This window comes from Rhinopithecus roxellana, chromosome 13 (assembly GCF_007565055.1).
Source record: "Rhinopithecus roxellana isolate Shanxi Qingling chromosome 13, ASM756505v1, whole genome shotgun sequence".
Classification (NCBI taxonomy): Eukaryota; Metazoa; Chordata; class Mammalia; order Primates; family Cercopithecidae; genus Rhinopithecus; species Rhinopithecus roxellana.
In genome coordinates this window covers 120598794-120856314 of record NC_044561.1, presented here as the reverse complement: position 1 = coordinate 120856314, position 257521 = coordinate 120598794, and the positions used below count along the sequence as shown (strand labels likewise).

Below are 257521 nucleotides of genomic sequence, written 5' to 3'. Positions count from 1 at the left end.
CATCTGCTGACCTTGTGATCCGCCTGCCTCAGCCTCCCAAAGTGCTGGGATTACAGGCGTGAGCCACTGTACCTGGCCCATTTTATTTTTATTTTTGTAGAGAAGGGGTCTCCCTATCTTATCCAGGCTGGTCTCAAATTCCTGGCCTTAAGTGATCCTCCTGTCTCAGCCTCCTGAAGTAGTAGGATTATAGGTGTCAGCTATGGAGCCCGGCCAGAAGCTCAATTTTTAAAAGCTGAATCCCATATCCTGCAGATCTTGGACAACCCAACCTCCAGAATCTTGAGCTAAATAAACCTCTCTCCTTTATAAATTACCTAGTCTCTAGTATTCTGTTATAGTAACAGAAAACGGACTAAGACAAGGTTTCTCCACATCTCTTTATGTTTTAGCAACTTATTTCATTTTAGCACTGGATAATTTTTTTTTTTTTTTTTTTTTTTTTTTTTTTTTTTTTTTGAGACGGAGTCTTGCTCTGTCATCCAGGCTGGAGTTTAGTGGTGCAGTCTTGGTTCACGGCAACCTCCACCTCCCAGGTTCAAACAATTATCCCACCTCAGCCTCCTGATTAGCTGGGATTACAGGTGCATGCTACTATGCCCAGCTAATTGTTTTTTTTGTTTTTTGTTTTTTGTTTTGTATTTTTAGTAGAGAAGGCGTTTCGCCATGTTGGCCAGGCTGGTCATGAACTCCTGGCTTCAAGTGATTGGCTGGCCTCGGCCTCCCAAAGTATTGGGATTACAGGCATGAATCACTGTGCCCGGCCAGCACTGAATAATATTCTATTGTCTGGATGTATCATAGTTTATCCATTCACTTACTTACTGAAGGACAACTTGGTTGCTTCCAAGTTTGGCAATGACGAATACATTTGTTATAAATGTTTGTGTGCAAGTGTCTGTGTGGATGTAAGTTTCCAGTTCACTTGGGTTAAATGCCAAAGAGTGCAATTGTTGGATCATGTAGGAAGAGCATTTTAGTTTTAGAAGAAACCGCCAGACTGTCTTCCAAGGTAGCTGTGCCATTTTGCATTTCTGCAGCAATGAATGAGAGCTCCTGTTGCTCAACATCTTCACCAGCATTTGGTGTTGTCATTTTTAAAAATTGTAGCCATTAGTCATTCGGCCAGGCATGGTGGCTCACGCCTGTAACCTCAGCACTTTGGGAGGCTGAGGTGGGAGGATCACGAGTTCAGGAGATCGAGACTATCCTGGCCAACATGGTGAAAACCCATTTCTACTAAAAATACAAAAATTAGCCAGGCGTGGTGGCGGGCACCTGTAGTCCCAACTACTCAGGAGGCTGAGGCAGGAGAATTGCTTGAATCCAGGAGGCAGAGGTTGCAGTGAGTCAAGATCTTGCCATTGCACTCGAGCCTGGGTGACAGAGAAAGAAAGAGAGAGAGGGAGGGAAGGAGGGAGGGAATGGAAATGGAAATGGAAATGGAAAAGGAAAAGAAAAAAAATTTTAGCCATTCTAGGCCAGGCAAGGTGGCTCATGCCTGTAATCTCAGCACTTCGGGAGGCTGAGGCAGTGGATTACTTGAGCCCAGGAGTTTGAGACCAGCCTGGGCAACATAGAGAGACCCCCATCTCTACAAAAAATGTAAAAATTAGCCAGGCATGGTGGCATGCACCTGTAGTTCCAGCTATTCAGAAGGCTGCGGTGGGAAGCTCCATGTTGGTCAGGCTGGTCTCAAACTCCTGACCTCAGGTGATCCATCTGCCTTGGCCTGAAAAAAAAAAGAAAGAAACAAATGGGGCCTGTAATCCCAGCATTTGGGGAGGCCATGGCTGGAGGATTGCTTAAGCCCAGTCGTTTGAGACCAGCCTGGGCAACACGGCAAGAAATCATCCATAAAAAAGTTAGCTGGGCATGGTGGCGCACACCTTTAGTCTCAGCTACTTGGGAGGATGAAATGGGAAGATTGCTTAAGCCTAGAGAAGTGGAGGCTGCATTGAGTTATAATTGCAGCACTGCACTCCAGCCTGGGTGAAACAGCCAGACCCTGTCTGAAAAAAAAAAAAAAAAAAAAAGGAAGAAAAAGTGCTGGGATTACAGGCATGAACCACCGTGCCTGGTCTTTAATTTTTTTTTTTTTAATTTATTTTTGAGACAGGGTCTCGCTGTTATCACTCAGGGTGGAGTGTAGTATGATTTCAGTTCACTACAACCTCTACCTTCCTGGCTCAAGCGATCCTCCTACCTCAGCCCTGCCAAGTAGCTGGGACTACAGGGGCGTGCCTTCATACTCAGCTAATTTTTTGTATTTTTTGCAGATATAGGGTTTTGCCATGTTGCATAGGCTGGTCTTGAACTCTTGGGCTCAAGTAATCCACCCATCTCTGCCTCCCAAAGTGCTGAATTTACAGGCATGAGTCACCGCCTCTGACTTTTTTGTTCTCTCTTTTTTTCGAGACGAGGTCTCATTCTGTCGCCCAGGCTGGTGTGCAGTGGCACGATCTCGGCTCACTGCAACCTCTGTCGTCCAGGTTCAAGCGATTCTCCAGCCTCAGCCTCCTGAGTAGCTGAGATTACAGGCACCTGCCACCACACCTGGCTAATTATTGTAGTTTTAGTAGAGATGGGGTTTCACAATCTTGGCCAGGCTGGTCTTGAACTCCTGACCTCATGATCCACCTGCCTCGGCCTCCCAAAGTGCTGGGATTACAGGCGTGAGCCACCACGCCCGGCCTTGCTCATTTTTTAATCAGGTTGTTCATTTTTGTGTGTTTTTAAACGAGTCACCATCGCACTATGTTGCCCAAACTGGAGTGCAGTGGCTATTCACAGTCAGGATCATAGCACATTACAATCTTGAACTCCTGGGCTCAAGTGATTCTTTTAGCTTAGCCTCCCGACTAGACTACAGGCATATGCCACCATGCCCAGCTCTATTTTCGGATTGTTGAGTTATTTGCTTTTTATTTTTATTTTTATTTAATTAATTAATTAATTTTTTTTTTTGAGACAAGAGTCTCTCTCTGTTGCCCAGGCTGGAGTGCAATGGCACGATCTTGGCTCACTGCAACCTCTGCCTCCTGGGTTCAAGCGATTCTCCTACCTCAGCCTCCCGAGTAGCTGGGATTATGGCAGGCACTACCACACCCGGCTAATTTTTATATTGTTGGTAGAGACAGGGTTTCGCCGTGTTGGCCAGGCTGGTCTCGAACTCCTGACCTCAGGCCATCCACCTGCCTCCGTCTCCCGAAGTTCTGGGATTACAGGCAAGAGCCACCATGCCCAGCCGGATTGTTGTGTTATTTGGATAAAAGTCCTTTATCAGATATGTTTTTGCAGATGTTTCTCTCAGTCTGTGGCTTGTCCTCTTTCTCGTGACAATCCCTAAACTTTTGTTGCACCATCCAGGAAAGCGGCATTCTCCCTGCTGAGGGTGCTAAGAGGTGGGATGAAAGTCCAGAGCTGTTGGCAGCCATCTTGGAATCACAGGAATGGGACTGACTGAGAATGGAGTCAAGAAAAAAATGGGGCCTGTAATTCCAGCACTTTGGGAGGCCGAGGCGGGCGGATCACGAGGTCAGGAGATCGAGACCATCCTGGCTAACATGGTGAAACTCCGTCTCCACTAAAAATACAAAAAATTAGCCAGGTATTGTGGTGGGCACCTGTAGTCCCAGCTACTCAGGAGGCTGAGGCAGGAGAATGGTGTGAACCCGGGAGGCGGAGCTTGCAGTGAGCTGAGATCGCGCCACTGCACTCCAGCTTGGATGACAGAACGAGACTTCGTCTCAAAAAAAAAAAAAAAAAGAAAGAAAGAAACAAATGGGGTCTGTAATCCCAGCACTCGGGGAGGCCATGGCTGGAGGATTGCTTAAGCCCAGTCGTTTGAGACCAGCCTGGGCATGACGGCAAGAAACCATCCCTAAAAAAGTTAGCTGGGCATGGTGGCGCACACCTTTAGTCTCAGCTACTTGGGAGGATGAAATGGGAAGATTGCTTAAGGCTAGAGAAGTGGAGGCTGCAGTGAGTTATAATTGCAGCACTGCACTCCAGCCTGGATGAGAGCCAGACCCTGTCTGAAAAAAAAAAAAAAAAAGGAAGAAAGAAAGGGAGAGAGAGAGAGAGGGAGAGAAAAGAAAGATGGAGAGGAGAGGAGAGGGGAGAGGAGAGGAGAGGAGGGAAGGGGAGGGAAGATGGTTCACAGACCCAAAACCCCACAAATGGCTCAAAATCTACAAAAATAAGATGGGCTCTTAACAGAAATGAATTTAGAACTATGAAATGACACTACTTTTTCACCTGTCAGATAGGCTAAATGAAAAAATAACCGATAATACAGCATGTGGCCAGGGCTTGAGGAACATGGCACTGTCCATCAGACTCAACTTTGGATATAGTAACAGAGACAGGACAAATTGGGAGCTTCAATGAGATAAAAGTTTATTTCTCTTCTCATGTAAAAGAAGTCTATAGATTAGTTCTCCAAGGCTGGTATGGTGGGTCCTCTTTCACCAGAAACCTTGTTTCTGTCTGTCTGCTTCATCTAGCACTCCATTCTTAAATCCACATGACTCAGGATAGTGGCTGGAATGCCATCCATCAAATCTGCATTCCTGGAAGCAGGAAGCGGGAAGGGAGAAAAGTCTTCTGGAAGCCTCCATTCATGTCAACTCACATCTCACTGGCCAGAACTTAGACATATGACTAAGCTATAAAGTGACACTACTTTTTCACCTATACCTAACTGCAAGGGAAACTGGGAAATTTAACCTTTATTCTAGGTGGCAATGTGCTAGAATAAAAATTGGAATCTGGTCAAGCACAGTGGCTCATGCCTGTCATTCCAGCCCTTTGGGAGGCTGAGACAAGAGGACCACTTGAGCCCAGGAGTTCAAGAACAGCCTGGGCAGCATAGTGAGACCCAGTTTCTACAAAAAAAAAAAAAAAAAAAAAAAAATTAGCCAAGTGTGGTGGCACGTGCGTCTGATCCCAGCTACTTGAGAGGCTGAGGTGGGAGGATGGCTTGAATCCAGGAGACTGCAGTGAACTGTGATTGTACCACTTCACTCCAGCCTAGGTAACACACTGAGACCCTGTCCCCCCACCAAAAAAAAGATAAAAAATTGGAGTCTCTTAACATGGAGAAGGGTGAAAAATGGATGTTGGGAAAGAACTGGCCATTCTGGATGAGTTTTTTTACTTTTTTTTTTTTTTTTTTTTTTTGAGACGGACTCTCGCTCTATCGCCCAGACTGGAGTGCAGTGGCACGATGTCGGCTCACTGCAAACTCCGCCTCCCAGGTTCACGCCATTCTCCTGGCTCAATTTTTTGTATTTTTAGTAGAGACGGGGTTTCACTGTGTTAGCCAGGATGGTCTCGATCTCCTGACCTTGTGATCCGCCCTCCTTGGCCTCCCAAAGTGCTGGGATTACAGGCGTGAGCCACTGTGCGCGGCCCCCACTTTTTCTTTTTTTTTTTTTTTTTGAGATGGAGCCTCACTCTGTTGCCCAGGCTGGAGTGCAGTGGCACCATCTCGGCTCACTGCAACCTCCACCTCCGGGGTTCAAGCGATTCTCCTACCTCAGCCTCCTGAGTAGCTGGGATTGCAGGCACATGCCAGCACACCCAGCTAATATTTGTATTTTTTCAGTAGAGATAGGGTTTCACCATGTTGGCCAGGCTGGTCACGAACTCCTGACCTCTGGTGATCCTCCCACCTCGGCCTCCCAAAGTGCTGGGATTACAGGCATGAGCCACCGTGCCCGGCCTGTGTTAGCTTCATCTTTTATTTTTATTTTTATTTTTTTCAGGGACTATAGGAAAGCTAAACGCTTCATTCTTAGGCATTTCCCATATGGTAGCCCACCGAGGCTCACAGCAGTCAACCTTACATCCCACCACAAAGCAATCATGGTAGAAAAAGAACATCTCTTTTCCAGTATTTCTAGAAAACATCTCAGAACTGACTCTCACTGGACTCTCTTAGGTCACATGTCCATCTTTCAGCCAATCACCACAGCCAGAGCTGAGCTATGTTGGTGTCTGGGTTGACCTGAGTCACCTGCTCATTCCTGGAGCCCATGGGTGGCGGTCTGCCTCTCCAGGACCACAAACACCAAGTGGGTGAAGGAAACCCCACCCAGGAAACCTAGAGCTGTTTCCAGAAGGAGGAGGAGGGGTTGCTAGGTAGACCGAGCTACAAACATCTACAACAGTCATGCAGGGAACTTAGGGGAAGGCCACCCCAGAAGCCCACAGTTTCCTAAGGCGCAGCTCACTGCGCACGCAACTACCCTAGCTCTTTCTGTTGCCTAGGAACTCACGTCTAAGAAATCACAAAATGTAAACACGGACTAAAGGAGAAGTCATCAGAGGAGAAGAGTATGCGAAGGAAGAGGTTCAGAAGGGTGGGAAAACATCCACCTCTTGGACTTTGTTACCATATTCACCTTGTCAAAAAGTTTCTAAACCTGATGAATGACATTCCAGAGGACTGAAATAATTGGCACATGTGACAGAGGAAATGCTGGCAGTAATCTTTGAGAAAGTGTGGAGAGTGGGAACAACTGGAAGATTGGTTGGGCAAATGTACGTAATTTTTAAAAAGCTGAATCCCAAACGCTGCAGACTGATTGGTTTGGGTAGTTATTCTTCCGTGTCCGCTTCCTCTTCCTCTATTTTTTTTTCTCTCTCTCTCCTTTTTCCTTTTTTTTTTTTTTTTTTTTTTTTTTTTGAGATGGAGTCTTGCTCTGTTGCCCAGGCTGGAGTGCAGTGGTGTGATCTTGGCTCACTGCAACCTCTGCCTCCTGTGTTCAAACAGTTCTCCTGCCTCAACCTTCCAAGTAGCTGGGACTACAGTCGCGCGCCACTGCACCCAGCTAACTTTTGTATTTTTAGTACAGGATTTTAGAGACAGGGTTTTGTCATGTTGGCCAGGCTGGTCTCGAACTCATGACATCAGGTGATCCACCCGCCCTGGCCTCCCAAAGTGTTGGGATCACAGGCATGAACCACCATGCCCAGCCTTTTTTCTTTTGCTTCCTCTTTTCTTCCTGTCTCTCTTTTTTAAAAGACAGTTTTATTGCTATGTAATTTACATGCTATGAAATCCACTGCTTTTGTGTGTGTAATTCGATTATTTTTAGTACATTTTTAATATAATGCAGCTTTTTCATCACCTCAATAGGAACTACTTATCCTTATCTCTGATCCCACTCCCAGCTCCAGGCAACCGCACTAATCTACTTTCTGCCTTAATAATAGGTTTGTCTTTTCTGTCTGGGCGCGGTGGCTCAGGCCTGTAATCCCAGCACTTTGTGAGGCTGAGGCGGGCGGATCACGAAGTCAGGAGTTCAAGACCAGCCTGGCCAATATGGTGAAACCCCGTCTCTACTACAAATACAAAAATTAGCTGGGCGAGGTGGCGGGCGCCTGTAGTCCCAGCTACTCAGGAGGCTGAGGCAGGAGAATGGCGTGAACCCGGGAGGCGGAGTTGCAGTGAGCCGAGATCGCGCCACCGCACTCCACCCTGAGCAACAGAGTGAGACTCCGTCTTAAGAAAAAAAAAATTTTTTTGCCTTTTCTTTTTTATTTTTTTGAAACAGGTTCTTGCTGTTGCCCAGGCTGGAATGCAGTGACATGATCATGGCTCATTGCAGCCTCGATTTCCTGAGTTCAAGTGATCCTCCCTTCTCAGTCTCCCCAGCTGTTGGAACCACAGGCATGCTACTGCACCTGGCTAATTTTTTAATTTTTTTGTAAAGATGGGGTCTTGCTGTGTTGTCCAGACTGGTCACAAACTCTTGGGCTCAAGCGATCCACCCACCTTGGTCTCCCTAAGTGCTGGGATTACAGATATGAGCCACCTCACCCAGCCCCATTATTTTTATTTTAGTGTATGTGTATATATGTATCTACTGAGTCATAATATAAAGCATAGATTTTACTGTGGGTCATTGTTCAAAAGGTTGAACACATAGTTATTGACTGTCCTCTTATTACATAACTTTTTATATGGGTTTATTGTCTCTTGTAAACCAAGAACAAAATTTTCAGGAAGCAGAGTTTCCTTGTATCCTTGTTTTATCGGTGATTTAAAAAAAAAAAAAAGGTACAAGTGTGTTCTTCCCACGATCAAAACAAAAACAGAAAGCTTAGATCCAGTCTTAGTAAAAATTAAAAGCAATTCTAGGTCATCTCAGCTTTTTGTTAACATCAAGTACTTTTAATTTTCTGTCAAATAAGGGAAAGGGAGGGGAGGATGCAGTGGCTCACACCTGTAATCCCAGCACTTTGGGAGGCTGAGGCAGGAGGATCACTTGAGCCCAGGAGTTCAAGACCAGCCTGGGCAACATAGCAAGACCTCATCTAAAAATGTAAAAAAAATCAGCCGGGTGCAGTGGCTCACACCTGTAATCCCATCACTTTGGGAGGCCAAGGCAGGTGGATCATTTGAGGTCAGAAGTTCAAGACCAGCCTGGCCAACATGGTGAAACCCTGTCTCTACTAAGAATACAAAAATTAGCCGGCAGCAGTGGCGTGCACCTGTAATCCCAGCTACTCGGGAGGCTGAGGCAGGAGAATCACTTGAACCGGGGAGGTGGAGGTTGTGGTGAACTGAGATCACACCACTGCACTCCAGTCTGGGCAACAGAGTGAGACCCTGTCCCCACCCCACCCACCCACCCCACCCCCCAAAAAAATATATATATAAATGAAAAATAAAAATAAAAGGGAAGGTGGGTTGTGATACATTTTCATTCCGATGGCCTCACCAACACAGTGCGCAGTGAGACCCAGACAGATGGGATAAGTGCTTTATTTTTGTTTAGAGACCACAGCTTTTAAAAATATTCTCTAAGAAGAAGCAAGAACATTCGCAATTTAATTTTGAGTTCTTTTAAGCCATTTCATTTTTTAAAGTCCTCATGGAATGGTCATTCAATATTAAATATGAACTTTCTATTTCTAGAAGCATGTAAAAGATTGTTTTTGTTCTTTAATTAGAACAACAATCTGTAAACTGTTTATGTAAAGGACCAGATAAATATTTTAGGCTTTATGGGCTCTCCGTCACAATGACTCAAGTCTGCCAGTGTAAGGCAAAGCAACCACAGACAGAATGCAAATGAATAGGCAGGGCTGTGTTCCATTACACTTTATTTGTGGACACTGAAATTTGAATTTCACATAATTTTCTTTTATCACAAAATATTCTTTTTTTCCCCCACCCCCTTCTCAAAATATTAGTCTTTTTTGGGTTGTTTTCAACCATCCAAAAATGGGGAAACTCAGCCAGGTGTGGTGGCTGATGCCTATAATCCCAGCATTTGGGGAGCTGAGCTGGAGAATCACCTGAGGCCGTGAGTTCAAGACAAGCCTGGCCAACATAGTGAAACTCTGTCTCTACTAAAAATACAAAACTTAGCTGGGCGTGGTGGTGCATGCCTGTAGTCCCAGCTACTCAAGAGGCTGAGGCAGGAGAATCACTTGAACCTAGGAGGCAGAGGTTGCAGTAAGCCGAGATGGTGCCACTGCACTCCAGCCTGGGCAACAGAGCCAGACTCCATCTCAAAAAAAAAAAAAGGAAAAAAGAGAAAGAAGAAAGAAAGAAAGAAAGAGACAAAGAGAGAAAGAGAGAGAGAGAGGGAGAGAGGGAGAGAGGGAAAGAGGGAGAGAGGGAGAGAGGGAGAGAGGGAGAGCGGGAGGGAGAGAGGGAGAGCGGGAGGGAGGGAGGGAGGGAGGGAGGGAGGGAGGAAGGAAAGAAAGAAAATTTGCCTTTTTGAGACCAGCCAGAGCAACAAAGTGAGATGCCATCTCTATTAAAAACAAACAAACAGACAAACAAAAAACTGAACTAAAAACCATTTGTGCTCATTGGCCCTGCAAAGAAAAAGTATGTGGTAGGGAAATAAATTTGCTTACCTTTTCACATTTTTATTTTGTTTTCTGAATGGGTAATAATTTCAGCTTGGTTCAGAATTCAAAAAGCACAAAGGAAAATATCTTTCCAACTGAGACACTGAGGCACACGGTTTCCTATCCCAGAAATAAGTAATGGGTCCACTTTCTTATGGATACTTCCAGACATCGGCTATAAATATACAAGTAATTATTTATATAAATTTATATATATTTTTCTGACATATCCATACTGTTCTGAATCTTGCTTTCTCCACTTAATCTTAGAAGTCACTGTGGCACAGAACATAGCCACCTCACTAATTTTTCAGCTCATAATATTCCATTGAATAGATCAGGGATCAGCAAACAGGCTCATGGGTCAAATCTGGCCATTGCTTGTTTTTTGTAAATAAAGTTTTATTGGAACACAACTATGCCCATTCACTTATATATGATGTATGATGTATGACTATATATATATATATATAGTTTTTTTTAAGATGGAGTCTCGCTCTGTAGCCCAGACTGGAGTGCAATGGTGCGATCTCAGCTCACTGCAACCTCTGCCTCCCAGGCTGAAGCAACTCTCCTGCCTCAGCCTCCCGAGTAGCTGGGATTACAGGTGCCCAGTACCACGCTGGCTAATTTTTGAGGCATATTTTTTTTTTTTTTTTTTTTTTGAGACGGAGTCTTGCTCTGTCACCCAGGCTGGAGTGCTGTGGCTGGATCTCAGCTCACTGCAAGCTCCACCTCCCGGGTTCACACCATTCTCCTGCCTCAGCCTCCGGAGTAGCTGGGACAACAGGCGCCCGCCACCTCACCTGGCTAGTTTTTTGTATTTTTTAGTAGAGACGGGGTTTCACCGTGTTAGCCAGGATGGTCTCGATCTCCTGACCTCGTGATCCGCCCGTCTCGACCTCCCAAAGTGCTGGGATTACAGGCTTGAGCCACCGCGCCCGGCCAGGAGGCTAATTTTGAGGTTTCACTATGTTGACCAGGCTAGTCTCAAACTACTGACCTCAGGTGATCCACCCACCTCAGTCTCCCAAAATGCTGGGATTACAGACATAATCCACAGCACCCAGTCTGTGTGACTACATTTGAGTTGCAACTGCACGGTTGAGTCGTCGTACCAGAGCCCTCTGGGTCTGCAAACCTAGAGTACTTACTATCTGGCCCATTGTGTAAAAAGTTTGCTGACTCCAAGTATAGATGTTCTTCAGTGTACTCAGACATCACTTGATAATGAACAGTTAGTGTTCATTCCAGATGTTTGTGGTTACAGATAGAGCTGTGATTCTTACCGTGTCCGTGTGTAATTGTCCACGTATGCAACTTTCTCGAATGTAGGATAAATCCTAGAAGCAGAATTACGGGGTCAAAAGGTATGTGCATTTGTAATTTTGATAGAAATTGTCAAGTAATTTCTAGAGATTATATCAGTTTACATTTACTCCCACCAGCAGCAAATAAAAGCAATCAATTTCCCAACACATTTTCTGACTTAGTCTGTTATCAGGCTTTTTGATCTTTGTCAAAGTGGCGGGTTAAAAATGACATGTCGGTATAATTTTAATTTTCATTTCTTTTATTGTGAATATATTTGTGTCCTAGGGCTGCAATGACAAATTACCAAAAACGTAGTAGCTTTAAACAACCAAAACGTGTTCTTTCACAGTTCCAGAGACTAGAAGCTCAAAATCAAGATGTCAGCAGGGCTGGACTCCCTTCTAAACCTCTAGGGAAGATTCCTTCCTTGCCACCTGTACCTTCTAGAGGTTGCCAGCAATTTTTGTTTTTCCTTGGCTTGTAGATGCATTACTCCACGCTCTGCCGCCATCTTCACCTGCCTTCTCCCCTTGCATGTCCATGTCTCTGTGTCCCAATTTTTCTACTTTTTCCTTTTTTTTTTTTTTTTTTTTTCTTTTTTGAGACGGAGTCTCACTCTTGTCTCCCAGGCTGGAGAGCAATGGCACAATGTCGGTTCACTACAACCTCCGCCTCCCGGTTCAAGCGATTCTTCTACCTCAACCTCCGGAGTAGCTGGGATTACAGGTACATGACACCACACCTGTCTAATGTTTGTATTTTTAGCAGAGACAGGGTTTCACCGTGTTGCCCAGGCTGATTTTGAACTCCTGACCTCAGGTGATCCGTCCGCCGGGGCCTCTGGGAGTGCTGGGATTACAGGTGTGAGCCACCGCACCCAGCCTAAATTTTAAAATATTAGACATCAAGTATGACATACTACTCAGCCTTTGATTTCAGTTGCTTATTAAGTACATTTACACTATTTATGACACCAACCTTTTCTTTCTCTTTTTCTCCCTTTCTTCCTTTTTTCTTCCTTCTTTCTTTCCTTTTCTCTTTCCTCCCTCCCTCCCTTCTTTCTTCCCTTCCTTCTTCACTCTCTCTCCCCTTCCTTCTTCACTCTCTCTCCCCTTCACTCCCTCTTCTCTTTCTCTTCTTCCTCTTTTTTTTTTTTTTTTTAATGCTCCACTTCCTCAACATTATTCCTTTATCCCAAGTTGCTGTTTCAGATCAGGAAGATTAAGAGGCCATAGATAACCTTTCTTAACTTTTCTGTGAATTTTTTTTTTTTTTAACTTTTTGAGACAGAGTCACTCTGTCGCACCGCCTGGAGTGCAGTGGCGCAATCTCGGCTCACTGCAGCCTCCGCCTCCTGGGTTCAAACAATTCTCCTGCCTCAGACTCCCCAGTAGCTGGAAAAACAGGCGCACGTCACCATGCCTGGCTAACCTTTGTACTATTTATTAGTAGAGATGTGGTTTCACCACATTGGCCAGGCTGGTCTCGAACTCCTAACCTCACGTGATCCAGCCACCTTGGCTTCCTAAAGTTCTGGGAGTACAGGCGTGATTCACCGTACCCTGCAGTTTTCTGTGAATTATTATTCTACAGGAAGTTCAACTTGATCAGATCCCGTTTGTCAGTGCAGAAGCCAAAACGAACCAATACACAACACGCACCAAGGTTTCTTAACGCAAAGATGAGTGACAGAGCTCTCTCAACAATCCTTCAATAAAGAGATACTATACAGAAAGTGTTTAAGCCACAGCTTTAAATAAACAGTGAGTAATTGATCATCTCCCCTACTGTTTTTATACAATACATGGTGGTTAAAAAAATTAGAGTGTTTCTTGAATAACTGGAAGTTGAATAATGTACTTATGTGTTACAAGAGTTTCCAGTTTCAATGCAAGAAAACATACCATAAATCGGCCGGGCGCGGTGGCTCATGCCTGTAATCCCAGCAGTTTGGGAGGCTGAGGCGGGCGGATCACGAGGTCAGGAGATCGAGACCATCCTGGCTAACACGGTGAAACCCCGTCTCTATTAAAAATACAAAAAAATTGGCCGGGCGCGGTGGCTCAAGCCTGTAATCCCAGCACTCTGGGAGGCCGAGACGGGCGGATCACGAGGTCAGGAGATCGAGACCATCCTGGCTAACATGGTGAAACCCCGTCTCTACTAAAAAATACAAAAAACTAGCCAGGCGAGGTGGCGGGCGCCTGTAGTCCCAGCTACTCGGGAGGCTGAGGCAGGAGAATGGCATAAACCCGGGAGGCAGAGCTTGCAGTGAGCTGAGATCCGGCCACTGCACTCCAGCCTGGGCGACAGAGCAAGACTCCGTCTCAAAAAAAAAAAAAAAAAAAAAAAAAAAATTAGCCGGGCGTGGTGGTGGGCGCCTGTAGTCCCAGCTACTCGGGAGTCTGAGGCAGGAGAATGGCGTGAACCCAGGAGGCGGAGCTTGCAGTGAGCTGAGATCAGGCCACTGCATTCCAGCCTGGGCGACAGAGTGAGACTCCGTCTTGAAAAAAAAAAAAAAAAAGAAAATATACCATAAATCCATAATTATATTTTCCTTTTAAGATACGATACACAGGGCTAGGTGTGGTGGCTCACCCCTGTAATCTCAGTCCTTTGGGAGGCTGAGGTGGGAGGATCACCTGAGGGCAGGAGTTTGAAACCAGCCTGGGCAACATAGTGAGACTCCAATATGTACAAAAAATTAAAAAATTAGCCAAGCGTGATGGTGCCTGTCTATAGCCCCAGCTACTCAGCAGGCTGAGGTGAAAGACGGAGTATCACGTGAGCCCAGGAGTTCAAGGTTACAGTGAGTTATGACTATGCTACTAGTCATAGTAGCATATGGAGACCCTGTCTCTAAAAAAAAAAAAAAAAGATACAATGATACATTTTCAACATTTACATACAGTTCCATAACTTGAACCTGGTTGATACTGACCAGCTTAAGCTGACCAGTTTAAGATGAAGAGCATCCAATTGTTTTACATTCCATTATTTTTTGATGTGTTGGGAGGGAGAGGGGAAGACAGGCTTTCAAGATCTTCCTAATAAATGCATTCAGTTGAATAAATGTGCTCTGAGTTAGAACCACACCTTCTGAAAATTAAGAGCAGTCATGCAGGCTGGAGTGGCTCTGCCTGTGTGACTTTGAGTAAGTTACTTAGCTTCTCTGTGCCTCAGATTTCTTACCAGTAAGTGGGTGAAATAACAGTATCTGCCTATTGATACATGATATATAATGTTATTTTATATTTATAAATATGTATGTATCTATACAATATATAACAGTAAACACAGTAATGTAATATACCGTATACATGCATCTATACAGTATATATACTATATACAGTAATATAATGTTAATATTGTTACTATTATTACATATATTATAAAATACATTATATGTATAATATGTATTAATATAGTATATATTTATTAATACATATATAAGTATGTAGTGTTTAATTTATAGCAATGGCTCAATTAATGTTTATTATCATTTTTTATTTTTATTTATTTTTTATTTTATTTTATTTTTTTGAGATGGAGTCTCGCTCTGTCACCAGACTGGAGTGCAGTGGCACGATCTTGGCTCACTGCAACCTCCGCCTCCCAGGTTCAAGCTATTCTCCTGCCTCAGTCTCCCAAGCAGCTGGGACTACAGGCACACACCACCACACCCAGCTACTTTTTGTATTTTTAGTAGAGACAGGGTTTCACCATGTTGGCCAGGATGGTCTTGATCTCTTAACCTTGTGATTCGCCCAACTCGGCCTCCCAAAGTGCTGGGATTACAGGCATGAGCCACCGCGCCCGGCCTTTATTTTCATTTTTTAACAGGACAGCGTCTTGCTATGTTACCCGGGCTGGTCCTGAACTCCTGGGCTCGAGCAATCCTCTGGTCTCAGCCTTCTAAAGTCCTGGGATTGCAGGCGTAAGCCACCTCATCCAGCCTAATGTTTATTATTATTATTGGCATAGCAAGAATTCTCACACCAGATCACAGCATTCTAACCTCCGTAACTGTCCCATGATGTTAGAAATGGACCATCATGCTGAGAAATGACCTTGTCCCAACCACATACTTGTATGGGCCCATTATCTCACATCCATACTTTTATCAAAAAACAAAAACAAGGCCGGGCGCGGTGGCTCAAGCCTGTAATCCCAGCACTTTGGGAGGCCGAGACGGGTGGATCACGAGGTCAGGAGATCAAGACCATCCTGGCTAACACGGTGAAACCCCGTCTCTACTAAAAAAATACAAAAAACTAGCCGGGCGAGGTGGCGGGCGCCTGTAGTCCCAGCTACTTGGGAGGCTGAGGCAGGAGAATGGTGTAAACCTGGGAGGCAGATCTTGCAGTGAGCTGAGATCCGGCCACTGCACTCCAGCCTGGGCGACAGAGCGAGACTCCATCTCAAAAAAAAAAAAAAAAAATGTGGAGGTGGGAGGATTGCTTGAGCCCAGGAGTTCAAGACCAGCCTGGGCTATAGTGAGACCCCCATCTCTATGAAAAACAAACAAACAAAAAAGTTTTCTGGCCAGGCACAGTGGCTCACACCTGTAATTCCGGCATTTTGGGAGGCCAAGATGGGAGGACCACTTGAGCCCAAGAGTTTGAGACCAGCGTGGACAACATAGTGAGACCTTGTCTCTATAAAAAACAAAATTTTTTTTTAAGTTTTTTGAGCACAAAGACCTTTATGTGATCATGTTAGATACTGATAGTTGAAATGTCTACGTGTTTGAACTTGCTGGCTGTCAACCAGTTGAGAGAATGCAGACAAGGACATCTACAAGGTATATTGCTTAAGAACAACAAAGGAAGAGGGCTGAAGTTCATGCCACTGGGTTGCACATTCTATGAATTTTTCTTCTGTTTCTTCTGTTATAGAGATGCACATGGGGTAGGCAAGGGGGTTGAAAAGTCAGAGATCAAGGATAGTTGTATGCCGGGTGCAGTGGCTCACTCCTGCAATCCCAGCACTTTGGGAGGCCAAGGCGGGCGATCACTTGAGGTCAGGAATTTGAGACCAGACTGGCCAACATGGAAAAACAACGTCTCTACTAAAAATACAAAACTTAGCAGGACAGGCTGGGCGCGGTGGCTCACTCCTGTAATCCCAGCACTTTGGGAGGCTGAGGTGGGCGGATCACAAGGTTGGGAGATCAAGACCATCCTAGCTAACACGGTGAAACCCCGTCTCTACTAAAAATACAAAAAAAAAAAATTAGCCGGGCGTGGTGGCGGGCGCCTGTAGTCCCAGCTACTTGGGAGGCTGAGGCAGAAGAATGGTGTGAACCCCTGAGGCAGAGCTTGCAGTGAGCCGAGATCGCGCCACTGCACTCCAGCCTGGGTGACAGAGCGAGACTCCATCTCACACACACACACACACACACACACACACACAAAATTAGCTGGACATGATGGTGAGCACCTGTAGTCCCAGTTACTTGGGAGGTTGAGTCAGGAGAATCGCCTGAACCCGGGAGGCAGAGGTTGCAGTGAGCCGAGATCATGCCACTGCACTCCAGCCTGGGTAACAGAGCAAGACTCTGTCTCAAAGAAGGGAAGGGGAGGGAAGGGGAAGGGAAGGGAGGGGAGGGGAGGGGAGGGGAGGGAGGAAAAGATAGTTGTGCTCAGCAGAGCCCAGTAATAAGGCCTTGAAGCTCGATGCTTATGAGCATCATTCATGGAGTGAGGAGAAAGGTCACAGTCTTAACTCCACATCCAACCTGCTATGGCACCTTTGAAAAGCCACTTAACCCTTCTGAGCCTTCATCTTGGTCTGGGGTCAGTGGTCCCACGAAACAGTCTCTGGGAGGGAGATTTGCACCAGAATATTTATTGGAGAGTGCTCTGGAAAACAACACCTATGATGGGACGACGGAAGGATTGGGCAGAGAGGAATTTATGATGCAATCTCAACGAAGGCTGAGATGGCCCTCAGAGATATTCCAAACTGAGGTCAGGGGGCTGGGCTTTGTGCTCCTGTGTTAACCAGGCACTGGATACATCAGTGGTTCCTAATGCAGGGAGAGGGAGAATTTTGCCTCCCAGGGGATATTTGGTGATGTTCAGAGGTTCAGAGATATTTTTGGTTGTTGTAATAGGAGAAGGGGTCCATCCTGGCCAACATGGTGAAACCCCGACTTTACTAAAAATACAAAAATTAGCTGGGCGTGGTGGCACACGCTTGTAATTCCAGCTACTTCAGAGGCTGAGGCAGGAGAATTGAATTGCTTGAACTCGGGAGGCGGAGGTTGCAGTGAGCCAAGATCACACCACTGCACTCTGGCCTGGGGGACAGAGCAAGACTGTCTCAAAAAAAAAAAAAAAAAAGGAAGGGACTGCTAGCATCCAGTGGGTAGAGGCCGGGGATGCTGCCACGCATGCTACAGGGCATAGGACAGTTCCCCCAACCCCTGCTACAAAGCAGTGATGTCAACAGTGCAGGGGCTTCTCAAGCAGAAAGGCTGTTGAACAAGGCAGCTTCCTTCAGCTAAGAGCAATTTCTGAAAAGGGACTCATCAGAGTGTGAGGCAGCAGCAGCCAACACTCCTGTCAGCTGGGGGAAGGCATGCTGTGTCCTGCAGAGGGAAGGTGGACGGCAGATCACAGCATCCCTTTTTCTTTTTTTTTTTTTTTAATCAGGCAGCCTCCCAGACCAGAATAGTTTCAGAAAGACTCCTCCCCGCCACATCATTTTTTTTTCAGTCCTTGTTTAATTACACAAATAATACTTGAATCCTATCTCCTTATAAAAATTCAAATAGGGAGGCTGAGGCGGGCGGATTACAAGGTCAGGAGATCAAGACCATCCTGGCTAACACAGTGAAACCCCATCTCTGCTAAAAAATACAAAAAATTAGCCGGGCGTGGTGGCAGGCACCTGTAGTCCCAGCTAATTGGGAGGCTGAGGCAGGAGAATGGCATGAACCTGAGAGGCAGAGCTTGCAGTGAGCCAAGATCTCGCCACTACACTTCAGCCTGGGTGACAGAGCGAGATTCCATCTCGAAAAAAAAAAAAAAAAAAAAAAAATTGAAATAATTCAGTTTCTCAACTTCAGTACCATTGCCATTTTAGGCTGGATAATTCTTTGTTGTGGGGGCTGTGCTAAGCATTGTGGACTATTTTGCAGTATCCCTGGCCTTGATCCACTGGATGCTAGTAGTACCCTCCCCCATCTCAACCATTTGTGATAACCCAAAATATCTTCAGACATTGCCCAATACTCCTAGAGAGCAGAATCGACGACTTTGGGCACACTGCCTATGGGTAGCCCTGCTCTACAAAAAGCAAGAGGAAAAAAAAAAAAGTAGAATCACCCCCAACTGAGAATCATTCTAGGTAAATCTGAAGTAGCCTTGAACTACAATTCCCAATCTCAGGCCCTTCCCCTGAAGGAACCACTGTCGTAGGTTTTAGACAGATCCTTCCAAAAAAACAATTTTGCTTGGTCAGCTGGAGAGCAGTAACGTGATCTCTGCTCACTGCAACCTCTGCCTCCCAAGTAGCTGAGACTACAGGTGCTTGCTACCACACCCAGGTAATTAAAAAAAATTTTTTTTGGAGAGATGAGATCGCATTATGTTGCCCAGGCTGGTGTTGAACTCATGGGCTCAAGCCATCCTTCTGCCCCGGCCTCCCAAAGCACTGGGATTACAGGTGTGAACCATTGTGCCCAGCCTCCAACATTCTCAGTACACATTTACGTAGGTACATAATTGCCCAGTAGGTTCTCCTTGCCCACTGCCCAGATAGAGCCAATTTATTAAGACAGGAGAGTTGTAACAGAGAAAGAGTTTAATATGCCTAGAGTTGGCTAAGCAGGAGACTGGAGTTTTATTACTACTCAAATCAACCACCCCCAAAATTTGAAGGCTAGGGTTATTCAAGGATAGGAGGCAGGAGGCTAGGGAATGGGTGCTGCTGATTGGTTGGGGATGCAATCACAGGGCTGTGGAACAGTCCTTGTATACTGAGTTTGCTTCTGGGTAGGGGCCACAGAGGAGTTGCTCATCCAGGTGGAGTTACCTGCTAGTCAGAAATGCAAAAATCTGAAAAGACATCTTGGAAAATCAATCTTAGGTTTTCGTTTCTGTTTGTTTCTTTGGTTTTGTTTTTGGTTTTTGTTTTGTTTTGTTTTTTTGAGACAGGGTCTCACTCTGTCACCCAGGCTGGAGTGCAGTTGTTGATCATGGCTCACTGCAGCCTCTACCACCCAGGCACAAGCAGACCTCCTGCCTCAGCCTCCCAAGTAGCTGGGACCACGGGTATGCACCACCACAACAGCTATTTTTGTTTTGTTTTCTGTAGAAACAGGGACTCCCTATGTTGCCCAGGCTGTCTTGAACTCCTGGACTCAAGCAATTCTGCCTTGGCACACAAAATGCTGGGAGTACTGGTGTGAGCCACCATGCCTGGCCCCAATCTTAGGTTTTATAATAGTGATGTTATTTACACGACTAACCAGGAAGTTACAAATCTTGTGACCTGCAGAACAATGACTGGTAATTATTTAACTATGCCTACGTTTTAGCAGAATTCAGACCCCTTTTATAGTCTTAAACTTGTGGCCTTTTATTAGTTTTATAAAGGCAGTTTAGTTTAGGGAAGAGCTATTATCATTTAAACTATGAACTAAATTTCTCCCAAAGTTAGCTCAGTCCACACTCAAGAGTGACCAAGGGCAGTTTGGAGTTTAAAAACAAGATGGGGTGGCTCATGCTTATAATGAGGTGTGGTGGCTCATGCTTGTAATCCCAACACTTTGGGAGGCTGAGGTGGGTGGATCACAAGGTCAGGAGTTTGATACCAGCCTGACCAACATGATGAAACCCTGTCTCTACTAAAAATACAAAAATTAGCCGGATGTGGTGGTGAGAACCTGTAATCCCAGCTACTCAGGAGGCTGAAGCAGGAGAGTTGCCTGAACCTGGGAGGCGGAGGTTGCAGTGAGCGGAGATTGTGTCACTGCACTCCAGCCTAGGCGGCACAGCGAGACTCCTTCTCAAAAAAAAAAAAAAAAAAAAAATGGGGATGGGGCGTGGTGACTCAAACCTGTAATCCCAGCACTTTGGGAGGCTGAGGCAGGCAGATCACCTGAGGAACTGAGGTCAGGCATTCAAGACCAGCCTGGCCAACATGGTAAAACCCTGTGCCTACTAAAAATACAAAAATTTGCCAGTTATGGTGGCCCATGTCTATAATCCCAGCAACTTGGGAGGCTGAGGCAGGAGAATCATCTGAGCCTGGGAGGCAGAAGTTGCACTGAGCCAAGATCACACCACTGCACTCACTCAAGCATGGGGGACAGAGCAAGACTCTGTCTAAAAAGAAAAAAAAAAAAGCAAGATGGGGTTGGATAGGTCAGATCTCTTTTACTGTCATAATTTTCACATTGTTATTATTTTTACAAAGGTGGTTTCAGATAGATATGTAGTCCATAGTAAGTATAGAATGTCTTTTTTTATATATAAGTGTAAAAATATAAATACCATACATATCTTTTTCTTTCTTTCTTTCTTTTTGAGACGGAGTCTTACTCTGTCACCCAAGCTGGAGTGCAACGGTGCGATCTCTGCCCACTGCAACCTCCACCTCCCCGGTTCAAGTGATTCTCCTGCCTCAGACTCCAGAGTAGCTGGGATTACAGGCATGTGCCACCACACCCAGCTAATTTTTGTATTTTTTGTAGAGACAGTGTTCACCATGTTGGCCAGGCTGGTCTTGAACTCCTGACCTGAGGTGATCCACTGCCTTGACTGCCCAAATTGCTGGAATTACAGGCATAAGCCACCACGCCCAGCCACACATATTTTTCTATAGATAGTTTTGCATTTAAAAACTTGTGATTATCTTTTTTTTTTTTTTTTTTTTTTGAGACAGAGTCTCGTTCTGTTGCCCAGGCTGGAGTGCAGTGGCTGGATCTCAGCTCACCGCAATCTCCGCCTCGCGGTTTCACGCCATTCTCCTGGCTCAGCCTCCCGAGCAGCTGGAACTACAGGTGCCCGCCACCTCGCCCGGCTAGTTTTTTGTATTTTTTAGTAGAGACGGGGTTTCACCATGTTAGCCAGGATGATCTCGATCTCCTGACCTTGTGATCCACCCGTCTCGGCCTCCCAAAGTGCTGGGATTACAGGCTTGAGCCACCGCGCCCGGCCGATTATCTTTTTTTTTTTTTTTTTTTTCTGAGATGGAGTCTTGCTCTGTCACCCAGGCTAGAGTGCCGTGGCACTATCTTGGCTCACCTCAACCTCTGCCTCCTAGTTTCAAGCGATTCTCCTGCCTCAGCCTCCCTAGTAGCTAGGACTACAGGCATATGCCACCATGCCCAGCTAACTTTTGTATTTTTAGTAGAGACCGGGTTTTGTCATGTTGGCCAGGCTGGTCTCAAACTCCTAACTTCAGGTGACCCACCCGCCTCTGCCTCCCAAAGTGCTGGGATTACAGGTGTGAGTCACCACACCCAGCTTTTTTTTTTTTTTTTTTTTTTTTTTGAGACTGGGTCTCCCTGTGTCATCCAGGCTGGAGTGCAGTGGCACTGGCACGATCATAGCTCACTGCAGCCTCAAACTCCTGGACTCAAGCAATCCTTCCAAGCTGTTGGGACTACAGATGCATGTCACCACACCCAGCTTGCTCACTCTTACAGACACTGAGGATGCAGAAGTGAACAGTACCAGACTTCTACACAAGGAGGGTTTTTTTTTTTTTTTAAGCAGAGTCACTCTGTAGCCCAGGCTGGGAGTGCAGTGGTAGGATCTTGGCTCACTGCAACCTCTGCCTTCCAGGTTAAAGTGATTCTCCTGCCTCAGCCTCTGAAGTAGCTGGGATTACAGGCATGCACTACCATGCCCAGCTAATTTTTGTAGTTTTAGTAGAGACAGGGTTTCACCATGTTGACCTGGCTGGTGTTGAACTCCTGATCTGAGGTGATCCGCCCGCCTTGGCCTCCCAAAGTGCTGGGATTACAGGAGTGAGCCACTGGGCCCGGCCGTACACAGAGAGTTTTAATTCTTGTGCAGTAGATAACATAAATAAAATATAAAAGACAATTATAAAGTATCATTTTGGCCAGGCACGGTGGCTCCCACCTGTAATCCCAGCACTTTGGGAGGCCGAGGCAGGCAGATCATGAGGTCGGAAGTTCGAGACCCACCTGGCCAATATGGCAAAACCCCGTCTCTATTAAAAATACAAAAATTAGCCAGGCGTGGTGGCACGTGCCTGTAGTCCCAGCTACTTGGAAGGCTGAGGCAGAAGAATCGCTTGAACCCAGGAGGCGGAGGTTGCAGTGAGCTGAGATTGTACCACTGCACTCTAGCCTGGGTGACAGAGTGAGACTCCGTCTCAAAAAAAAACAAAAAACAAAAAACATAATTTTATAAAATAACAGAATGTCATATAACATACTAACATAACAATATATACTACATGATAATGCAACTACTAAGTCTGTGGGCAAAATTATTGACTTTTGCCAGTCATGGTTTTCTGGACCCAAACCTCTTGCTGCTTGAAGGCCCTTTTTTTTTTTTTGAGACAGAGTCTCACTCTGTCACCCAGGCTGGAATGCAGTGGTGCAATCTCAGCTCACTGAAACCTCCACCTCCCAGGTTTAAGTGATTCTTCTGCCTCAGCCTCCTGAGTAGCTGGGACTACAGGCGTGTGCCACCACGCCTCGCTAATTTTTGTATTTTTGGTAAAGACAGGGTTTTACCACGTTGACCAGGCTGGTCTTGAACTCCTGAAACTCCTGACCTTAGGTGATCCCCCAGCCTTGGCCTCCCAAAGTGCTGGGATCACATGCGTGAGCCACCGCTCCAGGCCTGAAGGCCCTATTTTCTAGGACGAATTCATTTGAGAAATCTGAGTATAGATAGCCCTGCTTACAAGAAGATCAAACATCCAGTTGCTTAGAGCAGCCTTCGGGTTATGTTTCAGGATGTGACTGCAGGTTAAAAGCCCCGGGGAAGGTGAGATTTCCATGTCAGGTTATTAGCACTTGTTAGCAGTCTCCCTTTTTACAAAAGTGGCCAGGGAATGGCTTACTAACTCCCTCTTGCATTAAGTCTGATCATCACCATTAATTAACATAGCCACTATGGAAATATAATCGGAGCATTTCAGAATCAAAGACAGATTGAAACAATTTTTTAGGAAAGGCTTTCAGACTGGAAGCCTTAATGGCTGAGAATGCACAGCCTTTACTCTAAGACGACAGGAAAATGTTAATTCCAGGAGGGAACCGGTTTGGAAGTGGAGAAGGTTAAGCCAGGGCTCACCATTCTGTTATGTTGAAAGATATCAACATATGTCTAGGTCTGTTGCTTATTGTTTGTAATATATTACATTTTTCTCCAGGCTATTTAGCTCTTGACATTTAAAAATAGTTTAGTTTGCTCTTTTGCCTGGAAAACAGTTGTGCCATCCGATCAATTTTTTTTATATGTTTCAGAATGTGTTCCTCTGTTCTCCCCATCAATACCATCAATATTACCCATGGTATTATTCAGGCCTTAATTGTTGTTGGAATTTTAAGTGTCCTAATAAGCAACATCCTCTTCCATCACCTGAATTCAGAATAGACTGAAAGACAAATGCTTATCTCAGAGAGAGAACAAATGATCACCATTATCCCCAACAATGCTGGCTGGAGAATGTGGCTTTTGGTGTGTGGACAAGCGAGCTTGCAAGCATTCCACCCCAAATGTGACTTACCTCGTTCATCATTCAGGGTTCAGGGTACTGCCAGGGTCATGGACAGAGAAGCTCCAAATCTTGAGGGTTTGATGCAATCACTTAGTTCTTGCTCCTATAAATTTCACAATAGGAGTTCCTGATCAATGGAGCTCCTCCTCCACCAGGTACAGATTCAGGGATCCATGTTCCTGAACACCTATCTTGTGGCTCTACTGTTCTTTTTTTTTTTTTTTGAGACGGAGTCTCGCTCTGTTGCCCAGGCTGGAGTGCAGTGGCGCGATCTCGGCTCACTGCAAGCTCCGCCTCCCGGGTTCCCGCCATTCTCCTGCCTCAGCCTCCCGAGTAGCTGGGACTACAGGCGCCCGCCACCTCGCCCGGCTAGTTTTTGTATTTTTAGTAGAGACGGGGTTTCACCGTGTTAGCCAGGATGGTCTTGATCTCCTGACCTCGTGATCCGCCCGTCTCGGCCTCCCAAAGTGCTGGGATTACAGGCTTGAGCCACCGCGCCCGGCCGGCTCTACTGTTCTTAACACTTGGCTTCCAAGGATGCTTATCTGTACCAAGCCAGAAAGTGTGTGAGCCAGCAGGAACTCTGGAGAGACAGTGTTCTGGGCAGACAGAGGGAAGTACCGGTGCAAAGGGAATGTGTGCAAGCCACAAGGAGACAGCGTGGGTGGAGTAGTAAGTGACTGGGAGGGTGGGAGGAGGCTTTTAGAAGGATAAGACAGAAATGGTCCCTGACTTCTCTAGAGGCAAGACATTGACACTGAACTAACACAGGGAGTGAAATGCACCAAATGGGGACCCAGAGGAGAACACGGCTCTATTTAAAAGAGGCAGTCATGGCCGGGTACGATGGCTCACGCCTGTAATCCCAGCACTTTGGGAGATGAGGCGGGTGGATCATGAGGCCAGGAGTTCAAGATCAGCCTGGCAGATATGGTGAAACCCCATCTCTACTAAAAATACAAAAATTAGCTGTGTGTGGTGGCATGCACCTGTAGTCCCAGCTGCTCGGGAGGCTGAGGCAGGAGAATTGCTTGAACCCGGGAAGCGGAGGTTGCAGTGAGCCGAGATTGTGCCACTGCAGTCCAGTCTGGGAGACAGAGTGAGACTGTCTCAAAACAAATAAATAAACAAATAAATAAAATAAAAAACAAAAAAGGCAGTCACTTCTCAGTTCAACCAAGAGTTGCAAGGCAGGGACGTGGGCCCAATTTCTAATAAGATTAGAAATTCGGAGGAGACAGGTCTCAGAAAGTCATTTGTGACCAGGCACAGTGGCTCACACCTGTGATCCCAACACTTTGGGAAGCTGAGGCAGGCACATCACTTGAACCCAGGAGTTCAAGGCCAGCCTGGGCAACAAAGTGAGACTTCATCTCTACAAAAAAATAAAATAATTAGCTAGGTATGGTGGCATATACCTGTTATCTTAGCTACTTGGGAGGCTGAGACTGGAGGATCACCTGAGCCCAGGAGTTCAAGGCTGCAGTGAGCTGTGTTCACACCACTGCACTCCAGCCTGGGCAAATTAATTAATAATTATTAATTAATTTTTTTTTTTTTTTTTTGAGATGGAGTCTCGCTCTGTCGCCCAGGCTAGAGTGCAGTGGCATGATTTCGGCTCACTGCAAGCTCCGCCTACAGGGTTCATGCCATTCTCCTGCCTCAGCCTCCCGAGTAGTTGGGACTACAGGCGTCCACCACAACACCTGGCTAATTTTTTGTATTTTTAGTAGAGACAGGGTTTCACTGTGTTAGCCAGGATGGTCTCGATCTCCTGACCTCGTGATCCGCCTGCCTCGGCCTCCCAAAGTGCTGGGATTACAGGCGTGAGCCACTGCACCCGGCCAATTAATTTTTTTTGAGACAGAGTCTCACTCTGTTGCCTAGGCTGGCATACAGTGGCACAATCTCAGCTCACAGCAGCCTCTGCCTCCCAGATTCAAGCAATTCTCTGCCTTGGCCTCCTGAGTAGCTGGGATTACAGGCACCCACCACCACGCCTGCCTAATTTTTGTATTTTTAGTAGAGACAGGGTTTCACCATGTTGCCCAGGCTGGTCTCAAACTCCTGACCTCAAGTGATCCGCCCGCCTCAGCTTCCCAAAGTGTTAGGATTACAGGCGTGAGCCACTGCACCCAGCCCTAATTATTAATTAATTTAACAAATAAAAGAAAGTCATTTGTGGCCGGGTACGGTGGCTCACGCCTGTAATCCCAGCACTTTGGGAGGCCAAGGCAGGCAGACCCCTTGAGGCCAGGAGTTCAAGACCAGCCTAGCTAACATGGTGAAACCCCATCTCTACTAAAAATACAAAAATTAGCTGGATATGGTGGCACATACCTGTAATCCCAGCTACTTGGGAGGTTGAGGCAGAGAATTCATTGAACCTGGCTGGCAGAGGCTACAGTGAGCCAAGATCACGCCACTGCACTGCAGCCTGGGCAAAGGAGTGAGACTCTGTCTCAAAACAAACAAACCCGTAGTGTCTTCTACCTTTCCCTGCCTCACTTCCTCCTTCCTCCACTGGGGTCTGCTGGAACCACTTCCCACATGAACTATTGCATGGAGTCTTTTTCCCTGATCAGCTTCTGCAGGAACTCAACCTAAGACACCACCTTACTGAAGCTCCCACCTGCCACCCCAGCTGGGGGCTGACAGTAGGAGCCAGAGAGAGGCTGTGGAGTGGGAGAAGGCTGGACTTTCCCAGCTGAAAAGCAGATGCCTATAGCACCCAGGGACTCTCAGAGGATGAGAGAAGCCCAAGGCACTTCTGGTTTTTAAAGTTCTCACTTAATGAAAAAGAAAAAAGCAGAAAAACCAAATAGGGTTCACCAACACTGTGGTTGATTTTTTTTTTTTTTTTTTTTTTTTTTTGAGACAGAGTTTTGCTCTTTTTGCCCAGGCTGGAGTGCAATGGCGCAATCTCGGCTCACCGCAACCTCTGCCTCCCAGGTTCAAGCGATTCTCCTGCCTCAGCCTCCTGAGTAGCTGGGATTACAGGCATGCGCCACCACCCCGGCTAATTTTGTATTTTTTGTAGAGACGGGGTTTCTCCATGTTGGTCAGGCTGGTCTTGAACTCCCGACCTCAGGTGATCCACCTGCCTCGGCCTCCCAAAGTGCTGGGATTACAGGCGTGAGCCACCGCGCCCGGCTGTGGTTGATTTTTAAAGCTCAGGCCTGTCACAGGCGATGTGCACATCTCAGTGGGAGGCTCTCTGGATGGGAGGCCTGGGCCCTGGGCCCTGTGATAAGTCCCAAGATCTGTTTTTTTTTTTTTTTTTTTTTTTTTTGAGACAGGGTCTTGCTTTGTTACTTAGGCTGGAGGACAGTGGTGGGACCACAGCTCACTGCAGCCTCGATTTCTCAGGCTCAAGCAAACCTCCTGCCTCAGCCTCCTGAGTAGCTGAGACTACAGGTGAGCACCATGACACCTGGCTAATTTTTCTGTTTGTTTTTTGTAGAAATGGGGGTTTGGGGACGGGCACGGTGGCTCACGCCTGTAATCCCAGCACTTTGGGAGGCCGAGGTGGGCAGATCACCTGAGGTCAGAAGTTCAAGACCAGCCTGGCCAACATGGTGAAAACCCCATCTCTACTAAAAATAGAAAAGTCAGCTGGATGTGGTGGCGGGTGCCTGTAATCTCAGTTACTCAGGAGGCTGAAGCAGGAGAATAGCTTGAACCCAGGAGGCGGAGGTTGCAGTGAGCTGAGCTCACTCCACTGCATTCTAGCCTGGGCAATAGAGTGAGACTGTCTTTAAAAAAAAAAAAAATGAGGCGGGGCGCGGTGGCTCAAGCCTGTAATCCCAGCACTTTGGGAGGCCGAGACGGGCGGATCACGAGGTCAGGAGATCGAGACCATCCTGGCTAACACGGTGAAACCCCATCTCTACTAAAAAAATACAAAAAACTAGCCGGGTGAGGTGGCGGGCGCCTGTAGTCCCAGCTACTCGGGATGCTGAGGCAGGAGAATGGCCTAAACCCGGGAGGCGGAGCTTGCAGTGAGCTGAGATCCGGCCACTGCACTCCAGCCTGGGCGACAAAGCCAGACTCCGTGTCAAAAAAAAAAAAAAAAATGAAATGGGGGTTTTGCCATGTTGCCCAGGCTGGTCTCAAAATCCTGGGCTCAAGTGAGTTTCCCACCTCAGCCTCCCAAAGTACTGGGATTACAGGCATGAACCATTGCTCTCCCAGCCCTGAGATCTTATTTCTAGTCCCTCTGTGCAGAGAGGGAGTGCTCAGAGCAGTGGAGCAGGAGGGACAGGGAAGATGAGGGTGCTGGAAATCATTCCTCCTCCTCTCTGCTTGCCCTTCCGTGAACTCCGTCCTTCTCCTAGGCCCCTCTAGTTGAGCATCTTAATCTGATTCTACAGAGTAATGTAGTTAGGGGCATCCCTCTCTTCCTGCCCCAGGTTTCCAGCACACATCTTTCCTGAAATTGACAGAAGGAAGCAAGAGCCCATCTATGACACAGGACAGACACACACACTGCTGTCTCCATGCAGACAAGCAAAGCCATCTGGTTTGAGCGGCCTTCGTGGTCAGGAACCACCCCTTCCCTACATCTCATAATGTAAGCGGCCATTTTAACCCACCTGTAAGATACTGGTTAACTCACATTTGGGAAACCCAGTTTGCTGCTGTGTTCTCAGCTGTGCCTGGAACAGCCGCTCTCTTCAGGTGATGACAGACGGTGGTAGTTTGGTTTTATGGCTCTGGTCTAAGAACTGCTTACATTGATGCCTGCTTTCACCCCAGCACCGCCTTTCTTCTGAGCCCCTACTACGTGGGGACAATTTGCATATTAAGAAAGAGGTAGTCGGGCCGGGCGCGGTGGCTCAAGCCTGTAATCCCAGCACTTTGGGAGGCCGAGACGGGCGGATCACAAGGTCAGGAGATCGAGACCATCCTGGCTAACACAGTGAAACCCCGTCTCTACTAAAAATACAAAAAAACTAGCCGGGCGAGGTGGCGGGCTCCTGTAGTCCCACCTACTCGGGAGGCTGAGGCAGGAGAATGGCGTAAACCCGGGAGGCGGAGCTTGCAGTGAGCTGAGATCCGGCCACTGCACTCCAGTCCGGGGGACAGAGCGAGACTCCGCCTCAAAAAAAAAAAAAAAAGAAAGAGGTAGTCTGGGCACAGCAGCTTACGCCTGTAATCCTACCAATTTGGGACCCAGAGGCAGGAGGATTGCTTGAGGCCAGGAGTTCAAGACCAGCCTGGGCAACATAGTGAGACCCCCTGTCAATAAAAAATTTAAAAATTAGCCAGTTGGCTGGGTGCGGTGGCTCAAGCCTGTAATCCCAGCACTTTGGGAGGTCGAGGCGGGCGGATCATGAGGTCAGGAGATCAAGACCATCCTGGCTAACACGGTGAAACCCCGTCCCTACTAAAAATACAAAAAACTAGCCTGGTGAGGTGGCGGTCGCCTGTAGTCCCAGCTACTCCAGAGGCTGAGGCAGGAGAACGGCATAAACCCGGGAGGCGGAGCTTTCAGTGAGCTGAGATCCAGCCACTGCACTCCAGCCTGGGCGACAGAGCCAGACTCCACCTCAAAAAAAAAAAATTAGCCAGTTGTGGTCAGGCGCAGTGGCTCATGACTGCAATCCCAGCACTTTGGGAGGCCTAGGAGGGCAGATCTCCTGAGGTCAGGAGTTCGACACCAGCCTGGTCAACATGGTGCAACCCAGTCTCTACTTAAAATACAAAAAAAGGCCGGGCGCGGTGGCTCAAGCCTGTAATCCCAGCACTTTGGGAGGCCGAGACGGGCGGATCATGAGGTCAGGAGATCGAGACCATCCTGGCTAACACGGTGAAACCCTGTCTCTACTAAAAAATACAAAAACTAGCCGGGCGTGGTGGCGGGCGCCTGTAGTCCCAGCTACTCAGGAGGCTGAGGCAGGAGAATGGTGTGAACCCGGGAGGCGGAGCTTGCAGTGAGCTGAGATCCGGCCACTGCACTCCAGCCTGGGTGACAGAGCAAGACTCCGTCTCAAAAAAAAAATAATAATAAAATAAAATAAAATAAAATACAAAAAAAAAAAAAAAAAAGCTAGGCACTGTGGCTCACACCTGTAATCTGAACACTTTGGGAGGCTGAGGTGGACAGATCACAAGGTCAGGAGTTTGAGACCAGCCTGGCCAACATATTAAAACCCCACCTCGGCCGGGCACGGTGGCTCAAGCCTGTAATCCCAGCACTTTGGGAGGCCGAGGCGGGCGGATCACGAGGTCAGGAGATCGAGACCATCCTGGCTAACACGGTGAAACCCCGTCTCTACTAAAAAATACAAAAAACTAGCCAGGCGAGGTGGCGGGCGCCTGTAGTCCCAGCTACTCGGGAGGCTGAGGCAGGAGAATGGCGTAAACCCGGGAGGCGGAGTTTGCAGTGAGCTGAGATCTGGCCACTGCACTCCAGCCTGGGTGACAGAGCGAGACTCCTTCTCAAAAAAAAAAAAAAAAAAACCACCTCTACTAAAAATACAAAAATTAGCTGGGCATGCTGGTTCGCGCCTGTAGTCCCAGCTACTTGGGAGGCTGAGGCAGAAGAATCACTTGAACCCAGGAGGGGGAGGTTGCAGTGAGCCAAGATTGCACCACTGCATTCCCGCCTGGGTGACAGAGAGAGGCTCCATCTCAAAAAAAAAAAAAAAAAAATTAGCTGAGCATGGTGCCAGGCATCTGTAATCCCAGCTACTCGGGAGGCTGAGGCAGGAGAATTGCTTGAACCCACGAGGCAGAGGTTGCAGTGACCGAGATCGCGCCATTGCACTCCAGCCTGGGTGACAGAGTGAGACCCGATCTCGAAAGATAAATAAATAAAAATTAGCCAGTTGTAGTGGCACATGCCTGTGGTCCCAGCTACTCAGGAGGCTGAGGTGGGAGGATTGCTTGAGCCCAGAAGGTCAAGGCTGCAATGAGCTGTGATCACACAACTGCACTCCAGCCTGGGTGACAGAGCGAGCGAGATCCTGCCTAAAAAGAAAAAAAAAAAGAAAGAAAGAAGAAAGGGAGGGACGGAGGGAGGGAGGGAGCATTTAACAGTGCAGGGGCTGAGGGCAGGCTGGCCACTGAGAAAGTTACCTGTGAAGAAAAAAGGGAGGGAGAGATTCTTGGTCCTGTCTGATGGTCTCAGGGCTAAGGGAGGGAGGATGCTGCGAATTAAACGGAAAGAACATGTTGAACTAGAAACATTTTATTTCCTGGATTTTCACATCAAGTGTGCATGATAAACAAAATGTGGATGATGATTCTTGCTGTTATAGGAACCGGAGTTCACAATAAAATGAGGCCAAACTGCCTCTTTAACCTCCATGAACACTGTCATCAATAACTGGGGGGATGTTTTTTGCTTTTCCTAATCACTGTGTCTTTCCTTCCCTGGGGGCATAAAATGATGACTGTTGAAGCAGTGCAGTGAGTGGTAATGTACATGGCAGTGTTACTGTGCCAGAATCATAAAGGATTTGATTTTTCCTTGGAAAGGTAGTAATTATTGTGGCATGAATCATCTTTTTCTCTAACTTTTGCCTAATATTTTGGGAGGCTATTTCATACTTTTCCAAATGTTTGCATTCATTTTCCTATTTGATCCCTACTGCAAATAGGGAGAAATCTTTGTCTTAGTATAATATCCTTTGACCTCAGCTCTAGACAAAAGCACTATCCTACCAACCAGTGCATTTAACAAAGATCAGTGAGCGTTAAACAAAGGCCAGCCACACCTTATGTGATTCAGGGTCACTACCCTCATAGTGCCTTGGCTTTACTTCAAAGGGATCTGTACTTTGAGAGAAAAGTCAACTACCTAGACCTCTGTTCCTCCCTTGACCCAACAAGTTTCTCCTTCTGCCCAAAGCCAAGCCTTGCCTGTCTTTCTCTTTCTCTTTCTTTTTCTTTCTTTCTCTTTCTTTCTTTCTTTCAATCTCTGTCTCTCCTTCCTTCCTTCCCTCCTCCCCCTTCCTCCCTTCATTCTTTCCTTCCTTCCTTCCTTCCTTCCTTCCTTCTTTCCTTCCTTCCTTCCTTCCTTCCTTCCTTCCTTCCTTCTTTCCTTCCCTTTCTTTTCTTTTTAACAGGGTCTTGCTCTGTCGCCCAGGCTTAGAATGCAGTGGCACAATCTAAACTCACTGAAGTCTCAACCTCCCGGGTTCAGCCACCCGAGTAGCTGGAACCACAGGCACAAACCACCACACAGATAATTGTATTTTTTGTAGAGATGGAGCTTCACCATGTTACCCAGGCTGGTCTCAAAATCCTGAGCTCAAGAGATCCTCCTGCCTCAGCCTCCCAAAGTGCTGGGATTCAGGCATGAGCCACCAGACCTGGCTGTTCTGATTTCTTGGGGCTCATTGTCAGTGCTCTTCAACCTCTGACCAGAGGAACTTTTCAAACCCCTCTTTGGCAGTTGTGTGCTGATAAACAGGCTCTCCAAGGGAAAAACAAAACAGCCCTGGGTTGCAGCATTTGCCAATTCCTGTGGTGTAAATACTTCCACCATGGCTAAGTTCAAGCTACCTACAGTGTACAACTGACTTAAGACTCCTGACTTTTTAGGAAGTGGCTCTCCGGAGCAAGGACAAGCCTATTTTGGCATTCTACTGCCTAGGTCTGAAGCACAAGCAAGGTTTTTCTCTACATTCTTTTTTTTTTTTTTTTTTTTTTTTTTGCAACAGGGTTTCACTGCAGCCTCAAACTCTTGGACTCAAGCAATCCTCCCGCCTCAGGCTTCCAAGTAGCTGGGACTACAGGCCCACTACACCTGGTTAGTTTATTTATTTTTGGTAGAGATGGGGTCTCACTGTGTTGCTCAAGCTGGTCTCAAACTCCTGGGCTCAAAGGATCTTCCCGCCTCGGCCTCCCAAAGTGCAATTTCTTATTAATAGGCAGCTGTGCCACTTCTAATCTTTTGCCTGCTCTACTAAAGCTGTGAAGAATAACCTTGCTGTCACAGTGAAAAGGGGGTGAAGGGTGCTCCAGGCAGAGGGGAGGATATGTACAGAGGCCTACCGTGGACACCTGTTGTTCTTGCCTGCCTGCAGCTATTTCCCTTCCTGATTGCCAGTGTTTGTTTCAGATGGGGCAGATTCCCCAAACAGTGCTGATGGGAGGGTGACTGACCCAAGGCTGACTGGTCAGTGAAGGCTACTGTACTGATCACAGTGATTGGTTCAGGGATGGTTGTGTCACCCCAGCTGATTCAATGAGCCTCATCCACAGGACCTTCTTCTTTTCTTTTCTTTTTTTTTTTTTTTTTTTGAGAAGGAGTAGTCTTGCCCTGCGGCCCAGGCTGGAATGCAGTGGCACCATCTCAGCTCACTGCAACCTCTGCCTCCCAGGTTCAAGTGATTCTCTTGCCTCAGCCTCCCAAGTAGCTGGAACTACAGGCGTGCACCACCATGCCCAGCTAATTTTTGTGTTTTTAGTAGAGACGGGGTTTCACCAAGTTAGCCAGATGGTCTCAATCTCCTAACCTCGTGATCCACCCGCCTCAGCCTCCCAAAGTGCTGGAATTACAGGTGTGAGCCACCGCGCCCGGCCCACAAGACCTTTTCCTAGAGCAATAAAGAGGAAATGAGAGTCTTCTTTCCACCTGGGTGGCTAATTAGGATGCAAGCTTAGAACCATCCTTCCATCCCTTTGGGAGAGACTGAGAATGAAGGTTCTCGGTGGAGACTAGGGGCAGCCAAGGGAAACTAGAGCCATCTACGTTTGAATCCACCTTTTTGGGACCTACCTTTCTCTCTTTCTCTCTCTCTCTCTCTCTCTCTCTCTCTCTCTCTCTCTCTCTCTCTCTCTCTCTCTCTCTCTCTCTCTCTGTCTCTCTCTCTCTCTCTCTCTCTCTCTCTCTCTTTCTTTCTTTCTTTCTTCTCTCTCTCTCTCTTTTTCTCCCCTTCTCTCTCTCTCTCTTTCTTTCTTAGAGTTTTGCTCTTGTTGCCCAGGCTGGAGTGCAGTGGCGTGATCTTGGCTCACTGCAACCTCTGCCTCCTGGGTTGAAGCGAAGCGATTCTCCTGCCTCACCCTCCTGAGTAGCTGGGATTGCAGACGCGCCCCACCATGCCTGGCTACTTTTTGTATTTTTAATAGAGACGGGGGTTTCACCATGTTAGCAAGGTTGGTCTCAAATCCCCAACCTCAGGTGATCCACACGCCTCGGCCTCCCAAAATGCTGGGATTACAGGCGTGAGCCACCGCACCTGGTCTTCTTGGGACTTTTCAGTTGTATGAGCCCAATACACTCTAAAGGCTTAGGACAGTCACTTGAAACTGAAAGAGTTCTGACTAAGCCCGTACAAGGCCGGAAAGGGCTTGGTGCAACTTGGAGGAAGTGAAAGAAGGCGCAGAGACCAAGGGGAAGAGCGGTACCAGAAAACTGGCTACAGGCCAGGTCACAGAGGAACTTGTAGGCCACGATGAGCATTTTGGTTTTTAACTCAGTGAACTGGGAAGCCATGGCCTGGACTGAAGCAGGAAAGTCACATGAAAATGGCTTCTTCAGGGACACGGGGCATTGAAACATGTAGTTATTAGCTTATCAGAGCCAACAAACATTCTAGCTTTCAGTGTGTCAGGTTGAAATTCTGCTGCGAAGAGCACCAGCTGCTGGGATTTTTGTGTCCAAACACCTGCAGTGATCTTTCTTTGGATATGAGCCATCAGAAAAAGGGCAGAATAATACAAAAGTATTTCAGGGATAATAGCTACAGGAAATTGCTGATCCCATTCCTGTTCTTTTGTTTTTGTTTTTAAAGAAAGGACAGAACTGTGTGTGTGTATTTATTATTGTGTTGATTGGACTATTACACCAAACTGATAACAGTAATTGCAGTAGAAGAGTGGGCTTTCTTCTCTGCACATTTCTTTTTTTCTTTTTTTTTTTTTTTGAGACAGAGTCTTGCTCTGTCACCCAGGCTGGAGTGCAGTGGTGCAATCTTGGCTCACTGCAACCTCCACCTCCCAGGTTCAAGCTATTCTCCTGCCTCAGCCACCTGAGAAGCTGGGATTATAAGTGCGCGCCACCATGCGTTGCTAATTTTTGTATTTTTATTAGAGACGGGGTTTCGCCATCTTAGTCAGGCTGGTCTTGAACTCCTGACCTCAGGTGATCCACCCGCCATGGCCTCCCAAAGTGCTGGGGATTACAGGCGTGAGCCACTGCACCTGGCTGTCTGTTAGAATTTTTAAAACATATACCTTTTTCCCTTTCCATAAGGTAGGTCCTATATGATAGAGCAGAGGTTAGCAAACGTTCTCTGTAAAGGGTGCCAGAGAGTAAATATTTTAGGCTTTGTGGGCCATGCAGTCTCTGAATGACTCCATTTGGCTGGGGTACTGCAAAAGCAGCTACAGACATTATGTTAATGAATGAGTTTGCTGCGTTCCAGCGAAACTTTGTTTACAAAACAGGTGCCAGGCCAGGCAAGATGGTTCACACCTGTAATCCCAGCACTTTGGGAGGCCGAGGCAGGTGGATCATCTGAGGTCAGGAGTTCAAGACCAGCCTAGGCAACATGGTGAAACCCCATCTCTGGGGTGACAGAACCAGACTCTGTCTCAAAAAAAAAAAAAAAAAAAAAAGGCCAGGCAAGGTGGCTCACGCCCATAATCCCAGCACTTTGGGAGGCTGAGGCAGGTGGATCACCAGGTCAGGAGTTTGAGACCAGCCTGGCCAACATAGTGAAACACCGTCTCTACTAAAAATACAAAAATTAGCCGGGCATAGTGGCACGTGCCTGTAGTACCAGCTACTCGAGAGGCTGAGGCAGGAGAATCACTTGAACCTGGGAGGCAGACGTTGCGGTGAGCCAAGATCACACCACTACACTCAAGCCTGGGCAACAGAGTGAGACTCCATCTCAAAAAAAAAAAGGCCAGGCGCGGTGGCTCAAGCCTGTAATCCCAGCACTTTGGGAGGCCGAGGCGGGTGGATCATGAGGTCAGGAGATCAAGACCATCCTGGCTAACATGGTGAAACCCCGTCTCTATTAAAAATACAAAAAACTAGCCGGGCATGGTGGCGGGCGCCTGTAGTCCCAGCTACTCGGAGGCTGAGGCGGGAGAATGGCGTGAACCCGGGAGGCGGAGCTTGCAGTGAGCCGAGATCGCGCCACTGCACTCCAGCCTGGGCGACACAGCAAGACTCCGTCTCAAAAAAAAGGTGCCAGACTGGGTTTGGTCTTCTGTGGGCCTTGGTTTGCTGACCAGTGTTATAGAAAAGACAACATATAAGGCTATATAAGGTGACTGGGCATGGTGGCTCACACTTATAATCCCAGCACTTTGGGAGGCCAAGGTGGTGGATAACTTGAACTCAGGAGTTCGAGACCAGCTTGGGCAACATGGTGAAACTCCCTCTCTACCAAAAATACAAAAAATTAGCCGGGCATGGTGGTGCATGCCTGTTACCAGCTACTCGGGAGGCTGAGGTGTGAGGTTGAGGTTACAGTGAGGGAGATAGAGGCCGAGAAGGTGGAGGTTGCAGTGAGCTGAGTTTACGCCGCTGCACTCCAGCCTGGGTGACAGAGTGAGAACCCTGTCTCAAAACAAACAAACAAAGGATATATAATTTTATATTATAAGGATATATTTACCAAGATGTTTGTTGCCGTTTTTTGTTTTTTTTGGGTTTTTTTTTTTTTTTTTTTGAGACAGGATCTCTGTCTGTATGATTGATGGAGGTCTGTTGTTTTTCCCATTCAGCAGCTATTCACCACCCAAATCCTGACAACAGCACCCTGATTTCCCTTCCCCACCTTCAGTCCCTGTGGAATGCATGGGGTGCCTCAACTGCCTCTGCTCAACAGGAGACACATGAGCCAGCCGCGTGTTTGAGCCGGCTCGAACTGGCTCACTAGAGCTGATGGGACATGATGAGCTTTCTATAAACCGGTTGACACTACACTGGTAATTGAAACCAGCTATGGTTTCAAGCTGATGGAGGTACTTACATCATAGAAATCAGGAAACACTACAAATCAAAGCTTTTGTTCTCAAAAAGACTATTGTTAGACATTTATCAACACACCACTGCGTGTAGCTCAGATCTGGTCCATCAGAGGGCCACAGCTTCCTGGCCATAGAGCAGGACTCGGCACAGAACTCAAGCCAGGCCATGAAAGTCAGCTCAGATGTTAGAAAGGGTGCTCTGTTCTACTAGGGCTCCAGGACTGGTAGGATTAAGCCCACAGTTGTGACAAGCCACTGACAGAGGATATAAGGTGTAAGGAACTAAAAGATGGTGAAAGTTCAAATCCTGTTGACATTATTTGAGGCGCTTGATTCAGCATTGCCTAAAACTAGAACGTCCCCTGTGCTACAAGCCAGTACATTATCTTTCTAGCATATGCTGTTGGTGCCCTATAGCAAATCCCCTTGGCTTGCTTCTGAGATCAGCTACAACTATAATGCACAGGCTGGAAGCTCCCACCTTACACACCTGTTTCTCTTCTTCTTCTTCTTCTTCTTTTTTGAGAGAGTCTCACTCTGTCACCCAAGCTAAACTGTAGTGGCATGATCTCAGCTCACTGCAACCTCTGCCTCCTGGGCTCAGGTGATCCTCCCACACCAGCCTTTTTTTTTTGGTTTTATTTTGAGATGGAGTCTCGCTCTGTTGCACAGGCTGAAGTGCAGTGGGGCGATCTCAGCTCCCTGCCACCTCCACCTCCCAAGTTCAAGTGATTCTCCTAACTCAGCCTCCCAAGTAGCTGGGATTACAGGTGCAAGCCACCATGCCCAGCTAATTTTTGTATTTTTGTAGAGACGGGGATTCACCATGTTGACCAGTCTGGTCTTGAACTCCTGACCTCAAGTAATCCACCTGCCTCAGCCTCCCAAAGTGCTGGGTTTACAGGCATGAGCCACCACATGTGACTTCTTTTTCTTTTCTCTTGCGACGAAGTCTCACTGTGTTGCCCAGGCTGCGTACAGTGGCACAATCATAGCTCACTGCAGCCTCGACCTCCTAGACTCAAGCAATTTTCTCACTTCAGCTTCCTGAGTTGCTGGGACCACAGGTGCATGCACCACCCCTGGCTTTTATTTTATTTTATTTTTTGGTAGAGCCAGGGTCTCCTTATGCTGCCCAGGCTGAACACCTGTGTCTCTTAACCTAAGAGCTGTCTCCAGCACAGGATGTAAGACAGCCCCAAAAAAGTGTTAGGGACTTAAAGTCACCAGACGCTATTCTTAACTAATGGAATATAGGAGTCAATGGGTAAGTATCCCAGCTTCTCAGTCCCCTGGAGGGACAATTCTGAGTTGGGTTTTTTGGTTTTGTTTTTCCTACCTGCATCAAAAGAGAAATGCAGAAAATATGTCCACTATATATTCTATAGTTCGCGGAATTTTTTAAGACTGGATGAGGGCCAGGTGCGGTGGCTCACGCCTGTAATCCCAGCACTTTGGGAGGCCAAGGTGGGTGGATCACGAGGTCAGGAGATTGAGACCACCCTGGCTAACACGGTGAAACCCCGTTTCTACTTAAAAAAATACAAAAAATTAGCTGGGCGTGGTGGCTGGCACCTGTAGTTCCAGCTACTCAGGAGGCTGAGGCAGGAGAATGGCATGAACCCAGGAGGCAAAGCTTGCAGTGAGCTGAGATCATGCCACTGCACCCCAGCCTGGGTGACAGAGCGAGACTCCATCTCAAAAAAATAAAAAAAAAAAAAGACTGGATGAGGCTCTCTAACCCAGATGCATACTAGGTTTTGAGGCCCAGAGCTTAGTGAAACTAAGCCTTGTGTCCCACAAAATTCTGATGCTCATGCAAGAAATGTCCAACTGGAGAGGATACTCTGTCCATGGATGATTTGCCCAGGCACAAATTCAGGCTGAAAATAGCAAACTAAAGTTAGCTGAGATGTTCTGCCTTGTGGCCTCCTTCAGGAACATCCTGTCCAGAGGAAAGGATATTTAAGGAGAAAGGAAGCAGCACAAGTTCGACTCAGCCAAGAAACAGAGGAAGGACATCCCAAGCACGAAGTGGGGCTCCTGTGTGTGTTCCAGCGAGAGGTGTGGGATAAACAACCACAAAGCATCTACTGAGTGTGTGTATATTCACGTATTTTACAGATCATTCTCTTCTCTCACTTTGTCCTTTATGTTTTTAATTTTCTTTAAACTTCTTTTTCTCTCTGTTCACTTACACATTGGTTTTTTGTTTGTTTTTGTTTTTGTTTTGGGACGGAGTCTTGGTTTGTCACCCAGGCTGGAGTGCGGTGGCATGATCTCGGCTCACTGCAACCTCTGCCTCCCGGGTTCAAGTGATTCTCCTGCCTCAGCCTCTCAAGTAACTGGGATTACAGGTCCCTGCCACCACACCTGGCCAATTTTTGTATTTTTAGTAGAGATGGGGTTTCACCATGTTGGCCAGGCTGTTCTCCAACTCCTGACCTCAAGTGATCTGCCCACCTTGGCCTCCCAAAGTGCTGGGATTACAGGCGTGAGCCACTGCGCCCAGCTTACTGATCCGATCTTGGAAGCACAGTTGGTCAGTGCATTTTGCTACAATGATTTGGGGTTTGTATTAGGAAACTCATTTGCAAGAAATATAGGCACATCCTAAACTAGCCTGAACAAAAAGTTTGGAGGTCAACCTGAACCCAGAGGCTCAACATGACTGGTTTCCATTTCTCTATCATCTCTCAGTGCTTCTCCAAGTCGGCTTTCCTCTCCTGTAGCTTTGCCTACATGCTGGTTCTGGGGTTACTTCTCACCAGCACAGCAATACCAATGGAAAGGGAAAATACCCCTGACAATAGTTCCAAGAACAATCTGAGGAGGGCTTCATTGGCTCAGTCTGAGTTACCATAAGCCAATCACTTAGCCAGGAAGATATAATGTTTTGTTTTTTGGTTTTTTTTTTTTTAGTGGGGAGACAGAGTTTCACTCTTGTTACCTAGGCTGGGTTCAAGTGATTCTCCCATCTCAGCCACCAAGTAGCTGGGACTGTGCCACCACACTCGGCTAATCTTTCTTTCTTTCTTTCTTTCTTTCTTTCTTTCTGTCTGCGTGGAGTGGATGTGAGGGTCGTTCGTTAGGGTCTTGATGAGGCGTTAGGGAGGGAGGATATCGAGAGATAGATTCGAATTATCTTGTCTCTCTCTATATCTCTCTATCTCTCTCCCCTCTCTCCCTCTCTCTCTCTCTCTCTCTCTCTCTCTCTCCTTCCTCCCTCCCTCCCTCCCTCCCTCCCTCCCTCCCTTCCTTCCTTCCTTTTTTTTGAGACAGAGTCTTGCTCTGTTGCCCAGGCTGCAGTGCAATGGCACCATCTCGGCTCACTGCAAGCTCCGCCTCCGGGGTTTACGCCATTCTCCTGCCTCAGCCTCCCCAGTAGCTGGGACTACAGGCGCCCGCCACCTCGCCCGGCTAGTTTTTTTGTGTTTTTTTTTAGTAGAGACGGGGTTTCACCATGTTAGCCAGGATGGTCTCGATCTCCTGACCTCGTGATCCGCCCATCTCGGCCTCCCAAAGTGCTGGGATTACAGACTTGAGCCACTGTGCCCGGCCTGCATCCACCTTTTGAAGGGAATGTTGAGGTCAGCCTTCTCTGAACACGTGGGGTGAGAGTGGTTGGAAGGTGGCTTCCCAGTGGAGAGGGGGAAGTTGTTGCTTGAAGCAGGGGGATTTTGAGCAGGCAAAACCAGCAGATGTTTACTACCACAAGCTCCATGAGGCTAGGGAAGGTGCTGGATCCTGAGCACCATTGTATGCCCAATGACTGGCACAGATTAGACTCAGAAAATACTTGTATGAACAAGGGCTATTGTGTTGTATGATTGGGTATCCATGGACAATTTACATATTTCAAAAGGTAACAGAAAGATATATAGGGCATGATGGCTCCTACCTGTAATCCCAGGACTTTGGGAGGCTGAGGTGGGAGGATTGCTTGAGCCCAGGAGTTCAAGACCAGCCTGGGCAACATAGCAAGATGCCATCTCTACACAAAATTAGCTGAGTGTGGTGGCACGTACCTGTGGTCCCGGCTACTTGAGAGGCTGAGGCAGGAGGATTGCTTGAGCACAAGAGGTCAAGCCTGCAGTGAGCTATAATTCTACCACTGCACTCCAGCCTGGGCGACAGAGAAAGACTGCATCTCAAAATAAAAAAATAAAATAAAGAAGGATAGACAAATAGGTTAGTAGAAGAGAATAGAAAGTCCAGCTTATACTGACACATATATGGCCAAATTATGATACATATATGGCCTGAATTGTATACTTTAAAATAGTTTGGCTGGGTGCTGTGGCTCACACCTGTAATCCCAGCACTTTGGGAGGCCAGGGTGAGTGGATCATTTGAGGTCAGGAGTTTGAGACCAGCCTGAACAACATGGTGAAACCCCATGTCTACTAAAAATACAAAGAAAGAAAGAAACAAAGAAGGAAGGAAGGAAGGAAGGAAGGAAGGAAGGAAGGAAGGAAGGAAGGAAGGAAGGGAGGGAGGGAGGGAGGGAGGGAGGGGCCGGGCGTGATGGCTCACACCTGTAATCCCAGCACTTTGGGAGGCTGAGACAGGCGGATCACGAGGTCAGGAGATCGAGACCATCCTGGCTAACATGGTGAAACCCCATCTCTACTAAAAATACAAAAAAAAAAAATTAGCTGGGCGTGGTGGCAGGCACCTGTAGTCCCAGCTACTGGGGAGGCTGAGGCAGGAGAATGGCCTGCAGTGAGCTGAGATCCGGCCACTGCACTCCAGCCTGGGCGACAGAGCGAGACTCCGTCTCAAAAAAAAAAAAAAAGGTGGATGCATAGGCCAGGCGCGGTGACTCATGCCTGTGATCCCAGCACTTTGGGAGGCTGAGGCAAGCGGATCACCAGATCAGGGGTTCAATACCAGCCTGGCCAACATGGTGAAAACCCATCTCTACTAAAAATACAAAAATTAGCCAGGAGTGGTGGTGCATGCCTGTAATCCCAGCTGCTCAGGAGGCTGAGGCAGGAGAATCGCTTGAACCCGGGAGGCAGAGGTTGCAGTGAGCTGAGATCGCACCATTGCACTCCAGCCTGGGCAACAGAGCGAGACTATCTCAAAAACAAACAAACAAAAAAAGGTGGATGCATGATCCAGGTTTGGCCAGTGAGCAACAGCACTGTTGCTTATTGAACAACTTTTGTCTAGACCTACCAGGAAGATGTAGTTTTCTATACTCTGGTTTTTGAAGTTGGGCGCTACAGGGGGCACTATTGTCTGAGATTCTCCTCCTGAGAAGCCAACATGGAGGACATCAGGGTCCCCAGGTGGAAATCAACAGGTACTTACCCTGTGGCCATCATTCCGGCTGTGCCTGAAGCTCACGAGGCTCCTGGGATTTCCAATTCTATGAGTCAATAAATTTTGTTATAATTATAATTCGGTTTATCTTTTTACTTTTTTTTTTTTGAGACGGAGTCTCACTGTTGCCCAGGCTGGAGTGCAGTGGCCAGATCTCAGCTCACTGCAAGCTCCGCCTCCCGGGTTTACACCATTCTCCTGCCTCAGCCTCCTGAGTAGCTGGGACTACAGGCACCAGCCACCTCGCCCGGCTAGTTTTTTTTGTGTGTGTGTTTTAATAGAGATGGGGTTTCACCGTGTTAGCCAGGATGGTCTCGATCTCCTGACCTCGTGATCCTCCCGTCTCGGCCTCCCAAAGTGCTGGGATTACAGGCTTGAGCCACCGTGCCCGGCCTTTTTTTTTTTTTTTTTTTTTTTTTTTTTGAGACAGAGTCTCACTCTGTCACCCAGGCTGGAGTGAGTGGCGTGATCTCCACTCACTGCAACCTCCGCCTCCCGGGTTCAAGGGTTTCTCCCTGCCTCAGCCTCCCGAGTAGCTGGAACTACAGGCACATACCACCATGCCTGGCTAATTTTTGTATTTTTAGTAGAGATGGGGTTTTGTCATGTTGGCCAGGCTGGTCTCGAACTCCAAAGCTCAGGTGATCTGCTTGCCTCGGCCTCCCAAACTGCTGCGCTGTGAGCCACTGCATCCAGCCTTATCTTTTTACTTAACACCATTTGAGTTGAGCCTACTTGCCCTCTGCTCCATAGAAAAGAGTTAATGCAGGCAAAAAGGACAAAGGCTGGGTCAACATAGACATCTCGGGGCAATTCCTTGGCCAACTGTTGAGGCAATGGTTATGAATTCCCTCCTTTGGAGGCCTCTGTCCAGCCCCTCTCTCCAATCAAATAACAAGTCCCTAGAGAACAGCATTTTTCACACTGAAGATTATGACCCACTAGTGAATCATGAAATGAATTTATTGGGTTATGGCCAGCACTTTTTAAACAATGAAATAGAAAAGAATACAAAAAAATAGAAAATATCAGAGGGCATTCCATGTTGCAAGCCTAAGTATTACTAATAAAAATTTTTCTGTTGTGTGCATGTGTGTACTAAGTCACCATGTAAAATGTATTTGTTACTGTGGGATACAGTTGAATAAGCTGGAAAACCTCCACCGCAGAGCAATCCGTGGCAGACCCTGTGGGCTGCCCACCCAATACCCCTCCCTGCCTTTCTCCTTGCCGAGAGAATTACTATTTTGTTCAGGAATGGAAGCAGCCATGTGTTTAGAGGGAGGTTGAGCTGTGTGGAATTATGGGTGGGGGCTAAGCCTCTTTATAGCCCAAGGAGTGTTGTTGTTGTTGTTGTTGTTGTTGTTGTTGTTGTTGTTGTTGTTTTGAGACAGGGTCTTGCTCTGTCTCCCAGGCTGGAGTGCAGCGGCGTGATCATAGATCATTGCAGCCTCCACCTCCTGGGCTCAAATGATCCTCTCACCTCAGCCTCCCAAGTAGCTGGAATTACAGTGTGCGCCACCATGCCCAGCTAATTTTGGTATTTTTAGTAGAGACAGGGTTTCACCATGTTGGCCAGTCTGGTCTCAAACTCCTGACCTCAAGTGATTCACCCGTCTCGGCCTCCCAAAGTGCTGGGATTATAGGCATGAGCCACCACACTTGGCCTATTTTCATTTTTTAGAGACGGAGTCTCAATATGTTGCTCAGACTGGTCTCAAACTTCTGGCCTCAAGGGATCCTCAGAGACTGAGTTTTAATCAATCTAAGTCAGTAGTTCTCCAATTGTGAATGCTGAATCCTCTTTCCAAGAGGTCCACAAAGCCTTTCTTTTTGCAACAACATATCTGTATGAGACCAGAATTTCTCTATGTATTTAAAGCAAAACAGAATAACAGAATATCACAATGGGTTGAATGCAGAAGCAGACATGAAAATCCAGCTTCTTCTGTTAAGCAGACATCAAAGAGATAATAGCAAAATGCAAAACAATGCTACTATGCCACTTGGAGGCCAAAGCCAGAGGGTTGCTTGAGCCCAGGAGTTCAAGACCAGCCTGGGGAACACAGAAGGACCTTGTCTCTATAAAAATCATGAAATAATTAGCTGGATGTGGTGCTGCACGCCTGTGCTTCCTGGTACTCAGGATGCTGAGGCAGGAGGATCACTTCAGCCCAGGAGGTCGAGGCTGCAGTGAGCTATGATTGCACCACTGCACTCTAGCCTGGGAAACAGAGCAAGAGCCTGTCTAAAACAAAGAAACAAACAAAAATACCACGCTTTCCACTATTTTTTGTCTTGCAAAGTATAGCTATTTTTCATAAAAAAAGTATTTGTGTTAATATGTAAAGGGTAATTTTAAATGAACTAATAAATACATGCTTAATTTTTTTACTTTTAACTTATAATATAGCAAATATTAATAGACATAACCACATAAACCAGAGCTCTTTGGCGTCATTAATAACCTGACAACTTTTTTGTCTTGCTTTGTTTTGTTTTGAGACAGAGTCTCACTCTGTTACTCAGGCTGGAGTGCACTGGCACAATCTCGGCTCACTACAACCTCCACCCCACATGTTCAAGCGATTTTCCCGCCTCAGCTTCCCAACTAGCTGGGATTACAGGTGCGTGCCAACACGCCCAGCTAATATTTGTATTTTTAGTAGAGATAGGGTTTCACCATGTTGGCCCGGCTGGTCTCAAACTCCCGACCTCAGGTGATCCACCCGCCTCGGCCTCCCAAAGTGCTGGGATTACAGGCATGAGCCACCGTGCCTGGTCCTGAGACAACCGTTTGAGAACACTGACCTAAGCCACTCGTGCTTGTTTCCTTCGACCTGCCAGTGATTTTATTAGGAATGTGATGCAATTCTAGTAAATAAGATTTAAAGTTAGCTGAAGACTTCCGAGGAAGTTTTCCTGCTAGAAAAGTTTTAAAGGGCTGGGCACGGTGGCTCAAGCCTGTAATCCCAGCACTTTGGGAGGCTGAGACAGACGGATCACGAGGTCAGGAGATCGAGACCATCCTGGCTAACACGGTGTAAACCCGTCTCTACTAAAAAAATACAAAAAACTAGCCGGGCGAGGTGGCGGGCGCCTGTAGTCCCAGCTACTCCGGAGGCTGAGGCAGGAGAATGGCGTAAACCCGGGAGGCGGAGCTTGCAGTGAGCTGAGATCCGGCCACTGCACTCCAGCCTGGGAGACAGAGCGAGACTCCGTCTCAAAAAAAAAAAAAAGAAAAAGAAAATTTTTAAAAAGGGCAGCATGGGAGGAAACAAGTTCTCTTCTACTCCACTGGGTTAATGTGTGTGTGATGTGCCTCCTGGAGCAGTGGCAGCCATGTTACAACTATGAGGTTACAAGGTTGAGAAAAAAGCCGACACACTGAGGATGGCAGAGTGAAGAGATGGAAAGAATAAGCTTCCTTGAAGACAGTGTTGAGCCTCTGTATCCACCAGCTCAGGACCACCTATCTCTGAATTTCCTGTTCTGTAAGATAATGAATCTCTCCCCGCAGATCATAAAATCTATAAAGCCAGAGTTTTGCTTGGATTTTTGGGGGCGGTGGGGGCGCTGGTCTGTTTTATTCATTGCCATATCCCCAGCACCTAGAACTGTGCCTGGAACATAGTAAGTGATAGGAAAATGTCTGTAGAATAAATGAATGACTCCTTGAAGATATTCCTTGTTGTATTTTGTTATCCTTGTCACTTATAGCCAAAACACCGTGTGTGTGTGTGTGTGTGTGTGTGTGTGTGTGCGCGCACTGCAGCCTTGACCTGCTGGACTCAAGCAATCCTCCTGACTCAGCCTCCCAAAGTGCTGGGATTACAGATGTGAGCCACTACTCACAGCTCAAAAACATCTTTAATTGATTCAAATGTCCAACCCTACTCCAATTTCTGCTTATGGGAATTCTTTTCACCATCCTCCTCAGTAAGCCTTTCATCAAACAGTGTCTCAGCCCAAGTTCAGCATGGCCTTTTTTTTTTTTTTTTTTTTTTGAGACAGAGTTTCGTTTCTGTTGCCTAGGCTGCAGTGCAATGGCGTGATCTCAGTTCACCACAACCCCTGCCTCCTAGGTTCAAGCGATTCTCCTGCTTCAGTCGAGTAGCTGGGATTACAGGCATGCGTCAACACACCCAGCTAATTTTGTATTTTTAATAGAGACTGGGTTTCTCCATGTTGGTCAGGCTGGTCTCGAACTCCTGACCTCAGGTGATCTGCCCGCCTCAGCCTCCCAAAGTGCGTGAGCCACCACGCCCAACCAAGCATGCCCTAATTTATAGCCTTACAACACCATGGGGTTATCTCTATTTCAGAACTTGTCACTGTTTTGGGAGAGCAGGGGGCGGAGAGTAGCTGTCTCTGGTCTATTTCACTAGAAGTGGAGGTCAGAGGCTTATTAGTTTGAGTAAAATCTAGGCTGTTATAACAAAGAGACCTTAAGTTTAGTGGCTTAAACAAAATCAAGTATATATCTCTCTCACTAACAACCCAAGTTAGAGGTCCTAGGGTAGCAGTGAGGCAATGAACAGCCTCAACACACACCTTCAATCTCTGGGTCCGAGGTACCTGCTCTAGGTCCTGCCATCACACCTGCATCCTGGCCAGTAGAAAATGGCAGAAAAAAAGGCAAAAGGAGAACATATCCATTCCTTTTAATAGCGTGACCCATTAAGTGATGATAAAGTGTGTCTGAGGAAAAAAAAAATAGCATGACCTGGAAGGAGCATTGATCATTGTTGCTTACATCTCACTGACCAGAACTCGGTCACATGAACACTTAGATCCAAAGCAGGCTCAGAAATGTAGTCGTCGGGCTGGGCACAGTGGCTCACGCCTGTAACCCCAGCACTTTGGGAGGCCGAGGCAGGCAGATCACCTGAGGTCAGGAGTTCGAGACCAACCTGGCCAACATGGTGAAAGCCTGTCTCTAGTAAAAATACAAAAATTAGCTGGGCATGGTGGTGGACGCCTGTAATCCCAGCTACTCAGGAGGCTGAGGCAAGAGAATTGCTTGAACCCAGGAGTTGCAGTGAGCCGAGATCACACTGCTGCACTCCAGCCTGGGTGGCAGACCTAGACTCTGTCTCTAAAAAAAAAAAAGAAAAAGAAAAAAGAAACGTAGTCATCAGGGGCCGGGCATGGTGGCTGACCCGTGTAATCCCAGCACTTTGGGAGGCCAAGGTGGGCAGATCACCTGAGGTCAGGAGCTGGAGACCAACCTGGCCCACATGGTGAAACCCCATCTCTACTAAAAATACAAAACTTAGCTGGGTGCAGTGGCCGGCACCTGTAGTCCCAGCTACTGGGGAGGCTAAGGCAGGAGAATCACTGACCCAAGAGGTGGAGGTTGCAGTGAGCCGAGATTGTGCCACTGTACTCCAGCCTGGACAACAGAGTGAGACTCCATCTCAAAACAAAACAAAAAGAAATGTAGTCATCAACTGGATAAACATGCACTCAGCTAAAACTGGTAAGTTCTGTTATTAAAGAAAGAAGGGGAAGAAAAGAGACAGTAGTGCTGAAACAGCTATATCTGCATAATACTCAGTTTGATTCATCCTTGTATCCTCAGAGCTTGGCACATAGCATTGAGGAAATGTTTAAATAAAAGAAGAACAAATGAGAAAGAACGGAACCCAAGAATCTTGCTGTTTTTTTTTGGGGGGGGGGGGACATGGTCTTATTCTGTCACCCAGCCTGGAGTGCAGTGGTGCAATCACAGCTTACTGCAGCCTCGACCTCCTGGGCCCAAGCTATCCTCCCACTTCAGTCTTCTGAGTAGCTGGAACCACAGGCATGCACCACCATGCCTGACGAATTTTTTTTTTTTTTTTTTTTTTTTTTTTTTTTTTTTTTTGAGACGGAGTCTGGCTCTGTCGCCCAAGCTGGAGTGTAAAGCGGTGATCTCGGCTCACTGCAACCTCCGCCTCTCGGGTTCAAGTGATTCTCCTGCCTCAGCCTCCCGAGTAGCTGGGATTATAGGCACCCGCCACCACACCCGGCAAATTTTTGTATTTTCAGTAGAGATGGGGTTTCACCATATTGGCCAGGCTGTTCTCGAAATCCTGACCTCAAGTGATCCACCCGCCTCAGCCTCCCAAAGTGCTCTGATTACAGGTGTGAGCCACTGCGCCCGGCATTTTGTTTTCTCTTTTCTTTTTTTGGTGGAGATGGGATCTCTCTACGTTGCCCAGGACCGTCTCAAATTCCTGGGCTCAAGTGATTCTCCCAATTAGGCCTCCCAAAGTGTTGGGATTACAGGTGTGAGCCACAGCCCCAGGCCAAGAATACTGCTCTTGATGGATATACCATTAATCTGGAGATCAAACAGAAACCAGATGAGACAGTATTATCTCATGAACACAGCCAGTCATGTTGGCTCACACCTGCAGTCCTAGCACTTTGGGAGGCAGAGAGAGGAAGACCACTTGACCCCAGTAGTTCAAGACCAGCCTGGGCAACATGGGAAAAACTCGTCTCTACAAAAAAAATACTAAAATTAGCCAGATGTGGTGGCGCTCACCTTTAATCTCAGACACTCAGGAGGCTGAAGCAGGAGAAGCTCTTGAACCCAGGTGGCGGAGGTTTCGGTGAGCCAAGATCGCACCATTGCACTCCAGCCTGGGCAACAGAAAGAGACTCTGTCTCAAAAAAAAAAAAAAAAGACATTGTGCACTTTAAATATATCCAGATCCTAAGATCCTAGCACAGTTGGAGCCAGGTGCTCAAAGATGCCTTCAGAATCTTCTAGTCCTTCATGCTCTCAGCTTCTTCTGTGAGGCTTCACTCTCAATGTGGTGGGAGGGGCCAGCAGTCTCAAGAAAGGTGTGTCTCTGACAGTTTCAGCAGGAAGTGGTAGAAATTAATCCTCTGATTGGTCCAGTTTGGGTCATGTGCCCAGACTTGACCAATCACATTGGCCAGATGAATGAAGTCCTCCGATTGGCTAGGTCTGGGTCACATGTTCACACCAAGAGTTGAGAAACCCAGATCTGGAGTAGAAGAACGAAAGTGATTGGCAAGGGCCTGCTCAACAGGAAAAGCTCTACTGATCTACTCCACAGTTCCCTCTCTGCTGTTTCATTCTCCCCATTACAAAAATCCAGGGAAACTATTGGGCAAAGGCAGAGTCTCTTCCAAGGGCCTCAGTTGCTGGGCAAAGACCGAATGCTCTTTAAGGGGGTGGGGTGCTATAAGCACTTATATTAATTATTCAACCACATAAATTAACTTCCAGGACTCCGGATATATTTCGGGGGGAGATTCTAAATAATTCATATTTGACTCATAATACATACATATTCTAATACCAGATAATTGGAAAATTATACACCAGAAATACTGTTCATGCAAATATGCGTTCATACCCTCTGCATAAAGGAGGCATCACAGGCGTAATTAATAATGATGATGCCACAGTAAGTTTAATTCTATGTTAAATTCTGTTTGATTATAATGCATTAAAAGTAAGTCTAGGCCGGGCGCGGTGGCTCAAGCCTGTAATCCCAGCACTTTGGGAGGCCGAGACGGGTGGATCACGAGGGCAGGAGATCGAGACCATCCTGGCTAACACCGTGAAACCCCGTCTCTACTAAAAAATACAAAAAACTAGCCGGGCGAGGTGGCGGGCGCCTATAGTCCCAGCTACTCGGGAGGCTGAGGCAGGAGAATGGCATAAACCTGGGAGGCAGAGCTTGCAGTGAGCTGAGATCCGGCCACTGCACTCCAGCCTGGGCGATAGAGCGAGACTCCGTCTCAAAAAAAAAAAAAAAAAAAAAAAGTAAGTCTATGGTTTAACGGTTTTTTTTTTTTTTTTTTTTTTTTTTTTTTTTTTTTGAGACGGAGTCTCGCTCTGTCGCCCGGGCTGGAGTGCAGTGGCCGGATCTCCGCTCACTGCAAACTCCGCCTCCCGGGTTCACGCCATTCTCCTGCCTCAGCCTCCCGAGTAGCTGGGACTACAGGCGCCCGCCACCTCGCCCGGCTAGTTTTTTGTATTTTTTTAGTAGAGACGGGGTTTCACCGTGTTAGCCAGGATGGTCTCGATCTCCTGGCCTCGTGATCCGCCCGTCTCGGCCTCCCAAAGTGCTGGGATTACAGGCTTGAGCCACCGCGCCCGGCCTGGTTTAACGGTTTTATACATGTTCATGCCCATGCATATAATTTTACATAAAATCATAAAGGTGATCATAGATATATTGGAGGAAAGAACGTTTCTTTTTTTGTGTGTGTGAGACGGAGTTTCGCTCATGTCTCCCAGGCTGGAGTGCAATGGCACAATCTCGGCTCACTGCAACCTCTGCCTCCCAGGTTCAAGTGATTCTTCTGCCTCAACCTCCCGAGTAGCTGGGATTACAGGTGCCCACCACCATGCCAGGCTAATTTTTACATTTTTAGTAGAGATGGGGTTTCACCATGTTAGGCAGGCTAGTCTTGAACTCCTGACCTCAGGTGATCCACCCCCACCTTGGCCTCCCAAAGTGCTGGGATTACAGGCATGAGCCAACATGCCCAGCCAGGAAGTTTCTTCTACAGAAATTTTGGTTTTCTCTTTCTTTTTCTCTTGGCTTCTCCTTCCGTATTTCTCCTTTTTCTCTCTCGTTCTCACCTCCGATTTGTATACTCCCTTCTTTTTCTCCGTGCCTAGCTAATTTTATACAAATACACATATACGGCCAGGCTCAGGGGCTCATACCTTTAATCCCAGCACCTTGGGAGGCCGAGGCAGGCAGATGACTTGAGGTCAGGAGTTTGAGACCAGTCTGGTCAACATGGTGAAACCCATGTCTACCAAAAATACAAAAATTAGCCAGGCGTGGTGGTGGGCTTCTGTAATCCCAGCTACTCAGGAGGCTGAGGCAGGAGAATTGCTTGAACCAGGAGATGGAGTTGCAGTGACCTGAGATTGAGCCACTGCACTCCAGCCTGGGTGACACAGCAAGACTATATCTGGGGGAAAAAAAAAAGGGGGGGCAGGTGTGGTGGCTCACGCCTGTAATCCCAGCACTTTGGGAGGCCGAGGCAGGCAGATCACAAGGTCAGGAGATCAAAACCATCCTGGCTAACACGGTGAAACCCCGTCTCTACTAAAAAAATACCAAAAAAAAAAAAAAAAAAAAAAAAACCACCTCTACTAAAAATACAAAAAATTAGCTGGGCATGGTGGTGGGCGCCTGTAGTCCCAGCTACTCAGGAGGCTGAGCTTGCAGTGAGCCAAGATCGCGCCACTACACTCCAGCCAGGGCAACAGAGCAAGACTTCGCCTCAAAAAAAAAAAAAAAGTACACATATACATACATATTTGGATACACATACCTATATATGTAAATATAGACATGCAAACATACATATATATGCATTGAATACACAAGGGTTTATATAAATAGCTTCACGTTATACTCATTTTTCTGTATCCTGCTTTTCTCATTTAACACATCACACTGACATCCCTCCAGGCCATCTGGCAAAGAGCATTTTAGTGGCTGTGCAATATTCTGTGACGTGGCTATACTGTGATCTCTTCAGAAACTCTGTACGGACGGATATTTACTTTGTTTGCCATTTTTGCCAAGATGAACAATATTGCACAAATCTTGCACACATATTCTTAAATATTAGTTCCCAAGAGTGGAACTTGTCCCATGGAACTGTTAAAAGGCCTTGCCCAAAGGCTGTAACAATAATGTATTAGGGTTGCCGGGGGCGGTGGCTCATGTCTGTAATCCCAGCACTTTGGGAGGCCAAGGTGGGTGGATCACATGAGGTCAGGAGTTTGAGACCAGCCTGGCCAACATGTTGAAGCCCACTCCCTACTAAAAATACAAAAAATTAGCTGCGTGCGGTGACACATGCCTGTAATCCCAGCTACTCGGGAGGCTGAGGCAGGAGAATCTCTTGAACCTGGAAGGCAGAGGTTACAGTGAGCCCAGATGGCGCCATTGCACTACAGCCTGGGCAACAAGAGCAAAACAATGTCTCAAAAAAAAAAAAAAACACAATAATGTGGAGGCAGGCACAGTGGCTGACACCTGTAATTCCACCACTTTGGGAGGCTGAAGTGAGTGGCTCGCCTGAGGTCAGGAGTTCGAGACCAGCCTGGCCAACATGGTGAAACCTCACCTCTAGTAAAAATACAAAACATTAGCTGGGCATGGTGGTGGGCGCCTGTAATCCCAGCTACTCGGGAGACTGAAGCAGGAGAATCGCTTGAACGCGGGAGATGGAGGTTGCAATGAACGGAGATGGCGCTATTGCACTCAGCTTGGGCAACGAGAGCAAAACTCCATCCAAAAAAAAAAAAAGTATTAGGGGTTTTTTTCCATATGGCCATCAGCAGTAACTGTTACGGTTCTTTGATTTTCTTTCTCTCCTTCCCTTCCTCTGCCTTCTGCGTCTCCTGTCCCTCTCCCTCTTCCTTTTCTTTCTCCTTCATTTAAATTAAGGTGAAGTTCACATAAGGAAAAATTAACCAAAGTGGTATTTACCACATTCACCATGCTGTGTAACCACCACCTGTATCTAGTTCTAAAACATTTTTAGCACCTCAAAAGGAAACCCCATACCCAATTCAGCTATTCGTGCAAAGGCAAGGTCGTTAAGCATTGAGTGGCAGCCAGAAGGACTCGGCAGAATACAGGCATGGATAAATTGGCTAATTTTAGTTCACGAATGCTGCATTTTAATAACCCTTAATAACTCACATAGTGAATTACTATTAAGTCGCCTGTGGATGCATATAGACCTGAAATGAGTTCTGGCAGTGTCTGTCATTCAGGGGCAAGAACTAAAGGAGGACAAGAGATTTCAATATTCTAGAACACTGTGGCTTCTGTGATCTTTCTTGTGACAGATACAGCCTCCTAGCTAAGCCAACTACCATCCCTAACCTGTGACTCTTTTCTTCTTCCTATTTATTTTATTTATTTTTTGAGACGAAGTTTCGTTTTTGTTGCCCAGGCTGGAGTGCAGTGGCACAATCTCGGCTCACTGCAACCTCCACCTCCCAGGTTCAAGTGATTCTCCTGCCTCAACTTCCCGAGTAACTGGGATTGCAGGCATGCACCACCACGCCTGGCTAATTTTGTATTTTTAGTAGAGACGGGGTTTCACCATGTTGGCCAGGCTGGTCTCAAACTCCTGACCTCAGGTGATCCGCCTGCCTCAGCCTCCCAAAGTGCTAGGATTACAGGCATGAGTCACCATGCCCGGCCATTCTTCTTCCTATTTTAGAAGGTGGAAAGCTTCACATTTGTTCTTCCAGGTTCCTTTGCAACTGCAGTTGCCAACTATGCTGTTGGATTTCCAAGAAATGTTTGCTTTCCTGAAAAAAGGGAGAGACACAACTGGCTCCAGCCCTTTTCCTGCCTCTTCCTGCTTTGAATACTCACATGATGCCTGGAGCTGCAGCAGCCATCTTGTTTACCAAGAGGGAAAGCCAAGATGATCACAGAATAGCCAGTACTGGTATTGTTCCGCCAGCAACAGCAGATACTTACCTCCAGATTTTGTGGGGGGGGGGGGGGGGGAGGGAATGTAAGCCACTCTTTTTCTCCTTTCTTCTGTTTTTTGTTTGTTTTTGTTTTTATGAGACAAAAGTGAATCACAGGTCAGAGATGCAAAGGATGCTAGCCTGTCATACATGCCCTGAGTTGGGCTTGAACTGTGTTACTCAGGCTGGAATGCAGTGGTGTGGACATGGCTCACTGTAGCCTCGACCTCCTGGGCTCAAGTGCTCCTTCCCACTCAGCCTCTTGATTAGTAAGGCTGCAGGCATGCACCACCACACTCAGCTAATTTATTTTTTGTAGAGTGTGGTCTTGCCATGTTGCCCAGGCTCATCTCAAATTCCTGGGCTCAAGCAGTTCTCCTACCTCAGCTTCCCAAAGTGCTGGGATTACAGGCATGAGCCACTGTGCCTGGCCACGTAAGCCATTCGAAATCATGGTTTCTGCTATTTAAAGCCCGAAGCCCAAAAAGTTCCTAACTGCTTGAACCTGGGAGGCAGAGGTTGCAGTGAGCCAAGATCGCACCATTGCACTCCAGCCTAAGTGACAAGAGCAAAACACCATCTCAAAAAAAAAGCAAATCACAGGTAAGAGATGCAAAGGACACAGGCCTGTCACTGTCCTGTGTTGTGCTTGAACTCTGGTAATTTTATTTACTTTATTTATTTATTTATTTATTTTGAGACAGCGTCTTACTGTGTTGCCTAGGCTGGAGTGCAGTGGTGGGATCTCCAGCCTGGCCAACATGATGAAACCTCGGTTCTACTAAAATACAAGAATAAGCCGGGTGTGGCCAGGCATGGTGACTCATGCCTGTAATCCCAGCACTTTGGGAGGCTGAGGCAGGCAGATCACCTGAGGTCGGGAGTTCAAGACCAGCCTGACCAACATGGAGAAACCCCATCTCTACTAAAAATACAAAATTAGCTGGGCATGGTGGCGCATGCCTGTAATCCCAGCTACTCAGGAGGCTGAGGCAGGAGAATCGCTTGAACCCAGGAGGCAGAGGTTACGGTGAGCTGAGATCACGTCATTGCACTCCAGCCTGGGCAACAAGAGTGAAACTCCATCTCAAAAAAACAAAAAAGGAATGAAGGAAGGAAGGAAGGAAGGGAGGGAGGGAGGGAGGAAGGGAGGGAAAGCCAGGCGTGGTGGCGGGCACCTGTCATGATCTGATTGTCTGAAAGCAAAAGGAAGAAAACTGAAGTGCAATGAATGAGCTCACATGTGTCTTGTTTAGCCTTAGAATTTATATTTAACAAAATAAATAAGCCTGTGTTCCTCACCTGAATTCCTGGATAACTCACTGTGGGTATTTACACATCACTGGGTAGCTGTCTCTCATGTCTCATTTATTCCCACACATGAACTCATTCATTCATTCAACAAACATTTGCAGACAGCCCCTTCTCTGCTGTGCTGCCCATTGCTTTCGTGCAGTGTATCTTCATACTTTCTCTAATAAATCTGCCTTTCTTTACCAAAGAAAAATGAAAAAACAAACGTTTGTCCTGTGACCTACGGTATGCCTAGCACCAGGATGGGTGGGGTTAGTCTGACTTCTTTTGCCTCTGAGTGACCTAAGCCCAACTCAAATCGGTTTATGTAAAAAATAATTTGGCTGGGCATGGGGGCTCACACCTGTGATCCAGCACTTTGGGAAGCTGAGGCAGGTGGATCACTTGAGGCCAGGAGTTTGAGACCAGCCTGGCCAACATGACAAAACCCCGTCTCTACTAAAAATACAAAAATTAGCTGGACGTGGTGGCACGCACCTGTAATCCCAGCTACTCGGAAGGCTAAGGTAGGAGTATCACTTGAATTTGGGAGGCAGAGGTTGCAGTGAGCTGAGATTGCACCACTGCACTCCAGTGTAAGTGAGCTGAGATTACACCACTGCACTCCGGTGTAAGTGACAGAACGAGACTCCATCTCAATAAATAAATAAGGAATTTATTGGCTTATGTAACTGAAAGCTCTAGTGCAAGTCGCCTTCAGGCATGGTTGCTTCCGGGGCACAAATCACAGTATGAGAATTAGCCTCTCTCTTCGTCTCTCAGCTATGCTTTCTTCTGCGGAGGCCTGCTTCATCATCAAGTAGCTTCTCCTCTGAAATCGTAGCAGTCCTGGCCTCCATTCGCTCCAGCTTAACCACCCACAGAGAAAGGGAAAGCCTTTTTCCCAACAGTTCCAATAAAAGTCCTGAATTGGGTCTAATTTGATTCAGTTTGAGTCACATGCTTTCACTGGATTGGGAGGTACTAGATGGTGGTTGGCCACTGTGTCGTCACATGGTCACACCAGGAAGTAAGAGATTCAGTCCCATCTGAATCACGTGGATTGAGAATGAGGGAACAGGTAGTTTCCCAAAAGAATGCTAGGGCACAGTGACCAAAAAAAGGAAGAATGGATGCTGGCCATGCAAAAAACAACAGATGTCCAACTACAGACATGACAAAAATGAATAAAATACCTTTCATGGGACTATAGAACCCCCTCGTGCACCTGGCAGGAGTGTGGGCTGGCAGCTGCTATGTGGGAGAGCAACCTGGCAGTTTTTTGCACCCACATAGCCTATGTCCCGGCATCTCCTTCCTGGGGAGAAGAGGCAGTGATGTGTGTGGAGGCGGCCATATGGGGGGCCATTGCTAGGAGAATACTTTGATAAAATATGGTGACTGCACAGAAGATGGGGAAGCCGAAGAAATGGACTAGATATTTACAGAGACCTGTGTTGAGATCTTCAAAACAGAGTGAAAAGACAAACCAAAGGAGTAACAGGAGGCTATTTGTGTAAATGTAAAATGCATGTCACAGTGAGTAATCAAAATAGCATTGCCCTTGGAGGATGTGACTAAAAGGAAGCACAGAGCTACCCAATTAAATATTACATTTCCCAGCTTTCTTTGTGACTAGGCGTGGCCACATGACAAGGTTCTGGCCAATGGGATGGGAACAGAAGTAATGTAGGCAACTTCCTGGACCAAGACCATGAGCAGAAAAGAGAATGCCCTCCCTCTGTCTTCCTTTCTTTCCTGCAGGAGCTGGAGTGACTCTCTTGGTCCCTAACGTGGAAGCCATGTGTTGAGGACACTGAGCAACAAGATAGGAGGAGCCTGGGGCCCAACCAAGGAACAGGAAGCCACCCAAATAGCTCTCAATCCCTTATAGATGGACTACTAAATGGGAAATAAAGTAGATTGTTCTCTCTTGATCTTTGTACAGAATCTATGTGCTAACTAATATAGTGCTCATTGGGAGGCCAAGACAGGAGGATAGCTTGAGCCCAGCTTGAGCCCAGGAGTTTGACACCAGCCTGGGCAACATAGCAAGACCTCGTCTCTACTTAAAAAAACAAAAAAAGGCCGGGCGAGGTGGCTCAAGCCTGTAATCCCAGCACTTTGGGAGGCCAAGACAGGTGGATCACGAGGTCAGGAGATCGAGACCATCCTGGCGAACACGGTGAAACCCCGTCTCTACTAAAAAATACAAAAAACTAGCCGGGCGAGATGGCGGGCGCCTGTAGTCCCAGCTACTCGGGAGGCTGAGGCAGGAGAATGGCGGGAACCTGGGAGGCAGAGCTTGCAGTGAGCCGAGATCCGGCCACTGCACTCCAGACCGGGCGACAGGGCGAGACTCCGTCTCAAAAAAATAAAAATAAATAAATAAAATAAAATAAATTAGCAGGGCTACTCGGGAGGCTGAGGCAAAAGGATGGCTTGAGCTCAGGAGCCAGAGGTTGCAGTGAGCTGATATCATGCCACTGTACTCCAGTCTGGGTGCAGGGACCCCGTCTCAACAAAACAAAACAAAAAAACCATAGTGCTCAATAGGTTGATATTATCATGACTTTCTCTTCAGTTGTCGTTATGATGATGATGATTTTATTGACCTAAAGCATTATGTACAGTTCAGCAAAGTCTTGTGGTGCCTTAACAAACAATGGAGGCAGTAACCCTTAGAGTTCTTGAGTTGCAGGCATAGGAAACCACTGCTGACTCAAAGAAAAATATTGGTAGAATATGGTGTAGTTTATTGACTCAAAAAAAAGCCTGGAAGCCAGGTGCAGTGGCTCACACCTGTAATCCCAGCACTTTGGGAGGCCAAGATGGGCGGATCACCTGAGGTCAGGAGTTCGAGACCAGCCTGGCCAATATGGCGAAACCCCGTCTCTACTAAAAATACAAAAATTAGCTGGGCATGGTGGCGCACGCTTGTAATCCCAGCTACTTGGGAGGCTGAGGCAGGAGGATCACTTAAACCTGGGAGGCAGAGGCTGCAGAGAGCCGTGATCACGTCCTTGCATTCCAGCCTGGGCGACAGAGTGAGACTCTGTCTCAAAAAAAAAAAAAAAAAAAAAAAGGCTGAAACTAGGCTTCTGGAAGGCTCAGATCTGGGGCAAGTTCTGGAATCCAGGTGACAGGAATTCATCAGCATTGGAGTAGTAGAGATCTTCAAAACAGAGGGAAAAGTAAATATAAATAACAGGAGACTATTTGTGTAAATGTAAAACGCATGTTGTGGTGAGTAATCAAGATAGTACTGCCCTTGGGAGATGTGACTAAAAGGAAGCACAGAGCTGCCCAATTAAATATTACATTTCCCAGCTTTCTTTGCAACTAGGCGTGGTCACATGACAAGGCCACATGTGGATGTGGGGCAGAGCGGGCAGGGAGGTTGTGTTTGCACAAAAGCATCCACCTGTGACGTTTAAGTTGCGATGGATGAAAAGAAACTGTCCATGTGCAGGTATCGGAAGAGAGAATCCCAAGCAATATGCCGTTGGAAGGGAATCTTAGTTTGAGAAACTCAAGGGTTGCCAGTGGTGGGGGTGGTGTGGGCGTGGCAGGGGATAGACTGTTGGAGAACAAAATGATGAAGAAGGCAGAGAATGTCTGAGATGAAATCAGAGGCCAGGAAAAGATCATGGAGTAACTTGGAGGCCAATGCAGAGTTTGTTGCCAGACACAGTGACTCACACCTGTAATCCCAACTCTTTGGGAGGCTGAGGCCAGAGGCTTGCTTGAGCTCAGGAGTTCAGGACCAGCCTGGGCAACATAGGGAGACCCCCATCTCTACAAACAAATTTAAAAATTAAAAAATTGTCCAGGCACAGTGGCTCACACCTGTAATCCCAGCACTTTGGGAGGCCAAGGAAGATAGATCACAAGGTCAGGAGTTCAAGACCAGCCTGGCCAACATGGTGAAACCCCATCTCTACTAAAAATACAAAAATTCACCAGGCATGGTGGCAGGTGCCTGTAATCCCAGCTCCTCGGGAGGCTGAGGCAGAGAATTGCTTGAACCCGGGAGGCAGAGGTTGCAGTGAGCCGAGATCATGCCACTGCACTCCAGCCTGGACGACAGAGTGAGACTCCATCTCAAAAGAAATAATAATGGGCCAGGCGCGGTGGCTCACGGAGCACCAGGATGGGTGGGGTTAGTCTGACTTCTTTTGCCTGTGAGTGACCTAAGCCCAACTCAAACTGGCTTATGTAAAAAAGAATTTGGCTGGGTATGGTGGCTCACACCTGTAATCCCAGCACTTAGGGAGGCTGAGACGGGCGGATCACCAGGTCAGGAGATTGATACCATCCGGGTTAACATGGTGAAACCCCATCTCTACTAAAAATACAAAAAAATTAGCCGGGCATGGTGGCAGGCACCTGTAGTCCCAGCTACTTGGGAGGCTGAGGTGGGAGAATGGCATGAACCTGGGAGGCAGAGCTTGCAGTGAGCCAAGATCACACCACTGCACTCCAGCCTGGGCAATGGAACAAGACTCTGTCTCAAAAAAAAAAAAAAAAAAAAAAAATTAGCCATCGTGGTGGCACGCACCTGTAATCCCAGCTACTCATGAGGCTGAGGCAGGAGAATTGCTTAAACCTGGAAGGCGGAGGTTGCAGTGAGCCGAGATCGCGGCATTGCACTCCAGCTCAGCCTGGGCACAAGCACAACACTCCCTCTCAAAAAAAAGAAAAACCTCAGGCGTGGTGGCAGACACCTGTGGTCCCAGCTACTTGGGAGGCTGATGCAGGAGGATCCAGGCTGCAGTGAACTGTTACCACACCACTGCACCTCAGCCTGAGTGACAGAGCAAGACCCTATCTCAAAAAAAAAAAAAAAAGAATTTGGTTTTTTATTCTGGTTGTCCTGGATAACAATGTTGAATTTTAAGTAGAAAACTGGCATGACTTGATTTACTTTTTCAGATCTGCCTGACTGCTGAGTGGAAAAGTGATTCGTGGGCCAAGGGTGGAGACAGAGAGACTAAAAGATGGGAGCAGTAGAGATGGGGGTGAGGGTGGGAGCCCACAATGCTTGCTAATGGCCTGGAAGCCAAGTGGGAGGAAAAGGAGAACAAGGGCCACTCCTTACTCTCATGCTTATGAAAGCCATATGGAAGGGGCAGAGGGTGGGCCAAGAGGCAGTCAAGAGTTCTGTTCTGAACAACTGATGGCTGAAAACACTAGCCAGTCTGTAGATTTGGATGTGTGTAGGAGACAGGAGACATGAATGGGGAAGTTATCAGCATGGAGATGCTATTTAAAATCTTGGCACTGAACCAGATTATCTAGAAACAAGGCAAGACCCAGGCCCCAAATCCTGGGACCATACAAGGTGTCAACATGCACTTAAATCTTTTTTTTTTTTTTTCCAAGACGGAGTCTTGCTCTGTCACTCAGGCTGGGGTGCAGTGGTATGATCTCGGCTCACTGTAATCTTCGCTTCCTAGGTTCAAGCGATTCTCATGCCTTAGCCTCCCGAGTAGCTGGGATTACAGGACACCATGCCCCGCTAATTTTTGTATTTTTAGTAGAGGGGGGTTTTCACCATGTTGGCCAGGCTGGTCTCCAACTCCTGACCTCTACCTCCCAAAGTGGTGGGATTACAGCATGAGCTACCACGCCCAGCACCATATATTTTTTTTTCTTTTTTTGAGACAGAGTTTCATTCTTGTCACCCAGGCTGGAGTGCAATGGCAGTCTCGGCTTGCTGGAACCTCCGCCTCCCAGGTTCAAGTGATTCTCCTGCCTCAGCCTCCCAAGGAGCTGGGACTACCGGCGCTCACCACCATGCCCAGCAAATTAGTAGAGATAGAGTTTCACCATGTTGGCCAGGCTGGTCTCAAACTCCTGACCTCAGGTAATACACCCCACTAGGCTTGCCAAAGTGCTGGGATTACAGACGTGAGCCACCACTCCTGGCCCTTATTTTTTTAATTAAAGAAAAAAAAAGGCTGGGCTCAGTGGCTCACGCCTGTAATCCCAGCACTTTGGGAGGCCAAGGCGGGCGGATCACAGCGTCAGGAAACCGAGACCATCCTGGCTAACACGGTGAAACCCCGTCGCTACTAAAATTACAAAAAACATTAGCCGGGTGTGATGGCGGGCGCCTGTAGTCCCAGCTACTCCGGAGGCTGAGACAGGAGAATGGCGTGAACCTGGCGGCGGAGCTTGCAGTGAGCCGAGATCGCACCACTGCACTCCAGCCGAGGCCACAGAGCGAAACTACCTCTCCAAAAAAAAAAAAAAAAAGAACTCAAACATGTTAGACAAACACACCCACGCCCCGGGGTCTTTCCTCTTACCATTCTCTTTGCCTGGAACACTTCTTCACCAGGTATCTGTCACCCAGGCTAGAGTGCAGTGGTGCGATCTCGGCTCACTACAACCTCCGCCTCCCGGGTTCAAGCAATTCTCCTGCTTGGGATTACAGGGGCCGCCTACCACACCCAGCTAATTTTTGTATTTTCAGTAGAGATATCTGTTCTTCCTCAGCAGAAGCCTTTGGGAAGGTCAAAGGTGAAAGTCCGGATTGTTCTCAGCTGTGCTTTAGCCATTCCAGCCCCCTGAGAGCCCCAGGGCCCGGTCCGCCGCCCTTCCTTTACATTCCTGAGCTCTGAAGTCCCCACCTCCTTTCAGCACCCTGAGTTCTTTCCTAGGATGGAATGGACTGAATAATATTTTCCATGTTAGTGATGGGGTCCAAGAATGCCCACGACGCATGTGACAAGAGCTCCCAGCCTGGGGAAATGGAACGCTGCTCTCTATGGAGCCACCAGGGGGAGCCATTTCTCCACGGAGTTTCGCAAAGGCCGCGCCGCAAGAACTGCTTTCCCAGCAGGAGGCGAGGCTCTTTGCCTGCTGCAGAGTTGGGTGGGTCGGAAGGATTTGGATGTGCTCAAGCAGGTGGTGGGAGAGCTTGCTCTGATGCTCCCAAAGAAATTGCCCAGGTTCTCTCCAGGTTCTCTCCTGCTTGTAATTAGACCAGTGTTCCAACCCAGACTTTGGCTGCAGCTGCGTGACCCTGGACATTTCACTGTGAATGTTGCAGCCTTGGTCATCTCATCCATAAGAACACTGGGACCCCATGGGATTGTGTGAGGACCCAATGAGATGAAACCTTGCAGGCACCAACCATTGCTCTGAAATGGGAGCCAGTGATGGGATCAGATTGTTAATTATACTAGTAATCAACTGAGCCCTGGTTCTCAAAGCCTATTCCCTGGATCAGCAGCAGCACCTGCTAAGTTCTGATGGAATTTGATAGAAATGCAAATTCTTAGCCCCACTTCCCCCAAGCTCCTTGATTTTCTTAATCTGCTGGGTGTGGTGGCTCACGCCTGTAATCCCAGCATGTTGGGAGGCCGAGGCGGGTGGATCACCTGAGATTAGGAGTTCAAGACTAACCTGGCCCACATAGTGAAACCCTGTCTCTACTAAAAATACAAAAATCAGCTAGGCATGGTGGCAGGCACCTGTAATCTCAGCTACTCGGGAGTCTGAGGCAGGAGAATTACTTGAGCCCAGGAGGCAGAGGCTACCGTGAGCCGAGATGGAGCCACTGCACTCCAGCCTGGGAGACAGAGTGAGACTACATCCCCCAAAAAAAAGTTTCAGCAAGGCATGGTGGTTCATGCCTGTAATCCTAGCACTTTGGGAGGCTGAGGTGGGCAGACCACCTGAGGTTGGGAATTTGAGACCAGCCTGACCAATATGGTGAGACCCCGTCTCTACTAAAAATACAAAAATTAGCTGGGCATGGTGGCAGGTCCCTGTTATCTCAGCTAGTCAGGAGGCTGAGGCAGGAGAATCGCTTGAACTAGGGAGGCGAAAGTTGCAGTGAGCCGAGATCACGGCATTGCACTCCAGTCTGGGCAACAAGAGTGAAACTCCATCTCAAAAAAAAAAAAAAAAAAAACTTGGGGTGGGGGTGAGTCCCTCAATCAGTGTTTAGCAAGCTCCCCCACGTGCTTCTGATGCCTGCTCAAGTCTGCTTAGAGAAGTAGGGACTTTTGTAGGCGTTCGGAACGCAATACCCCAAAATACGGCACTTTGGCAAACTGAGCATTTGAAGCTGAAGGAATTTGAGGAAGCCATAGAAGCAGGAAGGTCACTCTCTGACCTTCTCCTGCCTTCCTCTTCTGCAGTGGGCCACTCAAGTTTTATCTGACCTGTCTGTCCTGAAAGTCGGCCCCAAGTTCCTCATTCCAGAGGGATCCAGTCCTGTCCCCGGAGACCATGAAGACTACACACACAGGCCTTGCTAAGTTGCCACCGTGTACTACATCACAGGATCAAACCCTTTTGTCCTCCTGTGACACTGCTGCGTGACTGTCCATAAAAACACAGGTGCCCTGGGTCACGGTTCCTCGCTTTGGAAGACTCCTGAATCACTCAAAACTTTGGTTAAAGAAATTTGTTAGCCGGGCGCGGTGGCTCAAGCCTGTAATCCCAGCACTTTGGGAGGCCGAGACGGGCGGATCACGAGGTCAGGAGATCGAGACCATCCTGGCTAATACGGTGAAACCCCGTCTCTACTAAAAAATACAAAAAACTAGCCGGGCGACGAGGCGGGCGCCTGTAGTCCCAGCTACTCGGGAGGCTGAGACAGGAGAATGGCGTGAACCCGGGAGGCGGAGCTTGCAGTGAGCTGAGAGCCGGCCACTGCACTCCAGCCTGGGAGGCAGAGCAAGACTCCGTCTCAAAAAAAAAAAAAAAAAAAAAAAAAAAAATTTGTTATGCTTATCTCTTGTTAATCTGTCTTTCTTTAGGGGTGTCAGCCATGAAACTTGTGATGGGTGAGGAAAAGATACTTTTTCTTCCCTATAACCCTAAATCATAGTTAGGAGTGGAGCTGAAATTGAAAAAAACAAGGCCGGGCGTGGTGGCTCAAGCCTGTAATCCCAGCACTTTGGGAGGCGGAGACGGGTGGATCACAAGCTCAGGAGATCGAGACCATCCTGGCTAACATGGTGAAACCCCGTCTCTACTAAAGAATACAAAAGGCCGGGCGCGGTGGCTCAAGCCTGTAATCCCAGCACTTTGGGAGGCCGAGACGGGCGGATCACGAGGTCAGGAGATCAAGACCATCCTGGCTAACACGGTGAAACCCCGTCTCTACTAAAAAATGCAAAAAAAAACTAGCCGGGCGAGGTGGCGGGCGCCTGTAGTCCCAGCTACTCGGAGGCTGAGGCAGGAGAATGGCATAAACCCGGGAGGCAGAGCTTGCAGTGAGCTGAGATCCGGCCACTGCACTCCAGCCTGGGTGACAGAGCGAGACTCCGTCTCAAAAAAAAAAAAAAGAAAAAAACAAAAAAATTAGACTTACTGCCTGCAAAGCTGCAACCCAGGATATGGTGTGCGTATATATCCCATTGGTGATGGACATGCCAAAACGCCGCCCCTCTCCCGGCTCTTTTTTTTTTTTGAGATGGAGTCTCACTGTGTCTCCCAGCTGGAGTACAGTTGTGCGATCTCGGCTCACTGCAACCTCCTCCTCCGAGTTCAAGAGAGTCTGGGGCCGGGCGCGGTGGCTCAAGCCTGTAATCCCAGCACTTTGGGAGGCCGAGACGGGCGGATCACGAGGTCAGGAGATCGAGACCATCCTGGCTAATACGGTGAAACCCTGTCTCTACTTAAAAATACAAAAAACTAGCCGGGCGACGAGGCGGGCGCCTGTAGTCCCAGCTACTCGGGAGGCTGAGGCAGGAGAATGGCGTAAACCCGGGAGGCGGAGCTTGCAGTGAGCTGAGATCCGGCCACTGCACTCCAACCTGGGTGGCAGAGCAAGACTCCGTCTCAAAAAAAAAAAAAAAAAAAGAGTCTGCTGCCTCAGCCTCCCAAGTAGCTGGGATTACAGGCATTTGCCACTGCGCCCGGCCAAAATGCCTTTTTGTTTTAGTTTAAAGCTTGTAGTTTTCTAGAACAGTGGCTCTCAACCGTGGCGAAACATTACAATCAGCTGGGGCTCTTTAAAAACTATATCAAGCTGGGCGTGGTGGCTCACGCCTATAATCCTAGCATTTTGGGAGGCTGAGGCAGGCGCCTATAGTCCCAGCTACTTGGGAAGCTGAGGGAGGAGAATTGCTTGAACCTTCGAGGCGGACGTTGTACTGGGCGGAGATCGCACCATGGCACTCCAGCCCGGGCGACAGAGCGAGACGCCAACTCCAAGAAACAAAACAACAAAATCAAATGCTTGGTCCTCTCCCCAGACCAATTAATCCACAATTTCTGGAAGACCCTGTGCTTTTATAAATTCTTTTTTTTTTTTTTTTGAGATGGAGTCTTGCTTTGTCGCCCAGGCTGGAGTGCAGTGGTGTGATCTCAGGTCACTGCAACCTCGGCCTCTCAGGTTCAAGCGATTCTCGTGCCTCAGCCTCCTGAGTAGCTGGGATTACAGGCGCTTGAGAGCCAGTGCCTCCTTAAGTGCCTTCCAAGTTACTTGGGTAGTTCTCATTTGCTGAAGGAGGACCAGAAACACGCGGGCTTGTTAAAAAACCAAAATTGGCCGGGCGGGCGCAGTGGCTCACACCTGTAATCCCAGCACTTTGGGAGGCAGAGGCAGGTGGATCACCTGAGGTGAGGAGTTCAAGACCAACCTGGGCAATGTGGTGAAACTTCGTTTCTACTAAAAGTACAAAAATTAGCCAGGCATGATGGAAGGCACCTGTACTCCCAGCTATTTGGGAGGCTGAGGCAAGAGAATTGCTTGAACCCGGGAGGCGGAGGTTGCCATGAGCCAACATCACAGCAATGTATTCCAGCCTGGGCGACAAGAGGAAAACTGCGTCTCAAAAAAAAAAGGCAATATTGTGTTACAGCAACAGATTTTTCTTTTTTAAGCAGAGAACAAATTAATATATAAAAATAAAAATGCATACCAGGAAGTTAACGATTCATGAACAATTACCGAGGGCTGGTAGTGTGGCCACAGAAAGAAGTTTACATATTGGGGCTTCAAGGCAAACTGTTCAAAGTCTACACCTTGGCTGGCCCAAAGACAGTTATCTCAATTGATTGTTCACAGCCAGTTACAGATGGACCTTTTTTTTTGAGACAGAGTCTTGCTCTATTGCCCAGGTTGGAGTGCAGTGGCGCAATCTCGGCTCACTGCAACCTCCACCTCCTTGGTTCAAGCGATTCTCCTGCCCCAGCCTCCCGAGTAGCTGGGATTACAGGTGCCACCACGCCCGGCTAATTTTTGTATTTTTAGTAGAGACGGGGTTTTGCCATGTTGGCCAGGCTGGTCTCAAACTCCTGACCTCAAGTGATCTGCCTGCCTAGGCCTTCCAAAGTGCTGGGATTACAGGCATGAGCCACCACACGTGGCCTGGAGGAGTTATTTTAAACAGAGTAGGCAGGGAGGAAACACTTGAGTGGAGACTTAAATAAAATGTGGGGAAGGGTGCCAAGAAACACAGAAGGAAGTGCATTCCAGGGAGAGCAAATGGCAAGTGTAAAGGCCCTGGGGCCCTGAGGGCTTTGCTGAGAGAACAGAACAGAAGGAAGTGCCTCAACGTAGTAGTACTGGAGTGAGCTAGGGGAGAATGGAAAGCAAATGAGGTCAGGGAAAAGTGGCTTGGGGGACAGATGTTTGGACCTGGTGGATCACAGCAAAGGGGGGAGTGTGTCTATTTATTTATTTTGAAACAGCATCTCCCTCTGTTGCCTAGGCTAGAGTTCAGTAGTGCAATCACAGCTTACTGCAGCCTCAACCTCCTGGGCTCAAGTGATCCTCCTGCCTCAGCCTCCCTACTAGCTTGGGCTACAGGTGTGCGCCACTATGCCTAGCTAATGTTTTTTATTTTGTAGAGATAGGGTCTCCCTATGTTGCCCCGGGTGGTCTGGTACTCCTGGACTCAAGAGATTCTCCTGCCTCAGCCTCTCAAAGTGCTAGGATTACAGGTGGTAACCACTGCGCCTGGCCTAGGATTTGTTTGTTTGTTTGTTTGTTTTGAGACAGAGTTTCACTCTCATTGCCCAGACTAAAGTGCAATGGCACCATCTCAGCTCACTGCAACTCTGCCTCCTGGGTTCAAGCAATTCTCCTGTCTCAGCCTCCCAAGTAGCTGGGATTACAGGTGTGCACTACCATGCCCGGCTAATTTTGTAGTTTTAGTAGAGATGGGGTTTCAGCATGTTGGTCAGGCTGGTCTGGAACTCCTGACCTCAGGTGATCTGCCCGCCTCGGCCTCCCGAAGTGCTGGGATTATAGGCATGAGCCACTGCACCCAGCCGGATGTTTTTTAAAATTTTAGTAAAATAGGCCAGGTGCAGTGGCTCACACAGGAAGCTGAGGCACAGGAATTGCTTGAACCTGGGAAGCGGAGGTGGCAGTGAGCCGAGATCGTGCCACTCACTCCAGCCTGGACTACAGAGTGATACTCTATCTCAAAAATAAATTTTAAAAAAAAATTTGTTTTTGCCGGGCACGGTGGCTCAAGCCTGTAATCCCAGCACTTTGGGAGGCCGAGACGAGAGGATCACGAGGTCAGGAGATTGAGACCATCCTGGCTAATGCGGTGAAACCCCGTCTCTACTGAAAAATACAAAAAAAAAAAACTAGCCGGGCGAGGTGGCAGGCGCCTGTAGTCCCAGCTACTCCGGAGGCTGAGGGAGGAGAATGGAGTAAACCTGGGAGGCGGAGCTTGTAGTGAGCTGAGATCCGGCCACTGCACTCTAGCCTGGGTGACAAAGCAAGACTCCGTCTCAAAAAAAATAAAAAATAAAAAAATAAACTAAAATAAAATAAAATAAAATAAAAAAATAAACTGTGGTAAAATATGCTTGTTGTCCCAGCTACTTGGGAGGCTGACGCAGAAGGATGGCCTGAGCCCAGGAGGTTGAGGTTGCAATGAACTGTGATTATACCACTACTACTCTGCAGCCTGGCGTGGTGGGGCAGGGGCGGGTGAAGAGAGAGAGACAGACCGAGACCCTGTCTCTAAAAATTAAAATATACAGTTGTGGTAAAATATACATAAGATGGAATTTTCCATTGTAACCTAAAGTTTACCGTTCAGTGGCATTAAGTACATTTATGTTGTTGTGCCACCCTCACCACCATCCATCTCCAGAATTTTTCATCTTCCCAAACTAAAACTCTGTAGTTTCATCTTCCCAAACTAAAACTACTGTACCCATGAAACAGTAACTTCCCGTTATCCGTCACTCCCGCCTCCCGGCAGCCTCCATTTACTTTCTGTCTCTGTATTTGCCTATTCAAGGGACCTCATATAAGTAAAATCATACAGTATTTGTCCTTTTGTGTCTGGCTTATTTCACTTAGCATAATGTTTTCAATTTAATCTGTGTTGTCGCCCATAGACTCTCAGGCATTTGGCTGAAAAATATATCCAGCCCTGGAGTCTGAGCATTTGAGTGTTCCCTTCCTGGCAGTGACCTCCTTGTACCTTCTGATTTTCTAAGCCTGTTCTGTCCTTCCCAGCTGGAGTCTCACCAGTTCCAGGAACATTTCAGGTGGGCTTTGATATCAGAAGGAACACCACTCACATCCTGATTTGGCTGGGGTTTTTTTTGGGTTGTTGTTGTTGTTGTTGTTGTTGTTGTTGTTTTCTGAGATGGAATCTCGCTCTGTGGCCCAGGCTGGAGTGCAGTGGTACGATCTCGGCTCACTGCAACCTCTGCCTCCTGGGTTCACGCCATTCTCCTGCCTCAGCCTCCCAAGTAGCTGGGACTACAGGCGCCCACTACCACACCCAGCTAATTTTTTGTACTTTTTAGTAGAGACGGGGTTTCACCGTGTTAGCCAGAATGGTCTCGATCTCCTGATCTCATGATCCGCCCGTCTCGGCCTCCCAAAGTGCTGGGATTACAGGCGTGAGCCACTGCGCCTGGCCCTGATTTGGCTGTTTACTTGCAGGGGGACACTGGATGAGCCCCCGTGAGCTTCAGTTTCCTCACCTGTGGATGGAGACAACAATTACTCCAGTCTTGGGGGTTGTGCTGACATTTACATGAGATGACACTACTTTGCTCAGTGCCTGTTATTACCAGAGAGAACAAATGCTACCTATGACGGTTAGCTTGGACATCCAAGCTTATCCACTCTCTTGTAAAAAACAAACAAACAAAAAACCCAGGGCCAGGCACGGTGCCTCACGCCTGTAACCCCAGCACTTTGGAAGGCTGAGGCAGGCAGATCATTTGCAGTCAGGAATTTGAGACCAACCTGGACAACATGGCAAAACCCCATCCCTACTAAAAATACAAAAATACTCCAGGCAGCCAGGTGCGGTGCCTCATGTCTGTAATCCCAGCACTTTGAGAGGCTGAGGCGGGCAGATCACGAGGCCAGGAAATCAAGACCATCCTGGCTAACACGGTGAAACACTGTCTCTACTAAAAATACAAAAAAATTAGCCAGGCATGGTGGCGGCCACCTGTAGTCCCAGCTACTGGGGAGGCTGAGACAGGAGAGTGGCGTGAACCCGGGAGGCGGAGCTTGCAGTGAGCCGAGATAGCGCCACTGCACTCCAGCCTAGGCGACAGAGCAAGGCTCTGTCTCAAAAAAAAAAAAAAAAAAAAAAGAAAATACTCCGGGCATAGTGGCACGTGCCTGTAGTCCCAGCTACTCGGGAGGCTGAGGCAGGAGAATTGTTTGAACCCAGGAGGTGGAGCTTGCAGTGAGCCAAGATCATGCCACTGCACTCCAGCCTGAGCAACAGAATGAGACTTCACCTCAAAACAAACAAACAAATAGTGTTTGGCCAGGTATCATGGCTCACTCCTATAATCCCAGCACTTTGGGAGGCCAAGGTGGGAGGATCATGTGAGTCCACGAGTTTAGGACCAGCCTGGGGAACATAGTGAGACCCTCTCTCCTGCCTCAGCCTCCCAGTAGCTGGGACTACAGGTGCCGCCACCTCGCACGGCTAGTTTTTTTGTATTTTTTAGTAGAGACAGGGTTTCACCGTGTTAGCCAGGATGGTCTCGATCTCCTGACCTCGTGATCCGCCCGCCTCGGCCTCCCAAAGTGCTGGGATTACAGGCTTGAGCCACCGCGCCCGGCCGACCCTCTCTCTACAAAATAAAAATAAAAATATTGCCAGGCGTGGTGGCTCATGCCTGTAATCCCAACACTTTGGGAGGCCGAGGTGGGCGGATCATGAGGTCAGGAGTTCAATGCCAGCCTGGCTAACATGGTGAAACCCCATCTCTACTAAAAATACAAAAATTACCCGGGCGTGGTGGCGCACACCTGTAATCCCAGCTACTCAGGAGGCTGACTCAGGACAATCTCTTGAATCTGAGAGGCAGAGATTGCAGTGAGCCAAGATCACCTCACTGCACTGTACTCCAGCCTGGGCAACAGAGTGAGACTGTGTCTCAATAAAGAAATAAAGAAATAAAGAAATAAAAAATATGAGACTGGGCATGGTGGCTCACACCTGTAATCCCAGCACTTTGGGAGGCCGAGGCGGGTGGATCACGAGGTCAGGAGATTGACCTGGCTAACATGGGGAAACCCCATCTCTACTAAAAATACAAAAAAAATTAGCTGGGCATGGTGGTGCACGTCTGTAATCCCAGCTACTTGGGAGGCTGAGGCGGGAGAATTGCTGGAACCCAGGAGGCAGAGGTTGCAGTGAGCGAGACTGTGCCGTTGCACTCCAGCCTGGCCAACAGAGTGAAACTCTGTCTCAAAAATAAATAAATAAATAAATAAAAATATTAGCTAGGCATGGTAGTGTGTGCCTGTAGGCTCAGTAACTTCGGAGGCTGAGTTGGGAGGATGGCTTGATCCCTGGAGGTGGAGGCTAGGACAAGCTGTGTTTGCACCACTGCACTCCAGCCTGGGTGTGGGAGTGAGACCCTGTTTCAAAAAAACAAAAACAAACAGTATTCTATATCTGTTACCTGTTAGTAGTTAGCATAGGGACATTTTTACTGTTCTTTGGCTTGGAATTTTATCTCTCTCTCTGTTTTTTTTTGAGACGAAGTCTCGCTCTTGTCCCCCATGCTGCAGTTCAATGGCGTGATCTAGGCTCACTGCAACCTCCACCTCCTGGGTTCAAGCGATTCTCCTGCCTCAGCCTCCTGAGTAGCTGAGATTACAGGCGCCTGCCACCACGCCTGGCTAATTTTTGTATTTTTTTAGTAGAGACGGGGATTTCACCATGTTGACCAGGCTGGTCTGGAACTCCTGACCTCAGGTGATCCCCCCACCTCAGCCTCCCAAAGTGCTGGGATTACTGGTGTGAGCCACCGTGCCCTGCTTATTTTTTTTTTAATTGAGATGTGGCTTTGTCATGTTGCCTAGGCTGGTCTTGAACTCCTGGACTCAAGTGATCCTCTCGCATAAGCCTCCCAAAGTGCTGGGATTTCAGGTGTGAGCTACCATGCCCGGCCTGCAATTTTATTTATTTATTTATTTATTTTAGACGGAGTTTTCGCTCGTTGCCCACTCTGGAGTGCTGTGGCGAAACCTCTGCTCACTGCAACCTCCATCTCCCAGGTTCAAGTGATTCTCCTGCTTCATCCTCCAGAGTAGCTGGGATTACAGGTGTGCACCACCACACCTGGCTAAGTTTTTTGTATTTTTAGCAGAGATGGGGTTTCACCATGTTGGTTAGGCTGATCTTGAACTGCTTATCTCAGGTGATCCACCCTCATTGGCCTCCCAAAGTGCTGGGATTACCGGTGTGAGCCACCACGCCCGGCCAAATTTAATTCTTTATAGAGATTTAACTTCATCTCCAGCTTGAGTTTTCTTCTTCCACTGGGCTCTAGGTTTTGTTTTTTTTGTGTGTTTGCTTGTTTGTTTTTTTTCTCCATTCTCAGACCTCTCAGGAATGAATGGGCTCTAGGTTTTTGAGGACTATCCTTTTGCATGCTCTAAGGGCTGAGCCCTGAACCAGAACCGTATGAATGTGATAAATATCTTTTCTGCTAATGAATGATTAAATCCTGTCCTTCCTCCCATCTTCACAGCAGGCTGACCCCAATTCTATCACAGGGAGGGGCACCTATTCCTTGGAATGCCCAGTCCCCGGCTGGAGACTTCCTTCCCAAAGTCTCCCTGAGACCTCAGGTCTGAGGCATTGTTACCCAAAATGTCCCACCCAACACACACGAAATGGAGCTCCTAAAAAATTACATTCACGACCAGGCACAGTGGCTCACGCCTGTAATCCCAGCAGTTCGGGAGGCCGAGACAGGCAGATCACTTGAGGTCAGGAGTTCAAGACTAGCCTGGCCAACATGGTGAAACCCTGTCTCTACTAAAAATAGGAAAATTAGCTGGGCGTGATGGCACATGCCTGTAGTCCCAGCTACTCGGGAGGCAGAGGTGAGAGAATCGCTTGAACCGGGAAGATGGACGTTGCAGTGAGCCAAGATCAGGCCACTGTACTCCATCCTGGGCTACAGAGCGAGACTCCATCTCAGAAAAGAAAAAAAAAAAAAGTTGCCTTCACATACCTTCTCTCCTTCATACATAGTCAAGAAGCCTGCACATGTCATGTGGCCATTCTATAAAACTTTAAACACAGAGATACCCTTACATATACTTACACCAATGCTTTAATATACGGAGACCTATTGACCCAGCAATTCCACTTCTAGGAATTTTTCCTACAGATAATCCTTGCCCAAGACAGATGAATTAGGAGATGTATTGTTGCATTGCTCATAATAGCCAAAGACTGGAAGCAATCCAAATGTCCATCAATAGGAGATGGTTAAATAAATGATGATGCAGCTGTTTGGTGGATAGGACTCTACAGCCACTTAAAAACAATAAAACAGCTCGATGTGAATTGATACCAAGCAATTCTCCAAGATATACTGACGACTGCAAAAAAGCAAGGAGCAGAACAGCGAGTATGGCATGCCAGTATTTGTGTCAACAAAACCAGGAAAGGCAGGGTACTGTGCTTCTGCATGCACAGGCCATTTCTGCTACCTGGTAATAGTCATTGCTTCTGGGGAAGAGTATTAGAGGATCATGGTGGGAGGCAGACTTTGTTTTTCCATGGATAAATTTCTTTTCTTTTTTTCTTTTTTTTGAGACGGAGTCTCGCTCTGTTGCCCAGGCTCAATTGCAGTGGCGTGATCTCGGCTCAGTGCAAGCTCTGCCTCCCGGGTTCAAGCCATTCTCCTGCCTCAACCTTCCGAGTAGCTGGGACTACAGGCGTCCGCCACCACGCCCGGCTAATTTTTTTTTTGTATTTTTAGTAGAGACGGGGTTTCACTGTGTTAGCCAGGATGGTCTCTATCTTCTTTTTTTTTTTTTTTGAGACAGAGTCTCGCTCTGTCTCCCTGGCTGGAGGGCGGTGGCGCAACCTCGGCTCACTGCAAGCTCCGCCTCCCGGGTTCATGCCATTCTCCTGCCTCAGCCTCCTGAGTAGCTGGGACTACAGGCGCCCGCCACCGCACCCGGCTAATTTTTGGTATTTTTAGTAGAGACGGGGTTTCACCGTGGTCTCGATCTCCTGACCTTGTGATCCACCCTCCTCGGCCTCCCAAAGTGCTGGGATTACAGGCTTGAGCCACCGCACCCAGCCGGTCTCTATCTTCTTTCTCCTGACCTCGTGATCCGCCCGCCTCAGCCTCCCAAAGTGTTGGAATTACAGGCGTGAGCCACTGTGCCCAGCCCTTTTTTTTTTTTTTTTTTTTTCCTGAGACGGAGTCTCGTTCTTGTTACCCAGGCTGGAGTGCAATGGCGTGATCTCAGCTCACTGCAACCTCCGCCTCTCAGGTTCAAGTGATTCTCCCGCCTCAGTCTCCCAAGTAGCTGGGATTACCTGCGACCACCACCACGCCCAGCTAATTTTTTTTTTTTCCTCGAGACAGAGTCTTACTCTGTCGCCCAGGCTGGAGTGCAATGGCTTGATCTCAGCTCACTGCAACCTCCACCTCCCAGCTTCAAAAAATCCTCCTGCCTCAGCCTCCCAATTAGCTGGGATCACAGGTGCCTGCCATCATGCCCGGCTAATTTTTTGTATTTTTAGTAGAGACAGGATTTACCATGTCGGCCAGGCTGGTCTTGACCTCCTGACTTCGTGATCTGCCTGCCTCAGCCTCCCAAAGTTCTGGGATTACAGGTGTGAGCCACCACGCCCGGCCATTTTTTTGTATTTTTAGTAGAGACAGGATTTCACCGTGTTGGCCAGGCTGGTCTCGAACTCCTGACCTCAAGTGATCCACCTGCCTCAGCCTCCCAAAGCCCTGGGATTACAGGTGTGAGTCACCACGCCCAGACCCATGGATATGTTTCTATGCCATTTTAATTCTTTACTACATGCATGTTTTTTCTTTTTCCTATAATTTTTTTTTTTCAGATGAATATGCTATCTGCATTGTGTCTTGGTCAGGAAGTGGTAGGGTCTTGGCTCTCAATCTAACAGGGTACACAGCTCTTGAAAGGTTAGAAATTCTGCATCTACTCTCTGCTGAATGATGTCAGCAGAAGCTGTGCGACCTTGAGCTTTTATTTCAGTGGTGGTGTTCTTATAGAAATGCTCAGTCGGCAATCACCCTGATCCTTAGAAGTCACTTCACAGTTTACAAAGCTGAGAGGCTCTTCCCTTGTCGTGACCTCATCTATCCTTGACGACAGTGTCATGGGGTAACTGGGGAAGGCAGGAACTTGTCCAAGGTCACACAACTGGAAAATGCCCAAGCTGGGCTTCAACCCACATTTCCTTCTCTGCTCCTGTTATGTGGCTTGAAGGAGCACTTTTCTTTTTTTCTTTGTTTTGTTTTATTTTATTTTATTTTATTTTATTTTATTTTATTTTATTGTTTGAAACAAAGTCTGGCTCTTTTACCCAGGCTGCAGTGCAGTGGCGAGATCTCAGCTGACTGCAAACTCCACCTCCCGGATTCAAGCAATTTTCCCTGCCTCAGCATCCCAAGCAGCTGGGATTACAGGTGCCTGCGACCACGCCCAGCTAATTTTTGTATTTTTTAGCAGAGATGGGTTTTTGCCATGTTGGCCAGGCTGGTCTTGAACTCCTGACCTCAGGTGATCCTCCCACCTCGGCCTCCCAAAATGCTGGGATTACAGGCGTGAGCCACTGTGCCCAGCTGTCATCTTTGTTGGTTCATTCTCACAGCCAAATGTACAAGCTGTGGAAAGCATCAGGGACTGGCCCTTGGACCCGATTCTTTCCCATCACCCAGAGTTCTAGGTGATCTCAGCCCATATGCGTCATGGCTTTAAATTCCGTCTAGATGTTGCTGCCTCCCACATTTATACTTCCAGCCCAAACTTCCCCTGCATTCCATCATCCAACTGCCTCCGTGACATCTCCACTTGGATGACTAATAGCTCACCCCCGCATTCATCCTCCCAGAGCCTGTTCCTCCCACTGCTGTCCCCATCTCAGCCCACACCAACTCCAGCCCCCTAGATACTGAAGTCCCAGCACTTTGGAAGGCTAAGGTGGGGGGGATCACTTGAGCCCAGGAGCTTGAGACCAGCCTAGGAAACATAGCGATACCCTGTCTCCACAAAAAATTCAAAATATTAGCTGGGCATAGCGGTGTGTGCTTGTGGTCCTGGCCACTCAGGAGACTGAGATGGGAAGATCACCTGAGCTCAGCTGGAGGCTACAGTGAGCCATGATGGCACCACTGCAGCCTCCAGCCTGGAAACAAAACAATTGAGGCCAGTCGCGGTAGCTCACGTCTGTAATCCCAACACTTTGGGAGGCGGGTGGATCACTTGAGGTCAGGATTTTGAGACCAGCCTGGTCAATATGGTGAAATCCCATCTCCATTAAAAATACAAAAATTAGCGGCCGGGTGCGGTGGCTCAAGCCTGTAATCCCAGCACTTTGGGAGGCCGAGACGGGCGGATCACGAGGTCAGGAGATCGAGACCATCCTGGCTAACACGGTGAAACCCTGTCTCTACTAAAAAATACAAAAAACTAGCCGGGCGATTTGGCGGGTGCCTGTGGTCCCAGCTACTCGGGAGGCTGAGGCAGGAGAATGGCCTAAACCCAGGAGGCGGAGCTTGCAGTGAGCTGAGATCCGGCCACTGCACTCCAGCCTGGGCGCGAGACTCCGTCTCAAAAAAAAAAAAAAAAAAAAAAAAAATTAGCTAGGCATGGTGGCATGCACCTGTAATCTCAGCTACTCAGGAGGCTGAGGCAGGGGAATCGCTGGAAACCGGGAGGTGGAGGTTGCAGTGAGCTGTGATTGCGCCTCTGCACTCCAGCCTGGGCAACAGAGAGAGACCCTGTCTCCAAAACAAACAAACAAACAAAACAACAACAACAACAAAGAGCTTGAAGCCATCCACGCCTCCTCTTCCTCCCTCCCACACTCCACAAACCCTGCATACTGGATTTCCCAAGTTGATCCAGAATCCTGCCTTTCTGTCCTCCTTCGTCCTGCTCTAAGCCACCTGCATCTCAGGCGTGGAACATTCCAAGCATCCCCACTGGTCTCCCTACATCTGCCATGGCCCCCTTCAGTCGATTTGCAACCCCACGGCCAGAGTGATCTTTGTGAAACTTGTCAGCCTGTGTCTCTTCTCTGCAGAAAGTCTCCAGAGAATGAAACATCCCAGCAATGATCGCCTTGCTATTCCTCCAACTCTCTCCTCCTCCTACTCCTCCTCCTTCTTCTTCCTCTTCTTCTTCTTCTTCTTCCTTTTTTTTTTTTTTTTTTTGACAGAGTCTTGCTCTGACCAGGCTGGAGTCCAGTGGCACAATCTTGGCTCACTGCAACCACTGCCTCCCGGGTTCAAGCAATTCTCCTGCCTCAGCCTCTTGAGTAGCTGAGATTACAGGTACATGACAACATTCCTGGCGCTAATTTGGGTATTTTTAGTACAGATAGGGTTTCACCATGTTGGCCAGGCTGGTCTCGAACTCCTGACCTCGTGATCCACCCGTCTTGGCCTTCCAAAGTGCTGGGATTACAGGTGTGAGCCGCTGCCCCCAGCTGGCTGGGCTATTTGTTTTGGGGCTGTTCTGTGTGTTGCAGGATGGTTAGCAGCATCCCTGGCCTCTACCCACTGGATGCCAGGAGCAACTCCCTGATATTTCCAGACAAATGTCCCCTGGAGGGCAAAATCACTCGTGCTGGGAACTGCTGTTCAACCTGTACTGCTCTCCCCCAAAATCCCCACGCCTCCTCCTTGATCTTATTCAGGCTCAGCTGTCACCTCCTTGGTGAGGCCTCCATCTACACTGATGACCACTGTTACCCACCCCAACCCCCACCATCTCCCTTGCTGCTATATTTTTTCCATAGCACTCATCACCATTTAACACACTACCTATTTTATTGTTCTTTTTTATTGGCTTTTATTTACTTATTGTTCTTATTTATTATCTATTTATTGTTTATTACCTGTCTCTTCTTTTTTTTTTGAGATGGAGTCTTGCTCTGTCACCCAGGCTGGAGTGCAGTGGCTGGGTTTCAGCTCACTGCAAGCTCCGCCTCCTGGGTTATGCCATTCTCCTGCCTCAGCCTCCTGAGTAGCTGGGACTACAGGCACCCGCCACCTCGCCCAGCTAGTTTTTTTGTATTTTTTAGTAGAGACGGGGTTTCACCGTGTTAGCCAGGATGGTCTCGATCTCCTGACCTCGTGATCCGCCCGTCTCGGCCTCCCAAAGTGCTGGGATTACAGGCTTGAGCCACCGCGCCCGGCCTGTATTACCTGTCTCTTCTTACTAGAATGTAAGCTTCAAAAAGCCAAGGCTTGGCAGGGTGTGGTAGCTTACTGTGTCTGTAATCCCAGCACTTTGGGAGGCCAAGGCGGGTGGATTGCCTAAGGTCAGGAATTTGAGATCAACCTGGGCAACATGGTGAAACCCCGTCTCTACTAAAATACAAAAAATTAGCTGGGCGTGGTGGCGCATGCCTGTAGTCCCAGCTACTCAGGAGACTGAGGCATGAGAATTGCTTGAACTCGGGAGACGGAGGTTGCAGTAAACTGAGATCTCACCACTGCATTCCAGCCTGGGCGACAAAGTGAGACTTTGTCTCAAAAAAAAAAAAAAAAGGCAGGGCCTGGCATAGTAGGCACTCAACGAATAGTTCCTGAAGGAAGGAGTAAATGCCAGCCCTTGTAACAGATGCATGAACATATGAACATGAGACCTCGGCCTCAAGAGACCTGCATTCCATCCTGGGTGCAGGGAGTAAACAGGCAAATAAATGTGTGCAGTGGCAGGTGGCTATGAGAGCAATAACGAAAAAGAAAGCAGGTGTATCTGTTTCCTAGGGCTGCCGAAACAAAGCAGCACAACTGGGTGTCTTAAAACCATAGAAATATATTATTTCACAGTTCTGGAGACTGCAAGTCTCAAATCAAGGTGTGGGCAGGGACATGATTCCTCTGAAACTTGTAGGGGACAGTCCTCCTGACCTCTTCCTATTAGCTTCAGGTGGTTGCTGGCAATTTCCAGCGTGTCTTGGCTCGTAGATGCATTGCTCCAATCCTCTGTCTTCACATCGTCTTCCCTCTGTGTCTGTCTCTGTGTCCAGATCGCCTCGCCTCGCCCTCGCCTCGCCCTCGCCTCGCCCTCGCCTCGCCCTCCCCTTCCCCTCCCCTTCCCCTCCCCTTCCCCTCCCCTTCCCCTCCCCTTCCCCTCCCCTTCCCTTCTTTTTCTTTCATTTTTGAAACAGGGTCTTGCCCTTTTACCCAGGCTGGAGTGCAGTGGTGCAACCTCTGCCTCCAGGTTCAAGCGATTCTTCTACTTCAGCCTCCCGAGTAGCTGGGATTACAGGCACGCGCCACCACAGCCTGGCTGATTTTTGTATTTTTAGTAGAGATGGGGTTTTACCATATTGGTCAGGCTGGTCTCAAACTCTCGGCCTCAGGTGATCTGCCCGCCTTGGCCTCCCAAAGTGCTGGGATTACAGGCGTGAGCTACCAATGCCTGGCCATATGTCCAGATCTTTTTTGTTTTGAGACAAGGTCTCACTCTGTCACCAAGGCTGGATTGCAGCTTCAACCTGCTGGCTCAAGTGGTCCTCCTGCCTCAGCCTCCCAGGTACATGGAATTACAGGCACACACCACCAACCCCTGCTAATTAAAAAAATTTTTTTCTGGCCGGGCGCGGTGGCTCAAGCCTGTAATCCCAGCACTTTGGGAGGCCGAGACGGGCGGATCACGAGGTCAGGAGATCGAGACCATCCTGGCTAACACGGTGAAACCCCGTCTCTACTAAAAAATAAAAAAAAAAAAACTAGCCGGGCAAGGTGGCGGGCGCCTGTAGTCCCAGCTACTCGGAGGCTGAGGCAGGAGAATGGCATAAACCCGGGAGGTGGAGCTTGCAGTGAGCTGAGAACCGGCCACTACACTCCAGCCCCGGGCGACAGAGCGAGACTCCGTCTCAAAAAAAATAAATAAATAAAATAAAAAATACAAAAATTTTTTTCAAACAGGCAGGGTCCTGCTATGTTGCCCAGGCTAGTCTTGAACTTCTGGGCTCGAGAGATCCTCCTACCTCAGCCTCTCAAAGTGCTGGGATTACAGGCATGAGCTGCTGTGCCTAGCCCAGATTTCTTCTTCTTCTTTTTTGGCAGCAGGATCTTACTCTGTCACCTAGGCTGGAATGCAATGACACCATCACAGCTCACTGCGGCCTCGACCTCCTGTGCTTAAGTGATTCTCCCTCTTCAGCTCCTGAGGAGCTGTGTGCCACCACACCCGGCTAATTTTTGTATTTTTTGTAGAGACAGGATTTCACCATGTTGGCCAGGCTGATCTCAGACTCCAGGGCTCAAGTGATCCACCCACCTCAGTCTCCCAAGTGCTGGGATTCCAGGCGTGAGCCACCGCACCAGCCTCAGATTTCTACTTTTTATAGGAACTTCAGTCATACTGGATTAGGGTCCACCCTAATGGCCCCATTTTAACTCGATTACCTCTGTAAAGATCCTATTTTTTTTTTTTTTTTTTTTGAGGCAGAGTCTCACTGTGTGACCCAGGCTGGAGTGTGGTGGTGTGATCTCGGTTCACTATAACTTCTGCCTCCCAGTACAAGTGATTCTTGTGCTTCAGCCTCTCAAATAGCTGGGATTACAGGTGCCTACCACCACACTCGGCTTATTTTTGTATTTTTAGTAGAGATGGGGTTTCGCCATGTTGGCCAGGCTGGTCTCAAATTCATGACCTCGGGTGATCCACCTGCTTTGGCCTCCCAAAGTGCTGGGATTACAGGTGTGAACCACCGTACCTGGCCTCACATTTATTTGTTTTATAAGGACATCAGTCACATTGGATTAGGGCCCACCTTAAGGACCCCATTTTAACTTGATTACTTCTGTAAAGATCCTATTTCAGGCCAGACATGGTGGCTCACACCTGTAATCCCAGCACTTTGGGAGGCCGAGGTGGGTGGATCATGAGGTCAGGAGATTGAGACCATCCTGGCTAACACGGTGAAACCCAATCTTTACTAAAAATACAAAAAATTAGCTGGGCGTGGTGGCACATGCTTATAGTCCCAGCTACTTGGGAGGCTAGGCAGGAGAATCCCTCGAACCAGGGAGGCGGAGGTTGCAGTGAGCCAAGATCGCACCACTGCACTCCAGCTTAGGTGACAGAATGAGACTCCATCTCAAAAAAAAAAAAAATTCCCATTTCTACATAAAGTCACATCCTGGGGTACTGGGGGGTAAGACTTTAACATATCATTTTAGAAGGGACACAATGCAATCCTTAACCTCAGGATATGGGATTAGGGAGTGATGCTGGGCACTCCTTTAGGGAGGGGGTCAGGAAAGGCCTCTCTGAGTTGGTGATATTTGAGCAGAGACCTGCATGTAGAGAAAAGTCCTGCAAACACCTGGGAAGAGTGTTTCGGGCAAAGGGAACAGCAAGTGCAAAGTGGCAAAATCAATGTACCTATGTCACAGTGCTGTGAGGATTCAATTACCAAACAGTTAATATAAACCATTATTAGTATTGTTCTTTTCTTCATCCTTTTTGTTGAAGGCTCTGTCTGACTCAGTGGCTACACATGGGCCTGGTTGCCTTCTTGAGGCCGGGAATCCACAGTAAAAAAGCCAGACAAGGCCCTGTTGTCACGCTGCTGAGAGTCGGATGACATCTGTCATCTTGGTTGCAGAGATCAGGAGACCAACAAGTTAAGTATAAAGCAACAGACCAGGTGTGGTGGCTCACACCTGTGATCCCAGCTCTCTGAGAGGCTGAGGCAGGTGGATCACTTGAGGCCAGGAGTTCGAGACCAGCCTCGGCCATCATGGGGAACCCCTGTCTCTACTAAAAATAAAAAAATTAGCCGCGCGCAGTGCCACAGGTCTGTAATCCCAGCTATTCAGGAGGCTCAGGCAGGAGAACCGCTTGAATCCAGGAGGCGGAGGTTGCAGTGAGCTGACATCGTGCCACTGCACACCAGTGTGGGCGACAAAATGATATTCTGTCTCAAAAAAATAAGACTGGGCACAGTGGCTCATCCCTGTAGTCCCAGCACTTTGGGAGTCTGAGGCCGGTGGAACACCTGAGGTCAGGAGTTCAAGACCAGACTGGCCAACATGGCAAAACCCCATCTCCACTAAAAATACAAAAATTAGCCGGGCATGGTGGCACATGCCTATAGTCCCAGCTACTCAGAGGTTGAGGCAGGAGAATTAGTTGAACCTGGGAGATGGAGGTTGCAGGGAGTCGAGATTGCACCACTGCACTCCAGCCTGGGCGATGGAGTGAGACTCAGTTTCAAAATAAAATACATTTAAAATAATAATAATAATAATAAAGCAACAGGGTGTGATAGTTGATAGTCAGGAGTCCTCATAGGACAATACAACAGGTAACCTCATAGAAGGTGACTGCTGGGCAGGGCTAGGTGTGAGTGTCCTCTAGATAAGGCAATCAAGGAAGGCCTCTTTGAGGAGGTGACATTGCAGCTGAAGTATCTCTTCAGGTGTTAGGGGAAGTTTATGGAGAAAAGTCCACTGGATCAGGTCGAGATCCATGACTGGGCTGGCATTGACCGTGGGGGAGATGCACCAAAGGTGAGAACCTGATGAGCCTATTAATGCCCAAAAGTCACTTCCCATTTATAAAGAGTATAGGCCCTGATCAAAATGGTCTCGAAGTCCAAACTTCTTTCACCATCCCCATGACCACCCTGTCCCTATAACTGAATAAAGAAAACATAAGTGGCCGGGCACGGTGGCTCAAGCCTGTAATCCCAGCACTTTGGGAGGCTGAGACAGGCGGATCACGAGGTCAGGAGATCGAGACCATCCTGGCTAACACGGTGAAACCCCGTCTCTACTAAAAAATACAAAAAACTAGCCAGGCAAGGTGGCGGGCGCCTGTAGTCCCAGCTACTCGGGAGGCTGAGGCAGGAGAATGGCGTGAACCCGGGAGGCGGAGCTTGCAGTGAGCTGAGATCCGGCCACTGTACTCCAGCCTGGGCGACAGAGCGAGACTCCGTCTCAAAAAAAAAAAAAAAAAAAAGAAATGGAAAATAATTCCTCAGTCAGATCCCAATGTTCATTTCTGACCGTGGGTTCAGGCAGAAGCAATTAAAAACAGATACTGGTGGATGTCCCTGCTCTACCTGCTGGACAACCCTCAAAGAGAGTTAACCAAGTGGCTCCATGTCCTCCGAGGGCTGTTTGGGTTGGAGTCAGCACATCTCTTCAAAAGCCCCAGAAAATCCTTTTCTTCGGGGAATTCCTTTACCTTGTAGTTGTTTCAGGGCGATTTGCCAGTAAATGGGAGCTTATGCTAGGTGTTTAAGGAATGCCGAATGCAACTGTGTTGAGTCAGATTCTATGAAGTCTCCTCTGCCTGGCTAGAAAAGAACGTGGCTGTTTGGACATTTCCATGATCATGCTGCTTTCCTTTTGAAGCTACATTTGTTATTTTGCTTCATTTGGGGAGAAAAGCCAGAAATCTGCCTTAAGCGTCATCCTCTCCTTCTCCCCACCATGTAGCCATGTAGTTGGGGCTATGGAGACAGCACAGAAAGACAGATCTGGGTTCAAGACCCAGAACATGGGGCAGGGTAGATGGGGGCAGGGTAGATGGGGGCAGGGCAGAGAGAGAGAGAGTGACAGAGAGAGAGAGAGAGATTGATTGAGAGAATGGGCCTGACCACAAGTGTGTGCTCTATTATCAGGTCGTCGTGGAGACTCTGGTGGATTTGTATTCGCTCTGCAATTATTTCTTTCTTTCTTTTTTCTTTTTTTGAGACAGAGTTTCACTCTGTTTCCCAGGCTAGAGTGCAGTGGTGTGATCTCAGCTCACGGCAACCTCTGCCTCCCGGGTTCAAGCGATTCTCCTGCCTCAGCCTCCTGATTAGCTGGGATTATAGGCACCCACCATCACGCACGGCTAACTTTTTTTTTTTTTTTTTTTTTTTTTTTTTTTTTGAGATGGAGTCTTGCTCTGTCACCCAGGCTGGAGTGCAGTGGCATGATCTTGGCTCACTTCAAGCTCCGCCTCTCAGGTTCACACCATTCTCCTGCCTCAGCCTCCCGAGTAGCTGGGACCACAGCCACCTGCCACCATGCCCACTAATTTTTTTATTTTTTTATTTTTATTAGAGACGGGGTTTCACTGCGTTAGCCAGGATTGTCTCGATCTCCTGACCTTGTGATCCGCCTGCCTCGGCCTCCCAAAGTGATGGAATTATAAGCGTGAGTCACTGCGCCCGGCCAACTTTTGTGTTTTTAGTGGAGACAAGGTTTTGCCGTGTTGGCCGGGCCGATCTCGAACTCCTGACCTCAAGTGATCCGCTTGTCTCGGCCTCCCAAAGTGCTGGGATTACAGGTGTGAGCCACCACCCTCAGCTCCTCTGAAATTATTTCCGGAGCACCTAGTAAGCGCTAGAGCACTGTGCTGGGATCCAGGAGTCCATGGGTAAAGCCACAATTAACCTGCCCTCATGTGGCTTATAGTTTCCTGCACATTCACATCTGACAAACTCAAGAAGAGCTTTAGCAGCAGAATCCCAAAGACCAGGACTTTTCTTCTTGGCCCTTCCACCAATTAGCAGGCCCTCAGTTTTCCGCCTCTCTGAAAAGGGTTCAGACATCCATGCCATGTATCTCACAAGGACTTGCGAGAGGCCCCTAGGTGACCATAGAGTAGAGGATGGCTGTATGAAGTTGCTTTTTATGGAGAGTGTATTCTGTGCTAAGCACTGGGTAGGTTGCCAGGCGTAGTGGCTCTGTAATCGCAGCACTTTGGGAGGCTGAGGTGGGCGCATCACAAGGTCAGGAGTTCAAGACCAGCCTGGCCAACAAGGTGAAACCCCATCTCTACTAAAAATATAAAAATTAACTGGGCATGGTGGCACGTACCTGTAATCCCAGCTACTTGGGAGGCTGAGGCAGGAGAATCACTTGAACCCAGGAGTCGGAGGTTGCAGTGAGCCAAGTCTGCGCCACTATACTCCAGCCTGGAGACAGAGCAAGACTTCGTCAAAAAAAAAAAAAAAAGAAAGAAAGAAAGAAAGAAAAAGAAAAAAATAACTGGGTAGGTCATTTATTTTTCCTTTTTTTCTCAGATGGGGTTTTGCTCTGTCACCCAGGCCAGAGTGTAGTGCCATGACAATAGCTTACTGCAGCCTTGAACTCCTGGGCTCAAGCAATCCTCTTGCCTCTGCCTCCTGAGTAGCTGGGACTACAGGTGTGCACCAGCAAGCCCAGTTAATTTTTTTTTTTTTTTTTTTTTTTTTTTGAGACGGAGTCTCGCTCTGTCGCCCAGGCTGGAGTGCAGTGGCCGGATCTCAGCTCACTGCAAGCTCCGCCTCCCGGGTTCACGCCATTCTCCTGCCTCAGCCTCCGGAGTAGCTGGGACTACAGGCGCTCGCCACCTCGCCCGGCTAGATTTTTTTGTATTTTTTTAGTAGAGACGGGGTTTCACCGTGTTAGCCAGGATGGTCTCGATCTCCTGACCTTGTGATCCGCCCGTCTCGGCCTCCCAAAGTGCTGGGATTACAGGCTTGAGCCACCGCGCCCGGCCTTAGCCCAGTTAATTTTTAAAATTTTTTGTAGAGAAGACATCGTGCTGTGTTGCTCAGGCTGGTCCGAAACTCCTAGCTTCAAGGATCCTCCCAAGTCAGCCTCCCAAAGCATTGGGATTATGGGCTTCGGCCACTGTGCCTGCATTTTTGTGTGTGTGGGGGGTCCTTACCCCACCCTATTTGGCTGGTGTTGGTTTCTCCCTTACCCAGAGGTCAGAGGGAGCCAGTTTATCTTCCCAGGAGGCTCAAGACTCTGAGCAGCAGAAAGGTAACTGTGAAAGGACATTGCTGGGGAGAATATGAGGGGACCAGAGAGGCAGAGGTGCCAGATTGATACAGGATATACTTACACTAAAAATGATTCCTTGTTTATCTGAAATTCAAACAGAACTGGGCATCCCGTATTTGTATTTGTTAGACCTGGCCACCCTACAGAGTTTCTGACATCAGGCTGGTGGTGGCTTGGGCTGTAGCTGGGATGAGAGGCATTGGAGTGAGTCGCTCTGTTTCCGAGGCTGGTGAGCCAAAGGGTTGGGGGCAGGCAATTCGGGTAAGAGAGCAGTGAGCAGGGGCAAGGGTGGGAGGGATTCCTAGAATCTGGGCAATTTCTGCAGCTGGAAGCCTCCCGACCCCAGGGTAATCCACCACTTCTGCCTTCAGCTTCGGGCCTTTGGCCTTCAGCTCCCCATGGAATTCGTCCCTCTCCTCTCTTTGTTTGAGCCGCTTGCTCTGAATACCAAGTAGTCAGCTCTTAGGCTAACCCAGCCCCTGCACTGCAGCTCTCTGGGCCACGCTCCCAGTTTTGCTTTACATTGGAATCACTGCAGCTTCCTTTTGTAACCCAGTTACCCCCAGCGGGCTTCAGTTTTCCTGCACCCTCATTAAAAGCCGATTTTTCTAATTCTTTAACTTGAAAATTGGGGATTTGGGCTTCTCTGCAGCTGATTCATTCAGCTACTCTCTTATCCAATATTCACCAAATTATTTTTGACCACCTACTATGTGCCAGAGTGACACAGAATTGAACAAAACAGACAGTAAGAACTCGACCATAGGAATTTATATCCGCCCGGCGCGGTGGTTCACATCTGTAATCCCAGCACTTGAGATAGTTCAAGGCAAGCGGATTGCTTGAGTCCAGGACTTCGAGACCAGCCTGGGCAAGTGGCAAAACCCCATCTCTACAAAAAATACAAAAATTAGTTGGGTATGGTGGCGTGCGCCTGCAGTCCCGTCCCAGCTACTCAGGAGGCTGAGGTGGGAGAATTGCTTGAACCTGGGACGGAGGTTGCAGTGAGCAGAGATAGCGCCACTGCACTCCAGCTTGGGAGACAGAGCAAGACTCTGTCTCAAAAAAAAAAAAAAAAAAAAAAATTTGTACCCAGTGATTAAACATATATAAAGTATTAAATTATGATTGCCTTGGGCACTATGAGGACACCATATAGCTGGAGAATCTGATTTATTTTTTTTTTTTTTGAGACAGTTTTGCTCTTGTCCCCCAGGCTGGAGTGCAGTGGCGCGATCTCCCTCACTGCAACCTCCGCCTCCCTGGTGTAAGCAATTCTCCTGTCTTAGCCTCCAGAGTAGCTGGAATTACAGGCGCCCACCACCACACCCGACTAATTTTTGTATTTTTTAGTAGAGATAGGGTTTCACCATGATGGCCAGGCTGGTCCTGAACTCCTGACCTCAGGTGATCCACCCACCTCAGCCTCCCAAAGTGTTGGGATTACTGGCGTGAGCCACCGTGCCCAGTCTAGGATCTGATTTTTTTGGGAAATGAGTCTGAGAAGGCTGTCCTGAAGAAATGAATTTTGTGTTGGGTTTTGAAGGATGAGCAGGAGTTACCTGATAGCAATAACAATAGCAATAGCTAACTGGGTGCCAGATGCTGTGCTAAGTGAGCACTTTTTGCTACATGAATTAATTTAATCCTGACAACACTCTAGGAGGTGCTATTATCCCCACTTTAGAGGCCCAGAGAGGTTAAGTTATTTACGTGCCGTGGCACAGTGAGTGAAAGGCAGAGACAAGATTTGAACCCAGGCAAACTTGCTCAGTCTTCGAAGCTGGCTGGAGCTCAGACCCTGAGCAAAAGCTGGAGAAGGGAAGCCTACAGGCCCCCTAGGGCTCCGTGAAGAATTTGAGACTTTGGCCTGAGAACAATGGGAAACCTGTGAAGGGTTTTAGAGGTGGGGGTTGGGGGATGGGGATGTGATCTGGTCCAAATTGAAATTTCAAAAGATCCTACCAGCTGCTGAGGGTGGAGGATGGGAGCAGAGTCAGGGTGAGGAGGCTGTTCCCTTCCAGCCCACATAGCAGATAATGGTGGCTCTGGAGCCAAGCACCTCTGCAGAATGGAGCTACGCCGGCGCAGTCGGCAGTGGAAGGCGCTCAGAAGGTGAAGCCACAGGGCTTGGGATGGGAGATGGGGAAGCCGCGGTCAAGGGTGATGTCCAGATCTGGGGCTTGAGGAACCAGGTGGATGGGAAACACAAGGAAGTTTGGGGGGCCTCAGAACACGAGATGAGCTGTGAATCGCCCTCTCTGGAATTTCTGTTTGTGTTTGGTCTATTTTTTGCTGCTGTTTTTGGTAAATTGGTTCCCGATCGCCTGTAAGTGTTGGTTCCCTTTCTCCATAGTTTTAGCTTCTTGAAATTTTCGAGGCCAAGTGGGCTGAGGTTTCATTTTTCTTAGGAATGTTTTCCTTTTTTCAGATGTGTAAATTACTTGATCTCTCTGCACCTCAGGTTTCTCACCTGTAAAATGAGGGTTATCCTTGTACCTGCCTTATAGGGTTGTTGGAGGGATTAAATTAATTAATACGTAAACTGTGTTTGGAACAGTGCCTGGCACATGGCACCTCAGTAAGTGCAAGCCACTCTTCCAAGGTAAAGATGAGGCGGAGGAAATGTCGTCATGACAACGAGGAGGGCGATGGAGGTGGTGGCAGCAGGAGGAGCTAAAGCCCCTAGAAGTCACTCCAGGAACTTAGCCAGGCCACATTAAGCCTATTGTACCCAGTATTAAGCAAATTGTTTTAAAGCTTTTGTACTGAGTCCCCAGGAATTGACGTTCCTTCACTCAAATCAACATACTCCCCTGTGCGGGACCTACTCTAGGCTCTGGAGATGAACAGTCTTATCAAGTGCTTACAAGATTGCTGCCCTGAAAAGCAAATACAACGCATAATTTTTTATTTTTATTTTTATTTTTTGAGAGGGAGTCTTGCTCTGTCGCCCAGGCTGGAGTGCAGTGGCGCCATCTCGGCTCACTGCAACCTCCGCCTCCTGGGTTCAAGGGTTTCTCCCGCCTTCCTGCCTCAGCCTCCCGAGTAGCTGGGGTTACAGGCAACCGCCACCACGTCCGGCCAATTTTTTGTATTTTTAGTAGAGATGGGGTTTCGCCATGTTGGCCAGGCTGGTCTCGGACTTCTGACCTCAGGTGATCCACCCGCCTCAGCCTCCCCAAATGCTGTGATTACGGGTGTGAGTCACTGCGCACGGCCAAAATATATTATTTTATTTTATCTTATTGTATTTTATGTCTTCCTTTTTTTTTTTTTTTTGAGTCTCCCTCTGTCACCCAAGCTGGAGTGCAGCGGCGCGATCTCAGCTTACTGCAACCTCCGCCTCCCAGGTTCAAGTGATTTTCCTGCTTTCCTGCCTCAGCCTTCCGAGTAGCTGGAACTACAGGCGCGTGCCACCACGCTCGGCTAATTGTTTTTTTTTTTTTGAGACGGAGTCTCGCTCTGTCGCCCAGGCTGGAGTGTAGTGGCGCAATCTCGGTTCACTGCAAGCTCCACCTGGGTTCACGCCATTCTCCTGCCTCAGCCTCCAGAGTAGCTGGGAGTACAGGCGTCCGCCACCTCGCCCGGCTAATTTTTTGTAGTTTGTTTAGTAGAGACGGGGTTTCACCGTGTTAGCTAGGACGGCCTCGATCTCCTGACCTTGTGATCCACCCGCCTCGGCCTCCCAAAGTGGTGGGATTACAGACGTGAGCCGCCGCGCCCGGCCCCGGCTAACTTTTGTATTTTTTGTAATGATGGGGTTTTCACCATATTGGCCAGGCTGGTCTCAAACTCCTGATCTCAAGTGATCCGCCCGCCTTGCCCTCCCAAGGTGCTGGCATTACAGGCGTGAGCCAACGCGCCTGGCTTTTCTTTTCTCTTTTTTTGAGACGGTGTCTCCTCTGTCGCCCAGGCTGGAGTGCAGTGGCGCGATCTCTGCTCACTGCAAGCTCCGCCTCCCGGGTTCACGCCATTCTCCTGCCTCAGCCTCCCGAGTAGCTGGGACTACAGGAGCCCGCCACCACCCCCGGCTAATTTTTTGTATTTTTAGTAGAGACGGGGTTTCACCGTGTTAGCCAGGATGGTCTTGATCTCCTGACCTCGTGATCCGCCCACCTCAGCCTCCCAAAGTGCTGGGATTACAGGCGTGAGCCACCGCGCCCGGCCAAACATAACCACCCTTTTGTATTTTTAGTAGAGACAGCGTTTCACTGTATTAGCCAGGATGGTTTTGATCTCCTGACCTTGTGATTCGCCCGCCTCAGCCTCCCAAAGTGCTGGGATTACAGGCATGAGCCACCATGCCCGGCCACTTTATTTTATTTTTTGAGACAGAATCTCACTCTGTTGCCCAGGCTGGAGTGCAGTGATATGATCACCACTCACTGTAGCCTTGAGTTCCTTGACTCAAGTGATCTTCCTACCTCAACCTGTTGAGTAGCTAGGACTACAAGTGTGCACTATCATGCCTGGCTAATTTCTTCTATTTTTTGTAGAGACATGGTCTTGCTTTGTTGCCCAGGCTGGTCTCGAACTCCCGGGCTCAAGCAGTCTGCTCACCTCAGCCTCCCAAAGCACTGGGATTACAGGAGTGAGCCATGGGACCCAGCCTCTTTGCACCTTATTTGGCTTAGCCATACCTGGCCTTTTTTTGTTCCTCTGAAACATCAAGCTGCCAAACTTAGCCCAACTTAGAGCCTTCCTACTTCCTGTTCCCTCCACCAGGAAGGTTCTATGTTCTTCGGCTCCAATGTCACAGCCTCCTTGAAGGGTCTCCCCACCTCCTGCCCACACTATCTAAAGCAGATACCGGCAGGCACTGTGGCTCATACCTGTAATTCCAGCACTGTGGGAGGCTGAGATGGGAGGATCATTTGAGCCCAGGAGTTTGAGACCTGCCCAGACCACATAGCAAGACCTCTGTCTCTTTTAAATAAAAAATTAAGTCCGGGCGCGGTGGCTCATGCCTATAATCCCAGCACTTTGGGGGGCCGAGGCGGGTGGATCACAGGGTCAAGAGATTGAGACCATCCTGGCCAACATAGTGAAATCTTGTCTCCACTAAAAATACAAAAATTAACCGGGCATGGTGGCGTGTGCCTGTAATCCCTTAGCTTGGGAGGCTGAGGCTGAGGCAGGAAAATTGTTTGAACCCGGGAAGTAGAGGTTGTAGTGAGCTGAGATCTCGCCACCACACTCCAGCCTGGCGATAGAGTGAGACTCTGTCTCAAAAACAAACAAACAAAAAACTAGTAAAAAATTAAAAAAGAAAAATTAGCTGCGTGTGGTGGCACACACTTGTGACCCCAGATACTCAGGAGGCTGAGGTGAGAGGATTGCTTGAGTCAAGGTGGCTGAGGCTGCAGTGAGTTGTCATCTTGCCATCACACTGCAGTCTGGAAAACAGAGTGAGGACCCCCTTTCTTTTTTTTTTTGAGACAGAGTCTCGCTCTGTCGCCCAGGCTGGAGTGCAGTGGCGCGATCTCGGCTCACTGCAAGCTCCGCCTCCCGGGTTCCCGCCATTCTCCTGCCTTAGCCTCCCGAGTAGCTGGGACTACAGGCGCCTGCCATCTCGCCCGGCTAGTTGTTTTTTGTTTTTGTATTTTTTAGTAGAGACGAGGTTTCACCGTGTAGACCAGGATGGTCTCCATCTCCTGACCTCGTGATCCACCCGTCTCGGCCTCCCAAAGTGCTGGGATTACAGGCTTGAGCCACCGCGCCCGGCCTGCCCCTTTCTTAAAAAAAAAAAAAAAAAAAAAAAAAAAAAAAAGGCTGGGCGCTGGTGGCTCAAGCCTGTAATCCTAGCACTTTGGGAGGCCGAGACGGATGGATCACGAGGTCAGGAGATCGAGACCATCCTGGCGAACACAGTGAAACCCCGTCTCTACTAAAAAAATACAAAAAACTAGCCGGGCAAGGTGGCGGGCGCCTGTAGTCCCAGCTACTCGGGAGGCTGAGGCAGGAGAATGGCATAAACCCGGGAGGCGGAGTTTGCAGTGAGCCGAGATCGCGCCACTGCACTCCAGCCTGGGCGACAGAGGGAGACTGTGTCTCAAAAAAAAAAAAAAAAAAAAAAAAAAAAAAAAAAAAAAAGCCGGGCTTGATGCCTCATACCTGTAATCCCAGCACCCAGCACACTGGAAGGCCGAGGAGGGCAGATCACGAGGTCAGGAGTTTGGGTCCAGCCTGACCAGCATGGTGAAACTCTGTCTCTACTAAAAATACAAAAATTAGCCGGGTGTGGTGGCGCGTGCCTATAATCCTAGCTACTCAGGAGGCTGAGGCAGGAGAATCGCTTTGAACCCGGGAGGCAGAGGTTGCAGTGAGCCGAGATCATGCCACTGCACTCCAACCTAGGTGACAGGGTGAGACTCCATCTCAAAAAAAAAAAAAAAAAAAGAATGGGACTGTTAGTCCCGACTTCAGTTTACTCATCTAGGAGTGGGGTTGATAAGTATAATGGCTCCTGCTTTATAGTTTTGAGGATAAATGGGTTAGTTCATGTAAAGTGTTTAAAATCATATCTGATGGCCGGGCACAGTGGCTGAAGTCTGTAATCGCAGCACTTTGGGAGGCTGAGGCAGGCGGATCACTTGAGGTCAGGAGTTTGAGACCAGCCAGGCCAACATGGTGAAACCCCGCCTCTACTATAAATACAAAAATTAGCCCGGCATGGTGGCACGCAGCTGTAATCCCAGCTACTCTGACGGCTGAGGCAGGAGAATCTTTTGAACGCAGGAGGTGGAGGTTGCAGTGAACTGAAGTTGTGCTGCTACACTCCAGCCTAGGCAACACAGCGAGACTCCATCTCCAGAAAAAAATAAAATTAAAAAAAAAAAAAAAAAGACTGAGCCAAGAGTGAAATAGTAACAGCAACTAAATGAGTGCTGATTCTGTGCAATGTTGCTGCAAGCTCTTGGTAGAAATGATTTATTCGTTGGCCGGGCGCGGTGGCTCAAGCCTGTAATCCCAGCACTTTGGGAGGCCGAGACGGGCGGATCACGAGGTCAGGAGATCGAGACCATCCTGGCTAACATGGTGAAACCCCGTCTCTACTAAAAAATACAAAAAACTAGCCGGGCGAGGTGGCGGGCACCTGTAGTCCCAGCTACTCGGGAGGCTGAGGCAGGAGAATGGCGTAAAACCCGGGAGGCGGAGCTTGCAGTGAGCTGAGATCCGGCCACTGCACTCCAGCCTGGGCGACAGAGCGAGACTCCGTCTCAAAAAAAAAAAAAAAAGAAATGATTTATTCAATGATTCCAGGTACTTATTATTATTCTTCCCATTGTACTGATGAGAAAAACAAGGCACAGAGAATTTAGTACTTCAAGCAAGGCTGCACAGCTGGCAAGTGGTGTGGCTGGGATCCACACCCAGAGAGTGTGGCAGCAGCAGCCACACACTCAATCACTGCACAGTTGTGCTTCTTGATGTGGGGAAGAGAAAGGAAAAAAGTTACAGGTGCAAGAGAAATGGGGCTGGTTGTTAAGCCAGGGCTCAAATGGGAAGACATCTGATGGAGGGTGCAGCAGGGGAGACGCCTTGTTGGCTGTGGGGAATCCTTTCAGAAGCAGGAGGGAAGATGTAGACGTGTTGAGGCCCCGCAGAGGAAATGGCTTGCTGCTGGGTGGTTTGGGGAAGTGGACAGATCCGTTGATTGTAGGAAGGATCAGAGTAGAAGATCAAGTACCACGGCTCCAAGGAGAAGAGAACAAGTTAGAGAATGGAAAGAACAGGTGGATGATCTGAGTGGCTGGAGCAGAGCAAGCCGCAGGAGGGTGGAGGGAGATGGTCGGAGATCAGAAGGGCACAGCGCCATCCGGGAGGCTGGTGGGTCATTTTCCGGACTTGGGCTGTTACTGAGAAATAGCAGTCATTGATGGATTTTGAGCAGAGGAAGGACAGGAGCTGACTTGTGTTTTGAAAGGATCACTGGCAGACTGGGCATGGTGGCTTACGCTTGTAATCCCAGCACTTTGAGAGGCCAAGGTGGGCAGATCACTTGAGCTCAGGAGTTCCTGACTAGCCTGGCCAACATGGTGAAATTTGAAACCCCATCTCTACTAAAAATACAAAAAAAAATTAGCCGGGTGTGGTGGTTTGCACCTGTAATCCCAGCTACTCAGGAGGCTGAGGCAGCAGAATCGTGAGGCTGTGTCTCAGAAAATAAACAAACAAACAAATAAATAAATAAATAAGTAAGTGGCTGGGAACGATGGCTCATGCCTCTAATCCCAGCACTTTGGGAGGCCAAGGCAGGCAGATCATGAGGTCAGGAGATCGAGACCATCCTGGCCAACATGGTGAAACCCCCGTCTCTACTAAAGACACAAAAAAACTAGCTGGTGTGGTGGTATGTGCCTGTAATCCCAGCTACTTAGGAGGCTGAGGCAGGAGAATTGCATGATCATGGGATACGGAGGTTGCAGTGAGCTGAGATTGTGCCACTGCACTCTAGCCTGGGCGACAGAGTAAGACTTTGTCTCAAAAAAAAAAAAAAAAAAAGGAGAGAAAAAAAATAAAATAAAAGGATCATTGGCAGCCTGGGTGGTATGGTGTGCGTATGTGTATGTGAGTGCATGTGTACAAGTGTTTGCAAGGGCAGAAGCAGAGAGCTCAGGTAAGATTCTTGCAACCATCCGGATGGGAGATGGCGTTCTACTGAGCTCTAATATATGTCAAGTGCTGTGTTCGACTCTTGAGGGCATGATGGTGAAGAATTCAGACAAGGTCCTTCCTTGCCTTGTGAAGCGCTCAGCCTGGTGCACAGCTTCTCAGCCTCTGCACTATTGACGTTTGAGGCTGGCTAATTCTCTGCTGTGGGGTCTTGTCCTGTGCATTGTAGGATGTTTGGCAGTACTAGATGGCAGTAGCACTCCCCACTTGCCTGAAAGATCTTACAACCCAAAATGGAGACAACCCAAAATGTCCCTAGACATTGCTAAATGTCCCCTTGCGGGGGCAAAACCACTGTTCTAGTGGGAGGGAGAAACACAGCGAATAAATCCGTAGTCTTCTGCCCATAAAAGTAATTGCTAGGAAGAAAAAAGAGTAGGGCCTGAATTTTCCTGCTTTTATTTTCCTTGTGCTCCTGCATCCCTTGCTCGGCGCCCTACCCGCGCGCGCTATGGCCATCTGCCTGATGAGGCGCGATCATTCACCCCCTGCCCTTTCCACCAGCCCTTTTTGTTTTCCCTCCCGCCATTTGCCTAATCCTGCCAGTCCCTCCTAGAAAGAGGTAAAAAAACAAAACAAAACAAAACTCCACACCCCTCTCCTCGTAAGCATCTTCAGCAAGGGAGGGAGGCTCCTATCTGCCTCTTTGTGGCTGTAACATGTGTGGCTGTAACATGATGCAATCAGCTCCAGGCTCTGAAGGTGAGCCCTTCTGACACTGTGCCCGAAGTTGGCCTCGGTTCTAATTGGCCAAAAAGGAACAAAATAAAACAAGATATTTAAAACACGTCCCTGCCTCAATCCTGTCCATTTCGCGTAACGGTCAGAGAGGCCTGCTGTAGCTGGAGGCTGATAACTGCAAGTGTGCTTATTTTCGGAGACAGCCGAACAGGCTATCTCGGGATGCAGCTTGTGGGGCCGCTCCTGCCGCTGCTCGCCTGGCTGGAGGCCAGCGGAACGGGCGAGCCATTTCAGGGAGGCCAGGCCTCAGCTCATAAGGTGCTGGGGGAAGGGAGCTGGGGCCAGCCCTTCCTCTCCCTCGGGGCCAGCCCTTCCTCTCCCTCGAGACCAGCGTTGTTACTGTGACACTCTGCCTGGCTCCCTACAGCCTGATTCTGTACCCCGATCCTCTCTGTACCCTGGGAATATTAAGAGAGACATGTTTTAATCTATTTTTATTAGCTCATTGCTTATTAATATCACCAAGGAACCTGCTTGTTTAGGCCTGTGCTGGCTTTTCTAGCCAGAGGCAGAATGATTGGACTTTTGTCTTCACTTTCCTTAAAGGGCTGAAAGCCAGGGTTTCCCAACCTTGGACATTTTGGATCAGATACTTCCTTATTGTGGGGGGCTGGTCCTGTGTACCATAGGATGTTTTGCATCATCCCTGGCCTCTACCCACTAGATACCAGTAATACAACCTCCCTAGCTGTGACAACCCACATGTCTCCAGGCACTGCCAAATGTCCCCTGGAGGGCAAAACCCCCCATGGTTGAGAACCACTGGTTTCATGGAATATAAAAGCCTAATTTTAGAGACGGCAAAGTGTTCTCCCTTGACATCTTGCATCTTGCTGGAGGTTGGGAGGGAGAGGGTCGCTTCCTCTGGGCCTCAGTCTGTAATGAGGGGCCTTTGAATGAGTCTAATCTAAAAGTTCCCTTCAGCGCCATCATTCAGTACTGAAAACCCACCTCAATAGGGTTGGTCTTCTTCAGGTTGCAGCACTGTGTTGTGATCACACCACTGCACTCCAGCCTGGGCAACAGAGCGAGACACTGTATCGAAAAACAAACAAACAAAACTGGTCTACCTCCTAAAATAAAACACAGATTATGCAGTTGCTGTTGGTAGGTTTTAGCCTCATTGTTTCTGCTGTGCTTGGTTCGGCTTTGCTTTGGTTCTTTTCTTTAGAGGCAGGTGAAGGTACAGAGTTTAGGGATGTGAAGTGCTAACGGGGAGGGGCGTCTGATCTCTGGCACTTCCCAGCTGTGTGACCTTGGGCAGCTCACTTCACCTCTCTGGGCTTAGTTCCAGGTTTCTAACAATGTCACCTACTTCAGGAATCAGTCTATGTAAAGCACTAATTTAGAAGTAGCTGCTGGGATACTCACTGCAGTGGGGCTTTAAGAGGAGCTGCTGAATGGATTTCTAGATTGAGACCTGCAACATTTGGTTTTATTTCCTGCTTATCAGCCACATTCCATCAAGCCCAGGACCAGCCCTTCGTAGGCCTCTGCCCCAGGCTTTCTTTTCAATCTGTGTTCCTCCCAGGATTCCATCTGCCACCATACTTTTGTGTCTGTCCCCAGTCGAATTGCTGTTTTCCAGATAACCTCAGACCTACCCGAATGCCAACAGCATTCCTCAAACAGAGCAGAGCTGCCAGAATAAGCCAGCAGCTTCCTGCTCTTTGCCCCAGAAAACATTTCAAGTGATCAAGTGATCAGAGAGAGGGAGGGAGGCGGGGAGGATGCTGTAGCTGCTTATGCAACAAGCTTTAATCCCAGGTTAAAATCCACCACGCACACCAGCGGCATATTTTATTTCCTCATTGGTTCGTGGAATTAGCTGCATGCCAGATCTGCCACCAACCCCACAGTCCTGTTTGTTCCCCTCAAAGCAGCACCCGCAGAAACAAACAGCATTCCATATGGGATGGTGGTGGAGGGCCGCTGCCCACACAGCTAGGAGGGCGAGCACCGAGCACGCACTGCTTCACTGTGGCCTCCACCTCTCGCCTCCTCCCATTTGGTCTCCCCATGCAGCTTTCTACCTCCAGGAAGAGCAGGCCCCTCCCTTCTGGTGAGGCCCAGGCCTGCTGTCCTGAGCGCTGGAGCTTTGTCAGGTTGGGTGGCCATGGAACTGTCCCTCCCTGCAGCTTGGCCTCAGCAGTCTAAAACAGTAACAACAGCAACATCCTGTCCGTTTTCATAAAGCTTGGGTCCTGCCCTGCATTACAGCGAGTTTCAATTCCCAGCTCGTTCCTGAGCCTGTTTGATATGAGATTCCCGGCCAGGAAGAATTTATGTACCAGCAGTGGGCATCTGTTGTCCATGTGGGGGTTGGAGGGGCAGGGAAAGCAAGCCATCAGCTCTTCGTTTTCTTTGTGGGAACTGTGTGGGACAAGAAAGCCCACAAGTCCTAATTTTAGGCGGAGAGGGCAGACTTTATTGCTCCGGAGTTATGCCTCCTGGCATATGGCTGCGTTAACTCTGGAAGCTTTCTCCAGCCTCTAAAGAATGGTGTTTATTTAGCTTCTGTGGTTCCAGCTTGCTGTTTTAAAAAATCCTGTTAATTAAGCACCTTGTCATTTAAAATGCCGAAGAAGGAAAGAAAGCGAGAAAACTTGGACATTTTAAGGTCCTTTTCGATCTCTGGGTACAGACCAACTGTAAAGGCAGCTTTAGGGAGGATACCAGCAAAGACCTCCTAACGCAGTTGAAGTGGGTAGAATGATAAGCAGCTCTGAACAACCAGTTAATATTTTACTGGGGAGTGGTGCCAGAGATGGGGGGTGGGGGGGCTGCCAAATGGAGGGCTGTGTGTGAAATCGCTGCTCCATCTGCCTTGGGGGACGAAAAGAAGCCGTTCTCTGTGCAAATAAATGGAAGCAAGAATCCTTAGGAAGCCCAGGGGATTTGTCTGCCCACCGAGGAGGGCCCAACTCCCCCAGGCACACACATACAGGGATGATTGTGGCAGGAAGGGCTGACCTACGGGGGTAGGCCTGATGCATAATGGGGGCTCTTGTTTCCGGGCTGAGCGTGCCATCTTTCTGTCTCCCTCTGGATTGAAATGGCTTCTCAGCCCGAAAGGCACTGCCTGTGCCCTGGATTCACAAGGTACACGCCTCCCTGGGAAGCAAAGGCTGAGAGACAGCGGCTCTCTCTCTCTCTCTGCATCTGCCGGGAGAGCTGCAGCTGGTATTTTTCCACAGGCCTTTGCTGCGATCTCAAGGCCTAGTTTTTCCCAGCCAGGCCCGGAGTCCGAGAGAGGGTTAACAGGCAGGAAGCCGAAGGCATCGCAGGCTAATACGGAAGTCAGATTTGTGTTTAACTGACAGGTTTAGCAGGCCTCGGCCGTGGGGGAGGGGCCGGGAGGGAAGGGAAGTTTGTAGATCCAGGCATGTGGCCTGCGAGGAGGGCTTTGGGTTTTTCTTAGGGTAAGGACGGTGAGGGGTCCCCCTTGGCATCGTGGCAGGGAGGCAGGAACCCACGTTGATTTTGCACGCAGGACTGGCTAAGCAGGGCGAGAGGCCCACGGCTCTGTGGCCTGCCTTGCAAGGGGCATGGGGACAATGACTATGCAAACTTGACCACTCTGCTCCCCTCCTCCCCTCAGCAGCTACTGCTCGCTCCTCTGAGAAGTCAGGGCTGCTCTCTGCTGATTTTTCGTGGCTCCCCCGGTCTGCCTGCTTCCCCAGCTCCTCAGAGGCCTGCCTCAAGCCCCTTTTTCTGGCCCCCTTGGCTGTTTCCGTGGGACTCCCCACTCCCCAGCTTCCCCTTCCCCTTGGAGAGCCACCCTGCTGGACTGTTCTAGAAAACGCCTGGCGTTCCTCCCTGGACATGGGCCGTTTCTCTGGGGGCAGGTGAGGGTGAGCCGTTCCAGCCCACTCCAAGAAACTCCCTTCCCAGGGGCCTCCAGTCCTCAGGCTTCCCTGGAGCAGGTCAGGCTGGCTGCCCTGGCTGGCCCGTGCCGGGAAATCTAGCCAGGGTGCAGGAGAAGTGCGTGTGGGGGCCCCTTTCCCAAGTTTTTCTTGCTGCAAAAGGCCTAGCTTAGCCTGTCTTTTTCTATGCACAGGATGGCTCTTGCTCACCCGAGCCTCACAAAGATAATCGCTCAGGAAGTGTTTCAGCCAATCCGGGGCGGCTTTACACTCCGATTTGCCAGGGCAGCCAATCGGGGATGAGCTTTTATTAGGCGGCCAGATCATCAGCCGAAGTGCCAAACCCTTTTTCTGTGAGAACTAGGAGCCTGTCCTCCATGTTTTATAAGTATTGACATTACACAGTGTTAACAATGCATCCACAGAGGTAAGCTCGACTTTTTAACCATCTTTTTTCCCCCTCCCTCTGAGACATCCGAATTGTGGGCGAGCAGTGTGATTTCTCTGTGGCTGGCCGTGCCACACTCACCCCCAGAGCACTTATGTTAACTTGGAACTGTTTAGAGAGAATTTTTTTGCTTTCTTGGGTCACATGGCTCAGTAGCCATTAGCCATAGCTTGATTTTGCAAACTGGCAAGGGCCTGGCACACCTTTCCTTCCACCAGGGCATGGTGTTTCTGGAAGAGTTTGAAGCTAGATCCTGGTATGCCAAAAAAGAAGCTTTTTTTTTTTTTTCTTCTTTTTCTTTTTTCTTTCCCTCTTCCCTCTCTCTTCCCCCCTCTCTGTCTCTGAGCAGTTCCCCCCCCCCACCCCTGCACTATTGTCTTCTCTTTTGCCACATGCCCTGCTGGGGGAAGAAAATGGAAGGTAAGCAAACAGGCTCCTCTCCAAGGAGAGCTCATGGCAGACAGCAGAGCAGGCAAGTTTGCCTCTCCAAAGAGGTTCTGGGAAGGCTGGATAAGTTTTGACAAGAGAGGAGCGTGTTTGCAAAAGAATTGAGGCCTCAGTAGAGCAGTGCTAAGGAGAGTCTAGCTCCTGGGGCCTAGGTGGGTGGTGGTGTCTGTACACGGTCTTCTCTTATTCTACAGAGCTTCTGCACTTGAAACTACATTGTTCAGCCTGTTTTCCTGACTTAGGTTGCTACAGAGTGTTCTGCAAGCCAGCCTACAGCCAGCAAATGTTTCTGAAAGTGTTTTCTAGGTTTTGGAGGAAGTTTTTGGAGTAGGGATGGGGACTGGGGGGTGTGGGGAGAGAGATCTTGGACAACATCCTGCAAAAAAAAAAAAAAAAAAAAAGAAAAAGAAAAGAAAAAATCTGCAAGGATTCTGAATCCCTTAGTTTTCTACTCTTGCATGATTTTCAAGGAACTAATGTTACCTTTTATCCTTGTTTTCATTTTCCTGTCCCTTTTATACATTGTATCCTCCTCTCTTCTCCTGTGTGATGGAGTGTAGAGGAAATAAAATCATGTCTGTGGCTCATGACAGCATTCCATATTCAGTTGTTGGGTTGTGTTGTTGTTGTTGTTGTTGTGTGTTTTTAATAATACCATGTAACTGTTTAAAAAAATTTCCTTTTTGATCAAGTCCCAAATCTGCCAGCCTGTTCTCTCTTCCTAACTGTGGAAAAATGAGACGGTTGCTTGAACATTTGTTGGGTAAGTAAAGCAATCCATTTCCTCTGTGACCATGTTTGAAGAGTTTTGCGAACATTTGGGGTCTGTTTGTAATAGGGGGTCTTGGCTGCAGGAGTTGGGGGCTTCATTAGCAGGAACAAAATAAGGGCTTTTTAAAGAGTGTCTTAATTTTAGGTGACTGTTTGAATCCACTGTTTTTCCTGATAACCTGCAGCTAGGATTGAAGATTATACTTCCTGTTTACCCTGAGTCAGGGGAGAAGTGTTTTAGTTCATTGTGACTTGACTGTAGACCTTTAATGGGGTTTGTTTGGATATTCAAACTGTGAGTAGGTGATGTGCTTGTGAAATGTAATGAAACTGCTTGTTCTTAGAGTTGCAGAGCCCTAAAAACATTGGTGGGGCAGAAGCTGGTGGTGGTGGTGGTGGTGGTGGTATGTGTGTGTCGGGGGGTGGTGGTGTCCGTGTGCTCATGCTTTAGGACTTACATATGGTGCAAAATCTCATCTGCCACCAGACTGGGTTTGATTCAGGACTCACTGACCAACACATTTTGGCCTTTTTTCAGGTCTCATCCACCCATCCGTATGCATGCTGGCCCCACATAAGATTTGTCACTTTTTACATTTCCCTTGACCTCTTAAGGCTGCAGCTAGAAGTTAAGTGGGAAAAGTAGAGTCTTGTTTAGCATTACCTTTAGAATTTCCCTAGAAGTTCAGTACGTAAATTTTCAGCTTGGAGACCAATCTGACATGACTGTAAATGCAGGAAATATATTCAGTTGCTGTGTTATGTCAACTTTATGGAGTCAGTAATCTTTTTTCTTTCAAATGAGTGTCCAGTAGCCCACTTTCTGTCACCAAATTGGAAAAAGGCTCATTTAATCAGGAGTAATGTTTCGTACCATATTCTAAGTTGAAAAAAGTCTGTGCAAGACAGGCCAGCTTAGCTTCTTAGAGTACAACTGCAGGCAGTTAATGATGTTACATACTTAAAACTGAACAGTGCCACTGCCCCAAACAAGTAAGTTCAGACACTCAGCTATTTTCTTTGTTCTTATCTCCTTGCTGTAAATGGAAATTACATATTGAGGTTCTTGTGGCCTCCCTAGAAGCAGCGTCTAATCATAAGACTCCTGGTTTGGTGCCTTCAACGTTTGCATAATACTGTGTTTGTTGGGCTGGAAGGGAACTTAAGGGCAAGGCATTTGTCCTCTAAAAGCTTGCATTAAAATGGCTCCCACAGGTTTGGAGAGCCAAGATCTGTTTTCAGATGTACAGCCCCCAGCAAGTTGCCAACACTGGACCAAGCTAGCTACTTTTCCTCTGGTACTGTGACCCCTACCAAGCATGAGTCTGTAAAAAGTTAATTGCTTTCAAAGTAGCATTATTTTCCAGTTTCAGGAAAGGGAAAAAAATGTCTGCATTGCAGCAGGACTAGGTAGGGACGGCAGTACTGGCTCCCAGAGCAGCCCAATGGGGTTCTTCTACTCTAGCTTTTAAACCAATAGACTTGGAGGAAAGGTTAAAGATTGACAATTACAGTGGCCGAACTAAGAACGGGCCTTCTGGAAATTTCTACCGTCTTTGCTCCTTTTAGGAAAAGCGGATCTGCCAAACAGAAGAGTCTCCTACCTTCCATTCCTAGGTCATCTCCCTTCCCTTCTTCCCCCTCAACCCCCCTTCTTTTTCTCATCAAGGTAGAATGTTCTCTCTGCCACGTTTGTAAATTGCAGAGGGAGGAACAGAATGTTGGGCTGTTTTCCTTTTTCCTTCTGCCTCCTCAGTCCCCAAAGAGGATACACAGCTGCAAGGAGCAAACACAGACACACTGAAGCTTTTGATTCCTCTCCTTTTTTTTTCCTTCAAGACCCTCCAGGATGGATTCACTTTCTGCTTTGGGAAATTAAGTGGCATTCACGTGGGGGAGGGGGAGTAACTGCTTTTATTAGCTCCAGAAAATGGTCAGTGTTCAGTCTGTAACTAGGAATTAATTATATATAATCACTCAGTAAACTTTCTACAGAGTTTTTCTAATTGCTGAGCCTGATCATAGTTAGCCCGTTGGCGCCAAGTCCAGTTACTTTTATAATTAACAGCTCAAAGATTTGAGTCAGAAAGAAACAATTGGGGGCCTCTTGTATTATAAATTAGGGATGAAAACAATAGCTTTTTCTCCTTTCTTTCTTGGAACCCCTTTTATTTTAAACAAAACATTCCCCCTTTTCTTTCCCTGGGAGAACCAGTGGGGAGACTGCATCAGGTCTTAAATATGAGGAGGGGAGACACTTTTTAGGAAGTGGGGTGACAGTAACCTAGAAAACCCTGAGGCAAAGGTAGGTTTTTAAAAGTCCAGCCACTTCCAATGTGTGATGTCTTTGTTTCTTTTGCCCTCTTTCCCCTTCTCTCTCCTGTGGCAGAGGCAGCAGACATTTGTCAGCCTGGGAACCCTCAATCTGGCTTTGCCTCTGGTTGACTCTGGAAAGAAAGATACATTCAAAGGGGCCTTCGCTACTGCACAGCAGAGATTTAAAAAGGGAATATGTTTTGAAGCCCTTTGGTTACTCTTAAAATGCAAAATCTGAGCAAGGGTTCACCCTTGGCTCAGGTTGCTAAGATTATGGTTGCCCTCCCCCCTACTTCCCACTCTCCTTGCAGACAAACAAGCAGGCAGTGGCCATGCCAGCTCTGCAGCCAGTGTGCTGCCAGCCTGCCCCCCCATCCCGATTACCTACCTACCGGCTGGCGGGGGCCAATGGCCCGTCCTTGCCCTGGCATGGCCTTGGGCACTGTGCCCTCCTTTTTCCCCTGGAGCTAAAAAGCAGTCACCTTGAAACTCCTCACTCCCAGCACCAGAGGAGTTCTGAGGCCAATGCTCAGACCTGTAACAGTAAATGACGTTATCCACTCAGGCTGTTAGTTCGGCCTCTGAAAGCGGGTTTTGCAAAACCCATTGTTAATTCTCAGGCTCTGTTGGGGGTGGTCAGAAATCTAATTTGTGAGTATCCTGTGCATTGGATAAGGGAATGTTTTCCTTGTGTTTCTCCTCTGCAGACTCGGATTGTCTTTCCTTGATGTTAACTGTCTTAGGACTGGCTGCTTCAGAGGGCTGGGTATTTGGTGGCTGTTTGCAGGCTTATAAACAGCCTTTTTATTTTACCTTGGCTGTAGACTGAGGTGCAGCCCTTTAGCTTGGCTTTTCAGATGCCTGCTGTCCTTGAAGCACTTTCATTTTACCTAGCACCTTTTTGGTATGGATGCAAAACTGGTTTCTAATAGACTGAGAAGAGAAGGGGGACTGGGCTTCCTCCTCGCCTCCCCCCAGCCTGCTCCCTGGGAACATTTTTGTGTTTGCACAGACACCTGTCCGTCTGCAGTTTGTGCCACGGGGCTGCACAATTCCTAACCTTCTACCCACCTAATTCCAGGGCAAGGGGGCCTCATCACAGAGCCTCATGTTGAAAGCTCAGGATCTACAAGAGAAGGCTTTTCCTTAGGAACCTGTGACTTCACAAACTCTCCCTGTCATTGCAGAGTTTTTTTTAAGCTTCTAAACGTTGGGTTGTTGGTGTCCTTTGGTTCAGCTTTTCCTAGTTCTGGTATTTAGGAAGGTGGCTTTGAAACTAGCAGGGCTGCTTAAACAAGAGCTACAGCTATTGAACAAACTGCTACCATTTTAGCTTCAACACAGGAATGAGGCAGTGTTGCCAGACGCCATTTTAAGAATCCTGCATAAATAGCTTAGCTACCGATGACTCTGCCTGTTTTAGGTGAGTGCTTATATAAAGCTGCTCTGCTAACCATTCCCCCCCACCCCAATTTCTTAAAAAATTAATTGCAGATTTAGGGAAGCATGGTTTTTAATTTTGATGTTCACTATTTTGTAATCTAGAAGAGGAAGATGTTATGCCTTGGGGATTAAATATTCCTTACAGCCTGGACCATTTTGGTATTTTGAATGAAAGTAAAAACCAGGAAAAGTCCTTTCGAATGATGCATGATTCTTGAATTGCTGTGCGATGATCCTCATCTGTAGAACCAGAGTCTTGTGCATGTTGGTTATATATTCTAGATGGCTTAGATATTCTTCTTTAGAAGTCAAATAGTAGGGGCACTTGGGGAAAAGAAATATGTGGGCATTGTGTATCCAGGCATTTTTCTGTCAAAACTAGATGCTTGCTTTTTTCTCTCTCTTGGAAGTGTTGAGGAGATGAGATTCCTGGGAATTACGGACCATCCCTGAGTCCTCAGAATTAATAATCAGAAGGCTTAAAGCATCCTGGAGGTGCAGTAGTTCATCTGCAACTTTTAATTGCTCTTTTTTCAGTGCATGCAGGTTAAGAAGTAAGCATAGGTTTTCTTGCTCAGGCATTGGGAAAGAAATCTTTTATTCTTTTTGAGATGGGATGGGGTGGTCTTGGTTATCTTTGCAGGTACTGTTATTTCTTTGAATTGCCTGAAATGTATCAGTTTGTGAAATCTACAGGCAAATGACTTGGGTAAAGTGAGTGTAAGAGGTGGTGGTGTATACAATGTATCTAACTAGTTGATGGTGTATTTTCCTATTGGAATGAGAAATTGTTTGCTTTTCAGCTAATTTTATCCTTTTTCTTTGCGGGCCCCCAGTTTCCTCAACAGACCTTTAAAGGGAGAAAAGTAATGTCAGTTTGAAACAAGAGCTTGTTGTCTCATTGTTTTTGATTTAAATCATCGGGGTTGCTGGAAGCTAGCAGATATGGAAGGAAATAAGCTGTCTATGTTCTAAGACTTTAATGTATTAATGACAGAAGTTCAAAGTATTTTCTCCAAATGCAGCTGCTTTTTCTTTTTAACAATTATTTGACTGTTTTTCTTCCCCCAAATGACTGAACAGTTCTTAACCGAAATTGACCAACATCAGTGGGGCAATTCAGACAGGTACAGATCTTTTCTTGCCACTACTTTTGATGTAATATTCATGTTTTTTTTTCCTAATAACATACTAGTTCTTAACACTAAACCAAAAAAAAAAAAAAACACACAACAAAAAACACACACACACAAACCGAAATCAGTGGCATAGGAAAAAGGAAGTCCCGTTAGATGTGGCTATTCAAAATGACTAATTTTGCATTCTGGTCTTTGCTTTTGTAAATGAAGTTTTTTTTTTTTTTTTTTTTCTCCCTCCTTTTAATGCATAGACACTGCAGTTTCCTTTAGCCAAATACAAGTTATTGTGTGCGTGCATGTGTGTGCATGGGTTCCTTTTGAAAGGATGGTTTGCTGATCTGTGAAAAAGATGGTTTTCTTAAATTGTTGTGCTTGAAATCTTGTGCTAAAGCTGGTGGTGCTATTGCTAAAGTTGGGTGATTATGGTGCCTACTTGTAATACTTGGAAAGATAAAACAGCTTAACTTTTTTTTCCCTCTCTCTTCTGCTCCAGCATTGATTATCTTAAAACTCAGAAGCAAATACCCACCACATAACTAGTTTGCATTTTCCTCGTCTCTCAGCAGCATTCCTGCCTGAAGTATTCAGCTCCTCTAGGCTGTTACAAGCCAAATAATTGTTCCCTTGAATGCAGCCTTCCTCCATGATCAATACACCTTTGAATGTTTTCATCGCTGCAGAAATCCTTCGAGTGGGTTTTTTGGGCTCAGTTCTGCATAATTGTTTTCCTCACCACTGTAGATTTCAGTTTGATCACAGATTAGCGTTTTCTCTATTACTCAAAATATGGGATCGGTTTCAAGAAGTTTAGAATTTCACATACTTCATGCTAGAGAGGGAAACAGAATTCTAGTTGCTAGAAAAGATCAAGGTTGCTATTTGTTCCTTTGAAGTGAACTGTCTACCCATCTCCGAGGGCTGCATGGGGCTTTTTGTTAAGATGTATTTCCAGTCACCCAAAGCCAGAACCCATCAACAGCATCCAGTTGGACAACCTGTGTATGTTTCAGGCGGAGTGTGTTTCTGAGTTGAGAATGTTTTCTCCTTAAGTTGGAATAGAAAGCATTAGTGCTGAAATCACCTTCCATAAATCACCGTTGTATTATTGCATATAAGTGATGTGTTTAAATTTAGCAGGCTGCTTTCTCCTGATGAAAACCATTTGTGGCAACATGTCGGTTGTTTCTTTGGTGATTTGTGTCGCAGGCTTTCTTTACAGATGCTGTGTAAATGAATTTGTTAACGGGGCTCAGCATCAGAGTGCTAAATATGTGAATATTCTCATTTAAAACCAACTACCTTTCTTCATCTCCAAGCTCCTATAGTTTAACTCTGAACTATAATCGTTTCCTTTCTATCTAGCTCCCATCCCAAATCCTCTCCTCCTAACATGGAACTCTCCTAAAATCTTCCCCTTATACTAGGGTTCGAGACATGAGGCTGTCTTTTTGGGCCTTTTGCGTTGTCACAGTCCCAGACCACGGAACACAAACAGGACATTCTCTCTTCCCCAGCCTCCTTCCTGTCCTGGCTTTGAGTCTTCCAAATGGAAAATTCCAGCCATATCAATTGGTGATGCACCCATTTCTTCCTGTGGAACCACAGTCTGATGGAATTGCTTCTGGAGTAAATGCCCGGCTTCAGTGTCAGCCTGAATGTTTGGAAAGTTCTAGCACCTCAAACCATTTGCATCTATGAAAGCATAACTCTATTTTTTTTCCTTTGGTTTAGCTTGTGAGTTCTCTGTAGGAGGAAGATCTTATATGGCCAGCTCTCTTTCAACTCCAGTTCCAGCAGCGAGAGAGAGAATGTTCTGGGTGACAGACCCTCCCAGCAAAGGGGCTTGCTTTATTTGCTTCTCTCCCCAACCCTCCACTCTTAGCCTTTGTCTTTTGAATAATCCTTCCTCATTCCACTTTTGTGGTGGGGGATAATTAGTCACAACTCAGTAGTAAGCCGTGCCTGCTGTAGAGAGGAAGCATTCAGGGTGTTGGAAGTGTGGAGACCCCGGTCTGATTCCTGGAATCAGTGCTCCTTGGTTCAGTGTTTTGAGAGCAGGTCTTTAGCTTCTAGCTGGGCATATTCTTCTGCTTTGTAATTTAACCTATATCTTTTTTTTTTTTTTTTCATGTTCCTGCCTCATCAGGGAATTGTAAGATTTAGGGGGAGGTATGGGAAATGTTACTCTTTGCCCTAAAGTATTCGGAGATCAGAATTCTGGATACCCTGCAGAACACCTCCAACCTCCCTGCCTTTGAACCCTGTGTTAACAATGAGAAGCTTGTTTATTTGAAGGCTGGGTTCTCATTGGCCCACAGGGGTAGGTTGTAATTGTGTGTCTAAAAAATTGCCTTTTGCATTCCCCAATAGCATAACAACTGGAATAGTAATTTGACTTTAAAAAAAAAAAAAAACCTAGTGTCTTAAAAAACTCCTTTAGGACGCTTCACACTTTATCGAAATCAGGTGTGGGTTTCCTTCCCCCAGCCCTGGATAAGGATGAGGGAATGTCTTTAAGGTGGGTTTGTTGCTAGAACTTCCCAATAGCTGCCCCCATGGGGCCAGTTCTCAGCCTTCCTAAACATGAACATAATTTGCTCTGTTTCAGCTTGGCTGAAGAGGAAATAAAAACAGAACAGGAGGTGGTAGAGGGCATGGATATCTCTACTCGCTCCAAAGGTGAGTAAAAATCTTGGTTTATCTATTCTAGAGCTAAGGAGGAAATTGGAATTTCTTTTTGTTGTGGAGCAGTGAAGTGTGGCTCTCTGAGCTGACGTTGTAACTCTTCTTGGATTTTCAGATATAAGATTTTTTGATGAATGAACCTAATTTATGGAGAACTCTCCTCCTTTTGGTTTTCTTTCCCTGGTGTCTGTGTAGGTGTCCTGACAGTGAATTTTACCTGTGTGTCATGAGTGAGGGTGGCTGGCTACCTCTCCGCAGGCTGACTTTCAGAAGCCACAGTTTAAATAAAGCGTGTTCTGGAAGCCACCAGAGCCTCTAGCTGCCGCTTGTTTTCTGATTTTAACAACAGGCCTCTTTGGAATCCCAGAAGTGGGATGAAGTCAGCCCGCTTCATTGGAAAGTGGTGGTCTTGGGTTAGAGATAAAAAGCAAATGTAGAGCTTGCTGGGATGCTGGGGCCAGTGTTTGCATTATTTCAAAATTTAGCAAATTAGGGCAAAAACAATTTATGCGTTTATTCACAAGCCTAGAGTAGACTCCTGAATATCTTCTAATTGAGGGACTGGTACTTTTCATTTGGTCTGTGTGAAAGAGGTTTTATGAGGCTTCCCAAAAGGAAGCATTTACTCGCTTTTACCTTCAGGGTGCTTTTACAAATGAGCTACTGGAGTATTTTTCGTATCTTTGGTTGATGAAAAGGCTCATCTCCAAACTTAATGGTTGTACCAAGGTGTTTTCATTCCATCAACAAGTCACTGTGTGCTTGCTTGGAACACACAGCCTTGCACTGGGGATTATGGGGAAGGGAGGAAGAGGCTGGACAGGGTTACTGCAGACTACTGGAAGGAGGTTCTCATATGGCTGCAGAGTGTTGCACAAAGTGACTTCCTAAAGGCGTCTGAAACCAAAAGCATTTTGAGGATTGTTGTAAGACAGCGTGTCGCCAGGCACGGTGGCTCATGCCTGTAATCCCAGCACTTTGGGAGGCTAAGGCAGGCGATCACGAGGTCACGCGTTCGAGACCAGCCTGGCCAACATGGTGAAACCCCCCCCCCCGTCTCTACTAAAAATACAAAAATTAGCCGGGCATGGTGGCATGCACCTGTAATCCTAGCTACTTAGGAGGTTGAGGCAGGAGAATCACTTGAGCCCGGGAGACGGAGGTTGCAGTGAGCTGAGATCGTGCCACTGCACTCCAGCCTGGGCGACAGAGCAAGACTCCATCTCAAAAAAAAAAAAGCATGTCATTTTGGGGCAAAGTTGGGGGTCCAGTAGTCAAGGCTGGGACCCGGGAAGTGGGAGCTGGCTGCTGATCTCTGGCAGCGGTCACAGGAGGGGAGGCACCCCAGGTGGGAAGGCCTGGCTTTACTGGGTGGGTGCTTTGTGCTGGGGAGCAGCAGGAGGAGGCTGGGTGGAGGCAGAGGGCTGCTGCTCCCTCATCACAGCGCGACCCAGCCTGTGCCGGGTGGCAGGAGGTTTCAGATCCATTGATGGTGAAGAGAGCTGAGCCACCAGGGACTTCAGAGCAAGGAAGGTACCTTCTCTCAGAGGTGTTTTTGATGTTGCGGGAACACGTGCCTCTCAGCCGCTTCTCAGCCCCCTTGTTGTGGTCAGAATCAAATGTGGTCCAGCAGGAGACAGGGACTGAAGAGAGGAGGCCAGGAGGTGGAGGTCTTGTCCCTGTTCTGCTGCTTACCTTCCCCAGGGGGCTTGGACACTGGCTGTGTCCCTTCATTTTTGTATTTGTGATGTGGGGTGTTGCATTAGATTCTATCCAAGCATGACCAAGCTGAGGGACCATTGTCTCTTTCTCTCTTCTCTCCTACTCCTATCCTCTCCCCTCAGCAGCCAGAACACGCTTCAAAAACGTGGATTGGGGTCAGGCACAGTGGCACATGCCAATCATCCCAGCTACTTCAGAGACTGAGGTGGGAGGATCAGTTGAGGCCAGGAGTTCGAAACCAGCCTGGGCAACTTAATGAGACCCCCCCCACCCCATCTCTGTTAAAAAAAAAAAAAAGTGGGCTGAGTGTGGTGGCTCACACCTGTAATCCTAGCACTTTGGGAGGCCGAGGCAGGTGGATTGCCTGATCTCAGGAGTTCGAGACCAGCCTGGGCAACACGGTGAAACCCTGTGTCTACTAAAATACGAAAAAATTAGCTGGACGTGGTGGCATGTGCCTATAATCCTAGTTACTTGGGAGGCTGAAGCAGGAGAGTTGCTTGAACCTAGGAGGCGGAGGTTGCAGTGAGCTGAGATCATGCCTTTGCACTCCAGCCTGGGGGACAGAGTGAGACACCGGCTCAAAAAAAAAAGTGGATCAGGTTCTGTCTCGTTTTGCTAACTCCTTCTGATGACTTTCCAGTACCCTTCCACTCAGGTCTGAAGTCACCGTGACCTGCCTACCTGGGCCAGCCCTGTTTACCTTTGTTTCCTTTGTGACGTTCTGTTCTCTTTGTGCCATTTCTTTACTTGAGCTCCTTGGCCTCCTTCCTCTTGGTTCCTTCCTTGGGGCCCCTGTGTGTCTTTTGCCGGGAGCAGGCTGCCCATTTCTCATTGTGATCTCAGACTTATCTCAGATGGTGGCTCCTCAAGGAGGCTTTTGGTGGCCACCTAGTCTGAAGGAGTCATTTTGTCATTTTCTGTTGTGTGTGTGTGTGTGTGTGTGTATATATATATATATATATATATAATATTTTTTTTTTCTCTTTAAAGACAACGTCTTATTCCATTGTCCTGGCTAGAGTGCACTGGTATGATCATAGCTCACTGTATCCTTGATCTCCTGGTCTCAAAGCTCACTGTAGCCTCAATCTCCTGGGCTCAAGCTATCTTCCCACCTCAGCCTCCTGAGTAGGTGGGACTACAGGTGCACACCACCTCACCTGGGTAATTAAAAAAAATTTTTTTTGTAGGGATGAGGTCGTGGTGGGTTGCCCACGCTGGTCTGAAACTCTTGGCCTCAAGTGATCCTCTCTCTTTGACTTCCCAAAGTGCTGGGATTATAGGCATGTGCCACCATGTCTGGCCAATTTTCTATGTTTTTAAAATGAACTTTTAATATGAGAGTAGTATTAGATTTCCAGAGAAGTTTTGAGGATAGTGCTAAGAGTTCCCATGTTAGCCCCTGGCTCCACACACAAAATTTCTTCTATTATTAACATCATACACCAGTGTGGTGTAATTGTCACAAATAATGCATCAATTTTGATATGTTATTACAAACTAAAGACTATCCCTTATTCAGATTTCCTTCGGTTTTCCACGAAAGTCCCTTTTCTGTTCTAGAATCCCACTCAGGATTCCTCATTACATTTAGTTGTCTGCCTGGGCTCCTGTTGGCCGTGACAGTTTCTTAGACTTTTCTTGTTTTTGTTGAACTTAGCGGTTTTCAGGAATACTGGTCAGGCATTTTGTAGATGTCCGCTCAATTGGGATTTATATGACGTGCTTCTCGTGATTAGACTGGTAAACAGTGATTATGGGTTTTGGGGAGGAAGAAGACTACAGAGGGTAAAATGCCATTTTCATCATATCATATCAAGGGTATGTGTTATTAATAAGAGCTATTGCTGTTGGCCCAGCGCAGTGGCTCACACCTGTAATCCTAGGACTTTGGGAGGCCAAGGCGGGAGGATCATCTGAGGTCAAGAGTTTGAGACCAGCCTGGCCAACATGGTGAAACGCTGCCTCTACTAAAAATGTAAAAATTAGCTGGGTGTGGTGGCAGGCACCTCTCGTCCCAACTACTTGGGAGGCTGAGGCAGGATAATCACTTGAACCCAGGGTGGAGGATGTGGAGGCGGAGGTTGTAGTGAGCCAAGGCTATGCCACTGCACTCCAGTCTGGGAAATAGAATGAGACTGTCTCAAAAAGAAAGAAAGAAAAAAAAGATTTATCACTGTTGATGTTGACCATGACCATCTGGCTATGGTAGAGCTTTCTTCTCTTTCCATCCTTTGCTCTTTGGAAGGAAGTCACACGGTGTCACCCACACTTAAGGAGTGAAGAGCTATGCTCCACCTCCTCGAAAGCAGAGGCTTGACATAAATTATTTGGGGGCCGGGCGTGGTGGCTCATGCCTGTAATCCCAGCACTTTGGGAGGCCAAGGTGGGCAGATCACTTGAGGCCAGGAGTTTGAGACCAGCCTGGCCAACATGGCAAAATCCCATCTCTACTAAAAATACAAACATCGTATGCCTATAATCCCAGCTACTTGGGAGACTGAAGCAGAAAAATCACTTGAACCCAAGAGGCGGAGGTTGCAGTGAGCCGAGATTCCACCACTGAACTCCAGCTTGGGCGACAGTGAGACTCTGTCTCAAAAAAAAAAAAAAAAAAAAAAAAAAAATAAATAAATAAATAAAAATTTAGAATTCTTCTGTATAGGGTATTGGTCTCTTCTCCCTTATGTATTTATTCAGTCATTTATCTCTATCAGTGTGGACTCTGGGATGGCTACTTTATACTGTGGGTTGTAATCCAGTACTACTTATTTATTTTATTGCTCAAATAATTCCAGCTTTGGCAGTTGGGAGCTCTTTCTGTTGGCTCTTGTGTCCCCTTGACAGACTCCATCGTTGTGGGGTTTGTTTATTTGTTCGTTTGAGACAGCCTCATTCTGTTGCCCAGGCTGGAGTGCAGTGGTGCAATCACAGCTTATTGCAGCCTTGACCTGCTGGGCTCAAGCAGTCCTCTTGCCTCAGCCTCCCCAGTAGCTGGGACCACAGGCACGCATCACCACAGTTGGCTATTTTTTGTTCTTTTTGTTTGTAGAGACGGAGTCTCGCTGTGTTGCCCAGGCTGGTGTTGAATTTCCCAGGCTCAAGTGATCCTATCACTTTGGCCTCCCATAGGGTTACAGGTGTGAACCACCATGCCAGAGCAGCCTATTTATTTATTGAGCACTTGCTTTTTTCTTTTCTTTTCTTTTTTGAGACGGAGTCTTGCTCTGTCACCCAGGCTGGAGTGCAGTGGCACGATCTCAGCTCACTGCAACCTCCACCTCCTGGGCTCAAGTGATTCTCCTGCCTCAGCCTCCCGCGTAGCTGGGACTACAGGCGCCTGCCACCACGCCCGGCAAATTTTTTGTATTTTTAGTAGAGACGGGGTTTTACCGTGTTAGCCAGGATGGTCTTGATTTCCTGACCTCGTGATCCGCCCGCCTCGGACTCCCAAAGTGCTGGGATTACAGGCGTGAGCCACTGCGCCTGGACTTCTGTTTTTTTTTTGAGACGGAGTCTTGCTGTGTGGCCCAGGCTGGAGTGCACTGGTGTGATCTCGGCTCACTGCAAGCTCCACGTCCCAGGTTCACGCCATTCTCCTGCCTCGGCCTCCCGAGTAGCTGAAACTACAGGCGCCCGCCACCTCGCCCGGCTAATTTTTTGTATTTGTAGTAGAGATGGGGTTTCACGGTGTTAGCCAGGATGGTCTCAATCGCCTGACGTTGTGATCCGCCAGCCTTGGCCTCCCAAAGTGCTGGGATTACAGGCTTGAGCCACCGCGCCCAGCCATTGTTGAGCACTTTCTTGCCTTCTGGCACTATAAGATGCTCCAGGCTCGTTTTGTATGTCTTTGCCTCAGCCCTAAAATCATCCATTTCTCTATGGATCCTGCTTACTTGCTTTCCCCTCCCCTCCCCTCCCGAGACGTAGTCTTGCTCTGTCGCGGAGGCTGGAGTGCAGTGGTGCAATCTGAGCTCACGGCAACCTCCACATCCCAGGTTCAAGCAATTCCTCTGCCCCAGCCTCCTGAGTACCTGGGATTACAGGTGCGTGCCACCATACCCGGCTAATTTTTTTGTATTTTTAGCACAGACGGGGTTTCACCATGTTGGCCAGACTGGTCTCGAACTCCTGACCTCAGGCAATCCACCTGCCTCGGCCTCCCAGAGTGCTGGGATTACAGGTGTGAGCCACCGCACCCGGTGGATCCTGGTTTCTTTTATTGGAGAATAATATTAGAAGCCAAGATCTGGGCACTAAGTATGCTCATTTTTTTTGTTTGTTTGTTTGTTTGTTTTTGAGATGGAGTTTCCCTCTGTTGCCCAGGCTGGAGTGCAGTGGCACACGATCTCTGCTCATTGCAACCTCCGCCTCCTGGTTTCAAATGATTCTCCTGTCTCAGCCTCCTGAGTAGCTGGGACTACAGGTGTGCACCACCACACCTGGCTAATTTTTGTATTTTTAGTAGAGATGGGGTTTCACTATGTTGGCCAGGCTGGTCTCGAACTCTGACTTTGTGATTCTCCTGCCTCGGCCTCCCAAAGTGCTGGGATTACAGGCATGAACCACTGCACCCGGCCAAGTGTGCTCATTGCTACTAGAATGTCTTTGTTCTAGATTCTCTCTCTTTTTTTTTTTTTGAGACGGAGTCTCACTCTGTCGCCCAGGCTGGAGTGCAGTGGCCGGATCTCAGCTCACTGCAAGCTCCGCCTCCCGGGTTTACGCCATTCTTCTGCCTCAGCCTCCTGAGTAGCTGGGACTACAGGCGCCTGCTACCTCGCCCGGCTAGTTTTTTGTATTTTTTAGTAGAGACGGGGTTTCACTGTGTTAGCCAGGATGGTCTCGATCTCCTGACCTTGTGATCTGCCCATCTTGGCCTCCCAAAGTGCTGGGATTACAGGCTTGAGCCACCACGCCCGGCCTCTTTTTTTTTTTTTTTTTTGAGATGGAGTCTTACTCTGTCTTGTCACCCAGGCTGGAGTGCAGTGGCACACTCTCAGCTCACTGCAACCCCTTCCTCCCAGGTTCAAGCAATTCTCCTGCCCCATTCTTCCAAGTAGCTGGGACTATAGGTGTGCACCACCATGCCTGTTTAATTTTTTTTTTTTTTTTTTTTTTGAGACGGAGTCTCGCTCTGTCACCCAGGCTGGAGTGCAGTGGCCGGATCTCAGCTCACTGCAAGCTCCGCCTCCCGGGTTCACGCCATTCTCCTGCCTCAGCCTCCCGAGTAGCTGGGACTACAGGCGCCGCCACCTCGCCCGGCTAGTTTTTTGTATTTTTAGTAGAGACGGGGTTTCACCGTGTTAGCCAGGGTGGTCTCGATCTCCTGACCTCGTGATCCGCCCGTCTCGGCCTCCCAAAGTGCTGGGATTACAGGCTTGAGCCACCGCGCCCGGCGCCTGTTTAATTTTTTAATTTTTAGTAGAGATGGGGTTTTGCCATGTTAGCCAGGCTGGTCTCGAACTCCTGACCTCAAGTGATCTGCCTGCCTCGGCCTCCTCCCAAAGTGTTGGGATTATAGGTGTGAGCCACCTTGCTTCTAGATTCTCTCAGTGGACAACAAAGAAGGATATATACACATACTGTGTAAACATTTTTACATATGTCCATCTGTGTCTATATCAGCTAAACATGAGTTCATTCTCTAGTTCGACCTTTTCCCATTACTGCATGGATCATTCTAGCCTTCTTCCCGGTTTCTCTGTAACGTCCTAATCCAACAGTGAGAAGGCTGGCTTCTGCTGTCCACCGTTCGTTTACTGTTTTGTGGTACATTTTAATCTGATCTGCAGTGTACAGTCTGATGAACTTTAGCACACGTTCACGCTCGTGGGACCATGACCCAGATCAAGATAATTAAACATTCCCAGCATCCAGAGGGTTCCTCTGTCACTCTGATTTTGTTTATAGCCTTTGTCCTCACTTTGTATTTTCTTATTTGTTACGCTGCTAGAATGCTGGCTGCTGTATTTTTTTTTTACATTAAAAAAAATATTTTTTGAGACAGAGCCTTGCTCTGTTGCCCAGGCTGGGGTGTAGTGGCTCGACCTTGGCTCGCTGCAACTTTCATTTCCCGGGTTCAAGTGATTCTCCTGCCTCAGCCTCCTGAGTAATTGGGGCATGCGCCACCACACCCAGCTAATTTTTGTATTTTTAGTAGTGATGGGGTTTCACCATGTTGGCCAGATTGGTCTCAAACTCCTGATCTCAGGTGATCCACTCGCCTCAGCCTCCCAAAGTGCCGGGATTACAGGCGTGAGCAACCGCGCCCTGGCCTTTTTTTTTTTTTTTTTTCTTTTTTTAAATACGTGGAATCTCATTGAGTTGCCCAGGCTGCAGTGCAGTGCTCTTGCCATCATAGTACACTACAGCCTCTAACTCCTGGGCTTGAGCGATTCTGCTGCCTCAGCCTCCCGAGTAGCTGGGACTGTAAGTGCGCACCATGGTTTCAAGGTCCCTCTTTAAGCACACCTGGACCACCATGCTTACTTATCCCTTTGATTTGAGAGGCCGGTGCCATTGAGGTTTAAAACACCTGGCTTCTGACTGGGTGGCTTACGCCTGTAATCCCAGCACTTTGGGAGGCCAACGCGGGCAGATCATGAGGTAAGGAGTTTGAGACCAGCCTGGCCAATATGGTGAAACCCCATCTCCACTAAAAATAGAAACTTAGCCGGGCGTAGTGGCGGGCACCTGTAATCTCAGCTACTCAGGAGGCTGAGGCAGGGGAATCGCTGGAAACCAGGAGGCAGAAGTTGCAGTGAGCTGAGATCACGCCGCTGCACTCCAGCCTGGGTGACAGAGTGAGACTCCATCTCAAAAAAACAAAAAACAAAAAACAAAAAACACCTGGCTTCTAGAGCCAGATTTCCTGGTTCTGTCTTGCCCCCTTTCTGGCTGAGTTATTACTTGTGGCTAAGTTTCCTTTTGTAAATGGAAACCTTCTATCTTTTTACAAAGATAGAAGGTTATAGCTAAGATGAACTTTTCTTACACAGATAGAGTACTCAGAATGGTTCTGAGACACGGTGGCTGCTCAAAAATGTTAGCTGATTCGCAGCAACTTAGAGACAGTGAATTTTTGTTGCTAGGTCCGTCAGGTGGTGAGAATGACTGTGTTCTGCCATTTCCCCCACTTGCAGCCTCTAGGAAGAAGGTCTAGAGGCAGATGAGGAAACCATGCCCGGAAGACCCCCTGCTCAGAGGGGGCACAGTGAAGAATTGTGGGCCGGGCGCGGTGGCTCACGCCTGTAATCCCAGCACTTTGGGAGGCCGAGGCGGGCGGAGCACGAGGTCAGGAGATCGAGACTGTCTTGGCCAGCACGGTGAAACCCTGTCTTTACTAAAAATACAAAAAATTAGCCGGGCGTGGTGGTGGGCGCCTGTAGTCCCAGCCACTCTGGAGGCTGAGGCAGGAGAATAGCGTGAACCCGGGAGGCGGAACTTGCAGTGAGCCGAGATCGCGCTACTTTGCTCCAGCCTGGGTGACAGAGTGAGACTCTGTCTCAGGGAAAAAAAAAAAAAAAAAAAAACAAGAAAGAATTGTGTATAGTTGCCCAACAGGCAGGCTCGGGACCAGATAGGAATTTGCTTCTTTCCATCTAGTCCGGTGCTTTGCACTTCCCTGCAAGCTTCCTGTCCTGTTGGCCTCTGCAACGTTTGAAGAAGCTGTTCTGCAGGTGTTTGGAAGGATTTTCTCGGGTGCTTGGGAATTCTTCCTTTGGTAGGGAATCATTGAGGGGAAGGGGTCACCCTGTTTTGAGGGCGAACTTTCCCCAAGGATTCCCTGGGGTGATTGTCGTTATGTGAAACTGAGCTCTTGTGCCACTTGGTGGTGGTAGCTTCTGTTTCCGGAGCACCTTTGTGTGGAGCCACTTGGCTTAATATGCAAAGGCCTGGGGTTAAGATCGGGGTTGCTGAGGTTCCCAGAGCTGAAGTCTACATAGTGAAAATATGATTCTGTGAAGCTGACCGGGATGAAGCCTTATCTCTTGTTCAGTCCCAGTGATCTCAGCGTCCACAGTGGGATGATCTCCAGGCTCAGTGAACATGTTTTTTTTCCTCCAGCCTGCTTTTCTTGGGAAGTTTAGGGACTCTCTTCCCCTGTGACATGACCCAGGTCAGGGTCCTTCGGTTCTGAGCAGGAAAGGGATGGACTGTTGGTGTGAAGCTGCTCCCACGGCATTGGTGGGAAGGCTGGAGGTCCAGGCCGCTCTCAGGAGTAGAGCCGGCCCAGAGCCTCAGGAACAATAGCACAAAGTCCACGTGCATGTCTCTGCCCTCTGGCCAGGGAAGGGCTAATATCCCGGACACCTGGACTCACTAACGCTGTCCCCACTGGGAAAGAGTTGGGTCCTCAAAAGGAGATAAGGTGACCCCTCTACCATCTTATGAACCTGGCAACGTGTTTTTCTCTACTTGCAGTTAGAAAACAGGCGCTGAGCCATCCTCTCCTTGGGAAACTTAGAAACTGACAATTGGTGCGCAATTCCTCAGTCCTATTCCTACATCTAGTCCATGTGACCTTTCAGTTTCTCTAACTGAATTTCAATTTTTACGCCCCTCTCCCCTTGACATGTACTCACTTATTAACTGAGTAATTCCCAAGCCAGTCATTGCCATTATGCCAGCCTTGGCATTTAGTAGAGTGTTTTAGCTCTCAGGAGACGAAGTTTTGGAGCTTTCAGGATGTCAGGTTGACATTTGTGTCCAAGGGTAATGATCCTGCTGAAAGATGCTCCTACATGAATGGGAAGTGCCATCTCGATGCCAGATGTGTTTGCGTGGCTGATATTTTCTGAGTACTCCAGGGCATGATATGCAAATTACTTCATTTAATTCTCATACTAATTCCATGATGTGGGTGTGTCATTCCCATTTTGCAGTTAAGGAAACTGAGGCTCAGATGAATTAAGGAAGTGTCAAAGTAAGGATGGAACTAGGGTCAGGTTTTATCTTTATTTATTAATTTTATAGATGGGTTATTGCTGTGTTGCCCAGGCTGGTCTTGAACTCATGGGCTCAAGGGATCCACCTACCTCGGCCTTCCAAAATGCTAGGGTTACAAGCGTGAGCCACCACACCCTGCCCTTTGATTTTTAAACCTTTTTTTTTTTTTTTGATAAGAGTGTTTACGGTCCCTAGATTTTAAATCTTTTTTTGTTTTTTGGTAAGAGTGTTTAAGGTCCCTAGATTTCAAACCTTTGTACTTAACCATGACCTGTATTCCAAGGGTTGCAAGTCAAATGCCTGAAGGGCCCAGCAGGTAGATCAGTGACTGTGGCTGGGGATGCAGGGGGAAGGGGAGCTTTGGTGAATGGGAGAGTGTGCCAAAGTGGGGAGGGTGCCTCCATCTGATTGCTGACCAGCAGAAATATCACCCGCTGTGGCCAGCTGGGATTTTCTTTTCCCCTGTAAAACTGCCTGATTTAGAAATGTGTATGTAGACTGGCTTCTCTAAAGATCATGCGTGAACCCAACAAAACACATTTCCGGGTCAGAAGAAGCCGAGGGCTGTCATTTTGCATTCCCTGTGCAACATTGGCCATGGCACAATTCATTGCAGAATTTGGCCTCACCATGTGTGAGTCAGAACAAGTGCCTTGAAGACCAGGGATTTGCAGCCTGAGAAATGATGTACTCTGCGGGTTGAATTCACGTCTCCATACAAAGGCTCCCCTGTTTGGGCTGCTTGCGTCTTGATCTTGCCATGTGTGCGTTTTGTGGTAATGCTTGTGGTGTGTGGATGCCAGCCTGCCAAAGCTGAAACCGTTTTTAAAAATGTCTGTGTAATGTCACCGGCACAAGGGAATGAAAGACTTGGAAACACGCACAGATGCAGCGGAAGGAAGCCCAAGATATTAAAATCTTGAACAGTATCATTCTTGCTGAGATTTGCCGGGGTATGGATGTGTTTTCAGAGACAGGATGCTAGAGAATATACAATTATAGCAATTTGCTAACCAGCCCCAGACCTTAATTAGCACAGGATCCTTGTTCTCACTGTTGTATGTAAATTAAGACTTTCACAAAGGGATTGTTTATGAGGACGGCTGTGAGATAGAGACCTTCTGTCATTTTTCAAGGAAACTCTTTCAGAAAATATAACCACAAACACTTTTAAATCATAGCGCGATGCAGAAGTGCTGAGAATTTTTCTTTCAAAAAATGAGCATCAGTATTTTTAACCGTATTTTGGCTCCTCTCTATCTCCGACAGCCCAAGAAGTGCCATCCATGTACTGTGCAGTGGAAAGAATTTATTTGTGAGTTAGATGACTACCAGATTGTTCCTCTCCTAACAAGGTCTAAAATATCCCAGAACTCTGAAGATGTCTGATTATGGTTTTGCAAATGAGAAATCATCTACCTTCTCTTGGCCAGCATCGTCTCTACTGTGCATCTGTTCAAGGAATCCTGTCGGCAGTGTCTGTGCAATTTAGCTTTGTGGTTCACTCATGCAAACCTTGTGTTTGCCCCATTTTTGAAGCGTGACCCACGTTATATGTTTATGTGGCTATTATTATTCTAGAAGACTGTGATCTAAAATCGACTGTTTTAAGCTTAGTTTAAAAAGAACCATCTCTTCTTTTTCCTCTCTAAATGCCTGTAGAGTATCAGGGCTGAGGCCTTTTAGAGATCTGGGTACTTTTTATTGCCTGAGAGTTTAAAATAGTCATTCCATCATCGTTCTCCATTGGTAATGGATCCTTTACCAATGACTTGAGGTTATCAGTTTGGAAAGACCAGGTGTCATGGCGGTGAGGGGGTGAGTGGAATGATAATAAGCCCCCTTCAGCTTCCTGTGACTTCCCTCACCTATCCTGGGCTTTCCTGGGAACCTAAAGATCCAGCACTTTACAGACTTAAAAAAAAACCCAAAACCTTTATTGACATATAATTCACATACCATACAATTCTCCTTTATTTTTGTTAGTTTGTTTGTTTGAGACAGGGTCTCTCTCTGTCGCCCAAACTGGAATGCAGTGGGGTGATCTCGGCTCACTGCAGCTTTGATTTCCTGGGCTTAAGCGATCCTCCCACTGCAGCCTCCTGAGTAGCTGGGACTACAGGCGTGTACTACCACCCCTGGCTAATTTTTATGTTTTTTTGTAGAGATGACGTTTTCACCATGTTGTCCACGCTGGTCTTGAACTCCTGGGCTCAAGCGATCCTCCTGTCTTGGCCTCCCAAAGTGCTGGGATTACCGTTGTGAGCCACTACCCCTGGCCCAGTTATCTGTTTAAAGTGAATAGTTTTATGGTTTTTAATGTATTTTCACGGAGGCCGGGTGTGGTGGCTGACGCCTGTAATCCCAGCACTTTTGGAGGTCGAGGTGGGTGGATCACTTGAGGTCAGGACTTCGGATCAGCCTGGCCAACATGGTGAAACCCTGTCTCTACTAAAAATACAAAAAATTAGCTGGGTGTGGTGGCAGGCGCCTGTAATCCCAGCTACTCAGGAGGCTGAGGCGGGAGAATTGCTTGAACGCGGGAGGTGGAGGTTGCAGTGAGCCAAGATTGCGCCACGGCACTCCAGCCTGGATGACAGAGCAAGACTCTGTCTAAAATATATATATATGTATTTTTTTTGGGTTGTTTTTTTCACAGAGTTGTGCAGCCAGCATCACAATCAGTTGTAGATTTTCATCACCCCCAGTAAGAAACTTCATACTCATTAGCAGTCACTTCCCATTCCCCGCTTACCCCAGTGCCTGGCAAGTACCAGTCTACTTTCTGTGCCTGTGGATTTGCTTATGCTAGACATTTCATATAAATGGAATCATACAGTATGTGACCTTTTGGTCTGAGTTCTTTCACTTTGAATAATGTTGTCAAGGCTCATCCACATTCTTGTAGCGTAGATCATCAGTACAGACTGTCCCTGACTTACAATGGTGCGGAAGTGATACGTTCAGTACAAACAGTACTTGGCATTTGGGATTTTTGATCTTTTCTCTGGCTAGCATCAGTATGAGACTCTCTTGGGGTGCCAGGCACCTTCCAGTCAGCCACATGATCACAAGGATAAACAAACAATCTATACGACCATTCTGTTTTCACTTTCATTATGGTATTCCATAAATTACATGCGAGAGTCAACACTGTTATACAGTAGGCTTTGCATTAGATGATTTTGCCCAACTCTAAGTGTTCTGAGCACGTTTAAAGTAGGCTAGGCTAAGCTATGATGTTCCCTAGGTTAGGTATATTAGATGCCTATTTATTTATTTATTCATTTCTCCCTCCCTCCTTCCCATCCTTAATTTCCTTTTTTTTCTCTTATTTTTTGAGATGGGGTCTCACTTTTATACCCACACTGGAGTGCAGTGGTGCAATTGCAGCTCACTGCACCCCTCTGCCTCCTGGTTCAAGTGATTTTCCTGCCTCAGCCTCCCGAGTAGCTGGGACTACAGGTGAGCACCATCACGCCCAGCTAATTTTTGTATTCTTCTTTTTCTTGAAACGGAGTCTCACTCTGTCACCAGGCTGGAGTGCAGTGGTACTATCTCGGGTCACTGCGACCTTTGCCTCCCAGGTTCAAGCGATTCTCAATTTCCCGAGGAGCTGGGACTACAGGCACGTGCTACCATGCCCAGCTAATTTTTATATTTTTTTAGTAGAGACGAAGTTTCACCATGTTGGCCAGGATGGTCTCAATCTCTTGAGGTGATCCACCTGCCTCGGCCTCCCAAAGTGTTGGGGTTACTGGCATAAGCCACCGTGCCCTGCCATGTATTTTTAATAGAGACAGGGTTTCACCATGTTGGCCAGGCTGGTCTCAAACTCCTGACCTCAAGTGATCTGCCTCCCTCAGCCTCCCAGAGTGCTGCCTGCCTTACTTTCTGATGGGGTCTCACGATCTTGCCCAGGCTGGAGTGCAATGGTGGGCTCAAGGGATCCTCTGGTGTAGCTGGGACTACAGGAGTGTACCACACTATGTCTGCCTTAAATGCATTTGTCTTTTTTATCTCTCTTTCTGTCTTTTATATATATATATATATATAAATATATATCTAAAATACATGTTTTGTAGACACAGAGGTCTCACTGTGTTGCCCAGGCTGGTCTGGAACTCTTGGGCTCAAGTGATCCTCTGGCCTTAGCCTCCTGAAGTGTTCGGATTACAGGCATGAGCCACTGTGTGTGGCCTCGTTTTTTGACTTCCGGCACTTTGATTTTATGGGTTTATCATCTGTAACTCCATCATGAGTTGAGGAGTGTCTGTAGTTCATTTCCTTTTTTTTTTTTTTTTTTTTTTTGAGACGGAGTCTCGCTCTGTCGCCCAGGCTGGAGTGCAGTGGCCGGATCTCAGCTCACGGCAAGCTCCGCCTCCCGGGTTCACGCCATTCTCCTGCCTCAGTCTTCCGTGTAGCTGGGACTACAGACGCCGCCACCTCGCCCGGCTAGTTTTTTGTATTTTTTAGTAGAGACGAGGTTTCACCGTGTTAGCCAGGATGGTCTTGATCTCCTGACCTCGTGATCCGCCTGTCTCGGCCTCCCAAAGTGCTGGGATTACAGGCGTGAGCCACCGTGCCTGGCCAGTTCATTTCCTTTTATGACTGAATAATGCTGCATTGGATGAATATGCTATACTTTGTTTATCTGTGTGTGTGTTGATGGGCGTTTGAGTTGTGTCCACTTTCTGGCTAGTAGGGATAATGCTGCAGAGAGTGTTTGTGTCTGAGTTTGTGTGCAGACACCACACATTTTCATTTCTCTTGGGTATAGATTTAGGAGTGAAATTGTGGGGTCATAGGGTAACTCTTAACCTTTTGAAGAATATACACATTTAAATTTTTTGTGTTGTCTTTGTTTTTCTTTTTTTTTTTTTTTTTTTTTTTTTTTTTTTTTTTTTGAGACGGAGTCTTGCTCTGCCGCCCAGGCTGGAGTGCAGTGGCCGGCTCTCAGCTCACTGCAAGCTCCGCCTCCCGGGTTCACGCCATTCTCCTGTCTCAGCCTCCCGAGTAGCTGGGACTACAGGCGCCCGCCTCGTCGCCCGGCTAGTTTTTGTATTTTTTAGTAGAGACGGGGTTTCACCGTATTAGCCAGGATGGTCTCGATCTCCTGACCTCGTGATCCGCCCGTCTCGGCCTCCCAAAGTGCTGGGATTACAGGCTTGAGCCACCGCGCCCGGCCTCTTTTTTTTTTTTGAGATGGGAGCTTACTCTGTTGCCCAGACTGGAGTGACTGGAGTGCAGTGGCACGATCCCAGCTCACTGCAGCCATGAACTCCTGGGCTTAAGCGATCCTCCCATCTCAGCCTCTTGAGTAGCTGGGACCACCTGTACATGCCACCATGCCCGACTAATTCTTTAATTTTTTGTAGCAACAGAGTCCTGCTATGTCGCCCAGGCTGGTCTCCAATTCATGGGCTCAAGTGATCCTCCTGCCTTGGCCTGCCAATGTACTGGGATTATAGGTGTGAGCCGCCATGCTTGGACTCACAGACTTTTAAAGGCACTTGTCTCCCCTCTCTGCCGTCTTGACCCCCACATCTTTTCCTACTACGGCAACTGCTGTATTTCTGTACTCTTTCTTTAAAGCCAAACCTTTTGTTTTTTGAGATGGAGTCTCACTCTGTTGCCCAGACTGGAGTGCAGTGGCACAATCTCGGCTCACTGCAACCTCTGCCTCCCGGGTTCAAGCGATTCTCCTGCCTCAGCCTTCTGAGTAGCTGGGATTATAGGTGCGTGTCACCATGCCCGGCTAGCTTTTGTATTTTTAATAGAGACGGGGTTTCACTGTGTTGATCAAGCTGGTCTTGAACTCCTGACCTCGTGATCCACCCACCTCAGCCTCCCAAAGTGCTGGGATTATAGGCGTGAGCCACTGTGTCCAGCAAGCCAAACTTCTTAGAAGCGTCTGTATTCATGTCTTTGTTCTGCCAGCTCCAATGTGGCTTCCACCCTGACCTTCCACATTCACATCCCCACTCAGCTTCCTGGAGACTCTGTGTTGCCTTTTCCAGGGGAGGTTTTCCATCCTCATCTGCCGCACTGTCTCTGCAGTACTGGAGATGCTGATTATTCTTGTGGACACTCTCTCTTCCTTTGCCTTCTTTGCCTTCTTTGCCACCACAGTTCTGATTTTCCTTCTATTTCCCTGGCACCTTCTCCTCCTCTCTCCGGCCATTAAATGCTGGAGTCGCTGAAAGCTTGTCACTGTCCTTGTCTCCCCTAGCATATTCCTTCTGTGGGTGATCTTGCCCACATCTGGAGTTTTATGACTCAGACATTTATGTTTCCAACCTAGATTGCTTCTGAGTCATGGTGCAGAGGGCCAGCTGCCTACCTGACCGCCTTGCCTGTTCATGGGCGTCTCTAACTCAAGATGTCCATGAGAGATTTCACATCTTCATCCCCAGAGATAGGGACTCATTCCCCAGTTTTCTGTTCTTTGCCCTTTTGTGTCATTTTCTAAGAATATCGTATCCTTTTTTTTTTTTTTTTTTTTTGAGACGGAGTCTTGCTCTGCCACCCAGGCTGGAGTGCAGTGCAGTGGCCGGATCTCAGCTCACTGCAAGCTCCGCCTCCCGGGTTCACGCCATTCTCCTGCCTCAGCCTCCCGAGTAGCTGGGACTACAGGCGCCCGCCTCTTCGCCCGGCTAGTTTTTTGTATTTTTAAGTAGAGACAGGGTTTCACCGTATTAGCCAGGATGGTCTCGATCTCCTGACCTTGTGATCCGCCTGTCTCGGCCTCCCAAAGTGCTGGGATTACAGGGTTGAGCCACCGCGCCCGGCCAGAATATCGTATCCTAAATGTCACTCCACTTCAACCAACCTATCACCATTGAACTACAGTGGCCTTGTAGTTGTTCTCAGTATCTCCATCTGCCCTACCCTCCCAGTCTTTTGAAAAGAGCATCTTCCTGGCTATCCTTTCCTACTTTAAACTCTCAAGTGCTTTCTCCTTGGCTTTTAGATTCACAATCCCAAAACCCTCCTATGCTGGCCTCTGCCCATCTTGCTAGTCTGCATTCTCTCCGTATTCCATTCTCTCAGTGTTCCCCTTCTCTCTACTCTAACCACACTGTGCAGATCCATCAGAGAGCCATTTCTGGCCTCAGGGCCTTTGCGCATACTTTGAAGGTCCCCTCCTCGCCTTCCTCTCCTTACTCCCCATCAGTTTTAAGGCTCAAAATGAGGATGAGTTCTGCCTTTCGCTTTTGTTCATCCTGTTTTACTACCACCTTGCCTGCTGCTGGTGAGCATATAATAAATATTTTTTTGAATGAACGAATGACTTGGCTCTGTCTATCAGATGGGTAGAACTTCTATCCTAGAGACTGAAGTAAAAGCAGCCTTTCGGCTAGAGAGGATGGCTTTGTTTTCAGCATTAATCCAGTGCCTGGAAATAATTACCCAGCTCAAGTGTCTGTTCTCTGCAAAGCCACTGGTGGCCTTTCTATTCCCTCTAGGGATATAGTACTCTTTGAAATGGCCTCTTCCCCCGGTGTCTTTCCTTTCTGAAATATTAGTATAACTTCTAATGGGCGCCTTCTAAAACACAAGTCGGATTGTCCCACTCTCCTTTATATTTGCAGTGGCTCCTTAAGAACACAGCCTTGGCCGGGCGCGGTGGCTCAAGCCTGTAATCCCAGCACTTTGGGAGGCCGAGACGGGCGGATCACGAGGTCAGGAGATCGAGACCATCCTGGCTAACACGGTGAAACCCCGTCTCTACTAAAAATACAAAAACTAGCCGGGCGAAGTGGCGGGCGCCTGTAGTCCCAGCTACTCGGGAGGCTGAGGCAGGAGAATGGCGTAAACTCGGGAGGCGGAGCTTGCAGTGAGCTGAGATCTGGCCACTGCACTCCAGTCCGGGCGACAGAGCGAGACTCCGCCTCAAAAAAAAAAAAAAAAAAAAAAAAAAAAAAAAAAAAAAAAGAACACAGCCTTAGGGGCATGGTGTCTCACGCCTGTAATCCCAGCACTTTGGGAGACCGAGGCAGGAGGATAGCTTAAGCCCAGGAGTTCGAGACCAACCTGGGCAAAGTGGCAAGACCCTGTTCCTAAAAAAAAAAAAAAAAAAAAAAAAAAAAAAGAAGAGCCAGGCACGGTGGCCTGTCTCTGCAGACCCGGCTCCTTGGGAGGCTGAGATGGGAGGATAGCTTGAGCCCAGAAGGTGGATGCTGCAATGCGCTATAATCTTGCCACTGCACTGCAGGGGCCCTGCAGCATCTGTCTCTCCTGGAAAGCCTGCCCGGCCCTGTGAGAGTCCTGTGATGTGCACCTTGCTGAGACACACTTGGCACTGCCTTCCAGACTGACCTTCGTGAGGACCATCCTCACCGTGTCCATGGAGAGCCAGGCCCTCTCTTGGCCTGAACCCTTTATTTACAGTCTCCCACAGAGAAGTTCTTTTAGGTTACAAAGTCAAAAATCACTCTTCAAAGTACTTAATTGCCCATGAAAGTATTCAGCTTTGATCAGAAATTTGTATTCTTACTAAAGGGTTAAAAACTGCCAAGCTAGACTAAAGGAAGAATGAAAGGCAATTCCATAGTCACATTTCTGTGCATCAGGTGCCTTGAATTCAGCTACTCAGTCCCTAGAGGCAAATTGGGATGAGTGGATGATTCCATAGTGTCCTGCTCGCCTGCCAGTCGTGCTTCTTTGTCTTAATATTAAGCTTCTGCAGCTGTGCCAGCCAACGCAGTAGCCACTAGCTGTATGTGGCTCTTTAAATTTATGTTAACAAGCCAGGCGCGGTGGCTTATGCCTGTAAATCCCGGCACTTTGGGAGGGCAAGGCGGGTGGATCACCTGAGGTCGGAGTTTGAGACCAGCCTGACCAACATGGAGAAACCCCGTCTCTACTAAAAATACAAAATTAGCTAGGCGTGGTGGTGCATGCCTGTAATTCCAGCTACTCAGGAGGATGAGGCTGGAGAATCGCTTGAACTTGGGAGGAGGAGGTTGCGGTGAGCCAAGATCATGCCATTGCACTCCAGCCTGGGCAATAAGAGTGAAACTCCGTCTCCAAAAAAAAAAAAATTACGTTAACAAAATACAGTTCATTCCTCAGCTGCCCTGGCCACGTGTCAAGTGCCTGACAGCCACAGGTGGTTAGAGGCTGCTGTTATTAGACAGCACTGATAGAGAACAGATCGAGAACATTGCCATCATTTGAGCAAGCTTGATTGGATCACACTGTTCCATAGCCTTAGTAGATTAATGGATTTGTTGTGCATGCTGTGCTGAATGCTGCAGGTGAAGCTACGTCACCAGGGGACACAGCACTGAACATGTTCCATGCATGATTATTGAGTTTAAGTTTTGCTTGGTCATTGCCTCCTGAGCTTGCCTATTCTTTGAAAAGTTTTGCAGAGAACGCGGTCCTCTATCTTTGCAAGTTGGTGTTTTTTATCCAGGCCTTGCTGAACTACCTTATTGCCAGGCCCCCTTGGCACCTAGACCTGACTGGGGTACCAAGTTCCACAGGATATGCCGGGGAGCTGGGCAGTCCTCCCTCCACCCTTCAACATGCTTTATCGTAATTCTTCATTTACCTGTGTGTCTCTTCTAGACTGATAGACCAAATAACTCTCATCTCTTTAGACTAACGAGGGACTGGCATTTCATGGTAGTGCCCATTAAATGCTTTGTGAATAAGGGATCTCTTCCAATAACTGGAAACAAACTTGTCTAGGCGCGGTGGCTCACACCTGGAATCCCAGCACTTTGGGAGGCCAAGGTGGGTGCATTACCTGAGGTCAGGAGTTCAAGACCAGCCTGGCCAACATGGTGAAAATACAAAAATTAGCTGGGTGTAGTGGCACGCGCCTGTAATCTCAGCTACTTGGGAGGCTGAGGCAGGAGAATCGCTTGAACCTGGGAGACAGAGAGCCCAGAGAACCTGGGGGACATTGAGCTGAGATCATGCCACCGCACTCCAGCTTGGGCAACAGAGTGAGACTCTGTCTCAAAAAAAAGAAACGAATTAACTTTTTGCGGGGCGGCGGGGGGCGGGTGGGGGTTAAGATTTATTGGATTTTCCTTTCAAATGATAAAAATCAGTGTATCTCCTTGACAACAAGCCAAAGTGTACAAAGAAAAAGCTAAAACTCTCCTGCCCAGGTAACCAGTGATAACAGTTTGGTATGTTTTTGTCTATACTACCCTCTCCATGCTTATAAAAATGTCAAAAAACTTATGCAATACCTGTATAATGGGGTTGAACTTTCTAGAACCTGGCCATCCTAGCAAAACATCCCTTGTCTCTGACCCCTCTCTTTACCTTATTATTTTTCTCTGCTTCCCCTGTCCTGTTAGACTCTTTAAGGGCCTTTCAAGGTTAGATTTAATGATCTGGGGTAGGCATGGTAGCTCACGCCTGTAGTCGCAGCATTTTGGGAGGCCAAGGCGGGAGAATCACTTGAGCCCAGGAGTTCAAGACCAGCCTGGGCAACATAGTGAGACCCCGTCTCTAAAATTAAAAAAAAATTGCTGAGCTTGGTGGCACCCACTTGTAGCCTCAGCTACGTGGGAGGCTGAGACCGGAGCATCACTTGAGCCCAGGAGGTCAAGGCTGCAGTGAGCCGTGATTGTATCACTGCACTCCAGCCTGGGCGATGGAGCAAGACCTTGTTTCCGGAAAAACAAACAAACAAAAAATCAGTAAGTTATAGATTTAATTATCTGAAAGTTAAGAATAATGGAGACCTTGGCAAACAGAGATTCTGGAGTTCTACCCAAAGTGGGCAGGCAGGAGGATTGTTCCATGTGGAAACAGGGGGTCCTATGTGGAGGGATCTTGTGATTTTTCTTTTCTTTTTTGACTCTTACTCTGCTACCCAGGCTGGAGTGCAGTGGCACAATCTCTGCTCAATGCAACCTCTGCTTCCTGGGTTCAAGCAATTCTCCTGCCTCAGCCGCCCGAGTAGCTGGGACTACAGCTGTGTGCTACCACACCTGGCTAATATTTTTGTATTTTTAGTAGAGACAGGGTTTCCCCATGCTGACCAGGCCGGTCTCAAACCCCTGACTTCAAATGATCTACGTGCCTTGGCCTCCAAAAGTGCTGGGATTACAGGTATGAGCCACCATGCCTGGCCTATTTTTTCTTTAACCCCTTGTTTAATCTGTGAATGACCTTATTTTAAAAGAGAAGCTAGAGCTTCTCTTTAAAGGTGGTGCCTCACGTCTGTAATCCCAGCATTTTGGGAGGCTGAGGTGGGTGGTCAGGAGTTCGAGACCAGCCTGGCCAACATGGTGAAACCCCATCTCTACTAAAAATACAAAATTAGCCAGGCGTGGTGGTGCATGCCTGTAAATCCAGCTACTAGGGAGACTGACTGGTTTCTTGGCCACTGATTGCTGCTTTTCCAGATCACTGGTTCATTCCATCAGCTATAAGTAGTGCTGTCTTCTAATAAGGCTGACCTGGGTTTGTGCCCTACCTCCTTAATGACCCTCCCATAACTCCCCATCCTCAGACTTCAAGTTTGGGTATGGTCATTTCAAACCAGGTTGCTGTTTCTTGACTTGGGACCAGATACAGTAGCAGTTGGTAAGAGCCGAGGGACTGTATTGTAAGACAAATATGTCTCCTTGAAAATCTAGACCCATCTTATGCCTGGTGAGATGCTGATACTCCAAGAAGCCCGAGGGAACTAGATGGAGACAGGAAGGAGCAGATTGAATTTCTCTTGACTCATGTCCATGGGATGCAGGGAAGATGAACTTGAAAAATAATTTTTTGCTTTTCCCAGTCGAGGCTGAGCCTGTCTGCACATAGATTAGTACCTGTATCTGATCCTTGCTTCTCGTAGCAGGGGCAGGCTTGGAGAACCCAGAGGGAGACTGAGGATCTGTGGAGGTTTTGGAAAAAGAGATTCTCAGACTCAGACATATAAGAAAAAGGGCCCAGAACTAAGACTGAAGATTTGGTTAAATGGTCATCTCATTGGTGGGTCTCCTAGAAGGGAATATGTTTTCCCTGGAGAAAGTCATGCCTCTTTTATTTTTATTTTTTGAACTGCTAAATAATTCTGAAACAATAGCCCTCCTCAAGAGTAACTGGGAGGCTGGGCACGGTGGCTCATGCCTGTAATCCCAGCTGTTTGGGAGGCCAAGGCAGGCGGATCACCTGAGGTCTGGAGTTCGAGACCAGCCTGGGCAACGTGGCGAAACCTCATCTCTACTGAAAAATACAAAAATTAGCTGGGCATGGTAGCGGGCACCTGTAATCCCAGCTACTCAAGAGGCTGAGGCAGGAGAATCGCTTGAACTCGGGAGGCAGAGGTTTCAGTGAGCCGAGATTGCGCCATTACACTCTAGCCTGGACCACATGCAAGACTCCGTCTCACATAAATAAATAAATAAATAAATAAATAAATAAATAAATAAATAAATACAATTAGCTGGGTGTGGTGGCATGTGCCTGTAATCACAGTTACTCAGGAGGCTGAGGCAGGAGAATTGCTTGAACCAGGAGGTGGAGATTGTGCCATTGCACTCCAGCCTGAGCAACAAGAACGAAACTCCGTCTCAGAAAAAAAGCAAAACATAACGAAAAAAGAATAATTGGGAGAACGAGAAAATTGGTTGTCTTAGAAAACCTCCTGAGATATCCCCCTTTGATTTTTTTCAGTAATTGCATTTAGCTGAATGGCCCCATCCTATTCAAGTTATACATATTTACTTGCTCCCCTACTTTTTGGGGAAATGGGTTCTTTGGGCAAGAGAATGACTGAGTACCTGTTGAAAGGGGAATGTCCTGTTCTGGGGTCCCTTTCAGAGGCCGACATGACCAGGCTCCCATTTGTGTAATCTTCCCCGTTGACTTCGCCACCCTGCTGCCTTCCTGATTTGCTGGAAGAAATTCTGAGACTGGGGAAGAAAAACTGGAATTTGCTGTGAGTCAGGTTGACTGGCCCACCTTAGGGCTTTGTTAACCCCGTACAGTCACTCAGTTAGTCAGTCCAATATGTACTTTGGGGCACTTCTGAGCCAGGCCATGGGCCTGGCGCTGGGCTACAGCAAAGAAGGATGGACAAGCTGAGATTGAGTTTGTCAAGCTGAGACTGAGTTCACGCTCTGGAGGAGAGACACAATAGAGCAGTGAACCAGCAAAAGAGGAAAATAATTTTTGATAATTTTCAGCTATGGGCCAGATGTGATGGTGGCTCATGCTTTAATCCCAGTACTTTGGGAGGCCGAGGTGGGTGAATCACCTGAGGTCAGGAGTTTGAGACCAGCCTGGCAAACATGGTGAAACCCCATCTTTACCAAAAATACAAAAATTAGCTGGGTGTGGTGGCGCACGCCTGTAGTCCTAGCTACTTGAGAGGCTGAGGCAGGAGAATGGCTTGAACCCGGGAGGCAGAGGTTGCAGTGAGCTGCGAACGCACCATTGTACTCCAGCCTGGGCAACAGAGCGAGACTCCTTCTCAAAAAAAAAAAAAAAAAAAGGTAATTTTCAGCTATGTATGAGTGTAATAAAGGGAAAAAAACAACTTCAGGATTATATAATAAGGAGCCTGGAGGCTGGAGGCTGGGGTGCTCAGAGAAGGCCTCTCTAGGGCAGTGAGCCAAAAGATGAAGTGGCAACTATGGAGAGGACTGGGCACAGAACATTACAGATGAAGGGGCCAGCCACATGTGAAAGAGCTTGGCTTGTCTGAGGAGCGGAAAGGAGGCCATTGGGGTTGGAGCTGAGTGAATGAAGGAGAGAAGGTGGGCAAGACCAGGTCACCAGGGACACTATAGGTCTTCATAAGACATTAGGTGTCTACAGTAAGCTCCTTGGAGGGTTTTAAGCAGGGAGTGCACTGTCTTATTTAGGTTTTATTTATTTTTGTATTTTTTGAGACAGAGTTTCGCTCTTGTTGCACAGGCTGGAGTGCAGTGGCTCGATTTTGGCTCACTGCAGCCTCCGCCTTCCAGGTTCAAGTGATTCTCCTGCCTCAGCCTCCCAAGTAGCTGGGATTACAGGCACCCACCACCATGCCTGGCTAATTTTTTGTATTTTCTAGTAGAGATGGGGTTTCACCATGTTGGCCTGTCTGGTCTCAAACTCCTGACTTCAGGTGATCCACCTGTCTTGGCCTCCCAAAGTGCTGGGATTACAGACGTGAGACACTGTGCCCGGTCAAGGTTTGGCATTCTTTTTTTTTTTTTTTTTTTGAGATGGAATCTTGCTCTGGCACCCAGGTTGGAGTGCAGTGGCTCTATCTCGCTCACGGCAACCTCCGCCTCCTGGGTTCAAGTGATTCTCCTGCCTTAGCCTCCCGAGTAGTTGGGATTACAGGTGTCCACCACCACGCCCAGCTAATTTTTGTATTTTTAGTAGAGACGGGGTTTCACCATGTTGGCCAGGATGGTCTCGATCTCTTGACTTCGTGATCCACCAGCCTCGGCCCCCCAAAGTGTCGGGATTACAGGTGTGAGCCACCATGCCCCGCCAGGTTTGGCATTCTTTTTTTTTTTTTTTTTTTTTTTTTTTTTTTTTTTTTGAGACGGAGTCTTGCTCTGTCACCCGGGCTGGAGTGCAGTGGCCAGATCTCAGCTCACTGCAAGCTCCGCCTCCCAGGTTCACGCCATTCTCCTGCCTCAGCCTCCCGAGTAGCTGGGACTACAGGCGCCCGCCACCTCGCCCGGCTAGTTTTTTGTATTTTTAGTAGAGACGGGGTTTCACTGTGTTAGCCAGGATGGTCTCGATCTCCTGACCTTGTGATCCGCCCGTCTCGGCCTCCCAAAGTGCTGGGATTACAGGCTTGAGCCACCGCGCCCGGCCATGGTTTGGCATTCTTAATAACACTTGTGAGATGACCAGGAATCTGAGGCTCAGAGAGGTGAAGTAACCTGTTGAAAGACACACAGCCATGTGAGTCCGGACCAGCTCTCTCCCTGACTTGATGAGCCTCATTTGAGTGGAGAGGGGAGTGCAGTTGGAGGAGCCCTGGGAGAAGGTCAGTGGGGGTGGGGTGGGGCTGGGACTGTGGGCCGCCTGGAGAATTCTGCTTTGATTTTTAAGGAAGTTCTAAGCCCTGGAGGGATTTTGAGCCTGGCTTCCTTGAATGCCTGACAGCCTGAGGGGGTTTATTGTAAACGTTTGTGTTTCTTATCAGCGAACCCTTTTTAAAAACAGGCTTGGAAGAGGTAGTCTGAAGGTACAGAAAGATTTGGGGGCCGGGTGCAATAGCTCATGCTTGTAATCCTAGCACTTTGAGAGGCTGAGGTGGGAGGATCACTTGAGCCCAGAAGTTTGAGACTAGGAGATCCCATCTCTACAAAAAAAAAAAAAAAAAAAAAAAAAAAAAAAAAAGAATTAGCTGGGTGTGGTATTGCATACCTGTGGTCTTAGCTACTTGGGAGGCTGAGGTGGGAGGATCACTTGAATCTGGGAGGTCGAGGCTGCAGTGAGCCATGATTGTGCCACTGTACTTCAGCCTGGCTGACAGATTGAGACCCTGTCTCCCCCCCCGCAAAAAAGAAAAATTTGGGGAAATGAGTTTGAAATTTCTCGGTTATTGCCTTTTTCTGTGCCCTAGCCTCTCCTTTCCCCCAGGAGAATAATGGTAATAAAGTATGGTACTTTGATGTGCCAGATGCCTTTCACTTTGTATGCATTATCTCATTTAATCCTCACAATCCTTTTGGGAAGAGCCTAATAGTTCCAACTGAATGACTGAGTCACAGAGAGGCTAAGAAACTTGCCCAAGGTCACACAGCTGGCAGGTGCCAGACTTAGTAGTCTGACTCCAGAGCCCACACTGAACGACAATGCTGTGTTGACATTGGCCAATGCCAAGCATGCCCTTTGTGATGGAGAATTACCAGGTGGCACTCAGAAGCCTAGGAGAGACAGTTGACCTGTACAGTGAAGGGCTTTGGAGTGGTGGAGGTGGGGTGTGCTGCGTCGATCTACTTGCCTTGGAGCACATAAATGACTTTGCCTCTCTGAGCCTCACCCATAAAATGGGTACAGAAATGCCATCCTGGTTGGGTGTGGTGGCTCACGCCTGTAATCCCAGCACTTTGGAAGGCCGAGGCAGGTGAATCATGAGGTCAGGAGAGATAGAGACCATCCTGGCCGACATGGTGAAACAGGTATGGTGGCGTGCACCTGTAGTCCCAGCTACTTGGGACACTGAGGCCTGGAGGCAGAGGTCACAGTGAGCCAAGATTGCTCCACTGCACTCCAGCCTGGAGACAGAGCGAGACTCTGCCAAAAAAAAAGAAAAAAAGAAAAAAAAAAAAAAAGAAATGCCATCCCAGCCTCTTGGGATTCTTGGGACAGTTTGTAGCTTCTCAATAAACAATAGCTGTGAACCACATGAAACCCTTCTGCAAAGGAAATAGAGGAATATTTCCCCGTCTACCCTTACACCTGCTAGGTGTATTCACAAACTCCTGATATTTTTCCTGTTCAGTGGTTTGTCCATCTGTAATCAGTTTCTCAATCATTCTATACTTAATAGCCACTTTACCATGAGCCTGTTTTTCTCTGGGGTTTAGTTACCTTATCAACGAAATGGGGAGGCTGGGCTAGGTGGGTTGGTCACACCTGTAATCCCAGCACTTTGGGAGGCTGAGGCAGAAGGATTGCTCGAGCCCTGGAGTTTGAGACCAGTCTGGGCAACATGGCGAGACCCTGTCTCTACAAAAAATGCAAAAATCAGCCGGGCATGGGTGACCTGTGCCTGTAGTCCTAGCTACTTGGGAGGCTGAGACAGGAGGATCTCCTGAGCCTGGGAGACTGAGGTTGCAATGAGCCGAGATTGTGCCACTGCACTCCAGCCTGGGTGACAGAGTGAGACTCTGTTTCAAAAAAAAAAAAGTGTGGCGAGTTTTAAATAAAATGATATTTGTATTTATTTATTTATTTATTTATTTATTTATTTATTTATTTATTTATTTTATTTTATTTTTTTGAGACGGAGTCTTGCTCTGTCACCCGGGCTGGAGTGCAGTGGCTGGATCTCAGCTCACTGCAAGCTCCGCCTCCCGGGTTTACACCATTCTCCTGCCTCAGCCTCCCGAATAGCTGGGACTACAGGCGCCGGCCACCTCGCCCGGCTAGTTTTTTTGTATTTTTAGTAGAGACGGGGTTTCACCGTGTTAGCCAGGATGGTCTCGATCTCCTGACCTCGTGATCCGCCCGTCTCGGCCTCCCAAAGTGCTGGGATTACAGGCTTGAGCCACCGCGCCCGGCCGATATTTGTATTTATAACAGTGCCTCCCAGATAATAAGTGCTCAATAAAAGGTAGCTGTCACGACTGTATTTCTAGCTGTCCTTCCATCAGGGCAGAGGCCTTCCTGGAACAGTTTTCCTGGTAGCCCAGATGTCTAGTTGTTGCCTAGTGACTATTTGTTAACTGGCTGGTCCCATTGTTTTCTTCTCTTTGAAGTCTGAAGTCAAGGCCACCAGGTGAAACATTAGGAATCATTTTTCTTCTTAAAGAATACATGCGCCTCTGTGGGTGGTGTGTTTACACAAGGTGAGACCTGCCTGGTAGCTCACTGAAGTTTCTTTCTACTAGAATTTCTCAGCCTTGGCACTGTTGACTTTGGGCCTGATCATCCTTTGTCTTGGGGCTGTCCTGTGCGTTGTAGGATGTTCGGCGGTATCCCTCACCGCTACCCACTAGATGCCTGTCGCAACTCCTCTTCCTGCCCAGTTGTGGCAACCAAAAATGTCCCCAGACATTGCCAGATGTCCCCTGGGTGTGCTGATTACTGCTTTCCACTCTTCTAAACACCTGAGCCCTGTAAAAGTGTTTGTTTGATAATGGGAGTGTGTACTGAGCTCCTGCTGTATGCTGGGTACAAGGGATTCAGACGTGATCCCTAGCTGGGCAGTGCCTAGGATGCAGTGAGTGTTCCATAAATATTGTCATTATCACCCAGTTTCCCCAAAGCCATTAATAAATACCTTCGTTAAATATGTAAACATGATCAGAAATAATTCAGAGGAGTCCAGCGTTTACTGGGTTTCCTGGTTGTTCCTCCATGTCTCTGCAAACCCAGAAGCCTCAGAGACCAAACTTTTACCCTGGTCCTATTTCTGGTCTCCTTTCACTTGGATTTTGGACCATGCCCGTCTACGCAGACGGGATTCTGTCTTCATTCCATTTTATGGCTGCATCACGATGTTTCACATATGGGCATCAGTGTTGCTTCCTGTCTGGCTCTTCTACAAAACTCTGTTGCAGTGGCTACCCCTGTCTGTCCTTCTGTGCACCCATGAGCCCTGCAGACAATAGGACATGTTCTTAGAATCATCCCACTACTATCTGAGTGATGTTGCATCTTTTCTTTTCTTTTCTTTTCTCTCTCTCTCTGTCCTTTCTTTCTTTCTTTTTGAGATGGCGTCTCGCTCTGTCGCCTAGGCTGGAGTACAGTGGCACAATCTCGGCTCACTGCACTTCAGCCTCCTGGGGTCAAGCGATTTTCCTGTCTCAGCCTCCCCAGTAGGAGTAGCTGGTACCACAGGTGTGCACCGCCACACCCAGCTAATTTTTGTATTTTTAATAGAGACAGGATTTCGTCATGTTGGCCAGGCTAGTCTCGAACTCTTGACCTCAGGTGATCCGCCCGCCTTGGCCTCCCAACATGTTAGGATTACAGGTGTAAGCCACCATGCACAGCCGCAGCATCTTTACGTGATGGTTGGCCAGGGTAATTTGGGTGACATATTGGGTCTGAACTCGTTGCTTCCTCTTGCCTTCTTTTTTTTTTTTTTTTGAGATGGAGTCTCGCTGTCGCCCAGGCTGGAGTGCAGTGGCCGGATCTCAGCTCACTGCAAGCTCCGCCTCCCGGGTTCACGCCATTCTCCTGCCTCAGCCTCCCGAGTAGCTGGGACTACAGGCGCCCGCCAGGTCGCCCGGCTAGTTTTTTGTATTTTTAGTAGAGACGGGGTTTCACCATTTTAGCCAGGATGGTCTTGATCTCCTGACCTTGTGATCCGCCTGTCTCGGCCTCCCAAAGTGCTGGGATTACAGGCTTGAGCCACCGCGCCCGGCCGAGATGGAGTTTCGCTCTGTCGCCTAGGCTGGAGTGCAGTGTCGCGAACTCGGCCCACTGCAAGCTCCGCCTCCCGGGTTCGCGCCTTTTTCCTGCCTCAGCCTCCCAAGTAGCTGGGACTACAGGAACCTGCCACCACACCTGGCTAATTTTTGTATTTGTAGTAGAGATGGGGTTTCACCGTGTTGGCCAGGATGGTTTCGATCTCCTGACCTTGTGATCCGCCCACTTTGGCCTCTCAAAGTGCTGGGATTACAGGCATGAGCCACTGCGCCTGGCCGAATTTTCCCCCTTCTTTAGGTGACTTTTAGAGATAGCACCCAGGGCAGGTGGGGACCTTGGTTGGTTAGCAGTGGCGTCTCTTCTTTCATCTGCCCCCTTTCTGAAGCTAATTTCCCTTTGCTTCTCCCAACCCACTTCTGTGGTTCAACTGTCGCCAGCACAGAACTGTCTTTTTGTTTCTGAATTGCCTTCTGATGCCGCGATTCCCCGTTGCAGTTTGGAAGCCACCATCACCGGAGATTTCTAGAACCCAAGCCAGGCAGGGGCTGGATAAATAGTGCCAACGGGTGTCAGCCACCAGAACCAGCTCCTCAGCCAGCCACAATGTAAAGGCCAAAGGCAACTGGTTTCTCCACATTCTTTGTGGTGTTCTGGTCGAGTTTGAAGGGCCTCATGTACACATGTTGGAGGGAGCCTTTGGGGCCTGGGCCTGCTGAGGGGGTGGGTGGTGGGCAGTGCGTTCTCATAGGGAGTCGGGCCCTGCCTCAGTAAAATTGGAATGAACTTGGCATTCTTGATCCAGGAAATTCCTGTTGCGATGTTGTCGTTTTTCCAGAGGGCCTCATCCCAGCTGGGGAGGAGAAAGGGCCGCGGTTGCAATTGCCTCTAGTTGTTGAGGGCTAAACACTGAATTCATTTGTAAATCAGCCTCTTTTCTGTAGATTGAAGCAATTTCTGTCCTGCCAGGCGAGTTTGGAAGTTCGCCTTTTACATATGAATGTGCCCTTTAATCACCACTTCTGCGTTATTGAGAGAGGGTGGCGGAGGCTGTGTCTAGTGGGAAAGGATTATAGCTCTAGTATAAAAGATGGGTTTTCTCATTTCTGGGAGAGGGCATCAGAACTGAAGAGAATCTGAAACAATTACTAAAAATATTAAAAACACCTTCAAAACGCAAACCACAGCTGTTTCCCTCCCCCCAGGCTCCCTTCTGATATTGTCACCTCGGCCAGCAGAACAACTCCAGTTCCTCGTATTTATTCACAATCCCAGGAAATAAATGGCTCTTCGGTGCACTGCACCGAAGACTTTCAGCTCAGCTGAGCTGTCGAGGTTGATAAATTATAGGCGAAAGCCCGGGGACATGGAGGCAAGTCGCTGGGCTTCAGACTGCCTGATTGCAAAGAGGTGACAGTGTCCTTGCCCCGCCGGGCGACCTAATAATGTGTACAAGACCGGGGCTGGCCTGGTAAGTGGTGACTCTTAGCCTGTTCTCTTTGCTTCTTCCTCCTCCCCCTGGGAGAGGCCGCTGAGGATCCGGAAGCAGGAATGTCTGCTGTGGGTGAGCCTCTGTTCTCTTTTGAACAAGAGAGGCTAGGCCCTCTGAGCAGCCGCACTTTCTCAATGGCAGGTAAGTGCCTCCTCTCGGCGTTCCCTGCCCCTGGCATGTTCTGCCTCCGAGGTACGTGATGTTCCTGGTGAAATGCCATTTTCCCCAAGTTGAGAGTGACCTTCATTCCACGGCCTCATTTCCATTCCAGCCCTCCCTGTCCCGGCTCTGGATAAGAAGTTCTTGTTGATTTGCACAGATTCTTTAGAAGCACAGTTCAGGCCAGTGCAGTCCTTTGGAGGAGCAGGCTCAGCCCGGCAGCTGTGGCAGGGCCAAGTCAGCCGGGGTGCATACCGGTCCTCAGGTTTCTGTGGGTCTAAGAGATGGTCAGCGTTGGAGGAAATAATCATTTGCTTATGCGAGCAGTTTTCATTTACAAGTTCCTCCTGGCTTAGGCATTCTCTGCTGCGAGGACAATTTTGCCTCCGCCCCACCCCCAACCTTTGCTCCTGATTTTTTACTTCTGTTCTCCGCCAGGAGGAAATTCCAGACTTTTGTCTCTTTGTGATGTAATTGCTGGTTGGGGAGGGCCCCAAAGATTCCTGGGGAAGGGAGGCCTGTTTGGGTACCTGCTCTGTGTCTTTGGGAAACGCTTTGAAGTGATTAACCATGCTCTGCTTTGCTGCTTCTGGGAGAGCAGCAGTGTGTGGTCATGTTTGAAGTAGGCCAAGGGGAGAGGACTGGTGATTATGAAAAGTGTTGCAGAGCAGGCCTCTGCTTCTGACCCTGCCCTCACAGTTCCTGGAGGAAACCTGGCATTTTCAGTCTGATTGAAATGCAGAAATCATGTCCTGGGCTGATTCTGGTCTCCAGTCTACACAGGCTGGCATTTTCCATAGCTTTGAACTTGTGGAATTGATTTAACATGCTTCTTTCAGAAAGCAAGCTGTGTTTTCGGAGTGGGGGTGGTAATCAGGGAGGAGGTCGAAGAGAAGCAAGAAAAGGAGGAAGAGTGATTGGTTAAAAAATAGAGTTACCCATTAGTTACCATTGAATGGGTGCTTACTATTTGCCAGGTATTATACTAAGAGCTTTACATGAATTAACTCATTGACTTATTCGATAACTTTACAAGGTACCATTATCTCCATTTTAAAGAACAGAGGCACGGAAAGGTTAAGTCGCCTTTTTAAGGTCACACTGCAGGGGAGAGCACAGTCAGGTTCTGCATGCATTTCGACACCAGAGAGCTGATTCCCCACCACTGTGGCATCCTGCCTCTCTGTCGTTTTCAGTCTGGCCCATCAGAGCATATGCCCTTGACCTACGGGTCCTGGTTTGCCCGGGACACAGCTAAGCACATGGTTGGTTGCCCTACTCCTGTGGCCTGTCATGCCTGTCTGGGCCTGTGGACCAAGCTTCTTTTTCTGTTCAGGCCCCAGCAGGCTTGCTGTCGACATCATTAAGGAAATTAAACACCCACAAAAACACAAGAAGCTCCTGGCCTTTCAGCTGTGGCCCTTTCCCTTGAGGGAGGAGACAATTCCCTGTAATGGTGTGTCATTTCCTAGCCCCTGGAGAACAGCATGTGCTGTGACTCAGGCGCCGGATGTGGGGGCAGGATTAGGGTGGGGGGCGGGTACCTGACGTGGCCTGCTGGGGAGGCCTAGTCTTGATGGAGGCTGGAAAAGGGGAGGTAAGATGGCCCTGGAGCCCCCAGCCTATTTCAGGGACTGATGCCACCATTTGGAAATTGGGAGGTGAATGTGCTTTTCGGGGACGGCCTTTGAGAGAACGGTGTCATCAGTGAATGACATGAGTTTCCAGTTCCTGGAACTCTTTGTTGGACCTTCCCCACCCCCATACCTCCATCTGCAGTTCAGGGGAAAAAAGGCAAAATTAGAGTGTACTCTTAAATTATAGACCCTAAATTAGGGAGTCCTCTTGCTACAGAGCTGAGGATGAGGCCCTCCTGGTGCAAGGCCATGTGGTGCAGAGGTTAGAAGCTGGCCCTTGGAGTCCCACTGTCTGGGTTCAAATCCCAGCACTGCTCCTTGGTAGTTTTGTGATCTCAGTCTAGTGACTTAGTGGGAACTACAGGAAGTGCATTTTGAACAGTGCCTAGAATATCGCATATAATCAAAGAAACTCTTAGCTCTCTTTGTTTTTTTTTTTTTGAGACCGAGTCTTGCTCTGTCGCCCAGGCTGGAGTGCAGTGGTGCGATCTCGGCTCACTGCAACCTTTACCTCCCTGGTTCAAGCAATTTTCCTGCCTCAGCCTCCCAAGTAGCTGGGATTACAGGCGCGTGCCACCATGCCTGGCTAATTTTTTTTGTATTTTTAGTAGAGATGGGGTTTCACCATGTTGGCCAGACTGGTCTTGAACTCCTGACCTCAGGCAGTCTGCTGGCCTCCCAAAGTGCTGGGATTGCAGGTGTGAGCCACCACGCCCGGCTGAAACTCTTAGCTCATTATACTCTTGGCTCAGGAAAGCTATAAGCCTGAGTTATCTTGAAGTAAGATGCCCCTTAAATCAAAGACATCTAGGAAATGCTGAGCTCCAGGATGATTTCTGGTGGATCACAAGACATAGGCTTGGGAAGGATCTCCTCACATGCTTGGTTCCTATTTTTTTTTGAGACAAAGTCTCATTCTGTTGTCCAGGCTGGAGTGCAATGGCATGATCTTGACTCACTGCAACCTCCGCCTCCTGGGTTCAAGCAATTTTCCTGCCTCAGCGTCCTGAGTAGCTGGTATTATAGGCGCCTACCATCACACTCAGTTAATTTTTGTATTTTTAGTAGAGATGGGGTTTCACCATGTTGGTCAGGCTGGTTTCGAACTCCTGACCTCGTGATCTGCCCACCTTGGCCTCCCAAAGTGCTGGAATTAGAGGCATGAGCCACCGTGCCTGGCCTCGTGCCTGGTTCTTAATACCCAGTAGACCTTCCCATATTGTTACAATTTCAGCAAAATGTCACAAGGAGGGGAAATTCTGCTGCTTTCTGCTCCATGCCAAGCTGTTTTCCTGAGTCACTGCTCTGTCCTCTCCACAAGGCTGCACTCCTCCCTCACCCACATTAACTCATTCAGAACCACTCATTTTTGTTAGGGGATGGGTGGGAGGCAGAGGGTTGTGAGTGAGCCAGCCTAGTGGGGTCACAGGTCCTATTCCCTCAGAAGGCAGCAGAAAAGTCTTTCAGATCCAGGGTGAACCAGTGATTCAGTCGACAGTGGCTGTTTGTCATTGTTCCAAGTTTATAGATGAAATGCGCTGAGCAATACATCTTGTCAGAATTAAATCATTAAAGAAGAAAAAATTGACTCAGCTTTCTGGAAAGGGTCCTTATGGAGCCTGGTTAGCATGGCTACAGTCAGGCGTACACCCACCAGTCCATCATCACCAGAGGCCCAGCCCCCACTGGAGTGGGGGGGCAGTTAAGTCATAATGCCACCCTGCTGTCTCATCCCTCCAAAGGATACTGAATCCAGCAGTCATTTCCTAATTCTTCTCCCTATGAGCCTTCATTGAAAATCCCCTGTTGTTGACTGATGTGTCTGTTGTTTGGAACCTATCAAATTTCGACCCCTTCGATACAGCCACTGAACTCTCATCAACTCCAGGGGGAATTGGTGTGTTTGTAACAGCAAACAGAATTGGGGTTTTTATGTTTTGCTGAAGCTAGAAGGTTTGGAATATTCTCAGATGTGGGCATCCTTGGGCTAGGACCCACCTCCCCCTACCTCTTGCTGAGCAGAAACTCAGTTTCCCCCTTTGTTTCCTGGTGGGCTTGGGTGATATTCCCTTGCCAACTCTAAATCGCTTACAAGTATATTAATTTCTAGTGATTTTTTTCTTCTTTCTCATTAAATTAAATAATTTTAATGTTCAAGAGGGACTTTAACATCCTCTGGGTGCCCTGAAGTTTTTATTCATTGGAGCTGAGGACACCTTTGCAAAGGTACCTAGAAATTGCACTCCTGTAAACAATGATGACCTGTTCAAGGGTCCCTGGAGCACTGTCTGGTCTTTAAATGAGAACTTCCAGTCTAGTCCCTTTCTCCCCCTCTCTTCCCATTTTGCAGGTGAGGCCCTGAGGCCCTGAGAGGTGGAGACTTGCCTGGGGTTGTTTTCTGTTTAGCCTTATTCTCCAGCCTGGCCCCCTTGCTTGACCTCTATTCCCTGAGTCCTGAACCAACCCCTCACATAGTGTCTGGAAGGTAGAGGCCATTGGCTCTGGCTTGCCAGTGAGGAACAGGATTGTGTAGAGTTGAGAACTTAGACCCCATTTCCTAAACACATACACATACTCTAACATTTCTCAAACTAGTGTACCTCCCAGTCTTTGGGAGGACTTGTTAAAACACAGATTGCTGGGCCCTACCCCAGAGTTTCTGATTCTGTAGATCTGGAGTGGGGCCTGAGAATTTGCATTCTTTTTGTTTTGTTTTGTTTTTAAAGACAGAGTCTCTCTCTTTCACCCAGGCTGGAGTGCAGTGGTGTGCTCTCAGCTCACTGCAATCTCTGCCTCCTGGCTTCAAGTGATTCTCCCGCTTCAGCCTCCCCAGTAGTTGGGACTACAGTCGTGCACCACCACACCTGGCTGATTTTTATATTTTTAGTAGAGACAAGGTTTCACCGTCTTGGCCAGTCTGATCTCGAACTCCTGACCTCAAGTGATCTGCTTGCCTGAGCCTCCCAAGGTGCTGGGATTACAGGCGTGAGCCACAGCGCCTGACCAATTTTCTTTATTTTCCTAACGTCATCCAGGCACATGATAAATACAGTACACAAAGGTATAGAGTGAAAAATCATCCTTCCCTGGACTCCCTGCTGGCAGTCCTCCCGAGGCAACTAGTAGTCCCCAAGTTGAGCTTTGTTGTAGTTTTGTGTTCATCCAGGAATATTCTAGGTTTGTGCAAACATTGATGTGTATATTCAGTCTTTTTTGGGGAGGAATATTGGTCCATTAATGGTGCTAGATACACTTTATTTATTATTTATCTTTTTGAGACGGAGTCTCGCTCTGTCGCCCAGACTGGAGTGCATTCGTGCAATCTCGGCTCACTGAAACCTCTGCCTCCTGGGCTTAGTCAATTCTCCTGCCTCAGCCTCCCAAGTAACTGGGACTGCAGGCAAGTGCCACCACACTCAGCTAGTTTTTTGTATTTTTAATAGAGATGGGGTATCACCATGTTGGCCAGTCTGGTCTCGAACTCCTGACTTCAGGTGATTCGCTTGCCTCAACCTTCCAAAGTGCTGAGATTACAGGTGTGAGCCACCGCCCCCAGCCTAATTTTTGTATTTTTTTGTAGATACGGGGTTTCACCATGTTGACCAGGTGTTTTTTAATCTTTTTAAATAAGTTTTACATTTTTTTAATTAAAAAATTTTTTTTTGCAGAGACAGTGTCTCTCTTTTTCACCCAGGCTGGAGTGTTCCAACATGATCATAGTTCATAATACCCTCGAACTCCTGGGCTCAAGCAGTCCTTCCTCCTCGGCCTCCCAAAGTGCTGGGATTACAGGTGTGAGCACCGTGTCCGACCATGTAACTGTAATCTATTCTTAGAGCAGTCCTCTGTTTGCAGACGTTTGTTTCAAGTGCTTTGGGTATAGCCCACAGTGCTGCAGTGCAGTCATCTTGCCTTTGCTCCTTTTCTACTATTTTGTAGAATGTGTTTCTAGAGGAGATTGTTGGGTCAAAGGCTAAGTGGAGAAAAAGTTTTCAGGAACAGTGGTGGAAGTCAGGTGAGGACCCATGTGGGAGGGAGAGGAGGTGTCTCTGGGGGAATGTGCTCACCCCGGGCTGCACCTCTCTCTCTCTCTCTTTTTTTTTTTTTGAGATGGAGACTTACTCTGTTGCCCAGACTGGAGTGCAGCCACGTGATCTTGGCTCACAGCAACCTCTGACTCCAGAGTTCAAGTGATTATCCTGCCCTGGCCTCCCAAGTAGCTGGGATTATGGGCATGCGCTACTACGCCTTGCTAATTTTTGTATTTTCAGTACAAAAGTACGGGGTTTCACCATGTTGGCTAGGCTGACCTCTGTGTCTCTTTTTGTGAGTTTTCCCACTAACTAGCTGCTGTGTGCCTTGGTCCAGTGCTTTGGGCTCTCTGGGCCTCCCTTTTGATGTCTGTGGTTTGATCTCTGGACTCTCAGGTCTGTTGTTAGCATTTAATTTCTACTCATGACTGGGTCTCCACACACAGCACCCTGAATATTTGTTCAGGATTGTCCAGAAGCTTTCACGGTGAGGCTGGAGAGTTCCATCTCGTGGATTGGGTTTTGGGAAAGAGTTCGTTGTCTTCCTTTGTGAATCTGCTGGAAGATGCTTTGCCTTTTCACCAAAATCAACCACTAGGAGGCCTTGCGTGAACCACATTGGATGCTGTCAGTCTGCCCTCAGTGACTCTCCTGCAGGCAGGGAGACAGATGCATCATGCAGCCTACATGCTGAGTGGTAAAACTGGGGCAGGAGCATCTTTGGTAATTGACATCTTTCCGGATTTCACGTCCCATCCCACCCCATCCTCCTATGGTCTTGGCACAGCTCACCCCTCTTGTAGTATTCGTAGCTTTCATTCCTCAGGATGTCGGTTGCACCAGGTTGTGTCATTATGTCGTCCCTAAGTTACCAAGACCACCATGCGGCATGGAGTGGATTCAAGTCCTTGGAGGTGAAGATTGAGTGGATGGTAGTAGAAGTGTACATGTGTTTATGTATTTTTTTAATCATTTTTGAGACAGAGTCTCACTTTTGTTGCCCCTGCCCATGTTGCAATGGCATGATCTCAGCTCATTGCAATCTCTGCCTCCCGAGTTCAAGCAATTCTCCTGCCTCAGTCTCCCAAGTAGCTGGGATTACATGCGTTTGCCACCACACCCAGCTAATTTTTTTTGTATTTTTAGTAGAGACGGGGTTTTACCATGTTGGCCAGGCTGGTCTTGATCTTGTGACCTCCCGCCATTGTTCGTGAAAACTTTTTCTCCACTTGGCCTTTGATCCAACAGTCTCCTCTAGAAACACACTCTACAAATACAGTGGAAAAGGAGCAAAGGCAAGATGACTTCACTGTGGGGTGTACCCAAAGCACTTGAAACAAACATCTGCAAACAGAGGACTGGTTTTACCATGTTGGCGCAGCTGGTCTTGATCTCGTTACCATGGTTTTACCATGTTGGCCAGGCTGGTCTTGATCTTGTGACCTCAGATGATCCGCCTGCCTCGGCCTCCGAAGGTGCTGGGGTTTACAGGTGTGAGCCACTGTGCCTGACTGAAGTGTACATGTGTTTAAATGAAATGCTGAAAGAGGAAAACAAGGGGTGCATGAACAAGACTGGGGCTGGCATTTTCCAGGTGAGAATCCACAAGGATGTAATTTGTATTGATCTTTTTGGAGGAGGGTCTCAAACACAAGGCCCAGTGGTGGTGGGGCCACGGAAACTTCCCAGTGGGTGGGGTATGTTCTTTTCACACAGTTACAGTACATAGCCTACTAAACACGAATAAATGATGTTGTTTTCCACAAAGGAGAATGTGTGCCTTCATTTCCTTGAAGTATGTAGCCTTCCTGATCTATCTTCTTTGGTTTCCTGTTTTTGCAATCAGGCGTGGGCATGGAGAAGTCATGTTTATCTGGGGTAAGAACAACACTGGCGCCTGTGTGACTCTTGGCAGGTTGGCCTTGGTCTCATCAGCAGGGACATAGTGGGGAAGAGTGGCAATTGCGCATGTTTCCATCTAAAAGTGGGGTAGCTGTTACTCAGCTGTATCTGGTGCTTTGGGGGCCTGCAGGTCCTAATCTGTTTTTTTTTTTTTTTTCGAGTCGGAGGCTTGCCCTGTTGCCCAGGCTGGAGTGCAGTGGTGCAATCTCGGCTCACTGAAACCTCAGCCTCCCGGGTTCAAGCAGTTCTCCTGCCTCAGCCTCCAGAGTAGCTGGGATTAAAGGCATGTGCCAGCCACCACACCCGGCTAATTTTTGTACTCTTAGTAGAGATGGGGTTTCACCCTGTTGGCCAGGCTGGTCTTGAACTCTTGACCTTGTGATCTGCCCACTTTGGCCTCCCAAAGTGCTGTGATTACAGGTGTGAGCCACCGTGCCCGGCCCTCCTAATCTGTTTTTTTAAGAAAAGTGAAAAATCTAGGTGTTATTATATGAAGTTTCCTGATTTTTTTTTTTTTTTTTTTTTTTTTTTTGAGACGGAGTCTCGCTCTGTCACCCAGGCTGGAGTGCAGTGGCCGGATCTCAGCTCACTGCAAGCTCCGCCTCCCGGGTTTAAGCCATTCTCCTGCCTCAGCCTCCCGAGTAGCTGGGACTACAGGTGCCCGCCATCTCGCCCGGCTAGTTTTTTGTATTTTTTAGTAGAGACGGGGTTTCACCGTGTAGACCAGGATGGTCTCGATCTCCTGACCTCGTGATCCACCCGTCTCGGCCTCCCAAAGTGCTGGGATTACAGGCTTGAGCCACCGCGCCCGGCCAAGTTTCCTGATTTTTGCATCTTGGCCACAAACAAAGATTTTACAAAAATGTTATATAGGTCGAAGAAATACTTGTCTGACTGTTGAGGCAGACAGCCAAGAAGGGGGCACGTATATTCTGGGAGAATGAACACTGAAGTGGCTTCGGGAGTTGGGGGACAGAAGGCACTTTGTTCCCACACTCTGTTCCTCCACACCTCCTCCCTGTGGGGCCCAGGCCTCCCTGACTGCTTTAAAACGTGTGGTCCTGTATCTCTTTCAGATCCTGGCTCTGCAGAGAGAACAGCCCAGAAAAGAAAGTTCCCCAGCCCTCCACATTCTTCCAATGGCCACTCGCCGCAGGACACATCAACAAGCCCCATTAAAAAGAAAAAGAAACCTGGCTTACTGAACAGTAACAATAAGGAGCAGGTAAAGCAGCTGCCTGGAACCACGTCCTCACTGCCGGGACAGAGGCCAGCCAGTAGCGCTGAACCTCTCTGGGTCCTTGTAAACGCCAGCTTTCTTGGCATTGAGCTAACTGCCTTGCACTGGCTGGCATTTGCCTTGGATAAAAAAAGGTGGCTCAAAATGGGCCTGTGTAGAAATTTCCAGTGGGTTTTCAGATCTGTTTCGGGGACAGAGCAGGGACCCAGATGAGATGAGGGTATGTAATTCTTTAGGGTTTGGGGCATTTCCTTGTATTAGGTTTTTTTTTTTTTTTTTTTTTTTTTTTTTCATGCTTTTAGGACTGTTTTTCCCTTGTGGCCTGAGGAGTTTTCCCCTCCTGGGCCATGTCCATAGGACTAGTTCTCAGCTGTATCTGGAAGTGGTTGCTTGGCTGAGGCAAGTTCCCTTCTGGCCTCAGTTTTCTCATCTGTAAAATGAAGGGTTTAGAGACCGGGCGTGGTAACTCATGCCTGTAACCCCAGCACTTTGGGAGGCTGAGGTGGGTGGATCACGAGGTCAAGAGATGGAGACCATCCTAGCCAACATGGTGAAACCCCGTCTGTACTAAAAATACAAAAAAATTAGCTGGGTGTGGTTGCATACGCCTGTAGTCCCAGCTACTCAGGAGGCTGAGGCAGGAGAAGTGCCGTTCTGAACCTGGGAGACGGAGGTTGCAGTGAGCCGAGATTGCACCACTGCACTCCAGCCTGGTGACAGAGCGAGACTCCATCTCAGAAAAAAAAAAAAAAAAAAAAAAGGGTTTAGGTCTCTGTTAAGAGGCATTGCCAGGGGCAGACTTAGGTAATTGGTCACAGTTCATTTTCATGGAAGCACACGGGATTCTTTCCAGAACCCACCCTCCCTTGGCAGCTAGCACCAGTCAGCCAGATAGGAAAAATCCGTTCACTGTTTGGATGTTTTCTTTCTTTCTTTTTTTTTTTTCTTTTTCTTTTTTTTTTGTTTGAGACGGAGTTTCGCTCTGTCCCCCGGGCTGGAGTGCAGTGGCCAGGGCTGGAGTGCAGTGGCCGGTTCTCAGCTCACTGCAAGCTCCGCCTCCCGGGTTTATGCCATTCTCCGGCCTCAGCCTCCGAGTAGCTGGGACTACAGGCGCCCACCACCTCGCCCGGCTAATTTTTTGTATTTTGTAGTAGAGACGGGGTTTCACTGAGTTAGCCAGGATGGTCTCGATCTTCTGACCTCGTGATCCGCCCGTCTCGGCCTCCCAAAGTGCTGGGATTACAGGCTTGAGCCACCGCGCCCGGCCATGGATCTTTTCTAAGGGACCTTCTGGCTTTAGAATTCTGGGGCAGGCTAGATACTCTTCCGATTACAAAAATGGAGAGGCATTTTAGTGGACTTACTGGTGGATTGTATCTATCCTCCTGGACTATGAAGTCAGATCTCATAGCACTGAAGGAAACAGTGTCCCATTGGTTCTGATGTCACTTGTTCTTTAGCAGTGATTCCTAGGGATGCATTCATCCATTTTGTGCATTATTGAGTAGAGGAGTGGGCCCTGGGGATGGAAAGTTGAATTAAACAAGATTGTTGCTTCCATGGAAGGAGACGTAGCAACGGTTAAATACCCAGGCCTGTGAGAGGTGTGTCTTTCTGAGCATGAATCTATTTTCACTTTCAAAATTACATAGTGAAATGCCAGCCCTGCTTTTGCTGTGTGGCTGTGGGCAAGTTAACCTCTTTTGTGCCTAGTTTTCTCATCTACTGAAATGGGGATAATGATACTACTACCATGAATTTCATAGGGTTGTGAACATTGAGCTAAATGCCATAAATAGCAATATTAAAAATGAAACATAAAGTCAGTTTCTGTGCTAAGTAGAATAATCATACAATCTATATATGAAATAAACAATTCCTGTAAAAATGCTCATGTCCACCGGGCGCGGTGGCTCATGCCTGTAATCCCAGCACTTTGGGAGGCCGAGGCGAATGGATCGCCTGAGGTCAGGAGTTTGAGACCAGTCTGGCCAATGTGGCAAGAACCCTGTCCCTACTAAAAATACAAAAAATTAGCCAGGCGTGGTAGCGCACACCTGTAAATTGCTTGAACCCGGGAGGTGGAACTTGCAGTGAGCTGAGATGGCGCCACTGCACTCGAGCCTGGGCGACAGAGCGAGACTCTATCTCAAACAAACAAACAAAAAAAACCTCACGTCCAAGATGGTAGCCATAGGTCACACGTGGCTCTTCAGTACTTGAAAATGGCAAGTGACTGAGGAACTGAGTTTTTCAATTTTTTTTTTTTTTTTTGAGATGAAGTCTTGTTCTGTCACCCAGGCTGGAGTGCAGTGGTATGATCTCGGCTCACTGCAACCTCCACCTCCCAGGTTCAAGCAATTCTCCTCCCTCAACCTCCTGAATAGCTGGGATTATAGGCATCTGCCACTGCACCCAGTTAAATTTTTTATTTTTAGTAAAGATGGAGTTTCTCCATCTTGGCCAGGCTGCTCTCGAACTCCTGACCTTGTGATCCACCTGCCTTAGCCTCCCAAAGTGATGAAATTACAGGCGTGAGCCACCGCGCCTGGCCTTACTTTTTAATTTGAGACGGAGTTTCACTCTTGTTGCTGAGGTTGGAGTGCAATGGCGCGATCTTGGCTTTCTGCAACCTCTGCCTCCCAGGTTCAAGCGATTCTTGTGTCCCAGCCACTGCGTAGCTGGGATTACAGGCGCCTGCCACCATGCCCAGCTAATTTTTGTATTTTCAGTAGAGACAGGGTTTCACCATGCTGGCCAGGCTGGTATTGAATTCCTGACCTCAGGCGTGAGCCACTGTGCCCGGCCTACCCTCTTTTAAGAGATGGGGTCTTGCTATATTGCTCAAGTTGGACACTCAAGTTATCCTCCTGCCTCAGCCTCCTGAGTACCTGGGCTCTCCGGGGTTCCTTTATTTATTTATTTATTTATTTTTTGAGACAGAGTTTCTCTCTCGTTGCCCAGGCTGGAGTACAATGGCGCAATCTCAGCTCACTGCAACCTGCGCCTCCTGGGTTCAAGCGATTCTCCTGCCTCAGCCTCCTGAGTAGCTGGGATTACAGGCATGCGCCACCACACCTGGCTAATTTTTTTTTTTTTTTTGTATGTTTAATAGAGACGGGGTTTCGCCATGTTGGCCCTGCTGGTCTCAAACTCCTGACCCCAGGTAATCCACCCGCCTCGGCCTCCCAAAGTGCTGGGATTACAGGCGTGAGCTACCGCGCCTGACCAAGTTCCGGGGTCCCTTTTTATAAGAGCACTAATCCCATTCATGAGGGCAGGGCCCTGATCACCTCTCAAGGCCCCACTTCTCTAATGCCATCACCTTGGGGTTAGAATGTCAACATAGAAATTTGGGAGGCACACAAGCATTCAGACCATAGCACTCAGCAAAATCTAGCAACAGCTGGAGCTAAGTCAAGCCTGCCCTTTTAGACACAGGCCTGTGGTTGCTTGTTTGCCACACTCCCCACCCTTCCCTGTCGTCTCTGAATTTCTTTCCATGTCCATGTTCTTGTGACTTTGGCATGTGTGAAGATTCTCCACTGTCTTCCTCTCTTTCTTCACTTTAGTTTCTCTTCTTTGTTCCCTTGTTCTAGAAAGAAAGCCATTCGCACCTCATAAAGAGCAAATAGGCTGGGCGTGGTGGCTCAGGACTATAATCTCAGCTACTTGGGAGGCTGAGGCAGGAGAATCCCTTGAACCTGGAAGGCAGAGGTTGCAGTGAGCTGAGATTGTGTCACTGCACTGCAGCCTGGGCGACAGAGTGAGACTCTGTCTCAAAAAAAAAGAAAAAGACAATTCATATATCTCCATTTTGGTAGAGATGTTTTATTACCATGTGGAAATACGGGATGCGTTTTAAGTTTGGTCCCTATTCCACCCATTTATCATATATTAGGAATTCATTTTAGGGAAGCTTATTTTTATTTTTTGAGACAGGTTCTCACTCTGCTGCCCAGGCTGGAGTGCAGTGACATGATCACGGCTCGCTGCAACCTCAACCTCCTCGGCTCTGCAGCCTCGACCTCCCCGGCTCAAGCAGTTCTCTTCCTTCAGCCTCCCAAGTAGCTGGGACTTTGAGCACCTGTTGGCACAGCGGTTTGGTTTTTTGATTTTGTTACAGAGATGAGGTCTCACTTTCTTGTCCAGGTTGGTCTCGAACTCCTGGGCTGAAGTGATTCTCCTGCTTCAACTTCCCAAAGTGTTGAGATTACAGGCATGAACCACTGCACCGAGCCAGAAGTTTAAAGAAGAGCTTTAAAACACATTTTATTTTCAGGGTTTAAAAGCATCCTAAGGTTTACCATGCATTTTCTAAAGACCTTTGGTCCAGTGTTTTCACCCTTTGAAGGGTTTGAGAATGCATGGGAAGATGCTCCCGGCATTTTGTGGAGGAGGATCAGGTTGCTAAATGGATGTCCTGTAGTATATGGGGCAAGAAATACCTTGCCCAAAATGACGTCAGGGTCTTTACAGATAAATACCACTCTGCTCTTTAGTGCTGACACATTTGAGTTCAAACGTCCTTTTGGGAGGTGTTTTGGTTTTTTCCCTTGCATTAAAGGATTGAGAGATAACGTGCCAGCAGATTTGTACAGAATGGCCTTAGGTGTGTCTTTGATCAAAAATAGCAAAGAAATGATGGAGCCCCTCTTCACCTTCTCTGAGTACAGGGTGTCTACATATCATGAATGAGTGGCTAGTACTTATTTTCTTTTTTTTTTTTATGTTTTTAATTTATTTTTAATTTTTTTTGTTTTGTTTTGTTTTTACTAGTACTTATTTTCTTGGGCCCACACGTTGTCCTACACACTGGGACATTTCACAGAAGTCTTTCTTTTCTTTCTTTTTTTTCTTTTTTTTTTTTAAAAGAGACAAGGCTTTGCAGGGCCAGGCTTGGTGGCTCACGCCTGTAATCCCAGCACTTTGGGAGGCTAAGGTGGGTGGATCACCTGAGGCCAGGAGTTTGAGACCAGCCTGAATAACATGGTAAAACCTCGTCTCTACTAAAAATACAAAAATTAGCCAACCGTGGTTGTGCACACCTGTAATCCTGGCTGCTCGGGAGGCTGAGACAGGAGAATCGCTTGAACCTCGGAGGTTGTAGTGAACCAATATCACACCACTGCACTCCAGCCTGGCTGACAGAGCAAGACTCTGTATCAGGAAAAAAACAAAAAAACAAAAAAGAGATAGGACTTTGCTCTGTTGCCCAGGCTGCTGGACTACAGTGGTGTCATTGTGGCTCACTACAGCCTTGACCTCCTGGGCTCAAGCAGTCCTCCCACCTCCGCCTCCCAAGTAGCTGGGTCTATAGGTGTGCCCCACCATGCCTGGCTAATTTTTTTTTTTTTTTTTTTTTTAACTTTTTCTAGATACAGGGTCTTGTTGCCCAGGCTGGTCTCCAACTCCTGGGCTCAAGCTATTCTCCCACTTCATTCTCCCAGATTGGTGGGATTACATGCGTGAACCACTGCACCAGGCCCACAGAAGTCTTTTGTTTGGCTGAGACAGTGTATTAACAGTTGAGACAGTTCAGGGGAGTGCAGGGATTGCCAGTTTCTCCCCAAGGTCAGGCAACACTAGGAGTGTGTGTGTCTGCCCAACTCCCTGGATCACTGGAGCTGAGTGGGGGCTGCCTCTGTAAGATGGGTCTGAGCTCTGCCCAGCCCTGCTGTCTTCCCCACTTCGAGATTGAGTGCCAGTGCATCCTCACACTCCAGGGCTAGGTGGTTTTTTCTTACATACTTCACAGTATTCGTGCTTTTACCAGATGTAGGAGAATGAGAGCTGAAGCTGTGGTTTTTTTCACTCAGGTATGGTCCCTGTGTGGCCTCTGTAGGAACTGGAGTCTGTGGTCCTCATACTCCACACATGGACCTTGTGTTCACACACAGCCAGAGAACCCATACTCTGGTTTATGTAGACCAGGTGTCTGCAGCTACAGCCTGTGGGCCAGATGCTGCCTGAAGCCTGTGTTTGTAAAGTTTTATTGGCACACAGCTACAGTCATTCATTTATGTACTATCTGTGCGTGCTTTTGTGCTACAGTGGCTAAATTGAGTATTCGCAATAGAGACCTAATGGCCTGCAAAGCCTCAAGTATTTACTATCCTTTTTTTTTTTTTTTTGAGACGGAGTCTCGCTCTGTCACCCAGGCTGGAGTGCAGTGGCCGGATCTCAGCTCACTGCAAGCTCCGCCTCCCGGGTTCACGCCATTCTCCTGCTTCAGCCTCCGGGGTAGCTGGGACTACAAGCGCCCGCCACCTCGCCCAGCTAGTTTTTTGTAGTTTTTAGTAGAAACGGGGTTTCACCATTTTAGCCAGGATGGTCTCGATTTCCTGACCTCATGATCCGCCCGTCTCGGCCTCCCAAAGTGCTGGGATTACAGGCTTGAGCCACCGCGCCCGGCTTTACTATCCTTATAGAAGCCTTTATAGGAAAAGTTTGCCGTTTCCTGGTGTCATTGAAGGTATTCCAGAAGCAAATAGACAGGGCCTTTTCTATTTTCTTGTTAGCCAGCCTGTGGAAGGAGTAGGGAAATAAGAAGATTTTCTCTCCTGCAGTATCCCATAATAACCTGCAAATATTCCATGATAACACAGGTTGCAACCTGTTTCCCTAGTTATCAGACTGGTAACACATACTATACATGTAGGGGAAAAAAATCATAACTCAGAAATGATTTGCTTTCCCTTTTTAAAATGTTCCATATTTGTTATCAGATTATTTTTATGGAACAGAAAACACTTACAATAAGGAAAATATCTGATTGATAAGGAGATTAACCAGGCATCTGCTCTCAGCAACTGCTGCTGCTTCAGGAAAGGAGAAAATCTTCTTCTTTTTTCTTTTTTTTTTTTTTTTGAGACGGAGTCTTGCTCTGCCGTCCAGGCTGGAGTGCAGTGGCCGGCTCTCAGCTCACTGCAAGCTCCGCCTCCCGGGTTCACGCCATTCTCCGGTCTCAGCCTCCCGAGTAGCTGGGACTACAGGCGCCCGCCTCTTCGCCCGGCTAGTTTTTTGTATTTTTTAGTAGAGACGGGGTTTCACCGTATTAGCCAGGATGGTCTCGATCTCCTGACCTCATGATCCGCCCGTCTCGGCCTCCCAAAGTGCTGGGATTACAGGCTTGAGCCACCGCGCCCGGCCGGAGAAAATCTTCTGAAAAGAGTATGGAGCAGCCAGGCAGTCCTCAGTATTCTCCTAGGGGCACCCAGCCCCAGCCAGAGGGTAGTGGGGTTGAGAGGGGAGCACCAGGAGAAACTTAATTCTGAAGGATCAGTACCTCAGCTAATGTCAGACAGAGAGGACTTGAGTTGCTGGTTAGGGAGATGAGCAGTTATATTTGATTCTTCCAGCTTCTCTTTTTTTGTGACAGAGTCTCGCACTGTTGCCCAGGCTGGAGTGCAATGGTGCAATCTTGGCTCACCACAACCTCTGCCTCCCGGGTTCAAGCACTTCTTCCTGCCTCAGCCTCCTGAGTAGCTGGGACCACAGGCGCCCACCTGTAGTTTTAGTAGAGACGGGGTTTCACCATGTTGGCCAGGCTGGTCTGGAGCTCCGGACCTGAGGTGATCCACCCGCCTTGGCTTCCGAAAGTGCTGGGATTACAGGCATGAGCCACTGCGCCTGGCCAATTCTTCTAGCTTCTTAACAACTCTTCCTATCCTATTATTAACTTACTGAAAAGAAGTCAGATACTGAAAATACGGCTTAGTGTTATCTTACAAAAACCACAGTAGCATCCTTGAAGACCCCACTGAGGTTAGAAGTAGTTCTGAAAAAAAGAAAAGGAAAAAAAAAAGAAAGAAAAAAGGGAAATAGTTCTGCTTGCTTGGTATGTATAGTTAATCTTTCAACAGGAATTCCCCGCCCTCTCTTCCCCTTCCTGCTGCTCCTTCCCCATCTCCTCTTCAGCACCAGCATACCCCTACAATAAATTCAAAGCAACTATTTTCCTGGGCAGATAGCAGACCCTCTACATTAGTGGTTCTCAACTAGGGACAGTTTTGCCCTCCAAGGGACATTAGGCAAAGTCTGGAGACGTTTTTGGATGTCCTAATTTTAGGTGTGTGACAGTGTTAGAGTGTTACTGGAATCTAGCCAGGTATGCTTCTACCTTCCCTGCAATGCACAGGACGTCTCCCACAACAAAGACTTTTCTGGCCCCCAGTGTCACCAGTACCAAGGTTGAGAGCCCGTGCTCTGGATGCTGTTCATGTCCCCTTCTGTCAGGTTTTTAGTAGTCATCTTATATTTCAGATGTTTTTTCCCTCTAGGTTTGTGCATTAAGCTGAACTTAGTTTGCATTACAGATAATGTTCTCTGAGGGGGTCTCTAAGTCAACGCACCCTCTCCTGGATTCAGCATTGTCTTGTGAGGGCTACAGGGAAGAGAGGGTGTGCCGGGAGACCCAGGTTTGAGTCTTTGCTCTGGGCTCCAAGATCAGATAAATCTCTTTAACCAAGTAACCAAGTTTTTCTTTTTTTTTTTTTTTTTGAGACGGAGTCTCGCTCTGTCACCCAGGCTGGAGTGCTGTGGCCGGATCTCAGCTCACTGAAAGCTCTGCCTCCCAGGTTTACGCCATTCTCCTGCCTCAGCCTCCCGGGTAGCTGGGACTACAGGTGCCGCCACCTCGCCCGGCTAGTTTTTTCTTGTATTTTTTAGTAGAGACGGGGTTTCACCGTGTTAGCCAGGATGGTCTCGATCTCCTGACCTCGTGATCTGCCCGTCTCGGCCTCCCAAAGTGCTGGGATTACAGGCTTGAGCCACTGGCGGCCTGTAACCAAGTTTTTCTACATGTCAAGTAAGACTAGTACGGGTTGGGTATCCCTTATTCATGCTTGGGACCAGAGTGTTTTTTAGTTTTTTTTTTTTTTTATTTTTTAATTTGGAATATTTGCATATACGTAGTGAGGTATCTCGGGGATGGGACCCAAGCCTAAACACATAGATATTTTGAGATGATGATGTCTTGCCCTGGAGGCTGGAGTGCAGTGGCATCATCTTGACTCACTACAACCTCTGCCTCCTGGGTTGAAGCAGTTCTTCTGCCTCAGCCTCCTGAGGAGCTGGGATTACAGGCATGTGCCACCATGCCTTAATGCACAGGTTTGTCCATTAATTTTTATATTTTTTGTAGAGATAGAGTTTCACCATGTTGCCTAGGCTGTTCTGGAACTCCTGACCTCAGGTGATCCACCCGTCTCGGCCTCCCAAAGTGCTGTTACAGGCGTGAGCCACCATGCCTGGTCTAAACATAAAATTCATTTATGTTTCATACATACTATATTAGTTTGTTTGTTCTCATGCTGCTAATAAAGACATACCCGAGACTGGGTAATGTATAAAGGAAGGCAGTTTGACTCACAGTTCAGCATGGCTGGGGAGGCCTCAGGAAACGTAAAATCAAGGTGGGGAAGGGAAGCAAACATGTCCTTCACATGGCTGCTTCAAGGAGAAATGCGGAGAGAAGAGGGGGGAAACTCCTTATAAAACCATCAGATCTTGTGAGAACTTACTATCACCAGAACATCATGGAGGTAACCACTTCCATGATTCAATTACCTCCCACGGGGTCCCTCCCATGACATGTGGGGATTATGGGAATTACAAATCAAGATAAGATTTGGGTGGGGATGCAGCCAAACCATATCACATACCTTATACATATAGCCTGAAGGTAAATTTATACAATATTTTAAATAATATATGTGACTCATCACAAGAGGTCAGATGTGGAATTTTCCACTTGTGGCTTCATGTTAGTGCTCAAAAACTTAAGGATTTTGGAGCATTTTCGATTTCTGATTTTCTCATTAGGGATTGCTCTTAGTACCTTTTTGGGTGATTGTCAGGATAAAATGAAGATGGTGTGCAACAGCATGCTGACAATGTAACATGAAAAAAATATTGTAGCAGTGATATTGGTATTCCCTGGAAACCAAGTAGAGTGCTATCTTAAAAGTTGATAGGACACAGGGAAATAACTGGGCTAAAGAATTATGCAACCAGGAGCAGCAGCTAACGCCTATAATCCCAGCAGTCTGGGAGGTAGAGGTGGGCAGATCACCTGAGGCCAGGAGTTCGAGACCATCATGGCCAACATGGTGAAACCCCGTCTCTACTAAAAATACAAAAAATTACCTGGATGTGGTGGTGGGTGCCTGTTATCCCAGCTACTCAGGAGGCTGAGGCAGGAGAATCACTTGAACCTAGGAGGCAGAGGTTGCAGTGAGCCGAGATTGCACCATTGCACTCCAGCCTGGGCAATAAGAGCGAAACACCATCTCAAAAAAAAAAAAAAAAAAAAGGATTATACAATCACATTTATAAGTATTAGCTACTTACTTTGCAGAAATGAGAATAGAGAGGCTTAGAAACATTGGTTTACAAAGATCTGCTAAACAAGCATCTACAAGCTCTTCATCAACGATTGTGGAAATACCAGGCATTTGGGAACAGTAAAACCTTTTAATACCAGGCTGGGTAACATGGTGAAACCCAGTCTCCACAAAAAAAAAAAAAAAAAAAAAAAAAAAAAAAAAAAAGAAAAAAGCACACAGACACACACGCACAAAATTAGTTGTGCACGGTGGCGCTCACCTGTAGTCCCAGCTACTTGGGAGGCTGAGGCTGGAGGATTGCTGGAGCCTCAGAGGTGGAGGTTACAGTGAGCCGAGATCCTGCCACTGCACTCCAGCCTAGGCAACAGAGCAAGACCCTGTCTCAAATACTAAACAAAACCTCATAATAAAAGCTGGGAACAAGATATGGGTGCCTGCCATCTTGGCAACTCTTGCACATTATTTTGGAGGTCCTAGCCATTAAAAAGAAAAGTAACGGCTGGGCACGGTGGCTCAAGCCTGTAATCCCAGCACTTTGGGAGGCCGAGACGGGCGGATCACGAGGTCAGGAGGTCGAGACCATCCTGGCTAACATAGTGAAACCCTATCTCTACTAAAAAATACAAAAAACTAGCCGGGCGAGGTGGCGGGCGCCTGTAGTCCCAGCTACTCAGGAGGCTGAGGCAGGAAAATGGTGTAAACCTGGGAGGCGGAGCTTGCAGTGAGCTGAGATCCGGCCACTGCACTCCAGCCTGGGAGACAGAGCGAAACTCCTTCTCAAAAACAAAAAAACAAAAAGTAACGTTCAAGTATTAGACAGGAAAAGACAAAACCGATGTTACTTAGAGTTATGATTTTCAGTCAATAAACTATTGGAACTGTCTATATATGAGGTCGGTATTAGAAATCTGACAACATTTCTATGTATCATCGATAACCGTTTAGTAAATCCCCATTCGTGGTATCATCAAAAAGTATGCAGGATCTCAACAACATAGAAGATATTTATGGAGAACACCATCGTGTTTTACTGAAGGACAGAAAAGAAACGTGTTATACAGTGAGATTTATTCAAGGGTGGGGAATATGGTTGTGGATAAACTGTCCTCCATGGTTTTATTGCCAGGGAACTGAGGCTCAAAGTGGGTTGAGTTGCTTTCCTAAGACCACACAGCTAGTTACCATGTCTTCCCACTGGACTTACACATGTACTTCCTAAATAGGATTTCGTATTCGTTTCTGATAGACATTTTCATTATGAATCTCTCCTGAGTGACTTTTTATGTTCAAGTGTGGCTTTGCTGGATTCCATAATATAACATAATATTCCATAATATACCATAATACACCAGGAAGAGGTCGAGCTCCCATGAGTTGGCCACCCATCTCATCTTCCTGCCATTGCTGATGTCAAATAAGAGGGATGGCTCCCTGGCAAAAACAAGGAACTACCATGTTCAAGAATTATGGCTTTAGGAAGCCTTTTGTTGGCTCATAAACACTTTATGTATTGGGGTAAACTTAAAAATTAGATAACTGGCCGGGTGCAGTGACTCACGCCTGTAATCCCAGCACTTTGGGAGGCCGAGGTGGGCGGATCACGAGGTCAGGAGATGGAGACCAGCCTGGCTAACATGGTGAAACCCCATCTCTACTAAAATTATGAAAATTAGCCAGGCGTGATAGCACACACCTGTAGTCCCAGCTACTCGGGAGGCTGAGACAGGAGAATGGCTTGAATCCGGGAGGCGGAGGTTGCAGTGAGCTGAGATCACTCCACTGCACTCCAGCCTGGGTGCCAGAGCGAGACTCCGTCTCTGAAGGAAAAAAAAAAAGAAATAAAAAAGATAACCATTTTTTGGTGACTCAAACGCTATTGATCTGTTCTCTAAATGTCTGCCATTTAAAGAATCCCAGGGCAAACTACTGCGCTTTTATTGGCTTTGTAAACTGGGACTTCCGTAAGCTGGGCTTCCAACCACATTGGCACTGTTAGTATGGTGGCATTTTGATCAGTAGGTGTAGATTATATCACCCCATTTAATAGCAACACAGTACCATGAAGTGTTAGGTATTATCATCTCCATTTTACAGATGAGAAAATTGAAGCTGAGAGGTTAAGAGACTTGTCCAAGGTCATGCACCTGGTTAATGGTAGAGTTAAAATCTGAACCTAGGTAGATCTGGGTTGTAGGCAGTGTGCCGTTCTGCTAGGGCTGCCTTGTAACTCCTAGATACCAGCTTTTAATCGTGGCCTCTTCAAATAGAAAAAAGAAAAATCTTCATAATTTTAACAACTCGCTAATAAAGTATTTAGTAACCTAAGATAGTTTGGCTTTTTAATGAATTTGTGAAATGCTGTAATTTTCTTTTGTTGTTATTGATGTACTTGTTCAAATTGCTTTTGAGAATGCACATTTGTTTTGAAACCAAACCTGTCTTTCTTGCCTACATTTCAGTCAGAACTAAGACATGGTCCGTTTTACTATATGAAGCAGCCACTCACCACAGACCCTGTTGATGTTGTACCGCAGGATGGACGAAATGATTTCTACTGCTGGGTTTGTCACCGGGAAGGCCAAGTCCTTTGCTGTGAGCTCTGTCCCCGGGTTTATCACGCTAAGTGTCTGAGACTGACATCGGAACCAGAGGGGGACTGGTTTTGTCCTGAATGTGAGGTTAGTTCCTGATGAATGAATGCATTACCTGCCTCGTTTCCTCTCCTTTCTCTTTCTTCCTTTTATTTTTAAATTTACAAATAATCCGGATAGATGGAAAAGAGAAATTTCTTGCTTTCCACCTGTTCTATCCGGGTCACCCGCTTCTTGACCACCACCGGCAGTGGCTGCAGTACTGCAGCTCTTGGAAAGACAATTGCACGGAATATTATTTCTGGTTTCTCATGAGTCTTTGGATTCCTTGGAGATCTGTAGTCGTCGTTTCTGTATCTTCTATGATGAACTTTTTGAAAGTTAACTCCTAAATCATGAATGGCTCACACATTTTGAAAAGATCTCCTGCTGTTCTTCTCCACCTTGGATGTTGTTGCCTGCCTCATCATCGAATCGTCAGCAGTAACTAAGCTGAGAAGACCACGTTTGGTTGCATGTTCCCTGTGGTGGCCGTCTGATGCTTTCTTTTGTGCAACAAGTATTTCTTGAGTGCCTGTTAGGTGCTGGGGATTCGACAGTGCACAAAAACTGGCATGAATCTTTTTTTTTTTTCCCCCAGCAGAAAAGGACAAAAACCAAAATAAATAATGTTCCATATAATGAGTTAAAAGAAAAGTGCTGTGAAGAAAACAAATTGAGGATGGGAATAGGAAGTCCAAAGGGGTACAAAGTGTTTTCATTTTGAATGTGGTGGTCTGGGAAAATCTTACTAAAATTTGAGAAAGACTTGATGAAGGAGAGGAGTGAGCCATGCAGCCATTTGGGGGACACCTTCTAGGCAGACGGCCAGAGGCAGCAGTGCACGGGTGTAGTCACGCAGTGTGTATGCCTCCTATATAGCAAAGCCCAGGCACCCTTTATGAAGCCAACTATTAGAGTTTCCACCGTTCTGAGGTGGCTCCTGTTCTTGGAGACCCCCGACTCTGATGTTTGTTTTGAATTGCTGAAAATAAAAATGTTGTCTCCACAATTATTTGATGTGGAATGTCTCTTGGATTCAAAAATACATTGGAGGCTGAATGTGGTGGCTCATGACTGTAATCCCAGCACTTTGGGAGACCGAGGCAGGAGGATTGCTTGATCCCAGGAGTTCAAGACCTGTCTGGGCAACATAGGGAGACCCCCATCTCTACAGAAAGTTTTAAAAAATTAGCCAGGCATGGTGGTATGTGTCTGTAGTCCTGGCTGCTTGGGAGAGTGAGCTTGGAGGATCACTTGAGCCCAGATGATTGAGGCTGCAGTGAGCTGTAATCATGCCACTGCATTCTAGCCTGGACAATAAAGCAAGGCCATGTCTCAAAAAAAGAAAAAAAAAGGTATATTGGAGTTTGATCTCAAATGAGGAAGCTTTCTATGTGAAATGGAAAGATCATCCAGATGCCTTTAGTAGGAAAAAAAGCAAGCTATAGGACAGTATCTGTCATGCTTTTGTGTAGGGAGAGGAGAAAAATAAGAAATACACAAAAACAAAGTAGACATCAAATCAATATGATGATGATGATCCTGTAATGGTGTCCTCTCTAATATGGCAAAAGGTGGCTGCTATTCTCTTTGGGTTACTCTAGATGGAGAAATATGTAGGGTTTGCATCGTACAGCGGCGTCCTCCTGCACTCAGAGGCTGACCCCATTCTACTACATTGTCATGGGATCTGGAACCTTCACCGATTTTCTTTGGTCTTGGCCAGCTTTTTCCAGTTGTTTAATGATATTGCAAAGATGACAGCAGCTCTGATAGGATGCTTTTGCTGCAAATAATAGTTCTTTTATTTTTGTTTGAGACATGGTCTTGTTCTGTTGCCCAGGCTGGAGTGCAGTAATGAGATCATGCTCACTGCAGCCCTGACCACCTGGGCTCAAGTGATCCTCCCACCTGAGCCTCCTGAGTACCTGGGACCATAGGTACACACCACCACACCTAGCTACTTACTAAGTCTTTTGTAGAGACAGGATCTTGCTATGTTACCTAGGCTGGTCTTGACCTCCTAGGCTTAAGCGGTCCTCCCACCTCGACCTCCCAAATTGTTGGGATTACAGGTGTGAGCCACTGTGCCCAGCCAACAAAAAATAGTTGTTAATACAAGCACTAGTTCCTGATGGAACCGGGGCTGAAACAATATGGATTTATTATCATCAGAACCCAGAGGCAGGGCCAGGCCAGAGTTTATTCAGAGCCAGACGCTTTCCATCTCATTGTTGAGGTGACATGTTCTCCAAGCCGTAAGTTGACTGCTGGGGTTCAGGTATTATGTGTGGATAGACAGAAATTCTCCCAAAAGGAGGGTGTCTCTCCTTGCATCTCTTTTTATCTGGCAGAAAGATTTGTCCATCATCCCCCAGCTGATTTGCCCCTGGGCTCATTGGTCAGTATTGCATCACGAGTTCTTGTACAAAAAAGCCTTGAAAATTGCTTATGTGGTGCTTTTTGTGTTGTGGGAACCAGGCACTGCCAGCCAGGAAGAAGGAGTGCGGGGCGAGAGGGAATGAATGATAGTTCGGCAGGCAGCCCAAGTGTTTGCCATGGATAAGTTACCTGGAAACAAACCAGATTCAAACAAACAGGTGCTCTGTGTCTGAGATTTTGGGCCCTGAATTTCTTCCAGGGATGAGTTGTTATGGCAGTCAACTGGGAAGACTGAATGTTGCAGGCTCTGGTAGCTAAGCAAATAGATGCGTGCGTCATGCACTGTTTTCAGCTTCTGAGTGACTCTTGTGTTGGCCTTTTCCTCGACAACCAACGAGACACATCTGAGAGTTCCTTTTGGAGGCCCCAGAGATGTGAAAAATGGAAACTGAATCCAAATTAATTGGAGAAAACTTTTCTCAGCTCTCCCTACACAGATGGTTAAAGAGTGTTTCCTGACATGATCAGAATTTGCTATTTTTGTTGTTGCTGCTACATAAGGATTCTGAATCCTTAAGATATAGTACCAGATTTACATAGCAGAATCTGGTTTCAGACGTTCCTCTAGGTCTCTTCTTTGATGGGAGTTTCCCTTATGAGCTGATATCTATTGCCCATGGAGATAGACAGTTAGGTTAGGTTGTGCTTCTTGTGTAGTTTGACACAGCGCCTTAGGTGGGTTCAAAGTAAGGGAGATGGACAATGAAGTCATATGTATTATTAGTCCACTGCTTTCCTTTGTAATCTTTCTGCAGGGAAGTCTGTCCCTTTCTATCAGTGATGTCATTGAATTAATGCCTTGTCAGTTTCCTGAATGACAGCCCAGAACCTTAAGAGGATCAGGATAGATGGTTGATAAGTATTAATCCTGTGAAGTAATCACCCTGAAATCATCCATGGCCTTTACTTTCTTTTTTTATGCATATATATTTTTGAGACAGGATCTCACTCTGTCACCCAGGCTAGAGTGCAGTGGCGCAATCATGGCTCACTGCAGCCTCTGCCTCCCAGGCTCAAGCCATCCTCCCACCTCAGCATCCCAAGTAGTTGGGACTATGGACGCGTGCCACCATGCCTGGCTAATTTTTGTACTTTTTGTAGAGATGGAGTTTCACCATGTTGCCAGGCTGGTCTCCAACACCTGGGCTCAAGTAATCCACCCACCTCAGCCTCCCCAAGTGGTGGGATTACAGGCGTGAGCCACCATGCCCACCTGGCCTTTCCTTTCATATCCCATTTTTGAAACCTAAAGGTTATAATAATAATGATTTTTCAGGCCCCTGTCTACCCCACATCTTTTGTCATCTTCCTGAGCTAAAAATGCTTCCTGATAAGGAAATTGATAGGTTTTTTAATAGTTACCCACTGATATGGTACATTTTGTTCCAGTAGGTCTGTTACATTTTGTTCCAGGAGTCTTTGCTAAGTGAAACAACAAGTCTCATTTGGATGAGAATTGCTTTTTGTCTGTGAGTTGGCTGAAAAAATAGAAATCAGTACATGGATGGTAATTTCTTTTTTCTAACCGGACATTTGTGTATGACTTTGACTTGTAGAAAATAACAGTAGCAGAATGCATCGAGACCCAGAGTAAAGCCATGACAATGCTCACCATTGAACAGTTATCCTACCTGCTCAAGTTTGCCATTCAGAAAATGAAACAGCCAGGGGTAAGAAGAAAGTTCCTCTTGGTATAAACGTAAATGAACATAATGACATATGTTTTGTTCTGTTAATAGCTTAGCTTTTTAGGCACCTGACGTATTCTTTGGGTCTCCTTGTGTCCCCAAATTCAAGTATGTGTAAATCACACATGAGGTATGATGCCATTCAGTTAATTCTCTGTAGTAGTAAGCACTGTATGTCTCAAAGGAGTTTAATTGGTACATTAGTCTCTTTCCACACTATTTTAAAGATATTACCTGCGACTGAGTAATTTATGAAGAAAAAAGGTTTTTTGTTTTTTTGTGTTTTTGAGACAGAGACTTGCCCTGTCAACCAGGCTGGAGTGCAGTGGTGTGATTCATCTCGGCTCATTGTAACCTCCACCTCCCAGGTTCAAGTGATTCTCATGCCTCTGCCTCCCCAGTAGGTGGGATTACAGGCTCCCGCCACCACATGGGCTAATTTTTTTTTTGTATTTTTAGTAGAAACGGGGTTTTATCATGTTGGCCAGGCTGGTCTCAAACTCCTGACCTCAAGAGATCCTCCAGCCTCGGCCTCCCAAAGTGCTGGGATTACAGGCATGAGCCCCTGTGCCTGGCCAGAAAAGAGGTTTATTTGACTCACAGTTCTGCATGGCTAGGGAGGCCTCAGGAAACTTACAGTGATGGTGGAAGGCGAAGGGGTAGCAAGGCACATCTTACATGGCAGCAAGAGAAGTGGGGTGGGAAGTGCCAAACACTTTTAAACTACAAGATCTTGTGAGAACTCACTCACTATCATGAGAACAGGATGGGGGAAACCACCCCCATGATCCAGTCACCTCCCACCAGGTTCCTCCCTTGACATATAGGGATTAAAATTTGAGATGAGGTTGGGTGGGGACACAGAACCAAACCGTATAATTTGGGCAATGACATAGTAAAACGTTGAGGGGGATTGAAAATTCTGATTGGTTGCAAAGTGAAACCTCATACAACACCCAGCAAGGGGAGCTTTGTGCTCCTTCCCATGGGAGTTAGGAAAATCTATTTCAGTGAGGAAGCTGAGCACAACACAGTTTATTTATGTCCCAGATCTGGTGATGGAACTTTCAAGGAAAACTCAATCAGTGACTTTTCCATAGAGGGTGAGATTTTGGTTAGTTCCTTCAATTTTGAGATGGGATTTGATATACAGCCTTTGCCCCTTGAGGAAAATCTGCATGTGGGACAGGGCTGGCCAATTGTGTACCTCACATAGGTGCCCCACCTGTGAGTCCCAGGTCGTACCATAGCCACTGTGGTTTTGTATATTTATCATAATACTTTTCACGAAAATGGCAGAAAAATAACTTGTTCTTGAAAAAATATTATTTTGACAATATAATAAGCATATTATGACATTTTTTCTATAGATGAATATTTTCCCTCCCTCCCTTCCTCCATCCCTCCCTTCCTTCTTTTCTTTTTTTGGAGGCAGACTGTTGCTTTGTTGCCTAGGCTGGAGCGCAATCATAGCTTACTGCACCGTCAGCCTCCTGGGCTCAGGCGATGCTCCCACCTCAGACTCTCAAGTAGCTGGAACTATACCGCCACACCCAGCTAACTTTTTTATTATTGGTGTTTTGTAATGACAGGGTCTCGCTGTGTTACCAGGCTAGTCTTGAACTTCTGGCCTTAAATGATCCTCCTGCCTCAGCCTCCCAAAGTGCTGGGATCACAGGCATGAGTCACTGCACCTGGCACCTATAGACGAATCTAGAGAAACTTGCGGATGTGGCGCCCCGTACCCGATTTGCACAAAGGCACCATAGGGGCTAGTGGGGACCCTTTGTAGAACTCCTGAGAGTTTGCTGTCTAAGTCCATTACTGTACAGAAATGTAGATTCTTGGGGCTAATCACTGTGGTTTTCTTTAAAAAAAAAAGGAAGCTTTTGCTTTGAGATTATATTCTGAAATTTTGATGAGATGATAAAAATTTAGAGCATGCCAATTGGATACCCTTCAATTGAGAACCTTTAACAAATTAGGCTCTTTTAAATACAATCTCAATCAGTGGAAACACTAGTTTGCTTAGTTTGGTTTGCACAATTTTTTTTTTTTTTTTGCTATAGTATAATTTTTATGTTGAGTGTGGCAAGGAATTACTTTCGATTTTTCATAGGCTAAATTATATGTGCTAATGACTGTTTACAAAAAGAATGAGTCATGTAGACTTGTTAATCCATAGAATTAAAGACCAAGAAGAAAAATTGAAGAAGGCGTTAATTTCTCAAATAAATCATTGAACGTCAAATCAGTCAGGAGAAAGTTGCTGATTTTGTTAAAGCATCTTTTTAACTTACAGTGCATATTGTAATTGTCAATCTTAATGTAAGAAGACAGGATCTGTTTCTTGAGTGTGTATTGAAAACCAAGAATAAAATCGGATCACAGTTGGGCTCATAATTATCAATAACCAGGCAGAATTAGAAGGTAGACAATTTGGAGCTCCCCAAGGTCATCCTTTATGGAAACCTTCAGAACTTTATTATCTGAAAAGTTGTCTCCATTTTTCAAGCTGTTTGTTAGCATTAATGCTTGATTCTCCATAGTAATGATGGGTGTGCATATCTTCTCTTTTGTAGACAGACGCATTCCAGAAGCCTGTTCCATTGGAACAGCACCCTGACTATGCGGAATACATCTTCCATCCAATGGACCTTTGTACTTTGGAAAAGGTTGGCCTCCATCAAAGAACCTCACCATTGTAGCCCACAGCTGAGACGCCTAAGGCTCTTCTTCCCTCATTGCCCATACTCTATCTCAAGTTGGACATAACAATCTTAAATTGTTTCTCTGCATTTTCATTGCTCCTTTATTTGGATAGAAGAACTCTTGATTCTCTAACGTCTTTCTTTTGTAACATTCTTCCAAGATTGCAGTGGAATGTTGAAATTCTTTGGTAATACTTTCACGAGTGATTCTAGCTTTTTACCTGCAAAAGCTGTAGCTTCTAAGAGTTAGTGATTTGATTGAGTTGAACGTTAACCTCTTCTTTCTTTCGGAGGTGCTAATGAGAGCAGCAGGAAGGAAGAAGAGAAAATTAAGTGTCTGGGAAGCCTCCAGATTAACAATAAAGATGTGGCTTCTTAGAATTTGACTTATTCTACTGATTAGGATATTTCTTGAATGCCTGAAGGTTTTTTTTTTTTTTTTCTGAGACGGAGTCTCTGTGTCGCCCAGGCTGGAGTGCAGTGGCCAGATCTCAGCTCACTGCAAGCTACGCCTCCTGGGTTTACACCATTCTCCCGCCTCAGCCTCCCGAGTAGCTGGGACTATAGGTGCCCGCCACCTCGCCTGGCTAGTTTTTTGAATTTTTTTTAGTAGAGACGGAGTTTCACTGTGTTAGCCAGGATGGTCTTGATCTCCTGAACTCGTGATCCGCCCGTCTCGGCCTCCCAAAATGCTGGGATTACAGGCTTGAGCCACCGCACCCAGCCAAATGCCTGAAAGTTTTAAAAGTTCATGCTGAAATTCCATGCTGAAAATTATACTTGGAACACTTTAGATTGTCCACATCAAACTGATGGATGCTGATTTTCAAACTGTTTGCAGCAAAATATGGGCAGTGAAATGCATCCATGAGGAAGAAACATTACTTCATATTGTCTTCCCTGATAACTCCAAACCATAAATCCAGTCTGTTTTTAGGAAATTGCACATACCTTCATGGTATGGTGGAAAAAGGAGTCATTCAAAAGAGATGGAGTTGGAAACCTAACTTTATAAGTTAAGAGCTGTGGAATTTTAGATAACGTTCCTTAACATTACTGTACCTCAGTTTGCCTTTCTGTAAAATGGGTATGGTAATAAGTACTTCATTAAATTATTGTGAGGTTTGTGTGAGACCATAAGACTAATAATAAATAATGTATAAATATGTATTAATAATAAATAATGTCCTGTTTGTCCGGGCGCGGTGGCTCACGCCTGTAATCCCAGCAGTTTGGGAGGCCAAGGCAGGCAGATCACCTGAGGTCAGGAGTTCAAGACCAGCCTGACCGACGTGGAGAAACCCTGTCTCTACTTAAAATTAGCTGGGCATAGTGGTACATGCCTGTAATCCCAGCTACTCGGGAGGCTGAGGCAAGGGAATCGCCTGAACCCGGGAAGCGGAGGTTGCAGTGAGCCGAGATTGCGCCACTGCACTCCTGCCTGGGCAATAAGAGCGAAACTCCACCTTCAAAAAAAAAAAAAGTAAATAAGTAAACTACCCTGTTTATTGGAAGAAGTTACATGATAAATGATAGCTACTATAAAATGAGAAAATTCCAGTTATTGTGATAAATTCAAAGAGTGCATTTTTATAGGGTTATAGATCTAAAAATTAAAAATGTTCTTTAGTCAGTGTGCGGTAGGTTAAAAAGAAGCATCTTGGGAAATGAGTGGAAGAACACTAATTGATTTGGCAAATGACTGCTACAAAAATTATGTGGGGACACAAGAGTCACTGACTGTGGCTTGTCTAGACTCACTGTGATTATGCCTCATCGCTTTTCTTCCCAGAACGCGAAAAAGAAAATGTATGGCTGCACAGAAGCCTTCCTGGCTGATGCAAAGTGGATTTTGCACAACTGCATCATTTATAATGGGGGTGAGTGGCTTAGATGATTCCTAAGAAAGAGAGTGTGCTGTGTATGTGTTGCACAAATTCCTGCCCTTCATCAAAAATCAGGCTCGTAATTCATACTGAGAATACTTGTGTATCGATTGTGCTAATATGTGTGAATAGGAGGCAGTGACCAAGTTCATTTTAAGGTATGAACTGACATCTAAAGTGGCTTGCGGCTGCATGGTGCTGCTACCTTTTAGTGTTGTTTCTACAAACCTTGTTTTAATGGAAGTATAATTGCATAAAATAAAACGCAGATTTTATGTTTATATTCATTGAATTTTTCAAATGTGTAACCACAAGATCCAGAACATTCCTATCAGCCTGTTGGATTCTCGTACATGCCCTTTTCTAGGAAACCCACTCTCAACAGGAACCACTTTCTGCTTTGTGTTAGGATAGATTAGCTTTGCTTCTTGTAGAATTTCATATAAATGGAGTCCGAGGTAGTTCTCTTGTGTGTCTGGCTGCTGTCATACAGTGTAATATTTTGAGGAGTCATCTGTGTTATGTGTAATTAGTGGTTCCTTTTTTTGTTGCTGACTGATTTTTCTTTTCATTCGATCAATATGCCGCCATTCATCCATTTACCTAGTTGATGCTGATGGATATTTGGGTTGTTTTCAGCTTTGGGCTGTTAGGAATAAGCTGCTGTGAACCTGCTTGTGCAAGTCTTTGCATGGACATAGGTTTTTCTTTCTCTTGGGTAAATACCTAGGAGTGGTGTTGCCATCTCAGTGAGTAGGTTTTTATTTAACTTAGAACGTTTCACCAAACTGTTTCTGCAAAGTGGTTCTATCATTTTACATTCTACCAGCAGGGTATATTAGATTTTTCTTTAGCTCCATACAATATAAGGCGAACACTTGATATTGTCTGCCTTTTAAATTTTACCTGTTCTTGAAGGTGTAAAGTATTATGTCATGATGGTTTTAGTTTGCCTTTTCCTAATGATCAGTGGTACTGCGTATCTTTTCCTGTGCTTACTAGTAACTTGTATGTCTTTGTTTGTAAACATCTATTCAGATATTTTGTTCATTGCAAAAGTAGGATTATTTATTTATTTATTTTGAGGCAGAGTCTCACTTAGTCGCCCAGGCTGGAGTGCCGTGGTGTGATCTCGGCTCACTGAAACCTTCATCTCCTCGGTTGAAGCGATTCTCGTTCCTCAGCCTCCTGAGTAGCTGGGATTACAGGCCTGTGCCACCACACCCGGCTAATTTTTTGTATTTTTAGTAGAGATAGGGTTTCACCATGTTGGCCAGGCTGGTGTCGAACTCCTGACCTCAAGTGATTTGCCCGCCTTGGCCTCCCAAAGTGTTGGGATTACAGGCGTGAGAGACCACGCCAGCCTATTTGCTAGTGTTTAAGATATGTATATCTGCTTTACGCACACATACTGCATTATTAACTATAGCAGGGCTGAGAGTGAAAGGAGGGAAAAAAGGAGAGGCACTAGGCATTAAGAATGTGTGGGCCGGGGCAGTGGCTCATGCCTATAATCACAGCACTTTGGGATTCTGAGGCGAGCGGATCACTTGAGTCAGGGGTTCAAGACCAGCTTGGCCAACATGGTGAAACCCTGTCTCTACTAAAAATACTAAAATTAGTTGAGTGGGGTGGTGCATGCCTATAATCCCAGCTACTCTGGAGGCCGAGGCACAAGAATCACTTCAACCCAGGGGGCAGAGGTTGCAGTGAGCTGAGATCTGCGCCCCTGCACTCCAACCTGGGTGACAGAACGAGAATCCATCTCAAGAAGAAAAAAAAAAAAGAATTTATGTAAAGATTATATACTCGAATATATAGAAAGGCCCAGATTATATAAACAAGTGGATGAGGTCAGGTAGAAAAACAAAAACATTAGCACAAGCGAAGAAGGCTGCAGGTCAAGTGATGTGCTGTGGATCATGGAGAACAGAGAACTCCTACCTGGACTGGAAAGGTTGCTGTTGGCAGCTCCAGTGCTCCATTGATTATAGTTATCGGATCTTCTGAGTTTTCAAGGCAAACCAGAAATGTAGGTATATTGTGTGTTTGTGTGTGTGAAATCTTGATGTCAACAAATTTACAACTTCTAAAAATACCATAATGTTCAAAGAAAACATGACTTTTGGACCATCTTGTCCTCTGGTTTAGTGTAGAGTTAGACCTGGGGCTAGATGATTACTTTTTTAGCTAAGTAATGTAAATTATGACTCCTGAACCTTGGCTTACTCATTCATTAAATGGGCACATTTTATTCCTGCTTCCTAATACGGCTTCTTGAGGAGCTGAGAAGAAAATGTGTGTGTGTGTGTGTGTGTGTGTGTGTGTGTTGCTTTTTTCTAGAGATGCGGTCTCGCTAAAAAGTTGCCCAGGCTGGTCTTCAACTCCTGGGCTCAAGTGATCTCTCTGCCTCAGCCTCCCTGGGATTACAGGCATGAGCCACCACATCTGGCCCAAGAAGAAAATGTGTTTTGAAGCACTAGCCACACCAGAGCTATTCAAGAAAATGTCTTCTTCTTTCTCTTGGATTCTTCTTGGACTGGCATCTGGGATAATGGGTAGAATAAGGCCTTTTTTCATTAATTCGAGCCTTTAGAGTGTCAAAGCATTTAAAAAGTATTAATCTGTGATCTCTAGGGAAACCCACATAAATTGCTCAGTTGCAGAGAAGATGACATCGAGGCGCCAAAGAGTCATCGACATTGATGGGAAGAATCACATAATATGAATCACTATTAGAAGCCAGGAACCTCTGGTTTTAGCCTTTAAAAGCTTAATCCTGGGGGAAAAGCAAGTAAACACGTTGTTAGTGCAAGTAAAATCCCCAGGCCTAGTGTTGCAGTATTTCCATTAGAATTAATCCTGTTTTCTTATTCCCTTAGGAAATCACAAATTGACGCAAATAGCGAAAGTAGTCATCAAAATCTGTGAACATGAGGTATGTGTTTCCCACTGTCCTGTTTTAGATGCACCCAGAGGGAGGGGATGGGGCAGTGAGGTTCCATTTGCAGAATCTCCTAGTAGGTAGCCAAGGTGATTTTGGAATTTGTTGAGGCAGTACCCCTACTCTTCAAGGGAAGTAAAAAGAACAAAGAGGGGCCCCAGTGTATTATAAAACACCCTTACGGTAGCAGTGATCTAAGGGAGAAGGAAAGGACTTTTTGTTTTTTACCCTTGAGTCACCAGGAAGCACTGGGCCTCCTGTCTTTTCCTGATTGCCTAGATAGAACTCGTAATTTCTGACCTTGGCCTCACAGCCTGGTATTGTGTCAGGTCCCTTTTGGTCCTCTTGCAGAAGAGGATTTGATATCTGGGGGCATGGCCTTGACTGCTTCTGGGAGAGTGGCCCAGGTGTCCAGGAGAACTTGTTTTCTTACAAATGCCTATAATTGTGATAGTGTGGATGGAACAGACATCTTAGGCATGTGAGCTGTGAGGCTCTCTGGTGGTTGTGGGACAGGCTCACAGCCAAAATGGTACAAGGGAGGCTTTCTTTATCAGATCTCATTGTGAGAATAAAAAACTGAGATGGGATAACCTTCAACGTGTCAGTGTGCTCTCATTCATTCATAAAGAAAAACTGTTCAGATAGCATTGGGACCCATCCATGTCTTTTTATATAAGGATATATAGATCTAGATCTAGATATATCCAGATAGATAGATAGATACCTGGCCAGGTGCAGTGGCTCACACCTGTGATCCCAGCACTTTGGGAGGCTGAGGCAGGCAGATCACTTGAGTCCAGGAGTTCGAGACCAGCCTGGCCAACATGGCGAAACCCTGTCTCCACTAAAAATACAAAAATTGGCTGGGTGTGGTGGAACATGCCTGTAATCCTAGCTAAACCGGGAGGCTGAGGCAGAAGAATCACTTTAACTTGGGAGGCAGAGGTTGCAGTGAGCTAAGATAGCACCACTACACTCCAGACTGGGTGACAGAGTGAGACTCTGTCTTCGAGAAAAAAAGAAAACAAGTTATCTATCCATATAAATTTATATATAGATATAGTTCTATGTATTTTTTGAGGCAGAGTCTCAAATTGTACTGGGTACACCATCACACTCAGCTAATTAAAGCCTGGGTAATTTTTTAAAATTTTTAATAATTTTTTTTTTTTGTAGAAATGGGGTTTTGCCATGTTGCCCAGGCTGGTCTCAAACTCCTGGGCTCAAGCTATCCTTCTGCCTCAGCCGCCCAAGACTCTGGGAATATAGGCCTCAGCCACCAAGCCCAGCTTATGTCTATATTTATATGTAGAGAGTTTTATAAACTGCTTTTTCACTTAGTTTATTTTATGTATTTTCTCTGTTTCCTAGGTAATTAAACTCGTAGGAAGAACAGAATTTTTCATGGCTGTATAGTATTACGTACAACTCATGGACATTCATTTAATTACTCCTCTTGTCATTAAGTAGTACCCAGTTTTATCAGCATTTTAAGTAACAAGGTGATGAATATCATTGTGCGTTTGATGATTTCCTTAGTTGAATTTTTAGAAATAAAATTACTATGAGGCTGTGAACATGTCAGATGTTCCAGTTACAATGAGGGTATGTCCTTTCCAATATTGGGAGTTGTAATTACAAAACTGTATGTATATATGTGTCCCCTTGCCCCAACGATGTAATTTGTAAAAACAGTAGGCATCTGGCTGGGTGTGGTGGCTCACGCCTGTAATCTCAGCACTTTGGGAGGCTGAGGTGGGCGGGTCACGAGGTCAGGAGATCGAGACCATCCTGGCTAACACGGTGAAACCCCGTCTCTACTGAAAATAAAAAAATTAGCCAGGCGTGGTAGCGGGCGCCTGTAGTCCCAGCTACTCGGGAGGCTGAGGCAGGAGAATGGCATGAACCTGGGAGGTGGAGGTTGTAGTGAGCCGAGATCGCGCCACTGCACTCCAGCCTCGGCGACAGAGCGAGACTCCGTCTCAAAAACAAAACAAAACAAAACAAACAAACAAAAATAGTAGACATCTTACTGTGATTTCAGTTTTCATTTCCTTGACGACAAGTCATATGGGCTATTTTGGGTATGTTCCTTTGGAACAGCCCAGAAGTAGAGTGGGCTAGAAGCAGGAGGTGCACTTTGCCATCCATGCATTTGTTCGCACATTCATTCACTTACTTATTCACTGACCTGTGAAGTCTGTTAGTCTTACAATTATTGAGCACCTATTACATACGTGGCACCTTGCATGATGATAAGAGTTAAAGAGAAGAAAAAGGCTGATAATGGTAGAAAGGAATAACAAATATCAGTGCAGTGGTGACCTGCATGGGTTTTGGAGCCTGACTGCCTGGGTTCAAATCTTGACTGTGCCACTTTGTTGCTGTAAGACCTTGGGCAGGTTACTTAACTTTTTGGGGCCTCATTTTTTTTTTTTTTTTAATCTCATGGGGTGTATGGGATAAATGAGTTAATATTTACAGAATTCTTAGAATACTACTAGCACACTCTTAAGTCTTCAATAAATGTTAATGGGTGAAATTGATTACTCTGTCACTTGAAGCACTTTACATTTATCTCATTTAATTTCTTACAACAGCCCTTTGTGGTGGGTGCTGCTTTTTTTTTCTCTTCAATACATCAACAAGTTGGGGCTTCGAGAAGAGAAGCAGCTTACCCTAAAGTCACAGAGCTAAGTAAACGGTGGAGTCTGACTTGAGATCCAGGAAGGGAGCTTCTGGTGTCTTTGGCTCTAAGCCACAATGTTACTCTAGGGGAATGTACTTTCTTATGATAGAAAAGGACAATAAGTTAATTGAATTTTCAGATTGTTGTCAGTGAAGATGAAATAGGGCAACGTGGTATTAATTAGCTACTGTGGACATAGAAATGAGTTTGGCAAGCAGAGCAGGCCACAGTGGCTGGAAGGGGTTGGGGAACGGAGGTGCTGCAAGGTGAGCCCAGACAGGTGGGCTGAGGCCCGATCACATGTGGCTTTGAAGGAACCTGTCAGGTCATTAGACTTCACTGTTAGTTTCTCAGCTTGGTACTGCTGACACTTAGGGCTAGAGAATTCTTAGTTGCAGGGACTATCGTGTACCTCTTAGATTCCAGTAGTCCCCCCCTCCCTCCTTTGGCCCACTTGTGACAATCAAAAATGTCTCCAGACATTGCTATGTGATCCCTGGGGTGGGGGGAATGGTTCAAGTGCTCTGACAGAGAACTACTGGGTATAATGGGAAGTCACTGGGGACTTTTAAGCAGGGGAAGGACAAGATCAGATTTATTCTATAAAAGGTGGCTCTGGGTTGGGCGCGGTGGCTCACACCTGTAATCCCAGCACTTTGGGAGGCTGAGGCGGGTGGATCACTTGAGGCCAGGAGTTTGAGACCAGCCTGGCCAACATAGTGAAACTCTACTAAAATACAAAAGTTAGCTGGGCGTGGTGGTGTACACCTGTAATCTCTGCTACTTGGGAGGCTGAGGCACGAGAATCACTTGGACCCAGAAGGCAAAGTTGCAGTGTGCCCAGATTGGGCCACTGCACTCCAGCCTGGGCAACAGAGTGAAACTCAGGAGGAAAAAAAAAAAAAAGATGGCTGTGGCTGCTCTGCAGAGAATGTCTATAATGGGGGTAAAAGTGGAAGCAGGTGATGTGGGAGTTAGCTGTTGCAGTGATCCAGAGAGAAAGGACTATGGCTTGGAGTGGGTGGAAGCACTGGGAGTAATGCATAGAGGTTGGATTCATCTCCAAGGTGTTGGATTCATCTCCAAGGTGTTCCCTCTGTGGGACTTTAAAACATCTTAACCTTCAAAATCATCAAGCATTGATTGAGGTCCACAAGATATCCACCTCTGGGGTGACACATTCTAATGTATTTTTGCTTTACAGATGAATGAAATTGAAGTATGTCCAGAATGTTATCTAGCTGCTTGCCAAAAACGAGATAACTGGTTTTGTGAGCCTTGTGTAAGTTGGATTTACTTTGCTTATTTCATTTACGGAACCCTGTGCCTTGGATGACTACCCCGAGACAGCTTTTTCCAGGTGGCTTATTAGATGAAACTTTGGATGGAGTTTTAAGATAATTTTTTGCTGATAAAGTTATGACAGAGGGAAAGCAATCCAGGTAGGATAAACCTCTTGGGCTGAAAGTTCATGTGCCAGAGATAGCATCATGGTTTCCTGGGTTGATTAGCCTGGGCAGACTGCAAGATGTAGCATAAAAGGGAGCTCATCAGAGATGTGGGATGCAGCAAAGCTGTTCAGATAATAAGATGAGCTTAAATCAGTGTGTGATTTACAAATCATGTTGGTTCTATTTTAAGAGGTTTGAAAATGCTTCCCTGGATTAACTCCATAGTTCCTCCAAAACATGGTTCCTTGGGGAAATAAAGTCACCCTAGTTTCCCCATGTATCTCCCTTTCCCAGACTGGGCTACTGCAGAGAGAAGTACATTGTTGGGATGCACTGGTGTGTGTGTTGGTGGGGGTGGCAGGTTGGAGTGGGTTCGGAGGCAAGATTAGGCAAGGAAAGTTGAGAAAATACACTTTGCATCTCTTCGTGCCTTTGGAGATTAACATGGGAATAGCGAAGGCTCTGCATAGCCTTCAATAAAGAATAAAGGTAGCAAAATACTGCCCCTTATCAGACGCTAGGTATGATGCACATTTAATCCAAATGTAACAGAAGGTACTGGCGTCATTGTCTCTGTGTGTGTATGTTGCACAGAAAGGTGAAATGTCTTGCTCGTGCCTGCCCAGGTAGTAATGGTACAGCTAGGATCCAACAACCCTGGTTTAGTCATCGTGTTTTTTTTTTTTTTTTTTTGAAGTGGAGTCTTGATCTGTTGCCCTGGCTGGAGTGCAGTGGCGTGATCCTGGCTCACTGCAACCTCCGCCTCCTGGGTTCCAGTGATTCTCTTGCCTCAGCCTCTTGAGTAACTGGAACTAACAGTGCTACCATGTCCGGCTAATGTTTCTGTTTTTAGTAGAGATGGGATTTCACCATGTTGGCCAGGCTGGTCTCGAACTCCTGACCTCAGTGATCCACCACCTTGGCCTTCCAGAGTGCTGGGATTACAGGCGTGAGCCACCGTGCCTGGACTTCATTCAGCTTTTGATTTCACCATTTAACTCCGTTTGCAGTTTTGTCCAGGTGTCTTGGCCACACACCTTTTAGGGAATACCACACGGGCTGACCCTGCTCGAAACTCTTTTTCCACTCATGGCCTGTGTCCCACAATCCTGCTTCATCCTCACATACCAGACTTTGGTGGGTATCTTGCTGTCAGATATGTACAAACTCTGAATCTTGTTTTTCTTTTCCTAGAGCAATCCACATCCTTTGGTCTGGGCCAAACTGAAGGGGTTTCCATTCTGGCCTGCAAAAGCTCTGAGGGATAAAGATGGGCAGGTCGATGCCCGATTCTTTGGACAACATGACAGGTGGGAGTTAATCACAGGCTTGGAACATGTAGCTTTCACTGAACTTTGATACTGTTATTAGATAAGAAAAGAATTGGAGGCTGTAGCTATTGTTCTGATTATTGTCATGATACCAACCATTGATCTTGTTGTTGAAATAAATTTCCTGTGGTATGTTAAGCTTGGTAATGGCGTGGGCTAGTTTTCTCAGGTGTGTTAGAAAGTCATCTTACTTTACTGGGTCTGTTGATGAAACCAAAATTGGAATGGGTTCTGTGGCTGTTTGAAGTGCTGCTCTTCTTTTTTGTTTTGTTTTGGCTTTTGGGAGGGGTTTCTGAAGTAAATTAAACCTCCATGGAAACTGCTTTCCAAATCATTCTTTCAAAGATTAGAAGTCGTTTCCTAGATTGCCAGTAAATGAATCTCTTATCATCATGCTGAGTAGTTCTCTCCTGTTCCCTTTTCTCTGAAGCTACAATGGGAAATTATAAGGGGTTGCTGTTTTGACAGGTGTGAGCCCTCCCTCCCAGCCTTCCTGCCCTCCCCTTCCCCTCCGCACCCGGCAGAGTGAATTATTCCAGCTAATAGCAGTTCCCTGTAGAGCAGAGCCCACTGCGTGCTTGAGAACAACAGGTAGGCAGAGATGAGCAGCAGTTAATATCTTAGTTCTCTTTTATCAAGTTATGATTAACTAAGGCAAAGCCCCTTTTGAAGCCCTACCGATTGGTTTGAGAAAGCGTGTTAGTGTGTAGGGGAGACTGCTTAAGATACATATACTACAAATTATGTACACACACAGAGTGTCCAGAAGCTGAAATTTGTTTCCCCTGCTAAATTTTGCTAGTCGTCTTGCAGACCAAAAGAGTGAATTCCCAAATCATTTGCAAACTCATATACTAGGAATCCCAACAGTTCACTGTCAGAAGACAAAATGGAAATTATTGAGATGGTGCTGGATTTGGTAGGAAGTATTGCACCTTGACTTTAATTCCTTTATTCCTTCATTCAAAGAAATACATATTTGATGCCTGCTGCATGCCAGGCTGTGTAGTGGAGGCTGGTGATTCCATGTTCCTGCCCACGTGAAGGCTGATATCCTAGCGGGGAAGAAGGATGATACACAAGTGAACTAATAGGCAAGATAATCTCAGATCAGGAGGTAGTGGTGGGGGCCTGGTACGAAGATCTGGGATGAGGGACCAGGAAGAGCAGAGGCTTGGGAGGGGAAGGGCTGAGGCTGAGAGGGTTCAGGAAATGCTGGGAGGATAGTGGGATTTAAACAGGGTCAGGGGAGGAGAGGATGCTTGGAGCTGCAGTTAGAGGGCTAGGCAGGAGTTTCTTTTTTATTTGAAGAGCAGGAGGAATTGGTGACAGGCTGTACATCCCTCCTCTTCATCAGAGCTTAACAAATGTGAACCATCTTGATGATGTGGGAGTCTTACTCTATAGGTTGATACACTATGAGTAGATATACTTAGGACACAGGCAGGATGGGAGAAAACGATACCTACCCCCTTGTACCCAGTATTCCCAGATCCTTAGGGTTGATGGCTCTAGTCTCTCAGCTGTGACTGCTCTGCAGGGACCTCTGTCTCTCACCCGTCAGACAACCACTGAAGGTGGCTTACAGAGCATGAAGAACGGTGTGTGAGTTGGTCAGCTCTGTGTGCAGAAGCTGTTTCCCAAAAGCTTTTGTGTGTTTAGGTCTTGGTTCTGGATGAGAGCTGTCGTGGAAGCTGGCCCCCTTCTGTTTGTGAAAAAGAAAGCAGCATGAGTCTGATGGTCACCAATTTCCTAGGCCCTCTTAGCACCTGCTTTAAGGGAGCACACTGCATTGTTTGGCTTGTTTTGGGTGAGGAGATCCCCTGTAGGGAGTTGTTCAGGACCTTCCACAGTGGTAGAGAAACAACTTTGGAGGTCTTAGGATGTTTTAGTAGGCTTTGGGCAGGGAGTCTCTGACCACCATTCTTTTTTTCTTTGGAACAGAGTCTTGGTTTGTCACCTAGGCTGGCGTGTGCAGTGGCGAGATCTCGGCTCACTGCAGCCTCCCCCTCCTGGGTTCAAGCCATTCTCCTGCCTCAGCCTCCCAAGTAGCTGGGTCTACAGGCATGTGCCACTATGCCCGGCTAATTTTTTGTGTTTTCAGTAGAGACGGGGTCGCCATGTTGCCCAGGCTGGTCTTGAACTCCTGGATTCAACCGATCCATTCTGCCTTGGCCTCCCATAGTGCTGGGATTACAGGCGTAAGCCACTGTGCCTGGCCTAGTTTTGTATTATAGGTGCACAGTTATATAAAAATATAGGAAATACTTTATTAAATGCCTGCAGAGTAAAAAAAAAAAAAAAAAAAAAAAAAAAGCGGACACCAACCAGTTGCCTACTATGTACTGGGCAGTGTTTTAAGAGCTTTTTTTGTGGAAGCTGCTTTTATGTCTATTTTATCAATAAGAAAACTTAAGGTCAGAGAGTGCCTGGGGTCACATAGCTAGGGAGAAGCCATCATGGGGTTAGAACTGAGATAATGTGAAGCTGGATATTGCCCCTTGCAGAGACTCTTATTTTGTCAAGCAAGTCGAATTTCCCTTGAAATACTTCCTGGGCTTGCTTTTATCTATCTGTCTGTCTATCTATCTATCTATCTATCTATCTATCTATCTATCTATCTATCTATCTAAGGGGGGTCTTGCTCTGTCACCAGGCTTGTTTTATTTATTTATTTATTTATTTATTTATTTATTTATTTATTTATTTGAGGTGGGGGCTTGCTTTGTCGCCCAGCACAGAGTGCAGTGACTTGTTCAAGCAATTCTTCCAGCTCAGCCTCCTGAGTAGCTGGGATTACAGGGGCGTGCCAACACATCCGGCTAATTTTTCCATTTTTAGTAGAGACGGAGTTTCACCGTGTTGGCCAGGCTGGTCTCGAACTCCTGACTTCACGTGATCCCTTCTCCGCTTCCCAAAGTGCTGGGATTACAGGTGTGAGCCACCATGTCCAGCCCTGGGCTTGTTTTAAAGAAAAGAGACTTTTTTCTTCCCTGCCAAGCAAGTTCATGGAAAATACTTGCGGGGAGGGAACAATGAGGGCCTTGGATACTAGACAGAAGTGTGTGGGTGAGGTGGGTGTGGAGCAGGTGGGGGTTTCGAGGTTATGATACCAGGACCATCTGGTGATAAGCTCCTGGTGGCCCTGCCTCTTGATTCTCCAGTTAAGGACTCACTCTCCTTTTTCTCAGTAACAGAGCTGAGACTAGCTCAGGAAGGGCGCGTCATTTGCCCTGGGACAGCCCTGGATACCCCGATGTCTTCTCAGATCTGTCCTGTCTAGTAGTCCTGATCTGTGCCCACTCACTTTGAACGCAGAATCTCACCGTGAGGCAAACTCTTACCTTGAGGGCATCTGGCTTCTGTTCTGCTCTGCCCCTCTTGCTAGAGGTATGGTTTTTCAGGTGTCAGCAGAAAGACAGCAGTCAGAATGGATGAGAAGCTGGTGATTTCCAGCACTCTGATAGAGCAGATCGATATTTTTGGGGTGTTTAGTTTCAGTTTGTGTTGTGATCTGGTATCACCAAACCTTGCAAACAATCCGCCTGTATTCTGAATTCTGTCCCAGGGATATGCTTTATTTCTCCTGGGTTGTTTTCTCTTAGATGCCAACTGTTGAAATGGGGGTAAAATGTAACATAAGAAGTCTTTTTTTTTTTTTTTTTTTGAGGTGGAGTCTCGCTCTGTTGCCCAGGCTGGAGTGCAGTGGCCGGATCTCGGCTCACTGCAAACTCCGCCTCCCGGGTTCACGCCATTCTCCTGCCTCAGCCTCCCGAGTAGCTGGGACTACAGGCGCCCGCCACCTCGTCTGGCTAGTTTTTTGTATTTTTTAGTAGAGACGGGGTTTCACTGTGTTAGCCAGGATGGTTTCGATCTCCTGACCTCGTGATCCGCCCGTCTCGGCCTCCCAAAGTGCTGGGATTACAGGCTTGAGCCACCACGCCCGGCCAAGAAGTCTGTTTTTCCTTCTTCTCTTTAAAATGTTGGAAGACGTGACAGTGTTGGGTCCAGATTCCTACATAGTTGCTTTGGGACAGCAGCTGAGTAGATACCGCTTTCTCCCTTTCCACCAGACGTGAGTTTTCTACTTCTGCAAAGTCCCCTTTGTTCCCTACTGCTTTCTACCGGGCTTGAGTTTGTGGTCTGTGAAATCTAAAAGGCCACCTTGGAAGCTCTTGCGGGGGCCAAGGTGGGAGGATTGCTTGAGTTCAGGAGTTCAAGACCATCCTGGGTAATGTAGTGAGACCCCCATCTCTACAAAAGTATACAAAAATTAAAAATGATCTGGGTGTGTTGTGGTGCGTGCCTGTACCCCGAGCTACTTGGGAGGCTGATCTGGGAGGAGTCCTTGAGTCCAGGAGTTCGAGGCTGTAGTGAGCCTTGATCATGCTTCTGCTTTCCAGCTTGGGTGACAGAGGGAAACCTAGTCTCTTAAAAAAACAAGCCAAAGGGCCGGGCGCGGTGGCTCAAGCCTGTAATCCCAGCACTTTGGGAGGCCGAGACGGGCGGATCACGAGGTCAGGAGATCGAGACCATCCTGGCTAACACGGTGAAACCCCGTCTCTACTAAAAATACAAAAACTAGCCGGGCGAGGTGGCGGGCGCCTGTAGTCCCAGCTACTCGGGAGGCTGAGGCAGGAGAATGGCGTAAACCCGGGAGGCGGAGCTTGCAGTGAGCTGAGATCCGGCCACTGCACTCCAGTCCGGGCGACAGAGCGAGACTCCGCCTCAAAAAAAAAAAAAAAAAAAAAAAAAAAAAAACAAAAAAAAAAAACAAGCCAAAAAGGCCAGGCGCAGTGGCTCATACCTGTAATCCCAGCACTTTGGGAGGCTGAGGTGGGTGGATCACAAGGTCGGGAGTTCAAGACCAGCCTGGCTAACATATAGTGAAACACCATCTCTACTAAAAATACAAAAATTAGCTGGGCATGGTGGCACACACCTGTAGTTCCAGCTACTTGGGAAGCTGAGGCAGGAGAATTGCTTGAACCCCAGGAGGCAGAGGTTGCGGTGAGCTGAGATAGTGCCACTGCACTGCAGCCTGGGCGACAGAGCGAGTCTCCATTTCAAATAAATAAATAAATAAATAAATAAATAAATAAATAAATAAAATTAATTCATCATAAACAAAAAAATCCCCCACGAAAGCCCTCCTTGGAAAGCTTATTCTCACCAGTTTTCCCAACCAGAAACTGGGTTGAGGCCAGTGGATCATACATGGTAGCCAAGTAATGTCTGGGATGTCCCTATATCAGCTGCACGATCACCCACAGCAGCGGTTATGGTGTTCCCACCTCCCCCGGGGGCCACTGGCTCTGGTTCCAGAAAAGCTGCTGCTGGCGTTGTTTGCTCTGCAAAGACATGCTCTCATAGGTCTTTGCAGAGCAAAATTGGAATGTGGGGTATGGACGTTAGGAAGATGGAACTGGCCTGGGATGGGGGGTGGAAAGTATACGCCTGGTGGCTAATGGGGTCCTTTTTCAGTGATTTTCTATTTGAATTATCTCACATTCAAAAACATGTGCCTCCTTTTAGGAATGCAGTGTTCCAAAGTTTCCTTCTGGTCCTACTTAGAATGGCAGTGGGAAAAGGAAGCTCTTTATGTCTGAGTGCGACCTGAGGAATAAGTCTCTTTTCAGAAGTGTTGTCGGATGCAGTGGCTGATTTATTTTTCTCTACCAAGAGAAAACCAGAGAGGATTGTTTCTTTAATGGCTCACAATGACTAAGTCTATTGCACTTTTAAATGTTTTAGCTGAAGTTTTGTTGTTCATGTTCTGTTATGGTAGAACTTGCTTGTTAAATGGATCAGTAATTAATCCTTCAAACCAAGTTTTTTTTTTTTTTTTTTTTTTTTTTTTTTTTTTTTTTGAGACGGAGTCTTGCTCTGTCGCCCAGGCTGAAGTGCAGTGGCCGGATCTCAGCTCACTGCAAGCTCCGCCTCCCGGGTTTACGCCATTCTCCTGTCTCAGCCTCCCGAGTAGCTGGGACTACAGGCACCCGCCACCTCGCCCGGCTAGTTTTTTGTATTTTTTTAGTAGAGACGGGGTTTCACCGTGTTAGCCAGGATGGTCTCGATCTCCTGACCTCGTGATCCGCCCGTCTCGGCCTCCCAAAGTGCTGGGATTACAGGCTTGAGCCACCGCGCCCGGCCTTTTTTTTTTTTTAATAGAATAAGAATCTTGGCAAACATGCTTGGCTAATTTGGTTCACATCAAGAAAAAAGCAATCTTGGAAATTACTGAAGTTGACTTAAACTCTCTTTATCTTTTGCCCTCCTAGGGCCTGGGTTCCAATAAATAATTGCTACCTCATGTCTAAAGAAATTCCTTTTTCTGTGAAAAAGACTAAGAGCATCTTCAACAGTGCCATGCAAGAGATGGAGGTTTACGTGGAGAACATCCGCAGGAAGTTTGGGGTTTTTAATTACTCTCCATTCAGGACACCCTACACACCCAACAGCCAGTACCAAATGCTGCTCGATCCCACCAACCCCAGTGCCGGCACTGCCAAGATAGACAAGCAGGAGAAGGTCAAGCTCAACTTTGACATGACGGCGTCCCCCAAGATCCTGATGAGCAAGCCCGTGCTGAGTGGGGGCACAGGCCGCCGGATTTCCTTGTCGGATATGCCGCGCTCCCCCATGAGCACAAACTCTTCCGTGCACACAGGCTCTGACGTGGAGCAGGATGCCGAGAAGAAGGCCACGTCCAGCCACTTCAGCGCGAGTGAGGAGTCCATGGACTTCCTGGATAAGAGCACAGGTCAGCTCCGTGCGGGGAAGTGGGGAGGAGGCCCCTCGGACACGGGGGTTTCCCATGGGTACACACCTGGTGGGCCCAAGCAGGTGAGCATCGAGCAATCGCGGGGAACTGTAGGGGGCCACAGAGCAGATTTTCAAGAAGTCACCAGATGGAATTCTTCCTGCTAGGGACCCAGAAATGAGAAAAGTGTTTCCAAAAGGCCACCTGGAGGTTATACCTAGAAGTAGATGGAGATGGCCAGAAATCTTTTGGCGTTCTGTTCAAATGTCACTGCATTTTGGATTATTGACTTTCCATAACACAAATAATTTTTAGTTGAAATTGTATTTTTCTATCAAAACCCTACAGTCACACTACATGGCACAAATGTTAGAGAAACACATATGATAAAAAATAATACTTGACCAGGCGCCGTGACTCATGCCTTGTAGTCCCAGCACTTTGGGAGGGTGAGGCAGTCAGATTGCTTTAGCTCGGGAGTTCCAGACCATGGAACAACATGGGCAACATGGCAAAAACCTTGTCTCTACTAAAAATACAAAAATTAGCTGGTCGTGGTGGCATGTGTCTGTAGTCCTAGCTACTCTGGGACTATAGTTGAGGTGGGAGGATTGCCTGAGCCCAGGAGGTTGAGGCTGCAGTGAGCCATGATTGCGCTACTATATTCCAGCCTGGGTGAAGTGTGACCCCTTGTGAGACCCTGTCTCAAAAAACAAACAAACAAAAAAAGGTAAAAAATAACCATAGTGCTCTGTCTTCCTAGTGTGATCCCATTCCCTTAAAGGTCATATCCTTTAGTAGTTGTGTTATTGTTTTGTTGTTTTTTTTTTTTTTGAGACATAGTCTCGCTCTGTTACCCAGACTGGAGTGCAGTGGCACCATGTCAGGTCACTGCAATCTCCACCTCCTGGGTTCAAGTGATTGTTGTTCCTCAGCCTCCCGAGTAGCTGGGATTACAGGTGCGCACCATTGAGTCCAGCTAAGTTTTGTATTTTTAGTAGAAATGGGATTTCACCATGTTGGCCTGGCTGGTCTCGAACTCCTGACTTTGAGTAATCTACCCGCCTTGGGCTTCCAAAGTGCTGGGATTACAGGTGTGAGCCACTGTGCTTGGCCCAAAGTCTGAGTATTTAAGTAAAACCTCCAATTCTTAAATGTCAGGTTTTTAAGTAAAATTACAGGAATTCTTTAAGGAGCAAGCATCAGTTCTTCAAGATACCATGAATGTCCCCAAAAGTTAAAATAATAAGGACTTAGTTGTGAACTCAAATAATTCTGCTGACTTTGCTTGTGTTGTTTCTTGGGACATTGTTTTTTGTTTTTTCTTTTCCTTGGTTTATTATGAAGAACTGCTTCTAGCTGCTTCCCAGATGGTCGTAGGAGGGTTAGAGAGAGCCTGTGGCTTTTGGTTCTGTAAAATAAAGGCTGCAGTCTGTCTTTCTCTCGTTCTGATTCATAGCCGTGTGGTCCTAGATACTCATGGTTGAGTCGTAGAGTTTTGTTTTGGAGTTGACATAATTTGTGTTGACACAGTTTCAGAAAAGTCTTCCTTTTTACTCCCTTGTTTCTGACCAGAGTCCTTAAAAGCTTACTTTGTTCCATGATACGGTTCCATTTAAGCCAAGTTCACAAAACATGGTAGTTAATTACACAAACCCTTGAGCACATTAGTTCCCATAACGAACATGCTTTTCAGGAAATGTTTTAAATTTTAACCTTGGCAGCGACTTTGTGAATTAGTGTTGCCTGAACTTTCGTTGCCATGGTTTTCTGCTGTATTTTATTACATACTTAAATATTAAAATTGTAATGCAGCTTTGTCCTAAGCTAAACACAATGTATAGGCTCATGTGTTTAAATTGCTTGTTGTGGTTTTTCCTCATGTATGTGAAATTAATACATAACTAGTAAAATGAAATGTGGCATATATACGACCATTGGTTCTCCTGTACCACATTTCAAAAAATTCAGTTTTATAGGAATATAAGAACAGGATAATGTGTTTAATTTAGCTTCTCTCTTCGCTTGGGAGGTACAAAAGGAGAAAGATAATGACATCAGACTTCCTGGAAAAATACCTCATTCTTTGAGTGGCTTTTTAGGTGAGAAGTTAGTAGAATCCCCCATTTGAGTAGACTTTAAAATCCCTTTCCTAAAATATAACCTCCTTACTGGTATGTGCTTAGGTCATTTTAGTAATCATGAATTAGCCAATGTGTAGTGTAGGAAGAGACAGTGATACTGAAAATTATTTTACTCTTACAAATTGCCCCCTTTTCTGTCAGGGGCCGGATAGTATGTATTTTAGGCTTTTTGGGTCTTTTTTCCAACTGTGCAACTATTCAGTCATTGTTCCACTAAAGTAGTCACAAGCTGCTGTAGTCCCAGCTACTGAGGAGGCTGAGCTGGGAGGATCAGTTGAGCCTAGGAGTTTGAGGCCACAATGACCTATGATTGTGCCACTGCACTCCAGCCTGGACAATAGAGTGAGACCCCAGCTCAATAAACAGATAGCTAGCTAGATAGAAGAAAATAGAGCAGCCATAGACAGTGTGTGGCTGAGTTCCATTAAAACTTTTTTAATGAATACTGGAATTTATTTATTTATTTAAATTTTTATATTTTTTGAGATGAAGTCTTGCTCTGTTGCCTACGCTGGAGTGCAGTACCATGATCTCAGCTCACTGCAGCCTCCACATCCCGGGTTCAAGTAATCCTCCCACGTCAGCCTCCCGAGTAGCTGGAATTACAAGCGTGTGTTACCATGCACAGCTGTTCTTTGTATTTTTAGTAGAGACAGGGTTTCACCATGTTGGCCAGGCTGGTCTCAAACTCCTGACCTCAAGTAATCCACCCGTCTCGGTCTCCCAAGGTGTCCAGACACTGGAATTTAAATTTCATATAAGTTGCATGTTTCATGAGCTATTAATTCTTTTCCCCCCAACCATTAAAAAAATGTTAAAATACCTTTCTTCGCTTGCAGGCCAGGCAGGAACAGGTGGTATGCCCAGTTTTACCTTTGAGCTGTAGTTTGCCAACCACTATTACAGACTAAGAGGATTGGAAGAAACTGAGTCAGTCTCCCCATTTTACAGAAGGCAAATTGAGAGCCATGCAGAGTGTAAGGGAGGTGTGAAAGTCCCCACAGCCAGAATCTGTGTCCAGACCGGTTTCCTTTCTCTGCACCCTACTGCCCTCTGCTGTTAGCAGTGATAATAGTATTTAGTGGAGGGAGACGGGAAATTTGTATTTAAATGCTTCCACAGTCAGGATAATATAATTGAGATAAGGCAGTAGTTCATCCAAAATCGTGTACAAAAATTGCAGTGTCATAGAATAGAAAATAACAGAAGTAGCCTCACCAGTGAAAGTTTTGTAACCAGCAACACTACAAATTGAAATGTTATTGCATAGGCCGGGCGCGGTGGCTCAAGCCTGTAATCCCAGCACTTTGGGAGGCCGAGACGGGCGGATCACGAGGTCAGGAGATCGAGACCATCCTGGCTAACACGGTGAAACCCCGTCTCTACTAAAAAATACAAAAAACTAGCCGGGCGAGGTGGCGGCGCCTGTAGTCCCAGCTACTCGGGAGGCTGAGGCAGGAGAATGGCGTGAACCCGGGAGGCGGAGCTTGCAGTGAGCTGAGATCCGGCCACAGCACTCCAGCCTGGGTGACAGAGCGAGACTCCGTCTCAAAAAAAAAAAAAAAAAAAAGAAATGTTATTGCATAAAACTTTTACAACAGTGTAGAAATCTTGTTTTTGTTTAGAAGATTGGAGAACTCAGAGCTGTGTGCCTATAATCCTTAGAACTGGATATTTAGCTTTCTTTTTTTTTTTTTTTTTTTTTTTTTTTTTTTTTTTTTTTTTTTTTTTTTTTTTTTTTTTTGAGACGGAGTCTCGCTCTGTCGCCCAGGCTGGAGTGCAGTGGCCGGATCTCAGCTCACTGCAAGCTCCGCCTCCCGGGTTTACGCCATTCTCCTGCCTCAGCCTCCCGAGTAGCTGGACTACAGGCGCCCGCCACCTCGCCCGGCTAGTTTTCTGTATTTTTTAGTAGAGACGGGGTTTCACCGTGTTAGCCAGGATGGTCTCGATCTCCTGAGCTCGTGATCCGCCCGTCTCGGCCTCCCAAAGTGCTGGGATTACAGGCTTGAGCCACCGCGCCCGGCCGATATTTAGCTTTCTAAGGAGCACTTTGCTCAGCCAGAAGCCTTTAACTCACAGTGTCCTATAATCTTGCTAGCTGGATGGCCTAAGTGGTTAATATTTTCGGTGATTTTTGTAGTTCCCCCTTTATGTAGACCTCCTGGCCAGAATGGTTACCTTCACTGGTATTTGCTTGCACGATCTCAATGTAAGTTATTAATATCTATTACAGTCGGAGTTGGGGGGCCTGACATTCACCACCCTCTGGGCTAATGGTCCTTTGGTCTCGTAGCTACACTGTGGGTTACCATTTAAGAAAGGAAAGAGGGTGTGGGTGCGGTGGCTCACAGTTGTAATCCCAGCACTTTGGGAGGCCGAGGCGGGGCGGATCACTTGAGGTCAGGAGATTAAGACCATTCTGGCTAACACATCTCTGCTAAACCCCATCTCTACTAAAACTACAGAAAATTAGCTAGGCATGGTGGCATGCGCCTGTAATCCCAGCTACTCGGGAGGCTGAGGCAGGAGAATTGCTTGAATCCGGGAGGCAGAGCTTGCAGTGAGCTGAGATTGCACCACTGTACTCCAGCCTGGGCAACAGAGTGAGACTCTGTCTCAAAAAAAAAAAAAGAAAGGAAAGGTTTCATAAACTCCCTTTTTAAAATAATTATGAAACGAACATGTTTTTCTCATAAAATAATTCTTTTTTTTTTTTTTTTGAGACGGAGTCTTGCTCTGCCACCCAGGCTGGAGTGCAGTGGCCAGATCTCAGCTCACTGCAAGCTCCGCCTCCCGGGTTCACGCCATTCTCCTGCCTCAGCCTCCCGAGTACCTGGGACTACAGGCGCCCGCCTCGTCGCCCGGCTATTTTTTTGTATTTTTTTTAAGTAGAGACAGGGTTTCACTGTATTAGCCAGGATGGTCTCGATCTCCTGACCTCGTGATCCGCCCGTCTCGGCCTCCCAAAGTGCTGGGATTACCAGGCTTGAGCCACCGCGCCCGGCCTCAAAATAATTCTTAATTACAGAATTTAAAGTCACTGATGGCCGGGTGCAGTGGCTCATGCCTGTAATTCCAGCACTTTGGGAGGCCAAGGTGGGCAGATCACTTGAGGTCAGGAGTTTGAGACCAGCCTGGCCAGTATGGCGAAACCCTGTCTCTACTAAAATACAAAAAATTGGCCAGGTCAGGTGTGGTGACACACACCTTTAGTCCCAACTACATAGGACGCTGAGGCAGGAGAATCACTTGAACCCAGGAGGCAGAGGTTGCAGTGAGCTTGAGATGGCGCCACCGCACTCTAGCCTGGGCGACAGAGCAAGACTCCATCCATCTCAATCAATCAATAAAATAAAGTCACTGATAATCCCACCTCCCACAGCCAGCCCTTAGATTGTGTTTCCAGAGCTTTTTCTGTGTTGGTTTATAAGTCCTACTGTTAAACTGAAAGCTCAAATACAGGGATCAGGCAGATATGGCAGTGAGTGAGGTTGGGGACTGCTAGGTAGAGACTGGGACGAATGAAAGCAGACATACGTTTCTCACCATACCTGTTACACATCCTGTGCTTGTGTGTGCACATGGGTGTATAACACTTAACCCAAGGGGTAGGGACTCTTCTGATACACAGTGCATGCTAGAGGTACTGCAGTAGCCTGTGGCTACTTTAGTGGTACAATGAGCTCTTTCATAAGGAAATACAATAGTGCAAATGCTAGCACACACCATGCATCAGAAGAGGCAGTAGCTCTTGGGTAAGTTTTACACAGCCATGTTACCCGTAAGTGTTACACACGACTAATAGGTCACGAGCTCCCAAGACGTTGAGCTAGAGAGTTGTGCCTTTCTGAAAGGGACCAGGGACCTTTTCCTCCTGCTGGTTCTTGCCACATAGGGGTATGGGCTCCGTATTGAGAGATTTCTGGTTTTTCTTTTTTCTTTTTTTTCTTTTTTTTTTAGATGGAGTCTCACTCTGTCACCCAGACCATGACTCACTGCAAGCTCCACCTCCCGGGTTCATGCCATTCTCCTGCCTCAGCCACCTGAGTAGCTGAGACTAAAGGCGCCCACCACCATGCCCAGCTAATTTTTTATATTTTTAATAGAGACAGGGTTTCACCATGTTAGCCAGGATGGTTTCGATCTCCTGACCTCATGATCCGCCCGCCTCGGCCTCCCAAAGTGCTGGGATTATAGGCGTGAGCCACTGTGCCCGGCCGATTTCTGGTTTTTCAAGAGAAGCCTCAAATTAAAAAAAAAAAGGGAACTACTCCAGCTTTTTTTTTTTTTTTTTTTTTTTGAGACCAGGTCCTCACTATGTTGCCCAGGCTGGCCTCAGACTCCAGACTCTTGGGGTTTAAGTGATCCTCCTGCCTTAGCCTCCTGAGTAGCTGGGGCTACAGGCACATACCACCACACCCTGCTATCAACTTTTATGTACTGGCTCACATTTTTAAATAAATAAAAGCTACGTCACATTAAATGCACCTGTGAACTGCTTGGTTCATGGATCACCTGTTTGCAATGTCTGGTGTAGACTGTAGAATTTATTTTTTTAAAGCTTAACCTTGTATTCTTTTTTTATTTTTTTATTTTTATTTTTTATTTTTTATTTTTATTTTTTTTTTTTGAGACGGAGTCTCGCTCTGTCGCCCGGGCTGGAGTGCAGTGGCCGGATCTCAGCTCACTGCAAGCTCCGCCTCCCGGGTTTACGCCATTCTCCTGCCTCAGCCTCCCGAGTACCTGGGACTACAGGCGCCCGCCACCTCGCCCGGCTAGTTTTTTTGTATTTTTTTTAGTAGAGACGGGGTTTCACCGTGTTAGCCAGAATGGTCTCGATCTCCTGACCTCGTGATCCGCCCATCTCGGCCTCCCAAAGTGCTGGGATTACAGGCTTGAGCCACCGCGCTCGGCCCTTTTTTTATTTTTATACATTAAAAAAACTTTTTTTTTTTTTTTTTGGAGATCGAGTTTCACTCTTGTCTTCCAGGCTGGAGTAAAATGGCACGATCTCAACTCACTGTAACCTCCACCACCTGGGTTCAAGCGAGTCTCTTGCCTCAGCCTCCCGAGTAACTGCGATTTTTTTTTTTTTTTTTTTTTTTTTTTTTTTTTTTTTTTTTTGAGACGGAGTCTCGCTCTGTCGCCCGGGCTGGAGTGCAGTGGCTGGATCTCAGCTCACTGCAAGCTCCGCCTCCCAGGTTTACGCCATTCTCCTGCCTCAGCCTCCCAAGTAGCTGGGACTACAGGCGCCCGCCACCTCGCCCGGCTAGTTTTTTGTATTTTTTAGTAGAGACGGGGTTTCACCATGTTAGCCAGGATGGTCTCGATCTCCTGACCTCGTGATCCGCCCGTCTCGGCCTCCCAAAGTGCTGGGATTACAGGCTTGAGCCACCGCGCCCGGCCGCGATTTTTTTTTTTTAAGAGACAGGATCACAGTCTGTCACTCAGGCTGGAGTTCAGTGGTGTGATCATGGCTCACTGTAGCCTTCAACTCTTGGGCTCAAGCAGTTCCCGCTGCCTCAGCCTCCTGCTGGTATGTGCTTAGGTAATTTTAGGAAGTATGAATTAGCCAATGTGTAGTGTAGGAAGAGACAGTGATACTGAAAATTATTTTACTCTTACAAATTGCCCCCTTTTCTGTCAGGGGCCAGATAGTATGTATTTTAGGCTTTTTGGGTCTTTTTTCCAACTGTGCAACTATTTAGTCATTGTTGCACTAAAGTAGTCACAAGCTGCTGTAGTCCCAGCTACTGAGGAGGCTGAGCTGGGAGGATCAGTTGAGCCTAGGAGTTTGAGGCCACAATGACCTATGATTGTGCCACGGCACTCCAGCCTGACAATAGGAGTACAAGTGTGTACCACCACACCTTGAGGTCTCCATTTCTCTTCTCACTACTATGGTTATGATAAGCAATAAACAATGACGAGGCTGGTCGCGGTGAGTCACTACTGGTCCAGCACTTTGGGAGGCGGAGGCAGATGCATCACTTGGGGTCAGGAGTTTGAGAGCAGCCTGGCCAACATGGTGAAAGCCCATCTCTATTAAAAATACAAAAATTAGTCAGGCGTGGTGGTGCCCATTTATTGAAAAATCTGGCCAGCGCAGATCCTGCTTTTTCAGGGCAGGGGGTATAGATGATGTCTTGCTGTGTTACGCAGGCTTGTCTCAAACTGCTGGGCTCAAATGATGTGCCTGCCTCAGCCTCCCAAAATGTTGGGATAATAGGCATGAGGCACCATGCCTGGTCCATATCCTTATATTCTGAATTTGTTTCTGTGTTAGTGAACAACCCTTCAAAACAGCATTTTTACCAACACCTCCTGACCCATCCTAGAGCATCTGGCCATGCTCTGCTCATCTGTGCATGGCACCATAGGAGTTGTGCAAGGTGCGGCACTTTGAACATACAGGTTGTTTCTGAGGTTTTATAAGTGGAGGACGTTTAGCATGAATCATTCACTCCACCTCCACCCTGCCCAGAGTGCTGGGGTGCATGGGAGGGAATGGGCAATTTTTTCCTAATTTAATTTCAAGGCTCATGTTTCCTACTGTAGTCAGAAAAGTCCTTCACGCAGGCTAGGATTTTGTAAATGCAGATAATAAATGATGTGTTTTAGCCCACACTTGTGAATTGTACATCAAAGTATGAAATCTGGTTAAATTATTTGTGACTTCAAAGCCAATTAGTTCTTCCTTTGGGCAAGATGTATGGCTTTATAAAAGGATTGGCATCTGTTTCAAAGTTTAATTGAAAGAAGCATTTCCAAGTCTTTTTTGCTTTTGAAATGTCTGGAGTGATTCGAATCAGGTTTTTCTCAACCTCAGGACCATTGACATTTAGGGCCAGGTAATTCTCTATTGTGAGGCTGTTCTGTGCACCTAGGATGCTGAGCACCGTCTCTGACCTCCATGCCAGTACCACCCACACCGTCACATAGATTGACTTGGATTTTTTTGTGATCTGCTTAGTCATACCTGTTGTTCCCCCCAGCCCCCCGCCGAGATGGAATCTCGCTCTGCTGCCCAGGCTGGAGTACAGTGGTGTGATCTCGGCTCACTGCAACCTCCACTTCCCAGGTTTAAGCAGTCTCTTGCCTCTGCCACCCAAGTAGCTGGGATTACAGGCATGTGCCATCACACCTGGCTGACTTTTGTATATTTAGTAGAGATGGGGTTTTGCCATGTTGGCCAGGCTGGTCTCGAACTCCTGACCTCAGGTGATTCAGGTGATCTCTGCTCCTTGGCCTCCCAAAGTGCTGGGATTACAGGTGTGAGTACTGCACCAGCCCTTGTCATATCTTTTCTTTGGATTGTTAATCACTCTCTTAGCAAGCACCTTGTTTTTAGTTGATGTATAACATTGGGGAGCTTGTTTAATTTGATATTTTTGTATGACAAAGGTTTTATCTGGTTGTCATTGTTTCTTTTTTTTTTTTGAGGTGGAGTCTCTGTCACTCAGGTTGGAGTGCAGTGGTGCAGTCTCGGCTCACTGCCACCTCCGCATCCCAGGTTCAGGCGATTCTCCTGCCTCAGCCTCTTGAACAGCTGGGGTTATAGCTGTGCACCACCACACCCGACTAATTTTTGTATTTTTAATAGAGATGGGGTTTCACCATGTTGGCCAGACTGGTCTCAAACTCCTGACCCCAAGTGATGCATCTGCCTCCACCTCCCAAAGTGCTGGACCAGTAGTGACTCACCACGACCGGCCTCATCATTGTTTGTTTATTGCTTATCATGACCATAGTAGTGAAAAGAGAAATGGAGAACTCCTTCTTCAACTATTTTATGCACTGCTCATTCAGTAAATGTATCAGGCACCTGATAAGCATCCAGAGGTATCCTGGATGCCTGCTGGCCAGCACAGATCCTGCTCTTTCAGGGCCATTTTATTCTGGGGAATGAGGTGCCTCTGGATGGTTTTAGGTGATGGAGCAATATGCCATCATTTTAGGGGTTCTGCCTTGGCTGCTGTGTGGAGAGTGCCCTGGGAGAAGGGTGCTGTGCACGTGGTGGGGAGACCTGTGGGAAGTGCCTACGGGGTCTCCGTGGGAAATGATGGGCAGGGCAGTGTTGCCTAGTGTTTTAATTGCCGCGCCCCCCCCCGCCCCGAACCATTTTAGACATTTTCTTCCTAATTACTCCCCCTGAGATCTTTTAAAAAATTGAGGTCAAATTCACGTAACATAAAATTTACCATTTTGAACAGGTCGGTGGCATTTAGTGCATTCACAGTGCTGTGCAGCCACCACCTCTATCTAGTTCTAAAACGTTTCTGACACTCCAAAATAAAACCCTGTACCCACTAAACAGCCACTCCTCGTCCCCCACAAACTTCCACCCCTACCTCTCACCCCACAGCCTGCCCCTGACAACCACCAATTTTTGTTCTGTTTGAATTGACTTACCTATTCTGGGTATTTTGTTTCAGTGAAATGAAAGAATATGGGCCTTTTGTGTCTGGCTTCTTTGACTTAGCATCATGTTTTTAAGTCAGCCACACTGCAGCACGTATCAGAACTCTGTGACTCAGTAACATTCAATTGTGTGGCTACCTCAGTTTGTCCATTGATGGACAGTTGGTTGTTTCTGCCTCTTGCCTGTTGTGAATAGTGCTGCTGTGCACATTCGTGTCCAAGGATTTGTTTGGGTACCTATTTTCAATTTTGGGCAGATACTTACCTAAGAATGGACTCTCATGAAATTTGAAAATATTGTAGATCTGTTTATGTACTGTCTATACACACACACACACACACACACACACACACGTGCTTTGTACATAAAAGGAATAGTAAGATTTTTTACCCCCCAAGAATTATTTTTGCCCCATTGGGGGCCACACGGTCCCTGTTGAGACTGCATGGACTAGGGTGATAGCAGTGGAAGTGGAGATGAGTGCAGAGATGTAGGATATGTTTAGGAAGAGGAGTGCAGAGACCTTGCTGAAGAGCTGGGTAGTTCAGGCATGAGAACAAAGGAGGAATTAAGAATGGGCTGGATGTAATGGCTCACACCTGTAATCCCAACCACTTTGGGAGGCCGAAGTGGGTAGATCACCTGAGGTCACCAGTTCGAGATCAGCCTGGCTAACATGGTGAAACCCCCATCTCTACTAAAAATACAAAAATTAGCCGGGCATGGTGGCGGGCGCCTGTCATCCCAGCTACTTGTGAGGCTGAGGCAGGAGAATCACTTGAACCCGGGAGGTGGAGGTTGCTGTGAGCTGAGATCGCAGCATTGCACTGCAGCTTGGGCAACAAGAGTGAAACTCCATTTCTCCCCCTGCCACCCTTCCCGTCCCCCCAAAAAAGAATGATCCAGGTATGTTTGGCCTTGAGCCACTGGGTGGGTGGCCATGGCATTCATGATATTGGGAGGACAAGGCAGGTGCAGGGTGTTTCACAGACTAGGGAGGTAGGATTGGTGACATTAGGAGGTAGACATAGGAGACCCATTTCTCAGGGAGATACAGAGGAGGGTTTTGCGGTGTGAGGCTTGTGGGTTGCTAGTGATTGTCATGTATGTCCTTTCCTGACTCCATGAAGCTTTGCAGTCCCAGATGCCTTAGAAGGATGGGCCCTGCCCTTTACTGGCTAGGGAGCGTGAACCAGACCCATCTCCATGGGAAGCCAGTGTTTTCCCGCCACGCTTGTTCTTGCCATATCCAAGTGCTATGCTTAAAACCTTTTTTAATATTTAGAACATACCTCTTAAATCTCAACACTTGTTTATTTATTAACAAAGGAAATATATCTCAAACTAAAGGCTTGTTCTAGTTATTAATTGTTTAGCACACATGAATGTATATACAGAATTATAAAAATAGGCTGGGTATGGTGGCTCACACCTGTAATCCTAGCACTTTGGGAGGTCGAGGCAGGTGGATCACCTGAGGTCAGGAGTTCGAGATCAGCTTGGCCAACGTGGCAAAACCCCATCTCTACTAAAAATACAAAAAGATTAGCTGGGCATGGTGGCATACACTTGTAGCCTCAGCTACTCGGGAGGCTGAGGCAGGAGAATTGCTTGAACCTGGCGGGCGGAGGTTGCAGTGAGCTGAGATCGCCCCACTGCATTCCAGCTTTGGCAACAGAGCAAGACTTGTCTCAAAACAAACAAACAAACAAACAAACAAACTTGACCTGTCGAGCAGGAAAATGTGGATTCACTTGGCTGTGTTCTACGTGCAACAGCATCTTTGCGCATCTTTGTGTGTTTTTGTTTGTTTGTTTGTTCCTGCTACCCTTTAGGGTTTGGCGTCCTTGTCAAAGTTCTCTGCAGTCCCAAGCAGGGTACTTGATAGTATAGGAAGGCCCTTCCTGTTAGACCTTGCTAGTTTGCTTACGGGAATACAATTAGAGAAGCCACGATCTTTAATCCTCAAGGGGAATGTATTACACAGATATTTGAGCAGCTGCAAATTGCTTTTGGAATGAGGTAGAACATAAATGAATTGATAATGTTAAAAATTCGAATGCTAAATATTTTATTGGTAATACTTCTCTTAAAATGCCTTTGTTTTCATATATTCTCTTTTTTTTTCTTTTTTTTTGAGGCAGGATCTCCCTCTCTGTCCCAGGCTGGAGTGCAGTGGCATGATCATGGCTCACTGCGGTTTTGACCTCCCAGGCTCAATGGATCCTCCCATCTCAGTCTCCCAAGTAGCTGGGTCTCCCAAGTAGCTGGGACTACAGGCATGTGTCACCATGCCCGGCTAAATTTTTTGTATTTTTAGTAGAGATGAGGTTTCGTCATGTTACCCAGGCTGGTTTTGAACTTCCGAGCTCAAGTGATCCTCCCACCTCAGCCTCCCAAGGTGCTGGGATTACAGGGGTGAACCACCGCACCTGGCCTTTTCTTGTTCCTTTGTGTAACAAACACTTCAGTTCTACTTCTTACAGTACCAGTGATAGGACTAGTAATAATAATAGCAACCCCCCAGTAAAGGAATGTGGCATGCCACGTGCTAGGCCAATTCTATTAAGTCTTGCAGTAAAACAGATTTATTGTTTTAAAAACTTAATTCTAGGCTGGGCACAGTGGCTCATGCCTGTAATCCCTGTACTTTGGGAGGCTGAGGTGGGTGCATCGTTTGAGGCCAGGAATTCCAGACCAGCCTGGCCAACATGGTGAAACCCTGTCTCTACTAAAAATACAAAAAATAGCCGGGTGTGGTAGCAGGAGCCTGAAATTCTAGCTATTCAGGAGGCTGAGGCAGAAGAATCACTTGAATCCAGGAGGCAGAGGTTTCAGTGAGCCGAGATGGCACAACTGCACTCCAGTCTGGGTGACAGAGTGAGACTCCATCTCAAAAAAACAAAAACAAAGAAAACTTATTTCTTAAAACAATTTCTCATGTTTATTGAGCACTTGCTGGGCACCAATTGACATAGATCGAAGACATTGATCCTCACTCCCTTTTCATTTCCGGATGAGGAAAAGGATTCCCAGCTGCATGCCTACTTCATCCCTGTGTGGCGTGTCAGTTTCAGCACTGTTGATGTTCCGGACAGATTCTTGTGGGAGGCCGCTCTGTGCATTGTAGAAGATTTAGCACCTTTTTAGTCTCTAGCTCTTAGATGCCAGTAGCAACCCCCCAGTCTCTTAAAATGTCTGGATGCAATGCCCAGTGTGCCCTGGAGAGAAGAATTGCTCATAGCTGAGAATCAGTGGTTCAGAGGATAACCCCAAAGCCCTGGAGGTTAATGGGGAAATAGAAAATAAAACCACTCTAATAGCAAACAGTAACAGAGTACTTACTGGATGCCAGGCACTGTTCAGATGATTGATTTAATCCTCACAGCAGCCTTATGAGATGTAGCTACTGTTATTGTCCCTTTGTATCATATTATTAGTGTCTCTCTTTGCTGCTGCCAGGAAGAGAGAGGCAGAGGTGCCAGTAACTGGCCCAGGGTTACACAGCAGGGCAACAGCTGAGCCAGGGCTTGAATCCACAGTGTCTGGCTTCTGATCCGTGCTTGAATCCAGGCCTCTTTACGTCTGGAGTCTTTCCCACTATATTACATTAACAGTGATGCAGGCAGGTCCTGGCACCAGAGCTGCCTAGCTCACTTGGATTCACCAGCCGAGTGGTGTGTGAATTTTAACACACTGAAGCCTTGTTCTGAGTTTTCTAATTTGTTAGGTGAGGAAACTGAGGCAAGTGCCCACGCAAGTGTCCCAGCATTTTCGAAGCCCCTGGGGAGTCTCAGTTCCTAGCTCTAATTTGCCATCCAGAAATTTCTTTCAAGCACCAGATCACCTCAGAATGTTTCTTGCTCTTCTTGGAAGAGTTGGCTGTCATTGTTGTCAGTGATGCCTTTAGTCCCAGCTGTTTTTAAATGGGCCCAAGAGGCATTAACAGGCACAGTCCCGCTACCATGGAGGGGCAAGGGCAAAGGGGCAGGATTTGAAGGATCTTTGGGACGCTTGTTGGCCCCTATGAATGCTTGCTTTTTTAAACATAAGTGGTTTCTTGTCCTAGCCCTGTGACATGAGGCAGAGGAGAAGTAGATTGTAGGTCATTTTAAGGTATTTTTAAAATCTTTAGGCATAGGTACAGTTCTCTCTCCTCCCGTAAAAGTTTGAAATACGGTAAAGAAGGACATAATTTACCAACGTCTCCCTCACTCCATCTGGTACTGGGTTTGGCTTTACACAGCCTCAAGAACTTTTGAAATGGGAGCTGGAGATTTCCCAAGGGACCAAGTTGGTCCCTGGCAGGTGCAGTGGCTGCATGTGAGCTGGCCATGGTGTCTTTCCACAAACGGATGACACGCATTTGTAAGGCTGGCTCCCGTTTTTTGCATCTGGACCATGTGGGGGTTGGTTTAATCGCTATTTATGTTGAGATTTATACCCGTGAATGGGCCAAACCAATTTCAGTGGCAGCTTAGCCGATTTGTCTTAGAGCTTTGTGCTTAATAGAGTAACTGGGGAGACCGTCTTCATTTGTGGCTTTAACGGTTTCACGTCGGGTTAAAGCCCTTTGCTGAAAATGAATGGCCAACCTGCCACGCCCCACCCCACCCCATCCGTGATGCTGTAGCGGCCTTATTGAAATCAAACACAATTTCATAATCTCTCCATTCTCTCCCTACACCACACCTACGCGTTTTACTTGTTTATTTGTAAACCTGTCTTTTAACAATGCCATACTTTTTCAGCTTCACCAGCCTCCACCAAGACGGGACAAGCAGGGAGTTTATCCGGCAGCCCAAAGCCCTTCTCTCCTCAACTGTCAACTCCTATCACGACGAAAACGGACAAAACCTCCACCACTGGCAGCATCCTGAATCTTAACCTGGGTCAGTTGGAATTTTTGCCAGTATCTTTCTGTGGCAACTGTGGATATTTTTGCAAATGACGTATCCTCTTTTGTATGTGGTTCTTGAACCTTCAACTTTTTTCTGTATGCAAAAAATGCAAAAGTTTCAGTGGATGAAGGTAAGAAAAGATCTGTGAAAAGAACAAGTAAGGACTTTCCTGGGGCTTATTGACATACAAATTACTTTTGTTTTTTGAGACGGAGTTTCGCTCTTGTTGCCCAGGCTAGAGTGCAATGGTACCTGCGATCTCTGCTCCCTGCAACCTACGCCTCCTGGGTTGAAGCGATTCTCCTGCCTCAGCCTCCTGTGTAGCTCAGATTATAGGAATGTACCACCACACCTGGCTAAGTTTTGTATTTTTAGTAGAGACAGAGTTTCACCATGTTGGCCAAGCTGGTCTCAAACCCCTGACCTCAGGTGATCCACCCACCTCTGCCTCCAAAAGTAATGGGATGATGGGCATAAACTGCCATGCCCGGCCCAAAGTGCTTTTATCCAGGCCAGTGTTTCCACCTCATTTGCCCTTGACCACATTAACCCTATTCTATTTGTAAATTATACCCATGGCACAGAAGCAAGTAGGAGGAATCAGTACTTACCTTTCCTACGTGCAGCATACTCTGATATTCCTTAATTCTCTTCTTCTAATTCTTACACTCTGGTCTTTATTCCCTGGATGATGATGATGATGATGATGATGATAGTAATAACTCTTTTTTTTTAAGAGATGGAGTCTCACTCTGTCACGTAGGCTGGAGTGCAGTGGTGTAATCATAGTTCAGTGCAACCTTGAACTCCTGGGCTCAAGCTATTTCCTGCCTCACCCTGAGTAGCTAGGACTACGGGCCTAGTTGTTTTTAGCTACATACTCAGCTAATTTTTCGTAGTGGTTGGGTCTTGCTATATTGCCTAGGCTGGTCTTGAACTGTTGGCCTCAAGCAGTCCTCTCACCTTAGCCTCCCAAAGTGCTGAGATGACAGGCATGAGTCACTGCACCTGGCCCATTATTGATTCCTCCTCCTTCTTAATTTTTTTGAGATGGAGTTTCGCTCTTGTTGCCCAGGCTGGAGTGCAATGGTGTGACCTCAGCTCACCACAGCTTCCACCTCCCAGGTTCAAGCAATTCTCCGCCTGAGCCTTCCGAGTAGCTGGGATTACAGGCATGCGCCACCACGCCAGGCTAATTTTGTATTTTTAGTAGAGACGGGGTTTCTCCATGTTGGTCAGGCTGGCCTTGAACTCCTGACCTCAGGTGATCCAACTGCCTCAGCCTCCCAAAGTGCTAGGATTACAGGCATGAGCCCAGCTGCTGTTGATTCGTTATTGATTCATTGCATCCTCAGTGCTGATTTTTCTTGAACATGTATTATGTGCTGTGCACTATTCTAGGCATGGAGATAGAGTGGAAAGCAAGTCAGCTAAAGACCTGCTCTTGTAGAGGTTGGGTTTTTAGAAAGATAGAGAAAATAATAAAGACAAATAACAAGGCAGTTCACAGTATGAGAGACAGTTCACACCAAGATAGACAGTTCACACCATGATGGGTGTCTGGAAGGTAATGTGGTGAGATGAGAGATGGGCAAGTTGCGAGGCAGATGTCACAGTTCCTTAGGTGGAGGGGTTAAACAGGGCCTCTTTGAGAGGTGATATTTGAGCTGAAGTTTACATGACAAGAAAAATCAGCCATGCCAGTATCAGTAGGAAAAAGATTCTAGAAGGAATAAGAGATTTTAAAGGCTCTAGGGTAAGGATTAAGTTGGTGTGCTATAGGAGTTGGTGTGCTAAGGGTATGTTGTAGGATTAGCAAGGAGGCCAGGGTGGCTACATCCCAGTGAGTGAGGGTGAGGCCAGTCCATGGAGTCAGAGACAGTACAGGGGCCTTATAGACCCTGGTGTGGAGGGGTTCAGCGTAGGAGGGATGTGAATGGACTTCACATCTCAGAGGAAGCCGTCGGTGCTGTGTTTCAAATAGTCCACATCAGTCACCCATTCTCATCTAGGGATAATCCCCACCCCCGGCAATGTTTGGAGACATTTTTGGTTGTCACACCTGGGGTTGGGGTGCTCCTGGCACCTAATGGAGAGAGGCCAGGGATACCACCGAACATCCTACAACATGTAGAACAGGCCCCCCAACAGAGAATTTCTAGGTTGTGTCAGTAATTGTGCTGACAGATCTGGGTATGGCAGGATAAGTCACGGATCCGGTTTAGATTCTGTAAATCTGAGTTGCTGTTATACCCCTAGGTGGAGAGGTCAGTAGGGCAGCTGGAGGCAGGAATTAGGGTGCCCTGTGGCCAGGTTCAGGCAGGAGGTGTAATTCTGGGAATCTCGATGTGTACATGGGATTGGGTTAGAGTGGTAGTTCTCATGACTTTGAGGGGGTGATGGGGACGCTGCTGGCATCTAATGATTGGTGGCCAGAGTTTCTGCTAAATATCCCCCAGTGCATAGGACAGCCTCACTCAACAAAGACTCCAGCCCTATTGGCTTACTGAGGTTGCGAGTCAGGAGTAGAGCAATGAGCAGCAGTGAGGCCCTGAGTTCTGGTCGAGGAGGAGAAGCAAGGGGTAGAGGAGCCACACCAGGGGAGTGTGTTGCCCTGAAGCTCCAGTATGGGGGTTTCAGAAAGAAAGAGTGGCCACTTGTGCCCAGTAACGCTCGTGTGAATTCCACGCCTTTGGTGGTTGGTGCCCTCCAGGTCCATCTTGTCCTACAGTGCCATTTTCAGATGGAGAAACTGAGGGAGGTCTGGAGAGGAGGCATGGGGTGCCCAGGATCCCAGAGGCAGCAGGGCCGGAGCACAACCTGGCTCCAATCCTGGCTCATCTGTGAGTACAGCCCAGATGTAATAGAATGGTCAGGGCAGTTGCTTCCAGGGCTCCAATTCAGACCAACCGGTTGGTTCCTCACTTGAGTGAAAAGGGACCCATGTGCTTCCTTGGGAACATTCATTGTTCCCAAGTATGTGGTTTGCTTTCTCATACCCTCCTTCCACCTCCACACCCCGAAAAGAAATGCTGTTTGGAGGCGTTCTCACAGTGACATTTCCTCTCTGCCAGTCATGCTTGTCAAGAATAGCTCTTTCCTGAAACCGGGTGGTCATTGGGCTTCCTCGTGGCACTGTGGGTCTTTCAGTTTGGCTTGATCTGTTGTGAGAGTGAAAGTTTTCTTCCTGTCATGTGTCTTGGTGGGCAGGCATGGTGGTGTGTGGGCAACGGGAACCAAGGCCCTCTTGTGTCTCCCCTGGAAGCTCTTCCGGTCCCAGGACACACTTCTTATCTTCGTCAGCAGGAATAAGAGCATTGGGAATGTGGGCACTTTGTGGGCTGCGATTGCAATGACCTAACGGGAAGAGGATCAGCCAGGGACCGATGGAAGTGCCGTGGGTGGGGAGGAGATCAGAACAAACAGGGCAATGTTAAGGAATTCTCAGTGACTGCCCAGCTTTATGGGCAAATGCTATGGGCAAATGACTGAGCAAATGCTTTATGGGGCTTGATTCTGTCAGCCATGGAACTACTTTCCACAGACAGGGAGAATGAAAGGGAGCACCCTGGATAATGATGAAATTATTGTAGCTAACCAAACAGGATTTCCTTAAAAAATATATCAGAAAAGGCAGAATTACAGAGATGGGGAACAGATCAGTGATAGCTGGGGGTTGGAGTGGAGGAGGGTTTGCCTACACATTGGGAGGGGATTCTTTGGGAGATGGACTTGCTCTGTGTTTTGGTGTGGTGGTGGTTACAGGAATCTATGCAGGTGTTATGACTCATAGGACTTTATTCCTCCAAAAGTGAATTTTACTCTCTGTAAATTAAAACTATTTTTTTAAAAAATTACAACAACCTTTAAAGTAGGTAATATCTCTGTTTCACAGAAGTGTAAACTGGGGCACAGAGAAGCAAGTTACCTACCCAAGGATCAACGATGGTTTGTGGTAGAGTTCGACCTTCAGGCCCAGGCTGGTCTGCTGCAAAGCTTGAGCTCTTAGCTGAGATACCTGAATGTCTCCTGTGCCTATTGGATACGTCAGCTTTTTTTGGGGCCAGGGGATAAGGTGAAGTTTTGGAATTTGTAAAGGATATGGCTTTTGCCAGCTTAACCCGCATTGCTGGACTGAATTGTCAAGAAAAACAGGACTCTAGATTATTACAGGAACTCTCGTAGTTTTTAAAAGCTGGCAGTCAATTTCATTAGAAACAAAAACTGGCTAGGCTTGGTGGCTCATGTCTGTAATACCTGCACGTTGGGAGGCTGAGGCAGGAGGATTGCTTGAGCCCAGGAGTTCAGGGTTGCAGTGAGCTATGACTGCATCACTGCATTCCAGCTCGGGTGACAGAGTGAGAAACCCTGTGGTACAAAAACAAAAACAAAACCCCAAAACTCTATCTGGGCCAGACAAACACATACAACCAACAATACAAAAACAGTCCATAGGTTGTCAGTTTTTTATTTATACTATACTATAATTATATTATGCTGTTATACTGTAATTAAGAATATACGGTATATAGGTATATGTTATTTTAGTATATGTATGTGTGTATATGGTATATGTATGTATATTGGCTATATGGTATGAGTATATGTATGTGTGTATATGGTATGAGAGTATATGGTATAGGGGTATATTGGGTATATTTGTTTGAGTATATGTATGTATGTGTATGGTATATAATGAATATATGGTATATGGGTGTGTGTATATATTGGGTATATGTGTTTGAGTATTATATGTATGTGTGTATGGTATATGAGTATATGTATGTATATATTGTATTTGCATGTGTGTATATGGTGAGCATATGGTATATGGGTATATATGTGTGTATATGGCATATGAGTATATGGTAAATGTGTAGATGGTATGTGAATATATGGTATTTGTATGTATGTGTGTATATGGTGAGCATATGTATGTGTATTTGTGTATATGGCATATGAGTATATATATGTGTGGTATATAGTATATGGTATTTGTGTGTGTGTATGGTATATGACTATATAGTACGAGATGGAAAGGTTTGTACAGAGACCTGGTTCTTGCCCTGGTTGCTAATTCACTGTTTCTCCTCATTTGCTGTCTGGGGCCTCTCTTCACTAAAAAACAAGGAGCTGAGCCCAGTGTATTATTACGAGCCCCCTGTATGACTCAGCAGTGATTATAAATAAGTCATCAATAGAAATGAGTTTCTGAGACTAGAAGAGAAGAGGTGGGCCCGGTCCTTTTCTTCTTCCAGACTCCTGTTTGCTTTCTCTGCTGATCCCATCTCCTCTTATTTCACAGAGGGTGTTTACTTTGAACTGAACAAACTCAGCAGTCAGTAGTGCTGTTAGTGAGAGAAATGCACCTTGATGCTCTATTGAAGATGCAGGCAGGGCCAGGGAACATCGTCACACCCCAAGCCTTTCTGTTTATTTCTCCACTGTTACTGACAGGAGGCCTTCTTTCTTTTTGTGCATAAAGCGGCATCTTGGAAGTCAGGCCTTCTTTGAGAGCATACATGGAGTGCCTGAGCCCAGATTTTTCAGATGTTGTCTTGATTTTCTTTAGAGTGAATGAGGTGGGGAAGATCTCTGTTTGGCTTTGCCTGAAAGATAGTGTCTGCCAGGGTCTCTCTCTTTTTTTTAATATAGAGACAGGGTCTCGCTCTGTTTCCCAGGCCGGTCTCAAATTCCTGGCCTCAAGCAATCCTCCTGCCTCAGCCTCCCAAAGTGCTGGGATTACAGGCGTGAACCACCATGCATGGCCAGCTAGGGTCTCTTGTTTAAGTGATACTGCTCCCTTGAAGGAACTGCCATTTTGTAGTTCCTGGAGGTCCATCCATTGTAGTTTGCGTTCAGCTTTAGAACAAAGATCTGTCTTTTTTTTTTTTTTGAGACAGAGTTTTGCTCTTGTTCCCCAGGCCAGAGTGCAGTGGTACAATCTCAGCTCACTGCAACCTCCACCTCCTGGGTTCCGGTGATTCTCCTGCCTGAGCCTCCCAAGCAGCTGAGATTACAGGCTTGCGCCACCATGCCTGGCTAATTTTTTGTATTTAGTACACCATGTTGGCCAGGCTGGTCTTGAACTCCTGACCTCAGTATATGGTATATATATGCTGAGTATATGTATATGGTATATATATACTGAGTATATGGTGTTTATCTATACCCACCTCGGCTTCCCAAAGTGTTGGGATTACAGGTGTGAGCTACCACGCCTGCCCTGTCTCTCTTTTTTTAAATGGGAAAAGAAGTGCTTAAATTTTTCTTTTTATGGGAGTTTGTTTTTATAAGTTATGAGTACATGTGGTAACAAACATTTCAAAGCACAGAAGGACATTTCATGAAAGGCCAGTGTGTCTGTAACCTCTGACCACCTGTCTCTGTACCCCTCTTCCCGCATGTCACCACTGTTGCAAGTTTTTAGTTTCTAGAGCCCTTCTAGATATATAGCATGAGTTCTGAGTGATTTTTGTCTCTCAGGTGACGTTTGGCAGTGTCTGGAGATATTTTTATTTTTATTTTATTTATTTTTTTGAGATGGACCTTTTTGCCCAAGCTGCTGTGCAGTGGCACGATCTCGGCTCCCCGCAACCTTTGCTTGATTCTGCCTCCTGAGTAGCTGGGATTACAGGTGCATGCCATTACGCCCAGCTAATGTTTGTATTTTTAGTAGAGATGGGGTTTTAGTAGAGATGGGGTTTCACGATGTTGGCCAGGCTTGTCTCAAGCTCTTGACCTCAAGTGATCTGCCCACCTTAGCCTCCCAAAGTGCTGGGATTACAGGCATGAGCCACTGTACTCGGCCTGGAGATATTTTTATTGTCACAACTGGTACATAGGTGCTAATAGCATCTAGGGGGTAGAGGCCAGGATGCTGCTGAACATCCTACAACACACGGGACATCCTTTCAACCCCACCCCACCCCCACCACAAAGACTTATCCAGGACCCAAATATCAATAGTGCCACTGTTGAGAAACCCTGAGAATGTATAGTATTCCCAGCTATATTCTATTTCCTTCTTGGCTCCCCTACAGCAGTGCTAAGGTGCTCCACCAGTTGTTGCTTTTTCATGAAACAGGTTGGCTTTTCATATCAACACAGAGAAATCAGCCTTCGTTTCATTTTAGCAGCTATATTTAATTCCATTTAAAGGTAAACTGTAACATTTATTCAGGTGCCTTACTTACTGACGCTACGCTCCTTTCCATTTTTGCTATTGAAGACAACTGCAATGAAGAACCCTTTTGCCCACATGGGAGGGTAATCCATAGGATAAATTCCTAGAAGTGGAATTGAGCATCAGAGGCCACATACGGCGACATTTTGAGAGGTGTCGCCCAACTGCCCTCTAAAGAGGTGGTTCTGATTTATGCTCCCTCCAGAAATATAAGATCGTGCCTTTTTCTCTAGCGTGAGTATTTTTCATCCCTGGTTTCCATTTATAGTCTAAACTGTCTTCATATCAGCTGAAAAGTTCAAAATGTTGGCAGCAAGGGTGGATTCTGAAGATATTCCCGATATAGAAGGGCAGGGGTGGAAGAAATCCCGATAAGCTACATGAGCTAAATGAGAAAGTGAAGCTCTTCTTTTCTCTCTGCGGAGGAAAGGAGTGTCAAATGCAGCTGCAGGTTTGGAGAAAGATCATTACATTTGGCTAAACTCCTGAAGGTCAGCTTCCAGGGCCTGGGCCACCCAGCCATTTGGTGGTTTATTCTAACAAGAATAAATATAACAGCAGCTTATTGACCAGAGAAACCTTAGTTTGTAAAATGAGGTAATTTACCTTTTTTGCATTTTTCTTGATTATGAACATTCCAGTGCTCAATCTTTTTAGGCTAAAGTTAATGGGTCGCATTTACTGTAGGCATACGTGTAGACGTGCAGGTGCACACACACAGAGCTCAGTTATTCAGGTGAAGTCTTAGGTCTCTTTATGGACCCTAAGGTTTAGAAAGGTGGTCCTGTTAACACAGACACACAGGAGTTAAGGCAAATAGTGAGTTTTCTGTACTCACATAGAAGATTGGTCTGATACAGGGGTTCTCAGCCTTAGCTGCCAATTAGGATCACCTGGCAAGTTTATTGTTTTATTGTTTTTTTTTTTTTTTTTTTTGAGATAAGAGTCTCACTCTATTGCCCAGACTGGAGTATAATGGTATGATCTCGGCTCACTGCAGCCTCCTCCTCCTGGGTTCAAGTGATTCTCCTGCCTCAGCCTCCCAAGTAGCTGGGATTACAGGCATGTGCCATCACACCTGGCTAATTTTTGTGTATTTAGTAGAGACAGAGTTTCACCATGTTGGCCAGGTTGGTCTTGAACTCCTGACCTCAGGTGATCCACCTGCTTTGGCCTCCTAAAGTGCTGGAGTTACAGGCATGAGCCACTGCGCCCGACCTCCTGGCAAGGTTGTCAAAGGCTGATGCCCAGGCCTTCCCCCCAGCCTGTTGAGTCAGAGTCTCTGAGGATGGGGCTGAGGCCTCAGGAATTTCTGAAACTTTACAGGCAATTTTGGTGTGCAGCCAGGTTTGGCAGTCACTGGACTAGTATAGAAGATGGCAGATTTTACGGCTTTCAGGCCAAATCTGGCCCCCACCTGTGTTTGCAAATAAAGTTTTACTGGAATACATCTACACCCATCTGTTTATGTAGTGTTCATGGCTGCTTTTGCAACAGAGCCTGTGTGGCCTGCAAAGCCTGAAATATTTACTCTCTGGGCTTTTATTTTATTTTTTTGAGATAAGGTCTGGCTCTTTTGCCCAGTCTGGAGTGCAGTGGTGTGATCTCGGCTCACTGCAACCTCTGCCTCCTGGGCTCAAGCAATCCTCCCACCTTAGCATCCTGAGTAGCTGGAATTACAGGCATGTGCCACCATGCCTGGCTAATTTTCATATTTTTAGTAGAGACAGGGTTTCACCATGTTGCTCAGGCTGGTCTCAAATGTGAGCTCAAGGGAACTGCCCACCTCAGCCTCTCAATTGCAGGGATTACAAGTGTGAGCCACTGTTCCCGGCCCTCTCCAGGCTTTTACAGAGAAAGTTTGTTGGTCTCTTTTGTAAATTTTTTTGGTAACTGTGTAATCTAGTAGTATATAGGAATATTGAGGACACTGATGAACGTGTCACTTGGGTAGCCATGGAAAGTATTTATGTGAGATATGTTTCCATCTTTATTCTTGAAAAGGCTGGCTTTTCCCTTTGGAATCTAGCACGCTTCTTCATTTCTGAAAGTGGAAAGTCTGAGGGAGGCCTCAAATCCCTCCCGCTTTGCTGTCACATTTGCATGCAAGTCAGCTGTTAAGTCCTTGAATCCTGCCTACTGGAACTCTTTAATCTGGGCTTTCTCTTTTTTTTTTTTTTTTTGAGAGAGAGTCTTGCTCTGTCGCCCAGGCTGGAGTGCAGTGGTGCGGTCTCGGCTCACTGCATCCTTCACCTCCTGGGTTCAAGTGTTCTCCTGCCTCAGCCTCCTGAGTACCTGGGATTACAGGTACCCACCACCATGCCTGACTAGTTTTTAAATTTTTAGTAGAGACGGGATTTCATCATGTTAGCCAGGCTGATCTTGAACTCCTGACCTCAAGTGATCCTCCCACCTTCGCCTCCCACAGTGCTGGATTACAGGCGCGAGCCTCCACACCCGGCATTTTTCCTTTCTTTCTTTTTTTATTTTTTATTTTATAAACTTTTAATGTAAAAGTAAACTTTAATGTCGAAAATGCAGACTTGGGGAGGGCAGAAAGATCACACACAAGGCTGCCACTTCACACTTGGAGGGTTGCACAGTGGCCAGACAGAGGCACTCCTCACTTCCCAGACATTGCGGGGGCCGGGCAGAGGCGCTCCTCACTTCCCAGATGGTGCAGCGGCCGGGCAGAGGCGCACTTCTCGCTTCCTAGATGGTGGGGCGACTGGGCAGAGGTGCTCCTCCCTTTTCTTTTAATGTTCCTCATTCCTTGTTCTTTTTTTAAATTATTTTACTCCATAATTTCTCTTTGTTAAGCTACTTCAGATCTCTTGCCAGAGACAGAGACAGGTATAAAGAGTTTTCTAGTTCTTTCTCCAGTAAATTTTTTTTTTGGAGACAGGATCTTGCTGTCACCCAGTCTGGAGTGCAGTGACGCAGTCATGGCTCACTGCATACTCAAACTCCTGGGCTCAAGCAATCCTCCTACCTCGGCCTCCCAAGTAGCCAGGTTTACAGGCATACACCACCAAGCCCAGCTACTTTTTGTATTTTTTGTAGACATGGGGTCTTGCTATGTTGCCCAGCCTGGTCTCGAACTCCTGGCCTCAAGCAGTCCTCCTGCCTCTGCCTCCCAAAGTGCTGGGAGAGGTATGAATCACTGTGCCCAGCCCCACTGCAGTAAATTTGCACATTCTTCTCCCTCTCAGAGGTGGCTGTGTGAATGTCTGCAGTCCTGTCTCTAGTAGCCTCTCTTTATAGCCATGATCAGTGCACATGTACATACATATGCACTCGCGTGCACACACACATGCATGCACACACAGATACTGTTTTTGGTCTTTTTCTTGAATTACAGGGATAGTGTCTCTGCTTGCTTTGAGCACTCACCTTCTGGAACCTCCCTGGGTCTGGGAGGGGCAGTCTATAAGTGTGATTTGGGAAAAGACCAGTCTTTTCCCTCCTTTAAAAAAAAAAAAAGTCTTGCTCTGTCACCCAGTCTAGAGTGCAGTGGCGTGATCATAGCTCAGTATAGCCACTACCTTCTGACTCGAGCCATTCTCCCACTTCAGCCTCCTGAGTAGCTGGGACTACAGGTGCGTTCCACCACAACTGGCTGAGAAAAGACCCCTTTCTAATCTTATCCCGGGGGCTGATAAAATTAAGTTGGAGCAATTTATTGCTTCTGGTCACCTGTGAGTGGATTGGGTGGGGCTTTTGGGAGGCTGCTTCTGGTCACTTTGAAGGAGCTAATTTCTGGGTGTGCAGTGTTTGAGAACTCCGTTTACTGCGTGAGCAGGAAAGTGGTTGGGTCAGGCCAAAGGAAGAAGGTAGGAGAAAGTGATGGCTTTAAACAGTGCTTCCAGCCCAGCTCTCACACTAGATTCTGGGGCCTCTTTCATAGCCCAATGAACAGAGGTGGCCTGAGGTGTGGAGGGAGCAGGGAGATGAAGCGCGAAGTCCAGGGAGCAAGCTGATGGCTGTTGGGAACAGGCTCAGAGGTGGCTTCTCCTCTTTGTGGGTTGATTGGATGCCACCTGCTTTCTGACCTATTTTCTGGGATCGGCTGGGGTAGGACAGATGCCCCACACTTTGCTTTAGTTGGGTTGGAGGGGATGCCTGAGGGTGGCAGGCACAGTGGAGGACAGTAGGCCCCACCTGCAGAGTCGCTTGTTGTTTTCGGGACCTTTGCAGCCACTAAAACTCTTAATAGGGGGCGCTGGAGTAGGTGGGAAAGGTATCCAAGAAATGTAAGCTCTCTTGACTCTTTGGAATCTGTCCTGCTGGTCCTACAAAGAGCCCTCACAGAAGTGAGGGGACAGGACCTCCGGCCTGAGTCACCCCCCCAGAGACCTCTGCCTGTGACTAGGCTGAGGACCTTAGAGCGAGACCTGTTAGACAAAGGTTGAGTGTCCAGGGCTAATCTGTTCCCCTTGCCTCACGTAGATGCTGTGAGCCACAGCACACTGGCTGGAAGGTCTGCCTATCCTATATTCCCCGCTCTTTCTAGTTTCTACCCCAGACTAGGTCCACTGAGAATGAAAACTGAAGCCTCCTTGGCAAATAGGCATCTAGGGCCCCAATTGTCAGGGTGTTTTCGAGGGGGTCACCATCTTTCTTGGATACAAGTCCTCTTCAATCTGGACCTGAAGTTACAAGTACACCCTGACCAGGCTCGGTGTTGCTTTGTTCACTGAAATTGAGATTGAATATCTGCCCGTAACCTTTGTCTTTGGAGGGTCCCTAATGATGCTGACTTCCACACACTGAGCCATCTGGCTGGGATTGTCCATTTTAAATATTGAAAGTCACCCAGACGATTGTTCAGTGGACTGTTTAAACCTGCCAAACATGTTCACACGGGCCATTATCTTCATGTCACCCCATGTGGTTGAGCAGATGATATTGTTGGGACGAATGACAAAAAAGTATCCCCCTCCCCGTGTTCTAAAATGTGTGTTTTGCTCTGACTTTGCAAGGACAAAGCTCCGTGATGAGCATGGTGTGTGCCTGATCTTACGAGGGTGTGATGGTCTCTTTCAGATCGAAGCAAAGCCGAAATGGATTTGAAGGAGCTGAGCGAGTCGGTCCAGCAACAGTCCACCCCTGTTCCTCTCATCTCTCCCAAGCGCCAGATTCGTAGCAGGTTCCAGCTGAATCTTGACAAGACCATAGAGAGTTGCAAAGCACAATTAGGTATATCTTTGGTTTTGTTTTTTTTTTCCAGCAGTATCATTGTTACCATTACTGGTAGGGATACTACCCTGATGAAATCAAGGTTGAATCCTGGCTGCTTTTAGCAGCTGCTTTAACTTTGAACAATTTGCTCAGCTAAAATTTCCACTCAGCTATATTTCCACTTATGGCAAAAGACTTCAGACTTGATAGTTAATTCAGGGCTCTTTGAACTCATCAGTTTATTCTTTGGTGAAAGCAGCCTGGAAACTCGAGATACAGGTTTGAAGCATCAAGGTTTACAAGCAGAATGAGGATCTTCTGAGTTTGCCTCTGCTCTCCTTCTCGGTACACATCAGTGTCTCCACACAGTAGCGAGTGTGTTCTGCAGGTGTCCGACACGAAACCCTTTCCCTCCAGATTGGTCTCCTCCCTACCTGGCAAACCCTGCTTCTGTAGCTGTTGCCTTCCTTCCTCTTCCCTGTACTGCCTGCCTTCATACTGCCTACCTGAATCCTGCCTTCTGTGAGGCTGAGCTCAGATCTCACCTCCTCCAGGAAGTCTTCCCTGACTGCCCTCCACATCTGCCCTCCTCCTTTGGTACTTTATTGCTCAGAAGTAGCAATGTTCCCTTTGTGTGGAGGTGTCCCTCCCAATCTAGACTGGAAGCTCCTTGAGGGCAGGGAGGCTGTTTTATGAGGATTTGCCTTCTCTGTGGTACTTGGTCTGTGCACATGGTAGATGCTCTGGAATGTTTGTTGAATAAGTAAGTAAAGCTAGGAGGGCATTTGTAAAGAAGTTGGGGATGGCTGGGCCCCTGGAGAGCAAGTTTCTCTGAGCATCTTCAGGTGAGAAAGCAGCTAGAGTTAGGGACCATCTGGGGCTGTCCAGAGGACACCACTTCCCATTGGGTTGCTTGTTTGGTGAGGACATTGGGTGGCATGGGTGAAATTTGGCATGCCATTTAAATTATCCTCTTGGGTCCTTCCATGCAGCTGGTCCAGCTCTTGATTTATTTTTATTGCTAATAAGAATTGTATTATTTCGGCTGGGCGCGGTGGCTCAAGCCTGTAATCCCAGCACTTTGGGAGGCCGAGACGGGCGGATCACCAGGTCAGGAGATTGAGACCATCCTGGCTAACACAGTGAAACCCCGTCTCTACTAAAAATACAAAAAATTAGCCGGGCGAGGTGGCGGGCGCCTGTAGTCCCAGCTATTCGGGAGGCTGAGGCAGGAGAATGGCGCGAACCCGGGAGGCGGAGCTTGCAGTGAGCTGAGATCCGGCCACTGCACTCCAGCCTGGGCGACAGAGTGAGACTCCGTCTCAGAAAAAAAAAAAAAAAAAAAAAAGAATTGTATTATTTCTATTTACTGAGTGTTTCCTTTGACACTATGCTAAGCACTACATATAGATCATCTTGGGAGGTTGATACTTTATCAGTCCCATTTTGCAGATAGAGAAACTGAGGCTCAGAGAGATAAATAACTTGTTCAGGGTCAACCAGTAATAAAAACAGAAGAGCAGGATTTGAATTCATATCATTTGGACTCCAGTACCCAAGCTTTTCCTATCACATATGTGGTTACACTTTTCGTTTTTATTTCCAATCATTAGCTACCAGTAGCACAAGCCTAGGATCCCAGACTTATACCAGATCTGGGTGTTTGTATTTTGGCTTGTGTTCTTCCCGTGTTGCCCTGGCTAGCCTTGAACTCTTGGGTTCAAGCAGTTCTTCTGCCTCAGCCTCCTGAGTATCTGGGACCACAGGTGCGCACCATTGTGCCTGGCTGGACTTGTGTTTTTGATTGAACCCTGGTGGAGGCAGATATATTCCCCAATGATCCTGCTGATCCCCCATGCCCTGGGCTGTTCATGGCTCTGATACTTTTGCAGGTTTCTATTTGGTGTGTCCGGGTCGGACAGTGGCACCATTCACCGTGGCCATTGCTCTAGAATGAAGAGATTGCACAGACTTGGTTGGGTTTTCTTTCCTCTTTCCAAAAGTTTAGGATATAGTATTATTACCTACAGTATGATGGCATAACATATGGTTGGGAGCAGGAGCCGTAAATGGGTTAAATGGGGCCATTGTTAGAAATGTGCTTTTGCCCATTTTGTTTGTGAAATAAGAATTATGTGACTTTTCTCCTGACTCCTTTACCAGTGGAAGAGCAATGCACACCAAGTGGCAGTTGACTTTCTACATGAGTGCAGGGAACAAGAGGGAGGGCCGGGCACCCGGGTCACCTGGAGACAAGTGTGTCCCCCGCCTAGTGGAGCCATTGGCTTTCCTGTCCCAGCCAATGCCTGGCAGGCTAGTGACCCAGAGTGGCTAGATTTTCCGCTCTTTCATCAGAAGCCCCTGCTTTGATTTCTATGTGAAATTTCCTGATTTGTGAATTGGACAACGCATTTATAAATTAAAAGCAGACAAGATACCTTGTGGAGCAAACCAGTGCCTCTCCCATGAAACATGTCTGCAAGCTAGATGTGGCTTGTGGGCTGTTTGCAACCTCTGCTTTAAGGCTTTGGCTTATTTTCTTTGGCCTAGACACAAAGGATCAAGAACTTTAACGCTTTGGAAACCCAAGGGAAGAGTGTTGGTGGGGAGCCAGAAACGCAGGGTTCTGGCCTGGCCTCTGTCTTGTGTCCTAAGGCAGGTGATATCCCTGGGCCTCTGTTTTCTAATCTGTAAACTGGATCAGTTTGAACAGCTTATCCCTGCTGTTCCCATCCAGCCCTCTCATTCTCAGTAATCCCAATTAGTTATCAACGTTGCAAAAATCTGGCACCACATATTTAGGGCCATAGAAATTTAAAATTTCTGTTGGTAGGTCCTGTGTCTCCTTTGAATGTTAACAACCAAAACCCTCTCCAAAGGCAAGTGCAGCCATAGCCAGTTGCCACTTGGGTTTATTACTGGCCCCATTCAGGCCAATGTGATGTGATTTGAAATGTGCTTTTCTTATTCCAGCATTTGCTGTGGAAAGTGTTTGCATTTTTCGTCCTGCTCTTTATTTTGTGACTACGCCACATGCTGGGTTTTCTTTTTGAATTTAGGCATAAATGAAATCTCGGAAGATGTTTATACGGCTGTAGAGCACAGCGATTCGGAGGATTCTGAGAAGTCAGATAGTAGCGATAGTGAGTATGTCAGTGATGATGAGCAGAAGTCCAAGAACGAGCCAGAAGACGCAGAGGACAAAGAGCGTTGTCGGATGGACAAAGAGCCGTCTGCTGTTAAAAAAAAGCCCAAGCCCACAAACCCAGTGGAGATTAAAGAGGAGCTGAAAAGCACATCACCAGCCAGCGAGAAGACAGACCCTGGAGCAGTCAAGGACAAGGCCAGCCCTGAGCCTGAGAAGGACTTTTCTGAAAAGGCAAAGCCTTCACCTCACCCCACAAAGGATAAACTGAAGGGAAAAGATGAGACGGATTCCCCAACAGTCCATTTGGGCCTGGACTCCGATTCAGAGAGTGAACTTGTCATAGATTTAGGAGAAGACCATTCTGGGCGGGAGGGTCGAAAAAATAAGAAGGAACCCAAAGAACCGTCTCCCAAACAGGATGGTAAGTGATTGTATCCATTTCTAGTTTTCTTAATTTGGTTTAGAATCCTACCTCGTACACTTACTATCAAAAGTTATATGACCCTTTTTTTTTTTTTTTTTTTTTTTTTTTTTTTTTTTTTTTTGGAGACGGAGTCTCGCTCTGTCCCCCAGGCTGGAGTGCAGTGGCCCGATCTCAGCTCACTGCAAGCTCCGCCTCCCGGGTTCACGCCATTCTCCTGCCTCAGCCTCCCGGAGTAGCTGGGACTACAGGCGCCCACTACCTCGCCCGGCTAGTTTTTTTTGTATTTTTTAGTAGAGACGGGGTTTCACCGTGTTAGCCAGGATGGTCTCGATCTCCTGAGCTCGTGATCCGCCCGTCTCGGCCTCCCAAAGTGCTGGGATTACAGGCTTGAGCCACCGCGCCCGGCCTTGTTATATGACCCTTAAACAAACAAACCAAAAGTTATGTGACCCGCTAACACACTGAGAGACAGGCACAGTGAAGCTGTGTTTGGTTTAAGGTTACCTAGCTAGTCACAGAACAGGACCTGGACTCAAACACGGGCCTACCTACCTTTAACCTGCTCGGTATCCAATGTGATTGATTTTGAGTACAGAAAGAGAAGTCTCTTAGAAAATGGTGGTTACTTTTAGTGACCAAGTCATTTTTAGTCTGAGCAGCTTCTTCTCCAGTATGCTCATTTATTTCCCCAAAGTGTTTGGTAACATTTGGATCTTGTCAAATGGTCCTTCATTGCTCCATTCCACACACATCTCGTTCTCTTTTGACAAGTCTCAAATGGTTAGAAGTGTTCATTTCAAACTGGGCATGGTGGCTCACGCCCGTAAACCCAGTACTTTGGGAGGCCGAGGCGGGTGGATCATTTGAGGTCAGGAGTTCAAAACCAGCTTGACCTACATAGTGAAACCCCATCTCTACTAAAATACAAAAATTAGCCGGGCGTGGTGGCAGGTGCCTGTAATCCCAGCTACTAATGAGGGCGAGGCAGGAGAATCGCTTGAACCCAGGAGGCGGAGGTTGCAGTGAGCCGAGATTGCACCACTGCACTCCAGTCTGGGTGACAGAGCAAGACTCCCTCTCCAAAAAAAAAAAAAAAAAGAAGTGTTCATTTCAAAGGTTTGGATGATTGTAGCATCTCTTTCCTCCCCTCATGCCACCTAGGCATCTCCAAGTGTATTTTCTTACAATAGCAGGACACTGGGTGGGTGTGGTGCCAGAATACTGAGTGCTTCTTAGGGCACTAGAAAATGAAGTATGGTAGATACGTGATTGGCTTTTTTGGGGGGGGACAGACAGAGTTTGGCACTTGTCACCTAGGCTGGAGTGCCATGGCCCAATCTCGGCTCACTGCAACCTCTGTCTCCCGGGTTCAAGTGATTCTCCTGCCTCAGCCTCCCAAGTAGCTGGGAGTAGCCTCCCGCCACCACGCCTGGCTAATTTTTGTATGTTTAGTAGAAACAGGGTTTCACTATGTTGGCCAGGCTGTTCTCGAACAGCCACCCAGCTCGGCCTCCCAAAGTGGTGGGATTACAGGCATGAGCTACTGCGTCTGGCCGTATTGGCTGTTAATCTTTTAATCTTACTGCATTTAACTTAACCGAGTCCAGAGTTTCACAGCCTTGCACTCTGACAGTTTGCCCTGGAAAATTCTTAGTCCTGTGTATTGGAGGATGTTTTCCAGTATCCCTGGCCTCTACCAGCCAGATGGCAGCCTTACCTGCCCAGTTGTGGCAGTCACAAATGTGGCAACCAAATATTGTCAAATATCCCCTGAGTCTCAGAGGCTGCTGTTATATTCTGAACCAGCAGTGACACAGCGTAGTGCAGCCTGGGCATGTTAACAAGCCCTCCAAAGGGGTGTGTGAATGATCGGAAGGATGTCCTTCCCACTGACAAAGTATTCAGCACATTTTTCAGTTGGCTTGGCAAGTAGGTTAGAAGATTCAACATGCTCAGTAAAGACACTGAAGAATTAACTGAGGGCCTAGAAGAAACATTGCCCAAGGACAGATTACAGGTGGTTGTAGCCATAAAACCTTATGTGTGTGGCGAGTGACTTAAAGGATAGCCAGGTTTAAATCTTGACTGTGTCTAACTTCTATCAGGAGCTAACTTGTCAGTCAAACCCTTGAATAAGATGTGACTCCATGTCCTTTGGGATTTCTGTAGTCTGGTGGCTTAAAGCAAGTCAGGGATGGGCCTTGAGAATCTTTCTTCTGTGGTTATGGTCAACCTGGAACTGACCATCCATGGTCAATTCTGGAACCTCAACTGTCAGAATGAGAGAGGATTCCTGCATTTCAGCTAATGAGAATGTCTGTGAGAGATGCAGTGGAGGAAGAGAGAGATGCAGTTATATAAGGGAGGGAGGATAGGCCATCAAACCATCCTGACCCATCTGTTAGATTTATAGATGACCTCTGAAAAATATGAGTATGTTGTGGATCGGGGTTTGAGAGACTGTCTCTGTTGTTGCAGAGAACAATAGGAGTAGGAGTAGTATTTATTTCATGAGGATTGTAGGAATATTTGGGTGCAGATGGCAGTGCTCCTATGAATGACATATTTATACTGATCTTTCTTTCTGGAACTGATCTTTTGATTGATTGGTTTTATGCGTCCTACCTCTTCCAGAAAGAATTTGCAACAGATTGACAAGGATACATAACCATATGAAACAAGATGAAAATAAAGACATCCATGTAAAAGGAAAGTGAAAGTAGAATAGCAAGTGGTCTGGGGAAAGGTTTTATACAGAAATCTGTACTATTTCAACCTTCAGAGTTAGGGAAGTTGGCTCTGAAAGCAGAATGGGAAACACAGTACCTTAGAAGATCTCATACTTTCCGAAAAATAAAAAACCATTCTAGTTGATTAAAAGAAGTAGAGCTCTTCCTCACCCTGATGTGAGGAAGAGAATTCCTCCAGGAAGCTTTAGTAGATAGTGGACAATTAAGCTGAAGATGATTCTAAAACACAGTTCAGTTAGAGCAGCTTCCTAAGGCTTGGGGCAAAACCAACTGATCTTAAATTCAGAGCTGATGGTGGTTTGGGTCTTGAAAATTTTTCATGTCGGGCTCTGCTAGAGAGCATCTTTTCAATGATGTGTTTTCACTGAAGAGTTTAGTAAGTGAAGGGCATTTTGGATTGCGCTGTTGTGACCTCCAGCTCACCTTCCACTAGGGATGCAGCTTATGGGTAGAATATGAATCTTCAGATGGCAAAACAGCTTTTATAGCTAGTAACTTCAGAACAGAAGCAAAGAGAGTGCACTGAAAGACTCTTTGCTGTGCTTTCACTGGCACATTAGTAATTTCCATCCTTCTACAAAGGGGATGCTAATTTTTCTCTTAAAAAGTCCTTGCTCTATAAATGAAAAACAGTGACCAGTGACAGATTCAGGAATAAGTAGGTTAATTTGATAGGGCAGCTTCTCAGGTGCTGACCCTTAAAAAAATTCGCCCTTGTTTTTCGCTACAGGTGATTGATTATGTACTCCAAATTTCTGGGACAAATGAAATTTCTTATAGCCTCGTTTTGTCTCCATAAACCATCAGGATTCCTAGAAATTTAGATATTTTGGTATCTAAATAACTCCATACAATTTTAAGCCTGGAATCTTACCAGTTTATATACTCCAGTTCTTTATTTGGCAGAGAGCCAGCTGTGATCACTGCAGAGCAGTGATCTGCTCTGCCCTGCTGGCTGTTTCAGGAGAACAAATCAGGAGAGAGAAAACGACCATTTTGAGGTTGCCCTTCCGGTGGGGACACAGGCTAGCTAATCAGCAATAACAGTATATTTTTTGGTGATGTGGCAGGAAAGAAAGGCATTGAAGGCACTTATGCAGGTTAGAAGCTCTGCTAAGGCACTGCCCCATGCCCTCCTCTTAGAAGGGCCCAGTTCAACACCTCATCTGCACCTGGAAGAGGCGGGGACAGTGCCCCATATCTGGCAGGTGGCCCCGAAAGCACTGGAGTTCTTCACTGCAGGAAGCCTTCCTTCTGGACCCACCCTGGGCTCTTGCCGACCAGCTTGGCTGGATTCTCCTCTCTGGGGAAGTAGGAGGGCCAGCAACAAGTGATAACCATGGAGAACTCCCCCTGAAGTCAGAATAGTCAGCTTGTCTCTTCTCCTCCTTGGCTTCTTAAAACCCACAGCTTACTGAATGAAAATCCTTGGAGTAATCAAGCTCGTGTTTTTTTCTGGGTAATACTGATCTTAAAAAGACAGACATAGGCCAGGCACGGTGACTCACGCCTGTAATCCCAGCACTTTGGGAGGCTGAGGCAGGCGGATCACGATGTCAGGAGATCGAGACCATCCTGGCTAACACAGTGAAACCCCGCCTCTACTGAGAATACAAAAAATTAGCCGGGCATGGTGGTGGGCACCTGTAGTCCCAGCTACTCCGGAGGTTGAGGCAGGAGAATGGTGTGAACCCGGGAGGCAGAGCTTGCAGTGAGCCGAGATCACACCACTGCACTCCAGCCTGGGCAACAGAGCGAGACTCCGTCTTAAAAAAAAAAGTAAAATATATAAAAAAGACAGACATAATCCTTATTTAAAGGAGTTTGATGTCAGGGAGCATAGTCCAAGATCAGGGGTGCTGGCTTGTACCTGGGTGTGATGTGTGCTCCCCAGATATCCTCTCTGGGGCACAGGCTCACCTAACTGGGGGCTGAGGCCTGTGCATCCATAACTGAGCCACCTTTACAAATGAGCACCCATGTGGTCATCCCCTTTACCTGCTGCTCAAGTGCTTCTGGCTCTAACCTGACTTCCAGCCCCTCCTCCCTGCCTGTCCTCACTTACCCAAATGCTTTCTGTTCCTACACATATCTTGGCTGATGCTGTTCCCTCTAGATTCTCACTTTCCGCCTGTTGAAATCCTACCCTTTATTCCTTACCAGCCCAGCTCTTCCAAGATGACATACTCCATATGGCAATATTTTTCAAACGTGAGTCATTCACATTCATTGTCTTTCCCGTTCTCAAGTCCTGCTTGTATAAATTTTTGACTTAATATTTTTATTTAAAGAATCTGTTTTTTTTTTTTTTTTGAGATGGAGTCTCGCCCTGTCACCCAGGCTGGAGTGCAATGGGGCGGTTTCGGCTCACTGCAACCTCTGCCTCCCGGGTTCAAGCGATTCTCCTGCCTCAGCCTCCCGAGTAGCTGGGATTATAGGCACACACCAACACACCCAGCTAATTTTTTGTATCTTTAATAGAGATGGGGTTTCACCATGTTGGCCAGGCTGGTCTCAAACTCCTGACCTCGTGATCTGCCTGCTTCGGCCTCCCAAAGTGCTGGGATTACAGGTGTAAGCCACTGCAGCAGGCCAAGAATCTCATTGTTTAAACATATAATTAAGCACATTTAAAACGGGACACGGTAGCACATCCCATATAGTCCCAGCTACTCGGGAGGCTGAAGTGGCTCACTTGAGCCCAGCCTGGGCGATATAGCAAAACTGTCTCTCTTTAAAAAATCAAATAAAATAGGCGAGGCATGGTGGCTCACGCCTGTAATTCCAGCACTTTGGGAGGCCGAGGTGGGTGGTCATGAGGTCAGGAGTTAAAGACCAGCCTGGCCAAGATGGTGAAACTCCGTGTCTACTAAAAATAAAAAAAATTAGCTGGGTGTGGCAGCAGGCGCCTGTAATCCCGGGTACTCAGGAGGCTGAGGCAGGAGAATCCCTTAAACTCAGAGGGTGGAGTTTGCAGTGAGCCAAGATGGTGCCACTGCACTTCAGCCTGGGCAACAGAGTGAGATTCCATCTCAATAAATAAAATAAAATAAACTCTTTTTATTTATTTTTAATTTATTATTATTTTGAGACAGAGTCTCACCCTGTCACCCAGGCTGGAGTGCAATGGCATGGTCTCGGCTCCCTGCAACCTCTGCGTCCCGGGTTCAAGCAATTCTTCTGCCTCAGCCTCCCGAGTAGCTGGGATTACAGGCATGTGCCACCATACCCGGCTAATTTTTGTATTTTCAGTAGAGACGGGGGTTTCACTATGTTGGCCAGGCTGGTCTCGAACTCCTGACCTCGTGATCCACCCACCTCAGCCTCCCAAAGTGTTGGGATTACAGGCATGAGCCACTGTGCCCGGCCTATTAGTAATATTTTTTGAGAAGGAGTTTCATTCACTCTGCCTCACAGGCTGGAGTGCAGTGGCGCGATCTCGGCTCACTGCAACTTCTGCCTCCCGGGTTCAAGCAGTTCTCCTGCCTCAGTTTCCCAAGTGCACCACCACGTCCGGCTAAGTTTTTTGTATTTTTAGTAGAGACGGGATTTTGCCATGTTGGTCAGGCTGGTCTCAAACTCACCTCAAGTGATCCGCCCGCCTCAGCCTCCCAAAGTGCTGGGATTACAGGCGTGAGCCGCCATGCTTGGCCTCAATTTATTTTTTTATTAAAAAAATTCCCCCTGAAAAAACTATCTGTAAGTATAAACTCATTTTAGACTTGAACACCACCCAATAAGAACAGTAGCGCACAGTATACATAAAAGCTGGTGACAGGAATAAATCCAATCAAAACCAAAGCAATGCTATTCAATCCTAGATCAGTACCATTACGTTGGGGGAAGGTTCTGGCCTTGGGGCAGAATTTGTGTTCCTGGTATTGTCATGGCTATCAGTACCGCCTTCAGACTTTGCCCTGGAGGGAATCAGAAGAGATAAAAAGAATACTTTTCTTTCTGGGTGATTGAGTGTTACTTACTTCTTTGACCACTGGGAGGCCATCTGGTTCTTTGGAGTATTGCTTTCTACCTTCTCTAGCCAAAGAGTTTCTCTTCATCTCTGGATTCACTTCCGCTGGGCCTCTCTCAAGGTGCCAACTAGATTTTAACTTTGCGAAAAGGGCGTGAACATTGATTGAATCTGTTCGCCCACTGCGTTGTCCACTAGGTGTAGGGGAGCTTGAGCATAGGAGCCGGGTCTTGTTTGCCTCATTGTCCCCAGAGGTCTTGACTTGTATCTCAGATGTGAGCCGGCGCTCAGTAAAGGAGGCCGGTGCTCGTGGAGATGGAAGACGCTGCAGAAGTGGCCTCAGCGTTAGGTGAGAATGTACTCCTCCAGCGCGGTGTGCTTGGCACGTCGAATTTGTTCGGCTTTGCTGGCTTTCGTAGGTTTTACCCAGAACTTGCTGACGTCAAGACGCTGCAGGCGAACCTGAGTGAAATCCCGGTTTTTGTTTGTTTTTTCTTCATGCATTGGCTAGTTGTAGGTAAAGCTCCACCATCCACGACGGCGGGCAGCCAGTCTCCCCCGGAAACGCCGGTGCTCACCCGCTCTTCCGCCCAAACTCCCGCGGCTGGCGCCACAGCTACCACCAGCACGTCCTCCACGGTCACCGTCACGGCCCCGGCCCCCGCCGCCACAGGAAGCCCGGTGAAAAAGCAGAGGCCGCTTTTACCGAAGGAGACTGCCCCGGCCGTGCAGCGGGTCGTGTGGAACTCATCAAGTAAGTTTCAAACGTCCTCCCAAAAGTGGCACATGCAGAAGATGCAGCGTCAGCAGCAGCAGCAGCAGCAGCAAAACCAGCAGCAGCAGCCTCAGTCTTCCCAGGGGACGAGATATCAGACCAGACAGGCTGTGAAAGGTACCGAGCCTCCCCTTCTGTTCTCCGTGGCGCCCGCTCCCATTTTGCCACATCGACAGGAGAAAGTCATTGCTCTTTTATTTTTATTTTTTTCAGTTCTCGTTTGTTTCCCGGCCATTGTTTCTTGAAGGCCTTGCACATTTCATTTGGCATTATTTTTAAAAATTGTTTTGCTACTTTTTTACTTTCAAAAGGTTTTTTTGTTCATTTTATAAATTATACATGCATATATTCTCCTTAAAAGGGGGGCAGAAAGTTTCACATAAAAGTTTATTGTCCTGTTTACCTTCCATTTCATTCTCTCCCTTCCACAGTGACCAGTATCAACCGTTGTAAAAGCTTTTCTATGCATGTATGCATGTATATGTATATATACATATCTGTATGTATATATGTGCGTGTCATGTATATGATGCCATAAAATTAGTCCTTTTTCCCTTTTTTTTCTTTTTTAAAACATAAAAATGGTACCATACTTTTTTTTCCCACCCATTAGCATGTTTTGGAGGTCCATCCATGTCAGCACATACAGCCCCGCCTTGTTCTTTTGGACTGCTGCATAGTACTCCATAGTTTATTTAAAGCATTCCCCTCCTGATGGGCATTTAGGTTGCTTTCAGTATTTTTTCTACTGTGAGCAGTGCTGCAATGAATATCTTTGTATAAATTTCCTTGTGCACATGAGGGAACCTCTTGGAATTATTTTGGAAAAAGTACAGTGCGAGAAGTTGATAGCGAAGGTTACCTTAGTAACTGGAAATTCGTCACACACAAAAGATGAGCCAGCCTCGAGAACCACTTGCTGAAGTTGCAGAATCAGAACTCCCATCAGCCTTACAGGAGGCTCCATCTGGAGCTGAAATTAGGCCAAACACAGGGCTGATCTGACTGGTTGATACCAGTTTGCCTGGCTTTTGTGAGCATTGATGTAGATCTCTTTCTATCAGGAAACCTGCATCTAGATCCTCAAAGGCTGGGTTCTTCAACGGAAACTCATAGTGAGTGCACCCCTGTGAGTGGGGTTCGTGAGCAGCAGGACGTGAGGTTGAAAGGTGGCCAGGTCTTGAATTGGCCCTCAGTGAAACGCTTCAAAGGTGGCAAGGGAGTGGGTCCTGAAAAACTGGCCAGGCAAAATTGGGAGTACAGTTGGAGTAATCTTGGTGTTTAAAAAGTTGGTGGGGCAAAGCCAAGTCTAGGATATTTGAGATTGGAATTCCTGCTTCCTGTCTTCTGTCTTCGTATCTCGTAAGCAGGAGGCTTCCCCAGGGGAGTTTAATTGCTACCAAGAACAGGGTCGGGCGCAGTGGCTCATGCCTGTAATCCCAGCACTTTGGGAGGCCAAGACAGGCAGATCATTTGAGGCCAGGAGTTCAAGACCAGCCTGGCCAACATGGTGAAACTCCATCTCTACTAAAATGGAAAAAAACCCATAAAACTAGCCGGGCACATGCCTGTAACTCCAGCTACTCAGGAGGCTGAGGCGTGAGAATCCCTTGAACCTTGGAGGTGGAGGTCGCAGTAAGCTAAGATTGCGCCATTGCATTCCAGTCTGGGCAACAATGAGACTGTCTCAGAAAAAAAAAAACCAAAGAAACAAACAAACAAACAAAAAAAAACAAAAAAGAGTGCTGCCAAAAAGAGGCTCATTGCTTCAGATAGTCTTACGCCAAAGTAGAGCCTAGTTAAAGGGGTAAAGACAGATTTAAATCGGTAATACACTACTGTAATGGGGCAAGAGTCTAACATAAACTGAAATTAACTTTGATTTGTACAGAGGTGATTGGGCATTTTAAAGGGAGAATGAGGGAGTAGGGATGGGAGCAAGTCATTGAAGTTAAACATCACAGAAGCAAGATGAGGGGTTGGTCTTTGTGAAACCCATCTCGATTTGCTAACGGGTACTTAGTGAAGTTGGGCCCCTACTCTCCCATAGAGACTGGGATGCTGAAGTCCTGTCTTCAGGTGTTGGCTGGAAGAAAACTGTCAGTTATTTTGCCAGCATTGAGTTTTCCCAGGCAGGTGCTTTAAGTGGGGGTTGGGGTCATCCTAGCATGCACTCTTGAGCTCTTAGAAACTGTCAATGTTTACTCAAGTCTTTCCAGGCCAAGGTTAGGGCCTAGTCGAGAAACCTGGATAGAGTTTGGTCAAGGGGAGCATCTTTGTCATTTAAAAGTAGAAAAGTTCTCAGGACGTATATTAGGGGCTTTGCTTCTACACCACCGCTCTATGCTACGACGGGTCCTTCCCACGTGGGATAATCAGGATGCTTTGCCTTCCTAGCTGTCCAGCAGAAGGAGATCACACAGAGCCCGTCCACGTCCACCATCACCCTGGTGACCAGCACACAGTCATCGCCCCTGGTCACCAGCTCGGGGTCCACGAGCACCCTTGTGTCCTCAGTGAACGCTGACCTGCCCATCGCCACCGCCTCAGCCGATGTCGCCGCTGATATTGCCAAGTACACTAGCAAAGTGAGTGGATGGGAGAGCTGCCGCAGAGACGGCAGGCAACTGGCAGGTTGCCGGAACCTTGGCCTTGCGAGGGGAAGCATGAGCGTCTTAACCACGTAGGCTTTAGGGAGTGGTTAGGAAGGAAGACCCTTTTTTTTTAAAAACAGAATCTCCAAGACCACTTTCTTTCATTTGGGTCTAACAGAGAAACATTAGAATGGACTGAATCTTAATCCAAGTGGGCTTAGATTCTAAAGTCAGTTTATAAAGTGCAAATGACATATAATCAGAATTACCTTCGAGAATTCAAGTCACTCGTTAAGGCACTGGAACACATGACTGATCCTTCAGTGAACAACTGACTAGGGGTTTGATTTGCATTTAGAGCTTTGCATGTGGAGCAGACGTGACAGAGTCTTAAACATGAGACTGGCAAGGTGAAATGCCCGCACTTTAATTTTTCCAGGAATCAAGATGGATGAGGAGGGGGACCGAGGGGACCCTATTAAGTGGCCTGGTGGCCAGAATTGCCTGTTGTGGGCAAACTCATGGTCACTGTCTCAGCACAGGCCCCTTCTTTTTTTCTCTTAATTTGCCAAGTGCTTTTTTTGTTTGTTTGTTTGTTTGTTTTTTTTGAGATGGAGTCTCACTCTGTTGCCCAGGCTGGAATGCAGTGGCATGATCTCGTCTCACTGCACCCTCCGCCACCTGGGTTCAAGCAATTCTCCTGCCTCAGCCTCCCAAGTAGCTGGGACTACAGGCACGCGCCACCATGCCTGGCTAATCTTTGTATTTTTAAAGTAGAGATGGGGTTTCGCCATATTGGCCAGGCTGGTCTCAAACTCCTGACCTCGGGTGATCCACCCACCTCGGCCTCTCAAAGTGCTGGGATTACAAATGTGAGCCACCACGCCCGGCCTGCCAAGTGCTTTTATGGTCATTGTTGAATTCAGGTAGTTACCATCTGCGGTTCTCAGCGTCATGTGAGAGTGCCCTGTACTGATGTACTGTGTACGTTGTCATTAGACCACATTAGTAATAATAACCATCAGAATGTCAGCTCCGCAAAGGCAGGGATTTTGGTCTGTTCTGCTCACTGCCAAGGCCTAGAACAGTGCCTGGCATGCAGTAAGTGCTTGACACATAGTTGGGCTTTCTTTTTATTGGCCTCAGTTATTATCAATAACTTAACAATAGCTATTGATTTATAATCTGAGATTATTTAGTAAATTACTAAGTAGGTAATAATTTACTCTTTACTGATGAGTAGATTACTAATACTGATGAGTAAACAGTTCTGGTTTTCAGAGAGAATGGATGAAAATAATTGAGGATGGTTGTTTCTAGAATTCTTTCTCTTTTAAAAATGCAAACAGGGTCTCATTTTGTTGCCCAGGCTGGTCTCAAACTCCTGATCTTCCTACCTAGGCCTCCCAAAGCGTTGGGATTACAGGTGTGAGCCACCACACCCAGCCTGTTTCTAAAATTCTTATAGTCTTACTGATAAAGAATTAGCTTTATTATATTGAGTTAAGGGAAGAGGAATCTTTTTAAATTCTCAATGGTGAGAGAAATATATACGAATTTTTTTTTTTTTTACCCAAATGAGTTTTCATTGGTTATGTTTCTTTTTATTTCTTCTGTGTAGGTGTAATTGTTATCTATTGCTACAGAACAAATTGCCACAAAACTTAGCAACTTTAAACAGCACACACCTATATTATCCTACAGTGTTTGTGGGTCAGGAATCTGGGCCCGGCTTCACAGGGCTCTCCACTTCAGGATCTCTTGCAGTTGCAGTCATGGTGTCTGCAAGGGTTTGGGACTCACACAAAGGCTCAACTGGGATCCACTCTCCTGGTCATTTAGGTGGTGACCAGCAAGATTCACTTCCTTGAGGGCTGGTGGTCTGGGCCACCCTCAGTTCCCTGCCATGTGGGCCTCCCCAGCATGGCAACTTGGTTCATCAAAACCAGCAATGGAGACTGGGCACGGTGGCTCACACCTATAATCCCAGCATTTTGGGAGGCCAAGGTGGGTGGATTGCATGAGCTCAGGAGTACAAGACCAGCGTGGATAACGTGGTGAAACCTCGTCTCTACTAAAATACAAAAAATCAGCCTGGCATGATGATGTGCGCCTATAGTCCCAGCTACTCAGGAGGCTGGTACATAAGACTTGCTTGCACCTGGGAGGTGGAGGTTACAGTGAACCGAGATCGTGCCACTGCACTCCTGCCTGGGCGACAAAGCAAAACTCTGTCTCAAAAGCCAGCAATGGAGAGAGCCTGCTGGCAAGACAGAAGTCACAGGCTTACTTAGGCCAGTCACAGAAGTGATACCCCATTACCTTTGCTGTATTCCATTGGTTAGAAGCAAGTTGCTAGGTCAGAGGGAGGGGATTACAGATGGGCACAAAATAGTACTAGGTTGGGATCATCAGCAGCCTTCCCACCACGTAAGGTAGCAATATATCTGCATGGTATTTCTTCTGGGCTAGATGCGGTCCTAAGCACTTTTTTATGTTACTTACTCAGTCTTCTTTGACAAATTGATGAAGTGTAGGTACTGTTATCAGCCCAATTTTATAGATGAGAAAACTGAAGCCCAGTGATGTTACACAGTGTGTCTAGGGTCACAGGCTAGTGAACGGCCAAGCTGGACTTTGAATGATAGCAGCCACGCCCTAGAGAGCGTGCACTTAACCTGGCTTTGAGCTGCGTTGTGCGTTTCAAACAAGCCTGCTGATCACAAATGTTCGTGCCACAAACTGTTGCCACACGACTTCTATAAGCATCTGCTCTTAGGATTCAGTGTGGCTGTTTGAGCCAGTGGCTGTAACCACAGCACTTTGGAAGGCTCAAGTGGGAGGATCATTTGAGGCCAGGAGTTTAAGACCAACCTGAGCAAGACACGGAGATCATGTCATGTCTTTACAAATAAAAAAAAATTAGCTGGGCATGGTGGCACATGCCAGTAGTCTCAGCTATTCAGGAGGCTGAGATGGGAGGATTACTTGAGCCCAGAAGTTTGAAGCTGCAGTGAGCTCCGATTGCACCATTGCACTCCAGCCTGGGTGGACAGAGCGGGACTCTTGTCTCAAAAAAAAAAAAAAAAAAAAAAAAAAGGCCTGGTGCAGTGGCTCACGCCTGGAATCCTAGTATTTTGGAGCAGTGGCTCACGCCTGGAATCCTAGTATTTTGGAAGGCCCAGCTGGGTGGATCACCTAAGGTCAGGAGTTCAAGACTAGCCTGGCCAACATGACGAAACCCCGTCTCTACTAAAAATACAAAAATTGGCCTGGCGTGGTGGCAGGCACCTATAAACCCAGCTACTCAGGAGGCTGAAGCAGGAGAATTGCTTGAACCCAGGGAGTGGAGGTTGCAGTGAGCCGAGATTGTGCCACTTCACTCCAGCCTAAGGGACAGAGTGAAACTCCGTCTCAAAAAAAAAAAAAAAAAAAAACACACAGTACCAAACAGACTTATTGCTAAAGTGATCTGTAGGATTCTGTAGGATTATTAGAGAATTGAAAGGGGGTAATTTTTTCGTTAGTGATTTAAGTAGGTGTGTGGTTTTGCCTGAATGATCTCTTGTTCTACCTTCAGTTCTCCTTACATCACCTTCCCTTGATTTGGTCCCAGCTGTTGGCTCATGAATGGGAAAGCTGAGGCCTGCTGAGTGGATCTGATTAGTGGTTTGCAGGAAGGCTGTTTTCTTAGCTCCTGCAACCCTTTTAATTCTGTTACCTTCTGCATCCCGTTGGTTCTTTAAAAAGTTATTTAAAAAAATTTTTTTTTTTAGAGATGGGGTCTTACCCGGCTAATTTTGTATTTTTAGTAGATACGGAGTTTCACCATGTTGGCCAGGCTGGTCTTGAACTACTGACTTCAGGTGATTCGCCTGCCTTGGCCTCCCAAAAGTGCTGGGATTATAGGCGTGAGCCACTGTGCCTGTCCAGGAATGATTTTTTTGATAGGTGTTTTCTTTGAAGTTAAAAAAAATGAACACAGTGACATTTTTTGGGAGCTGATGAACTTTTCCTGTCTCTGAGGTGACCTGGAGTGGAAGATGCAGTTCTGTGTGTTTTGGCAGAGTGATATTCTTTACTGATGTTGAAGTCATTGCTATATTTGGAAGTTTAGAGTAAAAGGCAGTCCATGAATGCATGATATCTTTGAAATGGAATGTGACCATTGCATTAGCAATGTACTGAATTTCGCCCACTTTCTAAAGTTTTCTTGTAAAGCCATTTAGTTGTAATTTTTAAAACGGACACGGTGGGTGCAACAGAGCAAGGAGACAAGTGCAGGAGGCTGCAAAGCTGAGTGTTTTTACTGGCAGTGGCCTGGTGTGGACTCCACAGCAAGCTGAGAGTGGAAATCTTAACAGAGATTTTATTCATTTTACTCCATTTTGGGGCGAATTTGGGCCTACTATTTTGGGGCTTGGCAGCAATTATGCAATTGCATACTTGTATGAATTTCTTTTTCTTTAAAAATAAGACGAATGGGTATTTCTTTATGAACACCTACTCTGTGGCAGGTAACGAGACACAGTCCTTGCGTGTTTTTTTTCATTTAATCCTCCTGCACACCCTACCAGGGGGGCATGCAGTTCTTTTTTTTTTTGTGGGGAAACCGAGGCTTAGAGGTTATGGATAGTGAGGCATCAGATACAAGGCTGCTCTTTGTCCCGCCTTCTCCCTGAATTGGGGCATCTAGAAAGCGCTGGAGAGACTTTGTACCAGTCAAGCCGGGCCTGAGACAGAGCCTGATCTCCTGTCCCCCCCTCTTTCTGCTGTGATGGGGGAAGGGTCAGCTGGCAGGTGGGAGGTAGAAGAGAAATTCATCCTACGAACATAGTCAGAAAATCCCTGGGTGCCTGCTGCATGGACCTTAGCTGATGTCACCAACTGGCTGATGCCTTCAAGGGTCAGATAGTTAAAGAAAAAGAATATGGGAAATGAACTGCAAAGACAATGTCCTGACTGAAGGCATTAAAATTGACAAACCAGCCATATCTGTAAAATGGACTATAAAAAGGAATGAAGTTCCGCTCCTGCTGCAACACGGATGCGTGAATCACAGAGGACCTTGAGTTGTGTGATTCCATTTATATGAAATGTCCAGACTGAGCAAATGTGGAGAGACAGAAGATCAGTGGTTGTCAGTGGCTGGGGGAGGGGGGATGGGATACCGGGAAGTGAAGACTAAGGCCAGGCGGAGTGGGATTTTCTTTCTTTCTTTCTTTCTTTTTTTTTTTTTGAGACGGAGTCTCGCTCTGTTGCCCAGGCTGGAGTGCAGTGGCCTGATCTCAGCTCACTGCAAACTCCGCCTCCCGGGTTTACGCCATTCTCCTGCCTCAGCCTCCCGAGTAGCTGGGACTGCAGGCGCCCGCCACCTCGCCCGGCTAGTTTTTTGTATTTTTTAGTAGAGACGGGGTTTCACCGTGTTAGCCAGGATGGTCTCAATCTCCTGACCTGGTGATCCGCCCGTCTCGGCCTCCCAAAGTGCTGGGATTACAGGTTTGAGCCACTGCGCCTGGCCTGGAGTGGGATTTTCTTTACGGGATAATGAAAATGTTGTGAAATGATTGTGGTGATAGATACACAACGCTGGGGTACTAAAAGCCATTGAATTGTATACTTTAAATGAATGAATGGTGTAGTATATGCATATACCTCAACAAAACATTGCTGGTTTTTTAAGGGGAAATAATGAAAACCAAAACAGTAATTCCTCTCTCGAACATACCTTACTGGCCAAATAAAAGACATCTGGGGGTCGGGCACGGTGGCTTCAGCACTTTGGGAGGCCAAGGTGGGTGGATTACTTGAGGTCAGGAGTTCAAGACCAGCCTGACCAAATGGTGAAACCCCGTCTCTACTAATAAAGTAGAAAAAAAATTTGCTGGGTGTAGTGGTGTGCGCTTGTAATCCCAGCTACTTGGGAGGCTGAGGCAGGAGAATCGCTTGAACCTGGAGGCGGAGGTAGCAGTGAGCCAAGATCGCGCCACTGCACTCCAGCCTGGGTGACAGAGTGAGACTCCATCTTAAAAACAAAGAAACAAAAACAAACGAAAAAAAAAACACCACACATCTGGGGGCCAAATTTGGCTTCTCCAGTTTCAGCCAAACTGTGGTATAGAAACTAGCTTTATGTGGGTATGGAAACTAGCTTTATGGTTATGAAGTGGCACCACAATGCAATACATGAAATTTGTTGGAAATTTTTACCCCGTTAATGTTGGGGTTTCTTAACCTCAATGCTGGTGACATTTTGGGCTCAAATGTTGTTGTTTTTTGTGCGGGGTCCTTGTGTGCATTTAGCATGGTTTAGGTAGGAAGTTTAGCAGCGTCCCTGCCTCCACCCTCCAGATGCCAGTAGCAGCTCCTTCTCCTCGCTCCTGCACCTGTCATGACAACCAGAAATGCCCAGTGTCTCATGTGGGACAAAATTGCCCTGAGTTGAGAACCTCTGCTTTATACAGATAGATTTTAGGTATTTGTCACCAGGAAAAGCCTCCAAGAAGTGATCAGCTGAATTGTTTCTGTTTTTATCTTTCAGATGATGGACGCAATAAAAGGAACAATGACAGAAATATACAACGATCTTTCTAAAAACACTACTGGAAGCACAATAGCTGAGGTCAGAGGTGACACATGAATTCCTTATTTGCTAAGAGTGTTTTATGGGCTGCTTTAAAGGTGATACCATGAAGAAGCTTCTCTGGAAACCCCTCTTGGATCCTGACTTGGTCACTAAGCTGGCTCTACTTGATGAGGGTATTTTTTCCTTTAGCCAGTCAGCTGGGGCTGTGGAGACATGCCCTGCTTTGTGTGATCATTTCTAATAAAACAGCCAAAACCAGAGCTTCAGTTAACCTATTGGTGAAACTGGATACCAGTTCTTTTTGCTTCATGTAAAACTGGCTCCTGAATCTTCTCTATAAGTTTGGACTTTTTAATACAAGTGCTTCTTGTTGTTCAATACTTTGTATACTGGAGTCTCCATAATTATGTAATTGCATAGAGAAGAAAGTGGTTAAGACATTTCATTGGCTGGGTGTGGTGGCTGTAATCCCAGCGCTTTGGGAAGTTGTGGTAATCCCAGCACTTTGGGAATCCTGAGGATTGCTTGAGGCTAGGAGTTTGAGACCAGCCTGCACAACATAGTGAAACCCATTTCTACAAAAATTTTTAAAAAACAAGCAGGAGATGGTGGTGTGTTCTGTAGGAGGCTGAGGCAGGAGGATTGCCTGAGCCCAGGAGTTTGAGGCTACAGTAAGTTGTGATTGTGCCACTATACTCCAGCCTGGGAGACAGAATGAGACCCTGTCTCTTAAGGAGGAAAAAAAAAAGCTATCCACTTATAAAGCGTCCACTTATAAAAATATACCTCTGAACTTCCCCCTTAGGCTAATTCCCTATCAGGGCTTGGAGAGTGGGCCACTTCCCGGTTGTCTGTGGATGGTACAGTGTGGGCCAGATACAAACAGGTTATCTGGTGAAATGACAAGTGGCAGGACTTACAGAGGTCATCTAAGGTGATGTTGGAGAACTGTGGGAATCCTTTACAGAGCTATTGACCTTTTAGGACTTGGCAGCATTAGGCTGGTGCTCAGATGAAGAGGAAGGCAACCTTGTGGTTCCTTAAACAGAAAACATTGTGAATACAAAGATTTAAGAGAGGCCCCAAGAAAAATCAATGAATCCCCTTGAATAGTTTTGCAAATATGACCTTTATGATTATGCTTCGGACATCAAATAAGAAGTTGCTTTAGAAACAACTTCATTCTTGTTTGTATACATTGTAAGAATTGGTGTGTGGTTGAAAATACGGTTCATAATATCTCACCTGAAACCTTGGATCTGGATGTATGCCAGAAGTTTTTTGGATTTTAGAGAGGTAATATGCAACCCCCCACAATTAGAGACACCATTTCTGCAATGAAATGTGATTGTTCACGCTACATAAATAAATCAGGTTTTCTCGGCCTTAGTTATACTGACGTTTGCACCAGGTACTTTTCTGTTGTGGGGCTGCCCGGTGCATTGTAGGATGTTGAGCAGCATCCCTGGCCTCTACACTCACATGCGAGCAACACTGCTCAATTGTGATAACCACAAATGACTCCAGACATTCTCATGACAGGGAGAGTACTCGAAATTGCCCTGGTTGAGAACTACTGTGATAATTAAACACTGTTTATTATTATTTTTTAAATTAATTTTTTTTTTTTTTTTTTTTTTTGGAGACAGAGTCACCCAGGTTGCAGCATAGTGGCATGATCTTGGCTCACTGCAACCTCCACCTCCCAGGTTCAAATGATTCTCGTGCCTCAGCCTCCCAAGAGCTGGGATTACAGGTGTGCGCCACCATGCCCGGCTAATTTTTGTATTTTTAGTAGAGATGGGGTTTCACCATGTTGATCAGGCTGGTCTCTAACTCCTGACCTCAAGTGATCTGCCTACCTCGGCCTCCCAAAGTGCTAGCATTACAGGTGCAAGCCACCGCACCTGGCCAAAACACTGTTTAATTAGTTTCCTCTCAGATCAGGTTGAGTTTATTTTCCCTTCAAAATGAGTTTGGCCCCAAAGTCACACCTCCCCTGCCCAGAAATACCCTTTGGTTTTCAGAGATGTCAGGCTTTGGAATTTCAGGTGAATAAGTGTGGATCGCACCATCTAAATGTTGTTATGTAAGAGCGAAAATCCAGCTATCTTTGTATTTGTTTCATATTTATAGACCAAAATCCTAATCAAACCCTTAATATATTATTTATATGAAAGTCTGGTCCCTGTCACTTTAAGTGACTTTCCCTCGTGCCAGTATTTCTTGGAATTGATGGACTGTTTATACTTGGTTTTCTGAACCAGTGTTTCTGGTGAATTTGGGTTCATTCAGTAGTACTCACCTCTCTGAACTACAGTTGTGGGAAGGTTAGCATGATTCCGGTACCCCTCACAGCCAGCCATGGTTGAGCTTCTGAAACCTGCGGGTGAACTGCATGAGACAGCTTTTGAAGATGCTCGCTCTCCCTCTTCCAGATTCGCAGACTGAGGATCGAGATAGAGAAGCTCCAGTGGCTGCACCAGCAAGAGCTTTCCGAAATGAAACACAACTTGGGTAAGGCCTGACACTTTGGTTTGGACTGAGGAGGGTTTTGTGTGTGAACTTCTTTGCACCTCTGGAGTCAAGCCCAGATGTGAGTGCAGTTAAAATTAGGCTAGGATTGTATGACTTGTAGGGAGACCACAGAATCCTAAGAGTCTGGCCTGGAGAAACCAGGTATAAGAGCGGGTGTTGGTGGGAGCCCCCCTTTCCTCTGTTCAGAACACCAGCCTCAACAATAAAATAATGAGGATTGGTCAGGCACAGCAGCTCACACCGTAATTCCAGCCCTTTGGGAGGCCCAAATGGGAGGATCACCTGAGCCCAGAAGTTCAAGGCCAGCCTGGGTAATCTGGCGAAACCCCATCTCTACACAAAATTTTAAGCCATTAGCTGGGCCTGGTGGTATGCTCCAGTGGTCCCAGCTGCTTGGGAGGCTGAGGAAGGAGGATCACTTGAGCCTGAGAAAAGTCGAGGCTGCAGTGAACTTAACTAATTTCATCACACAAACTGTTGTGATAAGGGATCTGTTATATCCCTGGTTTTCCTTTTCTTTTTTTCACACTCTGCATGCTGTGGATATATCCCCAGTTTTCAAGGGAAGAAACCGGCATGTTGAGGAAGTTATTCAAGGTGACATGGCCACAGTTCAAGTCTGGGCACTCTTCACCCTATTCATCATTGAGTGCCGGGTCCTTTAACAATATCTGGATGCTTCCCGTGCACTGCTCACTGTGAAGAAAGATACTTTATTGGTCCCTGGATTAGATTGACAGATGTTTTGGCCCATCATTCTGTATAGATAAGCTTTTCCCCAAAGGTAGGAGTGATTGCTTCAGATCCTCACGTAGTATCAGATGGGCTGCTGGCAGCAGCAGAACTCTTAGGTTGAGGACCCATGCCCAGATGTGCCTACCTGCTCACCTGTGGTCTGCATCGAAGTCACAGACATGAATCCTTTCAGAGCCCCCTGGAGAGGAGCCCTTGGTTCATTCTTTCTGGACGCTTATTTGGTTGTTGTTGCTTCTTCTCGTTTGCCTTTTTTTTTTTTTTTTTTTTTAAAAAAAAAAGACAGAGTCTTACTCTTGTTTCCCATGCTGGAGTACAGTGATGTAATCTAGGCTCACTGCAGCCTCTGCCTCCCAGGTTCAAGTGATTCTCCTGCCTCAGCCTCCCAAGTACCTGGAATTACGAGTGTGCGCCACCATGCCTGGCTAAGTTTTGTACTTTTAGTAGAGACGGGGTTTCAGCATGTTGGCCAGGCTGGTCTCAAACTCCTGGCCTCAAGCGATCTACCCACCTCGGCCTTCCAAAGTGCTGGGATTACGGATGTGATCCACTGCCCCTGCCACCACTTCTTGTTTTTCTAATAAAATCAGGGAATCTTACTTTCATAAAGTCCTTTTCTTTTTATGTGTTGACTATACATTTGAAAAAATTACCTGTGGGCTGGCCAGAACTTAGCTATATTTTGCAGGCCCATAGTTAAAGGTAGTTTGATTGACTCGAAGGTTCTGTCTGGCCACAAGTAGTTAACTTCTTTATGAGGGATTAATTTTCTTTTATAAAGTTCAGGAAGAGTATTTGAAGGAATTGAGGGACCATTTCCCTCCTCTCCTCTCCCCTCCCCTCCCCTTCTGTCCCTTCCCCTCTCTTGTCAATGGAGTTTCACTCTTGTTGCCTAGGCTGGAGTGCAATGGCATGATCTCAGCTCACTGCAACCTCCACCTCCTGGGTTCAAGCAATTCTCCTGCCTCGGCCTCCCAAGTAGCTGGGATTATAGGCACTCACCGCTGCGCCCAACTAATTTTTGTATTTTTAGCAGAGACAGGGTTTCACCATGTTGGCCAGGCTGGTCTCGAACTCTTGACCTCAGATGATCCATCCACCTTGCCCTTCCAAAGTGCTGGGATTATAGGCATGAGCCACTGCACCCGGCCTAGTTTTCTTTTATTACAGCCTGCAGGTCACTCCTAAATGAATACCTGTGGGGTTACTGAAGTAAAATTAGAGAAATCTTGGTAGACTGAGTAGGTTCATAGTTGTCCTGTTAGTATAATCTTCAACCACTGTCCCATCTGGATCCAGTGCCACAAGAGATGCCTACAAGAAAGCATGCCTGAGTTCTAGGCCCAGCTAGCTGTGTGCCTCAGTTTCCTCATCTGTGAAAGAGGTAGAATAGTAGTACTTACCCCGTAGGATTATTAGGATGAGGGTTACTTGAGTTAATATTTATGAAGTTCTTAGAACAGTGCCTCCATGTAGTGGGTGCTATATAGGTATAGATTGATGGGGGGAAACGGTTTATGTTAATGAATATTAGGATGGAAAGTGAGTTTTGGTGGCAGTTGTTTCAAGGGTTACTTTGAGGAATTCCCAGAATGTCGTCTGGTGTTGAAAATCCTCTGGGGCTGCAGTTGTCTCCACGCTGGGCGCCTCATGTCCACTCTCAACAGGCAGCACCATCTGGTCTCTATGATGAATGCCCTATTTACAGATGAAGACTCGGGCTAGGTTATTGCCCATGGGCACACAGCCAGGGCTTCTCCCAGCCTGGTCTTGCACCCACGTCTGCCTGAATCTGGGGGCAGGATTCGCCCCACAGCCCAGGCTGGGGTCAGGTGATGAGCAGTGTTCCTTCCCCTCCTCCACCAGAGCTGACCATGGCGGAGATGCGTCAGAGCCTGGAGCAGGAGCGGGACCGGCTCATCGCCGAAGTGAAGAAGCAACTGGAGCTGGAGAAGCAGCAGGCGGTGGATGAGACCAAGAAGAAGCAGTGGTGTGCCAACTGCAAGAAGGAGGCCATCTTTTACTGCTGTTGGAACACCAGCTACTGTGACTACCCCTGCCAGCAAGCCCACTGGCCTGAGCACATGAAGTCCTGCACCCAGTCAGGTAATGCACTGTGGGACTGCCTCCCATCCTGGGCTGCAGTGGCTGGGCATTGGTCTTCCCTGTGGACCTCAGGGGTCTCAGGGCTAATTGACAAGGGAGGTTGCCTGGTTTCTGGTCACTTTCACTCAAAAACAATTTTGTCTCTTACACATAGGTGAGCAGCATGCAGGCACATAGCTAAGACTTGAGCCAGGGACATTTTGAACCTTTGATTTTTGCAGAACCCTTGATCTCTTCTCAGGCCTAAAATGTCAGTAGTACTGAAGTTGAGACACTGTGGGGTTTTTTTTTGGCAGTAATGGACTTGTGGCTTTAGATAATATAGATTCCCAATTTCTTCATTAAGTAAAAAGTGTTGGTTTGGAACTAACCTGTCTTTGACACTGCTGTAATATTTGTAGTTACCCTTTCCAACATAGAACAAGCAGTCCCCAGGCCTACAGCTTCCATCAGGAAGCACTATCTAGTTAGAATTTATCAATTCTTTTTTTTTTTTTTTTTTTTTTGGAGACAGAGTTTTACTCTTGTTGCCCAGGCTGGAGTGCAGTGGCGTGATCTTGGCTCACCGCAACCTCTGCCTCCTGGGTTCAAGTGATTTTCCTGCCTCAGCCTCCCGAGTAGCTGGGATTATAGGAATACGCCACCACGCCCGGCTAATTTTTTGTATTTTTAGTAGAGATGGGGTTTCTCCATGTTGGTCAGGCTGGTCTTGAACTCCTGACCTCAGGTGATCTGCCCACCTCGGCATCCCAAAGTGTTGGGATTACAGGCGTGAGCCACTGCGCCCGGCATCAATAATATTTTATAAATTATTATTACTATTATTTTGAGACAGAGTTTTGCTCTTGTCCCCCAAGCTGGAATGTAGTGGTGTGATCTCGGCTCCCTGCAACCCCGCCTCTTGGGTTCAAGTAATTCTCCTGCCTCCGCCTCCCGGGTGGCTGGTATTACAGGCACACATCACCATGCCCAGCTAATTTTTGTATTTTTAGTAGAGACAGGGTTTTGCCATGTTGGCCGGGCTGGTCTTAAACTCCTGACCTCAAGTGATCTGCCTGCCTTGGCCTCCCAAAGTACTGGGATTACAGGCGTGAGCCACCATTCCCAGCCTATAGGTGATTTTTTACAGTTACCTTTTATTTGTGGCAAATGATACTAGCTTTGTATGGTTGGAATTAAACGCTTCCGTTTTAAAGAATTTCAAGTGTCACATAAATAATACAATAAGGTAGTATGTCTACAGATGGGCAAAATTTGCAAAGATGGTACATAAATGACTCAAGTGTGAGCTTGACCAGGGGTTAGTAAACCTTTTCTGTGAAGGGCGAGAGTGAATATTTTAGGCTTTGTATACCATGTGGTTTCTGTTGCTACTACTTAACTCTGCTGTTGCAGTGCAGAAGCAATCTTAGATGATATGTAAATGGATGGACATAGATGATATGTAAATGGATGGATATGGCTGTCTGCCAATAAAACAGGCAGCGCTAGCTTGCCAGCTCTTGCTCTAGACAAATCTGTTTTTTTATTATTTTGTAAAAGGCAATATTGGAGCATACCTTGCCCTGTTCTTTAGTCTTTTGGGAGATGTCTTCTTTGTAGAGACTTTTGGTCTCTTACTGGAGTAAAGTCTCTGTGTTTTCCCTATGTTCTGGAATGTGTCTGATAAGGCTTTTGCTGTTTTGCCAAGATGGCCAAAATGTCCTTTGGCTTTCCTTTTTTTGTGATATAATTACATCTGTTCTTCCTAAATTCCTCCCCAACGCCCTGTTTTTCTATGTGTCCAAGTTTCTGCCATCTCCAGATGCTCTGGGCCTCTGACAGCATGTGGCCTTTCATGTGGTTTTCCTGTCCCACCTTAGAAGGAAGCAAGCCCCTGCGGCTAAAAATACAGGTCTCCACCTAGAAATTACTAAATAGAGTAACTCTAAATTGGCAGTTACAGGTGGGCTCTTGTTGATGGGCTTTGTTTGTTCCAAGAGTATACTTTCATCCCAGAATGATTTAATAAAACTTGAATTGCTAACCATTAAAAATCAACGTGTTGGCTAGGTGCGGTGGCTCAAACCTGTAATCCCAGCACTTTGGGAGGCCGAGGTAGGTGGATGACCTGAAGTCAGGAGTTCAAGACCAACTTGACCAACATGGTGTTACCCCATCTCTACTAAAAATACAAAAATTAGCCGGATGTGGTGGTGTGCACCTGAGTCCTAGCTACTTGGGAGGCTGAGACAGGAGAATCACTTGAACCCGGGAGACAGAGGTTGCTGTGAGCCGAGATCATGCCTCTGCACTCCAGCCTGGGTGACAGAGTGAGACTCCGTCTCAACATGTTTACGTTAAAGTTTGGAATTCCAGCTTCTGGAAAACTCTGGCAATCCGGCCCCCTTGAGCCTACACTTTTATGCCCTGGGTAGGGCTGAGCCTTGGGTGCCACTGGGTGCAGGGTGGGGCTCCATGCATGTTTCCAAATCATCATACTCTTTGCATATGTGGCATCTCTTTCTCCTTTGTCCCCAGCTACTGCTCCTCAGCAGGAAGCGGATGCTGAGGTGAACACAGAAACACTAAATAAGTCGTCCCAGGGGAGCTCCTCGAGCACACAGTCAGCACCTTCAGAAACGGCCAGCGCCTCCAAAGAGAAGGAGACGTCAGCTGAGAAAAGCAAGGACAGTGGCTCGGTGAGGATCCCCCTGTGCCTTTGGCTAGTGACATCTACCCTTTGTGCCAAGTGGACTTAGGACCCCCTGTCTGCCGCCCTGAAAGTTGCATGTTTTGGGAAGCTTGTTGTAACAGTGTGCCAGAGTTTCCAGTGGATGTGTGGGAACATGGAGCCTGAGCTGGTGTGTGTAGGACCTGGCAACTGCTCCCTAGTACTCTCCCCTGGGGCCCTCAGCGTGTAGAGTAGTGTCGCCCAGGAGAACTTCTGCGATGATGGAAATGTCCTATACCTCCCATCCAGAATGGTAGCTGCTAGCCACATGCAGCTTTTGAGCACTTGAAATGCAGCTAGTGTGACCCAGGACTGTATTTTACAATTTTATTTAACTAATTGAGATTTCAGTAGCCACATGTGGCTAGTGGCTGCCACATTGGGCCACGAAGGTTTCACCTCCTTGTTTGCCAGGGTGTGATGTTTGTGACATCGATGGTATGCGAAGACTATTTTCATGAGTATATAGTTTTTTACATTTTTAGTAATTGTTTGTCTATTTCAGTGCATGTTAGGAAAAAGATAAATCGTTAGACTGTCAGTTAAAACACATTGGTTTAACTGATAGTATTACTTAGTCAGAGGCTAGCATGAATTAAAAGCAGACTGATAGAATTTTGAAGTCTCTTCTTGGATATGGCAAAAATCTGGAGGGGGGTCTGTTAGTGAGTGGAGTTTAGGAAACAGTGAATGTTCTAGGGTAGAGTGAGGGGCCACCCTGGTGCTGTGGTCCAGCCTGTTCAGTGTGGGAAATGGCACCTGGGGTTTGGCCACCTGGCCGCCCTGTGCCCATCACTCCCACCTGACCGTACCAGGCAGAGGGCACTGAGATGCTTTGGGGGCAGCGATGAGCACCCCCATGACTCCCTGGATTTCCCTGTGGGGGCGACATTAGCCTCAGTGCCTTGAGTCCATCTTTTTCTTTTTGTATTTCTAGACCCTTGACCTTTCTGGCTCCAGAGAGACGCCCTCCTCCATTCTCTTAGGCTCCAACCAAGGCTCTGGTATGTTGCCCCCTGGTGGGCGAACGGTGCTTTCACATTTCAGATGGGCAGATGGGGAGCCATTTTGTCAGGGAGAATTTGAAGGGTTTATTCCAATGGTTTCCAAACGATCATGGATCCTTAGGGGTGCCTGGGGTGGGTCAGTGGGGGTGAGGGGTTAGCTGAGCATGTTATCTTTCAGGTACCTCTTCAAACTGATCGGTATTACCTGTTGTATTTACTGGGGATCCACGTAAAACTCCATTTGGACAGAGGCCTCTGTTGCTGACCGGGGGTAGGGTAGAAGAAGTGCATTCGAATTGGGGAGTTTTTTTTTCTCTCAGGGAAATGAGCACGGTAAATGACACTGTGTAAGATTTTATTCTGAGGTTCTAACACTTGCATACGGTGGATGAAGGTGCTCAAACCTTTGAGAATTGAAGGCAGTACTCAGGTGGATGATCTTTCTGTAAAATCCTTTCCTTTTGGAAAATAACCTGACAGGCAGATTTGGGGAAATTTTCTGAGACTTGACATCTAGGGTTTTTCTTCTGTGGAGTTTGAGCTGTCTTCCTTCCCTAGCCCAAAGAATCTTTTTCTTGCACTTTCTTAAAGCAGTTTTGGGTCGTTCCAGAAGGGTTCAGAGAAGGTGCCTTCCTGGTGGAAGACAGTTTTATTTCATTTAAGGTTTTTGCCTGGCACCACAGCTCCAGTACCTTTCTGCTTGCTGATTGATTGATTGATTGATTGATTGATTGATTGATGTTTTGAGACAGAGTCTCGCTCTGTCGCCCAGGCTGGAGCACAGTAGCGTGATCTCAGCTCAGTGCAACCTCCGCCTCCCATGCTCAAGTGATTCTCCTGCCTCAGCCTCCCATGTAGCTGGGACTATAGGCACACACCTCCACGTCTGGCTAATTTTTAAAAAAATTTTTTGTAGGCTGGGCGCAGTGGCTTACACCTGTAATCCCAGCACTTTGAGAGGCTGAGGTGGGCAGATCACAAGGTCAAGAGTTCGAGACCAGCCTGACCAATACGGTGAAACCCTGTCTCTATTAAAAATACAAAAATTAGCTGGGCGTGGTGACGTGCACCTGTAATCCCAGCTGCTTGGGAGGCTGAAGCAGGAGAACCCGGGAGGTGGAGGTTGCAGTGAGCCGAGATCATGCCACTGTACTCTAACCTGGGAGACAGAGTAAGACTCTGTCTCCAAAAAAAAAAAAAAAAAATTGTATAGATGGTGTTTTGCCACGTTGGCCAGGTTGGTCTTGATCTATTGACCTCAAGTGATCCTCCTGCCTCGGCCTCCGGAAGTGCTGGGATTACTGGCATGAGCCACTGATGATTCTCTTGAGCTGAAAAGCAAACATTTCATTTCACTTCTGCATATTGAGTGCATGGAGGAAGAAGTGATGTCCATTGTTAGGGGGTTGGTAACAGTTTCCTGAAGGGGCTAGGCCTTGAAAGTTGGGTGGGATTTGGGGGCACAGTCAGAGGGAGTAATACGAGCTTGCTTTAGGAGGGAGGATATGAACTTGGCATTAAATATGACTGAATCACCTATTGAAAAAGCAACTCCCTCTTCACTTCCCCTTGTAACAGGCTCAGTTTAGTGCTAAGATGTCTTTAGCATCTCTCATATTTCCTGATTCTCTTTTTAACAAAGACTGAGCAGACTCTAGATTTTAGCAGCATGCTCCCCACTCTAGAACTTTTAATTTAAGGTTTTCATTACATTCATTTTTGGAGTTGCCTTTGATAGCAGTTTTTGTTGGTTAACAATAAAAGTTTATTTACCTAAGTTATGGAAGTTTAAAATAAAAACATGAACTAAGCAATATGTAAGAGGACTATGGATGTGTCGAAATGGCACAGGTGGTGTGAGGAAGCTCCAAGTTAGGGAAACAGTGTTTCAGACAGAGGGGTGCTGTTAAAGTTTTGGAGCCTCAAAGTGACTTGATCGATATGGCATCTGAGAAGATGAATGATGCCGTGGTAGGATGAATTTGGCAGGAGTCCATTGGCGTCAGGAGGGTGGCATACAGGAAGGTAGTTGGGAGAGGCATCGTATTCCATTCCGGGCTGGAGGAGTATTACCTAGACCAGGGTCAAGAAACTTTTTCTGTAGAGGGCCATTTAGTAAGTATTTTAGGCTTTGCAGGCCACATGGTCCCTGTCCTAGCTGCTCACCCTGCCATTGTAGTGTGAAAGTAGACGTAGATAATATGTAAACAAATGTATGCCCTGTGCCACTGAACCTGAATTGCAAAAACAGGCATTGAGCTGGCCATAGTTTGCTGACTCCTGACCTGAGGCACACTATCCCAGGGAGTGGAAAGGACAGGAGGCAAGAAGCCCCAGTAAATGGTGGGAGGAAGAGGGGGGCGAGCAGGGGGTAGGAAGGGACAGTTTTTCTGAATAAGGCAGATAAATCCCTGTCTCCATGGAGTTTCAGAGGAAGTCAGAAGAGCAGCTATTAGTGCTACTGAACAGCATGAAGCACTTACACACCTTATCATGTTTCTTCCTAATGTCCGTGAGAGCATAGTTAGTATTTCCATTATACAGATGAGCAAGTTGAGGTCCAGAGACGTTAACTCAGATGCCCAAGTAACTCAATGAGTAATTGTGAGAGCCAAGACTTTAAGTTCAGATCTAGCCAGACTCATGCTTTGAAAGGCGGGTGGGATTTGGGGGCACAGTCAGAGGGAGTAACATGAGCTGACTTTAGGGAGATATGAACTTGGCTTTAAATATGACAGAACCACCTATTGAAAAAGCAACTCCCTCTTTACTTCCCCTTGTAACAGGCTCAGTTTGATGCTGAGATGTTTTTAGCATCTCTCATATTTCTTGATTCTCTTTTTAACAAGGACTGAGCTTTGCAACCATATGCAACTACCTGAGCTTTGCAATCCAGACTCGTGCTTGCAACCATATGTCAGGTATACTTAGGTGGACCCCTATAAAATTGCTTTTGTAACTCAAAAATGGCTGAGTAATGGCACTTGTGTCTGGCTCTACTAATAAGGCACTGATCTCTGGGAAACGTCAGGGTGCAGATGTGGCCTTTTTTTCCTCATCCAAATCGTACTAACTCTCTTGTTTCTATACCTCCTCCTTTCCCACCTCCTTCCCAGCTTAATTGCCATGCAGTACCCTTGCTAATACAACCCAGTCTCCCAGGCCCGGAATGTTTTCCTAGCATGTCCATCTGGCAAAACCCCACCTTGAAAGAACCCCAGCTTTCCACTTTTGATTTACCCGCACCTGAGCCTCAGTGCTTAACTGGAGAATGTTATACAAGAACACAAACTAATCTCATCACACATGCAAATCTGGGTCACTGACCTCAGAAGCAAAGATTCTCTTCTGCCTGGTCATCTTTCCAATATCTGTTTTTCTTTTATCAATACTTTTTGTCCTGAGAGACCTGTGTTCTTTTTTTATTTTTTTGAGACAGAGTCTTCGCTCTGTTGCCCAGGCAGAGTGCAGTGGCATGATCTCGGCTCACTGCAGCCTCCACCTCCTGGGTTCAAATGATTCTTCTGCCTCAGCCTCCTGAGTAGCTGGGATTATAGGTGTGCATCACCGTGCCCGGCTAATTTTGTATTTTTAGTAGAGATGGGCTTTCACCATGTTGGCCAGTCTGGTCTTGAACTCCTGACCTCAGGTGATCCACGTGCCTTGGCCTCCCAAAGTGCTGGGATTACAAGCTTGAGCCATCGCGCCCAGCCCTGTGTTCCTTTTTTTTTTGGAGACGGAGACTTGCTCTGTTGCCCAGGCTGGAGTGGAGTGGCATGATCTTGGCTCATCTCAACCTCTGCCTCCTCAATTCCAGCGATCTCCTGCCTCAGCCTCCTGAGTAATGGGGATTACAGGTGTGCATTACCATGCCCAACTAATTTTTTGTATTTTTAATAGAGATAAGGTTTCACTGTGTTGGCCAGGCTGGTCTTGAACTCCTGACCTCAAGTGATTCACCCACCTTGGCTTCCCAAAGTGCTGAGATTACAGGCGTGAGCCACCGAGCCTGGCCAGAGGCCTGTGTTGTAATCCAAGTTTTTTTTTTTTTCATCAGGATTTTCCATCGTCCATAATGGCCATTTCTCAAGTTCTTTGCTCTGTTTTGGACCTCCCTGCATCTCTCCCTGCATCACCATCCCTGGGTGCTCAGGGCTGCTCCTCTGCCCTCTGCAAGGTGTGCCCTGTCCTTCTCTCCTGCCATTCAAAGGCATCTGCATCCTTTGTTGTAGCCAAATTTCTCACTCTGTACTGCTTTTCTTCCTAGGCACTTAAATATCCTCATCTGTCTCCAAGTGCCTTCCTTGACACCTTGCGTCTCCAATAGAACGTTCTGTGACAATGGCCATATTTGCACTGTCCACTATGGTAGCCACTAGCCACGTGTCACTGCTGAAGCCTTGAACTGTGGCTAGTGTGACTGAGGAATGGAATTCAACATTATATCTTATTGTAGTGGTTACCATATTGAATGGCACAGCGTAAGACCTGTCCTGTCTCCTTCCTCAGCCTAGTTAGATGTCTCTTCTAGGGTTGTTATTCTAAAGCGAGGGTGCACCTGTAGTCCCAGCTGCTTGGAGAGGCTGAGGCAGAGGGTCACTTGAGCCTAGGAGTTTTGAGGCTGCAGTGAGTGCCTGTGAATAGCCACTGCACTCCAGCTGGGCAACAGAATGAGACCTCAAATTAAAAAAAAAAAAAAAAAAGTCATTTCATTTTGTCTCCATTTCTTTCTTTACACACTCTGCCGCTGATATGATACAGTTTCTATTCTGATACTCCACCATCCCCCTAAGCCATTAACAGTCATGGACATTTTAAATTATTATTATTACTTTTTGAGACAGAGTCTTGCACTGTTGCCCAGGCTAGAGTGCAATGGTGCAGCCTTGGCTCACTGCAACCTCTGCCTCCCAGGTTCAAGCGATTCTGCTGCCTCAGCCTCTCGAGTTGCTGGGATTACAGGTGCCCACCGCCACGCCTGGCTAAGTTTTTGTATTTTAGTAGAGATGGCATTTCACCGTGTTGCCCAGGTTGGTCTCAAACTCCTGAGCTCAGGCAATCCACCCACCTCGGCCTCCCAGAGTGCTTGGATTACAGGCGTGAGCCACCATGCCCAGCTGACATTTTTAATTCTAAATGTTGCTTTGAAACCTAAGAGACAAAGGCTGGCCTTGAACTTGGCCTGAGCTCAAGCGATTCTCCCACCGCAGCCTCATGAGTAGCTGGGATCACAGGCATGTGCCACCGTGGTCAGCGGCAGAGACTTTCTTCTTCAAAGACGACCAGATTGGCTAGAATCATGGTATCTTCATGTCAGAAAGGGCCTCCTCTCCAGGGTTTAGATAAAGATTGAGGTACACCCAGGGATACACTAAAAGAGATTTAGCCCCACATTTAGGTCAGGTGTGGTGGCTCATGCCTATAATCCCAGCACTTTGAGAGGCCAAGGTGGGCGGATCATTTGAGGTCAGGAGTTCAAGACCAGCCTCACCAACATGATGAAACCCTGTCTCTACTAAAAGTATAAAAAATTAGCTAGGCGTGCTGATGCACCCCTGTAATCCCAGCTACTCAGGAGGCTGAGGCAGGAGAATTGCTTGAACCCAGGAGGCGGAGGTTATAGTGAGTTGAGATCACGCCACTGCATTCCACTCTGGGTGACAGAGTGAGACTGTGTTTCAAAAACAAGAGATTTAGTCCCACATTTAGGACTTGGAAAGAGGCTGGGCACAGTGAGAGCACCATGGAACCCATGGTCAGAAACTGGCAGGAAAAGTGCGTTTTGCAGTCAGTGCCAGAGTGATTCTGAGAGCATGAGTGAGAAGCTGCAGGGAGGCCACAGGGGTCTGTGCGGGAATGCAGCCTTCGGTCTTCTCAGTCTTCCCGATTTTCTCACCAGAGCAGTTTGTGTTGACAGGTCATGTCAAAGCAGAAAGACTTCCTCAATTTTGATCCCTTTCTAATTAATTCCTCATCCATCTCACTTTACTTCTGCCAGCACTTGCTTTCTGGTGACAGCGCACGTGACATATCTAGAAGGAGCATGGGTTTTAAAAACATCAAGGCTCCTGTGCTATTTATGTGCATCAGGTACTAGGACAGTACATCTAAGTTTAGTTGGAAGGGAGAGAATTTTAGTAGGGGTATGAGTTCCCTTAGTATGTGGGCACGGGCGTCTCCTGTTCGTCTTTTCATTTTAAGCTTTTAGTTAAAGATATATATGCACAGAGTTGCAGAGAATAAAATAGTGCAGGGAAAAACTCTTCCTAGTTCCAGTTTGCACTGCTCATTCTGGTCCTCCTGTTACCTCCTTACTAATAAATAATGTACTTGCCTATACCTCTATTTCTTGACTTTAGATATTACTTGTTGACTTCCAGCTTTAAAAGGTGAGAGTTACTCTTCCTCTTTCCACACTACTGAGGTTACTATTTTATGTGCTACCTTGCTCCAATGAAACACCTGCCTCCTTAGCTCTTTTGTTTTGTCTGCTACAGACAGTATCTCTTGACCCCTCTTTTGGCAGCTCATCTTCTCACCTCTCCCACACCTGTCGTAGCCAGCCTTCCCACCTGCCCTGTGACTTTCCCGTTGTCAAGGTTGAGAACATGTGCATTCTGTTCTATAACTGCAGTTAAGCCTCACTTTTGTCTGTTGCCTTAGTCTAGAAAGTTGCAGTGTGACAATTCTTTCTTACATGATTATGACCATATCATTCATGGCAGAGTCACATAGTATACTGTGATTATATTTCCATTCTTTTATAGCCTTACTTTTTCCTAGAGTTTGTTTTTTCTCTTGATCTTACTTTCGTTTTCCTATGAAACTTCTCACCATATCAGTTATTTATGGAGACTCCTTTCATATCACTGTTTTTTGACTCTTTGATTTCAGAGGTGATTTGTTGGTGTGCTACCATCATAGCTGAGAATTTAGCTGACTTGCCACCTCATCTGGAGCCCCTTCCTCAGTCCTCCTCATCATGTGTGCCTTCTCCATCCTCTCCTCCCTATTCTGTTATCATTGTGGGCAGTTGATGTTATTACTTGCCTTAAGTTGTCTGGATTTCTGGGATGGTGCCTTTAACCTTAGCATGTTTCTATTGCCCGCCTCCGTTTCCCATGGTTGAATTAGGCTATTGGCAGAGCTAGTGGTTCTGAGAATTTGTGGCTTACAAAATGCTGAGTTGCTTTTATGTCATTGTATACCTTATTTCCTACCTGTAATGCTGTGCTGTGTCCAGTGATCCTGTTTGTGGTTTGATACGCATTTTTAAAGAGCCTTAGTCTCCTGTGCTTGCATTAAAGTTGGACAATGGTGACATGAATGAAGGTGCCAATTGGTTCTAATAACAGTAGCCTGTTGATGAACAAAAATAGTAAGCACTCAGGGTTGTGCGGAATTCCAGCTCTCTGACAGACTCTGAGGCTACCTGTGCTATCTCTTCAGTTAGCAAAAGGTGTGACAAGCAACCTGCCTATGCCCCAACCACCACAGACCACCAGCCGCACCCCAACTACCCCGCCCAGAAGTGTAAGTATGACCCTGTCTCACGGAAGCTGCCGGGGCTTCTTCCTGGCATGCAGAAGGCTCGTTCTGTGTGTGTCCATGTGTGTTTTTCTTTGTGGGTGTGTCTTCTCCTGTTCTTTTGAGTGGTGGGTCTTCCTTTGCAATGTTTCTTCTTTGCTGTGCCTCTGGTCGCCATCACAAACTGCATTAGGAAATGAGAGCGAGCATGTGGCCTGGCTTCTTGATGGAGATCGTCCTCGCTCTGTTCATAAAGGGTCCTAGATGAACACTGATTCCCTCCAGTGGTGATTGGCTATGGCAGCCAGTGTCCCGTGTCCTCTCCATATGAGGAGTGAGGGCCTGCAGATCCCTCCATTGGCCAGCCTGGTTCTGGGAGAGAGATACTGAACTCAGCTTGGCCCTGGTCCCATTTCTTCTAGTACCCGCCGGTAGTCTCTGCCCTCACCAGAGCTGGAAGGACTTGATGTGGTTTGACCACATCGCTGTAGGATATTCTCACGGATGGGGATGACCAACTGGATCACTCCCCAGAGTCCTTCCGAAGAACTAAAAGCATAGGCTTGGTGGCTAAGGGAAGAAGGCATAAGGCGGCAGATTGAGGATTGTTAAGAAGACTCTGCCTTTGCCCCCAGCTCTGCCTGCCACAGTATTGCTCCCTTTTGGTCACTGATGCAAGTGACTAAGAAGAGTTCTCTCCTGAGTAACTACATGACTTTGGAGATCTTTGTCATTCTCTTCACTGCTTATCTTCCAGAACTCATGATTACCCACACATGCCGTTTTACCAGGCAGCAAGAAATGCAGCCCCCCTAGGTAGTAGCGTGGTCCCCTCCTTGGCCCACTCCACTTTTTCCCTCAACCTCTTTCAACCAAACATTATCACCCACCTTAAGAAATTGAAAAATAATTCTGTCCCAGTCTGTCTGAACTTAGTAAATGATCCAGGATGTGATGGGATCTTAGGGCTGGGCTGGAAGTTTCTCCCAGTCAGCCGTCCAGCGGAGCCTGCAGACCTGGGCTGTTGGCTAAAGTGCTCTTCACAGATACCTCATTCGGCTCTTCCTTCAGCTTCTTCATTTCTTTCTTACTCAGTTACTACTCAGCTCATTGTCCATGTGTCCTTGAAGCCATCCTAGGTCTTACTCTGCTTCCGAATCCTTCAGTCACCCACAAGCTTGTCCTTACCAGGAGTCAGTGGGTCTGTGTTCCCAGGTGGGCTTACCCATTCTTCTCCTTTATGATCCTCTCCCTTGGGTGGACAAGTGTGATTTGGTTGTAAGTCCATTTTTCAAGTAGCCTATACATTGATAAAAGAAATCCCACTAACGGAAGTAGACTGCATGCCAAATTTCGGTGTCTTTCTCCAGGAGCCAAGGTTGGACCCAGAAGTGCATGGGGTGCTTGTGTCGCTCAGTGATGTAGTAAGGGTACACGGTTCCAGACACGGCACAAGAAATGCCTTCCTTGGCAGTTCACAAATCTTTATTCCCTGTGAGCATGACACCCTACTGTTTTTTTCCACTGGCTGTTGTTAAATCCTAAAAAACAAGTTGTGCTACCTTTCTGTTCTCCAGACCCACAGATGTAGAGCAGTCAGTGGTGGCAGTGTTGGAACCATCAGTGGGGAGGGCAAGGTGGTTTCCTGTGCGGGAAGGGCAGGTCAGATTGCAGGATAGTTATGCTCAGGCACAGGTGGGCAGGCATGCTAAACACATTGGTTTTCCTCCTCAGACCATTCCCGGAGCAGTAAATCCAGTTGGAGCAGCAGCGAGGAGAAGAGGGGATCGACACGTTCCGAGCACAACACCAGTACCAGCACGAAGAGCCTCCTCCCGAAAGAGTCTCGGCTGGACACCTTCTGGGACTAGCAGCGAGTTGGGACACAAACCACCCACCCCACTGGAGAAAAACCCAGACGCCAGGAAAAGAAACAGCAAAGGGAGGAGAACAGCCGCTCTCAGACTTGAGAACGACAAAACCCTCCGTTGAGCCTGAGCCCCCGGCGCAGGGGCTGCGACACTACAGGACGCCCGGCATCGGCTTTGACTGCGAACTGTTCACCCATACGAGCCCTGTGCTTTAGGTGTAAATAATGTATAATTTGTGGATGTCATTGAAACCTAGAGGACCTTCCCCTTTTTATATTTGTATTAACTTTAACTTATAAAAAAAAAAAAAAGAAAAAGAAAAACAATTAAAAAAAAACAAACCAACCCCAACAACAAAAAGAATGTTTTGGTATTGGAGAAGGGATGGTCAGTTAGCCTGTCTGTCACACAATGGAATGGATACTGGGCCCGGGGACCACTTTCACACTCACGTCCTCATCCTTGGATACCCAGGGGAGGGCGAGCCGTTTTTCACTCATGTGTCTACACAGCATGTTGGGATCGGGAGTTTCGGCACAGACTCTATCCTGTCAAGCCGTTGGCTCCTTTCAGCTACTACATTACGACGTTCCTAAAACGCAAGCTCTCCGGACCAGACGGACACAGGGAGAAGCTAGTTTATTTCACGTGACTGAAATGATGACTCTACTCCTAAAAGGGAAAAAACCATGTCCTTGTTTACAGAAGAGAAACCGAAACAAGCCCCACTCAGCTCAGTCACAGAAGAGGAGAACATAGAAAGTGTTAGGATCATGAACTCTGAAAAAAAAAAGAAATCTTTGCTTTGTGGTTCCTTTAAACACACTCACACACACTTGGTCAGAGATGCTGCACTTCTTGGAAGCAAGGACTCAAAGGCAAGGTGCACGCAGAGGACGTTTGAGTCTGGGATGAAGCATGTACGTATTATTTATATGATGGAATTTCACGTTTTTATGTAAGCATGAAACACAGGCAGTATGAGAGAAAGCAAGGCCCCGTCATGCTGTCCGTACACTACGTATGCTGTAGAGCCATTTTGTATGTTGTGTAAAACAAAAAGCATTGATCAAAAAGCAAAAGGTGATGTATGTATATGAGAAAATTAATTGTACGATATCATTCCAGTACGTTTTGTTGTACATTTTAGTCTTGTTTACTTTCTCTTCATTGTTGATAAGAGGATGCGAACTGTACAGTTTCCAGCTAGTTACCCATATTAGAGAAGAAACAAGAAGAGAGTATTAGAAGAAAACAGGAGAGAAAGAACATTTGTGAATTGCAGTTGTCAAAAAAACAAAAAAATAGCCTAGCTGGCCTTATTTGTGAAGCATAATTGCTTTTAGCATATGGAAGTATTTTTTCACATTTTCTTTGTATAAAATTTGTATTAAACTTAAATATCTTTTTGATGGTGGTGTTTCTTTGTCACTGAGCCAGCAGACTCACACGGTATGCTTTTTTGGGTTTTCCCATTCCTTCCCCCACCCTCCGAGTTTTTCAGATTTCTTTACCTTTTTTTAATTAAACTGTTTTGGAAAAATGCCGTGGTCGTCCTCGAATTTGCAGTTTTCCATTTGGTCGGGATGGCTGTGTGTCAGGTTTGCACGACCAAACCCAGAAGGGGCCGTGAGAGGTCACGAACACCCCCCACAGCCAGGTGGTGGGCACACTGGAGAGAAGGGTCCCTAGTGGGTGCTTCCCACACCAGTCCTCGTCAGACAGTTGGGAGAGGAGGGAGTTGTCTTCCTGAGGCCGAGCTAACAGGCCTCACGTGGGCAGCAAGGGTCCTGGCCCCTCGCAGGTGCCCTGGTCCATGGCTCTGGGCCTGGCTAGAGGTGCACAGGGTATGCGTAGAATGAAGCCGACTTGCAGGCTGAGGTTTGGTTTCCTGGGCAGCAGTGTTCCTTCTCTGGAATCCAGTAGCTCCCCAGAAAAGATCTCCACAAACCCCTTCCTGTGCCCAGGGCCAAGATGTGACATGGCCGGCAGGGGAGGTTGACCCTCATGGGTATAAATGCATTCATGCCAATGAGCAAACACACATGGCGTCACACACTGCCCAGGCACTGAGGATCCCATGGTTCTGTCAAGGAGCTGGGTCCCTACCTTCATCAAACTTGCATCCTAATGGGGACAACGATCGCTCAGTTACTCAAGTAGTATAGGAGACCTGTCATGAGCCATGCACAATTTCAGTTACTGGGGACAGATGGTGAGCAGGGCCTAGGAGCCCTGTCAGGCTGGGCCTCTCATTCTTCACAGGAAGACAAGACTGTCTACAAATTTATTTTTATTTTTTGTTTTTTGAGACGGAGTCTTGCTCTGTTGCCCAGGCTGGAGTGCAGTGGTGGGATCTCGGCTCACTGTAATCTCCGCCTCGCGGGTTCAAGCAATTCTGGTGCCTCGGGCTCCCGAGCAGCCGGGGATTCAGATGCACACCACCATGCTCGGCTCATTTTTTTGTATTTTTAGTAGAGACGAGGGTTTCACATATTTCCCAGGCTGGTCTTGAACTCCTGACTTGAAGTGATCTGCCTGCCTCAGACTACCAAAGTGCTGGGATTACAGGTGTAAGCCATGGCACCTGGATGTTCGTCTTTTTTTTTTTTGGAAGGAGGGTCTCTATTGCACAGGCTGGAGTGCAGTGGCGCGATAGCTCACTGCCACCTCCACCTCCCAAGTTCAAGCGATTCTCCTGCCTCAGCCTCCGGAGTAACTGGGATTACAGGTGCCCACCACCCATGCCTGGCTAATTTTTGTATTTTTAGTAGAGATGGGGTTTTCGCCATGTTGGCCAGGCTGGTCTTGAACTCCTGGTCTCAGGTGATCTGCCCACCTTGGCCTCCCAAGTCTTTTTTTTTTTTTGAGACGGTGTTTTGCTCTTGTTGCCCAGGCTGGAGTGGCGCGATCTTGGCTCACTGCAACCTCCGCCTGCTGGGTTCAAGCGATTCTCCTGCTTCAGCCTTCTGAGTAGCTGGGATTACAGGTGTCCACCACCATGCTCGGCTAATTTTGTATTTTTAGTAGAGATGAGGTTTCTCCATGTTGGTCAGGCTGGTCTCAAACTCCTGACCTCAGGTGATCCGCCTGCCTCAGCCTCCCAAAGTTCTGGAATTACAGGCATAAGCCACTGCATGCAGCCTCCAAGTCATTTTTTTAAGTGAGAAGAATGTTAGCTTCCCGTTCCTGGGCATGTGTGTGCACCTTCCCTCTGTTGTCTCATTTCATCCTGAAGACCAGAGAGAGGAGGGGCTGTGGCTACGAGGGGTCATCCATTGTCTTCTTTCAGCTCCTGCCTTTCTTGTTTCGCCTGCACTCTCTGCTACTTGGACCCGACACCCTCTTCTGTGGCTGGCACCTGATTCTTCAGATGTCACCTCTGAAATAGCCACCTGCCCACTGGCCCCTCATGCCCTCAATGTTTTCTTCATATCCCTGAGCAAAGGGTGTGGGGATTTATAACTTCTCCTGTGTGTCCCAATTGAATGTGGGTGAGGGAGGGGCTGTCTCTGTTTCCTGCTGTGTCCCCAGGGCTTGGACACAATGAAGGTCACGCGGCTCCTAAGTAGGAGCAGCAAGCAGCACAGCTCAAATGCAGAGGCCGCTTTGAGGTGTCCCACTGCACCTCCTATCCAGCCTCTGTAGCAACCTCCCTTAGAAGCAAAGACATCCAGGGAAGAAGTGGCTTGCTTACTCGAGGATAGAGAAATGGTTGCTTTTAGTTTTACCATTCATCTGACCAGATAAAACAGCCACATGACTCAAATCTGAAGATACAAAAGGACCCAGAGTATAAAGCCTCTCCCCCCCTGCACCCTGGTCCCCTCCAATCCCCATTCCCACATAGTCCTCAGGGAGAGTCTGCATTTGCAAACAAATGCAGAGGCATTTTTCTCTACTCCTTTCTTTTTTTTTTTTTTCGAGACAGTCTTGTTCTGTCGCCCAAGCTGGCGTGCAGTAGTGCAATCTCAGCTCACTGCAGCCTCCACCTCCTGGATTCAAGCGATTTTTCTGTTTCAGCCTACCGAGTAGCTGGGATTAAAGGCACCTGCCACCATGCCCAGCTGAGTTTTGTATTTTCAGTAGAGACAAGGTTTCACCATGTTGGCCAGGCTGGTCTGTAACTCCTGACCTCAGGTGATCTGCCCGCCTTGGCCTCCTAAAGTGCTGGGATTATGGGGATGAACCACTGCTCCCGGCCCCCTTTTTCTACATAAATGGTAGCATTTTATACACACTCTTCTGCCCTGTCCCCTCGCCCCGTTTTTTTTTTTTTTTTTTTTTTTTTAATCTGAAGCCTTGAGTATTGATCCATATCGGTGCAGTTCAACAGCACCTCCATCCATTTTTAGAGGGTGTGATGTCTGCTATGTGAACAGGGGATAATGCATGTGGCCAGCCCCCAGCGGATGGACATTCAGATTGTCCCCAAACTCTGGCCATGGCAAATGGCCCTGCAGTGAGCACCGTTACAAAATGACTCCCCAGGCTCCTCTTAGCTGCCCACTGGGGTGGTTATTCCACTCTTTGTGCAGCTTGGAAAACTGAGACTCAAGGGTTACATGAATTTGGAGGAGTCAGGTTTTTAGTTGCAAATAACAGAATCCACTACACCTAATTAGAACACTCTCTAATCTGCTTACTTCTCAGGCCACACCAGCGGGTCAGCGAGAGGCCAGGTAGGAGGGGAAGGGCTTGAAGGTTCCACTCTGGGTTGAGTGTTTTCAGAATGAGGAGAAGAAGAGGGAGACACAATGGGGCCTGGTGAACCTGGCAGAAGCTGGCAGAAGCTGCCAGGTCCTTACTGGTTTCCTTTGGCAATGACTGAGACAGGAACTGGCTCAGACTTTTTCATGCAGTCCAGCACGCTCGCCATCTGGTGGCCGTAGGCAAAACTGCAGCCTGTGGAGAGATCAGGCCCACTGGGGACAGTGAGCACGTGGGCCAAAACCCTGCATTCCGCAGACGGTTGTGCACTGAGCTCTCTGTATGAGTCACGTCCTCAGCAGTGACACAGTGGTGGACAAAACAGGTTCGGTCTCTGTCCCTATTGATCTGACACTCTCACTGGGAAGCAGTTTGATACCAGTATGCATGTAATATAATCCCAGGGGGGCTAGATGCGCTGAAGAGGGGGAGGCGGGTAGGGAGATGATGTGACTGGGAGCCCCCTCTGAGGGGCTGACCATTGAGTAGAACCTGAAGGGGGTTTCTTTCTGAGGGACTGAGCCCAATTATTTTATTTATTTTTTGAGACAAGGTCTCACTCTGTCGCCCAGGCTGGAGTGCTGTGGCGACATCTCTGCTCACAGCAACCTCCGCCTCCCAGGCTCATGCCATCCTCCTGCCTCAGCCTCCTGAGTAGCTGGGACTACAGACACACACCATCCTCCCGCCTCAGCCTCCCGAGTAGCTGGGACTACAGGCACACGCCATCCTCCCGCCTCAGCCTCCTGAGTAGCTGGGACTACAGGCACACACCACCATGCCCAACTAATTTTTAAATTTTTTTTGTAGAGTTTCACCACATTGCCCAGGCTGGTCTTGAACTTGTGAGCTCAAGTGATTCACCCGCCTCAGCCTCCTAAAGTGCTGAGATTATAAGTGTGAGCCAGTGTGCCTGGCCTTCTATTTTATTATTTTATTTTATTATTTTGAGACAGTCTCACTCTGTTGTCCAGGCTGGAGTGCAATGGCACCATCTCGGCTAACTGCAACTTCTGCCTCCCAGGTTCAGGCGATTTCTGGCTGATTTTTGTATTTTTTGTAGGGACGGGGGTTTCACCATGTTGGCCTGGCTGGTCTCGAACTCCTGACCTCAATGATCCACCCGCCTTGGCCTCCCAAAGTGTATTACAGGCATGAGCCACCACGCCTGGCTGACCATCCATTTTAAACTATGCAATCCAGTGGCATTAATCAGAGTTGAGTTTTCCAAAGGTCAGCATTTAGCTGCCACGTTCATACCAGGGTACGTCAGGACCCCATCTGTACTCTTACTTTCTTTAGTCTAGAGAAGCAAAGATCACCTATATTCCTCCAAGTGTCGCTGATGTGGGCATGTCCCATGTGGGGCTCTGTGCTGAGACTTTCCATGCTGTAATCCTTTGGTTTTCGTAA

The 257521-nt window shown here is 47.1% G+C and overlaps 1 protein-coding gene and 1 long non-coding RNA gene across 15 annotated transcripts; one reads left to right on the top strand and one right to left on the bottom strand.

Annotated features, from left to right (window-relative positions):
• The first annotated feature begins 98012 nt into the window (after nucleotides 1-98012).
• Nucleotides 98013-252810, top strand: ZMYND8 (zinc finger MYND-type containing 8). Of its 14 annotated transcripts, none has more exons than XM_010384161.2 (24): nucleotides 98013-98061; nucleotides 98700-98932; nucleotides 107678-107748; nucleotides 147749-147897; nucleotides 160796-160939; nucleotides 164893-165006; nucleotides 167607-167699; nucleotides 169528-169615; nucleotides 172504-172559; nucleotides 176462-176539; nucleotides 177903-178018; nucleotides 184321-184802; nucleotides 200120-200260; nucleotides 212502-212654; nucleotides 215696-216205; nucleotides 223440-223682; nucleotides 226101-226291; nucleotides 232839-232919; nucleotides 235322-235400; nucleotides 238041-238280; nucleotides 240801-240961; nucleotides 241931-241997; nucleotides 249450-249533; nucleotides 251262-252810. In XM_010384161.2, the coding sequence occupies exons 2-24, from the start codon at nucleotides 98919-98921 to the stop codon at nucleotides 251396-251398; spliced, it is 3492 nt and encodes a 1163-aa protein (XP_010382463.1). In that variant the 5' UTR covers nucleotides 98013-98061; nucleotides 98700-98918; the 3' UTR covers nucleotides 251399-252810. The 14 variants fall into 14 exon arrangements, with proteins under 14 accessions (XP_010382463.1, XP_030770073.1, XP_010382465.1 ...); XM_030914213.1 differs by having other exon boundaries at nucleotides 223440-223820; XM_030914212.1 differs by lacking the exon at nucleotides 98013-98061 and adding an exon at nucleotides 100093-100163 and having other exon boundaries at nucleotides 98705-98932; nucleotides 160721-160939; nucleotides 223440-223820.
• Nucleotides 100992-103059, bottom strand: LOC104678798. Its single transcript, XR_750241.2, has 2 exons — nucleotides 102880-103059; nucleotides 100992-102618 (listed from the first exon to the last, which is right to left on the bottom strand). It is a non-coding gene; the product is annotated as an uncharacterized LOC104678798 (long non-coding RNA).
• Nucleotides 252811-257521: the final 4711 nt, after the last annotated feature.

What these genes read in the sequence shown, in the direction of transcription:
- ZMYND8 (XM_010384154.2), top strand. An exon ending in TCAAAATCTGTGAACATGAG is followed by an intron (nt 172,560 to 176,461) that starts GTATGTGTTTCC and finishes TTTGCTTTACAG; the next exon opens with ATGAATGAAATTGAAGTATG. An exon ending in AAAGCAAGGACAGTGGCTCG is followed by an intron (nt 240,962 to 241,930) that starts GTGAGGATCCCC and finishes TTGTATTTCTAG; the next exon opens with ACCCTTGACCTTTCTGGCTC.